The 288,358-nt window shown below is 42.8% G+C and overlaps 1 protein-coding gene and 1 non-coding gene across 3 annotated transcripts; both read left to right on the top strand.

The window, feature by feature from the left end:
• The first annotated feature begins 131,176 nt into the window (after positions 1 to 131,176).
• Positions 131,177 to 283,777, top strand: PRKCQ (protein kinase C theta). 2 transcript variants are annotated; one of them, XM_027560159.1, is made up of 18 exons: positions 131,177 to 131,209; positions 192,285 to 192,414; positions 196,828 to 197,027; positions 201,017 to 201,077; positions 209,533 to 209,695; positions 211,077 to 211,108; positions 211,205 to 211,290; positions 212,407 to 212,536; positions 215,854 to 215,963; positions 217,009 to 217,126; positions 219,010 to 219,170; positions 223,759 to 223,932; positions 255,415 to 255,506; positions 257,584 to 257,646; positions 262,440 to 262,578; positions 270,839 to 271,027; positions 279,777 to 279,905; positions 282,569 to 283,777. In XM_027560159.1, exons 2-18 carry the CDS (start codon positions 192,297 to 192,299, stop codon positions 282,722 to 282,724), a joined length of 2,121 nt encoding a protein of 706 aa, XP_027415960.1. In that variant the 5' UTR covers positions 131,177 to 131,209; positions 192,285 to 192,296; the 3' UTR covers positions 282,725 to 283,777. The 2 variants fall into 2 exon arrangements, with proteins under 2 accessions (XP_027415960.1, XP_027415961.1); XM_027560160.1 differs by lacking the exon at positions 131,177 to 131,209 and adding an exon at positions 191,962 to 192,110.
• On the top strand, positions 227,219 to 227,291 carry TRNAF-GAA. The gene has a single exon. It is a non-coding gene; the product is annotated as a tRNA-Phe (tRNA).
• Positions 283,778 to 288,358: the final 4,581 nt, after the last annotated feature.

Raw genomic sequence — 288,358 nt, 5'->3', positions numbered from 1 at the left:
TTGCTAGTCTCTTGACTGGAGCTGTGCCGTTGGGTCTCAGTTTGCTGACTGAGAGCTTGGGGCTTGTCACTGTCCATATTTGGCCTCAGATGGTAAAGAATCGGCCTGCAAAGCTGGAAACCTGGGTTGATCCCTGGGTGGGTAAGATTCCCTGGAGAGGGGAGTGACTACCCACTCCAGTATTCTTGCCTGGAAAATTCCATTGACAGAGGAGCCTGGTGGGCTACAGTCTATGGGGTGGCAAAGAGTCAGACACGACTGAGCGACTAACACTACTACTACTATTCCTTATAATAAATCATACATGTGTGTATATATATGATTTATTATAAGGAATATACACCAGGATATCTCTCTCCTACTGCTTCTGGTTCTCTGGAGATCCCTGATGAACACAGCTGTTCAAAACACAGAAAGGAAGAGTGTGTGATCCTTTTCATTCAAAAATTAGGAGCTCAACTGTGTTACAGAAAACTCTCTTTCTCCCCAGCCTTCAGGATTAGACAGTCAGCTCCTTGAAAAGAAAGAAGAAACCCGAAACACCAGGAAGAGATGCAGAGAATGACATTATATTTTCCCTCTCGGAAGACCCTCCACACAGAGGTCCCTTCTTCCTCACCTTTCTCGTGGTGACACGTTAGTGTTCCTGAGTGTGCAGAGGGGTGAGAGTCACAGCAGGCGACCCATATCTGCGGAGGAGAGGTGCTTTGTGAACAGCCCAGCAGGTGGTGGCTGAAAGCTGACCCTGGGATTGGCAGAAGCGTCACGTCCACAGGGCAGCCCGGTGCTCGGTCAGGGCCTCTTGGGGCTGGGACTCCCTCCTTCCATTGATTCCATACGCCTGGAGAGACGATTTCCAAAAAGCTGCTGACAGAGACATCAATTAGTTGTTGTGCAATGATTTGATTTTCAGTAGAAAGAAGGAGAACAGAGGGAAGAAGGAAGAGAGGAATGAAGGAAAGCAGGAAAGAAGGAAGGAAGGAAGACGAGAGGGAGGGAGGGAAGGAAAGAAGACTGTGTTTATAAATATAAATGCACAAACACCTAACCATCTCTCACATACACTTAAAACGCACTTTTCAAAGCTTAATTAAAACAAGAAACCCTGACCTGTTATCTGCAGTCTCACATCACATACGTTTATTGACTCAAGTGCAGGAACACAAATTACTGAGGAAGCACTTGTTAACTCATTTCTTAATTTACTCTGATTTTAAAAATCCAGCAGAGTAACACCTGTTTGGGAGACAGAGCCCACGATGCTGCATTTGGGAGAGGCAAATGGACAAGGATTCTTCATCCCTTCCCAGTCCGTTTCAAGGTAGGATGAGGATTTCAGCGTTATTTTTCATTTGTTTTCATTCTTCAGCCACCCCATCCTGGGCCTTCAGCCTAAGGGAGACACCACTGCTTTGGCGATACGAGCCCGTGCAGCGGCGGCTGTGTCCGCTGCTGTCACAGGACGCTTCGTGGCCACCGGCCTTGAGGCCCCAGCTGTGACAAAGTGCCCTGTCTCCAGGGATCTTAAGCAGTCTGTGTTTCCCACGACTTTCCGAACACCCGGTTGGGCTCCAGAAGGAAAGGAAAACGGAGCGTTAGAGCTGAAAATGACCTTCTACGACATTCTCTCTAAATCCTTTATTTTTGAGGTGGAAAGACTGAGTCTCAAAGAGGCCATACGATTTTCTCAGACTGGCACAGCTGGCGGGTGGCAACGTCAGGCCCAGAAACCCAGGCTGCTGGCTCAGCCCTAGGCTTTCCAGATAACACCAGATGTATGCGTGCCCGGGGTTCACCCAGCGAGACGGACCAGGCCTGGGAGGGGTGGCCAAATGCGCAAAGGATTCGTGTCAGGATGGGGGCTTTTAAAACTCTGGGTAAGAGATTTAAAAGGACTGTTAGAGGCCTCTTCACAAGCAATTGCAATGGGTCTCAGTTTTCAGGGTGAGAATGAAGTGCTGGGGATGGGGGACGCGCATGTCACAAGAACTTGGCTGCAGGGACCTGGGCCCCAGTGTCCCACAGGCAGAATCTAGAGCCCAAGCCAGGGGCCGGCCACTCCTGGACGCGCTCCTGCCTCTGCCCCTATGTTCAGCTCACTGCAACTTTTCCAAGAAGTGAAACAGGCTTAAAAGAAATGAGTGTGTGAGTGAAGGGAGATTTTATCACTGCCTCTCCATTCCTCTTTTATGGGGCTTACACAGAGATTTGTGCTGGTGAGGAAACCAAGCTGGCCCCTCCACCCGTTCCAAGAGCGGGCAGAGAAAGCAGCGCCAGTGGAGGCAGGGCAAACAGGGCTAATTAGGGGGCTGCTGGGAGTTCGGAGGCTGTCAGTAATCTGTCTGCCCTGCTCCTCTGAGCCCCAGGGATTTGGGTCAACACTTTTCTCTCTGTTAATATTCTTCGATTCATTGAGACAAGTCCACAAACTGAGCACTACACACATTTAACTAAGCCCCCTCTCCTTCCTGCACACCAAAAACACTCATTTGCATGTGTGTGCGTGCACACACACACATACCTCCCATGTCTGGAGTCATGGGAGAAGTGAGGGGCAAGCTGCTTCCTTCTGGACCAGTGAATCTGGCAGGCATGTTAGCAACCACCAAAAGCATTATTTTCCCCAACCTGCTTTCCCCGGCAAATCTGCACTAATTTGAGGATAACTCTGATCGTCAGTTTGGTGTCATTGGGCAACTCAAGCCCTGAGTTTTTCTTTTTGTGTTGTTCTGTTTGTTTGGCTATCTTTTTGTCCTGTTTTTAAATCAGAGAAGCTGCAAAATAATGTGGGGGCTTGGGATGAAGTCACCCACCATGGATGGTGTGTAGCTTGAGTCAAGAGCTAGCCCCACCCTGCAGATCCTCCACCTCTGAGATGTCTCTGAGCTCGGAAGCAGCCTCCAGCCTACACAGATGAGATAAAGAGCCAAAACTCGATCTCTGTCTTCCTGTCTGTCTCTACCTGCCTGTCTCTACCTGCCTGTTTCCCTGTCTCTGCCAGGCTTTTCTGCTGCTCTCTTTCCCCCCTGTTAGAGTTGGAGATTGGAGTCCAGGACCCAGGGACCCTTGCTCTGGGTCACATATCTCAAAATCAGCCAGCCAAACAGTGGACTAGTTAACAGCTATTGTCTGTCACATACCCCAGCGATGTTGCTAACTCACCTGATTCTGCAGGATCCCTGCAGGAGGGTCGGTGATGAAAGCCAGGAAAAGGTGTCTATGAGAAGGACAAGAACAGCCTTTCCCACATTCAGGAAGAGAACACACAGACTTTCATGGACAAGCTGCACATAGCCATTATCAAGGAATTCCATTTCTGTACATTTTATAGCCATATTGATCATTGTAAATATACATCACCTGTCTGTGACCTGCCCGGTTAACCCTGCCCAAACATGAGAGAAATCTCCAGCAAGAAGAAAATGCTATCCTAAAATCATTTAGCTTCCCTGAAATTAAAATTATGTAACTAACATAATCTCTGAGCGCCGAAGAATTGATGCTTTTGGACTGTGGTGTTGGAGAAGACTCTTGAGAGTCCCTTGGACTGCAAGGAGATCAAACCAGTCCATCCTAAAGGAGATCAGTCCTGAGTCTTCATTGGAAGGACTGATGCTGAAGCTGAAACTCCAATACTTTGGCCACCTCATGCAAAGAGTTGACTCATTGGAAAAGACCCTGATGCTGGGAGGGATTGGGGGCAGGAGGAGAAGGGGATGACAGAGGATGAGATGGCTGGATGGCATCACTGACTCGATGGACATGAGTTTGGGTAAACTCTAGTAGTTGATGATGGACAGGGAGGCCTGGCATGCTGCGATTCATGGGGTCGCAAAGAGTTGGACATGACTGAGCGACTGAACTGAACTGAATGCAATCTCAGGATGTAAGCAGGTTAGACGAAGCGTATTTACAGACACATTGTTATAAGTGGCCAGGAATTGAAGAAAACTGAAAGCGCATCAATAAAGGAGCTTCACTTTAGTCCAGAGCTCTTTTTATTCCCATCAGGACACAGAAGCAAATTTCTCATGACCTCATCTAACCCAGAGTACTTCTCCAAACCCCATTGCATCGAGGTTTGGGCTTCAATATGAAGTTTGGTGGGATACAATTCCATCCAAAGCAGAAACCAAAGCAAGAGGAACCAAAAGGAACTATGGCAAGACCCAATTCCAACAAATGGGTTGCAGAGCATTGGTTTGAATTAATTCTGGGGTCAAAATGTTGATGTTCCTGCAGAAGCTTCCTATACACTCCTGTTGCATAGGCAAGGCTGTGCTGTTCGAGGGCACCGGGTTGGCTGGTGTGCAGCCCCATATCTGATTTAGGATCCTCCACACAGACCTGTTCACGTGCTCCCGCAGGAGCAGGCACTCGGAGTCCCGGAGCGCTGACCAAGCTCCTCGCTGAGTTCCCTTTGTAGTTTTCTTCCTGTGCCTTGAGACGGCTGAACTTAGCGCCATCATGATGGAACGCATACCGGCCGCTCCTTCTTAGGACTGACCAAAAATAAAGAAATTATTCAATTTCAAAGTTAAATGTCTGATCTGGTTAGAAGAATTGGGAAAAAATCGAGAGAGAGAGAGAAAAGAAATTATAATGAGAAATGGCAACTTTCAGAGGGAAGGAGGGAGAGAGAAAGGGGAAGTGTGTCACAGTCAATCAGATTTCTGTTCATAAATATCTTAGTCATCTGGCTAACAATTGCTAAGGATCGATTATATATATGATATAATCAATGCCAGAGTTAGAAATCGTGTAGAAAAATTAAAACAGAAACCCTCCCTGTGCAGATGTGGAAGCTTGGGCTGGTCTATCCGTCCTCTCCGGGGTTTATACCTTGGTCCTGACAGCGTTGCTGGGCCCCCACCTCGCTCCTCCCCAAGCCTCTGCAGGTTGAGGAGTTATTTATGCAGCTGAATTAAGATGCTGACTTCAGCACCGTCAAACAGCGGCCAGGAGTTGGAGCACCCAGACTGGGTTTCCTGACAGTTGTATCAGCCTCAGTAAATGCCAGGTGCTCCTTCCTCTGCCTCAACGGGGCTTGCAGGTTGGCAGACAGCGATGCGGCTCACGGAGGGAAGGGCCCCCACAAACAAGGACGTGGCTCAGCCCTGGAAACGCGGCTGTCACTTACGTGTTCACAGAGAGTCTGCCTGATGCCTCACAGAGGGGACGGGGTGATAAGGTCCTGAAGCCTCTGCCAGCCTCCTCGGACTGGGGAGACTGTGCCCATGATTCTCTAAGCAGAGGGCCTCAGAGTGTTGATCAACTGAATAAAGGTTGGAGGATGTGTCTTGCAATACCTTCTCCTCTTTTAAGCATCAGGAGCTCTAAGAAATGTGGTGCCCGAATTCCAGCAAGATGGGAACGTGATAAAGACATCATGCCAAATCTCGGAGAAGCAGAAATATTCGCATCTCTGCTCACATTCCAGCCAGAATGAGCACACGCAGAGGTGTACATATGTATGTGCACACAGACACACATGCTCACATGCACATTCTCTGGCTAAGATGTTTTGCACATGGAAGTCGATCCTCCTGAGCAAGTACATCGGTGTAGCTCTCCCCCAGGATAACTTGTAAGACTGAGCATCACAGAAGCAGCCATCAGACACACACCTGCCACTCAGTGTGTCAGCATCCGATACAGAGACTCTGCACCAGGTGTGCGCTGCCGTGACAATAACACAATATGTCTCGAGCCAGGGGCTAGAGTGAGCATTTCACCAGCATTATCTCCTTTACACAGTCCACAGAAACACAGCAACTTTTTAGGGGTTTGAACCTATATTTTTTTTAATCTTTTGTGGCAGACACTGTGGCTTAGAAAGCTTCAACAATGGCCAAAGCTAGCAAGTGGCAGGAGTTGCTTGGAGCCCATATCCCATAATTCAAACACGTTTGCATCAGCTAGTGATTGCCATGAAGATGCAGCATAACAAAGCACCCCAAAACTCAATGGCTTCAAACACCAGTAATTTATTCTCAGGTGTGTGTGGGTGGGCAGGGGTCTTCTGACTTAGCATGAGTGCTGCTGGAGGTGACTCTGCCCTAGATGACTCCCACCCTTCTCCCAGGACCAGTGACCAAAGGACCAATCCATCCATCATGAAGGACTTTGAAATTGTTTCAGACTTTAAACTTTTATTTTATTTTGGGATATAGCCAATTAAAGATGTGGTGGTTTCAGGTGAACAGAGAAGGGACTCAGCCATACATATACAAAGGACATTGCATTTTAATGAAGGATGGTAAGAACAAACAGATGTCTATGTGTGGATATGTCATGGTGGTAAAATTTCAGGTGCACAGGAAGCAAGGTTGGATGAGGAAGGGCTTCTTTTGAGCATCTTTCAGTCTTCCAAAGATCTCAGTGGTACCCAAACCAGAAAAACCATCAGAATCACAGAGGGAGCTCTTTAGAATGCAGCTTCCTGGGGCCAGGGCCTTCCTCACTCACTCAGGATTTCTGGGGCTCCAGGTTCTCAGGTGATAGCAGCTGTTGTTCCAGGGACCACCATTTGGGAACCACAGATGGACAGCCCCTGCCTCCTTTGACCAAGAGTCTCAGGACAAATTCTGCTGCCTGGACCACTGCTCACTCTTGACTACTTCCCTCTGTCTCAGGCACCCTTGGCTTCTTTTTGTCCTGTCTTCAAGTCATTAGCGTTGATAGGAAATTGCAGAATGGAGATGGGAGGGTTTCTGAGTTGTCTCTGAACATCTGCTGCTGCTGCTGCTAAGACACTTCAGTCGTGTCTGACTCTGTGTGACCCCATAGACAGCAGCCCACCAGGCTCCCCCGTCCCCGGGATTCTCCAGGCAAGAACACTGGAGTGGGTTGCCATTCCTTCTCCAATGCATGAAAGTGAAAAGTGAAAGCGAAGTCGCTTAGTCGTGTCCGACCCTTAGCGACCCCATGGACTACAGCCTACCAGGCTCCCCCGTCCATGGGATTTTCCAGGCATCTAGTCTACCTGTAATCAGTTCAGTTCCCAGAAACCCGACTCTAGCAGTGGCAGAGCTAAAGTTGCTGCAAGCAACCCACATCATCCTCACAGAGCCGAGTGGGAGAATTTCTGCCAGCTTCCTGTATTTGATAGAAATGAGAGACGCATTCTTCTGGGTTGCCCCTGGTCGTCCACATGGGTGTTTTACTCAGTATTATTTTTTTCATTAGAAATCTCTCTGAAGTAAAACCACTCCCATATATTAATTAGCTGGGACTCAGAACAAGTGGCCTTCAGGGAGCTATGTTTGAATATACTTTGAGATGGTTGGTTTTGCTGAAATTTCTTTCCCTTATCACATTTTCTGAACGACTGGACAGATGCAGTCTTGTCTTTTACAGATTTCTCTTGTAATCACTGCCTCCCTGGGGATGCCTCCACCTTGACAAATGGAGCTCGATGAATATCTGCCTGCAAAGAGCATCTTCTGGGGACTGGCTCCTCGAAGGGACCCTGATGAACAGCGGCAATTATAAAGGCAAAATTAGGAAAAGGGCAAGAGGGCGGTGGACAGAAGGAACCTAAGACACAATAGGAGGCGATTCTTCTGAAGTCACGTGTGTGTCTAAGTGTGTGTGTGAGCATGTACATGCTGTTTCTGTCTCCCCTTCCTTTCCCAGCCTGCAACTCAACAAACTGCTCTATTAAAAAAATATAATAAATTCAGAATCCTAAGGCCCTTGGTTATCATATCCAGATCCCTAATATTCTTCCTGAATAGCTCAGCATGAACCATTATGGTTACATGTCTTCAACTTACTGAGTTAGTATGTAAGGACACGGGTCATAGAAACAGTGCTCCTGGGAAATCCGTAATTCTGATCAACAGAGAGACCTTGCAAACTTGTCAGAGCCAGTAAAGGACATCTGTGCAACAGAATCAGAGCCAGCATAAAACGCCTGCACCTGGTTACTCTTGGAAGGAGAGATTGTGTACTCTCTCTTTCCTTCTTTCTGTCTTTATTTCTAGATTGTTCAAAAAGAACTCCCTCTTGAAGAGGGCTTCATTTCTACCCCACCCCGTCACACACCCACATCTATGGGGGGGGGGTGTGTCCTCCTTGTTCCCATAATGCCGTATGACAACATTTGCCATGGCACTCACCAAAGACATTGTAATTCCCTACTTACTCAGCCCATGGAGCTATGAGATTCTTGAGGCCAGAGATTGTTTTATTTGTCTGTGTCTTTCCAGCCACTAGTCCTGTATCTACTACAAGGTATTGCTGAGTATTTGCTGAATGAATGAAAGACCCAGATCACAAACAGTGGTTGTCTCCAGGTGGCGATTTTTATTCATTTCTCTTTCCTTTTTCTTATTCCAAACATTTTTACAGTGGGAATGGCTTACTTCTACAATCTGATAAAAAGAGTTTCCAATAATTGAGTCTGTCCTTCCTTGTAATTGATCTAAGAGGAGAAAGCATGTTGACCTAACGGAAGCAATGAACACATTTTTTTTTCGCTCTGTGCCTGTTACATGCTCTACATTTACAGATGTTTGCTGTATTTAAGCAGTCTAATATTTAAAATGCTTGAATCCTTTTCACCAAATATATTCCCATTCAGAATTTCTTTACATGTCACTCAACATTAGAGTTGAAAAGTAGCTGTCGAGTGAAATGCAATATGACCCCATTTGGCATCCAGTAATTTAAGATACATAGATGAGTGGCTGTAAGGAAAACAGACTTTTTGTCTCTGTGAACTGGCATAAGTGTGATTCACTTTTAAAATACGTACACCTACTTGCCTACATCTTAAAGTCCTCTTATTTCCAGCTCATGTAAACCCATTTAGAGAAGTGACCTTTTTCTCTCCTAACAAAGGACAGTCCTAGGAGATGAGTGTTCCAGCCTGCAGAGGAACAGTCTTAACCTGAGGGTCCATCCTTCTCACAGATGGAAGGGAGGAGGGGAATGCTAATGAGACTCAGAGTTTGCCGCTGTCTGGTTTAAGTCACTTCCTCAGCCCAAGTAGGAAAATGGGGAGCCAGGGGTCTCCAGCTCCTTTCTTGACTTCTGTGATGACATCTGAGAAAGCAAGCAACCCCCACCCCCACTGCGACCCGGAACTAGTGATGATCTTACATCTTGGCCTCAGGCTTCATCATGAGCTGACCTGATGCTTCCAGCCCAGCCATGCATTCTCCCATTGGTCATAAATCATCTCTAAACATCCACCCACATTAAGTCACACAGGACACGCCAACCCCACAATCCTTCCGAATAAGTCACTGGTACATCATGAGCAATTCCAGCTTTTCCTGGCTTTTTAAGCTGCTCTCCCTGGAGGTAATGGGTATTGAGATTCCTGCTCCTAGAAGTGCCGCTGCTTCACAGCAATACCCAGGCTACAGCAAACCTGGTGCTGGGAAAGATCGAGGGCAGGAGGAGGGGACTGCAGAGGATGTGATGGCTGGACAGCATCATCAGCTCAATGGACATGGGTTTGAGCAAACTCAAACAGTGAACAACAGGGAAGCCTGGTATGCTAAACTCCATGGGGTTGCAAAGGGTCAAACACAACTGAGCAACTGAACAGCAAGAGCAACAAGAGCGAAACTGGTTCCTATAGACCCTCCCCTAGATCACCTAACAGGAGCCCAAATCCTACAGCAGGCTCTTTCTAACACCCTCTTATACTGGGATACCCAGCTCCCCATGGTGTGGTCTCTCTCCCTGAAGCTGGTAATTAACCCTCTCGTCTAAGCACAGGTGTGTTCCTGGTTACCTTCACCTGGATGGCTTGACATGTCTTCAGCATCCAGTGGATGCCTGTGAAGAGGAGCTAAGCACTGTTCTGAGGACGTGGCTGCCTGTCTTTTGTTTACTGATGACTGAATGCCTCATCCACAGCCCCTGGGTATCTTGGGCCACACGTGCAATCGGTGTCACCGAGAAGCTCTTCCTCTTGGGCTGTTTGTTGTGGTCTCCCAGTTACCTGTGTTGAATGGGATCTCCCACATCACCAACCCCAAATCCTGAGTTGCTCAGCAAGGATTTATTGGCCTTCTACAGACCAAGCTCTGGGATACAGTTTATGGGGGAAAGCTTTGCTTCTATAAATTTTTTTAAATCCACCAAATTCTTTGTTTTAATTTTATTTATTTTTGGCTGTTCTGGGTCTTTGTTGCTCTGCAGGCTTTTCTCTAGTTGTGCAGAGCAGGGGCTCTCAACCTCTCCAGGTGAGGTGCTCAGACTGCTCATTGAGGTGGCTTCTCTTGTTGTGAAGCACAGGCTCTAGGACAAGCTGGCTTTAGTAGCTTCAGTACAAGGGCTCAGTAGTTGTGGCTCCCGGGTTCTGAGCACGGGCTCAGTAGTTGTGGTACAGACTTAATTGCTCAGCAGCATGTGGGACCCCATACCAGAGATCAAAAATGTGTCTCCTGCATCCTTTACCACTGAGCAAGCAGGGAAGCCTCACCAGGTTCTTTATATGATGTGGACACGGCACACTTCTTGTGTGCCCTCTGGAAGCTTACACCTGTAGGGAATACAAGACAAGCACGTGCTAGTGAACGTGTCCATAGCAGAGCTATGTCATCCATCAACCCTGTCTTATTATGGAATCAGCAGGATACATTAACAAAGGGGTAATTATTTATTAATGGTTACTTGAAACCTGGGGTTTTCCCACATGACTTCAAAACACAAGGGGCCATTTATTTTAAGTGGTTTTTAGATGTTGATAGATTGGATAGTCTTTTACGCTGGCAAAGGCATCAACGCAGGAATGTTAGAGTAATTCCAGAAAGTATATTATCCTGGTACATCCTTAGAACATCTCCAAACCATCATCCACACGAAGGAAACATCAAGGGGATAGAAGACCATGTGGGCTCTATGGCTGGAACACTTGAACAGCTTGTAGAAGAAAAAAAAATCACAACAAAAATCTAGCAAATGATAAACACAAGATTTTTACATTCACCAGGCAGTTGCTATGGATCGAGATCAATATATAAAAAAAGGGCCCTGTCAGACTCCAGCACCTCTGGCTTGAATGAAAGATGAGCAGAAGAAATTCAAAACTGGAACTGATGATCGTTATACTGCCCCAAACACACTACTCACAAGGAAGCTATTTGTTTTCTTTACAGATGACAGGAAATCCAAACAGAATATAACTACACAGACTATCGCAAGACAAAGCCTTTCTGTGGGCATTTCCAGCTCATTTTGGAAACAAGTGTAATGATGTAATGATGGTCCTGTGAGCAAAGTCTGTTTTCCTATGATGTCCAAGGCAATTTTGCAGATTTGAAGATAACAACCAACTGGAAGGTGATTGCAACCCAACCCTTTGGTGGAATAAGCGAAACTTCCAAGTAACCCCCAGCTCATCAGCACAGATAAGTCTTTCCTAGATATTTCTACTTGCATTGTCTCTCTTGATTCATCTCTCAAGCAGCCCCAGGCGGCTTTTAGCGTATTGTTTGACTACGACACACCATTTTGAGCCAAACTGGGCTCAAGACACCCTGCGATGAAGCAGCTTTGGGTGTGTCAAACAGATGTGCACCAAGGTCACGGAGCTTCTCAGAAAATGGAACTGAAACTGAGCTCAGGTTGGACCAGCTTCAGCTCAACCGCTTTAACACGGCCAGGCCACGTTGTTTTTCATCTGATTTCCATCTCTCTGGACAGCAACGATCTGAAGAGCTGGCAACAGAAGATCATAATATGAAGAGCTGGCAACAGATGATCACAGTAACTCTTTACTGGATAGGGCATCTGAAGTTTTCAAAGTCCTTCTATTTAATAAAGCCATTCAATGTACACTTATGTGTGTAACTCTCTCACCCCAAATGCAGCATCAGCATCCAATAAATATATGAAGTGACTTTCTCCTACACCCTTGTCCCCTGATTCCAACACACGGAGGTAACCACTGTTAATAGATTTGTATGACTCTTTCTATGCTTAACACTTATCTATTTAAAACAAAATCTGTATCACTTTTGTCATCATTTTCTGCAACTTGCTCGCTTACGACTCTTGTGGATGTCCTTGTGACTCATTAATTGCAGGTATGCCATCTTCTTAAAGGGGCTTTCCTGGTGGCTCAGTGGTAAAGAATCTGCCTGCAATGCAGGAGACCTGAGTTCGAGCCCTGGGTTGGGGAAATCCCCTGGAGAAGGAAACCAGTGGGTTCCTTACTGCAACCCACTCCAGTATTCTTGCCTGGAAAATCCCATGGACAGAGGAGCCCAGCAGGCTACAGTGCATGGGGTTGCAAAGAGTCAGACACGACTTAGCAACTGAAAAACAACCATCTTAAAGGCTATAGAGTGTTCCAGTGGATGAAAGTATCCTCATTTATCCATGAATTCCCCTCATTCCTTCCATTGACAGACAATGTGGCAATGAAAAAAAACTACAATGTCCTGGCAAGCTTGTTAACTTTATTTTTAAATCCTTAAGCCATTAAGATAATGTGCGTGATTTCATGCCTCTAAGGCTCTTGCCTTCTCCCGAATATAGCCCCATGAAACCCCCTTGTTAATAAGCATCCCATCTTCTTTCTTCCTTTTTCCTCCAATACACACATCTAAGCTCCCCGCTGACCCCTCTGCACCAGGACTTGGTCTTCCCTGCCTTCTCTAATACTTGCCAACCTAGTATTCCTGGCAGAATTCACGTGTATCCTGTTCACGGATTTTTCCAACTCATTGATAAAGATTTTTAATAAACTCAGTGCTCACAGTAACCCCTGGGGCATCCGCTAAACACTCTCCAGCAACTAGATCTGCTTATTTATCAGTTCCATTACCTATGGTTTCTGGCTTTGGAGCCAGGATTCAATCTGTACCGGAATCCTCCTATTCCAGCCAATTTGAACTTGTTTTGCAAGTCAAATTTCATGAGACATTTTTATCAAGTGCTTTAGTAAGGTCCAAATAAGTAACAGCTGCTGTGTTCTACTTAACCATTCATTCAGGTGGGGTGTGTGTGTGTGTGTGTGTGTGAGTTCACATACACATTTCTTTTCAAGAAACGAACTATTAAGTGTATCTGGCAGTATTGGTTCCTAAGAAAACCACACAGCTGTTGGCCCTGGGTTTCATTATTATTCCCTGGCTTGATGCTAACTAGTTTCCATCAGTTAGGATTTTTTCCCTCCTCCAAATAGATGTCTTCTGCTATAAACAATTATTTGAGCCGAACAATGAGCTTGAGCTTACAGGACTCTATTTCACAAGACTGCCTCTTCCTTCCGCTGAGGACCCCAGGGCTTTGCTCTGCTCCCAGCTGCTTCTAATCACAGCTCATTCCTTCACCCGGGCTCCAAGGGCTGGCCCCACTACTCCCATTGAACAAGATGACTCAGGGTGCTAGAGATTCAAAGCCTCTCCACTTTCCAATAGCTCGCGCTGGATACCTGCTTTACATGCAGCTCACAGTCTCCTCTGCCCATCTCTCTTGATATCCCGTGGGTCACTATTTTCCGGCGGAGGACTGGTTCCCTATGTGATAAAGTCTCCCTCCTTAACCAGATTGCAGTCAGGCTCTTCATGGGCTTTTCCCAAATATGCCTCATCCCTGTTAGACCTGTGTGGCCCACCCTGAGCAGGAATCCGGACAAACCAGTTCACGGAGAATCCTCCACCCTCCATGTCTGACCATATTGATCAGACGTCTCATCACCCTGGGCTGCTTTCAGCAAGAATCCTGTTGTCTGTTTAGCCAGCATAACCCCACCCCTTACCCCTGATGTCTCTTAATAATTTTCCATCCTGACCCCTACACTGCTCCTTGGCTGTAAATCCCCAACTGTTCTTCTTGGACTTGGACTTGAGCCCATATTCTGTACTGAGGTCTATTTTCCCCTATGGTCATAGTTCCTGGGTAAAATCTGTTTCTACTGTTTCAACTACTGTCCAGCTCTGTTCCTTTGTCATGCCTTCTCGTCAACCTCAGAAGGAGACCTGGAGGTGGAGGTAATTCATGTAAAATCCTCAGGATCTTGAGATGCTGCCAGGACAGGTTCATGCCAGCCCGGAGGCTTCATGGAGAAGTGGTGCTGAGGGGGGACAAGAGGAAGGGAACAGAGGCTGGAAAGAATATTCCAGACTGAAGGTAACTCATACTAGTAGTGACTTGTGGAAGCTAGAGGGAGATAAATTGGAAAAATAGAGAGATTGAAAACTGCTATGGAAAACAGGATGGAGATTCCTCAAAAAACTAAAAATAGAGTTGCCATATGATCCAGCAATCCCACTTTTGAGCATATATCTGGACAAAATTCGACAATTTGAAAAGATACATGCACCTCAATATTCATAGCAGCACTATTTACAATAGCCAAGATATAGAAGCAACCTAAGTGTCCATCAGCAATGAATGGATAAAGTAGATGTGAAAGAAAATAAAAGTTGTTCAGTCGTGTCTATCTCTTTGCAACCCATGGACTATACAATCTGTGGAATTCTCCAGGCCAGAATACTGGAGTGGGTAGCCTTTCCCTTCTCCAGGGGATCTTCGCAACCCAGGGATCAAACCCAGGTCTCCTGCGTTACAGGCAGATTCTTTACCAGCTGAGCCACAAGGGAAGCCCAAGTCCATGTGCTGTATATATTTATGTGCTGTCCCATGCTTAGTTGCTCAGTCATGTCCAACTCTTTGCAACCCCACAGACTGCAGCTCACTAGTCTCCTCTGTCCATGGGGATTCTCCAGGCAAGGATACTGGAGTGGGTTGCCATGCCCTCCTCCAGGCGATCTTCCCAACCCAGGGATCGAACCCAGGTCTCCTGCATTGCAGGCAAATTCTTTACCATCTGAGCCACCAGGGAAGACCAAGAATATTGGAATGGGTGGCCTAAACCTTCTCTAGGTGATCTGCCCAACTCAGGAATTGAATGGGGTATCCTGCATTGCAGGCAGATTCTTTACCAGCTGAATTCTTTATCCTTTACCTTTCTTTACCAGGGAAGCTTATATATATATATATATTTATACATACATATATATATATATATATATATATATATATATGCTACAGTCCATGGGGTCACAAAGAATTAGATATGACTGAGAGACTAAGCACAGCATACACACACACACACACACACACACACACACACACACACAATGAAATACTACTCAGTCATAAAAAGAATAAAATAATGTCACTTGCAGTAACATGGATCCACCCAGTGATGATCATACTAAGTGAAGTAAGCCAGAAAAAGAAAGACAAATACTATATTATATCACTTGTATGTGAAATCTAAAATATAACACAAATGAACTTATTCATGAAGCAGAAATAGATTCACAGACATAGAGACAGACTTATGGTTGCCAAGAGGGGAGGGGGATGGGGAGGGATAATTTGGGAGTTTGGGATTAGCAGATGCAAACTATTATATTTTTCTCTCTCTCTTTAGTCGCTAAGTGGTGTCCAACTCTTGCGACCCCATAGACTGGAACCTGCCAGGCTCCTCTGTCCATGGGCTTCTCCAGGCAAGAATACTGGAGTGGGTTGCCATTTCCTTCTTCAAACTCCAAATATAACTATCATATTTAGGATGGATAAATAACAAGGTCCTATTGCATATCACAGGGAGCTATATTCAATATCCTGTGATGGACTATAAAGGAAAAACATGAAAATGAATGTATATATGTATAATTGAGCCACTTTGCTATACAGGAGAAATTAATACAACATTATAAATCAACTATACTTCAGTAAAATAAATTAAAAAAATAAAGATTGCCTGAAGGTAAACACACAAATGTCAAGAGCTTCAGAGAAATGAAGATCTGCTAAGAACAGTCTGTGCTGGCTACAAGGAGTCTCTGATCTGAAAGGCAGAGGTGCTCTGAGCAGGGGAAGTTGGTAAGCTTCTTTCTCTCCACCCATCCTACCAACCAAGCTTACAGGAGACGGGAGACACCCAACTACCACCGACGGAGGATGAGTCTGGGAGCTTAGAGAAGACGGGCTGCCTCTCTGTGTCACTTCCTGCCTTTCCACAAGGGTGACTTGGAGGAAACAGAGGCTCAAGGGGTCAGCCTGTTTGCGTTCTGCTATGCTTTCAGTTCCCATAGTCACAAGGTTAGTTTCCTGACTCATTTCTGACACAGCAGTGAGGACGTGTCCTTCACAAACACATTCAAAAATAGACCCCGACACTCAGGAGTTGGGTCCTTCTCAGGTTCTAAAGTCCGTTCTCCAAAACCACGGAGACACTGTCATTACTCAGACTGGTGGCTTCCGACAGACAGTTGTTCCTATGAAGAAGTGACATTGACATTAATGACATTATGACTCTGACATTAATCTGTGACTGTCTAAGGGAAGAATTCATAATACATTTGATGGTTGGCAGTCAGCACTTCCATTTCACTTTTCTGGTTCAATGTAAAATGAGCATCATGAAATTCTATGTGATAGTGTAACTAATACTGTTAGGGTCATTAGAAAGATTGCTGGGAGAAATATCAATAACCTCAGATAAGCAGATGACACCACCTTTATGGCAGAAAGTGAAGAAGTAAAGAGCCTCTTGATGAAAGTGAAAGAGGAGAGCGAAAAATTTGGCTTAAAGCTCAACATTCAGAAAACGAAGATCATGGCATCTGGTCCCATCATTTCATGGGAAATAGATGGGGAAACAGTGGAAACTGTGTCAGACTTTATTTTTCTGGGCTCCAAAATCACTGAAGATGGCGATTGCAGCCATGAAATTAAAAAATGCTTACTCCTTGGAAGGGAAGTTATGACCAACCTAGACAGCATATTAAAAAGCAAAGACATTACTTTGCCAACAAAGGTCCATCTAGTCAAGGCTATGGTTTTTCCAGTGGTCATGTATGGATGTGAGAGTTGGACTATAAAGAAAGCTGAGCACCGAAGAACTGATGCTTTTGAACTGAGTTGTTGGAGAAGACCCTTGAGAGTCCCTTGGACTGCAAGGAGATACAACCAGTCCATCCTAAAGGAGATCAGTCCTGGGTGTTCATTGGAAGGACTGATGTTGAAGCTGAAACTCCACTTGGCCACCTGATGCGAAGAGCTGACTCACTGGAAAAGAACCTTGATGTTGCGAAAGATTGAGGGCAGGAGGAGAAGGGTACGACAGAGGATGAGATGGCTGGATGGCATCACTGACTTGATGGACATGGGTTTGGGTAGACTCCGGGAGTTGGTGATGGACAGGGTGGCCTCGCGTGCTGTGGTTCATGGGGTCTCAAATAGTCAGACACGACTGAGCGACTGAACTGAACTGACATCTTGATGCTGAAGATGCTTCACTCAAACACTGTCCTCTCAGGTATCAGCTTCTAATTTTTAAGTCAGAAGCAGCATGTCAGGCTCTGTGCTAGGCTGTAGGAATGCTCCCTTTGGGGTGCCATCTGCCTTGAATCGACCTCTCCTCTGGCTTTGACTCACCTTATCTCCTTCTTGCTTTCCTTTCTGCCCCACCCCCCTCACCTTTCACATCTACTAGCATCACCTCCCTGATGAAAAAATAAGAAAGAGTTCACAAACAGAGGAAGGAAAAACCTGGCTGGCCATTCATCAGGCTGTTATAACAGACACAACCAGCTGCAAAGTTGACAGGAAACAATTTTTCCCAAGGACATACTGCAACTTGAATGAGTCATTACAACCCCTTCTTGGAGTGACTCACTAAGACACTTTGTTCTCTAAGATCATGGACAAACAGAGCCTCCCTCTGTTGCAAATCATATCAGGAAGAGTAAAGCCTCCCACTTTTGCCTGGAAAACCTGGTTACTCTTGGATTCAGAGAAGCAGTGGCTATTTACCAGCCAGGTGTGGGACTTTAGATAAAAGGTTTATAGGCGCCAAGCTCTGTATCTACCTTAACTTTATTGTTTCCAAAGAAACACTTTTCAGTCTAGACCTGATTCTGATCTACGCACAACACTATCTTGACATCAAAACACTGCTTCATTCAAATTGCATCTAGACTCCTCCATTCCCCAGAGTCCTAAATGCCTCTCTCTCTCTCTATATATATATATATATATATATATTTTTTTTTTTTTTTCCATTTGGCAAAATGCCCTCTAAGGCAACCTGCCGGCTCATTGCCTCAGATCAATAAACCTGGATGTATCAGGCTATCAGCTTCTTTCTGGTGATCTTAAGTTCACTCTGCTAGAATGATGAACGCCTAATGTTCATTCTCCCACAAAAAGAACGAGTTTCCCCAATGGTTGGCAGAACAACTAAAAGGTCCATCACCTATACTTATGTGTGGTTCCATTTTTTTCCCCAAAATATTTAGAAGCTAGAAATTCTAGCTTCATGAGGGATACAATACACAAAATGGGATATTTGAATTATATAAATCTCATACTCAGGGATTCAACAGAAGTCAATGCTTTCATGCAAATTTGGAAATGATTACCTTATACCAAGGATCACAAGAATTTTCTGCAAAGGGGCAAGTATAAATACCCAAAGCTTGATCACAATTATTACACTCTGCTGTACAGCACACAGTGGCTATAGACAAAGTATAAATGAATGAGCATGGATGTGTTTCAATATAACAAGCCATGGTCCTATTTGGGCTCAAGAGCTATAGCCCTCTGACCTGTGTGCCGTACACCATGATGATAACATGGAATCCATGTTGGCGAATTTGCTAATTGTATTCTCCATTGAGATGTAAGTCAAGTATTACTTGGCAGCCTAGAGGGGGAACACAGAGATCTGATGGACTTTGGGAACCTCCTGAAAAAGGTGTATTCCTGATCAATGGTAATGATGAAGGACTGTAAGAATTAATGAGTATTTGGTACAGATATTGTGCTTTATACTTCACATGGAATGGCAAATCCTCATAGTACTGCCCGGTAGGTGTTTCAACCCTCGTTTTATATGTAGTGAAATCTGAGGTCTAGAATAACTATGCATCTTTCCTAGAGTCATTAAACTATTAAATGGAGGCATCACGTGCCCTGTAAGTACAACTGGTTGGTTGGTGTTTAGTTGCTAAATCGTGTCTGACTCTTTTGCGACCCCATGGACTGTAACCCGCCATACTACTCTGTCTAAAGAATTTTCCAGGCAAGAATAATGGAGTTTGTTGCTACTTCCTTCTCCAAGGGTCTTCCCGACCCAAGGATCAAACCTCAGTTTCCCGCATTGGCAGACAGGTTTTTCACCACCAAGCCCCCAGGGAAGCCCCGTGAGCACACCTTCAATTCAGTTCAGTTCAGTCACTCAGTCGTGTCCGACTCTTTGTGACCCCATGAATTGCAGCACGCCAGGTCTCCCTGTCCATCACCAACTCCCAGAGTTCACCCAAACTCATGTGCATCGAGTTGGTGATGTCATTCAGCCATCTCATCTTCTGTTGTCCCCTTCTCCTCATGCCTCCAGTCCCTCCCAGCATCAGGGTCTTTTCCAATAAGTCAACTCTTCGCATGAGGTGGCCAAAGTATTGGAGTTTCAGCCTCAGCATCAGTCCTTCCAATGAACACCCAGGACTGGTCTCCTTTAGGATGGACTGGTTGGATCTCCTTGCAGTCTAAGGGACTCTCAAAGTCTTCTTCAGCACCACCTTAGGAAGATACTAATCTTCTTGGGGGTGGGATAGCAAAGAATCACTAAAGAGGAATTAAAAAGTTAAGGTCCATAGTGAATGAACATCTTCAGGTTGGAAGAAACCTCTAAATCTCCTATAATTAAAAATCCAGCCTTTTGGGGGAACAACCACACTTGAGCCATTTGGAGCCCATTGGAGCTTGAAGAGGGCAGGTAAATGAGACAAATACGGAATTCAGCCCTTCTGGCTCCCAACCCTTCCTTCTGACCACCAAAATGGATTTCCCCTTCAACCCCAGGATAAAAAATAATTGGATTTCTCTACGTTTTATGAATGTGTAACTTGCAATTCAAAAGAATCTGTGTGTTTAACTTCATCCTCATCTGACCCAGGGGGATTAAAATGAAATAACTAAAATCAGGACAATGCCAGGGCTGGGCTCTGATGGTCCCCCGTGCGCCTGCTTCCTCCCTTCGCGGTAATCACACCGCTGCAGCAGATAAAGGGGCCGGAGCGCTGCTGCGGAGCCCCGCTGAATACAAAACGCACCCTGCTCTCCGCCTCCCTCCCACAATTAATCTTCCCTGCTTTCTGCAGGAACCATCCTCTGCAGTGCTCATCATTTGGCTGGGACTTTCCCTTTTGTTATCTCCATCGCTGTCTCTGTTTTTGGAAAAGAGAAAGACATCCGCGGCACGTGGACCCTACATGTGAGGGCAGCTAAGCTTGGAATACAGCAGGTTCCATGTAAAATTCATATCTCTTTCCCTCTACCAACTGGAACATCATTTCTATCCCTAAGGAACTTAGGGAAAGCGAAGCCAACCTGTCCTCTTTCTAAGATTGTGATTCCACTATTTTTAGTTATTAATACCTAAGATCACTTTCTAATGAGTGGAAGACTTCTAAAAAACACCAAAAACGTCGCGTGAGTGTAGATTTTCCCTTTAACACGCTGAAAGAAACCAATATTTCTGAACCCCTTTAGCCTTCACAGATGTAGTTGCCATGGAAACCATAACATTAAGCCAGGCAGTTACTTCCACATTACATAATATTATCTAATGCTTAGTTACTCTTGAACAAATGTGTTTATTCAGTAGCTTTTTGTCCATGTAATCAACCATATCTGCTTTGATTTGATTAAACAAGGAGCCAGGGCATAAAATCGTCTATTGCAATGCTCTCTGTGCCTGTTACTCATCCAGAAAATGACACGCTCTGCATTTGCCAAAGAGACTGCATGCAAAGTCGTTGGAAGAGGTTCTGGCTCCTGACACAGTATGTAGTTATGGGTTAAAGTAATTAAGATGAAAAGGATATGAAGTTAGAATCTAGAGCAGATACACTGAGGATGAAATTCCAATAGCTTTGAACCATTTTTTTTCTCCAAAAAAGGGAGGAGATAGCTCAGATGCTTTAGGAAGTCTGTGTGTATTGTGAAGGTCATTTGGAGAGGTGGGGGAGTGTTTGCTAGTAAAACTCTCATTCCAGCGAGGAACATTATTCACCAAGTTAGCAGTAAGCTGATGCATGGTTGTTATTGATTTACATATTATTTGTGAGACCCTAACAGACAACCAATTCTCAATGACCCTGTTAGTTACACCATCAGACAGTCTCTTTCTCTTCTGACTCTAAACACATACTTTCAGTTATTTCTCAATGAGTGACAAGGCTGCACACAGATATAAGTAATATTTGTTGAGACAGAATTCTTTAAGAAGTATTGAAACTTGCTTCTGCCCATAGGTGGGGGGTCTATTGTCTCTATACAGCAAGATCTAGAGAATTTATTCTCCCCCTGCCTCCTTCCCTTTCTTCTTATCTCTCTTTCCATCTACTTGTCTTTCTAAATACTTAACACTTTAGACAGATGTTAAAAAGATTTATTGAGAAATGAATTGAATCCCTACACCAGCTTTTCAAAAATGTGTCACTAAATCTTTGTAACTATATATCTTATTTAGTGAGCTTCTGATGTCCTCTTTAAGTACATTTTTATTAAAGACACAACAACATCGTGCATAATTATTCTAGAAAAAAAAAAGATAGGTAAGTTAAAGTCCATTAAAACCACTCAAAGCTCTCACCACCCTAAAATAACCTGTGCTGTTTTTATGCAAATAGAAATAGCATTCAATTAGAGTTTCTAAAAGAATGCCTCTAGTTCGGATTTGCTCTTTATTGCCTTTCTTCCTGTGTCTTCTGTTCCTTGATTGTCTCCGCTCTCCACTGACATGCCTCTTTATTTGTGCACCCAGATTTTTGGGGGCATGTAACCTTTAGTCGTTGCATCTGCAGAAACTCCAAGTTAACTTTTCGTACTACTATCCTAGAGGCTTTTTTTCCCTCGGATTTTCTGTCTCTCACTTTTCGCTTTCCCACCTTCTCTGAGCTGGCCAGCCCATGCTGCTTCATGCTGCTCCTTTGTCTGTTACATTCTTCGTTTCTCACTCTCTGGGTATCATGTGCTCCTGCCCCACTCACTTTTCAGTATAAGACATCAATGCTAGTCTTCTAGATTCTGCGTGTGTGTGTTAGCTGCTCAGTCATGTCCAACACTTTTCGACCCCAAGGACTGTAACCCTCCAGAATCCTCTGTCCATGGGATTTCCCAGGCAAGAGTACTGGAGTGGGTTGCCATTCCCTTCTCCATTCTGCTGCTGCTGCAGCTAAGTTGCTTCAGTCATGTCCGACTCTGTGCGACCCCATAGACGGCAGCCCACCAGGTTCCCCTGTCCCTGGGATTCTCCAGGCAAGAATACTGGAGTGGGTTGCCATTTCCTTCTCCAATGTATGAAAGTGAAAAGTGAAAGTGAAGTTGCTCAGTCATGTCCGACTCTTCATGACCCCATGGACTGCAGCCTACCAGGCTCCTCCGTCCATGGGATTTTCCAGGCAAGAGTACTGGAGTGGGGTGCCATTGCCTTCTCCGTTCTCCATTCTAGATCCTATATATAGGAGAAAAACAAATATCCTATATTAACGGATATATATATATCTGTTAATATAAGATATTTGTTTTTCTCCTTCTGACTTACTTCACTCTGTATCACAGGCTCTAGGTTCATCCACCTCACTAGAAGTGACTCAAATTTGTTCTTTTTTATGGCTGGGTAATATTCCATTGTATATTGTACCATAAATTAACCTATTTTCAGGGAAGGAATGGAGATGCAGATGTAGAGAACGGATTCGTGAACAAACGGGGGAAGGACAGAGTGGGACAAATGAAGAACGTAGCACGGACATATATACAGTATCTTGTGTAAAATACCTAGCTGGTGAGAAGCTGCTATATGCCTGGAGCTCTGTAATGACTTAGAGGGATGGGATGGGGGTGGTGGGTGGGAGGGAGGCTCCAGAGGGAGGGGATATACATATAGTTATGGTTGGTTTGCACTGTTGTATGGCAGAAACCAACACAACATTGTAAAGCAATTTCCCTCCAATTAAAAAAATAAAAATTCTAAATCTAGATATCAATTTTTTTTTAATTTAAAAAGACTCAGTTCAGAAAGGAGAGGGTGAGATGAATGGAGAAAGTAGCATGGAAGCATATACACTAACACATGTAAAATAGATAGCCAGTGAGAATTTGCTGTATGACTCAGGGAACTCAAACTGGGGCTCTGTAATAACCTAGAGGGATGGAAATGGATGGGAGGAGAGAGGGATTCAAGAGGGAGAGGCCCTTTGTACCCCCATGGTTAAGTCCTGCTGATGTAAGACAGAAATCAAACCAATATTGTAAAGCAATCAGCAATCAATGAAAAATAAATAAATACAGTGATTTTTTTGAAAAACTCAGTTACAGGATCAAGTCCTGAGTAAAGTCCCCAACATTGCCTCTCACCTGCCCACCAGCTGGATTTCCCACTCTTCACTCCAGCCACACACTCTGACCTGCATATATTTCTATCACAGCACCTAGAAAGTACTAAGTTCTCAGTTGCTGATAGTCTCTCTCCATCCACGTATGGAACCAGTATTGATGGGGCCCTGGTGACCATCAGTCCAGGCCAGCGAGTCAAGAGAGATGAAGAAGACCAGTGGGTCTAGCACCTACAGGAGTTTACACCCTGTGGCTTGAATCACTTTGTCTTCTCAGTGCCCAGTGAAACGTATGACCAGTGGTAGACCCTGAATATCTGTTTGTTGAATTTTTTTTTTAAACTTCCAGTATTATAACATGGTTAGTCAAGTGCGAGCCGCTCAGTCATGTCTGACTTTCCGACTCCATGGATTGTTGCCCGCCAGGCTCCTCTGTGCATGGAATTCTCCAGTCAGGAATACTGGAGTGGGTAGCCATTTCTTTTTCCAGGGAATCTTCCCAACCCAGGGATCCAACCCAGTCTCCTGCATCACAGGCAGATTCTTTATTGTCTGAGCTACCAGGAAAGCACTACTTAAATTTTAGAAAAATAGAAAATAGAGCTCTATCAGTGACCACTTAGCAAAGATCTTACTTCAGAAATTGGACCTTTATCTGGAGCACTTCACTAACTGTCAGCTATTAAGATTCTGATCTCCACACTGATAGAGCTAAAAACAAGATGGGGACTGAACAGAGTCTTTAACAAATGCACATTTCAGATCTTTCAGTTCAACCCTGCCAGGCGTCACAGGAAAGACAGTGATAAGAAGGGTACCCAAACTTCAAGTATTGTCAAAGGGGATAGTCTCAGACTGGTCATAATTGTGCTTGTCTTAATCTGTTGATCACTTCATGTAGAATTGGACAACTTGTTTATTTGAAATAAAAAATTTGAAACTGGGAAAAAAAGAAAAACCAAAAAATATAAATTAACAGAAAAAAATCCCTTAGGTGGCTCAAGTGGTAAAGAACCCATCTGCCAATGCAGGAGATATAAGAGACACAGGTTTGATCCCTGGGTGGGGAAGATTCCCTGGAGGAGCATGACAACCCATTCCAAAACTCTTGCCTGGAGAATCCCATGGACAGAGGAGCCTGGCAGGCTATGGTCCAAAGGGTTATAAATAGTCAGACACGAATGAAGTAACTTAGCATGACCCATGTTCTTACCATCCAGAAATGAACACATTTTTATCTATGTGTTTCACAAATAAAAATTTCCTTGATATTGATGAAAATCTTCTTTAAAAAAACAAGGTCATATGATACAAGCTTTTTGTTCTCAAACCATCCATAGGCTTGGCCATCAGTATTTGGAGTGGCTTCATGCAGGAACAAATGTTTCTGAATACTCTGGCAGGTCAAGTGATTGTTTAGGGTCTGGCTCTGTATTTCCTGTAACTACGCTGAGGTGAACTCTTGGCTAACTTTCCCCACTCATCCAGAAACAAAAGCAAGAAAGGACATAGGTACTAGATTCCGTGAAGACAGAGAGTTCAATTTCAAGGAAATAGACCAAAATTAGTTTTGCTTTGTCTGTGGTTTCTAATCTAAAGTTTCCATTTGCAGCAAGTCAGGCATCTGGACGGTCTAATACATAAATCCTTTATTTGGGTACCTGAGTTTGTACTAGAGTATCTGTGTTCAGAAAAAGTCTCCGAATGTAGAATCTGGACTCAACTGACCTTGCCTTCTAAATGCTAGTCCTGCTCTTAGGCAAACTTTAGGCAATTTATAAAATCTCTCTCCTACGTATCAGTTTCTTTTTCTGTAAAATGAGAGCAATAATAGAAGATTAACTAAAGCACATACCTATATAAAATACTTAGCCTAATACTTAGCCTAATGCTAATTTGGTCCCATCTCTTCATGGCAAATAGTTGGAGAAACAATGGAAGCAGACTTTATTTTCTTGGGCTCCAAAATCACTGCAGATGGTGACTGCAGCCAAGACGCTTGCTCCTTGGAAGAAAAGCTATGACAAAGCTAGACAGTATAGTAAAAGGCAGAGGTATTATTTTGACAACAATGGTCTGTCTAGTCAAAGCTATGGTTTTTCCAGTAGTCATGTATAGATGTGAGAGTTGGACCATAAAGAAGGCTGAGCACCAAAGAACTGATGCTTTTGAACGGGGGTGTTGCAGAAGACTCTTGAGAGTCCCTTAAACTGCAAGGAGATCAAACCCATCAACCCTAAAGGAAATCTGTCCTGAATATTCATTGGAGGGACTAAATGCAAAGACTAATACTTTGGCCACCTGATGCGAACAGCCAACTCATTAGAAAAGACCCTGATGCTGGAAAAGATAGAAGGCAGGAGGAGAAGGGAACGATAGAGCATAAGCTGGTTGGATGGCATCACTGACTCAATGGACATGAGTTTGAGCAAGCTCTGAGAGATGGTAAAGGACAGGGAAGCTTGGCGTGCTGTAGTCCATGGGGTTGCAAAGAGTTGGACACGAATGAAGGACTGAAAAACAACAAATGCTAGCAAATCACATACAGCCAACTCCAATATACAAAGGTCCACTTAACTTTTGGAAAATGCATAGGTCTTTTCCCCCCAGAGAAATGCAGTATTAATTATGTTTCAACTTTGTGTGCTGCCCCCACAATAAAATGGAGGGGGGAGGAATAAAACATTTTAATAAAATGTTTTCCATTGGCTTGATATCTAATCAGCTTTTTTTTTGACCCTATAATTTACTTGTGAAATAGTCACTGTGCTTATAATTTACATAGTATTCATTTGACTTTGTTCAGTCATATAATTAAATAAGAGAAATGACTCCAATTTGACACATTTATGATAAATTTTATTTGGGGAGTGGAATGGAAACTATTTTATAAAATGGGATTTTGTGTGAAGAATTGCAAAGAAAGAATGCAAAAGTAGTGGATATTGCTATTTATTTAATTTTTTGGTCATGCTGCAGGGTCCATGGGATCCTAGTTTTCCAATCAGGGATCCGATCTGGGCCTTCAGCAGTGAAAGCATAGAGTCCCAACCACTGGACCACCTGGGAATTGTCAAGTCGTGGGTATATTAATAATCACCACCACGCTAGTTTTCTCTGAGTACTCAGGATTTTATAATTAAATTCTTTTGGGAAACTCATTATACGCAAGGAAAGACAACATGGGGACTGCTTTATCTGGTATTCCCAAATCACAAAGCAGAATGATCTAGTCCTTACACAATTCAACAGGAAACTAAAAATCTGACAAGAGAGAAGAAGAACTAACCCTTCAAGGGTGGAGGTTCTGAATTAAAAGAGCCTGAAGCAACCGCTTCACCTGGATCAAACAGAAAAGATGTGAGAGAGCATGAAGGAGACAGAGAAAAGGAGACTATCAGCTACATCCCCTAAACTAATCTTCTGCTGACCCTGCTTATAGCAAGGCCAGCATCCCCTACCCCGTGTTCCATTAAATAAGGATGCCTGTTTATTCTGCTCTCTAACAGATCAGGAGACTTTTCTGAAATGCTTGCTTTAGGTACATTTCATAAGGTCAGTCCAGCCCAGTTCACTTAAAAAAAAAAAAAAAAATTTCTTGCCCACACCAAGCAGCATGTGGGATCTTAGTTCCCTGAACAGAGATTGAAACTGCACCCCTTGCATTGGGAGCATGGAGTCTTAATCACTCTACCACCAGGGAAGCCCCCCAGTTCACTTTCTATTGTGGCGGTATTAGTGGGGTTGGGTGTGTGTGTGTGTGTGTGTGTGTGTATGTATATATATATATACACACACATATATATATTTTATGAAAGAACTCTACTTTTCCACAGTTGAGATGCTTCAATTTCTCTAAATATTTGTTAAATATTTTATAAACTTGCTTTGAGGGTAAATGGTCCATAAGGTTTTATTGCACACTGAAATTACTTATTCTCAAAACATATCCCTCAATGGATAGATATTTACATTTGACTTTTCATAATTTGAGTTCATATCTGGTCTTTGAAGTCATTAGGGCTATGATTCTCCCTTTATAGACCAGGCAGCTGAAAGTTCATAAGATTAGAGTTACAATCCCAAAGTCCAACAAAGAGTAAATCAGAGACATTTCACTCTTTAATGATATTCCAATCTCAGAAAAATTCAGAGACCCGTAACCTTTCATGTTATTTCTGGAACTGCAGTCTCCTCTGAGGTCCATTTATGGAACTCCAGTTTAAGAATCCCTGGAAGTGAAAGGCCTAGGATTTGAAACCAGTTGTTTGTTTTTAGTTTTTTCTTTTTAATGTGTTTGGCTGCTCCAGGTCCTACCTGGGGCACGTGAGATCTTTGGTTGTGGCATGTGGGATCTAGTTCCCCGGCCAGGATTCGAACCTGGGCCCCCTGCATTGGGAGCGCAGAGTCCTAACCACTGGACAGAGAAGTCCCTGAACCCAGCTCTAAATTCAAGTCCAGCCCACCTGCCCCCACCCTATAAAGCTCCAATACCTAAGTCCATGTTCACTTGGTCCCTATCTATTCTTAGATTTTTAAAAATAACCTCCTCATTCATCTTTTTAATTTCCAGGCTGAACTCTAACTTTTTGTCTGCCTTTAGGAGAGCTCCTTTACCCCAGAATCATCCTTGGACCTTCTCTGGACTGAAAGTCAAAATCTGACTTGCAGTAACCTGCACAGGAAATTTTGTGAGGATTTATTTCAAAAGGGGAACCACACTTCTGCCAAGAATGCTTGGAGACACCCTGGCGATTCTAGACAACAGTAAATCAAGTCTGCATCTTCTGAGGGTGACAAATTCATTTAACTTTTGAGTATTTTTTATATCTTTTTATAGGGCAACTACTAATTATTGCCACCTATGTGTCCTAGCTGACTTGTCTTTGGTATAATTAATGGGCCTCCATCTGGACATGGATGCTAAAATCCTAAACAAACTATGAACTGATTAAATTTAATGGTTTATTAAAAGAATGACCAAGTCATTCCTCTTTGTGTCTAAGTTGGGTTTATCCTAGGCATGCAAGAAATGTACAACATTAATACTATAATTGGTGCAAAATAACAGACTAAAGGAGAAAATTCCCATGATCCTTTCAATTGATATTGAAGAAGCATTTGATAAGATTCAGTACCCATCCATGATGAAAATGATCAGCAAGCTAGGAATGAAAGGAAATCATCTTTCAGTAGTACTGAAAAGTGAAATACATCTTCCTGTTAAAGTTTTAAATGGTAAGATTTTTGCTTGCCATCACTATGGTTTTTAGACATAGTCCCATGCATCTTAGCCAAAGCAGTGGGATAAAAATAAACAGAAAGCCTAATACTATAAAGGAAGAGACCAAGCAGAATTTTTTTTTTCTCATAATTAAATGTCTACGCTAAAAAATGCACTGACCTTTCCAACTTTCTCTCCTCACCCAGTCTTGTGGGATGAGAACTGACATGGGCCTGGCTGGCCCAAGGTCAAGGAGCTGATAAGATCTGAGGCTGTGATTGGACCCTAGTCGGTCTGACTCCCAAGTCACAGGCTCCACCCCCATCTTGGTCCCTCCTTGCACTATTTGAAATTGGAAAATTAAAACAAAGGACAGCTAACCAAAAAATGAACAGGTTATCAGAAGCATGCACCAATGTTTCCTAGTCATTTCTCCTGTATCTCTCTTTTTAAAAAAGTAATTAAAAAAGTCTGAGTGGTTTGTATAAAAATCAGAAATCTTGCCCTAATTTTTAAAAAATCCTTCATTAAAATGAAGTCTTAAAGCAACAGAAGAATGCTAATGAGAAGCATGCCTTCACTGGACTTCTAATTCATGAAATGCAAACCAAGATTGTGCCTTTATTTTTCTTAATGGGTCAGTGAAATGTTCATTTTTCTTGTATAAAAGAAACAGCAGATTTAGGTGTCCTCTCTCACAGGGTGGTAGCGAGCCTAAGAAGGATGCTTTTTGGCAGCACATCACAGAATCCAGCCCCTACCAAACTCCAGAAACAAGGAGCACCTAGCCCAGCCGTCTTGGCTTCAAGACCAGTTTCTATCCAGCTCATCAACATTCACTCTCACACTTCAGGATACAACCCAAATATCCACCTACTGGTGAATGGATAAACAGATTGTGGTATATCCATTTAATAAGATAGTATGCAGCTATGTAAAAAGAATGGATCTTGAAAACATGCAACAGCATGGATGAATCTCAAAAGCATATGTTAAGTGGAAGAAGAGAAAACATAAATACCATATGATTCTGTTTCTCTAACAGTCTGGAAAAGACAAAAATGTAGGGGTAGGAAACAGAGCAGTGTTTGCCAAGAGTTTAGGATAGAAAAATGGAGGATCGACACAAAGAGACATAAGGGGATTTGAGGGTGAGTGATGGATGTATTCTATATCTTAATTGTGATGATATTTATACAAGTGCATATATTTATAAAAACACATCGAACCATGGATGTGAAATGCCAGTCTTATTGTATCTCCATAAGAAGACATCAGTTCAGTTCAGTTTAGTCGCTCAGTCGTGTCCGACTCTTTGCGACCCCATGAACCACAGCACGCCAGGCCACCCTGTCCATCACCAACTCCTGGAGTCCACCCAAACCCATGTCCATTGAGTTGGTGATGCCATCCAACTATCTCATCCTCTGTCATCCCCTTCTCCTCCTGTCCTCAATCTTTCCCAGCATCAGGGTCTTTTCAAATGAGTCGGCTCTTTGCATCAGGTAGCCAAAGTATTGGAGTTTTAGCTTCAACATCAGTCCTTCCAATGAACACCCAGGACTGATCTCCTTCAGAATGGACTGGTTGGATCTCCTTGCAGTCCAAGGGACTCTCAAGAGTCTTCTCCAACACCACAGTTCAAAAGCATCAATTCTTTGATGCTCAGCTTTCTTTATAGTCCAACTCTCACATCCATACATGACCACCGGAAAAACCATAGCCTTGACTAGACAGACCTTTGTTGACAAAGTAATGTATCTGCTTTTTAATATGCTGTCTAGGTTGGTCATAACTTTCCTTCCAAGGAATAAGAGTCTTTTAATTTCATGGCTGCAATCACCATCAGCAGTGATTATGGACCCCAGAAAAATAGTCAGCCACTGTTTCCACTGTTTCCCCATCTATTTGCCCTGAAGTGATGGGATCGGATGCTATGATCTTAGTTTTCGGGATGTTGAGCTTTAAGCCAACTTTTTCACTCTCCCCTTTCACTTTCATCAAGAGGCTCTTTAGTTCTGCTTCACTTTCTTCCATAAGGGTGGTATCATCTGCATATCTGAGACATATCCTAAATTTAAAAAAAGAAAGAAACTTCATCTAGGAATAGAAGGAAAAACAGGAACATTTTGCCTGCTAAACCTTCATTTTTCAGAACAGAGTTGTCTTCACTGTCCCAAGTTAATTTAGCTGCACTCGGCTTAAAACGCTGTTGAATTTTCCCTTGTGTGTGGTTAATTGTACTTCCATCCTTCCTACAGGTAAAAATCAGCCTGTAGTTAGAGTCTCTTGCTGGGTCCTTACAAAAGAAACAGTATCACCTAAACCTGGTATTTGTAAAATAGGCTTTACAGTCAGAGAACCGCAGAGCTATATTTCTGAAAAAAATGTTTTCTGTGATATACTTAAATGTTTTGGGTGAATGATTTGTGGCTAATGTGAGCGTTATGTGGTATAGACCTCTGGCTTGTGCATGGTTCTTTTCACCATTATAGCCATTCTAACATCCTGTCAACTTGTGGATTGTTCTATTCACTTAAAAATACATGGGTTTAGGGACTTCCCTGGAGGGTCGGTAGTTAGACTTTGCCTCCCAAGGGGCAAGGGGTGCTGGTTTGATCCCTGGTCAAGGAGCCAAGATCCCACATGCTTTGTGGCCAAAACACTAAAACATAAGAGAGAAGCATTATTGTAAAAAGCTCAATAAGACTTTTTAAAAAATGGTCCACACTGGAAAAAAAAAATCTTAAATACTCAGGGAGTTTGGGATCGACATGTACACACTGCTGTGTTTAAAATGGATAACCAACAAGGACCCAACGTATAGCCCATGAACTCTGCTCAATATTATGTGGCAGCCTGGATGCGCGGGGAGCTTGGGGGAGAATGCGTGTATATTATGGCTGAATCCCTTTGCTGTCCGCCTGAAACTATCACAGTGTTGTTAACTGGCTATACTCCAATACAAAATCAAAAAGTTTAAAAAAAAATACATGCGTTTAATTTCACACTAGATTGTCACATTGAGGTGAATGATGTCGAAACACCTTCTAAAGTTAAATAAGAGATTTCAAATTGTTTCTGGAATATCTTCTTTCTGCAGGACATGCTGGCTACACAGGATGCAACTTCTCACACCCGCCTCCCTGAGTCTGGGGGTATCCTTGGCGTTCTACCAAGAAAAACAGACTGTCTTCTTTTTAAGTGGGAATTTTATAAAATTTTTAATTTAATTTTTTATTTTATCTTGAAATTTAGTTGATTTACAATGTTGTGTTAGTTTCAGGTGCATAGCAAAGTGATTCAGATACACACGTGTGAGTGCTATGGCGCTTCAGTCATGTCTGACTCTTTGCAACCCCACGGATGGTAGCCATCAAATTCCTCTGTCCATGAGATTCTCCAGGCAATAGTACAAGTGGGTTGCCTTGCCCTCCTCCAGGGGATCTTCCCGACCCAGGGATGGAGCCCATGTCCCTTATGTCTCATGCTTTAGCAGGCAGATTCTTTACCACTAGCGCCGCCTGGGAAGTCCCATGTGCTGTGCTGGGCTTAGTCGCTCAGTGTCTGACTCTTTGCAGCCTTGTGGATTGAAGCCTTCCAGGCTCCTCTGTCCATGGGGATTCTCCAGGCAAGAATACTGGAGTGGATTGCCATGCCTTCCTCCAGGGGACCTTACCAACCCAGGGATCGAACCCAGGTCTCCTACATTGCAGGTGGATTCTTTACTGTTGGGTAGCCTATCCCTTCTCCAGGTGATCTTCCCAACTCAGGAATCAAACTGGGGTCTCCTGCATTGTAGGCGGATTCTTTACCAACTGAGCTACCAGGGAAGCCAGGGAAGCCCCGTACATATACACATATCCATTCAAAGAGAGACTGCCTTGTCCAGTGGCTGTTGTTGCTACACCTACAGTTTCTGATACTGACAATTTCTAAACCTACTCTCCTTTTAATAAAATAAGGGCAACTAATGCAAGGGGTCCTGACTAGAAAGTCAGTTACAAAATGACAAAACCCTTCTCTGACATCATGGTTTTATCATACAACGTGGATGCAGATTTCTCTGACTATAATTAATTTCTTAAAACTTCAGGTTCAAGTAGGTTTTTCTAGAAAGTTTAAAAATATATATGGTACCCACTGTGTCTTAGTTTGGTTTGTTTGTTCTGAGCTGAGCTCACCCAGGGAAAGGCATCACCTTCTTTGAGTATGTTCAGAAACCCGATGGCTGCTTTGCCAGGGAAATGCACGTACATCTCCCCCAGGAATACAAGTTCTTACAAAATATCTGTTGCCTGACCTAGATGCTGGCTGCTGCCCTCTGACGTGCGTAGGAACTGGAGCTTCAGAAGCGTTTGTGTTATGCATCAACCTTGATATTTACAAGTTCACATGAACAGATGTCTCATTATCGTCTGGCTGAGCGGGACTGTAGAGGATGCGGGCAGCTGGGGCACTTAGGAGCTGTATGAGCCACGTAACATTTGACATGTTGTCCCAGCACACACCTCAGATGACAGTCTGATCTCTCAGAGGCTAATGGAAATGACTGCAGCACCATTATCAGGGTCATCATCATCATTTCTACTGTTATTAATGGGACACCTGAAATGATTCAAAAGCCCTAGAACAAATAAAATAACATGCTTGGATATGCAAGGCAGACTCTTAACCCCTGGACCACCAGGCAAGTCCCCAAGTCCTGGTTTTGAAAACCAAGCAAAAGTATCACAAATGAGCAAATGGAGCTAAACCACCGAAGAGATACCAAGTTCTGATATGTGGTGGCTACTTTCCCCCTCTTCTCTCTTCCCTTTACTCTAAAATAGCACCTCTGCCCAGGAGAGAGAGTGGTGTCTAGTTAGCCCCAAGTAAAGCCTCCACTTGAAAACAAAGAAAATTATTTATTTTCAAATTTTTTATTTCATAGAGTGGCCTTTAAGTTGGATTTGTGATATGTGACCGTACTTTCAGAATAAATAAGAATACCTAAAAATATAACAAGATTATGTTTTATCCTTCCAACATGAGTTGTCTATGAGTATTTCCATGAGGAGCTTAAACAGCTTTAAAAAAAAACCAAAAAACTAAACTGATTGCACTATTGAAAATACATTTCTGAATAGGTACCCCTTAGGAAATGTACCAGAAAGATTATCTTTATACTTAAAGAGAGATGTATGCATATAACTAACTCCAAATTGAGTAAGTTGTATGCCAGGGGTGTGGCTTATAAAGCGAAGAGTTGTGAATTCAGCTCTAAACATGATTTCCTGAGCTGTGGAGAACCAGGCAACTGTGCCCTAGAGGCCTGCCTCAGACACACGGTAATGATTCTTGCATACACAAATTCATTAGTTGTTTAATTAAGTTAAATCATGAATTGAATTTGTTTAATCATTAATTAAGGAACAACGAGCTGTGTGCTAAGAGTTGGCACCTCAGGAAAAGAAAGCAGAAGAAAATATCTGTTCCAAATTCTTTGTGCTTATACCTACCAGAGAATTCCAGTTTTGTCTTTCTCTGTCCGTACACACATGTGTGCGTGCACACACATACACACACTGAAATAATTTTCAGAGATATTTCAACCTTTCCATTTAAAAGTGAATATTGTTTTCAAAGTAAAAGTGAAAGTCATTTCTTTGAAGATTGTGTACGTGACTTCTATTCCTCCTCCAACTGGCGTTTTCCTTAAGAGGAAAAAGGATCTGCCTAACTTCATAAAATTAAAATGGTGGCATTTTTTTAACCCATGAAGGGCCAAGACACAGTGAAGGAATTACATTTCAACCCCAAATGGATTCTCAAGAGAACTCTGTCAATAATCTCAAATCCTTCAATCATCATTTTGAAAATTCAGACCACAGTGCAATTAGAATCACAAGCAGCAGTATTCCTAGGCTTCAAGCTTATCCTAACATTGAGGATAAAATGCAGAACCGCATGAATTCAGCACCTGAAATTAAACTCTCTCTCTGCAACCATGGCCAAATGTTGGTTGCCACCTAGAGCTCTTAAATCCCAAGAAAGTGAGAAGGTGATCATTTTTTTCTGTGAACGTCAGCAGCTCCCCAAGTGTGATCTTGGGCCTGACTTGTGAGTCGTATGGTCCCTCCAGATGCTCCTGCCATAATAATGCATCAAGGCAATTTATTCTGATTCTGAGCATTAATCTGTGAGTCACTTACGGCTTCTCTTACAGGTGCTTCCAAAGAACAGGATGGGAATTCTGGTGAACTTGATTTTGTTTTTCCTGTTGCTGAGGGGGGATTTGGAGGGTTTACTTGGCAGCGTGGCACAGGGACTCAAGGTTGAGAATCCCTGCTTTGGCATAATCATCCGTGTCCTCATGGAAGTGGCTGGGTTAGTTGTCATGGCAACAGCCATGGAAATTATCCACCTGACTTTCCCTTCTGGCTTTTCAGGGTACAGCACTGTGAAGTGTGGGAAACCCTTGTTCCAATGTGCTTCAATCAAGAGCAGGTGAGTTTTTGCACTTATTACCCCTGAGGGTTGATTTTCAAAAATCCCATCTTTGAAGTTGTAGCTGGTGGATCACTCAGAAAACAGACATATTTGAATGATGATGCTCTAGACAGAGCAGCATATACCATGTCAGATAAATGGGGCCACATCTTTGTGGAGTGGAGTGAGAGCAAGGACTTTCCATAAAAGGAAGTTACAGGTTCCTCCTGGCTTACTGAATGGGATTTCAGAGAGTGCTGGCTCTACAAATTGCCTCGCTGCAGAATTATGGTGTTGCTTTGAATGATCCAGAAAAGCATGATCATTTTTGGTGCCTTAGAATATGCAAATACAAGATATGTGTAAATATAAATATTTATATACTTATGTATATATACATAAAGCTCTAAATGCATATCTATTTCAAAGAGTGAGGTATTAGTTGAGTTTATGACTAATATGTCACATTCAACATAGTTCTTTAAATATGTATTTAGCACTTGTAAGGTAGAGGGCATACATATGATGTTAAATAAAACAACCAAAAGACCATTTGTACTCTGCAAGAGGTAACAGACAGGCATGCCAATGACCATAATATGAAGCATGAAAACAAATACTTGGCAGAGAAGTACAAAATCAGAGAAATGCCATAGAAGAGCTCAGTTTCATAACAAAAGAAATCAAGAAGAAAAATCTAAGAGAGCAAGCAGAGATGTGCAATCCTTCTGAATGCCCAGTAGGAGAAATGGAACGTTTGAGAACAGCCCTGGTATGGACTAAACTGGGTCCTCTTCAGATTCATACGTTGAAGCCTCCTGTGTCTGCATTTGGAGATGGGGCCTTCAGGGAGGTAATAAAGGTTACATGAGGCCATAACAGTGGGCCCCTGGTCTGATAGGACTGGCGTCCTTGTATGAGGAGGAAGATACATCAAGGATTCTCACTCACACAGCGCAAAAGCCATGTGAGCACGCAGTGAGACGCAGCCATCTACAAGCCTGGCAGAGGAACCTCACTGGAAACCAGTCCTGCCAGCACTTTCATCTTGGACTTCCAACCTCCAGGACTGTGAGAAAAGAGTTGTCTTTTTTTTTTAATGTCTTTTATTAAAGTGTAGTTGGTTTACAATGTTGTGTTAATTTCTCCTGTACGGCAAAGTAATAGGAAAAGTACATTCTTCCTTCTGGCTTCAGTTTCATCCACCTCATTAGAACTGATTCAAATATATTCTTTTTAATGGCTGAGTAATACTCCATTGTGTATATGTACCACAGCTTTCTTATCCATTCATCTGCTGATGGACATCTAGGTTGCTTCCATGTCCTGGCTATTATAAACAGTGCTGTGATGAACATTGGGGTACACGTGTCTCTTTCCCTTCTGGTTTCCTCAGTGTGTATGCCCAGCAGTGGGATTGCTGGATCATAAGGCAGTTCTATTTCCAGTTTTTTAAGGAATCTCCATACTGTTCTCCATAGTGGCTGTACTAGTTTGCATTCCCACCAACAGTGTTAAGAGGGTTCCCTTTTCTCTACACCCTCTCCAGCATTTATTATTTGTAGACTTTTGGATCGCAGCCATTCTGACTGGTGTGAAATGGTACCTCATAGTGGTTTTGATTTGCATTTCTCTGATAATGAGTGATGTTGATGCCAGTCCAGGTTCAATGCACGATACTGGATGCTTGGGGCTGGTGCACTGGGACGACCCAGAGGGATGGTATGGGGAGGGAGGAGGGAGGAGGGTTCAGGATGGGGAACACATGTATACCTGTGGCGGATTCATTTTGATATTTGGCAAAACTAATACAATTATGTAAATTTTAAAAAATAAACTAAAATTAATTAAATAAAAAAAAAAAGAAAAGTACATTCTTTTCATATTCTTTTCCATTATGGTTTATCACAGGATACTGACTATTCCCTGTGCTACACAGTGGCACTGTAAGACCTTGCTGTTTGTCCATCCTATATACTATAGCTCGCGTCTGCTAATCCCAGACTCCCAGTCCTTCCCTCCCCTACCCCCTCTCGCCCTCGGCAACCGTAGGTCTGTCCCTTATGTCTGTGAGTCTGTTTCTGTATCATAGATAAGTTCATTTGCGTCATAGTTTAAATTCCACATACAAGTGTGAAATGATTTTTATTTCTCTTTCTAACTTCACTTAGTATGATAATCTCTAGGTCCGTCCATGTTGCTGTGAAGGACATTGTTTCAGTCTTTATGGCTGAATAATTTTCCATTGTGTATATGTACCGCATCTTCTTTACCGTTCCGCTGTCAATGGACATTTAGGTTGTTTCTGTATCTTGGCCATTGTGAATAGTGCTACTAGAAACACAAGGGTGCATGTATCTTTTCGAGTTATAGTTTTGTCCAGATATATGCCCAGGAGTGGGATTGCTGGATTATATGACAACTCTAAGAAAATAGATGTCTTTGCTATCTTGCAACGTGGACTGACTAAGGCAAGTTTGCTGAAAACCATAAGCACAGAGGCTGCATCTCAGTTTAAACAGCTCATCCAGCCTTAAACAGCTTTATAAGATTTTGTAAGATTTCAGTGGTGTTTCTCTGAGGCTCAGAGGCTCTCTCTAATTAAATGAACCCAGTAAAAAAACAAAGAGAAATCAGACACAAGCAAACACCTCATTAAGGACTCTCCATCCGCACCAAAAAATGTACTTTCTAAGTGTTATTTTTATTTACTTTAGATCAGGATAAATATTCTAGGCTCTAGCTTTCCTCCCAACTTGTTTAAAAAACAGAAATGTTGCCAAGTACACTATATTGAATGGCCATGGTTTGGTACAGAGACAGAATCATACCTGCTGGCTGGTCGCCGTGGCAATGGACCACACTTCAAGGCATTTATCTTACTTCCATACAAGCAGCTCACTGTGCTTAGCAAACATTATCTGATCATCATAAAAGTTACAACATGAAGAAGTAACTCTATTACATAATCAGGCCAGAGATCACACTTCAAGCAAGCAAGTATAGATTTGTGTCATCTTCCCTCAACTGAACTGGGCATTTTTTTTCTCGCCCTCTAATTCCATAGAAATGCTCAGTTTTAGGGAGATGTCCTGCTCAATATCCCCAAGTGTTTGTTCGTCCCACTGGCTACCAGCAACTTGTCTCTGCTTCTGTTTTCCTGTAAATTAATCCACACCTATGAAACCCACGTTTCTGTAAAAACAAGTGAAATTAATTTTAAGAATACATTTTGTAATCTAACATGTCCAATGTATTGTCAACATGCAACAAATATTTTTAAATGTTGAGATATTTTCTTTTCTTTTTTTTTTCATACCGAGCCTTCAAAATTTCTTATTTTTTGCTTACAGCACATATCAATTCTGGATAGCTGCATTTCAAATGCTCACTAGCCACATGTGACTGGTGGTTTTGTAGTAAATATAATACTTTAGGTTTATGCGATTAGCTGAGTTCTTTCTGACCCTAGTGAAAGTGAAAGTTGCTCACTCATATCCTTTGTGACCCCATGGACTGTATGTAGCCCACCAGGTTCCTCTGTCTATGGGATTATCCAGACAAGAATACTGGAGTGGTAGCCATTCCCTTCTCCAGGGGATCTTCCCAATCCGGGGATCGAACCCAGGTCTTTCTCATTGCAGGCAGATTCTTTACCATCTGTGCCACCAGGGAAGCTCCTCCTGACCCTAAGGCAACCCCATCTGAAAACAGAAGATCAAGCCTAGAGGTTGTAGACTCACTGTAATTACGGAACCCTCCATACTCTACATGACAACAGCTAAGAATATTAACATATAAGTCACCAGTAGCCTACATGGGGTAGAATTTGCAACTCATACTATTTTTCACAGATAGGAAGAGAGGATTGTGTTGATCCCATCTGTTTTTGAACAGAAAGTGTGTTGGGTTTAAGAGCTTTAACCTCCCTAATTTCTCAACTCTCCTGCATCAGGACACGTGTTTTTGCAAAATTTTTGCAAATTCAACTTCTCAGGGCCAGAATCTTTTTTTATGGGAAAAAAAGCTTTCTTGATCTGTGGGGAACTGGCACATACGTGCTCAGCCGCATCTGATTCTTTGACTCCATGGACTGTAGCCTGCCAGGCTCCTCTGTCCATGGCAAGAATACCAGAGTGTGTTGCCATTTCCTCCTCTAGGGGATCTTCCTGACCCAGGGGTCTTAGATTGCAGGTGGATTCTTTACCTCTGAGCCACTGGGAAAACCCATAGGGAACTGGTAAACCAATATTTTGGTCACTTCTTTTGACAGCAGCAATGAAACTTGGCTTTCTGTACAAAGTGAATTGTCATTCTATTGAAGTACAGTGTTAGGCATCTTTTTATGAGAAACATTTTACTCACGTTTCACACTTTCTTGTTATTGCACTCAGCAGTTTTTATTATTTTTATTAGATTTCATTTTAGATCTCCATGACGACTTCGTTATTACCTAAAAAGGCATTTGTCAATCTTTCCTTTAAGCCAGGTTACTCCGTATGAGTGACTAATTCCTCTTGGCAACCATAAGATTATTGTGAAATTTACCCTTTCCATTCACATTCACATGAAAGCCTTATTTCCCCACGTGTCAGCAAATCTCCCAGCAGTTATTTTTGTGGAGGCTCAAAACAATCCGTGAAGATGCCCAGACACTCAGCTGTCTTCCATGGCCTGCTGTCTTCTCCAGCTTTCTCTAGAAACGTTCCGTGTGGGTATTCCTTGATTATACTATTGATGGTGGCAAATCAGAACCATTTTATCAACTAAATATAAGAGGTCCTTTGAAAGAGCTTTTATCCAAGTTCCACAATGATTGCATGCAGGTACCACAGTCAATCTCTATTCTTTCACATAACAGAGAGCAGCCAATAAGTAAACTGAAATCAGAGGATGGTCTCAAAACCACTCACGTTTCATGTTCGACCAAATTATGTATTTCAGTTTGCTGTTTGCCATGTTGCCTAGGACTGACTATGCGCCTTATATTCTTTGGCCAGATAATTTTTCAAAAATATTTTTGTTAATTTTTTTTTCCTTATTTTTGACCACACTGTATATAGCATGTGGAATCTTAGTTCCCCAACCAGGGCCTGAATCTGGGACCCCTGCAATGGAGGCACAGAGTCCTAACTGGACCACCAGGAAAGTCCCTGATCATATTATTATTAATTTTAAATTACAGTCCTTGAATATCATTGTTGTTCAGTCACTAAGTCATGTCCTACTCTTTGCAACCCCATGGACTGCAGCTCGCCAGGCGTCCCTGTCCTTCACTATCTCCTGGAGTTTGTTCAGATTCATGTCCACTGAGTCAGTGATGCTACCTAACCATCTCATCTTGCATCTCCCTGTATACACACCAATTGAAAATAAGTGAATAAAAGTTTTTCCAAACAGAATCAACAGAGTGTCTAATCTTCCCAAGAATTGTCAAGAACTCACTGTGTCATCTTCTGCCTTTCCATTTATTCTTTTTAAGATTTTTTTATGTGGACCATTTTTTAAGTCTTTATTGAATTTGTTACAACATTGCTTCTGTTTTTTGTCTTTGTATTTTGGCCCTGAGGCATGTGGGATCTTAGCTCTCTGATCAGAGATCAAACCCTCACCCCCTGCATCGGAAGGCGGGGTCTTAACCACTGCACCTCTAGGGAAGTCCCTCGTTTATTCTTGAGATATTTCCTGGGGACTGCTCTGGGCAAGGCTCTACATAGTCTCTGAGACTCAGCCTTCAGGAGCTTACACTCTAGTGGAAAATATAAGTCATACAACAAATAAGTGATGCATATGCATGGCAGAGAGTGATGTGTTGTGCGAGAGACAGAAAAAGTTATCTGCCATGGCAGTTCAGGGAAGGGAGAGAAGCATCAAACCAGGCTACATGCAATGGACCATTTGCAGTAGGTCTGAAGCAGTGGGTTGATTTTGGACATCTGGAGATGAGAAGTAAAGAAATGCAAAGTATCAGAAGCAGGTTCATTGAAGGAAGCTACCTGCTCTTGGAAAAATCATATAATAGAGGTGTTAATTCAGAACATTCCTGTGTGCCTTTGACTCTGGGCACATGAAGGGAAAAAAAAATGATGCACTGTTTACAAAAATGCAAACTGTTACTTTTTAAAATAATGAGTTAATTATTTTTTCCAAGAAAAAAATCTGTTTATAGAAGTCATATAATAAAACCAGCAAAGTTATTGGCTACCCCTCCCATAGACCAAGAATAAGGCTTTCGTGTTTCTAGAGGATGCTTTTGAAGAATAAAACACATAATACTATCCTTTATAAGGAAAGCATAATTTCCATCCCAAATATGTGTTTTGTGTTCATATACTTAGGACAGACACATACACTCACTCATGATGATAATTATTTCTGGCACAATCAGTAATTCTACTGAATGTATTTCTGAAGGCAAAAATTCCCAATAAATACACGTTTGAGCTGGTATAATCTCTGAAACAGTGGTATCCTTCTTTGATGGTTTAAATGCAAAAGAATCAGGTTTTGTCATTAATGACTTCAATTAATAAGTCAACCCATTAGCCTATACAAAGGAGGGCCAGAAAAAAATCCAGCACTACACTAGTGAAGGGAATCAGATAGCACCTCAAAATATACCACTTTGGCATAAGGATTATTTTGAATTGAAGGTAATTGAGAAGCAGCAGATGCAGGAAGAATACTCTGTCTTCTTCCTTTCTGCCTAAAATTAGGACATATGTTTTCATTTGTAAATGTTTCTCCCTCTCTGTACCAGGTAAAGGGGAATGACTCTTGGGGCTTCCCTGGTGGCTCAGATGGTTAAGAATCTACCTGCAATGCTGGAGTTCCTGGCTCTTAGGCACCAGCAATGACTCTTTATTACTGGAGATACACACACTGGAGTCTGCTTAGCAAATCTTACAAAGTAACCCCTGTCTTCCATTACTTTCCCCCATATATTTACCTTCTCACAATGTTTTAATCCCCAGAAACCCAAACTCCTTTTCCTTTGTCTAGTCACTTCTCTACCATTTATCACCCTTTGTTAAAATGGTATATAGCTTTCAAGCCTAACTGCTTCTTTTGGTTTTTACTTCTTTTCTATGCAGCGCCCATGTGCAAACAAAATAAATCTTTTCTCCCATTAGGCTGGTGTTTGTGAGTTTAATTCATAGGTCTCAGGGACAGAACCTAAAAGGGTAACAGAAATTTGTTTCCAACCCTACACTGGTGACATGAATCCTCAATAAATGTTTGTTGAAAGATACTGAGAAGGGCTTTCCTGGTGGCACAGTGGCTGAGACTCTGCACTCCCAATGCAGGGGCCGGGGTTCGATCCCTAGTAGGGGAACTAGGCCCAACATGTTGAACTAAGAGCCTGCAGGCCGCAACTAAAGATCCCGCATGCCGCAACTAAGACTTGGTCAAAAAAAAAGAAAAGACACTGATCAACAGTCATAAACTAGTCATACAAGCCCAGGGAATTATTAGCTCTAGGAGGGGTAAGGAAATGTGGTAACTTGAAGACCAGACCATCCCTCCCTTGTACAGTTGAAGAAGCTTTGCCTGGGAGGCAGGTATGTTTGTGACACATAGTCCAAAGTCACACCCTAAGATAGGATATAAATTACCAGTTAGAGGTAAGTTCCCAAAACAGGGCTTCTGACTGCATTGCAGCATCCACGCTGTGGCTCTGTGATGCCTTTCAACTCACGTGACCAGAGAAGAGCATCTTAACCTTTTCGTCTCCATTTTTAACCTAAGTGTGTTCTATTTGATTAGCAGTGTGACAGTGTCCATGCTGTGCTGAGGTGGCTTGGGCGGATCATAAACCTGGTCTTCAGGAGCCTTTCGACTTAGAGGATTTCCTTTCAACACAAATGCACATCCTGTCATTTGAAGATTTGAAGCTGCATGCAAAAGTGAGATTTTTTTTTTTTTGAGGTTTTGTTTCCCAGGCAACTGCTTCTCAATTCAAGATTAACTGAGAACACCAGCATCTCCCAGAGGCACTACCCCCCACCTCCCCTTCCCCTTTGCTGTGATAAAGCTGTACGCTCTGAGGACCCAGGAGGATCCTTCCGCCATTGGAGAATGAAACAAGATGCAGGGATGGTTCAGAAACAATGCTAAATTCACAAGGATAGAATGCCTGCTGGCAGGCAAAGCACTCAGTAAACATTCTGTGTAATTTTGAGAGGGAGGAGGGCTCAGGTTGAGTAACATGTTAGTAAGGCCAGAAACGATTGAAAAAGAAACCATTCTGTCATTTGCCATAACCTTTAAACAGCAGTTGGTGTCAGTTGGTAATAATGGGACGGGGCAAGTTGGCCTTTCCAGACTCATAAAGTCGAGCTTCAGTATCTGAATGACAACAAAGTGCTGCCAAGGAGGTTTCAGACAACACAAACCACAGGTGTCCACTGTTAAAACAGCTCCTGCAATTTGCATTCTGAGGAGACTGGAATCACCAGTGCGTGAGTGCCTGTGTGCTAAGCTCCTTCAGTCGTGTCCAACTCTCTGCGACTCCATGGACTGTAGCCCTCCAGGCTCCTCTGTCCATGGGGCTCTCCAGGCAAGAATACCAGAGTGGGTTGCCATGCCCTCTTCCAGGGGATCTTGCCAACCCAAGGACTGAACCCAGGTTTCTGAAGTCTCCTGCTTTGGCAGGCAGGTTTCTCACCACAGGTGCCTCCTGGGAAGCCTGGAATCACCAGGGATTTTGAAATCAACTTGGCAGTCAATACTGACTTTGAGTTTCCAATAGTTTCAGGACCTATTACATTTCTGTTGTACGTACAAGTCAACCATGAAAAAGTGCTTTGTACTGGTGAGATGGAAGTGGTACCCTCTGGAGAAGAGTATGCCTCTTGCATCAGAATTCCTTACAACTTTCTGAGTTTCATAGTTTGGTGAGGGTGGGGAGGGGTAGCATCTTAAACCTATTATTTCCTTTTTAAAAAATGTTTAGGTCTTTATTGAATTTGTTACAATATTGCTTCAGTTTTATGTTTTGGTTTTTGGCCTTGAGGCATGTGGAATCTTAACTCCCTGACCAGGGGTCAAACCCACACCCCCTACATTGAAAGGTGAAGTCTTAACCACTGGCCCGCCGGGGAAGTCCCTTATACTTGTTATCTCAGAGAAGTTATTTTCTTTATTAATGTGATCATGGCACTAGTCTTCCAACATACATCACAAAACTGGAAAACAAAAGTAATTGTTTAGTTGCTAGGCATCGGAACATTTTCTTAATAGGCATAAGGTAAAAACGTGGTTTTTTTGAAAGGAAGATCCCAATGAATATATTTTTATTAAACTTTCACTACTATCCCCCTCCACCTCTATCCATCACTACTACCAAATGTATTACTGAGAAATTTTCTAAGAATGTCCAGTTTAAAATTCCTTTCAGTGATGCAGCTTATATAAGAAGAGAATATCTAGACATCAATTTTAGTTTATTCTAAAAAACTATTCATGATTTTTTTTCTGAATGTCAAAATTTCTTGCGGTCTTTTCCTAATACAATTAATGTAGGTATTGCTACCCTGTATTCATAGTCTGATGCTGGGAGGGATTGGGGGCAGGAGGAGAAGGGGACGACAGAGGATGAGATGGCTGGATGGCATCACTGACTCGATGGACGTGAGTCTGAGTGAACTCCGGGAGTTGGTGATGGACAGGGAGGCCTGGCGTGTTGCGATTCATGGGGTTGCGGAGTCGGACACGACTGAGCGACTGAACTGAACTGAACTGATTCATACTGTTAAACTACAAAAATCAGAAGATCATCTAATTAGCCAGGGACTTCCCCAGTGGCTCAGCAGTAAAGAATCTGACCACAATGCGGGAGACGCAGGAAATGCAGGTTGGATCCCTGGGTCCGGAAGATCCCCTGGAGGAGGGCACAGCAACCCACTCCAGTATTCTTGCCTGGAAAATCCCATGGTCTGAGGAGCCTGAAAGGCTACAGTCCACGGGGTCACAAAGAGTAGGACACAACTGGGCAACTGAGCATGCAAGCACAAATTTGTCATTTTCCCTTTATTTTTCCATTTTTGTTGGCTTGTGATGGCCTGTTCCATTAAAATGACAGAATTAGCTGTTAGACCCAGAGAGCACCACTAAAAAAAAAAAAAAAAAAAAGGAATCTCAAGCTGTTTTCCCCAGAGTCACCCAAGAGACAGATTATCCCTCCCCCTTGGCCATGCCCACATTTCCTGACACTAAACTTGTGAATATTCATGAAATGCAAACCCATTCTAATAGCCCAACAACCCTCTAGTTTTGCTGGGGTGAGAGAAAGGTAAAAGGTGAAATGTTTCCCAAATCCAGACTATGTATCTTTGGATCATCCAGATTTGACGACATAAATAAACTCATTTACAAACCCAAGAAGCTTTTCTCCAAGCACCATTTTGTTCCTGTAAATATCAGGCCTCAAGCAGAATGAAATGCGCACAAAATGTCAAATCTATTTGCAAGAGGAGGTTTGTAGGGGGAAATGACAGGAAAATAAACACTCAGATGAGTAGCAAGGAAAAAATGCATGGTAACCCAGCACAATTAAGGTGGCATTTTAATTAAATGAGCAGGAGATGGCACAGATTCACCAACCACTTTAGTGGCTGTAATTTAGCACTGTGAAAAATAGTGTTCTTCTGTAAACCGCAACATGCCAGAACTCTCACAGGAGCTTTTATTCTATCCAAGGGACAACTGATACTGAAAGCTCAGCTTCTCTGTACACAGGTGCTGAATCAAATCCCAGAGGCAGAGTTCTGGGTGAAGAAGAAAAGAGTAGTGTTATTGCTTTGCCAGGCAAAGGGGCTAAATGACCTCAAAACCATGTGTCCCAACTTGGGTAAGAGAGTGGAAAGTTTTATAGTTTTTGTTCAGAGGGGATGATCAGATGGACAGTCTTCTGATGGGTGGGTGGTGAGGTAAGTAGGAATCAGCATCATCAACCTCAGGTCCACATGCTCTGGGGTCTACATGCTTGTGGGCATCACCTCATCATTAATCATTAAATTCTCCTACCTGGGGCGGGGGATAGGTTCAGTATCTGCAGAATGTATTGTGTGTATCCTTTGATAGGAAAACAGAACCTTGCCCCAAGGCTGCTCTTGACTGTTTCTTCTGGTCTCCCAGCCCCTTCCTTCCCTAATTACCAACTGCTTGAATCTGACTCTTGGATTCAGGGAAGGTTGAATTCATGAAGGCTGAATAAAGGCTGTGTCCTATAATCAAGGAAACGGGGGATACAGAAAGTCCTTCTGCCAGGAGCCCCACAGAGCCCTGCAAGATATCACAAGTAATTTCACAAAATCTCAAGTAGGAACCAAGGAAAGAGAAAACATTACAGTAAACAAAGAGAGCAAATGAGAAAATAAAGAAAAGGAAAAGAAATAGGATAAAGAGTATGAACCATGAAAAAAAGAAGGAGAAATAAACATAAAGGTAAAAAAGAAGAGTTGTAAGAGGCCTCAGAAATCTGCAAGAGAATGATCTCCTATTCGTATATGACAAAGTTAGAGAAACAGAGTAATTATCATTATTGCTGCTGCTGTTGTTATTCACATTAACAACGCCAAAGATAAAAGCTACATCATTTAATATACACAATTTAGTATACCCAAGGGCTTTCCAGGTGGCTCAGTGGGTAAAAGAATCTGCCTGCAATGCAGGAGACCCGGGAGACACGGGTTCGATCCCCGGGTGAGGAAGATCCACTGGAGAAGGGTATGGCAACCTATTCCAGTATTCTTGCTTGGAGCGTCCCATGGACAGAGGAGCCTGGCTGGCTACAGTCCATGGGGTCACAAAGAGTCAGACAAGACTGAAGCAACTAAGCAACCACACTCACAATCTATCCAAACTGTTGGGTGTAAGATAGGCTCAAGGATGTATATACAACAAGGGGAATATAGCCAAGAATTTGTAGTAACTGTAAGTGGAATGTGGGTGTTCCGTCACTCAGTTGTGTTCAACCCTTTGCAACCTTGTGGACTGTAGCCTGCCAAGCTTCTCTGTCCATGGAATATTCTGGGCAAGAATATTGGAGTGGGTTGCCATTTCCTTCTACAAGGGATCTTCCTGATCCAGTGTTTGAATCTGGGTCTCCTGCGTCAGCAACAGAATTCTTTACCATTGAGCTACTTTTTGTTGCTGTTGTTTAATTGATAAGTTGTGTCTGACTCTTTGTGACCCCATGAACTGCAGCACACCAGGCTTCCCTGTCCTTCACCATCTCCCAGAGTTTGCTCAAACTCATGTCCATTGAGTAGGTGATGCCATCCAAACATCTCATCCTCTGTTGCCCCCCTTCTCCTCGTGTCCTCAATCTTTCCCTGCATCAGGGTCTTTTCCAATGAGTTGTCTGTTCACATCAGGTGGCCAAAGTATTGGAGCTTCCACAAGGACTATAGCTTACTAGACTCCTCTGTCCATGGGATTCTCCAGGCAAGAATACTGGGATGGGTTGCCATTTCCTCCTCCAGGGGATCTTCCCGATCCAGAGATTGAGCCTGCATCTCTTGCATCTCCTGCATTGACAGGTGGATTCTTTACCACTGTACCACCTGGGAAGCCCCTGTAAGCAGAGTGTAACCTTTAAAAAATGTATAATTAAAAATTTTTTTCAAATATATAGTTAAAACAATAAACAATCAAAATATGTATAGTAATATAGAAAATTTAATAAAATTATTTTCAGTGAGTTCTGGAAGATCAGGACTTCCCAGGTGGCTCAGCTGGTAAAGAATTCACCTGCCATGCAGGAGACCCTGGTTCGGTTCCTGGGTTGGGAAGATCCCCTGGAGGAGGGCATGGCAACCCACTCCAGTATTCTTGCCTGGAGAGTCCCCATGAACAGAGGAGCCTGACGGGCTGCAGCCCATGGGGCTGCAAAGAATCGGACACGACTGAGCAACTAAGCACAGCACAGCACAGCACAGCACGGAAGATCAAATAACTTCTAGTCCACAGTATCGTGCTTCTGGTGAGAGTAATAGAAGGGTAAGTAAAGATGGACTATGAAGGCCAAAATATGTTTATATTTATATATTTTTTATATTAAAAAATATATATGCCATTTTATTGTTTTTTTACAGTTGCTATGTCTGACTCTTTGCAATCCCACAGACTGCATTACGTCAGGCTCTCCGTCCTTCACTATACCATCTTTTATATATATATAAAATACATTTTTATTTTTATATATATACATTTTACACACACACACATTCTGACTTTCTGTGTCAAGGTTTTGCTGAACGTTCCAAGGCATGTGTATCTTTGAGCAATTCCTAAATTATATGTTGCAACATAAGAACATCAGAATTTTATATCTGGTAAGGGTCTTGGAAAGGATTTAGCTCAAACCCCTTATTATGCAGATAAAGAAACAAGAAATACTTTCCCAGGGCCAGGAATCTGTTTTCCTTTTATTACAGTTCAACAGGAACAAATGAGAGTAGGGTCATGAAATGAGACACCCCGTGGGATTGGGGGTGATGCCTGTGGGAGAGGCCATGGCTGGCTCTGTAAACTAGGTGCTATTTTTGCTGACCTGGATATCAGGTGGTCCACACACTGTATTGCTCTATATAACATCAGCCTCACACTGAAAAATTATACATATTTTATGGTTGGCATCTTACTTTCAGAAATTTGTAGTTGGATAGGACAATTGCATGAGTTTTTGGGGTAAGCTTTCTTCTAAAAGCTTAAGCATCCCCTTTACCGAGCAAAATGATAATTGCTTTTGAAATTATTTGAATCTGGATTTAAAGAACATTTCAGTCTTTTCATTTATAAAGAAATTATTATAGGGTAGAAACCAAATATTTTTCCTGTAAATCTGTCTGAAACTTTGAGACCATTAACCAGTTTTCAAAGAATTTTTTGTTTAGCAAAGGGGAGTTTCGAAATGTTTTCAAAACTACAGAGCTAAAATTTTTCAGAAAATGTGTTTTCTCTGAAAGCTTTTTTTGTTGTTGTTAATGGCCATAGCTTTTCTATACACTTGCTGTGTCAGACTTTTATTTCAGAGAACAGGCTAAAGAGAAGTGGATACAAAGGTCACTATGATTTCCAAATTAATGATTTTTCCATTACAAAAATAACACATTAAAAAAAGAAAGCTTAAAAATGCACCAGTCCATGAGCAGAATGCCCACAAGAACCTGCTACTAAAAAAAATATAAAGCATATTGCTGCCGTCTCCCGCTAATAAGCATTGCAAAGCAGTGAGATTTTCTAATTTTCTAGTTCTTGTTTTTCATGACAACATCTGCTGACCTGAAACTGGCACTGAGCAGAACACACGTGTGCCAGAAATTGCAAAGGTAGATAGGAGCCAAAAACGAGGTGGGTGCCAGTCAGGAACAAGAGGGAGGAAAAAGAAAAGCGGGATTTGCTGCAACTGTTGTTGTTTGTGCTTTTAAAATAAGTTTTAAAATCCGGAAGCAAAATACAAAATAGCCACGATAAGATCAAATTGACACTGAGCAGATATGGGCAGATGGAGGCTATCTGTACAAATTTACCAAGTAGTCGCTTAGTAGATGGAGCTGAATTTGCAAGGTCATGACCATCCCTAAGCTAATGACCCCTTAGAGATTTTATCATCTTTCCCTCCAAAAACTGGTAACATGTGCTGTTAAATGTTTACAGTTTTTGCTTGCTTTGTTTCATAAATCTGCTTCAAAGGTCAGGAACACCCAATTCTATAGTGCTATGCTGTTATTCCTTCTGCAACAAAACAGATCCTGACTGTTCCCAGGCGTCTAAGCCAAGATAATAATGAGTTCCATAGAAAATGAACTTATGGTTGCCAGTGGGAAGGATGGGAGGCAGGGACAGTTAGGGAGTTTGGGATCAACATGTACGCTCTGCCATATTTAAAATGGATAACCGACAAAAGACCTCCTGTATAGCACGTGGAACTCTGCTCAGTGTTACATGGCAGCCTGGATGAGAGCGGAGTTTGGGGGACAATGGATACATGTATATATATGGCTGAGTCTCTTTGCTGTTCACCTAAAATATCACAACACTGTTAACTGGCTATAGCCCAATACAAAACAAAAATGGTTTTAAATATAATGTAAAAAGTCAAAGAATAACAGACAAGAAGAGGAGGGAGTTTTACATGCATAGTGATAAAGAACCTGCCTGCCAATGCAGGATACATAAGAGACATAGTTTAGTCCCTGGGTTGGGAAGATCCCCCTGGAGGAGGGCATGGCAACCCACTCCAGTATTCTTGCCTAGAGAATCCCATGGACAGAGGAGCCTGGCAGGCTACAGTCCATAGCGTCGCACAGAGTTGGGCACAACTGAAACGACTTAGCCCACGTGCCTTCTGTCAAAGTGTCTGATATTTTTGGAACTAACCTTTAAACAGTACTTGGTGGAGGCATAAAATCATTGAAGATTTGACCCCACTATCACTCTGGACTATTTGTTCTGGCTTTTGGGTCAATAGGGTGTGTGTCAACTAAGTAATGTAAGAGTGAATACAAAAATCTCAGGGCAAAAAGCTTGATATACCCACCATTTCCTTTGTTATTTCAGGAAAGTGTTTTTATTTCTATTGACATGATATTTTGGAAGAGAACGTGGATTGAATAAAAAAAATAATAATTGTGTTCCCTGAAAGAAAGGCCTTCTTGTTGCATTGCGACAGATAGTTTTTATTGAACCATAAGTCGCTGAAACAAATGACTACCTCTGGCCTGGGTTGGAAAGAACCTACCATCCAATTAGAGTTTCCAGAATCGTTTCTTTCTCCTCTTTAGAGCGGGAGGCGGTAGAAGGAAGAAATAATTAGCAAGAACAGCAGGGCCAGCATATTTTTTTACACTAGATGATGACGCTGAGTTCCACTGCGTGAAAGGAAAAAGGGAATTTGATGGGAATTCTGACTGCTAATGTTTCTATCTATCTGAAGCGTTTTGATATTGTTGGAAAATACCCTATCACAAGGGAGAGGGAAATTGAAAAATGACTAAGAACCAAGATAACTGATGGTGGTAAGCAAAGCCCGTTAAGGTTTTTTTCTCAGACCCTGACAGTGTCGATTGCCTGTGCTCTGTCACTAGATGAGAACGTGGACTAGAAATAGAAATGTAACCCCTAGGACTGGTTTTCTGCCTCAGTTTCCCCAGGGAGCACTTGGGAGCAGTGCTCCAGATGAGCAGGGTTCACGCTCCAAATGCCAGTCCAAAAGTGTCCAGACTCCTGCCTCCCAGGGGTTATACCCCACCATGACAAGCCTTTCGGGGGATGCTGTGTCACTGTCCCCAGCCTCTTCAACCTTGCACCCGGGCCTCTGTGCTGCAGACGCCAACATGAAGTGGTCCCGACCGTGGGGTCTTGTCACGTCCACAGCCGGGCCAGTCCTGTCTGCTCTGCTTCCCTTTCTCCTTCTAGGTGTGTTTACCCGGAAAGCAATGTAATTCCCAATCAAAGCCCGCAAACCCCATTAGGCTCCACTTTCCACCATCTCCGGGATAAAGTGCCGAGAAGGACTAGGGAACCCCCTCGGGAAGGTACCCCCGGAGCTTCATTCGTTCCACCTCGTTTGCCCTCCAGAGCCAGACTGACTGCCCAGCGATTCGGAGTGACCGTTTTCACTGCGCTACCGATGCGACGTTGACAAATGACACAACTCCGCTTTCTAAGTGATGGCAGTCCCCATCTCTCTGAGCGGGATCTTATTTATTTAAACCCTATGAGTACAAAGGTCCACTTGAATGTCCAGAAGATAAGTCCAGTTCTGCTCTAGACTCAAGGAGACTCAGACAAAGGGTGAGGCTCAGTGGACACTGCACTGGATGGGTCTCTGCATCCCCCTAGCTCACACGCCCCTTCCACTGGTGCTCCAGATACTGCTGCTTTATCAGATGAAAGGTAGATCGATGCCAGTAACTTGCTTCATCTTGATCTTGTCTGAGCTCCCCTCCAAAACACTTTTGGGTTGAATGCTGTGAGCTGGGAACCAAGAGATAAGGGCCTAGAGAAAGCAGCTCTTGAGGTCATTGGTTAGACCCTGTAATACAGCCAGGTGGCATCCACGACCACTGACACCCAGGAAATACTGGATTGCTTGCTCAGAATCCACTCCTTTCTCCAACACCCCATGTGGGGTGAGGCAGGCTTTGTGGCAGCTGATGCCCTATTCCGTTCTATCACCTCGTGGCAAGTCTCATCTGAGATGTAGCCCCTAGAAAAGTTCTACCCAGAGACTGGAATGGCATGGTAAGCTCCTGGTGAAGCTCCTGGCTCCATTGTTCGGGGCCTTCCTCCCCGTCTTCCCAAATAAAAATATTTGTACCGTTAAAAAATAACTTTATAGAGATTTCCATGTGTGGTCCAGGCTAAGACTCCATGCTCCCAGTGAAGGGGGCCCAGGTTCAATCCCTGGTAGGGAAAACTAGATCCCACATGCCTCAACTGAAGATCCCACACAGTCAAATAAAGGCATAAATATATACTTTTAAAAGCTCTTCTATACTTTAGGAGAGCGTATGCTATAAGTACATACTGCATGATTCTTAGAAAAATAAATGACCCAATCAAAAAATGGGCCAAAGAACTAAATAGACATTTCTCCAAAGAAGACATACAGATGGCTAACAAACACATGAAAAGATGCTCAACATCACTCATTATCAGAGAAATGCAAATCAAAACCACTATGAGGTACCATTTCACACCAGTCAGAATGGCTGCGATCCAAAAGTCTACAAATAATAAATGCTGGAGAGGGTGTGGAGAAAAGGGAACCCTCTTACACTGTTGGTGGGAATGCAAACTAGTACAGCCACTATGGAGAACAGTGTGGAGATTCCTTAAAAAACTGGAAATAGAACTGCCTTATGATCCAGCAATCCCACTGCTGGGCATACACACTGAGGAAACCAGAAGGGAAAGAGACACGTGTACCCCAATGTTCATCGCAGCACTGTTTATAATAGCCAGGACATGGAAGCAACCTAGATGTCCACCAGCAGATGAATGGATAAGAAAGCTGTGGTACATATACACAATGGAGTATTACTCAGCCATTAAAAAGAATACATTTGAATCAGTTCTAATGAGGTGGATGAAACTGGAGCCTATTATACAGAGTGAAGTAAGCCAGAAGGAAAAACATAAATACAGTATACTAACGCATATATATGGAATTTAGAAAGATGGTAACAATAACACTGTGTACGAGACAGCAAAAGAGACACTGATGTATAGAACAGTCTTATGGACTCTGTGGGAGAGGGAGAGGGTGGGAAGATTTGGGAGAATGACATTGAAACATGTAAAATATCATGTAAGAAACGAGTTGCCAGTCCAGGTTCGATGCACGATACTGGATGCTTGGGGCTAGTGCACTGGAACGACCCAGAGGGATGGTATGGGGAGGGAGGAGGGAGGAGGGTTCGGGATGGGGAACACATGTATACCTGTGGTGGATTCATTTTGATATTTGGCAAAACTAATACAATTATGTAAAGTTTAAAAATAAAATTAAATTTAAAAAAAAACTAATATATTAAAAAATGTTTAATTTTTAAAATTTTGAGATAATTGAAAATTCCTAGGAAGTTGCAAAGAGTATATATTGAGGTTATCTATATTGTTCATCCAGTTGCTTCCAATAATGACGTCATACATTACCATAGAACAGCATCAAAAGAAGGAAGTTAACCCTGGAACAATGTGGGTGTGTAATTCTGAGCTATTGTATCTGGTGTATAAATTCACATCACCATCACAATCAAGATTTTGAATAATCAGATCACCCCAAAGATCTCCATCCTGCTTGAACAGCAAACACATGCCCCTGATCCACATCATCCTTAATCCCTAGAAACCATTAATTTGGCCTTTATCCCTACATTTTGTCATTTTGAGTGTTATATAAATGGAATTATACCAAGTGTGACCTTCGGTTTGCTATTTTCCATTTGGTATAACACCCCTGAGATCCATCCACGATGCTGTGTGTATCAATAGCTAATCCCCTTTTACTGTTGGGCAGTATTCTTAGGGTGGGTGGTGGTGGTGTTCAGTCTCTAAGTCATGTCCAACTCTTTGAGATCCCATGGACTACAGCACACCAGGCTTTCCTGTCCTTCAATATCTCCTGGAGTTTGTTCAATCTCATGTCCATTGAGTCAGTGATGCCATTCAACCACCTCATTCTCTGTTGCCCCCTTCTCCTCCCGCCCTCAGTCTTTCCCAGCGTCAGTCTTTTCCAATGAGTCAGCTCTTCGCATCAGTGGCCAAAGTATTGGAGCTTCAGCTTCAGCATCAGTCCTTTCAATGAGTATTCAGGGTTGATTTCCAGTAGGATTTACTGGTTTGATCTCTTTGCTGTCCAAAGGACTCTCAAGAGTCTTCTCTAGCACCACAATTAGAAAGTATCAGTACTTTTGGTGCTCAGCCTTCTTTATAGTCCAACTACCACATTCCTACATGATTACGGGAAAAAACAATGGCTTTGACTAGATGGATCTTTGTCAGCAAAGTGATGTCTCTGCTTTTTAATACACTAAGTTTGTCATAGGTTTTCTTCCAAAGAGCAAGTGCCTTTTAATTTCATTGCTGCAGTCACTGTCTGCAGTGATTTTGGAGCCCAAGAAATAAACTCTGCCACTGTTTTCACTTTCTCCCCATCTATTTGCCATAAAGTGATGGGACTAGATGCCATGATCTTAGTATTTTGAATGTTGAGTTTGAAGCCAGCTTTTTGGCTTTCCTCTTTCACCCTCACCTGTGGGTGAAACAGTTCATTTAGTTTTTTACCTATGGAAAGACATCAAGGTTGTTTCTAGTTGTTGGCTGTTAAAGATAAAACTTATTTGTTTTATCTTTGGAGAAGATTATTCTTTGGAGAATTTGTGCATTCTCCAAATGCACAAATAATGCATTCACATTATTTGTGTGAATAATGGCACACAAGCTTTTGTGTAGATATAAGTCTTCTCTGAGATCAATGTCCAGTAGTACAACTATGGTGTTTCTGCCAAGCTTATGCTTATCTTAAAAAGACTCTGCCAAAGAATTTCCCAGGTGGCCGTACCGTTTACATTTTCACCAGCAATGAACATATGAGAGATCTTGTTTATCTGAATCTTCACCAGCATTCAGTGCTGTCACCATTTTTTTAGGCTCTTTGAGTGGGTTTCTAATGATACCGCGTCGTGAGCTGAATTTGCATTCCCTAATGGGTAATCATCCTGAAAACCTTTTCATATTCCTATTTAGCACCCTTATATCCTCTTAATGAGGTGTCACTCTGTGTCTTTCGCCCATTGTCTATTTGGGTTGTTTGGGTTGCTTGTGCTGCTGCTTTGAGAGATCTAGATATGAAACTGCTGTTAGCCATGAGATTTGAAAAAATTTTCTCTCGATCTGTGGCTTGTTTTTTCTACCTCTTGATGGGGTAATTTGCAGAGCAGATGACTTAATTTTGATAAAGCCCAACTTCCCTTTTTTTTTTTTCCTTTTATGGCCTGTGCTTTTGGTGTGTTGTATCTGAGAAGTCTTCACTTAGCCGTAGGTCCCAAAGTGTTTTTTTTCACATATTTTTTCCTAAATGTCTCTAGTGTTACATTTTCATCTACATTTATGATATGTTTTGTCTTAATTCTTGTACAAGATGTGAGCTTTATGTCACGGCTCTCTCTTCCACCCCTGCGTGGGTACATGCTCAGATCTTCCCGACCCAGGGCTTGAATCCCAAACCTGCATTGTTTATTTACCTCGTACCTGCCACATTTACTGAATGCTTTTAGTACTCATATACTCTTCCTTCTGGCCTCCTTGTTTCTGATGAGAAATTCACTGCTGTTCGAATTATTTCTTCCTGTTAGTAAGTGCTCTTTCTCTCTCCTTGGTTTCATTTCCACTTTGTTTCTAGTTTTGAGAAATTCAGTTACATCTTGGCAAGAATTCCTTTGGGTTTAATCAGTTTGGAAGTCACACAACTGGTTTAATCTGTAGGTTTATGGTCTCTTTCCAAAATGGAAAACTTTGAGCCATTATTTCTTCAAATACATTTTCAGCAACACTGTCTTTCTCCACCACTCCTTCTAGCACTTTGACGACATGAATGTCAGATCTATGGTCACTCAGTTTCCTCTGTTTTTTTTTAGTTGATTTTCTCTGTCTTTCAAGCTGAGTAATTACAATTATTCTATTTTATCTTCCAGTTCATTGATTGGAAGTTTGGCTTCTCCTTCCGTCAGTAAGTTTTCATTATGCTGCTGCTAAGTCACTTCAGTCGTGTCCGACTCTGTGCGACCCCATAGACGGCAGCCCACCAGGCTCCCCCGTCCCTAGGATTCTCCAGGCAAGAACACTGGAGTGGGTTGCCATTTCCTTCTCCAATGCATGAAAGTGAAAAGTGAACGTGAAGTCGCTTAGTCATGCCTGACTCTTAGCGACCCCATGGACTGCAGCCTACCAGGCTCCTCTATCCATGGGATTTTCCAGGCAAGAGTACTGGAGTGGGGTGCCATTGCCTTCTCCAAGTTTTCGTTATAGTTATTGTATTTTTTCAGTTTTAAAACTTCCAGTTGACTTTTTATCTTCTTTGCTGAAATTTCCTATCTTTTCATGTGTGAATATATGCAGCAAAGGAAGTCATAGGACAAATGAATATGAGCAAAATCTCACTAATTCTTGGTGAATATCGGAAGCTTCCTGGTAGAATTTTAAGGAAATTCAGTATAATTCATTGCGATTACATGAAGTAACCAGTATTTCTTTGTGGGCATATAGGGTCAACTCTTGCCAACTATGGGCTCTCTCTAGAGTCTCTTCTGATGACTAGAGAAAATAATTATTCACAGTTATCCTTTGTTTGAATAAGGCTTTAATGTACTTTAAAACAATTACTGCTTTTCATATTTTAAGCATTGCCTCTGGAGATTTTTTTGCACTTTTGTTTGATGGTTTAGTCGTTAAGTCATGTCTGACTCTTTGTGACCCCATGGACTGTAGCCCACCAGGCTCCTCACTCAGTCCATGGGATTCTCCAAGTAAGAATACTGGAGTGGGTTGCCATTTCCTTCTCCAGGGGATCTTCCTGACTCAGGGATCGAATCCAGGTCTCCGGTACTGCAGGACGATTCTTTACTGACTGAGCTGCCAGGGAAGCCCAAATTTGATTTATACTCTATAGTAAACAGAGAATTTTCTCAAATGGGGAGGATAATCATAAATAATATCGATATAATACTGAACAAGTTTTATTTTAGCATGAAAATTTTCACATTTAAAATGGTATGGCTTGGTCATTTTGTTTAATTGTGAAATGTATTTTCAACTTGGTTAAACTCCGAATGCTTCAGATCTCCTTCTTTTCATTCTATGTCACCAACTCCAAATTTTTCCACCTTCCTCCTTGAGATGCAAATCGTAGCTTATATTTTTAAGAGACTTATGTCCCTAGATTCCCCAGCCCCCAGGTTACATATAAACACTCATACCTGAAATTGAAAGGTTTCTTCTCATTTACCAGAAGCTGAGGAGAGAAGAAAAGAGTGAAGCTGGCAATGGTGTCGGAAAGTAAGAGAGTTGAAAGTTAATTTCCCCAGAAACAGGAAGTACCCCTCCAACACAGGCACACACACACACACACACGCATACACAGACATACTCCAAGTGACAGAGGACAGCAACCAGTTTCTGTACACAATACCAAAAAAAAAAAAAAAAAAAGCCATTTCTAGAGAAATGCTTTTGTTTAATTCTCACAAGAATGGTGAACAATATGAACTTTGTAAAAAAAGAAATACAGAAGCTACCATTTATGGGAACTTTACCTGTGTTGAAACATGTGCCCCCCACCTACAGAATATTATGGAATTCTTGCAACAATTCTGGGTTATGGGAAGCATTAGCATATCCCAGTTTTACAGAAAGAAACCAGATTTCAGAACAGCTGGAATTTGCCCGAGGTCACCCAGTTACCATGACCTTGAGCCACGATGAGTCCACATTTGTTTGACTTCTAATCTCATAAGTATGTGTCCATTGCCTTCTAGAATCTCCCTCTGGCAGCAAAAACAGGTATTGTAGATTCTCTTTCTGATGTTAAAACAATAACCAATTCTTTCATCATGGGAGCATTGCATCATCTTACTTAAATTTGTCCATTTTACTATATGAAGAATGCTTATGTGTGGATAATTTGGATAACAAATACAGAAGAATATTGAGTTAATTTCTGCTTCCCTCTTGTGTCAGAGACTAGTCATGACAATCCCCAGAGCCTTACACTGTTTTTTTTGTTTGTTTGTTTGTTTCTTGCCTCCTTTTATTCATCCTGTAAATGATCTCCATCTGGGTAAAGGAAAAGTTTGAATTTGAAATTTCCAACTGTTCACAAAGTACCTCTCAGCTCCCCTGAAACTCTCAGTACAATGTATCTGTTTCATCAAATGCACAATTTCAGTGTGTGATAGAATAAGACTGGATTAATACCATGCAATGCAATAAACCTTCTGTGCACCATGTCTTCCATTCGAACTGTCTCAGAACAAACTTCAATATTAAGTAATGATGTTACTGTGTTATAAGCACCTGGGAAGGAGTCTTTGCCATCAAGGGCTTTGGGTCTATTTTAGAACATTGGTCACTGCTTCATAAAAATGCAGGTACATCCTTGTTTCTCACATCGTTATGTCTCTGGAAAGCCGTGTTATCTATTGCATCATTCTGCTTTAGAAGGACTTTCTGTTTAGAGAAAAACTAGTGAACCATTTTCATGCAAATCAGGCTCACTTGAGAACGCGCCAGAATGTTCATAAAAAGGGATCTTATGGTTAACAGTCTAGTTGGGAGGAGAGGCTGAAGGTGTGGCCACTGGGTTTTCTTAGAGTATATGTTTCTCGCAGTTGGTTCAGGGGAGCAACTAGAGATGCTGTTGACAGGGATGCTGAAGGAACTCCCCTGTCGGCACCCCTGCTGAAATCATCATGACATCTCTCCCATCTCCGCTACCAACCCTGAGAAGACTACAGTAAAGTCGAGATGCCCACTGCCGCATGTTCTACTTGTTTTCTCTGATCCGACTGTGCTTGAACCATGTCTCCCAAACCAGGGCAGTAGTTTCCTACGGGTGACAACACCTGAGGAGTTCAGACCTGGCCTCGTTATTTGAATGATGCCAGGGCAAATCCACGCCATGAAGCAGAAAATAAGTCTAAGCTGTATGTGCCACCCAGCCGTGGCTTAAGCTCTAAGGAGGCATGTGCAGTGAAGTGATCCAGTAGAAAAAAGGAAGGGCAATTCTTCAGAGCATGGTGCAAGCTTCCTGTCCCCACCAATCAGGGAAATTGCTAAGTGTGGTTAAAATGACAACACTCTAGGTGATGGGAAGCAAATACTGGAGAGAAGTTATTAGTGTCCAAATTGTACTATCTAATCTGGTGGTCACTAACCACATCTAGATAATTAAAGTGAAATTAATCCCCTGGAGGAGGGCATAGCAGCCCACTCCAGTATTCTTGCCTGGAGAATCCCATGGAGACTGGTGGGTTACAGTCCATGGGGTCGCAAAGAGCGGACATGACTGAGTGATTAAGCACAGCAAAATTGTAATAAAATACAACTAAAAGTTCAGTTCCTTAGTTGCATCAGTTCATTCGGCTCAGTTGAATAGCATTAACTGCACAATGGTTCCCAGTGGCTACTGGTTATTCCATCAGAGAGCACAGATACAGAACACCTCTGTCATCACAGAGATCAGACATCTGGGAGACCACATGCCATGTGAAATTTCTTGGCTCTGACGAGTTCATCAGCAATGGCTAAATAATGAAGACTGAGAATCCCTGGAGGGTTTTCCCTTGTGATTATAGGGGTTGAGTCTAACTCTGTGAGGGAAAATGGGCTTCCCTGGTGTCTCAGTGGTAAAGAATCCTCCTGCCAGTGCAGGAGATGCGAATTTGATCCCTGGGTCCAGAAGATCCCCTGGAGGAGGAAATGGCAACCCACTCCAGTATTCTTGCCTGGAGAATTCCATGGACAGAGGAGCCTGGCGGGTCCATGGGGTCGCAAAAGAGTCGAACACGACTTAGATACAGAGCATCAGCTGCAAGGAAAAGAATAGAAAAGAAAGAAGGTCTTTAAAACCTCGTAGTTCCAGGAGGGGGAGCTATGATCCTCCAATATTAAATGTGACTTTTCCCCTACTGGAAACTGGATCTCACACAGCTGTGGAAGGATTAAGGCACCAAAATAGAAATCTAGCTTTGCTCTACCTACAGAGCAACTCACAACAAACTCTTTGCAACACTTTTGACCTTAGAAATTTTAGAAGGAAATGAAATCAAATGGAATATTTGTACAAAATAGATACAAAATCATACCATATAATTTTCAAGGTTCTGGATGTAGCTAAATACATCAGTGTGATCCTTTGGAAAGTCACACATTCAATACACAGAAAGGACTTAAGACTATAATTATAAAAGTAAACTCCAGGATTTCCCAGTGGCTAAGACTCTACATTCCCAATGCAAGGGGCCTAGGTTCAATCCCTGGTCAGGGAACTTGATCCCACATACTGCAGCTGAAAGATTTCACATGCTACAACCAAAACACAGCACAGCCAAATAAATAAACAATTTTTTAAAGTAAAGTCCAGAAAACAGTTTCTCCGTTTCTGACTTCCAGAATACAAAAGTAGAAGGGATATCTGGTTACCTGTTGATGAATAAAAATATCCAAGGAGGTATGTAAGTGGAAAGCCCACAGGGATGTAGATTTTCCTGCTGATACATATTAGCACAACGGAGCCCTTCAGCATACTTCACTGCAGTTCTCTAAGTGGTCCTCGGATGCGGCCCACGAACCCCGCCCTCCTCCCATGTACCCAGTGCCGCGCTCTGAGACAGACTCCTGTCGAGTGCATCTGGCCTGTGCGTCAGCCTCACGTCTGGGAATGCCCCCGACTAGAGCGAGGCAGTACACGGCACCTAGCGGGCCAGTCCCCACGCTTAGAACGTGCAGTCTTCCCAAATGCCAAAATCATGGGGCAGATTGAACATTCATGCTTCAGTTCTTTGTGAACCATACATGAAGGAAATTTTAAATGTCTTACAGCAGGGCCTTGATTTGAGACAGGAGACCCTCGGGTCTCCAGGAGTCCCCACCCCCTCGGGCATGTTGCACCCCATTCCCTACACAATCTCATTCTGTCCACACAGTAAATCCAGGAACAGATAACATTGATTGCATTTCATTGACAAAGAAGCTGGGAAGAGTATGTTTTAGAGCAGAGTTCTAGGAGTGGAGTATTTGAAGAATTTCTGGATACATCTCCTGTGAATTTTCCTCCCAAATGTCAGGCATCCACTTTATTATTTGAAAATGCCACAGGGAAGAAAATCCCTCCACCATATGACAGCTGTTTTAACTGCCTGTGTGCGTTTTCTGTCTTCTTTTCCAACCAAGCTCTGACAAGAGCCTCTAATGCACTTTACTGTTTATTGGGCTTATTAAAAAAATAGGGTAACTTCATAATCACATTCTAAGTACATCGCCTGCTGAATAAACTGACATTTCATCTGCTTTCAGACAAGTCTTCAGGTCTTTCCACTTGGAGCACACATTTTAGATATACTAAAATACATCTAAATACATACTAACATTTTCCCCAAAAGTTTGTCTTACAAAAATAAACCCTCAAAATGGTTTAAGGGAAAAAAATATTATGAGAATGTCAATATGCATTTCAGAATCCGAGAATGGGAATGCAGCTGGAAACACCGCAAGCATGAATCTGGATGAGGTGAGACCCCTTTCTCTGTCCACTCTGCTCCCCTCTGCGTATCCAGTTTGTTTCTCTCCTTCCTTCTGCAGAACCACATGGCAGGAAACACAGTGAACCCCTTTGGAGCTTCAGCCACAAGGCAGATACCACGCTGACTCTCTCTGCTTCAAAGCAAATATGCCAAGGAAGAGATGTATCAACCTGGCTTGGGACACAGTCCATCTTCACATGAGTCTGGATGTGAATCAGAATCATGTTATTTAAAGCGATGAATGGATAATCGTGGGGAGCGTGCGTGTGTTGTATGTAAGCTCCTTTTCAAGGACCAACTTCTGCTGCCTCAGTCTTTTTTTTTTTTTTTTTTATAAATCGAGATCTCACAATGTTGTGAATGGATTTTTCTATTTACCTGGCAGGTGAGGTATAAAGTAAACTTCATGATTTAAACATGCCTTTAAATTATAATAACACCGTTTGTTTCTTTTTCACAAAATATGTGCAGGTCTCCAGCATATAAGGTTGATTAGGTACCCAGATAATATCATCTGGGTACAATATATTTTGAGTTGTCAGAAATATTTGAATTAAATTGATCTCCCTTCTCAAAGAATATTTTATTGCAAAAGCAGCTCAGAATACTAAATACTAAATAACACACTCTGGGTTCATAATATTTATATGACCTACAAAACTACTGATTAGAATATATGCCTCAAGTAAAACAAAAAGGAAACTCGTTGCTGTATTGTTACTTGCTCGTATGCCCCTAATGTTCTTTAACTGTCTCTTCACAGACACTGGGTCCCTGTTTACATTTTTACTCTAAATGATGATCCCTTGTTACAGTAAGGAGGATCTGTCCCCATGATAACAATGAATGCTTTGGATGATCCTCTAGAGCAGTAGGCAAAACTGAAAGGTAAACATGAATGTGTAGGTATCTTATTATTAAAATAAGCACAAAAAAGATAATAATAAAAATAAGAAACTAATTCTAAGCAAATAAATATTAAGAATTGACATGAGACAAAAGAACGAGTGCTAATAAATGGATTTGCTCTCTTTTTCTTCAGGGTTGTTAACATTAATGATTACCAATCTTCAGTTTAACATATTGATAATTATTTTGACTTCTGCCTTTTAAAATTGCCAATATTCTTCTTATTCATCAGCCAGCAAGGTAATCACTTCAATGATAATGAGAGAGAATTTATTTGGTAGATACTTGTATAGAACTCTGATTTCATGGAAAATAAGTTCAGAAATATAATTTGGGAACTGGACCTATGCAATAGGAGTCTAAAAGCTCTGTTTTTATTCTGTATCCAACACAGAGTTACTGTGTGGCCTTAAAGAAGGCATTTCAGCATTCCGAGTTTTTAAAAATACTCACAATTTCAAAGAGGTACAGTGAAAAAAAAAAAAATGTATATATATATATATATATATATATTATTGATTATTATTGAGGCAACATGTATATACAATGAAATCTGTTGACCTTAAAGGTATAATCTGATCAGTTCAATTCAGTCGGTCAGGGGTGTCCAAATCTTTTCGACCCCATGGACTGCAGCACGCCAGGCCTCCCTGTCCATCACCAACTCCTGGAGTTTATTCAAATTCATGTCCATTGAGTCCGTGATGCCCATCCAACCATCTCATCCTCTGTCATTCCCTTCTCCTACCACCTTCAATCTTTCCCAGCATCAGGGTCTTTCCCAAAGAGTCAGTTCTTCACATCAGGTGGCCAAAGTATTAGAATTTCAGCTTCAGCATTAGTCTGTCCGATGAATATTCAGGACTGATTTGCTTGAGGATGGACTGGTTGGATTTCCTTGCAGTCCAAGGGATTAACAAGAGTCTTCTCCAACACCACAGTTCAAAAACATCAATTCTTCAGCACTCAGCCTTCTTTACAGTACAGTTCTCACATCCATACATGACCACTGGAAAAACCATAGCCTTGACTAGATGGACCTTTGTTGGCAAAGTAACGTTTCTGTTTTTTAATATGCTGTGTAGGTTGGTCATAACTTTCCTTCCAAGGAGCAAGCATGTTTTAATTTCATGGCTGCAGTCACCATCTGCAGTGATTTTGGAGCCCAAGAAAATAAAGTCAGTCACTGTTTCCACTGTTTCCCCATCTATTTGCCATGAAATGATGGGACCAGATGCCATGATCTTCATTTTCTGAATGTTGAGCTGTAAGCCAACTTCTTCACTCTCCTCTTTCACTTTCATCAAGAGGACCTTTAGTTCTTCTTCACTTTGTGCCGTAACAGTGGCATCACCTGCATATCTGAGGTTATTGATATTCTTCCGGCAATCTTGATTCCAGCTTTTGCTTCTTCCAGCCCAGCGTTTCTCATGATGTACTCTGCATATAAGTTAAATAAGCAGGGTGACAATATACAGCCTTGACGTACTCCTTTCCTGATTTGGAACCAGTCTGTTTTTCCACATCCAGTTCTAATTGTTGCTTCCTGACCTGCATACAGATTTCTCAAGAGGCAGGTCAGGTGGTCTGGTACTCCCATCTCTTGAAGAATTTTCCACAGTTTGTTGTGATCCACACAGTCAAAGGCTTTGGCATAGCCAATAAAGCAGAAATAGATGTTTTTCTGGAACTCTCTTGCTTTTTCCATGATCCAGTGGGTGTTGGCAATTTGATCTCTGGTTCCTCTGCCTTTTCAAAAACCAGCTTGAACATCAGGAAGTTCACGGTTCACGTATTGCTGAAGCCTGGCTTGGAGAATTTTGAGCATTACTTTTCTAGTGTGTGAGATGAGTGCAATTGTGCGGTAGTTTGAGCATTCTTTGGCATTGCCTTTCTTTGTGATTGGAATGAAAACTGACCTTTTCCAGTCCTGTGGCCACTGCTGAGTTTTCCAGATTTGCTGACATATCGAGTGCAGCACTTTCACAGCATCATCTTTCAGGATTTGAAATAGCTCAACTGGAATTCCATCACCTCCACTAGCTTTGTTCATAGTGATGCTCCCTAAGATCCAGTTGACTTCACATTCCAGAATGTCTGACTCTAGCTGAGCGATCACACCATCATGATTATCTGGGTCATGAAGATCTTTTTTGTACAGTTCTTCTGTGTATCCTTGGCACCTCTTCTTAATATCTTCTGCTTCTGTTAGGTCCATTATCAAGCCCAAATTTGCATGAAATGTTCGCTTGGTACCTCTAATTTCCTTGAAGAGATCTCTAGTCTTTCCCATTCTGTTGTTTTCCTCTATTCCTTTGCACTGATCACTGAGGAAGGCTTTCCTGTCTCTCCGTGCTGTTCTTTGGAACTCTGCATTCAGATGGGTTTATACATACCTTTTCTCCTTTGCTTTTCACTTCTCTTCTTTTCACAGCTATTTCTAAGGCCTCCTCAGATGCATTCAGATGGGTGTATACATACCTTTTCTCCTTTGCTTTTCACTTCTCTTCTTTTCACAGCTATTTCTAAGGCCTCCTCAGATGCATTCAGATGGGTGTATACATACCTTTTCTCCTTTGCTTTTCACGTCTCTTCTTTTCACAGCTATTTCTAAGGCCTCCTCAGACAGTCATTTTGCTTTTTTGCATTTCTTTTTCTTGGGGGTTTCTTCAGGTTTTGATCCCTGTCTCCTGTACAATGCCACAAACCTCCATCCATAGTTCATCAGGCTCTTTGTCTATCAGAGCGAGTCCCTTGATAAGTTTTGACAATTGTAAACACCTACAGAGCCAACACCCAAATTAAGATATGGAACATTTTCATCACTCTATAAAGAGCTCTCATACATGGGAGGCAATCTTCACAACAGAAAAACAGCAGAGATTGGTGACCTTGGACCGCACACAAGCTCTCAATTTCTTTGTAATTTTTAATCTTTATTATCTTACCAACACTTTCTCTTTTCTCCCTTTGATTCTGAAATTTAGGGTGTTAAGTTATGCACAGATTATTGAAAGTCATGAAGAGCAAGAACCAGATTTACCAGCCAGGTTGGAATCCTCGAATCTTTGTAGAAAGTGGGAATGTCTTCTCAGTGGGCAGTGTGGGAAGAAGATGAAAATGTTTGGAGTTCTGATTATCCTCTACCTAATGAAAGCCCAGGGCTGTTACTGAGTTTTTTGAAGAGCAAGGAGCTCCTTACTGGTTGTTTTCTATAAACACAAGTTGGTGAGGGCGAGGGCAGGGGGACACTTCTCTATTCCTTGCCCAGCAGACTTTTCCAAGTACCCAACTGAACTTGGGATAAATTTACTAAATATAGTGCTATGGTATTTACTGTGTGTCGAGGACTCTTGCGAGTAGCTTGTATTTATCAACTTATGCAATCTTTATCAAAAGCATATGAAGGATGTTGGCAGAACAGTGGAATAAAAACCTCTTGAAAAATCTACTCTTCCATAAAAGTGAGAAAAGACGGGGGAAAATTGTTAAGTCATCATTATCAGAATTCTGGAAATTAGCCAGAGGTTTGCAACAATCCAAGGAGCTTTTATTCAAGAAAAACAGCTGAATCTTGGTAAGAACAGTGAGCCGTGTGTCATCTTAATGTCCCCCTTTTCCATTTCCCTTCTCCTTGGCTCCAAGAGCAATGTTGCAAGCTAGAAGTCTGTGAAGTCATATTAACAGAATAAAGGATGAAAAGTACATGACCATCACCGTATATGCAAAAATTCTAACACTTCTTCAGGGTCAAAACACTAAACAAAGTAGGAATAGAAAGGAACTCCCTCAGTCTGATAAAAGGGTGACCACGACATGGATGAATCTTGAAAACAAAATGCTAAGTGAAAATAAAGCCAGATGTGGAAGATTACATATTGTAGGGACTTCCCTGGTGGTCCAGTGGCCAAGACTCTGCATTCCCCATTCAGGGGGCCCAAGTTTGATCCCTGGTCTGGGAACTAGATCCCACATGCTGCAACTAAGAGTTTGTATGTAGCAACCAAAGATCCCACAGGTTGCAACAAAGATTGAAGATCCTGCATGTCTCATCTAAGACCTGGAAGAGCATTTAAATGAATAAATAATAAAAAGATTACATATTGCATAATTCCAACTATATGAAATGTCCCAAATAGGCAAATCCAGATATAATTACATCAGTGGTTGCCAGAGACTGGGTGGAGGGAGGAATATGGAATGACTGCTAATGGATCCAGGGTTTCTTTTAGGGGGATGACAAGCCTGTCCTGGAATTACAGAAGGGTGATATTTCACATCCATGTAAATATACTAAAAACTACTCAGTTGTGCACCTTGAAGTTCCAGGAATGGCTACCCACTCCAATATTCTTGCGTGGGAAATCCCACGGACAGAGGAGCCTGGTGGCTGTAGTCCACGGCATCACGAAGAGCCGGACACAACTGAGCAACTAACCCAAGGGTAGGAGAAATATACTGTATAAAGCAAATTGTGCTATCATCCCTATTTTACAGACAAAACTGAGTCCCTAAAGATGAAGCACAATTTACCCTAAATCACACAATTAGTTGGTGATTCAGTTCTATATACTCTGGCTGCAGAGTCCAAACTTCAACCACTATGTCACCTGGAACTCTTGCAAAGATCTCCTTTCTAAAGAAAGTTCAATTAACAAGCCAAACAGATGGCATTGTTTCCTTCTTAACCAACACAACGATACAAAATAGAGATATCTGTGCCATTTTTGCAAATTAGGCGAGCTACCCAGATATTCTGTAGGATTCCAATGACATGTAATGAAACCCACAGGTACCATTACAGAAATTGCCGCTTGTTGAGTCATTTGTAAACCTTTGCCTCATACAGAAGCTTCTCCTGTAATGGAACAGAAATCAGACTTTTACTTGCAGAATCATTATCAGTGTGGACCTGTCTTTTCTGTCTCACAATATTACTTCTCAGTGTTTAGTTTCATTGTCTGTAATATAGGGATGAAAGTACTATCCCCTTAGAGGGTTAACATGAGAATTAATCACTTAATACCCTTAATATGCTTAGGTTAGTGCCATGAACATAGGGATTATTCATAAATGTTAGCTATTGTAGTAATAATGTCACGCTCACACGGATACTATGAACAAGTTATCACTTTTCCCCGTAATTGTTGTTCATAGAGTCAATAACAGAAATGAATTCTCTTTTAATTTGAAGGAGAATATGGTCAGTATTCACACTCTACTACATTTGATGCAAGAGTAGGTAAAAACTCAGGGACTTATGGGATGGTGAATAGTAAACTAATGAGCTGATGATGCAGGGAGATTTGAGGGGACATGTAATCTACTGACTTAGTAGCCATTTTCCTCAAGTAAAATCTTTGGAAATGCACTGACCCTATCGCCAGTCGAATTTCCAAAGTGGAATTGCCAGGCTGAGCAATGGGTCACGGCAGGATCCATAAGGCACAGGACACAGACTCAGTCAGAAATACGTGGCGTTCACCATCAGACATGGAATCACCCCCACTTTCCTCCTTTTCTCAGCCCACAATCCAGTCAAAGGTCTTTGAGCTCCTCTTCTTGGCTCCTCTTGGAAAGCTGACTGCCAGAGCCTCCGGGGCTGCCTGGGAGTAACCAGCAGACAGTGGTGCCCCATGAGAGCCTGGAGGTCAGTGGAGCTCATCACTGCTGGTCTCCACTTCTGCTAACACTTCGTGACAGTCTTGTAACAAACACACGTCCCCTCATGCAACTGCCAGCTGGTTGGTGTTGTGCTCCCTCCCCGGCATTTTTAGTAAATGCATAAAAAAAGGATGGAAAGAAGTAGGTCAAAACCTCAGATCCAAAAAATCCTTAGGTTAGAGAAAAGGTCATATGCTTTGTAGAAACACAGGGAACTGTGAATCAACACACAATTACTCTGCATTTCCTTTGAAGTATATTTAACCACCGCAGGAATGCAGGCTTCCTTTGCTTTGAAGCACTGAGAGCATCAGGAGAACTCCTGGGTTATACAGCAGCTTCCCACTAGCCATCTATTTTATGCATGGTAGTGTGTATGTTTCAATGCTACTCTCAATTCAGCCCACTCTCTCCTCCCCCCGCCACAGTGTCCGCAAATCCATTCTCTATGTCTGCATCTCTATTCGTGCCCTGCAAGTAGGTTTATCAGTGCCATTTTTCTAGATTTCATATGTGTGTATTAATATATGATATGTGTTTTTCTCTTTCTGGTTTATTTCACTTTGTACCAAGGGTCTAGGTTCATCCACCTCAGTTCAGTTCAGTTCAGTCACTCAGTCATGTCTGACTCTGCAACCCCGTGGACTGCAGCATGCCAGGCCTCCCTGTCCATACTCAAACTCATGTCCGTTGAGTCGGTGATGCCATCCGTGATGATATGAAAAGGCATCACCTCAATTCAACTGACTCAGATTTGTTCCTTTGTATGGCTGAGTAATATTCCATTGAATATATGTACCACAACTTCTTTATTCATTCATCACTGGACCTCTAGGCTGCTTCCATGTCCTGGACCACCAGGAGGTCTGGGATGGGGGTGGGGAGGGAGGCAGGTTCAAGAGGGAGGAGATATGTATGCAGTTCTGGGTATTTCACATGTATGGCAGAAAGCAACACAACATTGTAAAGCAACTTTCCTCCAATTAAATATAAATTTTTAGAAAATACTTGAGAAAAACTCCCAAAACTCCCAAAATCAAAAGTTCAGTGCCACAAATCTTATTACCTAAAGTGTCTGTTGCTCAGTTGTGTCTGACTCTTGGCAATCCCATGGACTGTAGCCCACCAGGCTCCTCTCTCCATGGGATTCTCCAGGCAAGAATACTGGAGTGGGCTGCCATTCCCTTCTCCAGGGGATCTTCCCAATGCAGGGATCAAACCTATATCTCCCCCAATGCAGGAAGATTCTTTACCATCTGAGCCACCAGAAACTCAAAACTTAAAGCTTAAAACTTACAGTTTAAAAGTTATGCCTAATATATAACTTAATTCCTCTTTCTGAAATCTACACTTTTTAAAAAATCTTAAAGGAAAAGATTTAAAAAATCACTAAGCCCAAATTCTAAATTTGTTACAAGGAAAACCCAAGAAACATAAAAAGTTATAGGTTAATTTTTTATGGCTGATCCACGTTGATATGTGGCAGAAACCAACACAGTATTGTAATTATCCTTCAATTAAAAATAAATTTTTGAAAAGTTATAGGTTAGTTTTAAAAAGTTATATAGTGAGTTAGAAGGTGGGTGGTTTTCTGTTACATTCTCTTAGGAGATACTGAAGAAATGGCTAGCCCTATAATGCCTTTGGTAGTTTTATGTGAAATGCTTTCCTTATTTCTTTTAACTTACACCTCTGCTCTCTCACTCCATTGGCCTGAGAGGCAAAGCAGAGTGGCCGACACCATGCAGTGCTGAAAACTGCCTTCTCCTTCAGAAGCCTGAGACTTGGGTACTGGGTCAAGTTCATCATACCTCCCTCGCCTTTGTTATAGGATCTCCCAGAAGGCTTCAAAACCCCACGAGCAAATCGATGCCGGCTTGGTTCAAAGCTCTACTCATGGACGTGATCAAACACGTCTAACCACCAGGGACGGGTCCGGTTTAAGCTCAAGCTGGACCTCCCTCCACGCTGCCACTGATGACCTGAGTGTCATGGATCACTTTGTAGGAGGAGCTGGAAAGGAAGGACAACTGAAAAATGGACGGCATCCCGGTGGTGTCTTTACCCAGCTTGGTGACAGGGTCCTTCATTTTTGTCTATACAATGAAGATATTGAACAAGATGTTCCTTTGGGGGGTCCCACAGCATCTTATTTCCCCAACCAGAGATCAAACCTACACCTTTTGCACTGGAAGTGTGGAGTCTTGCCACAGGACCACCAAAGAAGTCCCTGAACAGTTACGTGCCTTTTCAACACGAACATTTCCTGATTCTGAAGAACAGCCCCGAGAGGGGACAGCTCATATATCCTTGAGAAAATTATACATTCTGTATTGACAGGATACATTTTTAAGGACCATAATTGTGCTTTTCCATTGTTGAAGACATTCTACATTCCTTCCTGCATCTACCAGTGTTGAGAAATCTCAAGACATTCTGATTTTTGATGCTTTGCATGGAAATGTTCATCCTTGAGAAACTTAGCTTTGCAGCTTATGAGAAGTGTCTCTTTTTGCTTTGCTTCATTTTCAGTCTGTGTGCTTGGCATTCTGTGGACAGTTTCAACCTAAAATCTCATATCACAGAATTCTAGAAGATTTTCTCATATTAGTTGTTGGAAAATCTCTTCTTCTTCAATTTTTTGTCTCTTTTTATGAAACTACCATTATTTGGATGTTGCCTTTCCTAGACCTGTCCTCAAATTATCTTCTTTTGTTTCCATCCTATTTTCTGTATCTCTAAGTCCTTATCATCATTCTTCAAGTGTTCCAGAAGCTAATTGTAAAGATAAGCAGATAGAAAATAGAAGATAAAAATGAAAAACCCAACAACATTTGTAAAGCAATTGTTCTCCAATTAAAAATCTTAAAAGAGGTGAATGAACTTAGAGCCTATTATACAGAGTGAAATAAGTCAGGAAGAGAAAAGCAAATATAATATATTAATGCATATATTTGGAACCTAGAAAGATGGTACTGTTAAACCTATTTGTAGGGCAGCAATGGAGATACAGACACAGAGAACAGACTTATGGACACAGTGAGGGAAGGAGAGGGTGGGACGAACTGAGAGACTAATATGGAAATATATACATTACCATATGTAAAATAGATAGCCAGTGGGAATTTGCTGTATGACGACAGGGAACTCAAACCGGGGGACCACCGAGAGAGGTGGGAGGTGGGAGGGAGGGGACACCTATGGCTGATTCACGTTGATGTATGGCAGAAACCAACACAATATTGTAAATCATTTATCCTCCAATTAAAAACAAAATAGTTAAAAAATAAAGGGAAAACCCATATATTCATATAGAAGTCCCTGTTTTTGTAATAGTTCCATGTGTTTTGGAGAAGGATGCATATCATGCATTGGGATATTGTTTTTAAAATATAAAAACGCTTCTTCCTTCTGCCCGTCTCCCCCAGAACCTTCTCCAATTCTGCCATGGGCATGCCTCCACTAAGCAGTAACACTAGGTGGCAGTGATTTCATGACTTACAAGGTTTCAAACTGGACTGACTGAGAACTTCATCCCTCAGGGAGATGGAAGGCTAAAGTGAAAAACCTCTGAGTCCCACAGACACATCCCCATTCCTGTATCCAGCACCACTGTGTCTCTGAGTGCTGTGTTCACGTCCCTCTACTTGAGGACGGATAAGCCAGTTCCGGGTTTCAGCCATCGGAACTGTAAAGAAATGCAGTAGAGGATATCACTGATAGGGCAACCCCTGTGCCCTACTCCGATTTATGTATGATTCTCAGAGTGATACTTAAAATATATACTCTGTAAAAAAAAAAATCACCCTAATTACTCCCGTTTGAGAACCAATCATAATGTCTGAGAGTCATGTTATGATAAGAACAACCACAAGGACTTACTGTCTGGTACAGGGAACTATATTCAATATCTTGTAATAATCTATAATGGAAAAGAATCTGAAAATGAAGATAGATAGATAGATGTATAGAACTGAACCACTTTGTTGCACACTGGAAATTAACACAGCATAAATCAACTCTTCTTCCAAAAAAAAGAGTAACCACAAATTCACTTTAATCTTGTAAATAAAAATCATTGTAAACCATTCCCCAGTATTAAGAATTTGATGATCAGTTACAAATTACTTGCAACACACCATGCACAGGTAATCTTGAAATGCCAGGAGGAGCCTGGACTCCGTCTCACCCGCCTACAGGGGTGAAGGCAGGCATTCAGGATGCTCTGGGTGTGGTACAACAGGAGAGGTCTGCAGAGATGAGCCGTTGGAAGAACTGGCTAATAAGAGCAGAGCATCGGTATAGAACATATGCGGTACCAAGTAAAGTCATATCTGGGGAGCATGAATGAGACCCAGACACTGAAAACATACCACATGGGACTTGCGCACAACAGCTAAGTCTGATTTCTAAAGCTAGAGGATAAGATTAAGCTGAGCTGTTCTGCTGCTGAATCCCCAATCTAAGCGTTCATCAAATTCCCTTCAAATTTAGCCAGACTAACCCCAAAGTCTGGGCAAAGAGGACCACATGGGTGACAATTAAGTTACCCTGGGCTGTAAGATGGGTGGAGGAGGAGGCTGCCCACGCAGGACAATACAGTGACACAGGCTAGACATTTACTAGAGGCTCTGCCTCAGTCAAATGGATGGGTCCATTCACACAGCTCAAATTCCCCCAATTTCCTGGTAGTCCCAGTGGTTAAGAATCTGCCTGCCAACACTGGGAACATGCATTCGATCCCTGGTCTGAGAACTAAGATTCCACATCCATGAGGCAACTAATCCCATGTGCCACAGCTACTGAAGCCTGGGTGCCCTAAAGCTCGTTCTCTGCAACAACAGAAGCCATCTCAGTGAGAAGCCTGAGAGCCACACTAGAAAGCACTGCCTGCTCAATGCCACTAGAGAAAGCCCACACATAGCGATAAAGACCCAGTACAACAACAGCAAGAAAAATGCTTGGTCCTCTCTGACAATAAAGTACAATAGAGGCGAAACAATAAATGTTTGCAAACTTTGATATATTCTGCAAAAATGAAGTGCTATTTATTAAAGTATTACCCTAAATATTATTATTTAGGATACAAACACAAAGATATAGCTATGATCGTGCCTTGCCTGAAAGAATTAATAGGAGAAATAAATTCGGTAGCTGTAAAACAGTCTTAAGTATATGCTGTGTGCTTCCACATTGCTCATTAAATGTCATGGAAGTCATATAATAAATCAGTTATTTCATTAACATCCCAGATTCTCAGATGATTTATATAGACACTACTGCAATCTGTCACTCATGCATTAAATAAACCTCCACCATTCTCTCTTTGAAGTTGTAAAAAGGCCCTCTCAGTTGGGTTCATTGGCGAGGAGAAGGAAGGCTTTTTCATTCTACTGTACAGCAGTCCACACAGCTCCAGTTCACCGAGGAAGGAACACCAGGTATACGGGCGTTGGATCTTATAACTATGGGATTTCTTCTCCTCTGCTGCCCAGATAGTCAACCAGAAGAACTCCCCTCCGCCACACTTCTCTTCCCCTGATTGCCTCCAAAAAATCTGAGGGCAATGATTTCTTTGGTCATCATGGCAGACCCAAAGCACAGTGTATTTGTTTCAAAGACTTAAGGAAGGAAAGAAAAAGATCCTAAAACTTCAAACAAGCAGAATCTGGAAGTTGATTTCCTTCCTACACAGACAAGCCAAGAAAAAATGGGAAGTATCTTAAAGATGAAAAAGACATTCTGGACAAGATAGCAATCTCAGGCACATATAGAGGAGTTTCGGGGAGAACACATTTGCAAAAAGCATCCATTCATATGTATCCTCTCCTGGTTTATATTTCCAGTGTCTCTAGAAGGAAAACGATCAGAGGTAGTTTCAGAAGGGCTTGTTAAGCTTACTCACCAGTCCCCTTGAGACAGGTTGGGACCGGGGACCCTCAGCTGCAGTGCTGCAAAGTTTGCGCCTGACATGCCTCTCCTCCAGCAGCAAAATACAAAGAGACTACATGGGACTAAAAAGAACCCTGTGCTTGCGCAGTTGGGGCAAATTCTGGACCAAAAGATACAAAGACAAAAAAACATCCAACTGCCATTTCTGAAGAGCGGGGAGCAAAAACCTGGGTGTTGGGAGCGAAAGTCCCCCTCCACTAAACACCACAAAGGGGTGGGCAAACCACCTAAGCTGCCCCTCCAGCAGGACCCCTGGACACACCCGTACCCTCATCCTGTGTAAGGAATGAGGGTTCCCCCACCTTGGCAAGTGAGCAAGGCAACTTGTTTCTTGTTTTTGCCCCCTCCTGAAGCCAACATAGGAGCCCCAATAAAGCTTTGCCTGAATTCCTTGCCTTGTATGCAGTCAATTCCTATTGATTGGGAAAGGCCAAGAACCCTGGTTGGTACCACTCTATGAGGAGGATGATGAGCATCTCAGATCGTCCTGTCTAGGATGGCTACTCTGAACAGGATTCTATCCTCCAGAGTGGAAGCCCTTCACACCCAGTGCATCTGTATTTGGAGTAAGCTGCCCTGGAGTTTCTGGCATCCAGAAACGGCTGGAGCAGACAGTCAGTGATGACTGAAGTGATATCTTCACACGTGAGAACAAGAGCGTGGGGTGTACAATAGTGACCTAGTAACACTGGCTCGCAAGAACAGACGTTTCTTTGTTTTTCCTTCAAAATCCTGGCTGACGCCACAGGCTGCTCTGAGAAGGGCTTCAAAGCCCCTGATCCCTCCCCTTCAATCGCTCATTCATCTGTGTCTTCACCACCCACACGGCCACACCCCCATGTCAGCCCCTAGGGAGAAGATAAAGTGGGCGGGGGATAAACTAGGAGCTTGGGATTACTCATACACATAAAACAGATCATCAACAAGGACTTGCTGTCTAGCCCATGGAACTCTACTCAATATTCTGTGATAAGCTATAACGGAAAGAATCTGAAAAAGAATAGATGCACATATGTATATAACGGATTCACGTTTCAACTATCAGTTCAGTTCAGTTCAATTGCTCAGTCGCGTCTGACTCTTTGTAACCCCATGAATCGCAGCACGCCAGGCCTCCCTGTCCATCACCGACTCCCGGAGTTCACTCAAACTCATGTCCATCAAGTTGGTGATGCTATCCAGCCATCTCATCCTCTGTCGTCCCCTTCTCCTCCTGCCCCCAATCCCTCCCAGCATCAGGGTCTTTTCCAATGAGTCAACTCTTCGCATTAAGTGGCCAAAGTACTGGAATTTCAGCCTCAGCATCAGTCCTTCCAATGAACACCCAGGACTGATCTCGCTTAGGATGGACTGGTTGGATCACCTTGCAGTCCAAGGGACTCTTTTTTTTTTTTTTTAATTTTATTTTATTTTTAAACTTTACAAATTGTATTAGTTTTGCCAAATATCAAAATGAATCCACCACAGGTATACATGTGTTCCCCATCCTGAACCATCCTCCCTCCTCCCTCCCCATACCATCCCTCTGGGTCATCCCAGTGCACTAGCCCCAAGCATCCAGTCTTCTCCAACACCACAGTTCAAAAGCATCGATTCTTCGCACTCAGCTTTCTTCACAGTCCAACTCTCACATCCATACATGACCACTGGAAAAACCATAGCCTTGACTAGACAGACCTTTGTTGGCAAAGTAATGTCTCTGATTTTCAATATGCTATCTAGGTTGGTCATAACTTTCCTTCCAAGGAGTAAGCATCTTTTAATTTCATGGTTGCAATCACCATCTGCAGTGATTTTGGAGCCCAAAAAAATAAAGTCTGACACTGTTTCCACTGTTTCCCCATCTATTTCCCATGAAGTGATGGGACCAGATGCCATGATCTTCGTTTTCTGAATGTTGAGCTTTAAGCCAACTTTTTCACTCTCCTCTTTCACTTTCAACAAGAGGCTTTTTAGTTCCTCTTCACTTTCTGCCATAAGGGTGGTATATCTGCATATCTGAAGTGATTGATATTTCTCCCAGCAATCTTGATTCCAGCTTGTGCTTCTTCCAGCCCAGTGTTTCTCAAGATGTACTCTGCATAGAAGTTAAATAAGCAGGGTGACAATATACAGCTTTGACATACTCCTTTTCCTATTTGGAACCAGTCTGTTGTTCCATGTCCAGTTCTAACTGTAGCTTTCTGACCTGCATATAGGTTTCTCAAGAGGCAGGTCAGGTGGTCTGGTATTCCCATCTCTTTCAGATTTTTCCACAGTTTATTGTGATCCACACAGTCAAAGGCTTTGGCATAGCCAATAAAGCAGAAATAGATGTTTTTCTGGAACTCTCTTGCTTTTTCCATGATCCAGAGGATGTTGGCAATTTGATCTCTGGTTCCTCTGCCTTTTCTAAAACCAGCTTGAACATCAGGAAGCTCATGGTTCACATATTGCTGAAGCCTGGCTTGGAGAATTTTGAGCATTACTTTACTAGCATGTGAGATGAGTGCAATTGTGTGGTAGTTTGAACATTCTTTTGCATTGCCTTTCTTTGGGATTGGAATGAAAACTGACCTTTTCCAGTCCTGTGGCCACTGCTGAGTTTTCCAGATTTGCTGACATATTGAGTGCAGCACTTTCACAGCATCATCTTTCAGGATTTGAAATAGCTCAACTGGAATTCCATCACCGCCACTGGCTTTGTTCATAGTGTTGCTTTCTAAGGCCCACTTGACTTCACATTCCAGGATGTCTAGCTCTAGGTGAGTGATCACACCATCGTGATTATCTTGGTCGTGAAGCTCTTTTTTGTACAGTTCTTCTGTGTATTCTTGCCACCTCTTCTTAATATCTTCTGCTTCTGTTAGGTCCATATCATTTCTGTCCTTTATCGAGCCCATCTTTGCATGAAATGTACCCTTGGCATCTCTAATTTTCTTGAAAAAATCTCTAGTCTTTCTCATTCTGTTGTTTTCCTCTATGTCTTTTTTTTTCCTTTATTTTTTTATGTTTTTCCCTTTTTTTTTTTTTTACTTTACAATATTGTATTGATTTTGCCATACATCAACATGAATCCGCCATGAGTGTTCATGTGTTCCCCATCCTGAACCCCCCTCCCACCTTCCTCCCCATTACATCCCTGTGGGTCATCCCAGTGCACCAGCCCCGAGCACCCTGTATCATGCATCAAACCTGGACTGGCGATTCATTTCACATATGATATTTTACATGTTTCAATGCCATTTTCCCATATCATCCCACCCTCGCCCTCTCCCACAGAGTCCAAAATACTGTTCTGTACATCTGTGTTTCTTTCTCTGTCTCGCATACAGGGTTATTGTTACCTTTTTTCTAAATTCCATATATATGCGTTGCTGCTGCTGCTGCTGCTAAGTCGCTTCAGTCGTGTCCGACTCTGTGCGATCCCATTGACAGAAGCCCACCAGGCTCCCCCATCCCTGGGATTCTCCAGGCAAGAACACTGGAGTGGGTTGCCATTTCCTTCTCCAATGCATGAAAGTGAAAAGTGAAAGGGAAGTTGCTCAGTCGTGTCCGACTCTTAGTGACCCCATGGACTACAGCCTACCAGGCTCCTCCATCCATGGGATTTTCCAGGCAAGAGTACTGGAGTGGGGTGCCATTGCCTTCTCCGATATATATGCGTTAGTATACTGTATTGGTGTTTTTCTTTCTGCCTTACTTCACTCTGTATAATAGGCTCCAGTTTCATCCACCTCATTAGAACTGATTCAAATATATTCTTTTTAATGGCTGAGTAATATTCCATTGTGTATATGTACCACAGCTTTCTTATCCATTCATCTGCTGATGGACATCTAGGTTGCTTCCATGTCCTGGCTATTATAAGCAGTGGTGCGATGAACATTGGGGTACACGTGTCTCTTTCAATTCTGGTTTCCTCAGTGTGTATGCCCAGCAGTGGGATTGCTGGGTCATAACCCAGTTCTATTTCCAGTTTTTTAAGGAATTTCCACACTGTTCTCCATAGTGGCTGTACTAGTTTGCATTCCCACCAACAGTGTAAGAGGGTTCCCTTTTCTCCACACCCTCTCCAGCATTTATTGCTTGTAGACTTTTGGATTGCAGCCATTCTGACTGGCGTGAAATGGTACCTCATTGTGGTTTTGATTTGCATTTCTCTGATAACGAGTGATGTTGAGCATCTTTTCATGTGTTTGTTAGCCATCTGTATGTCTTCTTTGGAGAAATGTCTGTTTAGTTCTTTGGCCCATTTTTTGATTGGGTTGTTTATTTTTCTGGAATTGAGCTGCAGGAATTGCTTGTATATTTTTGAGATTAGTTCTTTGTCAGTTGCTTCATTTGCTATTATTTTCTCCCATTCTGAAGGCTGTCTTTTCACTTTGCTTATAGTTTCCTTTGTTGTGCAAAAGCTTTTAATTTTAACTAGGTCCCATTTGTTTATTTTTGCTTTTATTTCCAGTATTCTGGGAGGTAGGTCATAGAGGATACTGCTGTGATTTATATTGGAGAGTGTTTTGCCTATGTTCTCCTCTAGGAGTTTCATAGTTTCTGGTCTTACGTTGAGATCTTTAATCCATTTTGAGTGTATTTTTGTGTATGGTGTTACAAAGTGTTCTAGTTTCATTCTTTTACAAGTGGTTGACCAGTTTTCCCAGCACCACTTATTAAAGAGATTGTCTTTTCTCCATTGTATATTCTTGCCTCCTTTGTCAAAGATAAGGTGTCCATGGGTGCATGGATTTATCTCTGGGCTTTCTATTTTGTTCCATTGATCTATAATTCTGTCTTTGTGCCAGTACCATACTGTCTATTTCTTTGCATTGATCGCTGAGGAAGGCTTTCTTATCTCTCTTTGCTATTCTTTGGAACTCTGCATTCAGATGCTTATATCTTTCCTTTTCTTCTTTGCTTTTCACTTCTCTTCTTTCCACAGCTATTTATAAGGCCTCCCCAGGCAGCCAATTTATTTTTTTGCATTTTTTTTCCATGGGGATGGTCTTGATCCCTGTCTCCTGTACAATGTCACGAACCTCCATCCATAGTTCATCAGGCACTCTATCAGATCTAGTCCCTTAAATCTATTTCTCACTTCCACTGTATAATCATAAGTTGTATATATAAAGGAGAAGGCAATGGCACCCCACTCCACTACTGTTGCCTGGAAAATCCCATGGATGGAGAAGCCTGGTAGGCTGCAGTCCATGGGGTCGCTAGGAGTCGGACACAACTGAGTGAATTCACTTTCACTTTTCACTTTCATGCATTGGAGGAGGAAATGGCAACCCACTCCAGTGTTCTTGCCTGGAGAATCCCAGGGATGGGGGAGCCTGGTGGGCTGCCATCTATGGGGTCGCACAGAGTCGGATATGACTGACGTGACCTAGCAGCAGCAGCAGCATATATATATATATAATCATATATACATATATATAGTATAAACTATACTCCAGTATAAAATCAAAGTTTTTTAAAAAGAAAGTGAGTGGAATTTTTAAATTTTATTACTGGAGTATAACTGCCTTGCACTGTTGTGTTAGGTTCTGCAGTACAATGAATTGAATCAGCTATATGTATACACATATATCCCCTCCCTCTCAAACCTCCCTCCCCCATCTCACCCCTCTGGGTCATCATAGAGCACCAAGCTGTGCAAATATATATATATAAACACAAAAACACATCATTAAAGAATATATGTTGATATACATGTAAAATGTTTAACTTCTATATGGCAAAAAACTTCATAAGTAAATAATAAAAATCTAAGTGACTGACAAAAAAAAAAAGAAAGTAGGTGATAAAGCATGGATCTTCCCCTTAAGAACCAGACATTATATCTGTCACGTTCATGCATAACCTCCCAACCAGAGTTAAATCACAGGGCTGCGTGCAGCTGAGAGGAAGCTGAGGAATGTCTGTTCTGGATGCCTTGTGCCCCCTAAAAATCCTAATCCCGAGGAAGATGGGGAAAATGTCCCCTGCAGGGCAGCTAGCTTCCCCTCCACCCCCGACTCAGTGAGCATACAAGAAAAACCCCAAGGACTCCCAGAGAGAGCTTACAGGAACTTTGAAAATGGATTCATATTCAGAAAATACTGTTCTGTGACCTTGTTTCTCACCCAGACGAACTCTAACTTGCGAGTAGTTCAAAGCAAGCAGAAAGAGGATTGGTGGTATTATCAGGTTGATTTATTTTCTGGAAACATAAGATCTTTCCAGAACTTCTTTATTAATTGACATGAGTAAATTTTTCCCCCTTTCCTGTCCGTCAGACAGACATGCTCACACCTCAGGATGACTAAGTGTTTTTGTAAGCAGCCTCAAAGATTATAGCTTCGAGGAGATAACCGGGGCCCCTCTCTGTGCACCATGCATGTCTGATGTGGATTTAGATGCTTTCAATACCAAGTCCAGTGTTTGATCTCCAGTTCCCGTACGTTTCTCAGAGGTAAAAGCAGTAATCAAATAGTCCATCAATTCAGGCTTTGGAAAATAGTATTTATGTTCAAAGTTCTTGACACACTGGTCTTTCCAAACACCCATAATGAAAATGAGAAGTTAACTGACAGTCATCTGGGAAAGTTGTTAAAAGCACAGATTCCTGGTCCCACTTCTCCAATGAGTCATCAGTGAGTCTGGATTAGATTCCAGGGACCTGTATTTTTAAAAAACTTTTAATTAAAAAATTTTTGAAAATTAAAAATGTAAAACATGGTCAGATTTGAAGTTCACAAGCTAGTCAGGGGACATTATCCCATGTTGCAAATAATTGTACTTTGATTTGTTGTTGGTGTTCAGGCTTCCCCAGTGGCTCAGATGATAAAGAATCTACCTGCAATGTAGGAAACACAGGAGACTGGGGATCGATTCCTGGGTCAGGAAGATTCCCTGGAGGGGGAAATGGCAACTCACTCCAGTATTCTTGCCTGGAGAATCCCATGGATGGAGGAGCCTGGCAGGCTACAGTCCATGGAGTTGAAAAGAGTCAGATACGACTGAAGTGACTTAGCATGTATGCAATGGAAAGTCTGTTGACATGGGCCTGAGAAACCCATCCCGCAGAGGTCAAGTACTGACAAGGTGAGGAATGGGTCTTCAGGTAACACATAGAGAACTATCACAGACTAGGAGATGCTGTGAGGATGAGGACATTGGTAATGAGGGATGTGACGGGAGAAGAAACATGGTCCAAAACAAAGAAGCTCCCCAAGATCAATTATGGGGTTTAGTAGCTAAGTTGTGTCCAACTCTTTGTGACCCCATGGACTATACGCACCAGGGTCTTCTGTCCTTGGGATTTTCCAGGCAAGAGTACTAGAGTGGGTTGCCATTTCCTTCTCCAGGGGATCTTCCCTACCCAGGGATTATTCCTGGGTCTTTTGCATTGCAGGTAGATTCTTTACCAACTGACCCTCCAGGGAAGCTCCAGATTAATCACAGAAAAGACAGTGCTTGATTATGAAGTTCAAAATAGAACCACAGGTAGAGATTGGGCTTTCTGCTTCTGGTGTGAATTAGACTCCCAAGTCTAAAAAAGTATTTGGGAAATGCAATACATTACATAAGAATATAGCATGTGTCAAAAGTCATACTGATGTCATCTTTATTAAAAAACTGATCTTTATTCTTTTAAAACTTCTCATAACTATCCTCTTTCAGAAAGTCCTGGGTCATCTAGATAACTGATCACCTGAGTGATCCTACTTCTTCCTTCTCAAACCCTAATTCTCACTCTTACACTCTAAAATAGCCAATAAAGAATGAACACCCACATCCTAGACACTCCATTTTTGACCCTAATAAAGGCAGAGCTCCAGGTCCCACACAGTCTCTGCCTGTGACCTCACTGTATGGTCTCTCCAGCATGACCTATACTCTCCAGGATTTGAGAGTGGTAAAATCTTGTTGCTCAAAGTCCCCTATGGTTTCTTGCTGAAGTTCATCCTTTGCTCATAAGACGCAAAGGGTTGCTCAGCCATATGTAGTGGCCCCAGTGGGTGAAATGCCTGTGCAGCTCCCTGTGAGTGATGTGTGCTGGCTGGGCACCATAGACCCTCCTAATCAAGGGCACTACCATCAATAGGCTCAGGGCAGATGGAAGAGTAGGTCTTTGAACCAGTGGTGGTGGAGCAATTGGGTATCCTTATGCAATACAATGCGTCTTGATGCCTACCTCACTCTGGATGCAAAAATTCATCCAAGGTAGATTAGAGAACTAACTGTAAAAATTACAAGTATAAAACTTCTAGAAGAGTCATCAGAGACTATCTCATAACCTGAGGATAAACTAATATTTGTTAGACAGTATACAGAAATTACTAAGTATCAAATAAAAGGTTGATTAATTATATTTCATCAAAATTAAAAACTCATTAGAAACACAGCTAAGAATATAAAGAGACAAACCACAGGCTGGGATAAACTATTTGTAATACTTGTATCTGAAAAAAGAGCCTGGAGATTTTATATATATATATATATATATATATGCATATATATATCCAGAATATATAAAGAATATATCCAATTCAATTATTAAAAGACAATCAAATAAAAACATGGGCAAAGCAATATGAAGAGACACTTCACAAAGGAATTTGTATGAATAGCCAGTAAGCGTATGAAAACTGACCATTATGTTCTCATTTGTGCGTGCATACTAAGTCGCTTCAGTGGTGTCTGACTCTTTTGAAATGCTATGGACTGTAGCCCGCCAGGCTCCTCTGTCCATGGAATTCTCCAGGCAAGAATACTAGAGTGGGTTGCCATGCCCTCCGCCAGGGGTTCTTCCTGATCCAGGGATTGAACTTGCATCTCTTACATCTCCTGCATTGGCAGGCTGATTCTTTACCGCTGAGCCACTGGGAAAGCCCCATGTTGTCACTGGGGAAATTCAAATTAAATCACAAAGAGATATTACTACCCACCCATTTAATGGCTAAAATTAAAAATATTGGGCACTCGGAAACTGCATGTATTGCTGGTAGGTATATAAATTAATTCAACGTTTTGGGGAAAAGTTTAGCAGTTTCTTGTAATGTTTCTACCCTATTACCCAGCAATTTTGCTCCTAAGTATTTACTTGAGAGAAATGAAAGCATATGCCCACACAAAGACTTGTAAATAAGTGTTTATAGAAGCTTTGTTCATAATAGCCTCCAAACTGTAAACAACCCAAATGTCCATCAGCTGATGAGGGAATAAACCTCAGAAAGACAAAAAGGATAGAATATTCAATCATACAAAGGGTCCTTTCAAGAGACCAGCTGTGCTTCCATCAAACCAGAGGATCTCTAGTGTGTTCTAAGGAGATGTCCTTCTGCCATCTCACCAGCCTCCTAAGAGACGGAATGATGATCCTGGCAACATTGGTAGGCGTGGCTTTATCAAATGGAATGAAATCCAGTAAAGTTCACTGAAGATTAACAGAACTTCTTAAGAAAATTGTTTCATCAGAAATGTTGCCAGCTTGGGTTAAGAGGGATGAAGACCGGAGGGAATAAAAAGAGACTGCTGGCTTCCCCAGATTTTCTGGCAGGAAGCAGGCTATTAAAACTACTCAACTGCTGATGGGAGACACTTTTCATGAAAAAGGAAAGAGGATTCAGGGGGTGGAACCAAGAGCCCAGAAGATGAATCTATGAGCCAGGAAGAATTAATTCCAGTCCTTGAAATCTAATCAGGAAATGCCCATTTGCTCAGTTGGATTTCGGAGCTGCCTTTAACACATAGGTAGGTTCTCACCTTCCATTTTCCCATCTTTTGAACCATGATGTCTGCATCTGTTATTCCGTGCCTGTCCCACCATCATGCATTGGGAGCCAATGATTTGTGTCACTCATGTCTCATATCCACAGATGGCAAGAAATTGGGGCCCAGCAGTTATGCTCAATGGATTACGTCTAATGACCTTATTTCCACCTGGCACTGATTTAGATTCTGGATTTGAGCTGATGATGTGTAGGTGAGATTCTGGACTTTGAATTGATGCCGTAGTGGGATTAGACTCTTGGGAACTTATGGATAATTTTACATTTGGGAAGGATATAAGTGATGGAGAGACAGCGGGTGGACTGTGATGGGCAGAAATCTCACATGGTCCCCAAGATTCCATCCTGTGTTGTACACACCTTGTGTGTTACCCTCTCCTTGACTATGGGCTTGAACTTCAAATATGGAATATGACCAGACACGCTCCCATAACTGGGTTATAGGTTCAGCTCACTTTTGAGTGCAACAAAAGGGAAATCATCTTAGGTGGGTTTAATCTAATCAGGGAAGCCCTTACAGAGAAAGGAAGCAATAGTAGCCAAATTCCTGCTGGCCTGGAGGAAGTAAACCAATGTCCATGTTGTGAGCTAGAATAATCTATGGTGGCAACATGACCAGGAACTGTGGGTGACCTCTGAGAGCTGAGAGGAGTCCCTGGAAACAGGTATCAGGGAAAGGGGACCTCATCATACAATCACAAGGAAAGGACTTTTTCCAACAAACAGTGAGCCAATCAGAGCACTTTGAACCTCAGATGAGAGTAGGCGCCCCAGTCAACAGCTTCATTTCAGTCTGGTGGGACCCTAAGCAAAGAGCCCAGTTAAGCTATACCAATTCTCATGATCCAGGAACACTGTGAGACAATATATTTGTGTTGTTTTAAGCTACTAAGTTGTATAGCAATTTGTTACACAGCATAGAAAACTAGTGTGTTTTCTTTAAAAGATGATCTTTAAAAAAATAAATATGGAACTACTTCCTTCTTCTTCCCTGAAATCACACCAAATATGCAACTGAAACTCAGACTGAGACAGAGATGAATGAGGGTCTTTACCAGCATCAGTTCATTACTGAGAATGGTGAACATGCAGGGTTGCCTTTTAACAAATTTTGAAATTCTAATATTTTAAGATAAATGGATGAAGGAATGGACAGGTAAGGGAGATACAAAGGTCTTCTAAGAGCTCTCCCCCAGATTGAACTGATGTGCTGCTACCACAGTATTTTCACAGTTGTTCTCTACTTCAGACCTCTCAGATTCTCTACTTCATTCTTTCTGAATTTTCCCTTGGAAGTGAATTGAACAGAACTGCTTCCCACGTAGCTCAGTTGGTAAAGAATCTGCCTGCAATGCTGGAAACCTGGGTTCAATTCCTGGGTCAGAAAGATCCCCTGGAGGAGGAAATGGCAACCCAGTCTGGTATTCTTGCTTGGAAAATCCCAAGGACAGAAGCGCCTGGCAGGCTACATTCCATAGGGTTGCAAGAGCCAGACATGACTTAGCGCCATCTTTCTTTTCTTTCTTTCTTTGGAAGTAATGGATTCTTTGACAACGTTCAGGGAATGGAAATGGTGAAGTAATAGCATTTCAAAAAGTGTCACCACTGGGGCAATCCCATTTCCTATGATATATTTGGGTTTTGAATATCCTTTGGACCAAAATATCATCATTTTAGTGCCTGGCTTCATCTACAGGGACCATTATCATGGGTTCGTGGTACCTTGATTAAGACATGATTCCAGACACCAATATTTTAATTGACCATTTGATTGAAGGCATAGAAGTTTTTGGATCCCAAGGGAACACATCACATTAAGATCTGGGTGGGTGAGAGATCTGTCTTTGATAAAGTCAGAGAAGGAGAATTGTGAAGGTGAGAAGGCCAAGGAGAAGAGTTTGACAAGCACATTGTCATACAGATCATTTTTACAAAAACAGATACCTGGAAATCAAGTATTTGGAAACTGATTTTTAAAAATACCAGGTCTGTGTATCACCTACAAAGTTTTCATGGAGCCTTATTACTTGGTTTGGAAATTGCAAATTTAAATATTCCTGAATAAAAAGTCTAGGAGTGTAATGACTAAAAGAATGGACCAGGACAAAATGTGTCTTCTCCAGTTTTCTTGACTTAAAAGAGACATTTTTTAAAAATTACTGGAAATTACTACAAGAAAACTTGATTCAAAACAACCAAGGTCTTCTAGTTTCATTTTAGATACACACCAGAAAGACATGTGGGGTGTGTATGTGTGTGCTTTATTCAGTATGTCTCTATAAGACAGATTCTGAAAAATTAGCAACTTAAACTGAGCTGATAATACAACTTTGAATATTTCTGCATCAGTCAAGTCTAATACGGTGGCTACACTGGTTTATCCAGGCACTAAGACCAAGCTCAGGGATGGTGTTCAGTCAAAATATCCCATTGTCCCATAGTAAAAATCTGAGCACAAGGTTAAATATTACTTCATGGCTCAAAATATCATCATCTAAAAAGACATCTGAAGAGATGGCCTCTATTTTGATAAGATCTTTAAAAGTAACAGTTAACATCTTTGTCCTTTTCATTTGGCTCTTTGACCTACAGTGTGATCAAAGTCAGGTTCCGGTGAATGTCAGTAGGAAAGTAACATGTTTTCAGGACCCAGAGTGAAGTTATAAATCGACTCTTTGTGGTGGTGCAGATGGAAAGAAGTGTTCACTGCCCCAAAACTCTGTGAGAACTTCAGTAACCTTTAGGGAACTGCCATTTATTTTATCCAAAGCCGAGAAAATAAAAACTTAATCCATCTCAAGGGAAGCCAAGGTAATGAAGACGGACCAATAATATTTTATTGATTCTGACATAACGTTTTAGCTCTTTGATACAATATCATGGCTGACTGAGTGAAATGTAAGAAGGAGTATCCTCCATATATATTATTATGACTTTCCCTTAGTTTTACTTGCTTGAGATGACCCACTTTTCAGTAAACCACTGGCAAGTCGGTTTAATTTAGAAAGAGTCATGACCAGGAATTTTTAGAGCAAATTTCAAAAGCCATTTTGGGGAACAGAAATAAGCCCTAAGTTTGCAAGATGTTTACAAGTCAGGGTTTTATTATATTCCATTCAAATCTGTAAGCAGTTATTACACAAAAGTTTACACTTAACACCAGCAATAACAATTTTAATAATATCTGCTATTTTTGACTGTTCTGCACCAAGAACTGTTAACAGATATGATTTTGTGCAACTCTTACAGTAATTCTGTGAAGTCAATTTTTTGTATCTCTATTTTATGTAAGAGATATATACAAAGAATTGGGTTATCACAAGACATTGAGGTATATGTATGCACACATTGAAATCATAGCATTATCATCTTCAACTTGGTTTCAACAAAGTACAAGTTTAATTTGTCATGCTATGTTAATGTTGCTAATTTTATCCACTTTACACATTTGCTTAATTTGGGGAGGGGGTGAGTGGGGGCTGGAGTGGCATCAGAGAAGTGGAAATTTACAAAAAGAGGGAAGACAATTAATCAGTTGAGACCAGGATTCCATCTTCAGATGTGGATTGGGGCAGATAGGAAATTATTTTTGCAGTCTTGAGCTTTCCCAGACACTCTGAGTTTTTGCTTTCCTATTGCTTTCTTTCTTTTTTTTTTTTTTTTTATTTGGGAGAATCCCAGAAACAGGACCGGATCCTTCCGAACTCAGAGAGCCTCAAGCTGCAGCCCCCTCAGCGGCGGAGTTTTGACGTTTCCTCCCTATTGCTTTCAATTAAAAGCATCCAAACTGTAAATTTGAATATGATCTTTTGGGGGGAAACAGTACAAACACCATCAGAGTGTAAGCTCTTCAATCGTGTTCAAAGGAACTGTTACTAGATATAATAACTGCATATGTGCGCAGTCGTGCCTGACTCTTTACAGCTCCATGGACTTCAGCCCTCCAGGCTCCTCTGACCATGGGATTCTCCAGGTAAGAATCCTGGAGTGGGTTGCCAGGCCCTACTCCAGGGGATCTTCCGGACCCAGAGATCGAACCTGGGTCTCCTGCATTGGCAGGCATATTCTTTACCAATTTGCCACTTGGGAAGCCCAGATACAATAAATACAGAATTGTTTTTGCCATTTAATGGTTTGGTGTTTCACATGTATGAAGAGTGACATTCTCAAGCCTATTACTCCATGGGGAAACATGGTGGGTAGGTGGACACTTAGAGTGGTCACAGACCTCATCCTTCATCCTCAGTCCATTTGCTCTCTGGACACCTTTCTTTATACCTTGGCATCAATAACTGGTTACCTCTAAGTATATGTTAGGCTTCTCAGGTGGCACTAGTGGTAAAGAACCCACCTGCCAATGTAGGAGACGTAGGAGACTCAGGTCGGGAAGATTCCCTGCAGAAGGACCTGGCAACCCACTCCAGTATTCCTGCCTGGAGAATCCCGTGGACAGAGAAGCCTGGTGGGCTACAGTCCATGGGGTCACAAAGTCAGATGGGACTGAGCAACTTAGCACAAGCATGCATGAAAGCACATGTTAAAATACAGTCAGTGAGTGATGACCCCTTTTAAATTCATGTTCCATAATGACGTCAATTTATTTGAATAGTTAGCTTAAAAAGCCATCATATTGAACTAGGCATAAGTACATTGACATGTAGGTGCCTTTTATAGCCCTCTTCCCTCTACACGCTCATCTATCACCTCCTTATTAAACAGCAAAGGTTCCCTGTAAATGCCCCAGTTAGACATAATTACTAAGCATTTTGCCATCATTTTCTAGATTAACTCACTAATTATACAACCTGCCGCAATGAGTCAAGAGCTTGGTGAAACACCTGAAATGAGGTGTACAAATCCTTTTGTAAATGGATTGAAATCAAAGCAAGCTCATCCCTATTGATAGATGAGGCTACAGTTAAGTCAGTCTCTCTCTTTTTGTCCCAGTTTTTGCAAGTTCTAAAATGCGAGTGGGTGACTCTTGGGAATTAACTCTCTAAGACAGCATTGAATCCATTTTCAGCTTTACAGCAGTGGGCATTTGGTCTGGTTTGGGACAATGGATATTATGTCTTCTCCTGGCATAGATTAGAAAAAGAAACATAAGCAAAATGTACCCCTTATGGTTGATAGCCATCCATGTCTAAAAGGATTAGAAAGAAGACTTAGTAGTTTAAAAGGTAGGCTCCAAGGATAAATCACCAGCTTTTAGATCCTGGTTCTTTTCCTTCTCAGTTGCATAACCTTAGGAAAATTATTTGACCCTTTAAAAAATGTTTTCTTTTTTAATATTGAGGTGTAGTAGATTTACAATATGTTAATATTTTCAGATGCACAGCATAGTAATTCACTATTTTTGTAAATTACACTCCACTTAAAGTTACTACCAAATAATGGCTATTTTCCACTGTGATGTACAATATTATCTGTGTTGCTTATTTATTTTATACATAGTAGTTCGTACCTGTTAATCCTCTACCCCTATCTCCCCTCTCCTCTTTACTTCTCCCCACTGGTAACCACTTTCTTCTCTGTATCTGTGAGTCTGTTTCTGTTTTGTTATAATATATACACTTGTTTGTCTTATTTTTTGGCTTAAGGTATAAATGATAACAGAGATTTGTCTTTCTCTTTTTGACTCATTTTACTAAGCATGATACTCTAGGTCTATTCACATTGTTGCAGAATTTCATTCTGTACAATGACTGAGTCATATTCCACTGTGCCACACTTTCTTTATTCATTTATCTGCTGTAAAGGAAGCTATCGATGAAACAAAAAGACAACCTACTGGATGGGAGAAAATATTTGCAGATGATATGACTTTGTTGTTGTTCAGTCGCTCAGCTGTCTCCTAGGTTTGCACCCCCATGGACTGCAGCACGCCAGGCTTCCCTGTCCCTCACCATCTCCCGGAGCTTGCTCAAACTCATGTCCATTGAATTGGTGATGCCATCCAACTATCTCATCGTCTGTTGTCCCCTTCTCCTTCTGCCTTCAATCTTTCTCAGCATCAAGCTCTTTTCCAATAAGGCAGCTCTTTGTATCAGGTGGCCAGAAAAATGATAAGACTGATAAGGGGTTAAGATCCAAAATTTATAAATAGCTTATAATAAAACAATATCAAGAAAATAAAGAAACCAATCTAAAAATAGAAGACATGAATAGACATTTTTCCAAAGAGATGACCCACAGGCATATGAAAAAATGTTCAACATTGCTATCATCAGAAAAATGAAAATCAAAACTACCAAGAGATATTGCCTCACATCTGCCAGAATGACTATCATCAAAAAGTCTACAAATAACAAATGTCAGCAAGGATGTGGAGAAAAGGGAACGCTCCCACCCTGTTGGTGGGAATGTAAATGGTATAGCCACTATGGAAAACAGAATGGAGGTTCCCCAAAAAATTAAAGATAGAGCATCCATATGACCCAGCAATTCCAATCCTGGTATATATTAGAAAAAAATGAAAACACTAATTCAAAAAGACACATGTATCCCAACGTTCATAGCAGCACTATTTACAATAGCCTAGATATGGAAGCAAACTAAGTGCCCATCCCCGGATGAATGAAAACTTGATCCTTTTAAGTCTTATCTTCCCACTCTGCAAAATGAGTGTAGGAATAGTACCTATCACAGAATGTTGTTTTGAGAACTCAGTGCTTATAAAGTGCTCAGCCACAATGTTTATTAATGACCAAAAAAATTTAGTTTAGAGGGACTTCCCTGGTGATCCAGTAGTTGAGACTCTGTGCTTCCATTGCTGGGGACATGGGTTCGATCCCTGGTTGGTGAACTAGGATCCCACATGCTCCATAGCATGGCCAATATTTAATTAACATTAATTAATTGAATTTTTTTTAAAAAGGGGCAGGTAACTCATCTACTCAGCAGAGGGAAGGGAAAGTTTGCAAGCTGAAAGTAGAGAAGAGGAATGAGGGGATGGGGTGTTGCAAATTGACATACAGCTTGCCCCTTTTCTTCTTGGTTTGCACTGGCCCATTCCTAACTACCTCCAAGCAAATCATTTTTGTTACAAGATTAATCTCTGCTAACACATTTCACCAGACTACTTGGGAAGTGCATCATTTATGACGGGACTGGCTTCATGGGCCCCAGGCTCAGGACAACACAAGTGACGGACAGAATGTTCTCCTGTCTCTATCCTGAAATTCAAATAGTTTTTGTACAAAGGATCCTGCTTTTTCATTCTGCCCTAGACTCTGCAAATTATGAAGACAGTCTTGCTCCCAGTATAAGGTCTGGGTCACGTTATGCTAAATGTATCCATTTCTTTCCAATCCTGGGTTTCATTGGAAAATCTTATTTTATTAATACAAATTTAGAAAGTGCTGAGTCCAACCGTCCTTCTCAAATCCTGAAATTTCCACCCCTGCCCTTCACTACAGATGATTTCAGGACCAGTACACAAGAAGAATGGATGGAAGGTCACACCAGCTTGAATTCCCCAAGATGAAGCTCACAAATTAGTAAGTCTGCTAGCAGTGATTCCCCAACCTCTTTGGCACCAGAAATGGGTTTTATAGAAGACATTTTTCCCCACAGACTGGGCTTTGAAGGGATGGCTGGGGGATGGTTCAAGTGCATTATATATATTGTGCAGTTTATTTCTATTATTATTACATCAGCTCCACCTCAGATCATCAGGCGTTAGATCCTGGAGGTTGGGAGCCCCTGCTCTAAAGCTGATTTTGCACATAAGTGGAGGAGAACAGGGGTACCGTCTGTTTTCATGGGAGTTGCCTCCTTCCTTTCTCTATTATCTCAGATCCCGGGCCTCATACCAGCTGGAAACACAGCTTAAATTATCAGTGCAGGGCTTCCCTGGTGGCCCAGTGGTAAAGAGTTCATCTCCCTGTGCTGGAAACAAGGGTTCAATCCCTGACCCAGGAAGATCCCACATGCTGACGGGCAAATAAGCACAGATAAGCATGAGGGGCAAACGCACAACTACTGAGCCTGCGCTCTAGAGCCCCGGAGCCCAGGAGCCCAGGAGCCCTCGAGTCCGTGCTCCACCACAAGAGAACCCACCGCAATGAGAATCGAGTGCACGACTAGAGGGTAGCCCCCCTCACTGCAACTAGAGAAAAGCCCATGCAGCAACGAAGATCCAGCACAGTCAAAAATAAATAAGAAGAATTACTTTTAAAGAAATCATCAATGCATTGTCACGAACTGTAGTTCTCTTCTTAAAGGTTTGTATACTCTTAGTTCTCCAAATGTTTTCACCCACAGTGTATCATTGGATCATCATGATATCCATGCAGTAGGCAGGTTGGATCTTATAATGCCGGGTAGCAATAATCTAAAGAACACATATGAGAAGCCAGGCAAAGCAGAGTCTAATCTTCTCTCAACTGCTTCCTTGTCTACAAAATAGACTTCTGTAGAGACTGAATGTGGATATGTGTAAACTGTTAGTATGATGCCCAGTGTGTAACAGGTACTTGGTAGACAGGAGCTTTTGCTGTATGCATGCTTCTCTGGGGGGAATTGAGGACAAGCTTGGCCCTGATGAGGACCCACTTGCATCATCTGGACTGAGATCTGTCTCTGGCAGTTCTCAGAATGCGCCATGCCCTCCCACAGCCCCTTGGCTTCTCACCTGTTGCTCTGCCCAAAATCGCGGCTGCCGTGTTCCACCTGGCTACCTCCCACTTATCTTTCAGGCTCATCCCATGTGGGATCCCATTTTTTCTGAACCTTTCCCATAACAGCCCTCCTGTGCTAGGTAACCCTTCTTGGGCTCCCATCTTCCTCTCTTCTTATCTCCATGGTTACACTATGTCGGGCTATACCTGTCTGTTGTCTCTAAACTGACCCGTGGGGCAGGAGCTGTGTCTTTAATCTCTGTTTCTGTAGCCTCTGAGTAGATTCTCAATAAATATTTGCTCCTACATGAATAAATACATAAGTGGGTTTTAAAAGGTAATGAGGAATTAATTAATTTGCTTTGTGCATGTGTCCCCAGGTAACAGACGTGAGGTGCAAACCAGCCTTTCTAACATCCTGGAGATAAGCCAGCATTCCTTTTTGAAGCTGCAAGCAGCAGGACACAATTTCTCTAAAGGAAAATGTTTCTTGAATTTGTTGGAGTCTGGCCTGTGGGCCCTGTAGAGAAATGGTAGAGGGATGAACCTGGGTTTGGGGAAGGAGTCTCCCTTGATTGCAAAGATCATTTTCCCTGGCACTAGTCAGAGCAGAAGACAGAGACAGCTGTGTGTCCCAATGACATCACTTGGCCCTGCCTTGTACAACAGAGGGAAAAACTGGCAGGGCAAGCTTCCAGTTTATATACACATGATTGGGTCACAGTCAAGATTTTCCACCCCTCTCTCCATTCCTACTGATCCCAGCACTGATAATGGAACCCTGGATAAAATTGTCTGGAAGGACTTCCCTGGTGGGTCCAACGGTTAAGACTTCACCTTCCCAGGCAGGGAATGCTGGTTTGATCCCTGATCAGGGAGCTGGTCGAAATTAAAAACATAAAACAGAAGCAATATTGCAACAGATTCAGTAAAGACCTTACAAATGATCCACATTAAAAAAAAAAATCTGAAAAAAAAAAACCAAGCCAAACTCTTCATCAGATTTGCAGCCGTGAATTTAAGGCACTATTTCATGTCCATCTCGTCCCTTTATGCATTCATTCCCCGCATCCAGCCTTCACCCAAGACACCCACACTCTTCAATTTGAGGATTATCATCTCTAGGCATTTCTTTATACTTAAACTGGAGGGGTTCTTAAAGCTCTAGAGCATTGCTTTACATTTTTCAACTTTATATATCATGCTGTACAGATTCATCTTTAACTCTGTTCTGTTTTTCCAATATGATATTGTCAGACTTATGCATGTGGATATTTGCGGCTCTGAATGAGCAGCAAATCTGTTGGGTTAGCATCACACAGCACAGATGCTGGCTTGCAACATGCTACGTAGGCCTGGTGGACTGGGAAGCAGGGGCATGTCACATCGCTCACGGGGTCTTGCTGCTTCTCATCTCCAGGTAAACACATATCCAGCTGTCACCGGGCTGGGGGTAGCTGTGGACTGTTTTATTACACATAAACGAGGCTGATCTCATTTCCTAAACTTAGTTCATATGTGAATATATAATCCAACAGCCTATTGTTGCCAGAATGACAGGAGGCTGGAAGTCAGAAACTGACTCTCATCCTCTCCTGTCATAAGAACCCAGGGGATCTCTGGCAAGTTCTTTCACCTTTCCAAGCCTCAGTTCTCACATTGAGCGTTACTTGATTTCCAGAAGCTATACAGGACTGCGGGAAACATTTATAGGGTAGAATGTGGTAAAGTTGTTGAACTTTGTACAGAAGGACGAAATGATACTCACTTTCCAGGTGGGAGTGACCAGACAAAGCACCTAATTTTCTGAGCCTCACTTACCTCCTCCCCACCAACTGAGAAAATAATGATTCAATTAAGGAGCTTAGTCCAGGCTGACACATGAAAAGTGATTAGTGTCACGTGCTGGTCGTTATATTTCTCTGGAGATTGTCTCGTCTCATTCCTTAGTGTAATCTCGGTCCTTCAGAAAGTGTGCCGTGTACCAGTTTCCATGAGTCTTCAGAGCCTGTCTTCCATCTCCTGCTATGGAGTAAAGTATCAATATGATGGTGCTGAGACCTCCACCAGCCACCTCTGGCACTCTGCTGATTCCGACACCATGGATAGGTATGCACTACTTTTCTCATCACATTTCCCTGAATTAAACACACACACACACACACACAAGAAAAAGAGAGGACTTTCCTGGCAGTCCGGTGGTTATGACTTCACACTTCCACTGCATGCCACATAGCGCAGCCAAAAACAAACAAAACAACAACAAAAACAAACCCTCTCCCAGTTTTTATTGGTTTTTGTTTTTTCAATTAATTGTTAATGTTTATTTTCAACCCCTTTTCTTCTGAGCACTCAATAAAGTTGGGCTGGGAAATGAGAAGCTTGCCCCTCCATCTCCAGTAAAGACTATTTTTGTTTCTAGATCTTCTATTCCTTACTTTCATCTCTTACGATGAGCACTTTCCCAGGGAAGAGAAGCTGGTTTGGTTCCTCAACAGCACCTGGTAGCCCTGCCCGCCTTGGCTCTGGCCAATGAGGAGCTGCCTCTAAATTCCACCTGCCCTGCAGATGCCTGGAAGTGCTTTTCAGAAGTGCCTGCCTGTCTCTAGCCTCCAGAGGCCTGACCTTCAGTGCTTTTAAAAGAGACTTCTCCGTGCTTTGGGGAAGGACAAAACTTCTGGCCCCCTTTCTATGCCCTTGGACATAGTTGGTGGGATGGAAGAATCTTGCCAACAGAAATGTCTGCATCCTAATCCCTAGACCATGTGAACATGCTAACTTACCAAAGGGGACTTTGCAGGTGTGATCAATTTAAGGATTTTGAGATGGGGAGATGGTTCTGGATGGTCAGGTGGGTCCAATGTAATTACAAGCATCTTTGTAGAGAGAGACTAGTCAGGGTTAGGGAAGGAGTTGTGATGATGAGAGCAGAGACATGGGTGGGTGTAAGGTGTATTTCAAGACATAACGCTGCAGGAGACGTGAATCAAGGAATACGATGGCTTCTAGAAGATGGAAAAGGTAAGGACACATTCTCTCCCTGAGCCTCTGGAAAGAGCACAGCCCAGCCATCACCTTGATTTTAGGACCTCTGACTTCTAGAACCATGGTGTGATACATTTGTATTGTTTTAACCACTAAGTTTGTGGCAGTTTGGAGCAACAGGAATGAGTCACTAGAACAGAGGGTGAGTGAGCACGTTTTACATCGTAAACCCACTGTGGCATATCTGTCTCCTTAAATCCTTTGATTCCTTCATCTGCCATAAGCCAAGGTGTTCTGGTGTCTCAAAGTCCTTTCGTTCCGTGTCTGTTTCAGTCAGCCCTCCACGCAAACCATTTGCAGCTTTTGAACTCACACACTGAGTCCAGAACCTTTAGTAAGTGCCCCTGTTTGATAAATGCCGCCTAATCTAAAATGGAGCTCCTTCCTTCCTGTATTATGCCCTTCAGAACCCACTCCCACCCTATTTTCCCTGGTTTCTGCTGATATTAATTAGCACATCTTGCAATTCCTTAAGTGGGTGAGACTTCTCCCAGGTCAGGCTTGAAATTCCCTCCCTGAGTCCTCATAGGGAGCCTGACTGCAGCCTTGTCAGAGGAGAGAAACTGGGACCCTGGAGGCAATGAGAGAACAGTTATCCGCCTCTTAGGTCATCACTCCAAGTGAGCACATTCCATGGAGCAATGGGGCGGGAAGGTCTTCTGCAGGTGAGGCCACTTCTTAAGGCTGTGCATGTTTGCTCAGTCGTGTCCAGCTCTTTTTGGGCACATGGACTTTGGCCCACCAGGCTCCTGTGTCCATGGGATTTCCCAGGCAAGAATACTGGAGTGGGTTGCCATTTCCTGCTCCAGGGGATCTTCCTGACCCAGGGATGGAACCCATGTCTCTTACATTGGGAAGTGGATTCTTTACCACTAGTGCCACATAGGAAGCCCTCGTTATAGTTAGAATCTGCCTAAATATCCCCCTTCCACTCCTCTCTCTCAGCATTGTCCTATTTCCACACACACACACACACACAAAGACAATATGGGGCTGGAAGTGGACAATCTCTGGTATAATTCAGTGACCCATGAAGGCAAGCCACATCTGATTTCTAGATACCTCAGCCTGTAACTATAAGACTTGAGATGTTTTCAGAACATCCATACAAGTTCCTTGGCTCTCTTTTCCTTAAAAATAGATTTTGAGCCCTGAACTTACTATACATTTAATTTTTTTCCACTAAGCTTTCTGGCAGAATAAAAAAAAAAACACAAAAAAAACAGCTTATATTCCATAGGTAGGACATCCTTGCTGCTTTCAAATTCAACCAGATAAGATCACATAGCCACATTTCGCGACTCTCCTGGGAGTACCAAGTACTGCTGGGGTAAAAGTTCAGGTGCAGAGAATAGACCCCACGCTAGCTGGTTTAAGTAAGACCTTTATCACACACTGTTGAACACATTCTAAAATCATAGGGAAACTGCAGAAACAAACTCCAGATTATACTTTCTTCTAGGAACAACTTTTAAATTACACGGCAGGATCTGGCAGCCATGAGAATCGTTGCTTCTGCCATGATCCAGCATCAGGAGGCCGCCAGCCCAGGGATAAAAGTGGCCTGCATGCTCTCTGGACCCAGAATCATACTACCTCTGCTATGACCCAAACAAAAAGGAGGCTCCTTGCTCATCTCACACTCAAATCCCAAGCAAATGTTTCTGCTCAGCAGACCTACATCATATCCAGAAAACCTGAGGGCAAGGGAGTTCTAGGAGATGTGATCTTTAGCATCCCAATCTCTGCTCTAGGAAGGCAGGTGAAGAAACCCCCCACAGTGTTGGCTCACTTCCCTTGAGGGTTCCTAGGTGAATTACTGTCAAGGAAAACTGTGCAGTGCTGGTAATCTGAGCCAAGGGGCTGCACTGGTGAATTTGAGTCATGTCAGGAATCTCTTCTTGGCAAATGGGCTGGAAGTCAGACCAAATTCTGAGAGGAAGGAGGACCAGTGTTCTTGCAAGTGAGGAAGGAAATTCAACCTCAGTTCACCTAGGAGTCAGTTCAGAAATTTGAACTCTGAATTGTGTTCCATTGTTATCTTTTTGTGTTTTGGGTTTCTCTTCACAGTTTCTTTTATCATCTCCTTTTTTTTTTTTTTTTTTAAGTTCTCGAACTGCACTTCAGAAGAAAAGAGAAAAAAGATTACTCTATTCAAGATAGCTGAAGCAATAGTGAGAGAGGAATGGGTCCTACCAGAGGGGAATTCCCTCCCATAAGCGTCTCACTTTAATTCTCAGCTTCTGTTGAATTTGGCAAAGGGGAGCATTGTTTTTATTTTGAAATTTGGATCTATACGATTAGCTATGTGAAAGCCAGCGTGTTGCATGAATGCTAATTAATTACTCCTTATTTAAATAACAACAATCAAGCCATTGTTCAAGCTGCACTAATTTGCATATGCAAATGGTGTTTTTCTCCGCTACTCGAAACTCACTGATCACAGCTGCATGAAAAATGTCTACTTTATGAAGTTTCCATCGATCTTCACATGATAATGCTTAGTTATGCAGAACTGACTAGCATTTGCAAATGAAGGGATTCTTTCATTTATGTCTGCCTTTAGCTCCTAGAATTGCACAATTAACCCCTAAGAGGACTTATGAAGAGTAATCATTTAATAGGGAATCAAATAATAAAACATTTAAACTGGGGTGCACATATGTGAACGAGCTTGAGAATGTATGTGCTTCTGATGAATTTGATTTCTGTAAGAGCAATAATCCCTGAGAGCCTGGAGCAGCTCATATGGGCAAGTCTTCCCATGACTAAAACTGTTCTTCTCTTCTCTGCATCTTTTTCCACTTAACCAGAAGCATTTTTAAACTGTTTTGGGGACTTCCTTGGGGGTTCATTAGTTAAGACTCCATTCTTTCACTGCAGGGGATACAGGTTCCATCCCTGGTCAGGGAACTAAGATCCCACATACCAGCTGGTCTAGCCAAATAAAATATACTGTTTTTCTACATTGAAACCATCAACTTACCCCAGAATTTTGCAATAAAGTCAGAGAAAGGCCATTATTTAATCATAGTTGAAGTGGCTACATAAGCAGTTTCAATATCTCCCACCAGAAACCATTGGCTCAAGGTTTTCTCGACACACACCGAGACTGATTTGCTATCAGTATTTCAATGTATATTGGAGGTCTGCATATCTTTAAAGAGAAACGGCCTCTAGGCCTCCAAACCCAAATCCTTGGTCATAAGAAACACTCCCCCCCCCCCCCCCCGACCAATTAGTCTAGAAGTCAAATATACTCTTAAAGTAAACTTGGGCATTTATTAAAATCCAACATGAATAATTCTGTTTAAAAAAAAAATTCAAGTTTTCTCTTAATTATGCAGGTCAAGTCCTGAACCACATGGATCCCTCTGGGTCTTAAACACTGTGTGATTGACCTCAGACTTTCTGAGAATTTCAAGATTAGCATGTGTGGTTGAATAGGTAACTATCTCCAAGTAAAACTTCCTTCTTTAGTACGGGCTATTGATTAATTTGTAATTTGTTAGCACATTTTCCTATGTTTACTATCTAAGACACAGTCCCAGAGAGGAATTCTCCATGAAATACCTCGTTAATGATAATTTACAGTACAACAGTGCATTTTTAACTATTCCTTGGAGAACAGATGTGGTTCTGAATAATCAGTTTTATTATTTATCTGCTTTTCTCTTCTGTCTTGTGCAGACAATATTTATCAACTGGAAAACTTCTCTTGTATGATCAAGAGAGTAGTCACATGCTTGTAGTGTGTAACTGGGAGAAAAAATTTCCTAAGACTAAGGGGAATTGGGAAAAGAAGTACGTCAAGGCTGTATATTGTCATCCTGCTTATTTAACTTCTATGCAGAGTACATCATGAGAAATGCTGGGCTGGAAGAAGCACAAGCTGGAATCAAGATTGCTGGCAGAAATATCAATAACCTCAGATATGCAGATGACACCACCCTTATGGCAGAGAGTGAAGAGGAACTAAAAAGCCTCTTGATGAAAGTGAAAGAGGAGAGTGAAAAAGTTGGCTTAAAGCTCTACATTCAGAAAACGAAGATCATGGCATCTGGTCCCATCACTTCATGGGAAATAGATGGGGAAACAGTGGAAACAGTGTCAGACTTTATTTTTTTGGGCTCCCAAATCACTGCAGATGGTGATTGCAACCATGAAATTAAAAGATGCTTACTCCTTGGAAGGAAAGTTATGACCAACCTAGACAGCATATTAAAAAGCAGAGCTATTACTTTGCCAACAAAGGTCCATCTAGTCAAGGTTATGGTTTTTTCAGTGGTCATGTATGGATGTGAGAGTTGGACTATAAAGAAAGCTGAGTGCCAAAGAAGTGATACTTTTGAACTGTGGTGCTGGAGAAGACTCTTGTGAGTCCCTTGGACTGTAAGGAGATCAGTCCTGGGTGTTCATTGGAAGGACTGATGCTGGAACTGAAACTCCAATACTTTGGCCACTTCATGCGAAGAGTTGACTCATTGGAAAAGACCCTGATGCTGGGAGGGATTGGGGGCAGGAGGAGAAGGGGATGACAGAGGATGAGATGGCTGGATGGCATTACCGACTCGATACACGTGAGTTTGGGTGAACTCCGGGAGTTGGTGATGGACAGGGAGGCCTGGCGTGCTGCAGTTCATGGGGTTGCAAAGAGTCGGACACGACTGAGCAACTGAACTGAACTAAAGTGAAGGAAAGTTGATATATATTGTGACTGGCTATATAGGCCAAATATTTTACTGATTCTCATAAACTTTTAAAACTCATTCAGATGTTTCATGTTCTCAGATGGTTATCATTCAGAGACCCCCTGAAAATATATCAAAGGGCTCCTGGGAGCATCAACAACTTTAGTTGGAAATAACATCTATCTTCATAACAAGAACACCCTCCTTGGCCTGGCTTCCTTACCTGGTCCTGTAAGGAGGGCAATGTTTCTCTATCTTCCCAGAATAAGAACTGACTCCAGTGAAAACCCATGTAGGAAATCCACATATTTTTAGATTTTATCAGATTAATAAACCCTGTTTGGTAACTTTCATATATGTGTGCTAAGTCACTTCAGTTGTGTCCAACTCTGTGTAACCCTTTGAACTATAGCCTATCAGGCTCCCCTGTCCATGGGATGCTCCAGGCAAGAATATTGGAGTGGGTTGTCATGCCCTCCTCTCGGGGATCTTCCGATGCAGCAATCGAACCTGCATCTTTTGTCTCCTGCATTGGCAGTCGGGTTCTTTACCACTAGCATCAGCTTTCATATAGGCACATGTGAAAACTTGCTCCCACGCAGTTTTGGTCTATAAATGTTTTTATTATTTTATTTTTGGCTGTGCTGGATCTTTGTTGCTGCATGAGGGCTTTCTTTGGTTGTGGCGAGAGGTGGGGCGGGGGGGCCTTCTCATTGCAGTGGCTTCTCTCGTTGTAGAGCCTGGGTTCTAGGGCACACAGGCTCAGTAGTTATGGTGCATGGACTTAGTTGCTCCTTGGCATGTAGGATCTTCCCAGACCAGTGGTCGAACCTATGTCCCCCACATTGGCGGGCAGATTCTTAACTCCTGGACCACCAGAGAAGTCCCCACATTGTGAATCTTTCACCTTTTGTCCAGGGGCGTCTTTGCCCATTTGATAGGGGAAGTCTGCGGGGCACCAGCCCTCTTGCCAGTGGGTGAATTGCTGGGACGACCCTTGACCTTGCACTGGGAGCCAGTGACTAAGAACTCCACTTCTGTCTTGGATAGGCAACTCCAAGGAATATCCTGCACCATTTCTCAGGTGGTCCTTAGGGTTGAGCCTGGGCTGCCCACACAGTAGCCGACTCTGTGATGCACACTTCGGGTGCCTTTCCCACCCTCTCTCTCACTTTCTTCTCTACTCCCCATTCCCAGACTCCGAAAGCACTTCTCAAAGTAAATTATTTCCATAAGGATTCTTATTTCTAGTTCTGCTTTTGGGAGGAAAGCCAAGCTGAGAAAAAATGCCATGCTAAATTATTGGGTTAGCCATGAGTAAAGGATTCATGTAAAGTTAAGTAAAGTTTAACTCTAAGACACGTACTTGCCACACCTGCTCGCCTCCACCATTTGTAATGATTTAACCTCTAGTCACTAAAAGAGCAACTCCATTGACATGACTGGTCAGTCAAAAGTTGTTGTCATTATGAATGGTTTGAAACCAACAATGTGCTTTACCTTGAAGTTCAGTCTATGACTTATTATCTCTAAAACTCAAGACAAATGCTCATTCTCATCATTTTCCATCATATCAACAAAGTTATCTGAGTGTTTCTTCTGCATGTGTGCATTTTCCAAATATGATCTAAGTCTTGGGATCAAGCTTACAAAACTAAAATGTAAATGATAAAAAAAAGACCTAAGGGCAAAAGTTAATAATATGAAGTAGCATATTTCTACAAACTAAATAAATGGCATAAAAGATTGTTAGCTTTAGAGTGGCTGCTCAGGGAAGAGGTGGAACTTGATTGAGTTGGATGTCCAAAGGACTGAACAGACAGAGGACTGGACAGATAATTCCAGGCTGAGGATTTGTTTAAGCAAGAATGCAGCATGGGATGTACATGGTGTGGTCAAGAAATAATTAGTCAGCTGGTGTAGGGGAGAGAACTTTTATGGAAGTTAACGAAGAAATTTGGAGACGTAGGTTGGTTCTAAACCATGGGAAAACATAAAGATTAGAGTGAGAAATCTGGACGCTTATTCCACAAACAGTAGAGTCTTTTTGACTACTTGGTTGCAATGCTTCAAACTTTTAGACCAGGAGCCATAAGAAAATATCTCAGGTCTTAAATGGTAGAACACACACAAAAAAGAGACCATAGCCTGTTCTAGAACCACACAACTCCTCCCCTCAAATCTTGGGAAGAGTAAGAAATAAATGTGAGGACTTAGAATAATGCTTGAACAAAGCAGGAGAAGTGAGAGGGAAGACTTTATCATTTGAACCTGAATCTTCCAGGTATCTCAGGTATCTCAATGATACCGGTGGGTTTTTCTGAGCAAATCCACTGCTTTTTACAGAAATCATTACCCCTAGATTCTAAGACGTAAAAGATGCTTCTAAAAAAAATTTAACCACATAATATATTCAAGATTTTATTTTTTTACTTGAAAACAATAGCTTTTTATTTATTTAAATTTATTTTTAATTGGGGGAAATTGCTTTACAATATTGTATTGGTTTCTGCTGTATGACAACTCAAATCAGCCATAATCATAATATATCGCCTCCCCCCCACCGCCCCCACCCCTCTAGGTCATCACGGAGTGCCAGGCTGGGCTCCCTGTGTCCCATAGCAACTTCAGTTCAGTTCAGTTCAGTTGCTCAGTTATGTCTGACTCTTTGCGACCCCATGAATCGCAGCACGCCAGACCTCCCTGTCCATCACCATCTCCTGGAGTTCACTCAAACTCACGTCCATCGAGTCAGTGATGCCATCCAGCCATCTCATCCTCTGTTGTCCCCTTCTCCTCCTGCCCCCAATCCCTCCCAGCATCAGAGTCTTTTCCAATGAGTCAACTCTTCACATGAGGTGGCCAAAGTACTGGAGTTTCAGCTTTAGCATCATTCCTTCCAAAGAAATCCCAGGGCTGATCTCCTTCAGAATGGACTGGTTGGATCTCCTTGCAGTCCAAGGGACTCTCAAGAGTCTTCTCCAACACCACAGTTCAAAAGCATCAATTCTTCGCGCTCAGCTTTCTTCACAGTCCAACTCTCACATCCATACATGACCACTGGAAAAACCATAGCCTTGACTAGATGGAACTTTGTTGGCAAAGTAATGTCTCTGCTTTTCAATATGCTATCTAGGTTACCAGCTATCTATTTTACACAGGGCAGTGTATATATGTCGATGCTACTTTCTCCATTCCTCCCACTCTCTCCTTCTGCCATTGTGTCCACAAGTCCATTCTCTATATCTTAGTCTCCATTCCTTCCCTGCAAACTGGTTCATCAATGCCTTTTTTCTAGATTCCAAATATATGCATTAATACACAATATTTGTCTTTCTGACTTACTTCACTTTGCATAACAAGCTCTAGGTTTGTCCACCTCACTAGAACTGACTCAAATCCATTCTTTCTATGGCTGAGTAATATTCCATTGTATATATGTATATTCAAGACTTTAAATGATAAAACAATTAGGCAGGATGGAGCAGGAAAAGGGCTTTAAAATTCACATTAAGAGAATGGATAAGCTGCCTTACTTTATTTTATTTATTTATTTTATTTTATTATTTTATTTTATTTTACATTCTACTAAATTCAAAAAACTTATTTTTATTTATTTTATTATTTTTTATTTTATTTTATTTATTTATTTTATTTTATTATTATTTCATTTTATTTTTATTTTATTATTATTTCATTTTATTTTACATTCTACTAAATTCAAAAAACTAAGATCATGGCATCTTGTCCCATCACTTCATGGCAAATAGAACAATGGAAACAGTGACAGACTATTTTCTTGGGCTCCAAAATCACTGCAGATGGTGACTACAGCCACAAAAGTAAAAGATGTTTGCTTCTTGGAAGAAAAGCTATGACAAGCTATGACAGCATATTAAAAAGCAGAGACATTACTTTTCCAACAAAAGTCTGTCTTATCAAAGCTATGGTTTTTCCAGTAGTTACCTATGGATGTGAGAGTTAGACCATGAACAAGACTGAACGCCAAAGAATTGATGCATTTGGACTGCGGTGTTGGAGAAGACTGTTGAGAGTCTCTTGGACTGCAAGGAGATCTAACCAGTCAATCCCAAAGGAAATCAATCCTGAGAATTCATTAGAGAGTCTGATGCTGAAACTGAAGTTCCAATAATTTTGCCACCTGATGCAAAGAGCTGACTTATTAGAAAATCTTTCCCTGATGCTGGGAAAGATTGAGGTGGGAGGAGAAAACGATGACAGAGGACAAGATGGTTGGATGGCATCACTGACTCGATGGACATGAGTCTGAGCAAGCTCCAGGGGCTGGTGAAGGACTGGGAGACCTGGTGTGCTGCAGTCCATGGGGTCGCAAAGAGTCACACAACTGAGTGACTGAACAACAGCTAAATTCTACTAAAAAATTAATTCACTCAACAAGTATTCTTTGTACCCTGGAAGGTTTTCAGAACACAAGCTTGATCTCAAAGCTGGATCCAAAGTCATTTGCTAACCTTGGGATTTTGGCAAATTGTACACATTTTCTGGCTCTTAATTTCTCTTTGCTGCTAAGCTGCTAAGTCACTTCAGTTGTGTCCGACTCTGTGCAACCTCATAGACAGCAGCCCACCAGGTTCTTCCATCCATGGGATTTTCCAGGCAGGAGTACTGGAGTGGGGCGCCATTGCCTTCTCTGAATTTCTCTTTATGTAATGATAAAAAGGGAGAAATAATATCCAGCTCATAGTCTATTGTAAGAATTATGGTTATACAATGACTATAGTAAGTGACCAATTAAAGCTTTTAAAAGTTTTAAAGCTTCACTTTCCATATTATCCAAAAAATACTGAAAGTTTCATACTGTGTGATAGGGCCTTAGGTAATCTAGCTATAATTCAGCAATAGTGGTAGGCTCTGACTTACTTAGTATGACAATCTCTAGGTGGAGAAGGTGATGGCACCCCACTCCAGCACTCTTGCCTGGAAAATCCCATGGATGGAGGAGCCTGGTGGGCTGTAGTCCATGTGGTCGCTAGGAGTCGGACACAACTGAGCGACTTCACTTTCACTTTTCACTTTCATGCATTGGAGAAGGAAATGGCAACCCACTCCAGTGTTCTTGCCTGGAGAATCCCAGGGACGGGGGAGCCTGGTGGGCTGCCGTCTTTGGGGTCGCACAGAGTCGGACACAACTGAAGCGACTTAGCAGCAGCAGCTGCCTGTAAAAGGTACCTTGGCTAGAATTTCAGTAGCTCTATTAAATGCTTAAATATTTCTGTAGGATACATAAATTCTAACTTATTGTACGTTTGGGGTGGCCAAGTCAGTCTCCATGGATTTGGTTCCATTGCTCCCCTCTTATTTGAAAAGAAGATAAACAGAAGGCTATTTGTTTCTTGTGATTCCATGCAAATCACTTGGAATATCTGCTTTCTAGTTTTTCACTGATTTAAAAATTCTTTCAAGCATTTTGAAACAAACAACAACCTTTATCTCTTCCCATTCTTCAAGATTCAGTTATTTAAGCTTTTAGTAAATGATTATCATGATTTTATTACACCAGTAACTCAGCCTAACATTTTCTACAACTAATCTTTGAGAAAAGCATTTCAATATTTAGGTTTCCTTGGTGGTGTTTAGTCCCAAAGTTCTGTCCAACTCTTTTGCAACCCCATGGACCATAGCACCCCAGTCTCCTCTGTTCGTGGGGTTTCCCAGGTAAGAATACTGGAGTGAGCTGCCATTTCTCCTTCAGGGGAGCTACGCAACCCAGGGATTGAACCAGTGTCTCCTGTATTGGCAGGTGGATTCTTTACCACTGACCCACCTGGAAAGTTCCTTAGGCAGAGATAATACAATTGATAAAGATTCCAAAAATTAGCAAAAACCATAATACTGATTAATGTGCCTGTTTATTTTGACAGTATTATGATTATATTTCTATTGAGTAAAAAGCTTTGTGCAATTGGAAAAATACTTCAGAGTGACATTATCAGGTGTGACTTTTTTTTTCAGATTAAAAAAGACAACAAGAAAGCACATTAGAAAAATGATAGCCTTAGGTTCGAGCTGTTTTAGTCTGGAAATGGAAGAAATACTACCACATTTACTGATACTTGACATGTCTCCATCAGTTAGAAAGGAGGGCAAAGGTACATAGCAAAATGTGATTTCAATCAGTGGCTCGAGGCATCCAACAAAAAGATTTTGACCTTACTGTGTCTCCTCCCAAGGATGCTGTGCAAGCAGGTATTTTCTTCACAAAAACCAAAAGCAGTCACTGTTCAAAACCAACATGGCTAGGTTGAAAAATATCAGCAACATCTGTGAATTTCTCTGCAAACCCATCAGCAGGAGCCAAGAAGTAATTTAACAACCAAGTGAGCAAAGTAAATGACTCTAAAGAGAGCTCCTTTATGCAGAAAGGACTTTGGGTGCTGATGCAATCAATCTCTCAGGGTGCCCCACTGAGTTTGCAGTTTCTTCCCCAAATGTCAGGCCAAGTATTGTGACTGCTGCTGTTACCACCTGGGTCTGAATGTCTCCTGCTTTCTACCACCCATCGCTACTCCATTCAAAGAGGATGTCTCCACGTCTCCCAAGCAGATTGTCAACTTTCCCAGCTTCTTGTCTTTGTTCGTGCTATTGCCTCTTCGTAGAATGAGTTGCGTTTATTTCTCCCCTTGGAGGAAGCCTACTTCTTCTCCCAGATCTTATTCACGGCATCATCTCCCCTTGGAAGGATTTCTACTCACTCTGCCTGCCAGAGGCACATTAGAGTGGGATAATTAGAGTGTTAGTCATTCAGTTATGTCGGCTCTTTGCAACCCCATGGACTGCAGCCCGCCAGGCTCCTCTGTCCATGGGATTTCCCAGGCAAGAATACTGGGATGGCTTGCCATTTCCTTCTCCATGGGCTCTTCCTGACCCAGGGATCGAACCCAAATCTCCTGCATTGCAGGCAGATTCTTTACCATCTGAGCTATCAGGGAGCACATTATAGAACAGTAATGTATCTCATGTTATAGACTTCATCGTGTCTCCCCTCCCCATAATTCATATGTTGAAGTCCTAGCTCTCCAGGGTCTCAGAATGTAATTGCACTTGGAGACAGAGATGATTAAGTCAAATGAAGTCAGCAAGGTGGGCTCTAATCCCATAGGACTGGAGTCCTTGTGAGAAGAGATTAGTATAGCTCTGCACAGACCATGTGAAGGCACAGGGATAAAGCAGCCACCTACCAGCCAAGGAGAGAAACCAGCCCTGCTGACACCAGGAGTTTGGACTTTGTCACCACAACGGTGACAGACACATTTCTGTTGTTTAAGGTGCGTATGTGTGGTACATTGACACCCTAGTGAGAAATGGAATATTTCCGGCCGTATCAGTAAACAAACGCATCACAGTCATCAGCACTTGCAGCCCCTACAGACGGTGAGCCGGTGAGCCCTGAGGGGACTCAGGCAGGATAGAGTACCTGCCTCCTAGCAGGCATCAGACTCTAGGCACGCCTAAGGTGAGCCCTGAGGAAACTCAGGATATGAAAACACAGCCCCAGATAGCTGAGGTGCATAGTAAAGGAATGATTTCTGGAAGCCCAGACTCTTGCATCTTCCTGTACTTAGAAAAGTGCTAAATTCCTTAACTTGGGATATCTGGTTTTAATCAACAATAATCTTTTGATGTTCAGACTATCTGCCCTTTGTTGCAAAACTTCTGTATAACCTGGCTCCCCCCTCGCCTCCTTGGAGGATTTCTTTCAGAGTTACTTGAGAGACTGCCTCCTGGACTTGAAGTTTCCACCGAATAAAACATAATGCCCAACTTTTAGGTTGTAATTATTTTTAAGGTCCATACTAGCAACCTACTTCTTTCTAGCTCCTTCCACTAGAATATCAGGGACTATGCTCATCTCCACAATATACAGTCTGTAAGTATTGGTGATTTTAAGTTAAAGTTCATTATAGAGAAAAATAACACGTGGTATGGTTGGAAGGGAAGTGAGAGTTGGATTGTGAAGGCTGCTAACTGCTGAAGGAATTTCCAGAGGCTTTATCTGAGATACGATCACATGTATTTTTAGACCAATAAGTCAAGTGTCAAAAAGTTGGGTTGTTGTTCACTCAGTCATGTTTGACTCTTTGGGACCCCATGGACTGCAGCATGCCAGGCTTGCCTGTCCTTCACTATCTCTCCGAGTTTGCTAAACTCATGTCTATTGATTGAGTGATGCTATCCGACTATCTCATCCTCTGTTGCCCCCTTCTCCTCCTGCCCTCAATCTTTCACAGCATCAGGGTTGTTTCCAATGAGTCAGCTCTTTGCATCAGGTGGCCAAAGTTTGGAGCTTCAGCATCAGTCCTTCCAATGAATATTCAAGGTTGATTTCCTTTAGGACTGACTGGTTAGATCTTCTTGCTGTCCAGGGGACTCTCAAGAGCTTTTTTCCCAACAGCACAGCTCAAAATCATCAATTCTTCAGCACTCAGTCTTCTTTATGGGCCAACTCTCACATCCATACATGACTACTGGAAAACCCATAGATTTGACTATATGAACCTTGTTGGCAAAGATATGTCTCTGCTTTTCTAAAAAGCAGGGAAGTTTTTGCTATTGTCTGGTCTAAGGATGAAGAGACTGAGCCAGAACAGCACAGAGGAAGAGAAAAGTAGGCATATGTGTGAAAGATGACCAGAGGCACAACCCACAGAACTCGATCCCTGGAATAGAAGAAGCAAAGCAGAGAAAAGAAACAGGGGAACTGAAAAGCACTCTGGAATGTCCAACTTGGAGGGCTGGATGGGTGGTGAACCGACTAATCAAGACAGATGTACTGGAGGAGAGTCAGACTTGGAGGCGAGACTAGGAGGGTACTGAGGTCTAGGTAGGTGTTAGTTTTGAGATGCCTACAGGTGTTCAGACGGACCATTCTAGTAAAGAGCTAGACACTTAGAAATGAGCTTTTTCAAACTCGACAGCATCTAGAGGATAAGAATCTGAAATCATCTGGGTGTCATTTGGGGGGCTCTGAAGAGCTCTGGTACTACAGTTCTTCGGGTGTCAATGCAGAAAAGAATTCAGTGAGAGGTGAAGTGATGTATTAGAATAGGACACTTGTGAAGTTTTCAAGGGGAAGGTGAGAACTGCTGTGCCTGGAAACTTCGTGGGTTACAGTTTTATAATCAAAGGGAAAGTGGGGAGGGGGAGAAGAAGTTCTTTTTCTTGAATAGACATCATGCTTCCAACATCAGTTCCTCCTCCAGGTTGAGTAGGTGAGTTTTCTTGTTCCCACATGGTAGAGCTAGGTTGACAAATCATTGTTTTCTAATGTGTGCAGAGAGCATGCCTGAGAACAGTAACTATCTCACTGGGCAGGATGTGGGTCTCATGCCACCATTGTTTTATTGTTTGGGGGGCCTGTCTCTCGTTTCTGTTGCATGATTTTGTTGCTAAGCAAGCCTGCTTGGTTTTGTGGTTAAGCAAACCTGCTTTCTCAAGTAATCATTAACTTACAGGGGTCTCCCATATTTTTCTACTTACAAGCCCCTAGTGGGATTAACTATTTAATCATCTACTTGGTCCCTTTACTCTGTCCCTATCAAAGCTATGCATCAGACACTCTTGCAGGGCTCTTAGACCTGCAAGAAAGAGAACAGAAGAAATCGCCTTGCAGAATTTGTTCTGCGGAGAGTGGTGGCACCAGTTCCACATGCATATGCTTGGTAGGTGGGGACGCAATTTCCACTCCTTGCATTTCCTCCCAAGTGTGGTTAATACTCATCCTTCCAGGTGCTCTGCCCCTTCACTGTTATGACTTTAAAAATAGTCACAACCTAAAAGTTGAGAGTTATGTTTTATTCGGTGGGAATTTTTAGGCCTTCAAGCAGGAGAGAGAGCATCTCAAGTAACCCTTGGGAGAACTGCTCTGAGGAGGTGGGGGTTCAGAGTGGAGGAGTGAGGTGATACAGAAGTTTGCAACAAAGGGCAGGTAGTGTGAACATCCAAAGTATTTTGTGAGTTAAAGAAAACCAAATATCCCAAGTGAAGGAATTTAGCATTTTTATGTATGGGAAGACGCAAAAGTCTGGGCTCACTGAAATCATTGCTTTGATATACTCCTCAGCTCTTTGGGGCTGGTATCCTGGGTTTTCACCTTCTGGGTTTCCTCAGGGCTCATCTTAGGGCATGGCGGCAGTCTGATGCCTGCTTGGTTGTTTTAGTCAGTCACTTCTGACTCTTTGCAACCCCGTGGACTGCAGCACGCCAGGCTTCCCTGTCCTTCACCATCTCCCAGAGCTTCCTCAAACTCATGCCCATTGAGTCGGTGATGCCATCCAACCATCTCATCCTCTGTCATCCCCTTCTCCTCCCGCCTTCAATCTTTCCCAGCATCAGGGTCTTTTCTAATGAGTCAGTTCTTCACATCAGGTGGCCAAAGTATTGTAGCTTCAGCCTCAGCACCAGCCCCTCCAATGAATATTCAGGACTGATTTCCTTTAGGATTGACTGGTTAGATCTCCTTGCAGTCCAAGGGACTCTCAAGAGTCTTCTCTGACACCACAGTTCAAGCATCAATTCTTTGACCCTCAGCCTTTTTTTATGGTCCACATCTCATATCCATCGTGACTACTGGGAAAACCATAGCTTGGATTAGACAGACCTTTGTAGGCAAAGTAATGTCTCTGCTTTTTAATACACTGTCTAGATTTGTCATAGCTTTTCTTCCAAAGAGCAAGCATCTTTTAATTTCATGGCTGCAATCACCGTCTACAGTGATTTTGGAGCCCAAGAAAATTAAGTCTGTCACTGTTTCCTTTGTTTCCCCATGTATTTGCCGTGAAGTGATGGGACCAGACACCATGATCTTAGTTTTTTGAATATTGAGTTTTAAGCCAACTTCTTCACTCTTCTCTTTTCACCTTCATCAAGAGCCTCTTTAGTCCCTCTTTGCTTTCTGCCATACAGGTGGTGTCATCTGTGTATCTGGGGTTATTGATATTTCTCCTGGTGATCTTGGTGGCTGCTAGATGACACGTATTCTTTGTTTCCTTCCTGAGTTTCCTCAGGGCTCACCTTTGGTGGTGGCTGCAATTGCCAATGAGTGTGACATCCTTTGTTTACTGATATGGGAGGCAGCATTCCATTTCTCACCACTTATTTGTCTTATTTGTTCAGAACTCAGATGAGAGAAGGCAGTAATATTTATCAGGGCACCTTAAGATTCCCTCAGCAGATTCCTGGGTGCAGGGTAAGCTGTGGGTTTGCGTACCAGGGTCTCCAGTCCTAAAGGATAATGTGTACATTCTTCCTGGCTACATGGTCTCCATGCTTGATTCCACAGCCTTCCTAGAACATACATGAGCTAAAAAGAAAAAAAAAAAAATCTTTAATAAATGTCTTTTCTACTTAAATTAGCTCTAACTAGTGTTTTTTAACCCTGTGCCAAATGACATGAAATATGGTCACCCTGGCTAGAACAGATAAGTGGTGAGTTGTGTTGATTCTAGAAAAAAAATTATGGAGGATTTTAAGGGGTAAAGACAGAGCCAATGAGTAGTCAACATCCCGTCTTAGGGAGAGAGTGCATACAGTAACAATAGAAGGTTTTTAGTTCTCTAGAGAGGCATATACTTATATAAACAATGGGTATAGCATTGGACATGATTGTGGTACAGTTTTTTGTTGTTGTTTTGTCTCGTAAGTGGACCATTTTTAAAGTCTTTTATTGAATTTGTTACAATATTGCTTCCATTTTATGTTTTGGCTTTTTGACCATGAGGCATGTGGGATCTCAGTTCCCTGACCAGGAACTGAATGTGCACCCTCTGCGTTGGAAGGCAAAATCTTAACCAGTGGGCCACCACGGACATCCCTGTGGTACAGTTTTATGAATTCTTTCCCAAAACTTTTTAGACAGATACTTCAGAATCCAGATTTTCTTTCTTTTTAATTTTAGGAAAGCTACATATGCCCCCTCCCCTGTGAGGTCTGGGGCAAAATTCTATAATTGAATATTCACATTAAGTGGAATTGAGGCTACAAATAGACTCATGTCACTTTACTAAATGAGTAAAAACTCATTGATTTGGCATCAAACTTATGAAAACTACTGGCAGTTCTCTGAGGTTTGGGAATTTCTTAAACTGTGGTTACTTATCTATCCCCGTACTAAATTTACTCTCACCTCCACTCACTCATAGCTGACCTGGACTGCGTTTCCCAAGAACCTTTCCTTCTGGTAAGAGGATGAAGTAACCAGCTGATGACACTAATCCCAACAGTCTCGGCAATAATATTTCCCAGAGTAAGTTTATATTCTTAAACCTTGCCTTGACATGTAAGAATAAATCTATCCAACTGCCCACTTGACCATTACAAGTGTATATCTAAGGTTTCTCCAATGAATGTGACCAAATGTGACCAAAATAGAGCTCTGAATTTCATTCCCATCACAGTCAGGGGCACCATCATTCATCCAGTTGAGGAAGCAAAATCTACAAGACAATCACGTTCGTCCTGTCATTCAGTGCCTACATTGAACGCATAAGCCCCACATGTGGGCTTGAGTTATACACTGGCATGTATTTCTCTTTCCCAGATTATTATTATTTTTAATGGGAGTCTAGTTACCTTACAGTGTTAATTTCTGCTATACGGCAAAGTGAATCAGCCACACGGTATACACATATCCTCTCTTCCTTGGATTCATCTCCCATTTAGGTCACCCAGAGCACTGAGTAGAGTTCCCTATGCTATACAGTCTGTGCTCATTAGTTATCTATTTCATACATAGTATCAATAGTGTACATTTGTCAATTCCTATCTCCCAATCCATGCCACCCACTCTTTCCCTTTGGGTACTCTTAATGTTTGTTCGTTACATCTGTGTTTCTGTTTCTACTCTGCAAAGAAGTTCATCTGTACCATCCAAGATTATTTTTAAACCTCTCCCACTCCAAGCCTTCCCTAACTGGGTCCACTGGAACTCCAGTCAATCAAGAGAAAGTTCCCTTCACTCCTTGACCATTTCTGCACACGTGTTTTTCACTTCCTTGGATGTCTTCTGAGGACCCGCCTCACTGGAAGTCTTCTCAAGCAGTCGTTGCTTTTTCCTCTTTGATACCCTTCATGCCATGGGGTCTTGGGGCTGGTAGATACTCTACTTATTCCGCACGTTGTTTTCCAAACAACCTTCTCTTCTGCCTCCCCAAAACTCCCTCTGTTTGAATTTTATGCCAGCAGATATTACCCTGACCCAATTTCCCCCCCTTCGTGCCTTTATCCATCGTTGTCTCTGCGACACTGTCCCAAACCCCTTGGGTCTTTTAGGTCCTCTCTTGCTTTCATTTCTCTAACAATATTTCTGCCTTTGTTCTGCATCCATGTAAGAGATCCTTCTACTGTGCTCTCAGTTCCTTGGCTTTCTCCTCCTATTTTCTCATCCTTTAAACTAACTCATCCCATGGCCCTCCTCTTGACCTTGTCATTACAAATAACTTCAAGCCTTCCAGTTCTTGACCATCAATGTCTGACTTTCTAGATCACTCCTTCCAGTATTCTTGCTCCAACCAACCTTGCAAACCTTGCCAATGTAGGATCTTCAATCCACGTATCATTCCACCATCTTTTACCATCCTTCTTCCCCTCACATCCCAACATTGACTTATTACTGGTTTTTATGGAGGTGATTGGATTCCAATTTTCTGGAGGGAAAGCATTCCATTTAAAATATATGCTCTTTGTTTTTATCTGTAAACATATTAAATACTTCTTATGATGAGAAAGGACTAATTCAATTTAGTGTTTTCAGATCTAGTGTACAACAATGTGATGATCATTAACAACATGATATTGTAGGAACTTCCCTGGTGGTCCAATGGTTAAGAATCTGCCTTCTAATGCAGGGAACACAGATTCCATCCCTGGTCTGGGAACTAAGATCCCATATGCTATGGGGTAATTAAGCCCAGGTACCACAGCTAGAGAAGCCCTTGTGCCTCATCGAAGACCCAGCACAGCCAGAAAAATAAAAAACCAATAGGCTATTGTATATATATATCAAGCCATCATATAGTATACCTTTTAGTTCAGCTCAGTCGCTCAGTCACATCCGACTCTTCGCGACCCCATGGACTGCAGCACACCAGGCTTCCCTGTCCATCACCATCTCCTGGAGCTTGCTCAAACTGATGTCCATTGAGTCAGTGGTATCATCCAACCATCTCATGGTTAATGTATATACCTTAAATATACACAATTTTTAATTGTCAACTCCACCTCAATAAAGTGGTGGGGATAGGAAATACATATATAAAAAATAAAGCATTTGCTCTTTGTCCTTATTTGTAAATGGATTAACTGCTTCTTATGATAGGAAAGGACTCGTTAAATCTACAGCCATTCCATTCTTTCACATAAATATATGTGAAAATATTTCATATTTCACAATGTATTGTGATTAGCTACCTTTAATTAATTCATCTATATAACAAATCTTGCTTGAATGACTTCCATGTGCCACGTTGTTGGAGATACGATAGAACACAAAACAGAAAAAATAATCCTTGCTGGCTTGGGGTTTATGTTCCAGAAAGATGAAACTGAGAATCGGACTAGGGAGAGGTGAAGGGCAGAGGGACACGCAGCAATAGTGTGGGTGGATGGATGGGGAGGGTGCTCTTATGGCTGTGATTTTAAACAGGGCCATCAGGGAAATGCTCTTTGAGAAAGTGATGATGAGACCAAAACCCGAAGGAAGTTTGTGCAGACATCCAGAGCTGAGGGTTGTCTGGTATGGGAGGGAACGCACTGAGGCCCGTGTGGCCAGGCTGAGTGGTGAGGATGACTCAGAGAGGGGCCTGGAGAGCAGGGCTGGGGCAGATGTCAGAGAAAAGTGCCCCTGGAAGGCTGGGCTGAAGGAGCAGCATATGTGATGTGGGCGGCAAGGGGGTCCTTCCAGCCATCATGCAAGGACAGGCTGCGGGGACCCCTGGCAGCCCTGCATTGACACAGACGCAGGTCTCATCACACACGTCTGTGCTCCTGTCTAAACACATACTTGCTGATACCATCTCGCTCTGTGGCAGATAAGAGCCTGGCAGAGGTGGAACAGCCCACTCTGCTTTCTTGTTCTGTGTCTCTGTTCCCTCTGAGGCTGAATGCGCATGTGAAAATCACTTCTGTCTGTTCCTCTTGACACGCTATAGAGCTGAACGTACCATATTCTTCTTTGATTGTGATTGGTAAGGCAACCAGAAGAAAAACATTTCAATTATCATGTACCTCTTCCTCCATTTATGCATCTTTCTCTGGCAGCTTTCAGTTCAGTTCAGTTCAGTCGCTCAGTCATGTCCGACTCTTTGTGACCCCATGGCAGCTTTAGCAGATGGCTTCTTAAAACAATGCATGAGATTTAGTCAAGAGTGGTTTCCCCTCACTGCTAGTCCTCCAAACATCTGAAAAGCGGATTTCCAAGGTCAAAATGGCAGTGTCTTATGAAAGTGTCCTATGAAAACAGAATCTGCACAAGGCTTACTTGTATCTCTAATAGTTTTCGATGGTTCCATTTCAGAAAATCCATAGGGTGTTTTTGTCTGCTTGTTTGTGGTTTTCTTGTTTTGTTTTTTTGGTTGTTTACTGCTTGCATTTCCTTCTGATACACTGAAATTCAGACATGGGCTCGCATCATAAACTTAGCTGATGTTCTTTACACATTTACTGAAGAGTTCGTTCATTTCAGATGAGACTCAGCTGATCACAGTGGAAGGTGGAACCCTTGTTGAAAACAACCATGAAGATAAAACGCTAGATCAAGGAAGAGCTGTTGTGAGCAGACCAACTTGCTTCAAGATGGGCTCTGATAAGAAACACTCAGAGCTACTTGGGAAATGGGAAGGGCCCCCTAGAAAGATATTTTCTCCCAACTTCCCAGAATTTGAATTTAAAAAGTGGCTGCTTAAAAACATACTGGAGGATGGGAAACGCCCAGGACACTAACACCTCTGCCATTCTGTGTCTACAACACTATTCTCATGGCAACAGATGTCATCAGGCCCCATTTTCCAACAGCTTCTAAATGTGCAATGAGTAACAGTGCTCTTCTCAAGAAAAAAACTCTTCTAACACAGGTTTTCACTGTTAAAGGAACTCCTCGCAAACACTCTGAGCTACACTTTTTCTATTTTCTAGTGGAAATTATAACCACAGGTTACCATGTTTTCTTTCCTGTGTTTGAAAACCACATGTGTTTGAGTGAAAACATGAAGGTGAATAATGAAATGGAAGACTTAAGTATACCAGATACCTGTCACTGGAGACAAAAACATCTTTTTTTCTGAGGGCTTCATCTGATGCAAGAAATCCTAGTATGTTGAAAAGGGAACTCGGAGTCTTGTCAATCTCAGCCGAATACAAATCACAGTTAATCATCCAGAAAAAAAAAACAGTGACAGACTTTATTTTCTTGGGCTCCAAAATCACTGTAGATGGTGACTGCAGCCAGGAAATAAACAGATACTTGCTCCTTGGAAGAAAAGCTATGAGAAATCTAGACAGTGTACTAAAAACCAGAAACATCACTTTGCCAACAAAGGTCCGTCTAGTCAAGGCTATGGTTTTTCCAGTGGTCATGTATAGATGTGAGAGTTGGACCATAAAGAAGGCTGAGCACCGAAGAATTGATGTTTTTGAACTGCGGTGTTGGAGAAGACTGTTGAGAGTCTCTTGAACAGCCTGGAGATCAAACCAGTCAACTCTAAAGGAAATCTATCCTGAATATTCATTGGAAGGACTGACATGAAACTCCAATACTTTGGCCACCTGATGTGAAGAGCTGAAACTCGTTGGAAAAGACCCTGATGCTGGGAAAGATTGAGGGCAGGAGGAGAAGGGGGCGGCAGAGGATGAGATGATTGGATGGCATCATCACTTCAATGGATATGAATTTGAGCAAGCTCCTGGAGATGGTGAAGGACAGAGACTTAACACTGACCACCAACAATGAGAAAGTATAGCTATTTGTCAGAATGAGGTTATTTTGTAGCTTACAGATGCTTTTAACTGAAAGACACATTACCTGGTCCATCACTGCATTTTAGAGCTGGGGAAATTGAGCTCCAGAGAGGTGGTGGGACTCCCCTTATCCGCTGGCTTGCCAATGATGAAGCCTAGGCATGCATCTGGAATTTTATTTCTCTGAAATCCATAAGCTTTGCACACACCACCCTTTCTCTCTTCGTAATATAGGAGATGCGCTATTAGAAAGGTTTGGGAATGTGATGAGTGCTTACTGGGGAACTTTCACATGCTTTATTGAAATGAACTCATCCTTATAAGGTAAGAAAATGAAACAGAGAAGTGTAAAATGTAAAAAGTGCGGTAAAAAGTCCTATATGAGCAGGAATTTTCAATGTCCTGGGAAGACTTTGATATCAGGATTTAGCCACTATTGAAAGTAAAGAAGGGGTTTCCCTGGTGGCTCAGACAGTAACGAATCTGCCTGCAATGCAGAGACCTGGTCTCTGGATCAGGAAGATCCCCTGGAGAAGGGAATGGCTACCCACTTCAGTATTCAAAGGTGATGATGCTTCTTGAAGGCTGAGAGTCAGAAACTAAATATGTTGACATTTACACTTTTCTAAATGCATGGCGTAAAAATTCTATTTCTCTGGCTTTCTCAGCAACACCAGGAATGCTCCCCAGGACCTCACTGACCCACTGTCACAGGAGGCATCCTGACAGAGGTTTGCATGCGGGGTGAAGGCTGGAGGCCGGCTGGCCAGCTGGGAGCCTGCAGTCCATTTGAACCTGGACCTCGTGGACCTTCCTTCCACCCTGTGTGCTTTCTCAAACCACACCCCTCTCTGCTCTCAGCCCACTTGGTGCCTCAGGGTGGCTGCTCCTTGGAAGATTCCATTCTGCACTGATCCTGGATCTGGCTGTTGAGGAAACACCATGGACTGTCTGAGTAGTATGTACCTGATGAAAAAGCACGGAGGGTCCAGGCCATGAGATAACTAGTATCCAAATAACAAACCACAGATGAAACTGGTTCTTCATGAGCAAAGAAATATTTGAAAAAACGATAATATAAGAAAGTGGGTGTTATCCAAAGGATATAAAAGCCTATCCGCCTTCAGTCTAGCAACACATCTTTCAAAATAAACATTTTCTGCTTCTTAAATTAAAAAGCATGATACGAGACAGCAAAAGAGACACTGATGTATAGAACAGTCTTATGGACTCTGTGGGAGAGGGAGAGGGTGGGAAGATTTGGGAGAATGGTAATGAAACATGTAAAATATCATGTAGGAAACGAGTTGCCAGTCCAGGTTCGATGCACGATGCTGGATGCTTGGGGCTGGTGCACTGGGACGGCCCAGAGGGATGGTATGGGGAGGGAGGAGGGAGGAGGGTTCGGGATGGGGAACACATGTATACCTGTGGCGGATTCATTTTGATATTTGGCAAAACTAATACAATTATGTAAAGTTTAAAAATAAAATAAAATTAGAAAAAAAAAACTGTAAATAAAATGTGATGGCACATTTTAAAAAAAAAAATTAAAAAAAAAAATAAAAAGCATGATTAAGTACAGTTGAATAATTCAGAAGCCAAGCAGACAAATTTTTAGTATTCAGTCTTCCTATGTCATTTTCTTTATTAACTCTCAGGATCTCTATCATTAGAAGCCTTATCTTTAATTACCTCAAGTAGAGGTTATCCAAATGATTCTTTATTGTCTTTTTTAATATTTTACGCCAGTTATTTCATGATGCTTTAATTTCATAAACATGCTACCTCCAAAAAGCAATGCTGATGGGCCACAATGTTCAGTAGGACTAGAATTTCTGCAAGACACGCACACACAGAGAGAGAAAGAGAGACAAGACTACTGTGAAATCAAAAGGTTAGAGAAGCCTCACGGAGGAAGAGAAGCCTAGAATTAGAGCCGTGAGGGTCCAAAATCTTCCATCTTGTCTAACTCCCTCCATCATCAAACAAGAAAAAAGGACTCGGAAAATAATCAGTGAGTTTTTTGAGGTCACAGTGTCCTTGAGCTTAACTTGTTGGCATGTTGGACAGTTCAGAGAGAGAGACAGAGAGGGATAGAGAGAGAGTGACAGAGATACATAGAGACAATGAAAACCAGAGGCAGAGAGAGAAAGAACTAAGACGCCTGCCACATGGTCTGCATTCACAGGGCTGGTGAATTCTCCATCACCTGGGACACCAAACCTATTTCTGGTTACAAAGGACGTTGTGAATATGATAATAATACGTTCTGCTTTAAAAAACCCTATTTACATTCAAGTTTACTAAACTGAAAAAAAGAAAACAAAACAGTTTACCGCTTCTTCCTCCACCCCCTGAACTGTCAGCCTATATCTATGGGTTTAGTATTTTTTGTTTTTCACATTCCACATAGGAGATAGATCATATGGTATTTGTCTTTCTCTGACTTACATCACTTAGCATATGCCTTTGAAGTTGTCCAGCTACGTTGTCACAAATAGCAAGATTTCATTCTTTTTTGTGGTTGAATAGTAGTCCATATATATTCCATTATATATATATATATATATATATATATATATATATATATATATTTAGGCTTTCCAGGTGGCACTAGTGGTAAAGAACCTACCTGCCAATGCAGGAGACATAGGAGAACTGGTTTCATCCCTGGGTTGGGAAGATCCCCTGGAGGAGGGCATGGCAACCTGCTCCAGTATTCTTGTCTGGAGAATCCCATGGACAGAGGAGCCTGGTGGGCCAAAGTCCATAGGGTTGCAGAGTCAGACACATACACACACACACACTCACATATAGATCACCCATCTCCCCAGATGTAATAACTATGTATTAACTATTATCCTGACTCGTCATGGTATGAATTTCTTTGACCCATTTCTGAGCTTCTCGTAAGTGAAGTCACATAGTGTGTATTCTTTTAGACCTGGCTTCTTTCACTCCACATGACATTGTAAGATTTGTTCATGCTACAGCTTGTTTGTTACGTGGCCTTGTGAAATGTGGTACACTATGATTGATGTACAATTTAATTATGCATTCTATAGCTGATCACACTTGGGCTGTTTCCAACATGGGGTGGTAAACATGCTGTACACATCTTTTAGTGCATGTGTATATATACGTCTATGGGGCTTCCCTAGTGGCTCAGACAGTAGAGTCTGCCTGCAATACAGGAGATCCAGGTTCAGTCCTTGAGTTGGGAAGATCCCCTGGAAAAGGGAATGGCTCACTCCAGTACTCTTGCCTGGAAAATCCCATGGATGGAGGACCCTGGTAGGCTACAGTCCATGAGGTCACTAAGAGTTGGACCCGACTGAAGCGACTTAGCAGCAGCAGCACCCACTCCAGTACCTTTGCCTGGAGAAGTCCATGGAGCCTAGCAGGCTACAGTCCATGGAGTCACATAAAGTCGGACACAAGTGAGTGACTAACACTCCATTATATCTATGGGTTGTATGCTATATACTCCTAGAATGCCTGGGTCATGGAGTCTGTGAATGTTCAGCTTTCGTTAATACTGCCAAACAGTCTCCCAAAGTTGTACTAATTTGTGTGAGAATTCCACTTTCTCCACATCCTCTCCATGATGTACATAATGAAGTCACTATGTTCAGAGTTACAAAGTAGACATGGCATTTTTGAAATTTTCTTTCTTAGCTGAGAAATAGAAGGAAGAATTGAAGTTTGGAGCCATGCAAGAGGTCTCGATTCTATCTGAATGAAATCACAAGGGAAAAAGAAAGTGTGACTCTGCAAAAGGTAAGTAAAGAGAGTTTTGGGAAAACAAAAACATGTACGATAATTATTTAATTCTTTTTCACTCTTTGATACTCTATGGAACACGGAAAGGGTTATAAAAACCTCAAGAACCTACCTTTAAAGACTTTCAGTTGATTATTTGGTTTCCTTGCCACTGGTCCTCACTAAGCTCAAGGAGAGGTGGAAACCTGGGGATAACATTGTAGCAGCTGGAATGTGGGAGCACCTCTTGCTGTTTCACTCAGAACCCTCTTTAAGTTCTTAAGTCTTTTTAAGTTCCCTTGGCAGGTCAGGTCACATGACATGTTCTCAAGCAACGGTTTTCTTGTTTTTTTGGCTTGGAGAGAAACTTTTTTTTAGTGTGATTACAATTTAATCCGATTTTCTGCAGCCCTTCGTTATTTATTTAATCTGGCAATTCAGTCTCAGTTGCCATCTCCTGACCAGAAGTTTTTCCTTATGGTTAGAAGTGCATGATCCAATTAGTAAACTAGGAGTTTTTCCTGCCAGTGAAAACTACTTAAAACAAGTTACATTTGAAAAAAATAAAATAAAATAAGCCATTCTGTGGAGTTACAAGGGCAGATTCGAACAATATCGTTTTTTCTTTTTTCAAGGCAGGGGTCCCCAGCCTCTGGAATCTAATGCCTGATGATCTGAGGTGGAGCTGACACCATAATGATAGAAATAAAGTGCAAAATAAATGTCATGCACGTGAGTCATCACCTCACCCCTGTCTGTTGAAAAATTGTTTTCCACAAAACCAGTCCCTGGAACCAAAAGGGCTGGGGACTGCTGCGTTAAGGTACTTGGGGCAGGGGGATGGGTGTAATTTTTGTCATTTAGGAGAAACCCAAGTAGCTGGTCCTTTTTAGAGCAACAAGAGCCTTCCAGTCATCTGCCTAAAAGTCCTATTTGCAATTCTTTGACGAAACATCAGCAAATCAAGTAAAAGTCAAACCAGCAACTTTAAAAAAGACCCTGTGGACTGTGAACTACCAGTAGTGTGATACACAGAATTTCAGCTTCAGTCTCAAAATTTCTGCTGTCAGCCTTGACTAGGATAAGATACGAAACGGTTAACAGTCATCTTTATATTCTGAGATTATGAGGACTTTAAAAGTTCTTTTATATACATTTTAATATTTTTAAAATTTTCCATAATGAATATTCACTATTCCTAATTACTTCATAATTAGGCAACATGTAAAAGTTATTCTTAAAACAATCCCCTAAATTATAGATAAAAGCATATAAGGAAATATACCAAAATGTTTATTGTGTTTGGATTGTGGAATTATGGGTAATCTTTTTTTCTCTCTTTTCTTTTCTCTAATGTCTAGATGTGTGTGTGCATGCAAATATATGCATAACTTTATCACAGGAAAACTAATAAACATTTTTCAAAATGGCATGCAGAATATGACTCTTATTTCTAGGCTTTTTAGTTGGTGGCTGGAATTCTCTAGATACCAGAATTCTCTAAGTTTGGCATAAGTCGAAATGAGTGCTGCCTATGTCCTGATTCTGGCTCTTCCACTCGCTGTGTGATCTTGGATAAGCTCCTTACCCTCTCTGAGGCTCAGTGGTCTCATCTGTAAATTGTAAATAACACTGCCCATTTTATAGGATTGTTACAAGGGCTAAACAAGATGATATATGCAAAATGCCACAGTGTGTTTTAGTTGCTCAGCTGTGTCCGACTTTTTGTGACCCCATGGACTGTAGCCCACCAGGCTCCTCTGTCGACCAAATTCTCCAGGCAAGAATACTGGACTAGGTAGCCATTCCCTTTCCCAGGGGATCTTCTCAACCCAGGGATCAAACCCGGGTCTCCTGCATTGCAGGCAGATTCTTTACCACCTGAGCCACCAGGAAGCCCACGTACTTCAGAGGTTTGACCTACTCAATCTTCATTGTGAAACTGGCAAGATGTAATATCAATACCTCTCCTTTATTTAATTTTAAAGCAAAGAGAAGACTCTGTGAAATAATGCATGACATTTGTAGTCTATTTAGAAAGAAAAGCTTATCTTCCAATTTAAAATACCACATTTATTTGATTTTTGAGCAAATCTTCATCAAGTTCTAATATGACTAGTAGAAAGATTAATTTATTTTTCATTATTTTGAATGTTGCATAAGTGTACAAATATAACCTATTGATATGATTATTTAAATATTACAGATTTTCTTTTTATCATCAGAGTACATTTTATTTGTGTCCGGGGCAATTCAGGTGTAGGGTGTGCACTTGTGTGTGTGTGTTTTATGTGTAAACTGGAGATAAAGCATCTGCTCTCTGAATGAATGCTGAATCCTAAATGTAGGGCTTTAGTTCTTTTGTTTGCTGACTCTGCCTAGTAACATGCAGGATAAGAAAAGAAAGGTAAAAAGAGAGGGAGGGAGGGAGAGGGAGAGAAGGAAGGAGGGAAGAAAGAAGGGGAGGAAGAAAGAAAGGAAATATCAGTTTGGGTCTACTTAGAACATACAAGCAAATACAACTTTAAAGAAATAACCGGTCTCGAGCATCACTATCTGGGGCTAAAAACAAACACTGCAGAGTTGAAATGCCTGAGTTGAGGGATAAAATAGAAGCAGGCAGCACACACATCTGACTCACAGCACAGCCAAATATGGTCAATTTCGCCTCGTTAGACCACTGTTCTAACCACTGAGAAAAAAATTAGATTTTCATTTCATGAAATATTTACTTTAAATTGAAATGTTGAATCTGCAGTATAGTCAAGAAAGAAGAAATTCTTGATTGTCAGTGTTTTCCTGTGCCATCGGGGTATGATTTCCTGGAGAATATTTGAAATATTTGTGCCAGTGACTATATTAAATCAGCAAGAAGTACTAGAAGCAAATTATATTACATTTCCCCCTCACTAACAATTAGAACTTTCTTTTAATTGGCATTTATTCTCAGCCTTTTATAGCTCAAAGAAATCTGACAGTATACTCCATGTAGTCTAAAATAAATCCCTCGCTTCATTTGTGTGTGTGTGTATGTTAATGGTGAAATAAAACCATAAATAATCTGTTTGAGAAGTGTGGGTTGAAGAAGAGAGTACTGAGAGGCAGGTGCGTAATTTGCTTTGCTCAAACTAGGAGACTGAGAGACAAGGCAGTTTACTCTAAAGCAATGTGCCTTCGTTGCTAGATTTTCAGATCCGAAGGCTACTGTGCTATGTCCAATTGTAGAACTGTAATAATCAAATTTATAAATATGACCAAAGTTTCATCTTCATTTCTTCCCTTTGGATTCACAGATTAATTCTCAGGTTTATCACTCAGGGGAGGATTTCTCGTCAAAGCGTATGGTCTGTTGGACGCTTTGCTGCTGTTTTTCCACTGGTGGAAGAGAATCATTAAAACAGTGCTCTGTGTGGATGACTCTGTCTAGTCAATATCCCTTTAATTTCAGGCAAGGTTTTACATCCATTTGGGCTGTACTCATTTTGCTAATACAGCTGAACTCACCAAATCCAAAATGTATCTGTGGAACTGATCTTTCCTTTCACCCTAATTCTATCCTCAGATCTTACAAACACACCATAAGTTTCACACCTGTACCGATGTGAAAACAACACTGAAAATGCTACCATTCATTATCTGATCTGATGCTTATGCTACAGTTAGAGTCTCGCTGTGGCCAGGGATGACTTTGTTGCTGCTGTTGTTGCAGCGGGTCTTCGGATGCTTTCTCTAGTTGTGGAGAGTGGGGGTTACCGTCCAGTTGTGGTGCACGGGCTTCTCACTGCACTGGCTTCTCTTATTGCAGAGCACAGGCTCTAGGTGCTCGAGCTTCAGTAACTGGAGCACACAGGCTCAGTAGCTGTGGCTCTCGGGCTCTGGAGCACAGACTCAAAAGCTGTGGCACAGGGGTTACCATTGCATGTAGAATCTTCCTAAGGGACTGAACCCATGTCCCCTGCATTGGCAGGCAGATTCTTATCCACTGTGCCACTAGAGAAGTCCCAGGGATGACTTTTTAAAAATATGGTGCCTAAAGATTTCAGAGGGCTTCCCTGGTGGCCCAGTGGTAAAAAATCCACCTCCCAATGCAGAAGGCATGGGTTTGATCCCTGGCTCAGGAAGATCCTGTGGAAAAGGAAATGGCAACCCACTCCAGTATCCTTGCCTGGGGAATCCCATGGACAGAGGAGCCTGGCAGGCTACAGTCAATGGAGTTGCAAATAGTCAGACACAACTTAATGATTAAACAACAACAAACAAGGATTTCAGAAGCCAAAACCAAAACATGCTAGCAATATTGTATCTTTATAACCCTTTACCTTTAAAAAAAAAGAAACACTTTCATGCTCAGTTCATTTTTTATGATCTAATAATAATTGATGCTCAAGAAAAATGATTTGCTCTAGACATTTACTGCATCATTACAGATTAAAATTTTTACTTGTTTTATTTTATATGGCTGTATTACTAAATGGGCATTTTGATATGTTCTAATTCACAAATTGGCCATCTACACACGTGTTAACTCTTCTTGGAATGCTGTATTCATCAGGACATCCATAAACATACACAATTCTTTTACTGTTTGGAATTTGGCTATAATTTCACCTCTTGTCTCTGTGTATGATGACAAAAATTAAGGCGCTGGGGGTCAGGACACTGTAAGTCAAACCATACCCCGCCCAATGAGTCTGGTAAGTCATTTATTTGCCTTCTGAGGTTCATCTGTCATTTCTGTGAAATCCAGAGGATATTACTCATCTCAAGGGATTTGTTGTAAGAATCAAATTAAATAATTGAAACAAAATGCTGGGCACCATGCCCGGACACATGCCATAAATTCATAGTAAGTGTTAATCTGTGTTAGGTTCATGTATAGTCTCTTTCTTTAAAAAAAAATTTTATTTATTTATTTGGCTGCTCCAGGTCTTAGCTGTGGCACACAGGATCTAGTTGCCTGACCAGGGTTTGAACCCAGGCCCCCTGCACTGGGAGTGCAGAGTCTGAACCACTGAACAACCAGGGAAGTCCCCATCTCTTTCTTTAAATAGAGACATCACACCTACCTCCCTTACCAAAGATTTTAAAATGTGCTTAATATGACTAAGCATGTGTGAACATTGTTCCTTTTCTAATTCAGGGCAAATTTTGCATTCTCCTTTCACCACTCCCCTCATGGTTTGGAAGAGTAGCTATCAATCTTATCAACAGTAATCGAGGTTTACTTACTCCCTAAGGGCAGGACCAATTTTTGCTTCAGGGTTTAGAGTTCTCATGTGGCAATAAAAATTTTCTAATGTTTGATTATCCCTTTTCTCCCCCAATTGCATGGCTAAATTTGGATTGAGAGGGGAAAAAAAAAAAAAACTCCTTTTCCCTTGTCCAAGCTATGGATTTAAAATACCTGTTTAGGGGACTTCTCTGGTGGTCCAGAGGTTAAGATTTCCCCTTCCAGTGTAGGGGGCACAAGTTCAATCCTGGGTCGGGGAACTAAGATCCTATGTGCCACATGGCATGGCCGGAAAAAAAAAACAACTTAAAAAACTACTACTACTACACTTTTATTAGTAGTAGTGTTATTTTTATTGAGGTATAGTTGATTTATAATATTATTTTCAGGTGTTATTGTTCAGTTGCTAAGTCATGTCTGACTCTTTGTGATCCCGTGGACTGCAGCACGTCAGGCTTCCTTGTCCTTCACTATCTCCCAGAGTTTGCTCAAACTCATGTCCATGGAGTTGGTGATACCATCCAATGATCTCATCCTCTGTTGATCCCACGTCCTCCTGCCCTCAGTCTTTCCCAGCATCAAGGTCTTTTCCAGTGAGTTGGCTCTTTTTCAGGTGTCCAACATAGTGACTCAAAATTTTTATAGATTATAGTTCATTTAGAATTACTATAAAATAATGGTATATTCCCTGTGCTGTACAATAAAATAGGTGTTTTTGCATATACCTCTTTTACCCATGGAGCTTCCCAGGGAGCGCTAGTGGTACAGAATCCGATTGCCAATGCTGGAGACATAAGAGATGTGGGTTTGATCCCTGGATCAGGAAGATCTCCTGGAGGAGAGCATGGCAACCCACTCCAGTATTCTTGCCTGGAGAATCCCCATGGACAGAGGAGCCTGGCAGGCTACAGTCCACAGGGTCACAAAGGGTTGGACACAACTGAAATGACTTATCATTACCATGGCACACTTTTATCCATAGCTCCTAGAATAACTTTGACATTTTCTGAACAAATTTACCCTAGACTCAATATGTTTATCAAATCTTCCATTAGGGTAGATCATTGTCTTCCAGCTCCATGCTGATTCTTCTGGGGATTCAGGTGGATCACTTGACAAACTCCTCAAGAAACTGTCCAAACTGGTTTCCTCCAAGTGGTGACTTTCTGCAGAGGCAGAAGGGTCCTTGTGAAATTATCCTTTGTTCAAATTTCGGGGTCATATCCTTCTTTTCCCTAATACTATCTTTCTCCAAATTAAGGTTCATAATAAGAATGCTTTCTCTTTTCAAAATTTACTCATCTATGTATTATTCTTGGCTATGCTGGGTCTCTGTTCCTGTGTGGGCTTTCCTCTAGCTGCGGCAAACAGGGGCTCCTCTCTAGTTGTGGTGTGAAGGCTTTTCATTGTGGTGGCTTCTCTTGTGGAGCACAGGCTCAGTACTTGTGGTGCATAGGCTTAGTTGCTCCATGGCATGCTGGGATATTCCCAGACCAGGGATCAAACCTGTTTCTCCTGCACTGACAGGCTGATTCTTTACCAGGGAAGCCCCAGAACATTTTCTTTTTATGGATGGTCAACTTCACAGAATACCAAAGCTGGTCTCTTCTGGAGATAATCACCGACCAGGTCCAAATTAAACACTAAGAGATGTCTCAGGCTCCCTTTCACAAATCCCAAGTTGAAGGAAGATGGAATGCAGTGTCTCCAGAGATAAGACTCAAGAGCTAAGTCATTCATTCCTTAGCTCTGAATCCAGAGCAGGAGTCCCCCTCTTTCCCAGCTAAAAGGAATAGAAGCAGCTGCCACTCAATTTATTCTCAGTATGATTCCAGGAAAGTTCAGAGCGGAAGCTGAAGTGGGGAAAGCAGCACAGAACCAACAGAAAGCTTGAGTGTGTTTAAGGTACGAGTGGAACCTCACCACCCACGTGTAGGCCCCCCCAGGAAACGCAATTTCCTCTTCCAGGAAATAAAGGTGTGGAGAACTTCTGAGCAGCAGCCATCTATAAAACGATGAGACAGGGTCTGATACAAAACAGAAATGCCTTGTAGCCTTGGGTAGGAGAGGCCAGCTCTAGGCTCCTGGGGTCAGAAAGGTCTACAGGTATCTCTAGAACCTACATGGAATGAGAACAAAGAGGGATGTTTTTCTTTTTAGTTGATATTCAAGACAAAACAAAAACAAAACTCTTTCTAGACACATGATGAATATTGTTTTAAAAGATACAGTCTTCAGATGAATGGGTTTCTAATGGTAGGATTATATGCTTATATAGCACGCATCTCCAGGGACCAATTGTCCCAAACAGAGAGAAGGGGAAAGTGGAGGGTATGGTCAAGGAATAGAGGCGGTATTCAACAGTGCCTAAGGGGCTGCTTCCAACTGGCCTGAGTTGCAATCCTGGTTACAGTATTTTATTAACCATGTGGTCACAGGCAAGCTGCCTAATCCTTCTAAGCTGCATTATTCTCTTCCCTAACATAGAGATAACGATGATGACAGTGAGGATTTAATATCTACATCCTAAGATTTTTTACGAGGATTATGTGAATAGTGCATCAAAAGTGCTCATCACAAAAATAATGAAAAAAAAAGTGCTCATCACAGTGACAGATAGATAGCATATGGTGATGATTATCATCATTATTATTTGAAACATTGTTTATTTTGGCTCTAGTTGCCATGATCGGGCGGGGGCTTCTTACCGCAGTGGCTTCTCTTGTCGTGGAGCACAGGCTCTAGGGAGCGCTGGCTTCAGCAGCTGCAGTGCATGGGCTCAGGAGTTGCGGTGAGTGGTCTCTCAAGCACAGGCTCAACAGCTGTGGTGCTAGGGCTTAGCTGCCCTACAGCATGTGGCATCTTCCTGGACCAAGGATCAAACCTGTGTCCCCTGCATTGGCTGGCAGATTCTTAACCACTGGACCACTAGACAAGTCCGATGTGAAACTTCTTAAAGTCACTGACTATTGACTAAATTTAGAGGACATAAGACTTTCCCTCGAGTGCCTACTTGTATTGGGTTGACCAGGAAGCTCGTTGGGGTTTTTCTATACCATATTATGGAACTTTCTGGCCAACCTAATACTTAACCCGTTTCTCAAATGGTCAATGAAAACTCCAGCCGTGAGGAATGGGTGGGTTTGCTGTCTCCTAGGCCCCAAAGCCTCTGGTGGCCTGCCATCTCTCTTCTGTGTAACAAGCTGTGTTGAAGAATGGCTGGGAGAGAACCAGGGGGCAGGTGTCTTGAACCAGGAGGTTTCTCTTTGGCAGTCTGCAGAGAGAAGCCGGGCCTCTTTCTGGTTCTTGTCACCTCGTTCTCAGCCATAGATACATTTTCCTACTAAATCTCAATAGCAAATATACAATGAGCACCTACTGTGTGCCAGGCTCTGGTGATGTCAACACAGCTGAGGTTCTCCTACCATCACACCTCTTGACTATGACCTTCCAGGGGTGGCAGCCTCTCTGTTGGATGATCCTGGCCTGAGGGTCTGTTCAGTGCTGTTAGATACTGATAAATGCAGGAGAGGGCCTACTCCTCGGGGAATGTATTTTTATCTTTAAAGGGTGTGTGTGTTTGCTCTGCAGAGTTCATACAGATTAGGAGAACAAGCCAGCATATCTGACTTCCTAGCCCCAGCCTGCCAAAAGGCAGCAATGGGAACTAAGTTACCAGATCCTTCTGGGCCTCAGGTTTTCTTCATCTTTAAAAGTTTGGAACTAGCTGTGGTCTGAGGTCTTTTTCAGCTGACAGTCTATACTTCCGTGATCAGAAGCCAGCTGATCCAAGCTGAGGCTCTTCCATACCTTTTTAATCTCCCTCTCAAAAACAAAACAAAAAAAAAAAAAAGAAGAAGAAGAAATGGACTATTGTTCTATTTCTTAAGCTAATCTGGGTTTAGTATATTAGAGCAACAAGCACTTTAACCAAGTACATTTTAATCATTTTGCGTAATAATTCAGAGGGAACAGGCCTGCAGTGCTGGTAACCAGTAGTCTATCCTGAATGAAAAAGTTATTCTCTAGAGCACAGAACAAAAGCACCCCACTTATCCTCAGCAGGACCATCAGGACCACCAGCCAGGCGTGAAAATCCTCCAATGACGAGACACCGGTAAGACGTTACACTGCAGCTTCAAGGGCTGTCAAGTTTAAAGCAATGCAACTTAGGAAATGATACCAAAAAACCCCCAAAACGGTGCAGAAACAAAGTCAGAGGTCGGGTTATCCAGCACCAAATCTTTCTCGGGTGGGGCAGTTTAAAAGAACAGGGCACACCAGCCCTTTCTAGTGGAAAGGCTGGCAAACAGCTGAATTTTTTTTTTTTTAATCTGATGACCTTGATCCTTCCCGTGGGAAGGCTCGTTTCGCTTTTCGGTTGGGTTAGATGGAGAGTCACGTGGTCTCGGGTGCCTCTGCCCGCGCGCAGCTCAGCATCCCCGGCGCGGGGATGGGACCAGGTCTCGAGGCCCGAGCCGCTGCGAGCGGAAGCGCGGGGCGCAGCGCGGGGCGGGCCCCGGAGGAGAGCGGCGCGCGGCGGGCGGTGCGCGGGCCGCGGCTCCGGGGCGGGCGTCCGGGCAGCCGGCTCGGCGGCGGGGCCTCGGGGTGACGAGCGCCCCCTGGCCCGCGCCGCCCGTGCCCGCGCCGCCGCCCAGCCGCGCGCTCTGGCCGCCGCCACCGGCAGGTAGGTCCCCGCGCGGGTCGCCGACCGATCAGGAGGGCAGGGCGCCCTGCAAGGGACGCGGGGAGGGGGGCGGCCACCCAGCTCGGGCTCCGAGCCGGTCCAGGACGGGGCAGGCGGCAGGACAGTGAACTCGGAAAGGGCGACAAGCGCTGCAAACTTTGGGTCTCGTTTCCGCGGTTTGTGGCGCGCGGGACGCCCGCGAGGCGCGGACCTTGGTTGGGTAGAGGCCGTCGGGGCCAGGGGCTGGGGCGCCTCCGCTTCCTTCTGGGCTTTTCTCTCACCTAAACTGCGGGGCGGGAGGGAGGGAAGGAAGACGGTGGCGGAGAGTTTACTGTTTCCCGCACGCCCTGGGAAGGAGAGGTGTGTGATGCGGTGGCAGCCTGTCCACGGAGGGAAATAAAGTTTTCTTGGCGTTTGCTCGAGAAGCAGACGGGGCTGCCAACATTCACTTCTAAACTAAGCCAAGTTTCTTTCCAGGGGCCTGGGGCAGGAGGAGGCCAGTTTTGATAGATGTCAGAAAACAAAACAAAAAACTGGTGCTCAATCCTGTAATCTTGGGGTGAGAGTGTTTTTTCAGCTTTGGGGGCCACACGTTAAGAAACTAGAGTTAGTGCCTTTATTTTATTCGGTTCTCAAGAGCTCGGGTTATCAGTGTGAAATGGACCTTTCACGCTAACAACGGCGCTCCCTGCGGGCGGGCGCGCCTGGATGAAGACAAGCTCCGAGGCAGGCTCACCTGGGAGACGCTGGGGTTTCTGCAAGGAGAAAGCTTTGTCCCTGGGCTTGTCCTGCTCAGAGTGGTGCTGATAAAAGATGATTCAGTGGTGGACCGAGCTGACCAGGAGGGGCTGGTGACACGGGGAGAATGAGAAGGCGCCTCTCTCCTTGTCCGTAGAATGGTCCATCCCCGGGTATGGAGAACGTGCAGGTCCCTTTCTGAACATAGGTCTGGTTGTTGCTCCCCTTAACGTTATTCTCTAGAAGCTGTGATCACCACCGTCCTTTTCTGGTGGAGAAATTTGATAGACAAGCCCTGTTAGTAAAATGGTGGTGCTCCACTCCCACCCCACACCCCAATCCTGTGAATCACCATCTTCATTTCCCCCCCGAACTTATCTTTTAACTCTTGTAAAATGGCAGTCTCACCGCCAGTGCTTTAATCTTTTTTAAAAAATGCTGTGTCTCCTGGGAAGGAGGATGACATTTACTAATTTGGTTGCAAATTACTTCTGAAGTTGGTGCGCGGCTGTTTAGAACCCCTCGGAGATTAGCACTATTGTTTGAAGCAGGTGTCTGCGGCAGACTCTTCTTAGTCTTTCTCATGTTGATTGAACGTACATATATTTAAAGATGCGGCATAGGAAGAGCTTCTTAAAAACCTTCAAAGCCTCAGCTGTGGAACTCCTCCAAGTTAGCAATTAAGTCTAAATTAAGTTGGTTTGTTTGGGGTTTTTCCCCCCCCTCTCATAAACTTTTCTCTGATTTCAAGAGCGACCTGTCCCCATGGCCAGCCTTTGTTTCGGCCCTCTGTGATTTTTCTTGTAAGCTTTTAAAATGTAAACTTCCAGGGAGGACTCTCGTCACCACCCTCCGCCTTGTCGTGTTCACTTCCGCCACCGTCTTGTGCAGCGGTGGCTTGGGATGGCATGTGGCTCACGGGCAAGCTTCTTTGTCCTCCCAGATCCTTCTCCCTTCTGCAGAAATTCCCTATTGTCTGTTTGAAAGATACATAGGCCAGTGACTAGAACTTTCTTTTGTTGAGGTGCCCCTGGCCTTCCATTTATGCAGAGATATTGTTCAGTTAGTCGCACCTTGGTCCTTCTTCAGATCTCAAAGGTGCCTTTCAGAAATGAGCTTTCTCTTGTTTGTAGCAGGTCCTGCGGGGGGTTGGGGGGGCTCCCTGGAATAGCCCATTCCTCTCTATTTCTATAAAGGTCCCTCTTGCAGTTGTAATATATTCCCTCTCTTCTATGGAAAAGAGGCAATTCTTCTGTGTAGTGAGTCTGGTGTAGTGAGTCTGAAATTCCATGTGGACTGGGTCCAGGATTTTTTCCAAGAGTGTGGCCTTATAGTACAAATCTGTAACTGACATTCAGGAGTAAAGCTCCACAAAATCTCCTTACAATGTGGAATTTGATGACAGGACATTTGCCTTCCTTTTAAAATAGGAATTGGAATTAGTACTACCTGTTCTGAATGCATTTGCTTTGGAGTTACTGATTGTGTTGCTTGCCTCTAAAAGTATTGTTGATGTAGTCATCTAATATAACCTTTAATAAGAATATTTTTGATTTCAGATGACATCCTTTTTATAGGGTTCAATCTTTTATCATTTTTCCCAAGTAATTTTCACAGATCATTTCATTAAAATAAAAAAAAAGATTATATGATAAAAAGGACCAGAGAACACAGATGTATCATGTGAGTTCATATTTATATAAATTTATTGCCCCAAATCAGATTGTAATTATAAGCAAGGGAATTAGTCTTGTGACAACATACATAATGTTAAACTCATTCTTTCTGTTTGTGTCTATTAGTTTGGAAGTTTAAGTTTCTCATTTTCAAGCAGTCACGCATCCAGCTTTGCTTCTTAATTCCTATTCTAGCTGTCAAGGCAGAAATCAGGAGCAAATCATAGAAAAACATGATGTTGAGGCAAAAAGATTAATTACGAGGTGTTTCCTTGCAATAATGGAAACCTCTTTCATTATTTTAACCTGTCAACCATTTGTACACGATTATTCACATTGCTCAGTCATCTGAGGATATCCTTGAGACCAAATGAGAACCAGAAGTTTCTGAAATTAAGAATAGCACAGCCAAAGCCTGGAATCATAGATTTCTGCTCTGGGATTAAATCAGCAGATATTCAAAGCCACTCACTCTGGCAGTACATACTCTATAGGCCGATGTTATCTTTTGATTTTTTTCTTTGTTTGGTTAAAAAAATTTTTTTTATTGGTGTATTGTTGATTCACAGTGTCGTGTTAGTTTCAGGTGTATAGCAAAATGATTCAGTTGTACATGTGTCTATCCTTTTTCAGATTCTTTTCTCATACAGGTAATACAGAGTATTGAGTCTAGTTCCCTGTGTTATACAGTAGATCCTTGTTGATTTCAACTGATGTGTATGTCAATCCCCAGCTCCTAATGTATCCCGCCACCCTACCCCCAGCATTTCCCCTTTGGTAACTGTAAGTTTGTTTTTGAAATCTATGAGTCTGTTTCCGTTTTGTCAATAAGCTCATTTATATAACTTTTTTAAAAATTATAACTTTGAATTAAGCTAATCCTATTCATGGTAATCAGAGCTAACAAAAGCAGTAAGACATGATTTATTGATGTATTAGTATTTATAATTTATGTGCCAGATATTATATGGCACATAATTTTACTTGTATTTGGTAAATATTAGTCTCATTTAATCTTTGCAAAGTTTTTATAAATTTGATATCACCATCATTGTCATTATCCTTGTTAGCATTCGCATTTTGCAGTTGGGGAAATGGAGGCTGAGGGAGGTTGAGTCACTTGCCCAGCTCTTAACAGCTGATAACTGTTAGAATCAGGCCTGTGTGATTGCCAAGCCTTGCCAAAAACCACAGAGCTGGATAACCTACCAATTAAATTTTGTAAATTGTGATAAAAATACACCTGACAAAATCTGCCATCTTAATCATTTTTAAATTTTAAACAGGTCAGTGGCACTGAGTACATTCACACTGTCATGCAGCCGTCACCACCATCCATCTGCAGAGCTCTTTTCATCTTGCAAAACGGAAACTATCTACCCATTAAACATTAACTCCCCATTCCCCCTTCCTTCAGCCCTTGAAACCTCCATTCTACCTTCTATCTCTGAATTTGGCTACTCTAGTTCCCTTGTATAAATGGAATCATACAGGATTTATCTTTTTGTGAGTTGCTTGTTTGACTAAGCTTAATGTCCTTTAGGTTCATCTGTGTTGTAGCCTGTGTCAGAATTTCCTTTCTCCTTAAAGGCTGAATTATATTCCATTTTATCTACCATTGGTTCAATGGACATGAGTTTGAGCAAACTCCAGGAGATGGTGAAGGACAGGGAAGCCTGGGTCACAAAGAGTTGGACACGATTGAGCAGCTGAGCAACAACAGTATCTCCCACAATGTATCTACCACATTTTGTCTATCCAGTCACCTGTTCATGGTTGTTTGGGTTGCTTCCACATTTTGGCTTATGAATAAGGCTGCTGTGAATATGAGTGTAAAAATATCTCTTCAGATATCTGCTTTAAGTACTTGTGGCTGTATACCCAGAAGTGGAATTGCTGGCTTAGATGGTAATTCTGTGTTTAGTTTTTTGAGGAGCCACCACGCTCTTTTCCATGGCGACTGCACCATGTTGCATTACCACCAACAGTGCGGGAGGGTTTCAGTGTCTCCCGTCTGCGCCCATGCTTGTTACTTTCTGTTTGTTGAGTGTTGCCATCCTAATGGGTATGAGATGGTAACCAATTAACATTTTACCAAACCATTTCGTGCCCGACCTCAGGGGTTCATGGGTTGATGCTGCTTCTGAATTCATTATTTTTTTCCCTATCTCATCCTGTGCTTACGTCCCTTTTTATTTTTTTCCTCTCTCTTTATTTCTTTTAACCTTGAAACACCCCAGACTTACAGAAAAGCTGTAACTACAGTACAAAGGGGAAAATCCTTTTATCCTTTTAACCCTACTGATGATGTCTAAATAAGTTGCTGACTCAATACCCTATCACCTTATCAGTTCTTTCATGCATATGTCTTACAAATAGGAACATTCTCCCCCAGAAGCAGAGAACAGCCACAAAATTAGGAAATGAAGTTAATATGTCCCCTTTTTTAGTGCAGAATAATTGGAGGACTTAACGACTCCAGCATCTCCTGCAGGACTGGGGAACCCACGGGCAGAAGGGTTTCTGCCCTCTAGAGAGGGCTGCCCCTACTTACACGAAGTACCTTGTGGTTTAGCAATGAGCAGTTGTTGAGAATCAGTAAGCGTGGCATTCATTGTAATGATGCTAAATGTGCAGAACAGACCCTTTGCAGACCTAAAGGTTATCTTCTTGTATGTGACCAAAACAAGACAGATTCCCAGGACAGTGGAGAAAATCAGAAAGTTGATGGTTGTGCTTTCATCCACCAAGTTTTTGTTGGGAGCCTCAGAGCCACACGCTGCTGTGTAAGCACGGGCGAGATGCAGGCAGGTAAAGGGGAAGTTCTGAGTGTGATGACTTCATCATGTTATGTCAGTTTATAATATTACCATGCACAACTATGCTGTAGACTCATTTGTTTCCTCTTCGCCAGTAGACTCCAAAAAGGCTGGCATTTCCCTGTAGCCCTTTTCCCAGCACCTACAGCAGGACTGGGGCCCAAGGAGCCCCCAGTGAACCCCCAGTGCAGAATGAGTGTGTACATGCTGTACTGGGCACACACATGGTGCCAAGGGCACACTAGATCTGGGCTGTCTGGGAAGGCATCCGGAGAAAGTGGCAGCTCAGCTGAGACCTGCTGTGCGGGTGAGGATGTTTTGGAAGGTGGGATTGCATTTTAGGATGGCCTGTGAGCATGACATTCTAGTAAGGCGAAGGACAAACCCTGTCTGGTTTGAGCAGAGCAGTGAGGGAGGAGAATGGGGTGAGCCCTGACACTTCCCTCTCAAAGTGTGTTGATCACTACCACATCAACCGCTCTTTAGTTGAAAGTACGAAGAGTGGACCCTTAATCACCCTTGGCTAGCCTACCCTGTTACCCGTCTCCAGCCCTCTGCATTGTTCACACTGGGCATATGCTAAAATAAGCATCTAGCCGGTAGAGTCTTGTTGCCAAGATTTGGGTGAGTTTCCAAAGGAAGCCAGGCTCTGAGAATTCATGGTCAGATGACTCTTCACAGCCCAGGTGAGCAAGAGGCCGAGTCTTTCATGAAAGTCAGCTGACATGTCTTTCTTGCAGTTTGGGGAGAAATTCATGTCAGCTGTGTGGTAGCGTTTTTAGAGCGGTAGTTTTCAACTTTTTCCATTCTGTGGTCTGTTAATGTACTGTTTGCAGTGATATAGAGTTGGGCCTCTCATCTAGTGTTTTTTAAACTGCAAAGCACAATCATTATTGGATTGTGAGATTTGCATTGTGTTGCAACAAGCAAATCTTTAAACGTGAAATGGAACAGAAAAGACTAGCATGCGTTTCACATAGCAAGAGCAAATAATTCATGAAATTTGGGATCATGGAGTTTGGGACATGTGTCTTATGATCATCCTAGACCCATGACCTTTAGTTTTCTGTAATGTTTCTTTAGGTTGTAGAGTCATACACGCTCTGGCCTGGAGGGAGGCAGAGGAAAGTGATATTGGTTGAATGGGCATCATGCTGGGTTTCTGGGTATGTGAGACATTTTCTCCTCAAGTCCTGCCCATTGAGTGGCTCATCCACAGTTTATAGAGATGCTGAGGTGGGTTGAGGTCAAGAATCTTCATCACAACAAATGACTAGCTGTGAACTCTGATCTCTCAGCTCCCCAATTTAAGCTCCTTTTTCTGCCTCTGTGGGTTATATTCCCAAAGTTTGTTCATCAGTTGGCTGTTTGGGGAAGATGTCATCTCAAGAGGAGAGTCTTATAATCAGATTCCACTTTTGTTAAGAGGAATACGGACTTTGGGATGTGCCCTGTCAGCTTCTTAAGGAAAAAAAAAAGAAATCACTTAGAAAAAAATAGTATTGATTCAACAGACCAGAGATTGTGGGGCCTGAAGTCAACAAAGATGAAAACAGCCCCTCCGCCCTCCCCTTGAAGCTTCCCCCACCCCCCTGCTCAGGCTGGGAGCAGCAGCTTGGGTGGAGCCACATGAGGTGATGTTCTTTTCTTTCCAAAACTGGGGTTCCCAGGTCCACAGCAGAGTCCCATCTCCTTCTCCCGGAGCCGGAGGCTGCTGCACTTCTACTGGACAGAATCATGTAACTGCAAATTCGTGGCATCAGGGCTCTGTGATTTGCAGCGTCAGCCAGGCCCTCCCTCAGACTTTGCCCAGTCAGCTCCCTGCCCCTGTATAGTACAGCAACCATTTCAGACCGTCTCCTGCCGCCACCATCCCCTCAGCCTGCTTCGCTGAGAAAATCGGAGTTTCCCTGATGGAAACAACCTAACCCTGTGATGACGGCTCTATGCCCAGCTCTGGATCTACCCTCCCTTCCTGTCTTTTATGATAAAAAAACAGAAGCCTCACCTTCTAAGGTTCATCGTCCACTGATGCTCTGGATTCCGTTTCTTCCTCCTCCATGGAAGGAGGAGGAATCTCATTCTCTTGATTATCTCGTTCTGCATCTGTATTTTCCTTATGGCCCCCCCTCCAGCCCCCCGCCTGGTCCCACCTCACTGCACAAGCATGCTGAAGCCCCTTCCTTCTCGGAAGAAGAAGGCCATCCTTCTTCACCTTCCTCCAGCCATGGCCTCCTTCCTCCTCTTCACAGCCAGCCTCCTCAGATTGTCCCCCGCCCCCGCTGCTCTGTCCTCACTCCCTGTCGTGGCCACAGATATCTGGCCCTGTTGCCTCTGGGGATCTAACACATTCATGCTCCCTTTTACTTTTTTTGTTGTTCAGCCACTAAGTCATGTCTGACTCTTTGCAGTCCCACGGACTGTAGCCCATCAGGCTCCCCTGTCCATGGGTTTTTCTAGGCAAGAATACTGGAGTGGGTTGCCATTTCCTCCTCCAGGGGATCTTCCTGGACCAGAGATTAAAAGGCAGATTCTTTACCACTGAGCCATCAGGGAAGCCCTCCCTTTTGCTGACTCTTGCTCAATTCCACTCCTTTCTTCCTTGACTTCTCTGCAGCAGATGGTGTACTGAGCACCTCTGCATTCTCGGAGCAACACCTTCATCCCACCCCTGCTTCCCATTCTCCTTCCTTCCCCTCTTCGGCTTTGCAAGCTCCTGCTCTCCCTCCTTTCCCTTGGAAGGTTGATGTTCCTCTGGATTCTCACTCTGTGGGTAACCTCATGCTCACTGACCTGAACAGCCATCCCCTTGCTGACCACTCCCTAACTGTGATCTCTCCAGAGTCCTTTTGTGTCTGTTAAATGGGTGTGTCTAATACCACATGCCTCAGACTGCTTGCATGGTCTTCCCCTTTCTCTTCCCACAAGATAACCTCTTTCCCGTTCTTTTCTGTCTCTGGCGCTGTTTCACCTGTTCTTGCACGAGCAGAAATCCAGATGTTTTCCTTGACTCCTCACCTCCTCATTTCACCCCAAGCCAAGTTCTGGTAGATGCACACCCCTACATATCTTTTTATTCCATCCACCTTTTCCTGCCCTGACTCAGGTCACCACCATTTCTCTTCTGGATCACTGCCAGAACCTCCTCCCTGGTCTCTGTTACTGTGGGTTATTCTCCACTGTGCAGCTGGGAGGATCCTTGTAGAACCCAGATCTGAGCTTGTCACTCCTTGCTTTAAACTCTGCAGTGGCTACCCAGTGTTATTTGGAATGAAACCTGGACTCTGTAACATGAATGTCGTTCAGTTGCTAAGTTGTGTCTGACTCTTTGCGACCCCATGGACTGTAGCACACCAGGCTTCCCTGTCCTTCACTGTCTCCTGGAGTTTGCTCATACTCATGTCCACTGAGTCAGTGATGCTGTCTAACCATCTCATTTTCTGCTGCCCTCATCTCCAATGAATATTCAGGGTTGCTTTCTTTTAGGATTGGCTGGTTTGATCTCTTGCTGTCTAAGGGACTCTCAAGAGTCTTCTCTAACACCACAGTTTGAAAGCATCAATTCTTTGGTACTCAGCCTTCTTTATGGTCCAACTCTCACGTCCTTACATGACTACTGGAAAAACCATAGCTTTGACTATTCGGACCTTGTCAGCAGTGATGTCTCTGCTTTTTGATATGCTGTCTAGGTTTGTCACAGCTTTCCTTCCAAGGAGCAAGCATCCTTTAAGTTCATGGCTGCAGTCACCATCTGCAATGATTTTGGAGCAGAAAATCATTTGGTGCAGAAAATAAAAATGTCTGCACAAGTGGGATCATCAACTCAGCAGGTTTTGCCTGTGGGTTTCTAGAATTACCTAGATACTTTCTACTAGAAGTTCAGAGTTGAAGGTGACAGAAAACATTTTACATGCTTAAAGACAACTTCTTACAAGGGAGAAACTCTGTCCTCTGTCTCCCCATCCCTGTGGTGGGCTTTTCTCCCCCTATCACCCTCCCAGTTTCTCACCTTGTTGAGAAATGCCAGTAATGAAAGGAAAAGAGACTGAGTTAAGAATGATAAGGAAACAAAAAGTAAAACTGAGATATTCCAAAATTTCCCCCTACTAGCAAATGGATGAGGCATTGAATGCAGATATACAGAGAGCTCAAAATTATTTTAGTAAAAAGAAAATGTCAAAGGATAAAAGAGATTAAAATTTAACAAAACGATGTTTTTAGGATCTTTCAGAACAAAACCATCATGATCTTAAACTTCATTAAGAAAGATAAAAAGATAAAAAAGATCGAAAGTGACGGATGAAATTCAAGAGTTAGGATGATAAAGGCCTGCCAAAGATTAAATAATTGAGAGCATTCAAAGAAAAATGTCTTAAAAGTAGAGAGTAATAAATTCGTTTAAAAAAATATTTTTATTGGAGTATAGATGCTTTACAATGTTGTGTTTCTGCTGTACAGCAAAGTGATTCAGCTGCACATATAGATATATCCCCTCTTTTGGGGTTTCCTTCCCATTTAGGTCACCAAGTTGAGGAGAGTTCCCTGCGCTGTGCAGTAGATTCTCAGTAGTTATCTATTTCATACATAGTCGTGTGTATACATGTCGAAGAGTCTGACACAGCTCAGCAACTGAACAACAATGATGTACGTCAGCCCCAGTCTCTCAGTTCATCCCGCCCCTACGCCTGCCTTGGCATCCTTACATTTCTTCCCTGCATCTGTGGCTCTACTTCTGCTTTGCAAAATATGATCATCTAAGAGTCATAAAGGAGATCAGTCCTGGGTGTTCATTGGAAGGACTGATGCTGAAGCTGAAACTCCAATACTTTGGCCATCTGATGTGAAGAACTGACTCATTTGAAAAGACCCTGATGCTGGGAAAGATTGAAGGCGGGAGGAGAAGGGGACGACAGAGGAGGAGATGGTTGGATGGCATCACCGACTCAATGGACATGAGTCTGGGTAAACTCCGGGAGTTGGTGATGGACAGGGAGGCCTGCTGTGCTGCAGTTCATGGGGTCGCAAAGAGTCAGACACGACTGAGCAACTGAACTGAACTGAAGAGTCATAAATTCTGTAGGGCAACGTTCCCCAACCATTTTGGCACCAGTGATCGGTTTTGTGGAAGACAGTTTTTCCATGGACCAGTAAGTCAGGTGGATGGTTTCAGGATGATTCGAGAGCATTACATTTTTTGTGTCCTATATTTCTAATCTAATGCCACTGATCTGACAGAGGTCTGTGGCCCAGAGGTTGGGGGCCCTTGCTTTAGGGGATTTACTGAAAGGTGGAATAACCAAAAATATGAAACCAGAGGAGGAAAACCCATACTCTTTTAAAGAAGATTAAAATTAAATCCCAGCAGTAATAAAATGAGCATGTGCATGGGTTCCCAACAGCTAGTAAGCCATGGCTAAAACAATGTTAAGACGGGAGCTTAGGGTTTGGGCTTATACCTCAAAAGCCCATGTCACCTCAGTGGGATTTTAGAGGCAATTTTTAAAGTACACTTCTGCATGTATGCCATCATGTTTTGGGGGAAATGCTCTGTGCGTTCCACTGGGACGGTTCCATCCTGGGGGAGGGGGTGGGCCGTCACACCAGGGCAACCGAGGAGTTATGCTCATCTTTGGCTGCCAAACAAGGGAGATGCTTTTAACTGTATGAAGCTCAGCATCCCTGCCCTCCAGAGCTCAACGGAGTCTCCACCCAAAGCATTCTGCTTTCCTCTGGGAAGTGAGAAGATCAGGTGGTACCTGGGTGGATTCCTCACCTTGTTTATGGAGCCTCTTCTCCACCAGGGTCCATTTGGCAATTACCCAGGAGAGAGTCCTTTCCTGTTACATCTTTTCTATGTAGCTTGTGATGTGTGTCCTCTCCCTATTCTGCTTTCTTGTGTCTCTGGGGATTTGTGATTCTATCTGGCTCATAAACAGAGCTCAGTAAAAATATTTTATCTAATTTTTATATATTTAGCTACGCTAGGTATTAGTTGTGGCATGCGGAATCTTTAGTTGCAGCATTTAGACTCATAGTTGAGGTAGGTGGGATTTAGTTCCCTGACCAGGGATCGAACTGAATTAGATTCAGGGATCCCCTGAATCGGGAGCAGGGAGTCTTAGCCACTGGACTGCGAGGGAAGTCCCAATAATGATACTGTAATTCAGTTGTTATCTCCTGAGAAAGCTTGGTCAGTGACCTTGTTGTTGTTCAGTTGCCAAGTTGTGTTCGACTCTTTGCAACCCCATAGACTGTAGCACACCAGGCTTCCCTGTCCTTCACTATCTCCCAGAGTTTGCTCAAATTCACGTCCATCGAGTCGGTGATGCCATCCAACCATCTTATCCTCTGTTGTCCATTTCTCTTCCTGCCCTCAGTCTTTCTCAGCGTCAGGGTCTTTTCCAGTGAGTCACCTCTTCGTATCAGGTGGCCAAAGTATTGGAGCTTCAGTTTCAGCATCAGTCCTTCCAATGAATATTAAGGATTGATTTCCTTTAGGGTTGACATACACAAAGGACATACACCAGGTCTTCTATTTCCTTCTCTTCTTAAACTCTCAGCACAGAGCTCAGACTGCATCGTCACTTGTGGAAGCTAGGACATCTCCTCATCAGAGAACAGATTTTATTTTTCTCTCATTGCCAGCATGAAGGAGTCTAATTACAAATGTCATGTTTTTCAGGACCTGCTCATTAGTACTAAGAGCTCCGAGCAGTGTGACGTTTGCCCATGTGCTTACGGTGAATGTCAGGGGTCTGACTGAGAAGTGGTGCATGGGGCCAAGTGCATTATTACACTCCGGTGCATTGCCTGCTGTTTGGCCAGACTCTATACCATGGCTGCCTCCCTCCCCTCCCCAGCCCTCCACCTTACTTCCAGGTCCCTTGCAATGAATGAAGACACATGGGAGTTGGCATGCAAGGGTATTAAGAATCCAGATTAGATTGTCCTTCTCCATAGCAGAGACTGGAGAGAGGCTATAGGATCTTGGAGCAACTTTGCCCTGCCTTGGTCCAGCTTTTCCACGGTCATACAGTCTTCCTGAGCTGTTTGGGGTAGGAGACTACTGTTCTCTGACCTGCTTGGCTGTGTTGACCATAAGATGAGTGAGTTGGATAAGGGGGGGTCTCTAGAATTCCTCCTGATCCTAATATTTTGTAGCTGTTCGGGGAGGGTGTCTTTTGAGATACACACATTCTACTCACACCAGGATTTCCCCCAGGCACCTGGGTGGTGCAGTATCAAATACATGTCATGGCTCCCAGCCTGTAGTTAACTCATTCATTAGCCTGGGTGTAGAATACAGAGTATATTATGTCCCCTACATATGAATGAGTTCTGTTCTGAGTGTGCATTCATAAATCTAATTTGTTCATAAATCCAACAAAGTTAGCCTAGGCACCCAAATAACACAATTGCCTGTATGTTGTTGTTCAGTTGTTACTGTTCGTCTAGTCAAGGCTATGGTTCTTCCTGTGGTCATGTATGGATGGGAGAGTTGGACTGTGAAGAACGCTGAGCGCCAAAGAATTGATGCTTTTGAACTGTGGTGTTGGAGAAGACTCTTGAGAGTCCCTTGGACTGCAAGGAGATCCAACCAGTCCATTCTGAAGGAGATCAGCCCTGGGATTTCTTTGGAAGGAATGATGCTAAAGCTGAAACTCCAGTACTTTGGCCACCTCATGTGAAGAGTTGACTCATTGGAAAAGACTCTGATGCTGGGAGGGATTGGGGGCAGGAGAAGAAGGGGACGACAGAGGATGAGATGGCTGGATGGCATCACTGACTGGATGGACGTGAGTCTGAGTGAACTCCAGGAGTTGGTGATGGACAGGGAGGCCTGGCGTGCTGCGATTCATGGGGTCGCAAAGAGTCGGACAGGACTGAGCAACTGATCTGATCTGATCCTACTCTCTGTGACCCCATGGACTGCAGTGCACTAGTCTCCTCTGTCCTTCACTATCTCCCGGAGCTTGCTCAAACTCAGGTCCATTGAGTCAGTGATGCCATCCAACCATCTCATCCTCTGTCACCTCCTTCCTCTCCTGCCTTCAGTCTTTCCCAGCATCAGGGTCTTTTCTAATGAGTTGGCTCTTTGCATCAGGTGGCCAGAATATTGGAGCTTCAGCATTAGTCCTTCCAATGAATATTCAGGGTTGATTTCCTTTAGGTTTGACTGGTTTGATCTCCTTGCAGTCCAAGGGACTCTCAAGAGTCTTCTCCAGCAACTCGAAAGCGTCAGTTCTGGCACCCAAACTTCTTTATCAACTCTATAGTAACTGTACTGTAATAGGTTTATAATACTTTTCATGCAAATGATACATAGATAACAAATACAAAAAAGAAAACATGTTAAATCTTACAGTACAGTACCTTGAAAAGTATGCCAGACATGTGAACTAACTTACATGACTGGACATGTGAATGCATGTTCGCATCTTTGAAAGTTCACAACTTGAAGGTTTGTATGTAGGGAACTTACTGTGTTACCAATGGTTGGAACATGTGCCTCTTCACCAGTAAACAGGAGAGCAGTCACCCAAACACTGAAATCATTCTGCTCTCATTTTAAATTTTGCAAATTGAAGCTACCTATGAAAAAAAGGGCAACAGCGCATTTTTCCTTCTCCTGTGTTAGTGGTGATGGTAGCACAAGAAGTCTGATAACAGCCAGTTCTTCTCAAAATGCTGATTCTTTAAAAAGAACACCTTGATTTCCTCAGTGGACTTTGTTTTTGGAAGATAAGCTCATGAGGAATAGCAGCCAGATAGCATCTTCTCCACTCTAAGAGTGGAAACTCTTTGTTCTTCTGCATCAGTCATTGGAGAAGAAAAGTAAATTATCATGTATTTTTAAATGATTGAATTGCATTACTTCTTTTTTAAAAATATTTATTTACTTATTTATCTTTGGCTACACTGGGTCTTCGTTGCTGTGTGCAGGCTTTCTCTAGTTGGTGGCTAGTGGGGGCTACTCTTTGTTGCAGAACTTGGGCTTATTGCATTGATTTCTCTTGTTGCAGAGCACAGGCTCTACCTTATGGGCTTCAGTAGTACGGTGCATGGGCTAGGGTTCCACGGCAATCCTGGATAGTTAAAGTCCGTACGACTTTGAAATAAGTCAGGGAGAAATCACTTGCATAATTCCAAGTTCTGATGCAGAAGCAGCTTAAATATTTGCCAAAAGTGCAGCACAAAGTACTCTCACCTTCCTCTGTTCCAGTAAAAAGAAGGAGTTTACTGCTGGGATTCTTTTTAAGTTCCTGGGCCCTGAGATCTGTTATTATTTATAATACACTTGGGGTATTTGATGAAAGTGCTTTTGGAAAGAAAGCCATGTGAGCAGTAGGAAAGGCTTTGCGTTACTTATTAAAATAAAATAAATGCAACGTTGTTGTTGTTCAGTCACCCAGTTGTGTCCCACTCTTTGCGACCCCATGGCCTGCAGCACGCCAGGGGTCCTTGTCCCTCACCATCTCCCAGAGTTTGCCCAAGGTCATGTTCATTGTGTCGGTGATGCCATCCAGCCATCTCATCCTCTGACGCCCTCTTCTTCTGCCCTCAATCTTTCCCAGCATCAGGGACTTTGCCAATGAGTCATCTGTTCACATCAGATCACCAAAATACTGGAGCTTCAGCAACTTGCTTGATCCCAAATTGCCAGTATTGCTAAGCATAAGCTAGCACATAATTTTAGAAATTTAATGAAGGCAAACTTAATCCATTAATAGTGTCCCATAGGTGAAATTGGTAGATAGAAATGCCAATTCAGTATTTGAATTTTATTATTTCAAATGAAAGGAAGAAGGGCAAGCCCTTCTCTTTTGAGAACAGGTTAAAGGTGGAGCTAGAGGTTCTCAAAACAGAGAGAATATATCTTCATTAAATATACAAAATCAGGGGACTTCCTAGGCCATCCCATGGTTAAGACTTCACTTTCCAATGCAGGAGGTACAGATCCCATCCCTGGTCAGGGACCTAAGATCCCTCAGGGCCAAAAAAACCAAACATAAAATGGAAGCAATAATGTAACAAATTCAGTAAAGACTAAAAAAATGGTCCACATTAAAAAAAAATCTTTTAAAACATAGTAATGTGAAAAAATAAATATACAAAGTCATTTTCTCCTGGAAAAATATGGTAGATATTTTCTGGTGGAAAAAATAGTATAGACCTCTGGGTCTAAATATCTAGACCCAGAGAGAGATCACACCTTTTATTCAAGTACTGGTTTGTCTCAAGACACTTAGCAGTACAGCTAAGAAAGCAAAATATGGAGAACCATCAAACATTCTGCAAGTCCAAAAAGAGACACATGTTTGTTCGGGTGTTTGTCTGAAAACCATCAATAGAAAAGTTCAGGCTGAATTCCAGGGAATTTTAATCCACACACTGCATTCTCTTAGTTTTTTGCAAGATGGAAACAGGATTACATTTTCTAAGAACCAATTTTTTAAAAGCTTGAGCACTAACAAGTGAAGTGTGACGTAGGTTTGAAGTTAGAGTTGGTGATAAGTAATTAAATGAAGTGCAACTTAACACATGTTGGCAGGGAGTGGCTCGGTGCTGCTGTCCTGAACTTGTTAAGACCCCAGTGTACTATTTATATTTATTTGACCTAGAATATTGCTTTGGATATCAGTCGCTGTGTAGCAAATATCCGCAAAACTTCGTGGCTTAAAACAACACCATTTGATCTGCTCGTGATTCTGTGGCTCAGGAATTTGGGCTGGCTCTGCTGTTCATGGATTCACACGGGGTCTCTCCTGAAGTTGTGCACAGATCTGAAATGGGATTGCTCATATTGGGTTGGCCAAAAAATTTGTTTAGGTTTCTCCATACCATCTTACAAAAAAACCCAAATGAACTTTTTGGCCAACCCAGTGTATTATATGGACTTCCTAAAGAATCTACCTGCCAATATGGGAGACATGGGTTTGATCCCTGGCTCAGGAATATCCACTGGAGAAAAAAATAGCAACTCACTCTAATATTCTTGAGTGACATGGGACAAGGTAGAGAATGGCAATTCTTGAAAATACTAGTATTCTTGCCTGGGAAATCCCATGGACAGAGGAGTCTAGTGGGCTACAGTCCATAGGGTCACAAAGAGTTGGATGTGACTGAGCGACTAAGCAGCAATAGATGTCACTTGGCGGGTATGGCTAGAAGACTGGAACCCTCCAGCTCCTTCTCTTTCTCTCTATGCAGCCACGTTGGACTTCTTTTCATGGTGATTAGATCCTAGCAGTAAATATTTGCAGTAGACAAAGGCTCAAATCTCTTAAGGGCCAAACTAAGAAGCCACGGAGCATCACTTCTGCTGAGATCCCCTGGTCAAAGCCAGTCCCAGGTCAGCTATGATGACAGGGAGGAGCATCACTGGAGAGCTTTGGAATGGGAGGTGCTCTGGCAGCTACCCTTGGAAACACACGTATTTAGGCTGTGATAGGATAATATCACCACCTCACATTTCTTTTCTGAGACAGAACCTCTAGTCTCATTGGTGGCAGAAAAGTCTGACGCAAACAAAAATGGGATTGCCATTCTCTCCCTTGCCCCACGTCACCTGTAGAATAAGATCCAGGCCCTTGACACAACTCGCAGGTCCCCTGCCCACCTCTCCAGTCTCCCTCTCCCAAGGGCCTGAGCACCACCTTTTCCTTCCATGCCTCTTGGTTAGCGTAGCTCCATGGGGGACCACACGCTAGAGATGCCCTTCTCCCCCTCGCATCCTCACTCGGCCGACCCCTCAGACATCACTGCCTCTGCAAAGGCGCCCCCACCCCCTGCTCTAATTAAAACATCCTTTCCCCCCTAAGTGAGCGCCCTAGCTTCCTGTACCGGAAGCCACTTCGGCAGTAACAACACCCCCTCTGCCCCGACCACACTGTGAGCTCCTTGAGGGCCAGGATCCGGGTCTCTCTCTCCAGTCCAGCCCTGGGCTCGTCCCCTACTCAGCAGGTGCTCAGTACATAGCTAGGACGTTGGTGTGATCTCCGCACAGGGTAGAGCAGGGGGGTGCCTTGAGGGAAGACCAGAAAACCCCAAACAGGAAGAAGGCGGGTGTGATGAGGAGGAGGTCAGAGCTGTGAAAGTAAGCCTGTGACGGAGCCAAAGGGGTGGACGCAGAACTGCCACCGTGCAGAGAGAGAACAGGCCAGACACACAGAGCGGGAGCCAAAGGGGTGGACGCAGAACTGCCACCGTGCAGAGAGAGAACAGGCCAGACACACAGAGCGTGAGACACGAGCTTAGCAGCTGAAACAGAATGGTCAGCTAGAGCTCAGTGTCGCGATTAAGAAGGAAGAAGCAGGGAGGAAGCTGGCATCAGACCTGGCTGTGTGCATTCACGGAGATACTGGAGCAGCACCCCATAAGGGCATCCCATGAAAAGGCGGGGCACCCGGATGCCAAATAGCACCGAACCTCAGCCCTCCTCCACACACCTTCTCCACAGGTGACTGCCTGGCCAAGAGGGCAGGGGAGAAGTTGGGCAAAGCGATGATGAGGCGGTGCTTATTTCACTTAGGTGCCTGTTGAGTGACTAGCCCGCCTCCACAGCCACGCTGACTGCATACCGTGAAAGTGAAACTGACGACTGTTGGGCTTGACGCGAGCTTCAGGGGAAGTGGTGCGACTCGGGGGAGGGAGCGGGAAGGCCCACCTTGAACGAGCAGAGCTGCTTTTTGACAAAACAACTCTAAAGGAAGTAATCATTGTGAGAAAATGTTTTCTGCTAAGTGGTGGAAGAAGCAAACATGATCGTCATCCCTTTGACTCTGTTGAGTGGATAAACTCAAGACTAATAGTTACAACTAACTTGGATCGAGATTTTTCTGCATCCAGGTACTGCTCTGATCAGCTTACATCTGTTAGTTAACCTACTTGAGTGGATCGTCTTATTGTCCCCATTTTGCAGATGAGGAAAGAGTTAAACAGCTTGTTCAAAGTCACAGAGCTGCTAAACGGCAGAGCTCAGATTTGAACCTGGGCAGCTTGATGCTATAATCTGTGTTCCTGACGCTCCACTTGGCTTAGCCTGAGTTAGGCAATATACTGTATCTACTGACTCATTGTTTTTTAAAAATATTACCGGACAGTAGTGTTAATTCTAAGAAATGAGTTATGAGACTTCCTTCCCTCCTTATATCAGTTATGGTTTGGGGCACATTGTAAAATGTCAAAGTCTATCATCTGTGGGCGCACACACACACACACACACACACACACACATGTATATGTTGACTACTGTAACTTGCAAAGAGCTGTTCACAAGAAAGTGTGTTTAATTAAAAATGAGTGAGAAATGCAGCCAGATTAATCTCCTTTGGTAATAACTTTGAAGTTTGAAATTTGACTTTGTAAGGCAATTCTGGAAATGAGAGGAATGATATATTTTTATGCTGTGAGACATATTTATATTCTTTCTCAATATATGCCTGAGGTAACTTTGTAATCTGATTTTAAGTCAGTATGTTTGCGTTATCTATGAAATCACTGGTAAGATTCAAATTGTTTCTGATCCCTTTTATGTCTGTTATTTATTGATTTTTGTTATTTGACACGTTCTGAAGCCCAAGATTCCAGAAAGTCCAAAGCGATATCCTTATTCAAGAAAACACTTGTTTTGCCAATATTGTCCAAAGAATAATTATTTTTAAATCTCAAAGCTCTGTACTCTATTATTTTTCTGGTTGGCTTTCAAAATAAACTAGAAATATCATAGGTGTTTCATATTTGAGCAAATGGGCAGTTTTCAGAGATGGAATATAAATGTTAGTCCTGAAAACGAATAAACAGAAAAACCTGTAACAACCACTGAGATGCAGAACGCCCATGATGCATTGTCTTCGGGGCAGAAACAAAGCGTACCTATGCTTTCTGGGGCTTCTGTTTTAGCCTTATCTTTCTGACCCTTATGGACCCTTATGCTTCTGACCCTGTGCAACCCTCCTGGGCCAGCACTTGGAGATTTATGGGTTCACCCATAGAGGGAAGGAGGAGTCTGTGAACAGTACAGAGGGATTTGTTTTTCCTTGGAGTAGACATTCTAGCAAATTAAAGGGTGGCTGTCTTTGGTATGCTCCTTCCCACCTGATCTCAAAATACCCTCCAGTAACCACCTGAAAGGCCTCATTTCTTCGTGGTACCAGAATTTTGCCAGCTAGAAATTTAAGACACACAGATCCTCTGAAAAATGCAAGTACCACTGAGATCGCCTTCACACGTTAGAGTGGCTTAATCAGTAACTTAGAGAAAATGGAAACTTTTATGACTTGGAACAAGCAGGGAATTATTCAGTCCACAGACAGTAATTGATCCAGCCCTTCATTGATCATTGTCAGTGATGGATGTGGTGTTGGGAATACAGGGGAGAAAAGAGAGCTGAAGTCCTAACCCTCATGGAGGAGAAAGGCATTAAAAATCAAACAAAAAACAGTATGTAAGTTAAGATCATCTAGCTCACGACAGTGCTGTGAAGTTACAGTAAAAAGAATGAAGAATTGAGAAAAATTTCTGGAACCTGGCCTGTTCTTAGATTACTAAGTGCTTGCTTTCTATGGAGTGGGAGGGAGAGGAGAAATATCTGCTATGTGCTCACTGCCATAAAATCATGGGTAAGCATATGACACAGTAATCCCACTACTGGGCATGTGCCCTGAGAAAACCACAACTGAAAGAGACACATGTACCCCAGGGTCCACTGCAGCTCTTTTTACAATAGCTGGGACAGGGAAACAGCCTAGATGTCCATCGACTGATGAATGGATACAGAAATTGTGGTACATATATACAATGGACTGTTACTCAGCTTTAAAAAAGAACACATTTGAGTCAGTCCTAATGAGGCAAATAAATCTAGAGCCTATGGTACAAAGTGAAGTAAGTCAGAAAGAGAAGGACGAATATTGTGTATTAGCGCATGTGTATGGAATCTGGAAAGATGCCCCTGGTGAACCTATTTGCAGGGCGGTAGTGGAAATGCAGACATAAAGAACAGACTTGCGGAAACTGTGTAGGAGGAGAGGGTGGGACGGATTGAGAGAGTAGCATGGAAACTTTACATTACGGTATGTGAAAGAGATAGCCAGTGGGAATGGGCTGTGCAACACAGGGAGCTCAGCCCAGTGCTCTGTGGCTACCTAGAGGGGTGGGAGATGGGAGGGAGATTCAGGAGGGAGGGGACATAGGTATTCTGTGGCTGCTTCATGTGGATGTATGACAGAAACCAGCACAAAATTGCAAAGCAATTATCTTCCAATAAACAGTTACAAAAAAAAAAAAATTGGTATAAAGAAAAAGAAGGTGCAGACAAGTCACCAGTGATACAGAAAAGTCCTGTTCTGTCCTTCCCTGGTTCCAAGTGATGCATAACCCTTATTTTCTCTGTTCGTCCATGAGGCCTGCCCTGACTCCTTTGTCACCACTGGGTTGTGTTTTTTTTTTAAGCTGGTACATGCCTGGGATTTAGGTTGTCATTACTTATTTGTTATCTAAATAGATATATGGATTCTGACTATTATGATTCCAATTAGTAAAGAGGGCCTCTCCCTTTCCAAAACATCCAGAACTTTTTAATGCCTCTTGCTGCTGTTTTAGCACCCAGGCAAATGAGTAGAAGGAAACGAAAGGACTGTCTAATTACTTCCCACCCCTGCAGCCCAAGCCCCCAGTCTGTCACTTCCTTTCCTTGTTTTAACATCTGCATATTGGAGGGAGTACGCTTCACTGTGCCTGAGAAAGTATGCTTATGTGTGTGTTAGGTGCTCAGTTGTGTCTGACTCTTTGTGACCCCACGGACTGTAGCCTGCCAGGCTCCTCTGTCCATGGAATTCTCCAGGTGAGAATACTGGAGTGCGTAGCCATGCCTTTCTCCAGGAGATCTTCGTGACCCAAGGATCGAATCCAGGCCTCCTGCATTGCAGGCAGATTCTTTACCATCTGAGCCACCAGGGAAGCCCGGAGAATGCACTTACTGTCTAGTTTACTGGAAAAGGAATACCACTAGTCAATTTGAAAATGGTCTTCCCCTCTTCTTTCCCCTAAGGATAAATACTCTTAGCATTTTCTGATCTTAATAATATTGAGATAAAAATAGTGAAGTACAGAATTTTAGCAAGGACAGATGTTTTTAGATTCTTCATTTTTAAAATTTATTTTAAATTTTAATTGGAGGATAAGTGCCTTACAGTGTTATGTTAGCTTCTGCTGTGCAACAGTTTGAATTGGCTATAAGTATACACAGATCCCCTCCCTCTTGAGCCTGCCTCCGACCCTCACCCCCCATCCCACCCCGTTAGGTCGTCACACAGCATGGAGCTGAGCTCCCTGTGTTATACAGCAGTTTCCCACTGCTATCTGTTTTACACACGGTAGTGTATACATGTTAATGGTACTCTCAATCCGTTCCTCCCTCTCCTTCCCCTGCTATGTCTACAAATCTATTCTGAATATCTAAACCCTTCTTTTTAAAGGCAAGGAAACTGGGGCTTAGATGAGATATTTGGGGTATCACAGCTGGTTGGTGGTGGGAGTCGAGAAAGTAGAAGTTTTCATGACTTCCACTGCTTAATTCTGGCTGCAGAGGAGCCTTAATAAATACCAGTGGTCTCCCACCCCAACCTCAAAAATTGAACATCAACCTATAAAATCTTATTTTTCTCCTGAAACTAAGTGACCATATCATCACAAATGAAATGGACGTGGTCCAAGAAATGGTGCTTCCAGCAAGCAGGGGTTCCCCTAAGAACTTCTGCTCCTAGGGGCTCTCTGGAGTCAACCCATCACCTTTCTTTGTCCAAAGCACTTTCTCAGACTTTCATGCTATACACGCATGACACTTGCTTGCTAAATCATCAGCTTAATTTATTTACCCCATTTCTTTTATCTCAGTTTTCTGGTTGTATTTTATCTAAGTCATCTTTACTTTAGTTGAGCTAGAGCTGTGGTTTTGCAAATTAAATCAGTTGTGGGTTTCTGCATATATCTCCTCTCTGTGTTTACTAAGCTTTTTTTTTTTTTAACTAACATTATAGGTTCTGTTTTCATCTTACTAGTTGTGTGAGGGGAGGTTTGTTTTGCTTAAGTTTCTTTGAGACAAAACTATTTAGAGGAACACATTTTAAGAACTAAAATATTTTTAAATGCCTGGTTTAATCAATATCTTTAGCCACAGTTCAGTTTCTTTAAAGTTTGGAAGTTTGTCCATAATGAAGAAATTGTGTAGTTTTTGAGTCTGGACTTCATACCATAGGCAGAGAGAAGTTTTATGTTTTTCAACATTGAAGAGATTTTGGAAAGGCAGCTTTTATGGTTAAGGTGAAGGACAAATAGACTGCATGCAAAGACGAGGAGGTTGGTACTAATAAGGGAACTACTGTAATAATCTAGGGAAAAGGTCTGAAGTTGTCAAGCTAAAGGATTGGAGAAAGAAAGAAAGTGAAGTCGCTCAGTTGTGTCCGACTCTTTGTGGCCCATGGACTGTAGCCTACCATGCTCCTCCCTCCATGGGATTTTCCAGGCTAGAGTACTGGAGTGGGTTGCCATTTCCTTTTCCAGAGGATCTTCTCCACCCAGGGATCGAACCTGGGTCTCCTACATTGTAGGCAGATGCTTTACGGTCTGAGCCACCAGGGAAGTCAAAAGGATTGGAGAGTAAGGATCCAATACAAAAGAAACAACGGGATAAAACTGGTAGGTCTTGTCACACAGTTGGATGTAAGAGGTAAAAATCAAGGAGTACTCACAGTTGATTCCAATATTTCTAGCTTGGAAGAGTCAGTGGATGGTAATTCCATTGAGCAGGACAGGAGAGAGCAGAGAGGCATGAGCACTGAAGAAAAGGTAGAACTCGTATTTGTTCTGGCTGTGCCTGAGCTGGCAGAAAGACACGTGGAGTGATCCAGTGTGTAGCTGAAACTATAGGACTAAAGGCGTGCAAGTGTAGTTCAAGAAGAATGTCTTTTTGAAGTCATCACTAAGTAGGGGATCACTGAAGCCACCAATGTGGGTGTGATTAGCCAGAAAGGACTCAAGTCGAAACCTGGATGTGTTTCAGAAGTTTAGGTAAAGAAAGCTGAACTAGGAGTGGCTGAAAGAGTGACCACAGAGATGAAAGGGCAGGCAGAGGGGGAAGGACTGTCAGCAGTGCTGTGTAATATGGAGGAAGAAGATTAAGAATGAGCCACTGGATCTGGAAACTGGCGTCATCGGTGCCCTTGGGGAGAGCCGGTCAGCAGAGTGGTGGGTACAGAAGGCAAAGGGAGAGGGTAGAGAAGCTGCCCGATGGTGGGAAGGGATGCTTGCTGCTGGGGGAGGGGAGACGCAACCGCATCTGCAGAAGCGAAGTCACAGGTTGTCAGGGATGGGGAATACAAGCACATTTGTGAGTGAGTTGTTGTCGTTCAGTCACTCAGTCTCGTCCGAATCTTTGCGACCCCGTGGGCGGCAGCATGCCAGGCTTCCCTCCACTGTCTTTGAGGAGTTTGCTCAAACTCATGTCCATTGAGTCAATGATGCCATCCAACCATCTCATCCTCTGTCGTGCCTGGGTTGGAGAGGGGGTGAGATCACAAGGATGGTGGGCATTGGGGGGGGGGGTCAAGGAAAAGAAGAGTTTCCAGGGATGTGGCCCTGGAATGTGATCGTACACAGGACACAGCTGGGGGAGAACAGGTGGAGAAGACGTAAGTTGGACCAGAGGGAAGGAAGTTGAGCAGGTTTATGCCTTGAAGCTTCCATCTTCTCGTGAAATAGTTCCATCTGCTGAAGGTGGAGAAGACAGAGTTATGGTTTTGGAGAATAAGGAGAAAAAGTGTGTGACAGCCTACTTAGCAAACGAAAGGAAATGGACCAGGAATGAAATTTTATTAAAATATTTTTAGTGAAGTCAGTAATAAATGCTTAGATTATTTGTTGCTTTTTATTATGCTAAAAGTACATACAGCTTAATTTTTACCATTTCAACCATTTTTAAGTGTAGAATTAGTGGCATTCATATGCAGTGATGGCTGCATAACTCCAAGTTATCCATTTCCAGAACTTTCTCATCACCCCAAGCAGAGATTCTGGACAAAATTTCTCCCCTTAGCCACTGGTAATCACCACCCTATCTTCTGTCTCTGAATTTGCTTGTTTTATCTATTTCATATTATTTGTTGCTTTTAAAGCATAATCCATAAAATAAGAAAGAATAACAGGAAGGTAGTATTTCTAACTGTAATGTTCCATTGATGGAGGTCCATCTTAAACCATTCTCTATTTTTTAAATCCACTTATAAAGCATTAATGTTATAAAATTGGTATAATGCATTATCCTTAAAGTAACTCAAATTCACTTGGGAACCCCATAAATTCTACTTTGATGCTTTTTTTGACGTGCACAAAACTGGATGCTGCAGTTTTGTGCATGTCAAAAACTATATTTTTCTCCCATCTAAATAATAGCATAGAATTGCTGTTTGGTAAATATTTTTCTGTTTAGCAATCTGTTTCAGAGGATTGCTTTATTCATCTGAATTTATGTTTTCTGCATTAGGAGTTCCTAAAAATAGCTAATATATGCCTCACTTAGACAAATGAGAGGTTTTCCTACTAAGATATGCAAATAAATAACCACCCTGCTTTATATGTCAGTTAGAGGTGACAGGAACTGATTTTCACTTCTCAAGAAGCGGCTCAAATAAATCATGATAGCTCTGTAGTCAGTTATTTTTAATGGAAATAAGCTTTCTTCCCAGTAAAAGTAAATTTGAATGTGATGCGTTAGAAATGCCTTATATGGCAGTCATCTTCCAGCAAAAGTTGACAAAATCCCAGGTGTTCCTCTCCCCATAGCAGCACACGGTGGACGTGGCCTCAGCAGGTTCCTTCTAAATTTAGGGCTCTCAAGGGAAGTGGCATCAGCCACAGTATTTCCCCAGGCCCTGAAGCTAGCCACTGCCTCTAAATATTGCTGACCAGGCTATCAAAAGGGGAACTATTTTCATATCATTTGCCTACCCCCATCTCACCTCCTCTCATCCAATCCCAACACCCTTTCATTCCTGGCTCAGAGCCTCACTTCTCTCCTAAAGCTGCTGGTGTGGAGTTTTTCCTCTTCAGAAATTGTGGTGGTGGTGTTTTTCAGTGGCTAAGCCATGTCTGACTCTTTGCAACCCCATGGACTGTAGCACACCAGGCTTCCCTGTCCTTCACCACCTCCTGGAATTTGTTCAAACTCATGTCTGTTGTGGAGAAGGCAATGGCACCCCACTCCAGTACTCTTGCCTAGAAAATCCCATGGACAGAGGAGCCTGGTAGGCTGTAGTCCATGGGGTCTGTAAGAGTTGGATATGACTGAGCAACTTACTTTCACTTTTCATTTTCATGCATTGGAGAAGGAAATGGCAACCCACTCCAGTGTTCTTGCCTGGAGAATCCCAGGGACGGGGGAGCCTGGTGGGCTGCCATCTATGGGGTTGCACAAAGTCGGACACGACTGAAGCGACTTAGGAGCAGCAGCGTGTCCGTTGAGTTGGTGATGCCATTAACCATCTCATCCTCTGTCACCTCTTCTCCTCCTGCCCCCAGTCTTTCCCAGCATCAGGATCTTTCCTAATGGATTAGCTCTTCACATCAGGCCTACTGGCTTTTGTTGCTTTATGTGTACATCACATATCCCAGGCGCACTGTCATCCTCTTGAAGTTAATGTGTTTTAATCCATACATTCATGAATGATCACCGTTTTACAGATGAGGACTTTGGTTGCAAGGAGATAAAGTAACTTGGCCTGAGGTCACACAGCTGAATTCAACAACAGATGGTTGAATTGGGTGTTTAAGAGTGGAGAGTGAAATAGGTGTGTTTCTTCCCTAGGATTACTTGAACGAGCTCTGCCAGAGTTTGTCTTTGAGGCTGTTGTTTTTGCTAATTCTATCTCTAACAGACATCTGTTTGTTCTAGAGGCCTTTCTCCAGATATAAGATACAGTTCCATACTTAGTTATCTTCAGATTTTTAAAAATTATCATCACATTTCTTGCCTCCCAGAGATAATCTTGGTTAAAGTTTTAGGTGCTGGAAACTAGTGACGCATTTACAGATTGTACATTTCAGAGAGCAATTTGACAATAACTATACTATAGTCGAAGATGTGTATACACCAAAATGCAGTGGTTCTGCTACTTTGTGCCTGTTTTGTAGAAACCTGTGGCAAAGCAGATATCTGCAAGAATGTTCACAACAATATGATTAAGAAAAGCCAAGAAAATTGAACATTGGCAGAAGAATAGATAAAAAAGATTGCAGTGTATTTATTTCAGTGAAATTGTAAGGAGCAGTGATTTTCAAGTGTGGTCCAGAGATTCCTGGCGATCCTGTTGACTTCTTTCAGGGTATTTCCAGATCAAAACTCATTTCACAGCATGACTAAGACCTTTTTCACCTTTTCTCTCTCATTCTGTACAGTGGAGTTTTCCAGAGGCCGTGTGTTATGATAGCAACAGACTGAATGCAGAAATAAGAATAAGAAGCCAGCTGTCTTCCATTAAGCCAGACATGAAAGAGATTTTAAGAAGTGTAAAACAGAACCACTTTTCTCATTGCCTTTTGTGTTGAAAAAGTATGAAAAATAAAAAGTATATTTTATTTAATCATAAAATATGTTCTTATGTTAACTTTATATAATGGATCTTATTATTTTAAATTGTTGTTCTTCATTGTTCAGTTGTCAAGTCATGTCTGACTCTCTGCAACCCCCCGGACTGCAGCACACCAGGCTTCCCCATCCTTCACTATCTCCCTGAGTTTGCTCAAACTCATGTCCATTGAATTGGTGATGCCATCCAACCATCTTATCCTCAGTCGTCCCCTTCTCCTGCCTTCAATCTTTCCCAGCATCAGGGTCTTTTCCAATGAGTGGGCTCTTTGCATCAGATGGCCAGAGTATCAGAGCTTCAGCTTCAGCATCAGTCCCTCCAATGAATATTCAAGGTTGATTTCCTCTAGGATTGATTGGTTTGATCTCCTTGGTGGCCAAGGGACTCTCAAGAGTCGTCTCCAGCACCACAATTGGAAAGTATCAATTCTTTGGTGCTCAGCCTTCTTTATGGTCCAACTCTCACATTCATACATGACTACTGGAAAAACCATAGCTTTGACTAGACAGACATTTGTCAGCAAAGTGATTTCTCTGCTTTTAAATACACTATCTAGGTTTGTCATAGCTTTTCTTCCAAGGATCAAGTGTCTTTTAATTTCATGGCTGCAGTCACTGTCCAAAGTGATTTTGGAAACCAAGAAAATAAAATCTGTTACTGTTTTCATTGTTTCCCCATCTATTTGCCATGTAGTGATGGGACCAGATGCCATCATCTTCATTTTTTGAATGTTGAGTTTTAAGCCAGCTTTTTCATTCTCCTTTTTCACTTTCATCAAGAGGCTCTTTAGTTCCTCTTCACTTTCTGCCATTAGAGTGGTATCATCTGCATGTCTGAGGTTGTTGATATTTCTCCCAGCAGTCTGGATTCCAGCTTGTGTTTCACCCACCCCAGCATTTCACATGATGTACCCTGCGTATAAGTTAAATAAGCAGGGTGACAATATACAGCCTTGATATACTCCTTTTCAATTTTGAACCAGTCTGTTGTTCCATGTCCATTTCTAATTGTTGCTTCTTGTCATGCATACATATTTCTCAGGAGGCAGGTAAGGTGGTCTGGCATTTCCATCTCTTGAAGAATTTTCCACAGTTTGTTGTGATCCACATAGTCAAATGCTTTAGCATAGTCAATGAAGCAGAGTAGATTTCTTTTTAATTCCCTTGCTTTTTCTGTGATCCAACAGATGTTGGCAATTTGATCTCTGGTTCCTCTGCCTTTTCTAAATCCAGCTTGTACATCTGAAAATTCTTTGTTTATGTATTGCTGAAGCCTAGCTTGAAGGATTTTGAGCCTAATTTTGCTAGTGTGTGAAATGAGTTCAATTGTATGGTAATTTAAACATTCATAGACATTGCCTTTCTTTAGGATTAGAATGAAAACTGACCTTTTCCACTCTTGTGGCCACTGCTGATTTTTTTCAGCATTATTTTCTGATATGGCAAATATTAATTAACTGAATCCACTTAAATCAAAGCTCTTGAGTAGCCTCAGTAATTTTTTTAAAGGTAAAGGAATCCTAAGACCAAAAAGTTTGAGAACCACAGCTATAGAGTGAATAAAATGAATATTTGAGATTACATGTACCAAGAAAAATGAATCTCATAAATATAAATGGAGTTGCAGAAGAATGTAAATAACAGTTTATATATTGACTTTTAAAGTCAGTTAAATAGTCTTGAAATTACAAGACGATTACTCCTTGGAAGAAAAGTTATGACCAACCTAGATAGCATATTAAAAAGCAGAGACATTACTTTGCCAACAAAGGTCCGTCTAGTCAAGGCTATGGTTTTTCCTGTGGTCATGTAAGGATGTGAGAGTTGGACTGTGAAGAAAGCTGAGTGCCGAAGAATTGATGCTTTTGAACTATGGTGTTGGAGAAGACTCTTGAGAGTCCCTTGGACTGCAAGGAGATCCAACCAGTCCATCCTAAAGGAGATCAGTCCTGGGTGTTCATTGGAAGGACTGATGCTAAAGCTGAAACTCCAGTACTTCGGCCACCTCATGCGAAGAGTTGACTCATTGGAAAAGACCTTGATGCTGGGAGGGATTGGGGGCAGGAGGAGAAGGGGACGACAGAGGATGAGATGGCTGGATGGCATCACTGACTCAATGGATATGAGTTTGAGTAAACCCTGGGAGTTGGTGCTGGACAGGGAGGCCTGGTGTGCTGCGATTCATGGGGTCGCAAAGAGTCGGACACGACTGAGCGACTGAACTGAACTGAAGCAGGCAATAGTAGAATAGAAATAGATATATAGATATTTATTACATGTATAAAAATGGAGGGAATAATAAACTCTGGCGTCTGGATAGTAGTTCTCTTGGTGAGAGTGTGAAAGGGAATTCAGTCAGGAAAAGGATATTGGAAGCTTCAAATATATTGGTTAGGTTTTCTGTTTTAGGTTGGATTGTAGGTATTGGGTATTCATCAAGTTATTTTTTATATTTTGTACGCCTGAAATGTTTTATAGTACAATTTTAAAACTAATAGCTATATACAACACAACAACAACAAAAAACAGAGTCCAACTTAAAAAATCAATGAAGGCCATGAATAGCCATTTTTCCGAAGATGATATACAAATGACCAAGAAGTGTATGGAAAGATACTCAATATCATTGCAAATTAATATGCATGATGAGATATCACCTCACACCCATTAGAATGGCTAGTTCGAAAAAACCAACAAGTTTTGGTGAGGATGTGGAGAAATTAGAACCCTTGTACTCTGCTGTTGAGACTGTAGAATGAAACAGCCACTATGGAAAAAAAATATGGCAGGTCCTCAAAACAATTAAGACTAGAATTACAGTGTAATCCAGTAGTCACCCTTGTGGATATTCGTTCAAAAGAATTGAAAGCAGCATCTTAAAAAGATATTTGCTCACTGAAGTTCATAGCTGCATTAGTTGCAATATCCAACAGGTGGAAACAACTGTTTCCATTCATCATGCAAACTGACAGGTGAAAGGATAAACATAATGTGACATGTACAATGAGTATTATTAAAAAGAAAGGAAGTATGTCAATAAAAAAGGAAGGATATTCTGACATATGCTATGACATGGGGTTGAATAATATTCTACTTTAACCTTTTTAGGCTTCAACTTTCTCTTCTGTAAAATGGGATCAGTAGCCCATTCTTCAAAGGTTGATGTGCGTATTTAACGAGAACATGAAAAATGATGGCCAGTGCCTAGCACAGAGCTTTGGCCCATACATAATCATTTCCTTCTCTTCCCTTTCTAAATTATAAATGTCATGAGGATCAGGTAGAAGGAATACACTTTTCTCATTTCCCTAGTTCCTTGTGTCACACATTAATGACAGCATAGTCATTATTATCGTGTTGAATTGAATTGGAGAAGCTCCTGCTTCCGTAATTTAGAGATCTGTTCCCAGCGTGGTAACAGTGATTGTCTGTTTCACTCTCTCCTGCTCCTCTCCCCCAACAACCCCTACCACCTGGACATCAATAACATGAGTGAAAAAGTAGCAGACGTGTCACTCAGGAAAACAAAGCTGATTTGATACGTTAGTTGGATTGGATCTCTGTTAGGTAAGAGAGAATGTTGAATAGTTATCTGATCAATGCAGGTATTGAGGACGAGCAGGAAGAATCAAATTGCAAGTCAAGACCCAGTTTCCAGTTATCTTAATTTGTAATCCTCCTTTGGCCTGAGTCAATAAGAATTAATCACTAGGGAGTTAATTATAGTGTCACTGTTTGCTGTTACCAGTGTGTTGTGGTCCTTGATTAGATGGGCAAGTTGGTACTTAAGCTGACGATGTGTCATTAGAGAGGCAAGTCCAAGGGAGAAGCTTGAGTGCGGTTGATTTCGGTGGAGACATCCGGCCATCCACGATCTTTCTGGAATAGATGTCAAATAGGTGCAGAAAACTGGGACTATGACAATCAGTTTAACGTCTTTCAGATTGATTTACCCCCATTCTTTGCTCCAAACCTCTCTCTCTGAAGCTCTCCCTAAATAGTAGCTTAACACATAAATTGCTTGTCCTGAGAATGTTTTGCTATGAGTTAATGACTCTACCCTCAATTCATAATAGAAGTATGCTCAGAGAGAAAAGTCAAATTTTTGGAAATCTGTCCTTAAGAGAATCTTGCCTGTCTAGACTGAGAAAGCAATGAATATAAGTTTATTATGTAGAAAATGTCTATTGTATTGTCTCTTAAGAAAAATTAGGTAACTGCTAAAAGTTTGTGAGTATTTTACTAGTCACCTGAAATAATAGAGCTTTCTCAGTTTTCTGGAAGTAAAGGTGTCATCTGTGTCACAGACTAGGCTTCTGCATGTTTGATTGGTAGAATTGAACACAACAGAGCTCAGGGAGACCAAACCCGTAATTGACTGGAAAAGAAAGAAATGTTTTATTTATGCTAAACATAAACTAAACCCAGAGAGAAGGAAATGGCAACCCACTCCAGTGTTCTTGCCTGGAGAATCCCAGTGACAGGGGAGCCTGGTGGGCTGCTGTCTGTGGGGTCGCACAGAGTCGGACACGCACAGAGTCGGACACGACTGAAGCGACTTAGCAGCAGCAGTAGCAAACCCAGAGAGCAAAGTCATTTGTAGGACTTACAGACTTGGGGGTCTGTCTGAAAATAAAGAAAAGATGAAACATAGTATTATACAAACAAACACATTCTTCCTGGGATCTCCTCCTCAGCAGTTACACAGGGCCTTCCCAGAGGATAGAGTAGGTTAGCAATTAACTAGGCGGCTTTGGAGACAGAGGAGTGCTAGGTGCCCTGGTCGTGGGTGTGGCAGGTAGGGGCCCAGGAGTGCCTCACATCTTTAGATCTGTCCTGCGCATGTTGATAAAGATACATATTAACTTGATACTGACATTTTTGCTGTTACCCTTTCTTCCAAAACATACATTGTGACTCCTTTGTACTTCTAACTGGAAGGAAATTGATTGTAAAGTAGTGAAGTGTTAGTTGCTCAGTCACTTCCGACTCTTTGTGACTCCATGGACTGTAGACTGCTAAGCTCCTCTGTCCATGCAAGAATACCTCCAGGCAAGAATACTGGAGTGGGTTGCCTTTCCCTTCTCCAGGGGATCTTCCTGATCCAGGGATTGAATCCGGATCTCCCACACTGCTGGCAGATTCTTTACCATCTGAACCACGAGGGAAACCAAAGTAGTGAAATGTCAGAATAAATAATTTGTTTTAAGCACATTTGATTAATTGGAGGGTGCGTAAAATAATTTAAATAGTTAAAAATATGTTGTCTGGGGGCACCCACCTTTAAGAATAGACCCTCTGGCTGCCTGGGGCACACAGATGCTGTATCCTGGCTCCTTTTCCTTTTCGGCTGCAAATCCTCATGTGAGATGTTTAACCTTGTAACCCATGCCCAGATTCTTCATCTGTAACGTAGAGATAATGATTTCTATCTTGCAGAGCTGCTGTGGGCATTTTTTTTTTTTTTTTGCATTTCACATATTATTTGTATTTACTTATTTTTATTGGAATATAGTTGTTTTACAATGTTGTGTTAGTTTCTGCGGTCTAGCTAAGTAAATCAGCTATACATGTACATATATACCTTCTTTTTCGGATTTCCTTCCCATTTAGGTCAGCACAGAGCACTGAGTAGAGTTCCCTGAACAATACATAGGTTCTCATTATCTGTTATAATAGATACAATAAATAGTCATTCATATATAACATTAGTAGTGTTTACATGTCAATCCCAACCTCCCAGTTCATCCCACCCCTCCTTCCATCCCTTGGTAAGTTTGTTCTCTACATCTGTGACTTTGTTTCTGCTTTGCAAATAAGATTATCTGTACCATTTTTATAGATCCCACATATATATGTTGATTGATATACAGTATTTGTTTTTCTCTTTCTGACTTCACTCTGTGTGACAGTCTCCAGGTTCGTCCACGTCTCTGCACGTGGCACCGTTTTTTCCTTTTTATGCTGTGGGAGTTCTTTTCGGTGGATATAAAGCCCTGAATCTAGCACACAGTCAATAGTAACTGGTCCTAATATGTCTAACTCACATTTCCATTGTAAAAATCTGTCACACACTTAACATGTCTATTGAAGACTTAAAATAATCTCAATATATAGCAAACATTTCACCAAAATATACTTTCCCAAGGTAAATTTCTATCTCTTCCTTACAGAACTTTACATACATCCCAGGTTAATCAGGGACGAAGGGTAGACTGTATTAATGGGGTGTTTGATTCACTGTAGGAAGGTAAAGTAGTAAATGGTATAATCAGTTTTACTCCCCTGAGGGAAAAATGGAAACCTGCTTTGAAACTGCCTGCAAACCGTTTGAAAAATGGTAGCCCTCAGGGCTAGAGATGACTCCCCTTCCCATAGTGGGAAGGACTGGCATGCTGGTTTCCAGGCTTGACAGCTGCCTACACCAAGACAAACAAGATCCCTCTCCTCTATCAGGAAGGGTGCACTCGAAGCTAATGAGGACATACTATTTAGTTCGAAGCTAATAAGGACGAACTAATAAGGGCCTACTGTATAGCACAGGGAGCTGTACTCAGAGGTCTGTAATGGCCTCCATGGGGAAAGAATCTAAGAGTGGGTATGTGTGTGTGGATAACTGATGCTCTTTGTTGTAAGCTGAAACTAACGCAATATTGTAAATCAACTACCCTCCAATAAAAGTTTCTTTTAAAAAAAAGGAGTCAGGAGGGCCACGAGTGGAAAGACCCTGGCACCTCCCAGGTCTGGCCAAACTGGTCTTCATTCCAGCACTGGTGTGTGTGTATCTGGAGAGCAGCCGTGCCGGGCACACAGTGGCCTCGTCAGAAACCTGCTCCGTTAGGAGTGAGTTTATTTCATCATCAATGACAGTGTTTTAAGTTTCTGGAGGTGTGTGTTTGCTTTTCTTATGTAACCACAAAACAGCGGTTAGTTTCTCTCTAATAGATAAGAGTGACAGAAGCTGCTGTTGCCTTTAACATGATGTGTGCAGTCTTATTCTGAGAATGAACTTGGTAAGTTTAGTCATGGCAGACCCAGTTCTGACTTTTTCCTCTCTCCCCTTTCCCAGCACTGGGCTGCCCCGTGTCATTTTCCTCCTCCGTTTGGGGAGAGAAAGACAGGATGGAGGGCTCAGCAGAAAGTGGCAGGAAGCACGTGCCAGGCTGACAAGCCTTTTAGATGCCTGGGCTCCTCCTGCGTGACTTTTTCTTCTTTTCTTTTTAAAACCAAGCACAGCAGGATGTGTGCACACCAATTACTGAGCACACAGAAACGTGGGCTCTGCTGTATTGGAGGAACAACGTTCAAAGGACCGAGCCAGAAACTGGCTGCCTCCCTGCGGGTGTGTAAAGGGCTGTGCTCTCCTGGGGAGAAGAACTGACTTCTTAACCCAAGACTTTCTCAGCGCACAACAGATGGAACTCTGCGTAGGGAAAGGACATGTTGGCAGTGTGGTTTCCTACTAACTTTGGGACCTTCTGCACTGAAGCTAAAAAAAAAAAAAAAAAACCTTAAAAAATTTTATTTTATTGTTTTTGGCAGTAACAATGAAAAGAATGTGACCTTCTCTTTGAATACCTTACATCTTACGGGTTATGTACTTTTCCAGCGGGATCTTAGGAATCTCTCAGTAAGCTATGAAATAGGTAGCCTTCATCACCTCCATTATTTTTAGATGAGGAATTTGAAGCACAAAGCAGACAAGTGACCTTGTAACATCAAATTCTTCGACATTAAGTTGATCTCCTGATGTTTTCTTTTATAAAAAACTTTGAAGTGGAGTTGATTTACAATGTTGTGTTAACTTCCTCTGCAAAGCAATTCAGTTATATATTAATATGTTGCTGCTGCTGCTAAGTCACTTCAGTCGTGTCCGACTCTTAGCGACCCCATGGACTGCAGCCCACCAGGCTCCCCCGTCCCTGGGATTCTCCAGGCAAGAACACTGGAGTGGGTTGCCATTTCCTTCTCCAATGCATGAAAGTGGAAAGTGAAAGTGAAGTCTCTCAGTCGTGTCCAACTCTTAGCGACCCCATGGACTGCAGCCTACCAGGCTCCTCCGTCCATTGAATTTTCCAGGCAAGAGTACTGGAGTCGGGTGCCATTGCCTTCTCCATATTAATGTGTACATGTATGTATATTCTCTTTTAATTATTTTAATTGGAGGATAATTTCTCTACAATATTGTGATGGTTTTTGTCATATAGCAACATGAATTGGTCACAGGTATGTTCTTCTTCATATTCTTTTCCATATGGTTTGTCACAGGATACTGAATATAGTTCCCTGTGCTCTGCAGCAGGACCTTGTGGTTTATCCATCCTGTATATAAAGGGTTGCCTCTGCTAATTCCAAACTCCCAGTTGCCCCTCCTCTACCCTCCCTTGGCAACCACAAGTCTATTCTCTGCATCTGTGAGTCTGCTTTTGTTTCATTGATATGTTGATCTGTATCAAGTTTAGATTCCACATACAAGTGATATCATACGGTACTTGTCTTCCTCTTTCTGACTTACTTCGCTTAGTATGGTAATCTCTAGGTCCGTCCATGTTGCTGCAGATGTTATTTCATTGCTTTTGATGGCTGAGTAATATTACATTGTGTATTTAGGGCTTCTGTGGTGGCTCAGTGGTAAAGGGCTTGCCAATACAGGAGACCCAGGTTCGATCCCTGGGTCAGGAAGATTCCCTAGAGAAGGAAATGGCAACCCACTCCAGTGTTCTTCCCTAGGGAACCCCATGGACAGAGGAGCCTGGTGGGCTGCAGTCCATGGGGTTGCCAAAGAGTTGGACATGACTTAGTGTCTAAACAACAACGTGTTTGTGTGTGTGTGTGTCTTTATCCATTCATCTTCTTTATCCCTTCATCTGCCAGTGGCACTTAGGTTGTCTCCGTATCTTGGCTATTGTGAATAGTACTGCTATGAACATAAGGTACATGTATATTTTGAACTGTAGTTTCAGCTGGGTGTATGCCCAGGAGTGGGATTGTTGGATCATATGGCAACTTTCTCACACGTGTCCCTACATGGTACTGCTGCTGCTGCTAAGTCGCTTCAGTCATGTCCGACTCTGTGCGACCCCATAGGTGGCAGCCCACCAGGCTCCCCCGTCCCTGGGATTCTCCAGGCAAGAACACTGGAGTGGGTTGCTGTTTCCTTCTCCAATGCATGAAAGTGAAAGTGAAGTCGCTCAGTCGTGTCGGAGCGACCCCATGGACTGCACCCTACCAGGCTCCTCTGTCCATGGGATTTGCCAGGCAAGAATATTGGAGTGGGGTGCCATTGCCTTCTCCCCTACATGCTACAATTGAACATCTAAAAACGGGTGGGAAGCATACCAGACAACCCCGTTGCCAACTTACACTCAGACACTGACTGCTCTTGTCTTAGAATGAGAGCTGTTAACCCTGAAGTTAGAGATGCCCGTGGTTTCTATCAGGGGTCAATATTCTATATTGGCTCAATATTCAATATCTCTATATTCGCGTTTTATTGCTTCCACTAAAATGCAAGTATTTCGAGGATGAAGTACTATGATCCATGCTCCATGAGTATTGATTGTGTGAATGTAATTATTGAACAGATCATACAGATTATAGGTTATTCCCATAATATCAAACGGCAGTGGGTATTTCTCCAGGATGGCAGGTGTCTGTCTGTAAATGCACTGGCTTCAGCAGGATGGCAAGTGCAGCTAGCAAGCTCGGAAGTCATCACACACTCTAGGGTGTTGGGCTCCCAAACAGACCAGAGAGCTGAATCTCTGCTCCCTCATTTTATAGGCAGAGAAGCTGAAGCCCACAGAAAGGAAGAGATTTCCTCCGAGTTTATCCCCTTGAACTTTGCACTGGCCTCTTCATTCTTAGTGAGAACCCAAGAGCTGGCCACAGTAAGAACCATGGTCCCCATGCACGGTCCAATCTCCTGGCTCTGATTGGGAGTCAAGAATATGAACATGTTGAAAAGATGTAGTATCTTTGCTGGAGCTTGAACTTAATCATTCAGAAATGCCCTTGAGTTCAGCATTTTCCTAAGTTCATATAGAAATCAGATATTCTTTAAAGAGTAGGGGGAAATCATTTGAATATGACTATTTTGGGGGAAAGAATGAAGAGAAGCTGTATTTCACATGGAAAAGAGAAAGCTTGGAGGTTATTTTAATATGTAGATCAGTGTAAGAAGGATCATTGAAAAGAGTCCGAACTAGCAATTTTCTAATCTTCATTTAAAAGAGAGAAAGAGGCTTGTAATAAAGCAAGACATTTTCTGTTTAGTTGTTTAAAAAAGTGGTAATCAGAAGGGTTTAGCATAAACTTACTAAACTTCATGCCAAACTCACCTAATTCCATGTTGAGAGAGTTACTGGGCAGGTGAAATACTCAGAAAGTAAGAGAACATTTTTATGTTAATAAAATATTAACAGGATGTCTCATAACACTCCTGTTAAAGATACGAAAAACAACTAAGGAACAGGAATTCATTTCAAATTCAAGAAAGAGGCACCTTGAGTGGCAGGTCATACAAGTCTTGTGTCCTCGTCAACAGTATTTGTAGAAATAAATGACCTTAGTGAAGACTTAGAATAATCAATGTATATAAATTCAGAAAACTCAACATCCTCCAAGTTCTGATGTATGTTACTTTCATTCACTGATGAGTCCTGAAGTTATAGTAAAACAAAATAATTTGGATCAACAGAAAGGAAACTGGGGCTCTAATGATTAAATTCACTAATATTTCTTCCCCAGTACCAGAGGGCCATAGCTTGATACTTAGCCATGTCACTTTAATCATTGAAATTATTAAAAATAACCTAAAAGTACTTCCCTTGAAGGCAGAGGAGAAGAAGGCAACAGAGGATGAGATGGTTGGATGGCATCACCGATTCAATGGACATGAACTTGGGCAGACTCTGGGAGATGGTGAGGGACAGGGAAGCCTGGTGTGCTGCAGTCCATGGGGTCATGAAGAGTCGGACATGACTTGGCGACTGAACAACAACAACTTACCTTTCAAGTTGTTTGGACATAGTTAAAAGTTGGCAACTTAGAACCTGATCTAGGAGAATCTGAACCTGACGCCAACTCAGACTTTGCATAGTGGTGGGGAGAGAACTGTATTTTTGGACCATGTCAATTCAGCAACACCACCATGACATCACTGCTAACTAAGCAAGGACATTCCTAGCTGTTTCAGTACCACCCAGGTTTTTCTGAAAGCAGAAGGAACCACTTCCTGTGCTCTTCAAACCCAGTCATGTGAACTGTAGACAGTGTTGATTTTTGAAAACTTGCATGACATGAGAGTTGCGAGTCAGTTTTTATTTGGAACAAAATGAGGACTATAGCCTGGGAGGCAGCATTTCATATAGCTCTCTGAAACAGCTCTAGAATAGCAGGGGGAAGGAAGGTCAGTATAAATGTGATTTTGGTGAAAGAGGAATACATGCAATCAAGCATATATTTTTTGCAGGTTTCTGCTAGTCATGAGGAGCAGTTATCACCATGAAGGATTTTAGTGCTTTTCTAGATCTGAGGAGATACAAGATAGTCTTAAAAACTCAGCTCCTGAAAATGTCGAGCTATCTGAAGACGTCTTCTGCTAGTTTCCCCCCAGCACAGTGTCTCATTTTTGCTCTCCATCCTGTTCTTTTCAGGGAATGTTGAAAATCAGCAGCTGCAACAGCACATGGTTTAATCCTTGTAGAGGTGGATGTTGTTGTGTTTAGTTGCTCACTCATGCTCAACTCTTTGCAGCCCCATGAACTGTAGCCCACCAAGCTCCTCTTGCCTGAAAAATCCATTTCAGGCAATAATATTGGACTGGATTGCCATGTCTTCCTCCAGGGGATCATCCCAACCTGGGAATTGGAACCTGTGTCTCCTGTGTTGGCAGATGGATTCTTTCCCCACTGGGCCAGCAGGGAAGCCAATGGGCCAATTTGTAATTGGCAACAGGAAGCTCAAAACTTGGTTTAATATTTCCTAATGGAGCAGCTCTTATAAGATGTTGCTTCTCTCTCTGCTAAGAGGTAATTCCTGTTAGACTGCTTCTATCGCCGATCAGATCCAGGCTGGTTTCCTTAATTTACAGAAAGCCCAGCAAGGAGTCAGTGGAGACAGGTAGGGCTAGGCTTCCTGTATCCCCAAAATCATCCGTCCCAGTGCCCCAGTCATGGCAGCCCCAGAGTTTGGATGCTGGCGTGTAGCACGGTGGACCATCACTCTAGGGAAACATCTCTCACTTCAGAGTGTTAGCACCAGGGCGAGACAAGGGGCGATTCAGGCAGGAACTGAAGGCAGAGCCCAGGAGAGGCTGGTGGAACTGTGGTCTATCCTCTCTGCTCCTGGAGGCAATGTGTACATTCCTCCCTGAGAGAGATGTGGTGGGGAAACCAAACCCCCTCCTTCCTTTCTTCCTTCCTCTTTGCCTGGAGGCCAGATGTCCTGTTCCATCACTTGGCTTTTATTCCTGTTCCATCACCAGCGAGAAAGTCCTGAATGGCAGAGGGCACAGAGGAGGAAGTGCAAGGAGGGGTGGCCCCGTGGACGAGGAACCAGGAAAAGGGAGTGTTCCTTTAGTCTTCCCTGACCCGAGTTTGCAAAAGCAAGAAGGGTAGCTTCAATGTGGGGAGCAACTGAGGTGCAAGTATCTTTTGAGAGTCCTAGAGAAGAATGGGATGAATAGTACCTTTTAATAATTGTGTGTCTTCAATAAAGATGAGCTGCAGAGAACCCAGTGGAAACCCAATTTGTTATTTTTTTAAGCAAGCACTGGATTTAAAAAAATTTTTTAATGTATATTTATTTATTTGGCATACTTGGTCTAAGTTGTGGCATTCGGGATCTTTAATTGTGGCACATGAATTTAGTTGCAGCAGGTGGCATCTAGTTCCCTGATCAGGAATTGAACCTGGGCCCCCTGCAGTAGGAAGGAAAGAGTCTAAGCTGCTGGACTACCAGAGAAGTCCCCGAAAAGGGTTCTTGACAAAGGTGTCAACATAACTCACCCAATTCAATTTCAGTTCAGTTGCTCAGTTGTGTCCCACTCTTTGCGACCCCATGGACTGCAGCTTGCCAGGCTTCCCTGTCCTTCACCAACTCCCAGAGTTTGCTGAAACTCCTGTCCAGCAAGTTAGTGATGCCGTCCAACCATCTCATCCTCTGTCGTCCCCTTCTCCTCCTGCCTTCAATCTTTCCCAGCATCAGGGTCTTTTCCAATGAGTCAGTTCTTTGCATCAGGTGGCCAAAGTATTGGAGTTTCAGCTTTAGCATCAGTCCTTCCAATGAATATTCAGGACTGATTTCCTTTAGTATAGACTGGTTAGATCTCCTTGCAGTCCAAGGGACTCTCAAGAGTCATCTCCAACACTGCAGTTCAAAAGCATGAATTCTTCGGTGCTCAGCTTTCTTTATGGTTCAACTCTCACATCCATACATGACTACTGGAAAAACCATAGCTTTGACTAGATGGACCTATGTTGGCAAAGTAATGTCTTTGCTTTTTAATACGCTGTCTAGGTTGGTCATAAATTTTCTTCCAAGGATCAAACTTCTTTTAATTTCATGGCTGCAGTCACCATCTGCAGTGATTTGGGAGCCCCTTGAAATAAAGTCTGTCACTGTTTCCATTGTTTCCTCATCTATTTGACATGAAACGATGGGACCAGATGCCATGATTAGTTTTTTGAATGTTGAGTCTTAAGCCAACTTTTTCACTTTCATCAAGAGGCTCTTTAACTCCTCTTCATTTTCTGCCATAAGGGTGGTGTCAGCTGCATATCTGAGCTTATTGATATTTCTCCCAGCAATCTTGATTCCAGCTTGTACTTCATCCAGCCTGGCATTTTGCATAATGTACTCTGCTTATAAGTTAAATAAGCAGGGTGAAAATATACAGCCTTGACAGGCTCCTTTCCTGATTTAGAATCAGTCTGTTGTTCCATGTCCTGTTCTAACTGTTTATTCTTGACCTGCATACAGATTTCTCAAGAGGCAGGTCAGGTGGTCTGGTATTCCCATCTCTTTCAGATTTTTCCACAGTTTGTGGTGATCCACACAGTCAAAGGCTTTGGCATAGTGAATAAAGCAGAAACAGATGTTTTTCTGGAATTCTCTTGCTTTTTCAATGATCCAATGGATGTTGGCAATTTGATCTCTGGTTCCTCTGCCTTTTCTAAAACCAGCTTATACGTGGAAGTTCATGGTTCATATATTGTTGAAGGCTGGCTTGGAGAATTTTGACCATTAGTTTGCTAGTGTGTGAGCTGAGTGCAATTATGCAGTACCTTGAACATTCTTTGGCATTACCTTACTTTGGGTTTGGGATGAAAACTGACCTTTTCCAGTCCTGTGGCCACTGCTGAGTTTTCCAAATTTGCTGGCATATTGAGTGCAGCACTTTCACAGCATCATCATTTAGGATTTGAAATAGCTCAACTGGAATTCCATCACCTCTACTAGCTTTGTTCATAGTGATGCTTCCTAAGACCCACTTGACTTCACATTCCAAGATGTCTGGCTCTAGGTGAGTGATCACACCATTCTGATTATCTGGGTCATGAAGACCTTTTTTGTATAGTTCTTCTGTGTATTCTTGCCACTTCTTCTTAATATCTTCTGCTTCTGTTAGGTCCATACCATTTCTGCCCTTTATTGTGCCCATCTTTGCGTGCAGTGATCCCTTGGTATCTCTAATTTTCTTGAAGAGATCTCTAGTCTTTCCCAATCTATTGTTTTCCTCTATTTCTTTGCATTGATCACTGAGGAAGACTTTCTTATCTCTTCTTGCTATTCTTTGGAACTCTGCATTCAAATGGGTATATCTTTCCTTCTCTCCTTTGCCTTTAGCTTCTCTTCTTTCCTCAGCTATTTGTAAGGCCTCCTCAGACAACCATTTTGCCTTTTGCATTTCTTTTTCTCTGGGATGGTCTTGATCACTGCCTCCTGTACAATGTTATGAACCTCTGTCCATAGTTCTTCAGGCACTCTATCAGATCTAATCCCTTGAATCTGTCACTTCCACTGTATAATCATAAGGGATTTGATTTAGGTCATAACTGAATGGTCTAGTGGTTTTCCCTTTCTTCAATGTAAGTCTGAATTTGGCAGTAAGGAGTTCATGATCTGAGCCACAGTCGGCTCCTGGTCTTGTTTTTACTGACTGTATAGATCTTCTCCATCTTTGGCTGCAAAGAATATAATCAGTCTGGTTTCAGTACTGACCATCTGGTGATGTCCATTTGTAGAGTCTTCTCTTGTGTTGTTGGAAGAGGGTGTTTGCTATGACCGGTGCATTCTCTTGGCAAACCTCTGTTTGCCTTTGCCCTGCTTCATTTTGTATTCCAAGGCCAAATTTGCCTGTTACTCCAGGTATCTCTTGACTTTCTAGTTTTGCATTCCAGTCCCCTATAATGAAAAGGACATCTTTTTTGGGTGTTGGTTCTAGAAGGTCTTATCGGTCTTCATAGAACTGTTCAACTGCAGCTTCTTCAGCATTACTGATTGGGGCATAGACTGGAATACTGTGATATTGAATGGTTTGCCTTGGAAATGAACAGAGATCATTCTGTCATTTTTGAGATTGCACCCAAGAAGTGCATTTGACATTCAGTTCAGTTCAGTAGCTCAGTCTTGTCAGACTCTTTGCGACCCCATGGACTGCAGCTTGCCAGGCTTCCCTGTCCTTCACCAACTCCCGGAGCTTGCTGAAACTCCTGTCCATCGAGTCAGTGATGCCATCCAACCATCTCATCCTCTGTTGTCCCCTTCTCCTCTGCTTTCAATCTTTCCCAGCATCAGGGTCTTTTCCAGTGAGTCAGCTCTTCGCATCAGATGGCCAAATTATTGGAGTTTCAACTTCAATATCAGTCCTTCCAATGAACATTCAGGTCTGATCTCCTTTAGGATGGACTGGTTGGACCTCCTTGCAGTCCAAGGGACTCTCAAGAGTCTTCTCCAACACCACAGTTCAAAAGCATCAATTCTTCGGCACTCAGCTTTCTTCACAGTCCAACTCACATCCATACATGACCACTGGAAAAACCATAACCTTTACTAGACGGACCTTTGTTGACAAAGTAATGTCTCTACCTTTTCATATGCTGTCTAAGTTGGTCATAACTTTTCTTCCAAGGAGTAAGCATCTTTTTATTTCATGGCTGCGATCACCATCTGCAGTGATTTTGGAGCCCAAAAAAGTAAAGTCTGCCACTATTTCCACTGTTTCTCCATCTATTTGGCCATGAAGTGATAGGACCGGATGCCATGATCTTTGTTTTCTGAATGTTGAGCTTTAAGCCAACTTTTTCACTCTCCTTTTTTACTTTCATCAAGAGACTCTTTAGTTCTTCTTCACTTTCTGCCATAACAGTGGTGTCATCTGTGTATCTGAGATTATTGATATTTCTCCCAGCAATCTTGATTCCAGCTTGTGTTTTATCCAGCTTTTATGAAAAGACATTTGACGTAATTAAAAAATAATTACTTAAAGGACAGAGCTTGGCATACAGGAGATCAAAGAGCTCCATGTGCTTTCAGGACAGACCCCAGAAAGGAAGAGAACGCCTCAGTAGTGAGCTCTCAGGGTGGCACCGTGGCGCTGGAGTCTGGTCCTGCTTCCCCACCATTAGCTATGCAACCTTGGATGCATGTCCTTGCCTCTCTGAGCCTGTTTCACTACCTATAAAATATGGATGAGGGTACCACCTTGGATGTGTTACAAGACCATGGCATGAAGCATATGTAAAAAGGACTTCTAATTATGGTCAGATTTTGCTGTGTCTTCTTCTCATTGATTTCCCTAAGAGAGAAACTGAGGCACCAGCTAACAAAATAGCTTATTGTTCTCTGTTCTCTTTAGAACAAAATGAAATGTTAATTTTAAACAGGAACAAAAGAAAGAAAAGAATCTCCCACTTTCTCCAGCCAGTCACACGTCCACAGCGAAGATCAGGGAGAGCACTAGGTCATCTCGTACTTCCGCTGGTCCACGCCCGGGAACCCACACACGTCAGCCCTTGCCTTGCTCTGTCCGTTAGGCCTCACTGACTTGTTCCCACCACAACCTGACCAGGACTCACTTCACTCTGAGAGATCAGGTTGGGAGATGCTGAGAATTAGGGGCCGTGTGTTTTTCCAAGATAGCGTAGGTTTTGTCTCGAGGAGGGAAGGTTGGTGTCCTGAGTTCAGCTTTTTCCCTCATGTGGCCCAAGGGCAGGACAGAGGGACTGGGGCGCCTGGCATATTTCCTTCCGCTTTCTCTCCCAGACTTTGTTGACTTGTTATGGAGATGAACACACCTGATTTTCAGATTTTTAAACCTCAGGAAAATATATGTCCAGAGGATGGTTCTGGCGCATTTTGCACTGTCACATGTGGGATGAGTGCAGGACATCGAGGCCAGATGCACAATTTGGTTACCACTATCAACGTCCTCTCTTTTGCCCCTTGTTAGCAGGACAGGGAGACTTGACTGGTCCATGTGGGGAGCAGGGGCAGGAAGGAGGTGGGGGGAGGAGAAGTTTTTAGAGTGGACTAAGACAATTCTGTTTTGTTATTAGGACAGTCCTCCTATCATTCAGGAAACTCTTATCAGTTGTTTATTCATTTCTTACTCATCTCGTGAAGTGTGGTGTCTGGTAGTCTGTGTGTCTGGCTGCTGTCACAGGCCTCCGGTCCTCTCCCACCAGAGCCTCCAGGCTCAGGTGATCAAAGGCATCGTCAAAGTGGTTCTAGCCAGGGCCAGGAGGCAGGTGGGCCCAACCTGGAAGCTGTTCATCAGTTAAGCTCACTGGCTCTTGACTGCATCCAACTGCAAGAAAGTGTGCAGGTGGTGAGGTGGTGCCACAGGCTGCCCCCAGCTACAGATGCCCTCTGTGGGAGAGCACCGGTTGCATGCTTCCTCTTCTGCCCCTCATGCTCCTTCTTCTCCTGGTTCACCTTCCCTGGCATCACTCTCCAGCCGCACCTGCGTCTCCGTCCCCCAGGGCCTTCTGTTCACATCTGTCACATTTTCCTGCTTCACCCCTGCTCTCCATGCTCAGCATTGCCTGTGGGCACAGCTACCCGACTCCTACCCACCTGCCCAGAGCCCTTCCCCCCAGGTCTTACTTCTCACTGCCCTGGCAGCCCTGCAAGTGACCTGGAGCTGGAAGAGGACTTGATCCGATTCCACTACTTCTAACAATTTTGTGTTCTTTTGAGTCCTCTGTCCTGGGGTGTGTTCCTGAAAGCCCAAATGGGACTTTAGGGGGCAGTTCCTAGGAAACCTGTTACAAATCCATTGCAGGTGGTTTCATGGTACCATTTGGTACTTTCAAACATGTGCATATGTCCATTCAACATCATGAGAAACATTGCTATGGAAAAATAATATATGCTGACCTAAACTACCTGTGAGGAGAAGAGGATGACAGGATGAGATGACTAGATGACATCATTGACTCAGTGACATGAGTCTGAGCAAACTCTGAGAGATAGTGAAGGACAGGGAAGCCTGGTGTGCTGCAGTCCATGGGGTCGCAATGAGTCAGACACGACCGAGCAACAGAACAACAAAACTACCTATTAATGAAGTCATGGGCCGCTGCTGTTTCCTAAATCGGGAATCTCCTCTGATAAGGATTGGAGGGTTCTTGAAATCAAAAGGCTTCGGTGTCTAAGACCTGCCTCCCAGCACTTTCCACAAGCAAACCTTCCAGTGAATTGATATTAACAAGAGTGACTTGTTAAAATCCCAGATGTTATTGAAGCTCAGGATCTGAGTGTGTGCCAGGTGGTACCCTGGGGCCGGGCATCCAGTGGTCTTGCAGTGTAAAGAAACTGGATTTGGAATCAGAGGGCTTAGGCCCTGTCACTCACAAGTTCTACAGCCTTAATAAAAATCTCCACTTCTCCAGGTCTCCCTTCTCTATAATGGGAACTGTCCATCCTATGGCACAAAATTGTTAGGTGTAAAAAATTAGTTGATTTATGAAAAGCATTTTCCCCTCTTTGTTATACAGGATCATTTTTTAAAATTAGTATTGTAAACCTCTCAAAAATAACCATTTAGAATCACCTAAAATTCAGTCCACCCAGAGAGTGTGTTTTGGTCCAAAGTTTTCCCCATTAAAATTTATACATGCAAATTTATTTTTTTAATTAGAGTCTATAATTATACACTAAGGTTAGCATATCTGTATTTCAATTATAACCTGTGAGTTGAGTGAATAACAGTCTACAGGTTGTAAAATATTCCACTGTATTTATTTGTCATAATATATTTAAATAATAGCTTATTTTTGACAGTGAGACTGTTCCCAGTTTTAGTAGGCCATGCTGCAATGGGCATTCTTGCTTATATGCCTTCATATACTTGCCTTATCATTTCAGTCATTTAATACATATTTTCTTCCATAAAGATTGCACAGGTCCCTTATCCAAACTATTATAGCTAAATCTGTTTTACAATTTGTATTTTATAAAGGTAATAAATTATAACTATTTAGTACAAAATATTCCCAGTAGGCTTTGTGTGTGTGGGGGGGTGGGGGGCGGCGGGATAAGGTATTAATAGTTATGTTCAGTGGGATTAAATAGACCATGAGTAGTCCACATCAGATTTTGCTACAAAATTAGTTTGCACTAGCTTGGCAAATTGATGATTTCATATTTTCTTTTCTTCTTCTATATTCAATGATTACAATTTTACTGTAAGGAAGAAGAAAATTAGTTTTCAGTGTTGAAGCATTTTTTCCTATTTCCAGAGCTTTTTGTATTTTGGAATTTCAGAGAAAGGATTATTATGGAACTGACTAATTTACATTTCTTTACTTTCTAGTGAAACTAAACTTTTTTCATGGTTTTCTTTTGCCTTTATAATCATTTTGTAAAATGTATGCTCTTAGCCTTTGTCTTTTTTTTTTAATTGGGCAAATAGTATTTAATTATTAGGCTTGACCTTTTATTGCTATTTAAGAGCTTTCACGTATTTGTCAAATATTTCACTACATATTTTAAAATCATGTCTCCCACATTGTAACTTGTCTTTAATGTTTAACACTTGTACCTTTTTAGCTAAAACAGGATAGAAGTGTGTTTCTGTATGAAGCTTGTCTGTGATATCATATTTGAGAACCCTTCCTAGTTCTAAAAGGATATAATCAGTAATCTACATATCTAGTACCTTTAGTAGTTCTAGAGGTCTTTATTTCTACATTAATGTCATCAGTCTATCTGAATTTTATTTTGATGTCAGCTTTCATGAAGGTTTAGCTGAGGGGCACAGCCCATTTGTTAAACAATCTTTCCTTTTTCCCAGATTTTTCTGCCATCATTGTACACATGCTTTCATAAGTATATGGACCTATTTCAAGACATTTGTTTCCTTCTGGTGATCTGCCCAACTCTTCTGCTCCCAGCACCACGCTGTTCCTATTACTGCATCTTTATTGTAATATCTGTCAGGCCTGGAGGGGGAGGACGAATGGGTGGAGCACAGGATCTTTAGAACAGGGAAGCCGTTTAGTCTGATACAAGAATGACAGACTTGTATCTGTCGTTCATATCTGACATGTATCCATGTCATCATGTATTTGTCCAAATGCATAGCATGATAGCACCGAGGGTGAACCCTCATGTAAGCTCAGGACTCTGGGTGATGGTGGCATACCCATGTAAGTAACAAATGTACCGTCTAGGTCGGGGGATGTTGGTCATGCGGGAGGCTGTGCACAGGGTGGGCAGCAGGTATTTGGGAAATCCCTGTCCTCTCTGCTGAATTTTGCTATGAATATAAGGCTGCTTAAAAAGAAAAAAACTGAAAACTATTAAAAACAAAAACTAGACATTACTCCTAAAACCATAGAGCTTATATTCAGAGGGGGAATATAAAAAAGATTAAATAGAATACTAAAGGAGATTGCATTTTCCCAAGTTTTGTGTTACAAACAGGTACCAGAGAGCAATGCTTCTCAAACTGAGATGAAGGACCAATTAAAAAAAAAAAAAAATGAAAACAGTTTCCAGTATCTTTCAAGACCAGCAACCTCTCTCTTAACCTCATTTTAAAAATCTCTGTATAAGCTATCAGTGCTCTATGCATATTATTTGCCACTAATTTGCTGTGGATTCTTTGTCAAAATGAAGATACTTATTCACTCCACCTGCCTTCTGCTCTGGAGAACAATGATAGTCATGAACTGCTGTGCTGTTCCCTTAAGATTGTTGTCTGTAAGAATAGGCTGAGATGCATTTCTCACAATAGCTCTGATCACAGAATAATCTTGATAGCTCACTGAAGACTCACCAAGGAAAGTCAGAGCTTGGCATTTGAAAGAACTCTGTCCCATAATCAAGTGCTGCTTTTACTTCTTACCATTTTTTTTTTCTTCAAAGAAACAAAGCTTTTAATCTCTTTTCTTTGTGTATGATGAATACAGGAAAGCCCCTCCCCCCCACTCCCGACTTTGGAATGTGAATAATCAGCAGTTAGCTAGGTTCACTCACTAACTGAATGCTTGGCTACTGCACGTGAAGCTTCTATACTGTCCAAAATCAGCAAAATTAGGATACATTCCAAATATTAAGGCTGAGGGTCTTGCATTTGGTGGTGTGAACAGTCTTTCTGTGTAAGTAGTACTAATGTTTTGTGCAGGAGAAAATCCAATCACTTGTTCAAATCCATTTTTCTTGGAGTGATACCTACAATAAAAGCACAGTAGAAAGATGAATAAATAATGATCTAGGAGACCTGGACCCTAGTAATACTTCTTCCACTCATCAGGTAGATTTGATCACTTGCTTTAATTTTTCTGAGACTGAATTTCCTCATCTTTTATAGGAGTGGGTGGACTGCTTGATCACTAAGAGCCCTTTCAGCTCTCAAAAAGAAAAAAAAAAATGGACAGATCCACTAATTTGTTTATGGATTGATTCATTTTCATTCATAGCCAATGTATCCATTTATATAGTTGAAACACTTGTAGTGAGTTGTATCACATGTCAGTTTCTGTGTTACTAGTGGCCACAAATGAGGTAGTGTGGAAAAGAGAGAGACCTATTCTCCCAAGTCATCATAGTCTCTTCTCTTTGTGGGGCTAGAATTCACTCAACATGAGGAAGCATAAGAGGCAGGGAGGAATGAAGAGAGAGGATTCTCTTGGATTGCCACGTTTAATATATTTATTTAATGTGTAGAACAGAGCTTTTCAGCCTCAGCACCATTGATGTGTTTGTTGTGGGCAGCTGTCCCACGTGTTGTAGGTTTCTTTGCAGCATCTCTGGCCTCAGCCTACCAGTTGCCAGTCCCACCCTCTCCAACCATATGTGACAACCGGCAATGTCCCCAGACATTGCCAAATGTCCCCTAGAAGCAAGGTCACCCTGATTGAGAATCATTGATTTAGAATTGCTGTGCTGGACACCAAGCAAATAGAGATGAGAAAGACACAGCCTGGCCTGGAGGCATTTGCTCCAGCCTGGTGCTTCCAGAGGCTAAATGTGCAGTGGGTCAGTGGAGGGCTTCATGGAGGAACCCACTCCCAAAATTTGTAATTCGGGTGAGTCCAGGTGGGGATGGAGGGTTTGCATTTCTAAAGCCTGCCCCACCCCCTTGCCAGTTTGGATGCTGAGGGTCTTCCAGGATCCCACTTTGAGAAATGCTGGGCTCGGGGGTTCCCATCTCCCAGGTGGTGGGTGTCCACTGCAGTTGTGGCCAAGAATACAGATGGTCTCACCCAGTCAACTAGTGCGTTCTGAGAATCAAAGTACTCTGTGGTTTTTAAATTGAGAATATAGACCCCATATGGGGCTATTTAACCCACAGTAAATCTGAGAGGTCGCAGGAGGGAAAACCAGGGGCAGACCTCCTAAGCCAGGACAGTGGCAGAAAGGTGCTTAGTGTCAGAATCTTGACTTCATTCTAAATGAACAGATGAACGGGCGGATCATGCACCTAAAGAGTATCTGATTTCAGTTTCCATGGAGTCTAAGCTCCGATCACAAACATGCTTTTACAACCCAGTCGTTTCTAAGGTGGGGACATTTGTGGGCCACAAGAAGGGGTGGGTGGCTCACACATCCACCCTCCATCATCAGAGCCCCACCCTGCCCCCTCCTCCTGGTCCCGCCCTTGGCCATCCTGTCTCCTGGTCTGCGGCAGTTACTCCCCCAGCACTGCCGGTCCTGCCGGCGCACGCAGGGCTCTGCGTAGGTTATTCTTTACAGAACTGCTAGTTCATCTTTGGACTGAACATCGCTGTTTCCGTCTGCTGTGGTGACACTAACAAGTACTGTATTTTCTTTGAAAATTGTCACACACCCGGGGAAGGAAGTGGGGTGTGGTATTTGAGCACCACTGGGCAGACGGGTGTTTTGCTCCTTCCGTACCCAGGAGCAACAGCCCACTTTGCCATCTCTTGTTTTGTCTCTTGATGCTGAGTCTGCATTAACTGGCCACGTCATTTTACTCACAGGATGAAAGGCAAGAAAGTGGAGTCCAGTTCCTTCTCTAATCCCTTCTAGGCAGGCAGGGGCTACCCCATGCTGAGGTCCCAAGACTCATTTAGACCCTGTTATGTGTTTCTATGCAGCACAGGGCTTTATACCTAGTAGGCAGGTTTGCAAATATAGATGGCAAAAAAAAAAAAAAAAAGCAGCCAGTAGTTTAGGTGAGTTGTAGGTCAGGTCAGATAATCCACCGAGTGAGTTATCATCAGTCATTGATTTCATCCGGGAGAATTTCCAAGGATGCTTTGGGAAAGTCCTATGTGATATAATAGCTACCTTTTCCGCCACTGTTATAAGCATTTCATTTAATGGTTAATTCATTTAATCTTCATGACAACTCTATGAAGCAAGTCTGCTGTTTTCTCCATATTGCAGAAATGGAAACGTTGTCACACAGAGATGAGGTCCCTTGTGTAAGACTGTGTGGTTGAGGAAAGCTGGATTTTATACCGTGGCTGTCTTGTTGACACTCCTGTGGGCTCCTACCTGTGTCCCCTCCTCCCTCATGGCACACAGTCATGTCAAGGAAAAGGGACACTGTGGCCAGCGGCTTCACCTTGACCATCTCAGTCGAGATGTCCTTTGACCAAGCCCTGGGCCCTGGCTCTGACTGGACGTCCTGCACTCAGGTGGGATATTTTTCCTGCCTGAGCATCTGACAGGCAGAAGAACTCTTCCTCTGGTACCCTAGGAAGATCCCAAAGCATTCTGTGTGTGTCATTAGAGCTACTGGGTTGATAAGATGGTAGAATCACTGAGAAACTCACCTCTCTTCCACCAGCTTTTTCAGTTGTGTCCGACTCTGTGCAACCCCATAGACGGCAGCCCACCAGGCTCCTCTGTCCATGGGATTTTCCAGGCAAGAGTACCGGAGTGGGGTGCCATTTCCTTCTCCAATGCATGAAAGGGAAAAGTGAAAGTGAAGTCGCTCAGTTGTGTCCGACTCTTAGTGACCCCATGGACTGCAGCCCACCAGGCTCCTCTGTCCATGGGATTTTCCAGGCAAGAGTACCGGAGTGGGGTGCCATTGCCTTCTCCACCAGCTTTATTGAGGTATAATTGACAATTAAAAATTGGATATATATTTAAGATGTATGACTTGATTAAACTTGATACAGTGAAATAATCACCACAATGAGTTTAATTCACGTATCCATCACCTCACATCATTACCTTCTTCTGTGTGGGGAAGTGTCTTTGTTCTTTTTTTAATTTTGGGCTGCACCACGCAGTATGCAAATCTTAGTTCCCTGACCAGTAATTGAACCCGCGCCCCCTGCAGTAGAAGCAGTCTTAGTCATTGGACCACTTGGGAAGTCCCAAGAATGTCTTTTAAGAGGAAAATTTGACATAAATAGACCCATCCTTAAATCCGCTTTCTATATGAGGCAGCATCTTTGGACTCAGTAAGTGGTCACCCTACAATGGATAGGAAGGAATGCCGAGGAGACCGACTTTATACAAAGCAGTGAGTTTTGCTCTGGACTCTGCCTCCAGGAATCATAACCGGTACCAGCCAGCCACCGGTAACAGCAGGAATGGAGAAGACGCAGGGGTGGACGGTACACACTTAGGAGCCCACGGGAAAATCACCCAGGTCAGCAGCTTTGACCTCACTTCCAAAAGAGAGCTTAAGTTTTGACGAGAAACTTCAACTCCTTTATACTGTTGGCGTGTGTGCTAAGTTGCTGCAGACGTGTTTGACTTTTTGCGATCCTACAGACTGTAGCCCCCCAGGCTCCTCTGTCCATGGGATTCTCTAGGCAAGAATCCTGGAATGGGTTGCCATGCCCTCCTTCAGGGGATCTTCCTGACCCAGGGATCAAACCCACATCTCTTGCATTTCCTGCATTGGCAGGCGGGTTCTTTACTGCTAGCGCCACGTTACCCACCCTTCAACTCTTCAAGTTATAGCCAAGGAGTAGGACAGATCATTAAACCACAGGTTCCAACAAAAAGAAAAGGCAAGTTAGTAGCCGAGGTTACTGAGCAAGTAGCCAGCCAGGAGGCTGCTGGGAAAGCTTGTCTGACAGCTGTTGTGGGTCCTTTCTAATTAGGGGCTGGTTGAGCAGATGGGAACAATATGGGGAACTCTCCAGGCTTTCACTTCCTCCCTGACCTAACCTTGAAGTGGTTTTCTAACAAGGAATCATTGACTAATTTGGGTGGAGGCACTGAGCAAGCAAAGCTGGAATCCAGGTTCTGTTGCTTACAAACTGTCTGACCTTCAGCTTACCCACTCAGGCCTCAGCTTTCTAATCTGTAGAATGGAGCCAATTATACTTACCTCATGGGTTTGGTGAGAAGGTTGAACAACACAAGCTGTGGAAAGCTTTTTGCAAAATTTTGTGAATTGTAGAAGACCCAAAAAATAACCCTCGAGGCTATGCATGTGCTTGTACCAAATAGATCAGAAGCGTGAGAGATGGAGAAGAAAAAAAATCAACTTGATGAGTGATAAAAGGCTGGATTGGTAGATATGGCCAAAGCATCCAAGCAAATAGGTTGGTGGTTGTTCACAGGGTCATAGGCAGTGCTGGATGATGGCTGGCCTCCCAGGACTGGCGGGATAGCCCTGCCCTGCTTATGGCACAGCAGAGGAGAGTAGAGAAACACAGTCTCTGAAAATTGGCAGATCCCCGGAAAGAGAGGAGGGAGCTGGACTGGGCAAGCATCGGTTACTCCTATAGTTCATCCTTTGGGTAAATCACTCCTCTTCTTGTGGGAAACAGGAAGGGATCTCTGGATGAGGTAGGGCAGAGATGAGGTCCTTGAAGGAGGAGAACGGTTGAAGGATGTGCCTGAGTGCAGGTGATGGAGCACGCACGTGGAAGGAAGGTATAAACAGAGCCAATGAGATGGATCGTTGGGGTGTGTTCAGAAAACAGGCTGAGTCAGTTGGACAGAGACAATTGAGTATTCGTGCAATTTGGTGACAGCTGGGCTTTCATGGGACTGTCTGTCCACTCACACATTCAAGCTAGTGTCAGAATAGTAATAATGCCACACAGGTGCTTTTTCCTAAATTTCAGTATTTGTTTTATTTCTACATTTTTTGGCAGGCGAAGAGATGTGTTCTGTTTGCTCAGGCTGCCTCTCTGTCTCATAAAGACATGTGAGAGTGGTAGGTGTATCTTCATTTGCTGGATTTGCCTGACATTTACCAAATTTCAGCTGAGCTGATAGATTGGGAACCCACTGAATTTTTTTCTCATTCTCAAGCTTACTATTGATTCGCTTGTGTTTTCTCTTCTCTTCATACATGCTAAAGTTTTGGTGTTTCTGTGAGATTCTCCCTCTGTCCTTAAGGCTCCACCAGCTAAATTATAGCAATACAACTGCTGTCCAGATTTTTGTAAAATAAAGAAGTATGCTCGTTCTTACTTGACTTGCTGCAGAGGAAGTGAAGTCTCAACATGTTTTTGCTGATGAGCATTTAGAGAACTTCTCCCGCTTCCTATTCCATGGACTTTCCCCCCAGCTGCTTTCGTTATGTGGTGGCAATCCTTCAGGTCACCATGAAAGTATTTGGTGGGTTTGAATTGTGGCGGGTGAGTCAGTTTAGGTAAGTAGGTCAGGCAGCACCAGGCAGTCAAGAGACCAGAATTCTCCATTTGATACTTAACGGCATATGACCTCAAGCACACCTCTGAGCAGTGAGACTTGCCCATCTACCTGCCCAAGAGGAATGAGATTGTAGTTAAAGGGGAAAACATTGAGCTGTAAGAGTAAAGATCTCCACAAGTTTAAAGTATGCATTATGACAATATTTCACAGCTGGCCTAGCTAAAGCGCAGAAGGCTGGATGGACACACCGCTAGTTCATCATGACGAGTGCTGGCATCATGATTACTCCATTAGGGGAAAATAAGTGCTTTAGAAGAGATACCCGAAGGGCTTTATGAGAGCTCAGTGGTGGAGTGCAGAAGAAGGTCACATAATTCAGCCCGGATAACACTCCTAAAAGACCATTTCCGTTCACTTTCTACCCTTTTCTGGTACACACTAATAATGCTCATAAAGTACACTAGGAAATATATCAGAGTTGCAATAATAATAACTTTTTCTGAGAGTGGACTGTGTGCCAGCCCTGCTCTCAATGCTTCCCTGTGTTTCCCCATTTCATCCTCTTCACCCTTTGAAACAGGTAACAACATTATCACCATTTTCCAAATGAGAAGACAGAGAAGTTAAATAACTCCTTCCGTTGAGCTCATAATGGCATCGATTCTCTGCCTGTAACAACTCCTGGCACGTTTCCTTTGCATTGATTTCCTCTGTAACTGGCTCCACCTAATCAGACCGTAGAATACCCTTGCAGGTAAAAGAAATGCATGAAGATTAAGAGGGGATGGAAAATGTTGCTTTGGAAAATTAAGTTCCTTAGCAAGAAGGCAGTGAGCATCTGCTCAGTATCAGAGAGAGGGATTAATCCTCAGAGGTATATAGATGATTAATTAAGACCTGGTCTTCACCCTCAGAGCCTGAAGTCTTGTTTGGGAAGACAAATATGAACGAATCAATCAAATAAAGCGTTATGGGGCAATATGACTGTGTGAGCACCGGTCTCCTCCCCAACCCCACATTCACCAAAGGAACGTGGTAATAGAGGAAACCCTTTATCACAGCTAGGGTCTATTGAGGAAGGCACCCACATGCACTCTCTCTGGAAGGCTTTTGCTAGATATACTGCATTAAACCAGAGGGACTTCCATAGATTGAGTCCCACCCCTCTTCTGAGGGTATAAGTATATCCCACCATCTCTAAGGATTATGTTGGAGAAATCCTGGTGGGGCCCTTCTGTGTCCCCCAGATTTGGAGGCTGAGGGATGAAGACAAAGAGAATGGGAGTTAAAGGATCAGCACCACTCAGACTTTTGAAATGGCAGAGGAGAGGCGAACTGCTATGACAGGTGTGTCTCGCAGGGTACCCAGGGACCACGGGAGGCTGAGTAAATTCCGCCAAGATGTGAGGTGGGCAGGGATGGAGGTGAGGGAAGAACAGCTTTGCAGAGGAGGTAGAGACCGAGCAGGAACTTGGAAGATGAGGAAGTGGGGGAGGGGCAGGTGGCGGACAGAGGGGACTAGGAAAGCGGTCCAGGGAGAGGGGCGGGATTGTGAAGTGCCTAGAGCCATGAAGCAGTATGACACGTGGGAGAAACGGCAGGAGCTCTGCGTGATCTTAAGGAAGGTCCTCGGGGCTGCAGTGTGGAGATCCGACTGGAAGTGAGAGGTGACAAGGCTGGAGAGAGACAGTAAGCTGCTACATTGGGTCTAACGGGGGATGATGCAGAATGGAGGTCCCAGGGAGGGAGGGAGAGGAGGTGGGGAAGGAGAAGAGAAAGTTGGTTGTGGCGGATGAGAGAAAGGGTGATGTCCAGGCGGGGCGCTAGGCCAGGAGTCCTGGCACCAGTCACTGGGCAGATTCCAAAAGCAAGACAGTGAGTTCCCTGCAGACCTGGCAGGTCAAGGGTGCCCGGGAGCTGTCCACGGGAGTCCTCAGATGAACGGTCTGCAGAGTGTCCTGCCCTGGGCTACCAGGACAGCCTGGGCTGGCCAGTCACTTTCTTTTTAATATAATTTTATCATTTATTTTTGGCTGCTCTGGGTCTTCATTGCTGTGCGTGGGCTTTCTCTAGTTGTGGCGCACAGGCTTCTCAATGCGGTGGCCTCTCCTGTTGCAGAGCATGGGCTCTGGGTCATGCAGGCTCAGTGGTGCACGGGCTTAGTTGCCTTGTGGCGTGTGGAGTCTTCCCAGACCAGGGATTGAACCCGTGTCCCCTGCACTGGCAGGCAGATTCTTAACCACTGGACCACCAGGGAAGTCACAGCCAGCCACTCTCATGCACACATTCTTTGTTGTAAAAAGCAAGGTCACTGTGATTGGCAGTAAAGAGATTATGAAATGTACACTCCGTAGAGACTGGGAGAGGACAGTCCTGATGGATGAGATTCCAGTGCCTGTATTTCTGTACAAGAGTAATTCTCCTTGGAATCCCGCTTCTCCCTTACCATCCACTCTGAGCACAAGAAGTCACCCCACAAAAATCTTTCATGTTAATTTCATCTTCATGTGCTTATTACATATCTTCTTGGCTCTTGAGATTTGCATATATACATATACATACATGCGTGTCTGTGTGTGTGTTCAACAGGACTGTGGAAATTTATGCTCACAACAGCTTTGTAAGATAGCATTTGATGCATGTTGTTCTTGCCAGTGTTAGGGAAGAGCACTTCAAAAAATATTTGCTAATTGCCCAGATAAAGTAATGTTATTGTTTTATTTTATATTTTAAGTATTTTAGTTATTTTATTATTATAGTTTGAATTGAATATTAATATACCTCAAAGAAAATGCATTGTTAAATGCTGATGTTACTTTTTTTCAGCTATTTGCCCAAAAGTGCAAAATTTCAGGAGCATTTAAATGCTACAGAGTGAAAGATGTTCTTTTTTTTTTTAAGACTCTGACCATCTCCCTTTAGTAAATTGAGGCTATTCTTGGTTACTTCAGATTTTAATTCAGTATTTTATTATATGGATTCTCCATTTCCTAATATATATTCTTTATATAACCTCTGAATTTATAATCTATGCCTTGAAATGCCAGTAGCGTATATCTTTATTTTGATTCTTAAGTTACCATGTGGAAAAATTGACATTTATTTTGGGTGAATCATTCTGTGTATTTACGTCTAGATTTCTGCAACTGCCACCACAACCAGGCTGTAAAACAGTCAGACCGTCGCTCCTAACCTGCTCATGCCATTCCTTTATAATCACATCCTGTCCGCTAACCGCTGATTTTTTTCTCCCATGTAGCTTATCTTTTCAAGAATGTCACATAAATACAATTATATAGTATCTTGCTTTGTTTTTGCATTTCTTGACTTGCTCACAAGGCTGGAAATTTTCCTACAAACTAGTTACAACTGTGTTTTTTGTATTTTATATATTTGTGTCATTGTCACTTATTTAGTTGGGTCATGGGTAGTGGTTTGGGGTATTTTTTCCTACACATTTGTGTATACTTTTTATAAAAGAATGATGATCACTTATTTTCTGTTACATTTACTATAGGTGTTTACCCCTTTTGTTATTTTCTTTAAATAGTAATCTCTTACAAACAGTAATATCATTTGATCTAGTAATATTGGAGTTCTCTAGTGACCTAGTCTGATGCAGTCTTCCTCAATTAAAAAAAAATTGTAAAAGGTGCTTATCAGCTAATTTCTGTACTGGACTAACTGGACACAATCTCTGTATGTAACTATAAGACTTTAATAAAGCAGATAATGGAGCTGTCCCTCAATGGGATATCATGCAAGAATTAAAAGGATGCTTAGGAAGATGGCATAGTAACTTGGACAATCTTCATGATAAAATGTTAAATTAAAAGATATAATCTCATACACACAGTAGGAGCACAGAATATAAAACAAAACCACAAAATCCATGAATTAAAATAGACTAGAGAAAATCCATCAAAATAATGAATGCAATTTGCCTCAGGTAAGGAGAGTTTTACTAACTTTGTGTATTTTCTTCATGATAATCACCTATTACTGTTTTTTTAATCAATTTTTATTGGGGTATAGTTGCTTTATAATGTTGTGTTAGTTTCTACTGTACAGCAAAATGAAGCAGCTATGTGTATACATGTATCCCCTCCCTTTTGGATTTCCTTTCCATTCAGAGCACCACAGAGCACTGAGCAGAGTTCCCGGTGCTACACAGTAGCTTCTCATCAGTTATCTATTTTATACAGAGTATCAGCAGTCTATGTTAATCACAATCTCCCAGTTCCTCCCACCCTCCCTTCTCCCTTGCTGCTGCTGCTGCTAAGTCGCTTCAGTCGTGTCCGACTCTTAGCGACCCCATGGACTGCAGCCTACCAGGCTCCTCCGTCCATGGGATTTTCCAGGCAAGAGTACTGGAGTGGGGTGCCATTGCCTTCTCCACCCTTCCCCCTTAGTATCCATATATTAGTTCTCTATGTTTGTGTCTCTATTTCTGCTTTGCAAATAAGATCATATATATCATTTTTCTGGGGCTTCCCTGCTAACTCAGTAGGTAAAGAATCCACCTGCAATGCAGGAGACCCCGGTTTGATTCCTGGGTTGCGAAGATCTGCTGGAGAGGGGATAGGCTGTCCACTTCAGTATTCTTGGGCTTCCCTTGTGGCTCAGCTGGCAAAGAATCTGCCTGCAGTGTGGGAGACCTGGGTGATCCCTGGGTTGGGAAGATCCCCTGGAGAAGGGAAGAGCTACCACTCCAGCATTCTGGCCTGGAGAATTCCATGGGGTCACAGAGTTAGACATGACTGAGCAACTTTCACATTCACATACCATTTTTCTAGATTTCATATATCTATGCATTATATTTGTTTATGTGACTTCACTCTGTGTGACACCCTAGGTCCCCATTGATCATAGCAGCACCATTTACAATAGCCAGGACACGATCACCTACTGCCGATACAGAAGGAGAGAAGATTCTGAGTAGCTCAGGAATAAAATGCTAACTTTTGCCTTAAAAAGGCACCCCTGAGCTTGAGGCTTTACTGAACAATGTGTGAGGTGAAGCACACAAATGCCAGTTCTGCTTTCTAAATGTCAAAATGTCAGATGCCATCCCTGGGACCAGGCCTTTAGAATGAGAGGCATTGGCTTTGCTACCAGATAGATGGATGCATTGGGTAGATGGGCAGAATGCCCATGTGTGAGGGGATAGGGTAGGCAGACTGGCGAGGGAGCCTGGATCGCTCGTGGATAAGACATTGGGTGATGTCTGCGCCAGCCCTGCGGGAGGAGGGGTTTCACTGCAACTCACTTTGTTGCTGTGATAGACCCCCTGTGGACCCTACAGCCTTCTGTCTATTCCCCAGACAGATTTTCCCAGGTGCTCAGTGAGCACTGTTGCCTAATTCTGAGCCCAGCCTGGAAATAGCAAAGTGACACATCGGCAGTAAAGGTCAGAGTGCTTGTAACTCAAACATTATGAGTCACTGATCCTTCCAGGCTCCAGTCTGAATGAATTGCTTACCTTCAGCTTGTTTTGAGGAAATCTTCAAAAAGTCCACATGTGGTAAAGAGTCCCATAAATGATGCCAATTCTTGGCTTGATCAGTGGAAGAATATAAATTTGTCTGAAAGATCTACATGACCCAGGAACCCCGGGGGGAGAGGTGGGTGGCTGGGGGTCTCAAGTTTTCTCTGGAGAATTCTCATTTCTTAGACAAGCTTCTACCCAAGAGTTCTAAGCTCAGAGGGTAAGGGGGCTCCCTAAAGACAAACCTGGAAGTCATCTCACTGCTAATTCATCAGAATGTGTTTCAGAGGCTATGAACATGAGACAAATCGGGATTATTCTGTGACCATCTCTTTTTTTTAAACCCGGTGAACTGCAGGAAATTGAGACTCTCTTAATCTCCATGAAATGAACAGCAGTTGTCAAGGGCCCCTGATATGTCTCCCTGTTGGTTATAAACAAACAAACACACAAAAATCCCAAAGACCAACAGCATTCCGGAGGTCCAGAGGACTGGTGATCTTTCATGGCTCTGCTGGCTTCATATGATGGCTTCGAGATTTCTGGTTGTGTCATCGATTATGGCATCTGGGAGCCTGTTACTCTGAGTAGTTTTGTTCTTTTCCACAAAGATAAGAAAGATGGGAAATGCTTTCTTCTTGATACTGGGTTGTTCAAAAAGTTCCTATAACCTCTTAGAAAAAAACCCAAATGAACTTTTTGGCCTTTGGCTTCCTTAAGAATGTTTTGGAAAATTCATGAGGTGAAATCTGTTCAAGAGACAGGAAGCAAGAGTGTACTTTTATCACTAATTATTGATACCGGGTAATAGTTTCAGATTCATGGAGCCTCATGGAAAAGTAGGTTAAAAAGGGAGGGCGCTTTAGTTGAAGTAAATGGTCAAACAAAGGAAAGAACAGTAGATGAAAAATCAGACTAGAATCCCTGACTCTGTAGCCAACACTAAGATGATTTTCACTGACATCTCCCGTAAAGTGTAATTATTAGATCTTTGACTTTTACAAAGTCCTTTGTTTCTCTTTCCACAATGAAGTTGCTGTTTTATGGTGGTCAGTGATTTAGGGTTTTTAAGTGGTTCAAACTGTTCAAAAGCTCTTTAAATACATAAACACACACACGCAGACACAGATATATATATCTGTGGATGTGTCTAAAGTAAACAGATCAGCTGCTAAATAAACGCCCAGAGCCCATTCCATCACACACACAAATAGCCCATGTAAGAATTTCACAGTGTCATATTTAACTGCTCTGACTAAAATAGACTCACTGTTTATAAACTCATTTTCTTATTACTGTGTTGTTTCCTGGGTACCTATTTGACTAATAGAAGAAATGAAGTGTTGGAATGCTTTTGTGTCTCTCTGCAAACTATTAAATACAACTCCATTCAATTAGGAGTGGGACTTAGGTCTAACTGACAAGGTTAAATAACCTTAGTCCAGGACGCCGCTTTCTCTGGCATGTCAGCCTGCGGTTTGGGGTGAGCCCAATAATGCACCGTGCAGAAGGGGAAGTAAAACATTTGTTTGAATGGATAGTCAAGCCACTTGAGGCTCTGGCTTTCAGAGATAAAGCACTGGTTAACAGGGATGCAACACGCCAAATAATATATTTTACAGTCTTCAAACAGCTGTTGTCTTCTGTCGCTTTGCAGGGAGTGACCATCATGTCACCGTTTCTCCGAATTGGCTTGTCCAACTTCGACTGTGGGTCCTGCCAGTCCTGCCAGGGTGAGGCGGTTAACCCTTACTGTGCCGTGCTTGTCAAAGAGTATGTTGAATCAGGTAAGTTTGAGTGGGTGTTGGGCGTGGGGGGTGGGGGAAGAGGAAGACCCTGCAGTGAACGGGGAAGCAAGGCCTTCCGGGATCTTCAAGGCCGCCTGACTTGACCTGACTTTCCAGCTCAGGAAACGACGCCCAGAGAAGCCAAGTGCTTCCTCAGAGGCACATGGGCTTGGTAACAGGCTCTGAGCTAGACCTGGTGGCCTGCCTTATGTTCTAGGTCATGGTCCCATTTTCCACATAAACAAAGGAATGAGTTGAGGACGTTATGTGAGGAGTTAACGAAGGAAAAAAACCAAAAACCTACTTTAATGAGCTAAAGTAGAACACGGTACAGTATTGTCTGATTGTTTTCTGTGGTCATAGATAAAGTCTGCATTGTCTTGCATTTTGAAAAATTGTAGTCGGAGGATACTTACTTTAGAATATTGTGTTGGCGGCCGCTGTACAACAACGTGGATCAGCCTTAAGCATACATATGTCCCTCCCTCTAGACCTCCCTCCCAGCCCCCCAGGCTGTCTCAGCACCAGGCTGTGCTCCCTGTGCTGTACAGAAGCTTACCTCTAGCTAGCGATTCTGCATATGGTGATGCGTATTTCAATGCCACTCTCCAAATTTGTCCCACCCTCTCCTTCCCCTACTGTGTCCAAAGCCTGTTTTCTGTTATCTTGGAGATTATTCCTGCCCTGAATAGAAGTTCATCAGTACCGTTTTTCTAGATTCCATATATATGCGTTAATGTATTGGTGTTCTTCTTTCCGACTGACTTCACTCTGTACAACAGTATCTAGGTTCATCCGCCTCACGAATACCGACTCAAATGCATTCCTTTTTATGGCTGAGTAATATTCCATTGTCTTAGACTTAACACCAAAGATATTTTACTGCTTCTTTGACCAAGGTCAGATAAATAGTACAAAAAATATAGGATTAGCGATTAGGGTTCAAATTTCAGAAGACTTCCTTTACTAAGACCCCAGGTGAGTTAAAGAATTTTGTCAGATTTAAATATTCATGAAAATTTCATGGGGAGGAGGAAAGCATGACAGTCTTCCAAGATTCCTTCATGGGTTTAGATCTTTCCAATAAAATCATCCTACTCTGGCTTGTCTAAATTAGTGGCACAGCAGTGTCACTGGTGTGCACAGTTGAGCATGGTAGTACCATGGTGTCAAGGGGTTTTTCTAAATGAAATAGTAATTAACATCACTGTACATTGTAATAAGTGAACAGACAAAAGATGAGTATTGAATAGACATTTGGAATACTTCTTCCATTTGGAAGAATGAATGAACATAAAGCTAAATTGTCTAATGAAGTGCCTGCTAAAATATTTTAAAGAAAATTTGATAATATTGTAACCAATTTATTTCCTGAAGCACATTAGAAATGATAATGTGAGTAAACAGTGTCACTCAGGAAAAATAAGATAATCCTATTCTGTCTAGAATATTTTCATGATTACTTAAACTGCTCCTACCCTCTCTGGTCCCTGCCTCTGTATTTTAAAGTTCTCATGGACTTTCTAAAAACAGAAAGAAAAGGAAAAAAAAGGCAGGATGAAGTTTACATCCCATGGTCTTCCCAGCCTCCCTGCCTTTCCCTACCTCTCTACACACATTTCTGGTTTTAGCAGATGACACTTTGTAGGGAAGTCTGATCGCCACTGATGCAGTCACAGGAACGATTAGGAGCCACTACAGTGCATTTACAGAGAAGGTATTTATGGAGCACCTACTGTATACTGGGCCAGAAGACATGCCTTTCCTTCAGAGTTCCTCTCCTAGCAGAAGATAAGCAAAAAGCAGAAAGATCACATAGTAAGTCATGTGAAGTGAAGACATCAAAGCAGGATCATGCGGGGAGATATTGGGGCTGGAGAGAAAGATGGAGAGAGAAGGTAGTCTTGAAAAAGAAAAATTAAGTGATGTTCCTGGGTGCAAGAGGAACCTGATTCTGCAGGTGATGACCTCCAGCTGGATGTGTCCAGCTCAGAACCCTGGAGTTTCCAATCCCGGATGCTGGCTTTTCTTTCCCTTAAAAGACTTCTCTGTGCTCAACTGGCTTCTGCCTTCCAGCCCCAGGAGCACATCAAAGCGGAGGAGACTGACTGATTATCTTGAGTTCCCTTCTGCCCAGATCTCTCTCCTGTTTAGTTAACAGTGAGAATGGTACTTGCTCCCAATCTAAAACCTTTCAAATGTCACCGAAATCTTTGAAGTGTGCAACGTCTGAGTTTTTCAAAGCTGCTTTTTGACTTAATGGGTCCCTTGGATCTGGTTCCCTTTATATCCACAGGTCTCACTGACATTTGCCTCCTGGGAGCCTTTTTTAAAGTAACTATTTCTTCTTTTGGCCTTGCCTTTGAACTTGGTCTAATCAGCCACATGAATCAAGAGGACATGTTGGAAACGAAGTTTGTTTTTCTGAAAGGTTAGCCTTGGAGCGCTGAAGGTTTTGTTTTTTCATTTTGTTTTAAATTTGTCCTGAAAAGAAATCTCTCTGAACGTGGTGTTTAAAACATTACTTCTGTAGCGTTTCAGCAGGTTTCCGTGTTCGGGATGTTAAGGCTGCAGTTTACATAAAGCAAAGAACAGAAGTAAATAGGACACAGTGCTGTCAGTCTAGGAGCCTTTGAAAATAGTAAACCCCACTGTAAATAGACAGGATCTTGAGTTCTCGTTCTCTTTATAAATGATGACCATCTTTACTGAATGCAAGTGTGAAAAATACCTTGCTATGGGAATTTCTGTCCATTTCCTGGGTGTGCTGAATGATAATGGTTGGAAGAAGTTAAAGGAATTTTGAGAGGTAGTGTGAAGCCTGTGGAAGTAAAACATTACTCTGATCACTAATATTGCCATGGCTTTTTTTTTTTAAGTCTAATCCTGAGTTAAATTTCTGTTAAACAAACCATAAAAATATCCCCCTTCCAATTCCATGCTCAGCATTGTTAGAGTTTATGCCTCTCACAGCCAGGTTTACCTACAGTGTGAGGTTTCAGCTTATTCAGATCCTTTTGTACCTCCCAAAGAATAATTGAGCAAATGCCTGATGCCTGATCTCTTTCAGCATCATGCGTCAAGAGCTAGAACTGCTTTGTTTCCCTGCTTTCAGTGACGTTTTCTTTTTGCTTTATCAACATCTCTGATAAATCTCTGCTCAAACTGCCGCTTCATGTGCTTAGGATCACAAGAAAGAAACCCTGAAATACAGCTGCAGTTTTCTGCTCCTGCAATGACTGAAGCATAAATGCTACAGAGAATCCAATATGGATGGAGGATAGGACAACACTGCTGAATCCCACTAGTGATCCCTGGTGGTTCTGGGATGGTTCCCTTAAACGTCATCATCCTGCCCTTGGTTCCTGTCACTAACTGTTTGCGGGCCCTCTGCAGCCTGCTTCACTGACTCCAGGGATGACGACCTCCACCTCTCTGAGATACTTGTTAATTTTTGCTTAGGGTGCATGGTTTATGTTAAAAGGTATCCTCATTTTGAGAAGAAAATAATGGTTCATGGTATTTTAAAGGTTTTGCCTATTAAAGGTATGTATGTTGAGTGGGAATTTAAAAAATTTCTTTCTAAAAGAGCATTCAGTATAAGCCTGAAATTAAGTCACTGTCTTTTTCAAAGCAACACACAGTAGTTTTATATTATCTTTTTTTTTTACTAGATACCAGTGAAATTGAACAGTCATGTGTCCACCATTAATACGTTAACACAGAAGGATCCCCAAAGGCATAAAAGTATAAAACCTGTTAAAAAAAAAGGAGCAGGGTATCTAGGTCACTGTCTTCTACCAAACATACCAGGCTTAGCTGCTGGGTTCTTTGCATTTGCTCAGGTGTTCAGACTTCAAAAGAAGCAACTGATGAATAGGAAAAGAGCATTGCCAGTGCAAGATGCCAGATTTATTTGCATAAATTATCCAGGTTGACTTCCAAGTTTAGGAACGTTACCTTGGAACCATCTCATTTTGTCCTATTTTATCTCTAATTCTTTTTTTTTTTTTGGAGTATAGTCGATTAACAATGTTGTGATAATTTCAGGTGTACACCAGAGCGATTCAACCATACATGAATACATGTATCCATTTTCCCCCAAATCCCTCTTCCATCCAGGCGGCTACCTAATACTGAGCAGAGTTTCCTGTGCTATACAGCAGGGCCTTGTTGGTCGTGCATTTTAGATACAGCAGTGTGTGCGTGCCCATCCCCAGCTCCCTAACTATCCCTTCCCCCATCCTTCCTCCCTGGTAACCATGAGTTCATTCTCTGAGTGTCTCTAATTCTTGTATATGTTATTGTCGTCCTCCCAAAAGACTTATAGAGTCCTCGAGAGCAGAGGGAATGGGTGAATTATTTCCCAGAACAGGCTGAAAGCGTAATGAGAACATATCTTTCCATTCCTAGAGAATGGGCAGATGTACATCCAGAAAAAGCCAACCATGTACCCGCCCTGGGACAGCACTTTCGACGCCCACATCAACAAGGGACGAGTGATGCAGATCATCGTGAAGGGCAAAAACGTGGACCTGATCTCCGAGACCACCGTGGAGCTGTACTCCCTGGCCGAGAGGTGCAGGAAAAACAACGGGAAGACAGAAATATGGGTAAATAGCCAGGCACGAGCTTCATGTATTTGTATATTCCATGAAGTGATAGGTACCATTGTAGCGGAAGACTGGTACAAAATTTCAGTGTCATCCTGAAGGCCTTGAGGAAACTGACTCCCTACCACTGACTCATTGGTGGCTTGCTTGTGACAATGAGTATTCATTGTGGACTATAGAACATACTAGCATACTCAAATTTCTTTGATTCTTGTGTAAAGGAAATAAGGTCTCTTAGGGTGTGAAGAACTGTTATTGATCTCTAACTGTTAAAGTCAGCTTGGAAATACCACAAAATTTTCATAGCGTGGGAACCTACCTGTGATCTGTGTATCAAGATATCACGTGAATATCAAGATATCTAGATACCTACATGATACCTTGATACCATGATATCTTAGATAAGATGCTGGACAGATAGCTGAGAAGAGAGCAAAGATCCATTTAATATCTCAATCCCTGTAATTTTTTTTAGTCGTAATGTGTTTGCTTAGCTTGTTGTTGTTCAGTGCTCAGTCGTATTTGACTCTTTGTGATCCCATGGACTGCGGCAGGCCAGGCCCCTCTGTCCTCCACTATCTCCCAGAGTTTGCTCAAACTCATGTCCCTTGAGTCAGTGATGTTATCCAACCATCTTATCCTCTGCCGCCCCCTTCTCCTATTGCCTTCAATCTTTCCCAGCATCAGGGTCTTTCCCAGTGAGTCGGCTCTTCGCATCATGTGACCAAAGTATTGGAGCTTCAGCTTCAGTCCTTCCATGAATATTCAGGATTAGCTTACTTTGCTCTAAAAAGTACATTATACACAACTCATGTTACCACACAGATTTTTGAAAACTTCGATTCTAAACATTTGTTACCAAAATAGTTATGAAGTTAAAGGGAGAAGTAAACTATGAAAGTATAAAAAATTCTTATGAAAATTTCTGGGGTACAAAAATTAAAGAAACATATGAGTAAAAGCTGCTTTTGTAAGATCTGAAACCCAGAAAGTGTTTTCAAATGTCTGCATCCTTTATGCAAAGGAGGAGACTTACCTTTCAGCTTCATACTTCGTATAACTCAGATTCTTAAGAATTCCAGCCAAAAGATTTTCATATGCCAGGTTTCAAAATGGGACTAATATAAGCCTAAAACCTAGATTTTCATGTCAATTGTATTTTTTTTACCTTAAAAAAAGACAGCGAGAGAGAGAGGTACTTCTTAGGAAAGTATATCTATCTTTGCTTGCATCACTAAAGTAATCTTTAAAGATAACGATATGTCAAGATTTTTTTCTTAAAGTCCCCCGTGCTTAGATGTATTTAGATAATTTAGTTCAGGGTGTCTGTGAACTCATTCAGCCTGGTGAGAGATCACAGAAACAGAATTCCTCTTAGGTAGCTGGTTGTGCAAATAGGAAGTGGATAAATAAGTGGGTAATGTCGCAGGTATGTGACTTAGTGGTAGAGGTTTACACAGACCTGTTGGGGGAGAGGGTGAGGCTTCAGATACCGCTGAGTCATAGAGCATTTGACCAGGCTCAGAGAAATAAGAGAGAAACTAGAGAAAATCTTCCTCTGTTTTTCCCCCCATTCCCATTTATTTTCCACTTTCTGCCTCATTTTTTTTAAAGGGAAGAGTCACCAAATCTCTAATTTTTAAAGTAGCATACTATTGATTTCCTTTTCAATGAATAAAGGGATAACTATATTGTCAAGGCATCCTTGACAAACAAGTTGTTTTTCTATCTATACCTCTTAAAGTTGCATTTGCTTTCTTGCCAAGACATTTTTTTTTTTAAAGTTTATTCTTGTCATACTTTCCATGTTTTTTGCATATTGGGATTATTGAGACATAAGCCCTCGGATCCTTGGAAGGATAGGATATCCTTCCAACCTAGACAGCATATTAAAAAGCAGAGACATTACTTTGTCAACAAAGGTCAGTCTGGTCAAGGCTATGGTTTTTCCAGTGGTCACATATGGATGTGAGAAGTGGGCTATAAAGAAAGCTGAGCACTAAAGAATTGTTGCTTTTGAACTGTGGTGTTGGAGAAGACTTGAGAGTCCCTTGGACTGCAAGGAGATCCAATCAGTCCATCCTAAAGGAGATCAATCCTGGGTGTTCATTGGAAGGACTGATGTTGAAGCTGAAACTCCAATCCTTTGGCCACCTGGTGCGAAGAACTGACTCATTGGAAAAGACCCTGATGCTGGGAAAGATTGAGGGCAGGAGGAGAAGGGGACAACAGAGGATAAGATGGTTGGATGGCATCACCAACTTAATGGACATGGGTTTGGGTTAACTCTGGGAGTTGGTGATGGACAGAGAAGCCTGGCGTGCTGCGGTTCATGGAGTCTCAAAGAGTTGGACGCGACTGAGCAACTGAACTGAACTGAAGCCCTCGGGTCCACATTTAACTACTGGCAACCTTATATTTTCCGCCTTTGTTATGTTCAAGGTTATTTCCTAGTTCGCTTTTATTTATCATGTTTAAGGGTCAACAATTGCTTTGGACTTAGTGTCCCTTGCTTCTGTTGAAATCTGCTTTCTTAAAATTAGTTTCTCTATTGAAAAAAAAAAAAAAGATTTTCTCAGAGTTGCCTCTTACTCCACAGTCACCATCTAGTTTCCAAACATTGATATTTTCTTTCTGCTTTCCTAAGGTTTTCCCTGTTGGTGTGGTTATCCCCCACTCACTCATAAATGTGATGGAATCTGACTTTCCATGGATGCTGTTTTTCAGCAGCTCACTGATTTAATTTCCTCTATCACCACTAATTCCTGAATATTGATAACATTGCAGTCACCTGGTACCAGTTTTTCCCACTTCCTCTGGGAATGAGCCCCTATCCCCCTCTCTTCTAGTTTTATTTTTGCCTCCATTATTTATTATTCCATAAACCAGAGAATAATGGTATATGTCCTTGATGTCAAAGGCCCTTCTCTTTTCACTAATCTATTTAAGCCATTTAAGAGTCAGACACAACTTAGCAACTGAACAACAAGAACAAATTGAAGCTTTCATGGGAATGTGTAGTTAAGAAAGTGGTACAAGCTTGTCACATCATAAAATTCTAATAGTGGTGATGCTGTACCGTTGGCATTGCTATTATGTCAGTTTCTCCAATATCTTTTAAGGTCTGGTGGAAGGTACACGGTCACCATGACTTTGAATTATTTAACCATGATTCGTATTCAGTCCTGAGTTCAACCAGACCCTTCTTGCTACTTTTCAGTTATTCTAGTTACCCATAGATGTAATGATCAGCAATGGGCTTCAGTTCACCTTTTTTTTTTCTTTTTAGCGTGTGAACAATGCTGCGTTACAGTTTAGTTATATTATTAGTGGTCAGTCAGGTCTTCTCAGATTTGCCATGTGTCTCTTATGTCACATCACGTAATCTGAATCGTCCCTTAACAGGTCACTTTGTCTGGTTCCTTCTACATAATGATACTGAAATATATATATTCTTAATCCCTTCCTTGACCAATCTAATTAAAATTTCCCTTAGTAGACGGTCCGGCACTTTCCAAAGGAAGCAGGTTCTCCATGTGAAGGTAAAAGGCCAATCCCATTTAATACCCCTATTATCCTAGAGGCCCTGGTGGCTCAGCAGTAAAGAATCGCCTGCAACTCAGGAGATGCTGGGTCAGGAAGATGTCCTGGAGGAGGAAATGGCAACCCACTCCGGTATTCTTGCTTGGGAGATTCCATGACAGAGGAGCCTGGCAGGCAGCAGTCCATCAGGCCACAGAAAGTCGGACATGGCCTTAAGGAAGTTTTGATCTCCAAATCAAATTCATGAGCTGCTGAGGTGTTTTGATAAAAGAAAGGTTATATTTGTGGATGCTGTGCTATTTTGATGATAACATGAGTGAGCAAGATGAAAAGGAACAGAGCTGCGCTGGAAATCTCCTGCCTCACCCAGCTCATCAGTTGGGATGTCGTTCAGCTCAGCGCTTGCCTCTCACTCTGACCCGTGTTTCTTTTCTTCCTTCCACCAGCTAGAGCTGAAACCTCAAGGCCGAATGCTGATGAACGCAAGATACTTTCTGGAAATGAGTGGCAAGTGACATTTCTTATTCCTATTTGGGGATGAGGTGGGCATGTCTCTTCTCCTTGGCAACTTAGTTCACTTTTTTGAAAGCAAAGAAAATGGAATCGCAAGGAATTTCCTTAAAATTTCCAATGATGCTCGAGCATGAGTTGAATATACAGTCTGTGGGACCAGATACACACAGAAATATAACACATTTATAGCATTTACTTTTGAAGAAATTTTATTTTTGGCTGCACTGGGTCTTCATGGCTGTGCTCAGGCTTTCTCTTGTGGAGGTACGCAGGCTTCTCATTGAGGTGGCTCCCCTTGCCGCAGAGCTCCGGCTATAGGGCACACGGGCTCGGCAGCTGTGGCTCACAGGCTCTGGAGTGTGGGCTCAGTACTTGTGGTGCATGGGCTTAGTTCTCCTGCCTCATGTGCAATATTCCCAGACCAGGGATCAAACCTGTTTTCCCTGCCTTGGCAGGCAAATTCTTAGCCACTGGACCACCAAGGAAGTCCAGCCTTTGTTTTTCACGTGGTGTGAAGGCACATGCCCAGGGCTTTTCTAGTCTGTCTACATTTTCATTTTGGAGTTTACTATAAACACCAAAGGTTCTGCTAATGTGTTGCCCTGTGTGTTCACAGTGTGTATAAATGCTGTGATATGACACGTGGTCACACCATCAGGATACAAAGTGAATAAGAATAAGAATAAAAGAATAAGAAGCTGATAAATACTTTGCTTAGCCCTAGAAGAACAGAGTACTAATGCTGCAAGTTAGTCATCTCAAATGCTTTTAGGAACAAGCAAGGGAAAAAAATGTGTCACTGAAGACTTTCCCTTGCGTCTCACACACAGACACCGTTCCTAGAAGTTAATTTACGAGCCGTGTGCATGGAGTCTCGGACAGCCTGTCAGTTCTTCTTGTTGCATGTATATCCTGTTGTCAAAATGCTGTGTAAATGAATCAAATGCTACGACTCTTCAATCTTTTTTTTAAGTATAGTTGATTTACAATGTTATGCTAGCATCAGTGTGGAGCAAAGTGATTCAGATATGTCTGAATATATATATACGCACCCCCCACACACATATGTATATATACTTTCACAGCCTTTTCTCTTATAGGTTATTACAAAATATTGGGTCTAGTTCCCTGTGCTGTACTGTAGATCCTTGTTGAGTATCTATCTATGTGTATATGTTAAGCCCATTCCTGTTTTATGCCTCCATGCCCTTCTCCTTTGGTAACTATAAGTTTGTTTTCTATGTGAGTCTATTTCTGTAAATAAGTTCATTTGTTTCATTTTTTTAGTGTCCACATATAAGTGATATCGTATAATATCTGTCATCCTGTCTGACTTCACTTAGTATGATCGTCACTAGGCCCATCCATGTTGCTGCAGATGGCCTTATTTCGTTCATTTTTCTCTTTCACAGAGTACTTAGGAGGGGCTCAGTGATGTGTGTTGAACTGTTCAGTTGGGCTCACTCTGGCGTTTGGAAACGCCTTTTCTTTTCCTGTGGTTCTCACCCAGTGACTGTCTCAAGTATTCCCATGGCCCTTCTGAGTTGCTGAGGAAGCCTGCTAACGTGGTGGAGCTGGGAGAGACCGTGTCTTCCGCTGGGGTCTGTGCTTCAGGGCACAGCTGCTGCTCCCTGAGCCCTCTTCCCGCTCTCGGCCTCTGAGAGAGCCCCCCTTTCTTGGTGTCCTGGCTGGCGACCCTGGCAGCTCTGTAACACCAGCCGTGCTTCTTCTCTGGCATCTTCAGCTTTTCCTTCTCTCTTTGGTTTCCACCTCATTGCCAAGACATACGTAATTATGCAATCTTCTCCAACTTGAAATAGGTATTTTTTAAAATGCTTTTTACTGTGCTAAAAGTCACATAATATATACTATTTCAGCCATATTTAACGGTACAGGTCGACGACACCAAGTCTGTTCACATTGTTGAACAGCTCTCACTGTCACCCACCCTCCTGAGTTTCTCACCTTCCTAAATTGAAGCTCTGTCCCCATGAAACATGAACTCCCATCCCTGTCTCCCCACCCATCCACCTCATAGTCCCAGGCATCTACTAGTGTGCTTTATGACTCTATGAATTTGACTATTCTAAGTACCTTGTATGCTGCTGCTGCTGCTGCTAAGTCGCTTCAGTCGTATCCGACTCTGTGCGACCCCATAGACGGCAGCCCACCAGGCTCCCACGTCCCTGGGATTCTCCAGGCAAGAACACTGGAGTGGGTTGCCATTTCCTTCTCCAATGCATGAATAAGGGCAATCAAAAAGTATTTGTTTGCACCTAATGTATATTGGGCTCCAAAATCACTGCAGATGGTGACTGCAGCCGTGAAATTAAAAGACGCTTACTCCTTGGAAGGAAAGTTATGACCAACCTAGATAGCATATTCAAAAGCAGAGACATTACTTTGCCAACAAAGGTCCATCTAGCCAAGGCTATGGTTTTTCCAGTGGTCATGTATGGATGTGAGAGTTGGACTGTGAAGAAAGCTGAATGCCGAAGAATTGATGTTTTTGAACTGTGGTGTTAGAGAAGACTCTTGAGAGTCCCTTGGACTGCAAGGAGATCCAACCAATCCATTCTGAAGGAGATCAGCCTTGGGATTTCTTTGGAAGGAATGATGCTAAAGCTGAAACTCCAATACTTTGGCCATCTCATGCGAAGAGTTGACTCATTGGAAAAGACTCTGATGCTGGGAGAGATTGAGGGCAGGAGGAGAAGGGGATGACAGAGGATGAGATGGCTGGATGGCATCACCGACTCAATGGACGTGAGTCTGAGTGAACTCCAGGAGTTGGTGATGGACAGGGAGGCCTGGCGTGCCGTGATTCATGGGGTCCCAAAGAGTCGGACATGACTGAGTGACTGAACTGAACTGAACTGAATGTATATTGGAATGCACGTTAAATTTTATTTATTTTTAATTGAAGGATGATTGCTTTACAGTATTGGTTTCATTCAGCAAACATGAACACGAATCAACCATAGGTATATATATGTTCCCTCCCTCTTGAACCTCCCTCCCACCCCACCCTTCTAGGTCATTACAGAGCCCTGGTTTTAGTTCCCTGAGTCACACAGCGGAAGGTTAATTTAACATATGTCCTAGGGCTTCCCTGGTGGCTCAAATGGCAAAGAATCTGCTTGTGATGCAGGAGACCTGGGTTCGATCCCTGTGTCAGGAAGATCCCCTGGAGAACAGAATGTCAACCCACTTCAGTATTCTTGCCTGGAGAATTCCATGGACAGAGGAGCCTTGCAGGCTACAGTCCATGGAGTCACAAAGAGTCGGACACGACCAAGCAACTAACACTAACATATGTCCTACAAACAGATTACCTTCTTTTTTTCCCCTCTGTGCTATACAGTAGGTTCTCATTAGTTACCTGTTTTATACCTAGTACTGTATATATAGTTTGAGCATTCTTTGGCATTGCCTTTCTTTGGGATTGGAATGAAAATTGACCTTTTCCAGTCCCGTGGCCACTGCTGAGTTTTCCAAATTTGCTGGCATATTGAGTGCAGCACTTTCACAGCATCATCTTTTAGGATTTGAAATAGCTCAACTGGAATTCCATCACCTCCACTAGCTTTGTTCGTAGTGATGGTTCCTATGGCCCACTTGACTTCACATTCCAGGATGTCTGGCTCTAGGTGAGTGATCACACCATTGTGATTATCTGGGTTATGAAGACCTTTTTTGTACAGTTCTTCTGTGTATTCTTGCCACCTCTTCTTAATATCTTCTGCTTCTGTTAGGTCCATATCGTTTCTGTCCTTTATCGAGCCCATCTTTGCATGCAATGTTCCCTTGGTATCTCTAGTTTTCTTGAAGGGATCTCTCGTCTTTCCCATTCTATCATTTTCCTCTATTTCTTTGCATTGATCACTGAAGAAGGCTTTCTTATCTCTTCTTGCTATTCTTTGGAACTCTGCATTCACATACTTATATCTTTCCTTTTCTCCTTTGCTTTTCACTTCTCTTCTTTTCACAGCTATTTGTAAGGCCTCCTCAGACAGCCATTTTGCTTTTTTTGCATTTCTCTTCCATGGGATGGTCTTGATCCCTGTCTCTTGTCATGAATGTCATGAATCTCTATCCATAGTTCATCAAGCACTCTTGTCTATCAGATCTAGTCCCTTAAATCTATTTCTCACTTCCACTGTATAATATCACATGCTAGTAAAGCAATGCTCAAAATTCTTCAAGCCAGGTTTCAGCAGTACATGAACCATGAACTTCCAGATGTTCAAGCTGGTTTTAGAAAAGGCAAAGGAACCAGAGATCAAATTGCCAACATCCGCTGGATTGTGGAAAAAGCAAGAGAGTTCCAGAAAAACACCTATTTCTGCTTTATTGACTATGCCAAAGACTTTGACTGTGTGGATCACAATCAACTGTGGAAAATTCTGAAAGAGATGGGAATACCAGACCACCTGACCTGCCTCTTGAGAAACCTATATGCAGGTCAGGAAGCAACAGTCAAAACTGGACATAGAACAACAGACTGGTTCCAAATAGGAAAAGGAGTATGTCAAGGTTGTATATTGTCACCCTGCTTATTTAACTTATATGCAGAGTACATCATGAGAAACCCTGGGCTGGAAGAAGCACAAGCTGGAATCAAGATTGCCAGGAGAAATATCAGTAACCTCACATATGCAGATGATACCACCCTCATCACAGAAAGTGAAGAGGAACTAAAAAGCCTCTTGATGAAAGTGAAAGAGGAGAGGGAAAAAGTTGGCTTAAAGCTCAGCGTTCAGAAAACAAAGATCATGGCATCTGGTCCTATCACTTCATGGGAAATAGATGGGGAAACAGTGGAAACAGTGTCAGACTTTATTTTTTTGGGCTCCAAAATCACTGCAGATGGTGATTGCAGCCATGAAATTAAAAGGTGCTTACTCTTGGAAGGAAAGTTATGACCAACCTAGATAGCATATTGAAAAGCAGAGACATTACTTTGCCAACAAAGGTCCGTCTAGTCAAGGCTATGGTTTTTCCTGTGGTCATGTATGGATGTGAGATTTGGACTGTGAAGAAGGCTGAGCGCCGAAGAATTGATGCTTTTGAACTGTGGTGTTGGAGAAGACTCTTGAGAGTCCCTTGGACTGCAAGGAGGTCCAACCAGTCCATCCTAAGGGAGATCAGTCCTGGGTGTTCATTGGAAGGACTGATGCTTAAACTGAAACTCTGATACTTTGGCCACCTCATGCGAAGAGTTGACTCATTGGAAAAGACCCTGGTGCTGAGAGGGATTGAGGGCAGGAGGAGAAGGGGATGACAGAGGATGAGATGGCTGGATGGCATCACTGACTCAATGGACATGAATCTGAGTGAACTCCTGGAGTTTGTGAGAACAGGGAGGCCTGATGTGCTGCGATTCATGGGGTTGCAAAGAGTCGGACACGACTGAGCGACTGAACTGAACTGTGTATATATGTCAATCCCAATCTCTCAGTTTAAAGGTATTTTTTTAAACTTTTTTCCTCTACAAGGCTTTCTTTCCTTTCATTCCCTGACACATTTCTTGAGAAAGTAGTTTAATATATTACTCCTTTTTCCTTCACTACTCTATCAACCCTTAAACCCAAAGAATCTGGCTTATTTTTCAATCCATCTGCTAAATGGCTTTCTCCAAAAGAATGAATCCTCAAAACAAATGTTTGTTTCTAAGCTTCAATTCCCTTGACATCTCTCTATCGTCAGCACTGAGAAACCTTTTCTTTCTTGGATTGCTTGATGTAATATTATTCAAGTTTTCCTCTTCATTTTTCAGCTGCTTCTTCATGGCCTCTTTTGTAATTTCTTTTCCTCCCTCCTAAAAAATGGGAATTCTTATCTCCAAGTCTGTTCTTCTTGTGAGTGCCATCTCTTCCTGACTTACCCATTCAAAATTGGGGGTAACATCTCATAATTCTTTATACTATCCTGCATAACAATTCGCTTATAGCTTCCCAGGAAATGTGTGACTTAATTGACTACAAACAAGTGATTGGTTAAACTAAACAAATAGATTAGGCACCATTGCTATAAAATAAATAACCAACTATATAAAAATCAGTGAGCTTATTCAAGCCAGTGAACAAACGGAAGATCAAATTACTTCAGAAATAAACAGTAATCACAAGGAGAATTTTTAAAATTCTGAGCTTTTATACATTTACTTTCTTATAAGGATTGAAATGGTCAGAGGATAAAGAAATTATAGCAAGGAGCAAGGGAATGAATTCCTTACCTGTACTCTCTGACATACTTTTAAATGTACAGTTTTCTAATGCACAGACTATTTTATATTTATAAACATACAGTTGTATATAGTCTGGACTATTATAATAGCTTATTAGACTATTCAGTCAGTAAAGAATCTGCTTGGGTTCGATTCCTGGGTCAGGAAGATCTCCTGGAGAAGGAAATGGCAACCCACCCCAATATTCTTGCCTGGAGAATCCCATGAACAGAGGAGCCTGGTGGTCTGCAGTCCTTGGGGTCACAAGAATTGGACACAACTTAGCAACTAAACCACTACCATATAATTTTTACATGATTATATTTGTATATTTTTCACAGTAATATGGATAGGGTTCCCAGAATAATTCACCTCCCTCCCTGAGTTCAAAAGTAATTTTACGCTTTATTTCCTTTTATTTCATCAGCACCAAAATAGAAATGAGTCAGAGCTTCCCGACAAATGGCCTCCTGTGCCAGTCCCGAGTTGTAAATAGATCTCTACACTTAAACCAGAACCTATAGGAGAAGGCAGTTGCCTCGGTGACCCTAAGTCTAACCCCTAATTCACCAAGCCTAATTTATTTCCAGCCCAGTTCCTAAAAAAAAGACCTAAATCGCCTGTCCTTGAAGTATCAGGCAAAGTACTCAGCCCTGTAAGGAACTCTTTTTTAGGAATGCTTTATTATTATTTTCTTTGGAGTATAGTTGATTTACAATGCTGTGTTAGTTTCAGGTGTAGAGCAAAGTGACATTTTATCTGAGAGTTTGGGGTTTCCATAAAACAGACCCATGGACTCTTGGAGAAAAGACTTCAGCCTTGAAATGAGTGCTGGCACTAGGCTGGATCATGGAGGAGGGTCTCCACCTCCACGACCCTCCCCTGGCCCGTTGTCTCCCCAGTGTGCTTCCAGCCTGGCCATGAAAAGGCGTGGCAGGATCATTTGCCTCGAGCTTGTTGTCCAGCCACTGCCATGGCTTAGCCAGAAGGGAAACAATTGGGTTTAAATATTGTTAACGCTCTTCATTTGTGAAACAGGAGCCCCTTATTCTTGCCAAACCTCCATTTTTTTGTATTTTAAAAAATAAGTAGAATAAGTAATCCAAGAATCTACTTAAAATCGCAGTTGTAGGAACTAGAGTCATGAAATCGTTGTCCGTATTTTAGTGATGATGGCAGCTCTGTTCTGTCTACTTTACCGTGCCGCTCTCTCATGCGTGCTGGAGGGTCCATTGTACTGTTTAATCATAACTACCTTGCTATTGTGTATTTTGGTTGGGGGACCTGGGCTTCAGCCAGGGCTAATATTCTCACTGGTATTTCTCAGAATTCTTCCAGCCTTTTAGGAAGCTGTGGGTACTGTGGACAATTACTACCCAGAGTACCTTCACCAGCATCCAGAGCCCAGGGTAAACTGAACAAATGTAAATGTGATGATTTGATGTAGATGACTAGGTCCCATCCAGGATTATCTAGACATTTTTTAATTGCAGTCATCTGTTCATTTCTAGCCCTTTCCACATTGACATGTATAGTTTATGGAGCTGTATCTGATTCCCATGGGCTTCAGAAACTAAAACATAAACAACTTTCCAAAGCTCTTTTGCCTTCAGAAATCTGGCCAGCTCTTACCTGTCTACATTTTTTGTGTATAAACAACCAGATATAAAATTTCCTGAGACCTAATATATGTATGTGTGTATATATATATAGTTTCCAACTTACTGTCAGTACCACATTATTCTTTAGAATTACAGGCAAAGTATTTGCCACTTCCTGCCTTTTCTGGCTGACTTATCACTGACAGTGACGAGAAGAGGTCAATAAATACCTTAAACATTCCAACTTCTGGTTTTAAAAATTGAGAGAGGATATAGCTCAGTGACATGAAAGAGGATGGAACGATTGAGCCAAGAATCCAGGCTTGTTGTTCCAATCCTGTAACAGGACACCCTCTGATAATTCTGTTATGGGACTAAGGAAAAACACTTCATATTGTACCAAACTTTAGAAATACTGGGTTGGCCAGAATGTCCATAACATCTTTTGGAAAAAAATCCGAATAGGCTTTTAGCCCAACCAAGTACTTGGGGTGCTAATGGTCTTAAAGCTTGTCTGGTTCCTCATCCATCTCTGCCCCTTCCCCATTCCCCCACCCTGGTCGCCCCCAGCTGTGACAGCCATATCCAGAAGGTCACTCTCACTGCCCTCTTCCTGCAGATACAAAGGACATGAACGAATTCGAGACCGACAGCTTCTTCGCTCTGCATCACCGCCGAGGAGCCATCAAGCAGGCCAAAGTCCACCATGTCAAGTGCCATGAGTTCACAGCCACCTTCTTCCCACAGCCCACGTTTTGTTCCGTCTGCCATGAATTTGTCTGGTATGGTAACTCGCGTGTGATGCCAAGCTTCAGGTTATGCCTTGTGTCACATTTTTTGTTTGTTTGTTTATTTATTTGGCTGTGTTGGGTCTTAGTTATGGCACACAGGCTTCAGAGCACAGGCTTAGTTGTTCTGAGGCCTGTGGGATCTTAGACCCCTGAGCAAGGACTGAACGCCCGTCCCCTGCATTACATGGCAGATTCTTAAACACTGGACCACCAGGGAAGTCCCATGATGCATCTTTTTAATCCACCAGGCCTGGCATGTTCCACCTTGGGGGGAGTGTACGGGAATAGGTACTACCTGAGAGTTTCCAGTGGCCTCCCCTGGATTGAGAAGGCTCAAACGGTGTGATTCTAGAGAATATTTTCATAATAGAGCTCCTATAGCGCGAGGAATCCAGCTCCCTTAAGAAAGATTTCAAGGAAACTTTGGTTTCCAATTAAATGGGAAGTTTCTGGGGGTGAGTGGGGAGGGACAGAAGAGGGAGAGATCTTTATTGTAAGCACAGTTTTATAGTCAAACTGCCACCAGCTCAACAACCCAACTGTGCTGCTAACTAAATGTCTGCAGAAGGCAACACTTGCCCATTGGAGCTGATGGGTTTCTATGTTTACAAGGCTCTTGGGTGTCTTAACAGCCCTCAAACAGAGATTGGTTCAAGCCTCAGTAACCACAGCAGCGAAGGCTATGGTAGACTGGAGACTCAAAATGACTCCTATCTCTTGTTTCAGCCTCCCCCACTCTTTTGGGGTCTTCTATCCCATGGGTTCTTGCAGGATTTGTTAATGCACAACCTCTGGCTTAACCAGGGTATCCAAAGGTCAGGTAGACTTTTGGTGGATTTCCATCAACTGTCTTCATCTAATGACTTGAACTCCTTCCCTTCTAATAGTGAATGTTAACAGAATCAGTCTTAAGGTTGAGAATTTATTAGCTGCAACTGTTCTCAGATACTCAGAAAGAGGAAATAAAGTGTTATATGGATATCTTTGCTTATCTGTACTGAACTTAGTAAGACAGTGAAAATTTTTAAGTGTAGACATGGAAATTTGCTACTAGGATTCTGTGATCCATTTTTGGTTGGGCATTTTTTTGTCTGCATGTTTGTTTGGGAAATATGCTAATGAAAGGGAACAACTTTCCCTAAATGAGGAACAACTCCTCATTTATTGAATGTTCAGACTTTTCACAAAGCAGGTCCAAATAAGAGCGCACATTAACACTCTTGGCTAATAACAGACGAGGGCTGCTGATCAGAAAATGCTATGTGACAGTAGGAAGCTATGAGAGCTTGTTCATCTTTTAAATGATTTTGTTCTTGGTACTACAGTTGACTCTAAAGTCCATATACATATTCAAACATGTGCTTTATTGCAGGGGTCTGAACAAACAAGGCTACCAGTGTCAACGTAAGTAAGAAGGATTTCTGTTGTACTAGCATCATTTCTTTTGTTTAGTTGTCCCTTAACTTCTGAAAATCTCAAGCTGTAGTTATTTCTTTTCAGAATGTAATGCAGCAATTCACAAGAAGTGTATCGATAAAGTAATAGCAAAGTGCACAGGATCAGCTATCAACAGCCGAGAAACTATGGTACGGACCTAGATTCGCCTTTGTCTGAAATATGATGATTTCATCCTGACATTGCCTTTAACAGCCCACTAATTCTTTTTTAAAGGACTTTTTAAAAAATTCTTTTCTTTTTGGTTGCAGTGGGTCTTTGTCACTGCATGTGGGCTTTCTCTCGTTTCAAAGAGCAGGGGCTACTCTCTAGCTGCAGTGCTTGGGGCTTCTCATTGTGGTGGCTTTTCTTATTGCAGAGCATGATCTCTAGGCTTGCAGGCTTCAGTCGTTGGGGTGCATGGGCTTTGTTGCTCCACAGTGTGTGGAACCTTCCCTGCAGTGGCAGGTAGATTTTTATCCACTGTACCACCAGGGAAGTCCAGCAACTCCCTAATTCTTGCTCATAATGCACAATTCTTAAGTTTTTCCAGGCGTGTCGATATCCCTAAAACACTTTCCTCTTCAGTAATGATTGTTACTGAGACCCGAAACTAGTGTCTCGCCCTCTCCGTGTTTAATGTCCCCATAGATCAAATCAGAATCCTGAACAGAGGCTGCTTCAAATGAGATATTTTGAGGATTGTATGAGATATTACACGTATACAAGACAACACAGGTGACATTTGTCACAGCACCTGGCGGGACTGTTTTCTATGCCTTGTCTCTTCTGTTCATATATAACAAGTGTGAGAAGTCTTCCCACTGCTCACACTAATAAACCGATGCCTCTAGAGGAGGCATTATATAATATCTTCCCAAGGTGAAAGCACTCGTTCTAGGTTGAAAGAGAAAAGGAAATATTTATATTAAATTAGGAAGGGAAGTCCGTTGACATAACTCCCATTTAAACGAATAACTCTGGTCTCCTTCCTGAAATATTAACCCATCTGCCCAGAGGCGGCAGACTTCAGCTCTCTCCAGGTTACCTGAAACGAGTATCTCATGCCCTTGACCCAGAACAGCTAATGGCTTCCTGTCTTCATTGGACATGACTATAAGGCTTGACAAGTAAAACTCATGACTTCCAATACACATCATTGCAATGTTTTTATTATTCTGTTCATTCTGCGAAAGTCTCTGCTAGAGAAATGGAAAGTGGGGAACCCAGGGACACACGAACCATCACACTCTCTTGTTCCCTTTCAGTTCCACAAGGAGAGGTTCAAAATCGACATGCCGCACAGATTTAAGGTCTACAATTACAAGAGCCCAACCTTCTGTGAGCACTGTGGGACCCTGCTGTGGGGCCTGGCCAGGCAAGGACTCAAGTGCGACGGTGAGTCCCACGCGAAAGGTGCTTGGCGTCCCCACCAACTGAACATCCAGGGGGGTGGATTTGCAGCTTTGATGAGAGGACGAGGGAGGGAGGGAAGATGGAGATGACTGGCTTGTTCAGCCAGCCCGGAAGAGCCCCGTGGTCCTGAATGAGAAATTCCCGGATAACAAGCCGCTGCTGTTCTTTCCCTCCACCTGCCACCAGCCCATGTCTTATTTCCCAGAGAAGTGCACAGTCATTCAGGTCCCGTGTCCAGGCCCCTGGCCTGATGCCTTCTGAGGCACCCAGTCCTGGGAAGCAAGGAGGTGGCACGCTCCTCTGACTGGTCCCCTGCCCTGGCCTGTCCCTTCCTGACTGGCAGCTCCAGCCATGCCCCTCCCACTCTCCCTGGAACCAGCAAGGACCAGTCTGTCTGTGGCCCCATCGAGGAATGAGCCTGGTACATCTGCTGGGCTGCTGAAAAGTCCTGTACGGGAAAATTCCCTGGCTTACTGAAGCTGGCGCACCTGTCCCCAAAGCGTGCTGTGAACTCCAGCTGCACAGTTTAAGTGTTGGACGTGTCGGTCACTGAGTCATGTCCAGCTCTTTGCGACCCCATGGACTGTAGCCTACCAGGCTCCTCTGTGCGTGGAATTCTCCAAGGCAAGAAGAGTGGAGTGGGTTGCCATTCCCTTCTCCAGGGGATCTTCCTGACCCAGGAGCTGAAGCCAGGTCTCCTGCATTGCAGGCAGGTTGTTTGCCATCTCAGCCACTGGGGGAGCCTGCACAGGGAGCAGCCCAGCTCTGACAGGATGGCTCCTCCAGGTGACCTGACCACAGAGCCCAAGCTCACGCCCCTTTACCCATCCAGCTATTCAGTCTAACCAGAGAAAAAGCCAGACAGCCTTCTTGCTCTAAAAGCCCAGGTTGCTAAGGCAATAACCTTTAGAAAGTGAGATGCCATTTCACCAGGATTAGGAGGTAGGGAGGAAAAATTCCAACAAAAACTATCAGAGCCCTTCTGCCTTTGGAGTGGGGCTGAGAGGGGACAGAGCCTAGATAATGTGTTCAAAGCAAAGGTGCCCCACTCAGCAGGGAGCATTTTATTCTCAATTAAAAGATTTTTTATTGGAGTATAGTTGACGTACACTTTTGTTAATTACTTCTATACAGCAAAATGATTCAATTATATATATACACACACACACACACTATATAATGTGCATACATTTATATGCATTTTTTAACACACTTTTTTCCATTATGGTTTATCCTAAGATATTGATTAAACATGCGTGTTTGCTAAGTCACCTTAGTCATGTCTGACTCTGCAACCCCATAGACGGGCGCGTGCCAGGCTCCTTTGTCCATGGGAATCTCTAGGCAAGAATACTACAGTGGGTTCCTCTGCCCTCCTCCAGGAGATCTTCCCAACCCAGGGATACCCGTGTCTCTTAAATCTCCTGCGTTGGCAAGCAGGTTCTTTACCACTAGTGCCGCCTGGGAAGCCCACTGATTAAACATAGAAACCACTTTATTTTTTGTGGGTGACCCCATTTTAACTTATGCCACTGCCTAATGTGTGTTGGGTCTTTTAAGTGATAAAGGGGGCTGACCTAGCAGGAGGATCGCCCTTAGATGCCTCCTTATCCACATCCCAGGTGTATCTGCAGGTCTGGTGGAGCCTGGAGTAACATCTTAAGGAAGGCAGGTGATGTTAGGTTTTTTAACTCGTTGCTGAAGGCAAACCCACAGGTAGTCAAAATTCATCTGAACCAGAGAAACCTCTGCTGCCCAGGGGACCACCACACACTTTCCTGTCTACGCCTGCTCAACGATCCGTGGGTGGGTGGCCTGGCATTGTGTAGAGTGTCTTTAGGAGTTCACAGGCAACAGGTAACTGGAGGATTTCTGAGTGGACAAACAGGACAGGAATAATCAAATCCACACCTGATGGCACCTCGAGTCTGATGGTCTTGGACATCAGGGTTTTCTTCCCTGGAGCCCATCACCCCACCTGCAGAGGCCACGCTCGTCCCAGCAGTGGCTGCTGCCTCTGAGCTCAGAACTCCCGCTAGGATTCCTTAGCATTATTCCATGGCTTCCACGCCCTGCTCTGTCCCCTCATTTCCCAACATTCTTTCTTCTCTGTTCCGTTCTCTTCTTTCATTTCCTGTCCTCTGGCCTCCCTTACTTTCCCTCCCTCTCTTCTCCCTTCCTCTCTCCCACTCCTTCCTCCCCCTCGCCCCGAGTCATTCTCTGTTCTTGCTGGAACCCCGTGAGGCGGGGTGCTGTCTCCTCCTTCCTCATGCCCCTGTCTGCATCTCCACCTCCCACTCCCTCCCCTGGGTCTCCCCCCGTCTCTGCCTCCCTCTCTCTTCTTCTTGCTCTCCTGTAAGCCTCCTGCCTAAGTACGGTCCCCTCTTATCCTGATCCTGTCTCCTTTCTCTGGCTGCTGAAATTTGCATGAAATTAGTCATCAGAGGAACTGTTTGCACTCACGGAGGTTCAGTTATCACCTACTAGGTTCGTAACAGGCTTCTGACATTTTGATCCTGGTGGGCAGGGAGCCTTTCTGCACGGCACATCAGAGAGGAGCTTAGATCTGGTACACTTTTAAACAGTAAGATGCTCAATCCCTGCTAACTGCCTCCCTCTCTCTGCCTTGCAGTCATGGGTAGGAAATGGGAGCTGGGGCTGCCCAACATAAAACCTATATCTGGGAGCCCAGGAAGAGTCAAGTAAATCAGACAGGGTTCAGAAGAGAGAGGCCATTATAAGTAGCATCTTTACTGTATTAAAGATTTCACTTCTGATGGGTTTTTTACAACTATCTATGGTTTATACTTACTTACATAGAAAATGCTATTTTGTTTTATTGTGAATGGTTTGTTTACCTAGTGAAAACTAAAGGTAAAGACAGCTAAAGTATCATCTGAATATTTCAATAACATTTTGAAAGATGAAAGAAAAGTTGTCTTTGGTGAGCACCTTTTGGAGGCCAGTCACTGTGCTCGGTTTGTGCACACAAATGGACGGCAGCCTTCCTTGCCATCAACAAGGCTCTGGCTCTGCCTCGAGCAGGAGTCGTGTCCCAGCATCATGACAAAAGGCACCTGCTGTGTGCATGAGTATCTCAGTGAAGCGGAGGTGGATGCTTGGTGGCATCATAAGAGCACCGCCCTAATATCTGTCTTCAGCGTCTCCCTCTGCGGGGAAGATGGTGCTGGGGGGTTGACAGTTGTCTGTTGGACATACCTGCACCCAAAACAGATCGTGTTCAGAGTGTCTAGAAGTTGGTTCTGTCACCCTTGCTCATGGCATTGCTTCTCTTTCAGCATGTGGCATGAATGTGCATCACAGATGCCAGACAAAGGTGGCCAACCTTTGTGGTATAAACCAGAAGCTGATGGCTGAAGCACTGGCAATGATCGAGAGCACTCAGCAGGTAGGATTGGCTTTTAGGGGACAAGTTCCCGCAGTTCCAACTCAACAAGGACTATTTCAGTCCCTTCACTCTTGGACTTGTAGCAACTGTATGGGGCAACCTGGAATCTGTTTCCAAGCACTTGCCTTGACCCTGGCTTTGATCTGCATGTCCACATCCCCACTTTGAGATGTTTATTTAATGCATTTCGCTTGTGTGGATCTTTGTAAGAGCTTAAATTCTTCATGGAATGAGCAGGGGCACAATTAAAATTATTGAGGATTCATTGCTAGCTTTATACCTTTATTATAGCTTTATTATATTAATAAATATTAATAAATAAATAATAAATATATTAAAATATTAATAATTATATATTATATTCATTGCTAGCTTTATTATAAAATGACTGTGTAATAGCTGGTGGGAAAAACATTTGCTGAAATCATCTCCAAAATGCCCCCAAAACACTGAATCCGAGGCAGCTTTGCCTTTCCACTCAGTAGCATGCTGAATCCTCACATTTGTGAACCCTCTTTGAGACCTGGCTTTGGGACTTCCCTTGTGGTCCAGTGGTTAAGACTTCACCTTCCAATGCAGGAAGTGTGAGTTTGATCCCTGGTCAGGGAGCTAGGATCCCACACGCCTCGCACCAAAGAACCAAAACATAAAACAGAAGTAGTATTGTAACAACTTTAAGAAAGACTTTAAAATGGTCTGCTCTAATAAAAAAAAAATCTTAAAGACTTGGCTTTGCCTACTTGAGCTTTTTTTCCATCCATTGGTCTTTGATTCCTATTTGTGACTGAGTGCTGTGGGGAGTGTGGGAAAAACCAGTGAGCCCCCAGAAAATATGAAGGGAGTAAGCATGCTTTGCTGGTGCGTAAAATATAATAGATGTTCACAGGGTGTGGGATCCTAAGAGAGTGCCGAGGAGGAGGAGAGGTTTGGTTATCCTACATACTCAGGGATCTGAAATGGCTTCGTGACCATGGACAGCAGCATGCATGGTCCCGTCCATGGTGGGTGGGTAGGTGGGTGGTCTGACTCTTTGTTTGTAACCCAGGCTCGCTGCTTAAGAGATTCTGAGCACATCTTCAGAGAAGGTCCAGTTGAAATTGGTCTCCCATGCTCCATAAAAGGTGAAGCAAAGCCGCCGTACGTACCAGGACCAGGGAAAAAAGGTAGCTATCCCTATTCACCATGGAATTGTCATCAGTAATTAATCCTGATTAACCTTAACCTGAGTCGAGGACTTCCCTGGTGGCTCAGAAGGTAAAGAATCTGCCTGCAATGCAGAAGACCCGGGTTTGATCCCTGTGTCGGGAAGGTTCCCCTGGAGAAGGGAATGGCTACCCACTCCAAGTATTCTTGCCTGGAGAAGCCCATGGACAGAGGAGCCTGGCGGGCTACAGTCCATGGGGTCACAAAGAGTCGGACACAACTGAGCAACTAACACTTTCACTAAGACTTTCGGGGCTAAAGTCTCCCTTTACCTGGCCTGATAAATGATTCTTTTCTAGTTAGAAATTACTGACCTAGCCACCCACAAAAAGACTTCTACTTCTAGAAGTAAAACCAAAATACAGCCCACTAGAAAAGCTTTGTAAGCGGATAGGGGTTGTGGGAAGTTGGGGTGGGGGTAGAAGATGGGGCAAACTTTTCCTTAGAATTTTAGAATGTTATTCTCTGCCATGGTCTGACTGTTTTACAAAACTGAATCCTCCATAGAGCACTAAGGTAGAAATACCACAGACCATCTTATTCTGTACTTTGAGTCTTTACTGGAAAGTTTAAGATTAGAATGGGGAAGAATAGCCAACATCCTTAACATTTATGACATTATGGAAGTTCATCCAGCCTCCTGTTGGAAGGTGCTTTTTGAGCGGTTGTGACTGTGTGATTCTTTTTCAATTCTTATTTTTTTAACACCAAAACCATTCTGTATTGAGGTATAGCCAATTAATTAATGTTGTGTGTAGTTTCAGGTAAACAGCAGAGGGACTCAGCTATATGTATACATGTGATTCTGAGTAGTTTCAACATATATTATAAAATACTTATTTTCCTTGGACTCAGAATATGAAAGACAAACCTGGAGTGGTAAAGACTCTTCCTGCCAGTGCAGGAGACACAAGACATGCAGCTTCAGTCCCTGGATGGGAAAGATCCCCTGGAATAGGACATGGTAATCTGCTCCAGTATTCTTGCTTGGAAAATTCCATGGACAGAGAGGCCTGGCAGGCTACAATCCATGGAGTCTCAAAGAGTTGGACATGACTGAGCACACACATAATTCCAACCACAAAAATGATAGGATAATTATGTGCTATGAGATGCCATCAAGTGATATCACAGTAGATAAATGTGTCAATCAACATGTTATGCATGTTAACTTAACACAATGTGATATGTCAAGTGTATTTCAATTTTAAGAAAAGAAATTTTATAAGAGGGTGAGAGGAAGGTTCCAGAAAAGTTGGTCTACAACTTCTCTGGCATGGGGTGAAGAATAAATTGTCTGTAAATTTTTTTAAAGACGTGTTTGGATTAGATTTGGGAAAGGTCTCTGGGTAAACCATGTCTCAGAGACAATCAAAATAGGCAGCATCTTGACCTGAAGACTGTGGCGAATGCTTCCATTCGCGTCTTCAATGATCTGCTATCCAGCTCTTCTTCCCTACATGGTAGGTCACAGAAATTGATGCCATTACGCCTGCAAGCCATGCGGAGTCATCTTCCCTCTAGTTCGGCTAAAATCCCTATGTGTCTGTGATCCGGCATTATCTAAAGTGCTTGTTCCTGCTGCAGAGATGGTCTTTTGCTGGTTGGAATGTTTCTTAACCTGACATTTTCCCCAGTCTGTCCCATAAAGAGACACGGTCCACCCCCCAGATGCCTGGCTTCCAGGCAGGAGGTGCTCCTTTTGCCCTGCAGGAACCCCTTTCTGAACTGTTGCAGATGAAACTTTAGAACAGGATATGAAAAAGAAAGCAGGTCTCAGAATAGCTAGGATGACCCTCCGCTGTTCCTTATTTCCTTTTAACCACTGGCCTATCATTTTCAGAGCCTCAGGGGATCTCCTGGGAGTCTCCCTTGGAAGAGATGGAGAAAGTATGCCATCGTCCAGAACCTGAGCCGAACAAAGAAAGAGGTTCTCTACGTATGAAACTAAAAATCGAGGATTTCACCTTGCACAAAATGCTGGGGAAAGGAAGTTTTGGCAAGGTATGATACTGTATGTAGGATTCTGTGGGCCAGATGAGAGAAACTGAGAAGCAAAGCTCTGGCCAGCGGAACTGAGCTGGTGGGACCAAAACCAGGCATGGTGTGCAGAGAGAGGCTTCCTGGGTGGGAGCTGTGATGTGATGTGATGTATGTTAGAGACCAGAGAGATGTCTGAATCAAAAGGGATCCAGGAGCTTCCCTGGTGGCTCAGGCGGTAAAGAATCTGCCTGCAAAGCAAGAGACCTGGGTTCTGTCCCTGGGTTGGGAAGATCCCCTGGAGGAGGGCGTGGCAACCCGCTCCAGTGTTCTTGCCTGGAGAATCCCCATGGACAGAGGAGCCTGGCGGGCTACAGTCCATGGGGTTGCACAGAGTCGGACACAGCTGAACGACTAAGCACAGGGAGGTCTTGGGAGCAGCAGCCTCTACTCCCTGGGGAAAAACAGTTCCAGCTATCTCACTTTGAAGGTGTTCATCCCACCAGCTTATGAGTGTGGTATCTTTGGATGCCAACGAAGCAGGAAGGTGCTCCGGCCAGTTCCTGTCTCATAGATATTTTTGTTTCATTGGTGGTTTTGTTGTTGTTTTGCTCCTTTTTTCAACCCAGAGTCTGGTTTTACTTTCCTTATGATTTTTTTCTCAGTGTTGTCTTAGCTTAGGGCTACTGTAATAAAATACCACAGAGGGGGGCAGCTTCAACAGCAGAAATGTATCTCTCCCAGTTCTGGAGGCTGGACATCCAGGATCAAGGTATGGACAGGGCTGTTCCTCCTGAGGCCTCCCTCTCTCCCAGGTGTAGACGCGGTCTTCTCCCTGTGTCATCACATGGCCATTCCTCTGTGTCCCAATTCCCTCCTCTTATGAGGATGCCAATTCTATGGCATCAGGGCCCATCCTAATGACCTCATTTGAACACAATCATCTCTCGAAAGACCCTGTCTCCAAATAAGGTCACACTCTCAGGTGCTAGGGTTTTAGGACTTCAGCATATGAATTATTAAGGTTCCTCTGGTGGCTCAGATGGTAATGAATCTACCTGCAATGCAAGAGACCTGGGTTTGATCACTGGGTCAGAAAGATTCCAGAGGAGCCTGTCCATGGAATTATTTGGAAGGGACACAGTGCAGCCCAGAATTACAGCCATAACTTGAGTATCTTAGGAAAAGTTTCACGGAGGAGTCCCTCCTCTCAATTATTCCCACCGCTCACTCAACGTATGGGCTGTCTGTCATGGAGGGTGAGGAGGAGGAGGAAAACATAGTCTAAGAAATTATAATCAACTCTCAGTGACAAGAAGATTGTCAAGTCAGTGATTGTAAAGAGGGATGTCGTGGAATACAGGCTTTTAGGTTATCTTGGCTATTAAGGATATCTCATGTATTAATGAAATCCTCAGTTGTTTTTTTATTTATATTGGATGTCACTTCTGGGAGAATTTTAGCCAGAGACTACTGTTCCATGAACTTGTGCAACCAAGGCCAGCATTATACTCAGCACCTGCTCACCAGACTTGGGCTGTAAAACTTACCCAGTTTAATAATAAACAAGCTGAAATGCAACTAGGTCTTGCTATGGCTGAATGACTTTGTGCTGCTAGTAGAGGTTGGGTTTAATACCAAGGAATTGCCTTTGGCAAAACCCACTCGGCCCTGCCAACTGTAGCCAGTAGCTATTAATTGTTCCCACAATAGCACGAACCATCGCAGGCTCTCTTGGTGGTATTCTGAGTGCAGTAGGCAGTTTTACAGCCAGTCTTCATTAAAATGTAGCATCAACTAATGTGCCATGATAGCCTGTTACCAAAAATTGAAAGGACATTATAGAGATGGAGATTGCCTTTTCGATTTCCTAGTTTAAGTTTGGTTTGGGAAATGTTTTATTGAAAGAAGCAGTTACCAAAAGAGGATTTCTAATTGTTATAGAAATGTTTTTCTTTGTTCTCTGGATAGATTTCTACTTTTCAACATGGTTAACACAGCTTTAAGTTAAACCTACCTGCCTTAGTAAATAACCCAATGTACAGCTGAGAGCTTCAGTAGCCTCGGCTCTGTGACTAAGCTCCTCCCCATCAGAATCCCAGATCCCTGCACCCCGAGGGGACCCCACTGTGGGAACCCAGTGAAGGGGGGAGCCCCAAAGCAGAATATATTTCCTCTTCTTGAACTCCAAAACTTGTTCTTATTTTTCTCTCTTTTCACTCTCTATAGATATGGTTCCTCATCAAAATGGTAGCCTGTCTATTTTGGTTCTCCATCGATTTTAGGCCCAGGAGAATAAATGGCTTGTTTTCTGGGGTTATGCTCGTTATTTCCCTGATGGCTCAGATGGTAAAGATTCTGTCTGCTATGCAGGAGACATGGGTTCGATCCCTGGATTGGGAAGATCGCCTGGGGAAGGGAATGGCTACCGAGTCTGGTATTCTCACCTGGAGAATTCCATGGACAGAGGAGCCTGGCGGGCTACAGTCCGTGGGGTCGCAAAGAGTTGGACGCAACTGAAGGCAATGGCACCCCACTCCAGAACTTTTGCCTGGAAAATCCCATGGACAGAGAAGCCTGATAGGCTGCAGTCCATGGGGTCGCTAGAGTCAGACATGACTGAGTGATTTCACTTTCACTTTTCACTTTCATGCATTGGAGAAGGAAATGGCAACCCACTCCAGTGTTCTTACCTGGAGAATCCCAGGGACGGGGAGGCCTGGTGGGCTGCCGTCTCAGAGGTCACACAGAGTTGGACACGACTGAAGTGACTTAGCAGCAGCAGCAGCAGAGTGACTCACACTTTCACCTTCATGCCTGAATTCTCATCTAAGCTCTACCCTCTCTTATCAAGCCAGCTACCCCCAAACCTGTCTGCATTGTATTATTTTAAACATAGACACATGCACTTTCACTATTGGTGTGTCATCATGAACTTCAGCATTCCTCAAAAGTCACTAAAAGAAGCAAACAATGAGTGGGTTTTTTGAAGTATAGTTGCTTTACGGTATTATATTAGCTTCCGAAGTGTTGTAACATAGTGATTCAGTAGTTTTATAGATTGTACTCTAAAGTTACTACAGAATAATGGCTCTGTTTTGCTGTGAGATTCAATATATCCCTGTTGCTTATTTATTTTACACAGAGCAGTTTGTACCTCTTAATTCCATGCCCTTGTCTTGGCCCTCCTCCCCCCGACTGGAAACCACTGGTTTGTTCTCTATATCTGTGAGTCTGCTTCTGTTTTGTTACACACATTCGTTTTGGTTTTAGATTCCAATGACTGTCATTCAGAAGGCATTTTAGGGTTCACAAGTCGCTTCCCCACCTGGATGTGTGATTTTCGCAACAGTCCTGTAAGTCAGCAGTGTGGTGACAGTTATGGCTTTTCCACGTTAGGGAACTGAAGCCCAGGGAGGTTCCTTTGTGAGCCCACATTCCCACAGCCAGTAAATGTCTGTGGAACGAGGCCAGAGCTGCGGCTTTCTGTCTCCTCAGGCCGTGTCCTCACTACCGTCAGTTGTCTGTGGCTTGCATCATCTGCAAGAGTGCAGGCTGGAGCAACCCTCCATTGTAAGCCATCTGGTGTCCTGTCTTATAAGATGCCTGAAATTGAGTGGAAAAAGTCAGCTTTGGAGTCAGATTTTCCACTGAGTAGCTCTGTGAGTTTGAGAAAGTTATCCTTTGACCCTAGGTTTCTGTTATTATTACTATCTGTACTAAAATTAGATAGCATGCATAAAGCCTGTAGCAGAATGTCTGACACATAGTAGGTCTTGAAGATAATGTTAGTGTCTGTGCCGTCAGAGGAAATGCTATGCATTCTTTAAGTACATCAGGACAGTTGGATTTCTCACGTATGCTTTTTGGCCTTGAAAAAGTGGATAAAACGTGGAGTAAGGTTTTATGCTCATTTTTATTGATTATTTCAAAAGCAGTCAAGTCTTCCTCTTCATTGCTCACTGCTGCTTCCTCAATACATATTTTTCTCTGATTTTTTTTTTATAAACTTAGGTCTCTGGGCAGACAGGACACTTTTAAAAAAAATGTTATTGGCGTATAGCTGATTTAGTGCTGTGTATCTGCTGTACAGTAAAGTGAATCAGCTACACAAGTACACGTATCTCCTCTTCTCTGGATTTCCTTCCCATTTCAGTCCAAGCATTGGGTAGCGTTCCCTCAACTGTATAGTGGGTTCTCATTGGTTATCTGTTTTATCCATAGCAGTGTGTGTGTATCAATCCCAACCTCCTAATCTATCCCCCTTGATGTCCATGCTTTTGTTCTCTATATCTGTGTCTCTGTTTCTGCTTTGCAAATAGGTTCATCTGTACGATTTTTCTAGATTCCACTTTTTTAAACAGAATCCTTTCAGGGGCTGAGAATAACCCATCCGATTTTGTGAAACCCTTTGAAAGGTAGAGTGGATGAAGCTGTTAATAGCATCCCACGCCAGGAAAACTCGGTTTGTCTCTATAAAGGGGATAGAGGAGGATTGGAGAATTAATTCTGTTTCCACCTCCAGTACATCTCTCTCAGCATGTCATGACTCTTCTTTATCGAGTGTCAATCCAAATGCTAAAATAACTCTGCTTCTTCTCCTTCCTTCCAGGTCTTCCTAGCAGAGTTCAAGAAAACCAATCAGTTTTTCGCAATAAAAGCCTTAAAGAAAGATGTGGTTTTGATGGACGATGACGTGGAGTGCACAATGGTAGAGAAGAGGGTCCTCTCCTTGGCCTGGGAGCATCCGTTCTTAACACATATGTTCTGCACGTTCCAGACCAAGGTAAGGCTTCTGCCCAGATGGTCCTTCATCTCTACATCCTCAACCAGTAGGTCGGGGTGCTCCTGCAGAACAGGAGACGTGGGGCGCTCACTCCATGTATTTCTTCTTTGAGTCCACCTTCCATCCATCTAAGCAAGCCTTTAACAGTTGTTTAGAGGGGAAGAAACTTGTTTGAAAAGAAACAAGTTTTCTTGTTTGGAAAAATGCAGGAAACTTGAATTTTCTAATGCATTTGACTGGGGAAAGGGCCTTCTGGTTTTGCTTTCTTTCTTTTTAGAATTCAGTTTAATTTCTATAACAAGGATTCTAAGCAGTGTGTGATTTGCTTAACAAAGCAGTGCTTTGTGAAAGGGAAAAGGTGTGACATCTGTTCATCTACCATACATGTATTTCAGGAGACAAAATTTGGAAAAATGGATCAAAATGTGTGTGTACTCTTATTTCCCTTTAAAAGGCCAGTAGAAGATCATCCTTTAGAGCATACTTTACCAGGAACTGAGCAGTCAGATAAAACTGTGAATTTTGTCAAAAATGCCTCTTATTTTGGGAGAATGTTCCTCCTGATCTGCTTTATCTTTATAATTAAAAAAAAAAAAAAAGCACTTTTTTTCTAACTTAAAAGTTATTCAGGATGATTTTAGAAAATTTGCTTATTTGCTTAAAGAAAATCATATATATCCCATTACTTGGGTATAGTCGCCATTACTATGTCGAAGTTTATCCTTCTAGATTTCCCCCCCATTCGGTTTATAAAAATAAAAATAACCCGTTAGTGTAAATACCTCCTGCTCTGTAACTTGCACTTTAACACTCTGTACATTTCCTGACATCTGTAGATATCCTTCTGCAATGTGGTTTATCTCATTAGGCTAATTCTAAACTTTGTTCTGATTTAAATAACACTGAAATGAACATTCCTGTAGATCAGTCATCTGTATAAACATTATGGTTTTCTATTTTTCTACTGTACTTCACCCTGTCCGCATGGGTAAGGCCTAGAATTGTGTTGTATGTAGCCAAGAATAATAAGCAGACCCATGGGGAGCTGTGTGGTTAAGATCCAAAGAAAATGAGGAAGTTTTTCTCTTGTTCTATTTCAAGCCTTGATGATAATGTACTACCTTAGTATAAGTAGCATCTTCTGCCTCCAGCCACAGAAGTGTTAGTGGGGAAACTGGGAATCAGCCAGTAAATGTGGACGGTCACTTAGGGATTTCGTCACCACTTCTCCAGCTGCCAATAGACTCTCAAGTGTTTAATTAGGGAATAGATGAGTAAATGTACTTAGCTAAAATAAGGAAAGATATAAGCATCTGAATGCAGAGTTCCAAAGAATAGCAAGGAGAGATAAAAAAGCCTTCCTCAGCGATCAATGCAAAGAAATAGAGGAAAACAACAGAATGGGAAGGACTAGAGATCTCGTCAAGAAAATTAGAGATACCAAGGGAACATTTCATGCAAAGATGGGCTCGATAAAGGACAGAAATGGTATGCACCTAACAGGAGCAGAAGATATTAAGAAGAGGTGGCAAGAATACACAGAAGAACTGTACAAAAAAGAGCTTCACGACCCAGATAATCACGATGATGTGATCACTGACCTAGAGCCAGACATCTCAGAATGTGAAGTCAAGTGGGCCTTAGAAAGCATCACTGCGAACAAAGCTAGTGGAGGTGATGGAATTCCAGCTGAGCTATTTCAAATTCTAAAAGATGATGCTGCGAAGGTGCTGCACTCAATATGCCAGCAAATTTGGAAAACTCACCAGTGGCCACAGGACTGGAAAGGGTCAGTTTTCATTCCAATCCCAAAGAAAGGAAATGTGAAAGAATGCTCTAACTACCACACAATTGTACTCATCTCACACGCTAGTAAAGTAATGCTCAAAATTCTCCAAGCCAGGCTTTAGCAAAACGTGAACCGTGAACTTCCAGATGTTCAAGCTGGTTTTAGAAAAGGTAAAGGAACCAGAGATCAAATTGCCAACATCTGCTGGATCATGGAAAAAGCAAGAGAGTTCCAGAAAAACATCTATTTCTGCTTTATTGACTATGCCAAAGCCTTTGACTGTGTGGATCACAATCAACTGTGGAAAATTCTCAAAGAGATGGGAATACCAGACCACTTGACCTGCCTCTTGAGAAACTTGTATGCAGGTCAGGAAGCAACAGTTAGAACTGGACATGGAACAACAGACTGGTTCCAAATAGGAAAAGGAGTATGTCAAGGCTGTATATTGTCACCCTGCTTATTTAACTTTTATGCAGAGTACATCATGAGAAACGCTGGGCTGGAAGAAGCACAAGCTGGAATCAAGATTGCCGGGAGAAATATTAATAACCTCAGATATGCAGATGACAGCACCCTTGTGGCAGAAAGTGAAGAGGAACTAAAAAGCCTCTTGCTGAAAGTGAAAGAGAAGAGTGAAAAAGTTGGCTTAAAGCTCAACATTCAGAAAATGAAGATCATGGCATCTGGTCCCATCACTTCATGGCAAATAGATGGGGAAACAGTGGAAACAGTGTCAGACTTTATATTTTTGGGGCTCCAAAATCACTGCAGATAGTGATTGCAGCCATGAAATTAAAAGGCGCTTAATCCTTGGAAGGAAAGTTATGACCAACCTAGGTAGCATATTTAAAAGCAGAGACTTTACTTTGCCAACAAAGATCCGTCTAGTCAAGACTATGGTTTTTCCAGTGGTCATGTATGGATGTGAGAGTTGGACTGTGAAGAAGGCTGAGCGCCGAATTGATGCTTTTGAACTGTGGTGTTGGAGAAGACTCTTGAGAGTCCCTTGGACTGCAAGGAGATCCAACCAGTCCATTCTGAAGGAGATCAGCCCTGGGATTTCTTTGGAAGGACTGGTGCTAAAGCTGAAACTCCAGTACTTTGGCCACCTCATGCAAAGAGTTGACTCATTGGAAAAGACTCTGATGCTGGGAGGGGTTGGGGGCAGGAGGAGAAGGGGACGACAGAGGATGAGATGGCTGGATGGCATCACTGACTCAATGGACGTGAGTCTGGGTGAACTCCAGGAGTTGGTGATGGACAGGGAGGCCTGGCATTCTGCGATTCATGGGGTCGCAAGAGTCGGACGTGACCGAGCGACTGAACAATGTCTATTTTTATTCTACTATTGCCTATTTCAGTTCAGTTCAGAGTCTTCACAATGCTTCAAGTACAGTATGCGATCACTGAGTGCTTTCTCATGGTCCGGGTTTCCACTGTAAAGGATATAGAAATAATATTGTCTCTGACCTAGAGAATTTCATACTCTGTGGAGCTGAAATAGCTCTGTTGGGAGAGTGTTAGACTGAAGATCTAAAGGTCCCTGGTTCAGTCCCGGGTTTCGGCAGGCAAGCACTTCTTTTGTGGCTTCCCTGGTGGCTTAGATGATAAAACGTTGCCTGCAGTGCGGGAGACCCAGGTTCGATCCCTGGGTTGGGAATATCCTCTGGAGAAGGAAATGGCAACCCACTCTAGTACCCTTGCTTGGAAAATTCCGTGGACAGAGGAGCCTGGTAGGCTATAGTCCATGGGGTTGCAAAGAGTCAGACACGACTGAGCAACTTCACTTTCACTTTCAAAGAGGCGACAATGATACTTCTAATGGTGTAAGTAATTTTTTTAATATAAATTTATTTTAATTGGAGGTTAATTACTTTACAATATTGTATTCGTTTTGCCACATATCAACATGAATCCGCCACAGGTATACACGTGTTCCCCATCCTGAACCCCCTTCCCACTTCCCTCCCCGTACCATCCCTCTGGGTCATCCCAGTGCACCAGCCCCAAGCATCCAGTATCATGCATTGAACCTGGACTGGTGATTTGCTTCATGTATGATATTATACATGTTTCAATGCCATTTTCCCAAATCATCCCACCCTCTCCCATAGAGTCCAAAAGACTGTTCTATACATCTGTGTCTCTTTTGCTGTCTCTGCTGACTTTTAAGTACCAGAGCTGAGAAAAACTAGAAATTAGAATTTGAATAGGCAGTAAAGGTCTTGGGCAACAGAAGTGTCGAGGCTATAAGAAGGCATGAAGGAAGAAAGGGATTGTGATCAGCTGTTTAAGTAGGCTTATGTTTTTACAGCAGAAAGGAGTTTCGGATTCCTGGTAATGAGGGTTACAGAGATTTCCTGCTAGAGGGTTCCTCCTGGAGATGAGATATATCTGTTGGTCTTGGATGGTGCATATTTCACTGAAAGACAAAATCCGGAACTCTGCCCAACTCTCTTGGTCAGTGTTCTAGATTTGCTGTGCGCCCTGGGGGTTACTTAGTCTCACTTTTCCTCTTGGAATATTGTGAGGCTTTTATCAAAATGCTAAATGCACCTCAGACCAGGCTTCTAGGAAATCAAATTTCTCTTGGCACCTTTTCCTGCTGTCGTTTTTTATTGGAATGTAATTGGTTTACAATATTGTTAGTTTCAGCTGTACAATGAAGTGAATCAGCCATGTGTATCCATATATCCCCCACCCACCCCTCCAGGCCATCACAGAGCACAGAGCTGCACTCCCTGTGCTGTACAGCTGCCTCCCACTAGCTGTTTTTATGTATTTGTTTGATTGTTGTTTTCATATCTTATAGAGAAGGCTACCATTAAGTCCATTTTGTAAAAAATAGGCATATTTCTGTCTCTGATTGTCAATTCTCAGGGATTATTTACATTTTTCCTTGATATAGGAAATGCTGTTAAAATTCCAAGACTATGGAATGCCTTACCAAAACCAGAGCAGTAAATGCACGAGAAAAAACGTTATAGAATTTACACGTAAAATGTAAAAATGACTGTCTCACTACGTTTCAAAAAGTTCTTTTAGAGATGGGGGGAGGGGGAGGCAAAGCTTACATTATTACACTTTCTGAAGGACCCTCAGTTGTTTTGAGACACCTTGATTTTTAAATTTAATTTTTGATAGTGTACAGATGCTGTGCAGTATTATAAGTTATAGGTGTACAATTCAGTGATTCACAATTTTCAAAGATTATACTCTATTTATAGTTATTACAAAATATTTAGATTGCCCATGTTGTGCAATATATCCTTGTAGCCCATTTTGTGCCTAATAGTCCTGATTTATTTAAACCTTGTATGTCAAACAAAATAACCAGATGCCACAGGTGAGTGTAAAAAGCAGCAATTTACATGAATAATGATTTCCTCTGGCTAAGTTTAGAATGTAGTCAGTTGGGAAAAGGGCCTTACTTCTGGATTTTGTCTGCTTGCTTATTGTTTAGAATTTGGTTTTAACTTCTATAACAATGAGGATTTGAAGCAGTCAAAGACTGCTTGTCTACTTGAATTTTTTTGATTCCATACAAATTTTAGGATTATTTGTTCTTGTTCTGTGAAAAATGTCATGAGTATTATGATAGATAATGCATTAAATCTTTAGATGGTTTTCAGTAGTAAGGACATTGTCACAATACCAATTCTTTCAATCCACGAACACAGGGTATTTTCCACATTTTCTTTGTATCATGTTGAATCTACTACATTAATGTCTTTTAGTTTTCAGAATACAGGTCTTCCACCTCTTAAATTAATCCCTAGGTATTTGATTCTTTTTTGATGCAACTGTAAACAAGATCGTTTTGCTTTTTCTTTACAACAGTTCAGTATTAGTATACAAAATGCATTGTATTTCCGCATATCAATTTTGTATCCTGCAACTTTATTGATTAGCTCTAATAGTTTTCTCACTGTATCTTTAGGGTTTTCTATGTGTAGTATCATATGATCTGCAAATAGTGACAGTTTTACTTTCTCCTTTCCAATTTGGAAAGAGTTCCAGCAGTTCCCCCACATGTTTGGCAGATGCCTTAAGGTTAGTAAATGGTCTAAATGTCCTTTAAATCACTGTTTCTTTCCATGTGTCCCAAGGTGGGCAAGTCTGTGCACAGGGCTTTCAGGGGTACCTTCCTACTGCAGACCACAGTGTTAGAGGTGGATCCTAGTTTTCTTTTTAATTGGAAGATAATTGCTTTACAATGTTTTGTTGGTTCTGCTGTGCAACAATGTGAATAGACATAAGTAGACATACATCCCCTCCACCCAGCCCTCTAGGTTCCTGGTAATGCTGGGTCTCGGTCCCTCTATCATTTCTTGAGCAGAAGAAAGGTTAGCCCTCAGTCAGCCCTCAGTTCTTCAGGAGGAATTGCTTTCTGTGTAGATCAGTGTGTTCATAGGAGGACTCTTTTAACTGTGCTGGCAAATTAAAATCTATCAGAAACTAATCAATCATAAAACTTTGAAAATACACTTCATAAATCTCTTTGGAAAGTCACCGCTAATTCAACAAATGTGGTTTCTTGTGGACCTACTGTTTGTTAATTTCTATATTTCCCCAACAGAGGCAAGACTCAAACTATAGGTTCTCAGTAGCTAGCTTGGAAGAATAGTAGTCTGCTTTCTTGATTTTAAGATGCTATTAGTATTAGATGCCCTATTTTCTTGATACACAAAATTATTTTAAAAACTAGGAGCCACGTCTCTGAAATTGTCTAAATGTGAATTGACATGTATGTCAATTAGAAATTGCATTGGCTGCTAGTAATAGAGACTGGAAACAATGATTTAAATGAGACAGAAGTGTTTGTCAATCTCTTCATATGAAAGGAGTTAGTTCCATGATGTCCAAGACCCAGGAACCATCTACTGCACTGGGTTCTCATCCTGAAGAGTACTCCTCAGTCCAGTAGGGACTGGAGAAGCCCAGCTGTCACAGCCACATTCTAGGGAGGAAAGAACAACCCTGTACCTGCTTAGTCTTCTTTATCAAGTCACTTTTGGAAAAGACTTACAAAAAGCTGCTGTTTACCTCTCTCTCTGACTCTTCTATAGCTCTAAGGAGAGCTGGAAAGTTGAATCTTTAAGGTGAGCACACCATCATCCAGAATAATATTTTTTCCTAAGAAAGAGAGGCAACCAGACATTTCTGCTCTAACATATTTTTAGTTTGAAATATATGATTCAAACTAGCTTTATTGAAGTCAATTTAGCATCAGATAATTTCCTAGGAACCTTAAATTTAAGATAATATACTTAATTCTGTAATCCCAGTGAAGTAGATATTATTCCATTTTACCTATGAGAAAACTGAAGCTAGGAAAGATGAACTTTATCTTAAGGCCACTGAGATGGAAACAGCATACAATCTTACCAGGGCATCTTTGTCCAGATATGGGATTCCTATATATTCATACCATGTAAGTGTCTTAGTGGAGAAGGCAATGGCACCTCACTCCAGTACTCTTGCCTGGAAAATCCCCATGGACGGAGGAGCCTGGTGGGCTGCAGTCCATGGGGTCGCTAAGAGTCAGACACGACTGAGCGACTTGACTTTCACTTTTCACTTTGATGCATTGGAGAAGGAAATGGCAACCCACTCCAGTGTTCTTGCCTGGAGAATCCCAGGGACAGGGGAGCCTGGTGGGCTGCTGTCACAGAGTCGGACACGACTGAAGCGACTTAGCAGCAGCAAGTGTCTTAGTGATATGTCATCTCTGTAGTATCTAAATGTTCACCTACAGGGGGAAAAAAACACACAGAAAAATAGTTTTCTTCTGTTTCATTATACTAGAGTAAAAGTTCAATAACTCGAGTACCCAAAGTTTCTCTGATCTAACTTGATAACCCTAGGTGTTGGGGGGGGGGTGTGGGGGAAGGCTTTGGAAAGTGTTAAAAACACAAAATTCAACTGAGTAAATTTAGAGATCTAATTATGTTTTTGCAATAATTCATGAATCGAATAGCATCCTATTTAGGAAGCAGAAAGGAGCACTGAGGACCTGTATGAAATGGAAGACTTTTATGGGCAGAAAGTGGGGACAAGGAAAGAACAGTGTTTCAGGCAAGGTCACTTCCTCACAAGTGCTGATCAGGAAGTTCCAGACTGGGGAAGGTTAGAATTGCAGGTAGGTTAGATGTTAAGTCTCCATTTAGAGATGTGGGCTTAGCACGAGTAATTCCATTTGGGGACTATTTTATCAACAATCACACCCCTCCCCTTTTGACCAGACCGTCAGCTTAACTGGAAGATAGATCAAAATTTAAGGTATTAGCAGTACTCCCAGCTGCCGTCCTGAAGTTCCCGTGGTTTTTTGATGGTCGTTTGTGTGCTATTCACAGGCCACAGGGTTCAGGGTCACCATTTTTAAGTCAGGCATCCTCTTCCTTTTTGGAAATTCCACGTTGAGGGAGATGGTTCACCTGAGGGTCAGTGCCTACAAACATGAATTTAAAGCCTTTGAAAGAACACAGCATTCCAGGAGACTCTTGTGACTATGGAAAGTAGGATAATTCCCAGTAGTTGGAGTGCTGCCAAACTAATGAAGAAAAAACAAAAAAGATCCCATTGAAAGAGTCACCTTTTCAAGCCAAGTGGGTGTTGTTCAGCGTTTTTCTGTAACTGAGTTTCAGCTTCCACAGACATGTTAATCCGGGTGCCACAGGTTGTCTTGACTTGTGAAGTAGAATCCTGCCAAAGGAAGGGGGAGGTCTCCTCATTTATGTAGAGCCTGAATAGAAAGTTCCCCAAGTTTGGGGTGGCTAGATAGAGGGAAGGAAACAGACCAGGGCTTTCTAACATCATGGACAGATCAGAGTTTCTGATGAGAAATCCAGCGATCTGAAAGGATTCCACCCCCACACCCAAGCAATAGCTTGGGGGATGGTGTTCTCTTTCCAAGTCAAGGCCAGAGTCAAGGAAAGGCGCTGAAGAAGAGAGGGTTGCATGTTTGGCTACCCAGTAATGCACCTCAACATTGGCTACTTCTCTTCCCAGTCGATTCGATTCTGAGGTCTTGAGCGGGTGGACAGGACCCAGTATCAGGTGAGATGTACACCCAAGGTTCAAGTCCCTGCAGTTTGGCTCCCGTCTGGTTAGTGAGGAAGATCTGGGATCGTCCCTTGCCAGGAGACGCAAGGGCAGTCTTTGTTCTTTGGGATTCCAAATCAGAAGGGTGGGAGGAAATTGGAAACAGTAGTTTGGAGAGTCATAACCAGTCAATTAAGGGAACTGGAAGTATTCAAGATCTACTCCAAGTTACAGAGATGTTACAAAGTCTCCAAAGTAGTTCCCAGGATTAGGCTCTGATATCTACAGAAATAGAGTTTTCTTCTCTGTAATCACTGTTCTCTTAACCAAAGAGCATTAACAGTAAACCCAATTTGTTTGCATTAAACTTGGCCTGATTAATTACATAAGTGCAGCAAGAATAGCGCTGGGCCACTTATACTCTTTTAAAAACTGTTTCCTATAAAGGAACCTCAGGCTGAACTCTTAAGCCTCTGAAGCCAGGTAGCCAAAATCTCACAATCCAATTTTACCTGCAATACCTGTAACTTTGGGTGAGTTCCTCTCTTATTGAGGTCTGAAAAAATATCCTGGAGTTCTATGGACCTACCAGGAAATTACCTTTTTTACTCTCCTGTTTAGTTCACAGGAATCTTGGTACCAGTCCAATTTTTCCAAAGGATTTTATTGACCCCCCCCCCCCACCCTGCAAAGTGAATCTTAGTTATTTTCAGCTGTCTGGTCATATCTGAGTCTATACACATCTCTCTCGTATATACTATTACAGTCAATGCCTTGGTAATAATACCAATGTAATCAATTGTGCCCTGTTACAACGACAGATTCTCACTAAACTTATGTAAAATAGCTATTTTGCTTTAAAAAGAACACTTGAGAGTTTCTGGGTTCTGGAAGAATCAGAGAAAACGTTTCATCTTTGTTTACAACGGTATACTTTACCTCATTGTTGTAGGTCATGTTACTGCAAGAGCAATCTCAAATCTGGAAAAACAAAATATTAAGGTGCCAGCAATGTTTCAAATAAGAAATTCTAACCATCCTCCTCCGTTCATTCAGTCTCGTGTTATTAATTCTTGTTCTACTTGAATCCAGTTTTTCATTAGTTCTGGAAACGTTTACCCAGTTGTGTGAACCAAAGTTATCACTAACCTGTATTTGCAGAGTCCTTTCCATGAATTTCTTTAAAGATGAAGCACTTTTGAAGAAATACTTTTGCAAAAGCATCTGAGTAAAACAATAACTCTCTGTAAATGACACACTTACAAATGACTATAGTTAAAGATCTGATAAGAGTTCATGTGATAAGGAAATAGTTATTCTGTGATTAACATTTTAAGGTGGTAACTGGAAGTATGGCTGATTACATTATCCCAGGACATGTGAATTTTGAGAATACTTATATATCTATAGAAATACAACTTAAAGGAGGCTTCATTTCAGTTCAGTTGCTCAGTCGTGTCCGACTCTTTGCGATCCCATGAGTTGCAGCACGCCAGGCCTCCCTGTCCATCACCAACTCCCAGAGTTCACTCAAACTCAGTCCATCGAGTCGGTGATGCCATCCAGCCATCTCATCCTCTGTTGTCCCCTTCTCCTCCTGCCCCCAATCCCTCCCAGCATCAGAGTCTTTTCCAATGAGTCAACTCTTCGCATGAGGTGGCCAAAGTACTGGAGTTTCAGCTTCAGCATCAGTCCTTCCAGTGAACACCCAGGACTGATCTCCTTTAGAATGGACTGCTTGGATCTCCTTATTACCTTTTATATGATAGGCCTTCCTATGCAATTTAATGTATCAAATAAGCCTAGTTAGTTCAACATCTCTCTTTCTCTAAGGAGAGAAAACAAATCTTTTGAAATGTTCCAGGGGCCCTCTGGAAAATCTCAAAGTTGGTTTGAGGTCAAAAAGATTACATTTAGAATTTGATTTGTATACCTGTGGCGGATTCATTTTGATATTTGGCAAAACTAATACAATTATGTAAAGTTTAAAAATAAAATAAAATTTAAAAAAAATAAAAGAATTTGATTTGGGAGAAGTTTGTCAAAAACACCAAAAAGTTTAAAAATACTTGGTCAAATAAGATCATAGTTCACTGTGAAGTAATAGTTATCCATTCAAACAAGGGGATAAAGACTTTGCAGGTAAATATAGAAAGTTGTGTAATTATTAGAAAGATGGTAATGATAACCCTATATTCGAGACAGCAAAAGAGACACATGTAAAGAACAGACTGTTGGGAGAAGGCGAGGGTGGGATGGTTTGAGAGAATAGCACTGAAACATGTTTATTACCATATGTGAAATAGATCGCCAGTCCAGGTTTGATGCATGAGACAGGGTGCTCAGGGCTGGTGAACTGGGGTGACCCTGAGGGAGAGGATGGGGGACACATATACACCCATGGCTGATTCATGTCAATGTATGGCCAAAAAACCATTCCAATATTGTAATTAGCCTCCAATTAAAATAAATTAAATTTTAAAAAGTTTCATAGTTGTTTAAAATGTCTCTCTTAGTAGAGAAGACTCAGAATTACTCAAGTAATCAAAGACCTAATCAAGATAATGAGAATCACAGGAATTTATTTTGAAGACCCTTTCACAGCTGCGTACCAGAAGCAGACCAATAGTGCAAAAGAACTTTTCCTTTTAAGAAAAAGCAACTTTAATTTTGACTAAAACTCTTTTACTTAAATAAATTCATTCGGATCATGGATAGCTTAACCACGCATAAAATTCAGCTCCCAAGACTCTCTTTCCCACAAACTTTCTACAGTTGTTTTCTATGTTTATTCCTTCTTTCCATTCTTGAAATAACCATTCTGCATTTAGGACAAAATTGCCTTCTGTTTCCTCAACAAAAATACATCTCTATTCTTCATCCCTACCATTGTCAAATCACACATCCTACTATCCTTGCATCCAGAGATATTTCCCCTTACTATTTCTAATAGCTTTAATTATAATATAATGTTTAACCCTAAAAAGGGAGAAGGCAATGGCACCCCACTCCAGTACTGTTGCCCGGAAAAATCCCATGGATGGAGGAGCCTAGTGGGCTGCAGTCCATGGGGTCGCTAAGAGTTGGACACGACTGAGCAACTTCACTTTCACTTTCCACTTTGATGCATTGGAGAAGGAAATGGCAACCCACTCCAGCGTTCTTGCCTGGAGAATCCCAGGGACGGGGGAGCCTGGTGGGCTGCCGTCTATGGGGTCTCACAGAGTTGGACACAACTGAAGTGACTTAGCAGCAGCAGCAACCCTAAAAATACTTAATTTTAGTGAAAATCAAATAGTAAACAACTATAAAGTCTTATGTTAGCAGCTTTTCTTATTTTGTGGCTTGAAAGTTCTTAAAATTTCTTAAAACATGTTTTCTGATAGTAAATATTTCAGTATGGCACAAAAAAAGTTTACTAATAGACCCAAAAATCTTTAGTTGGTCTGTAAAAGCCCAAAGTAGATAAACCTGTATTAAGTAATTAGTGTTTCAGTATTTTATCTTATTTGGAAATTATCTAGATATTTAATGACTATCCATAATTTAACTTAGCAAAACTTGGGTTTCAGATTACCCCACAAAGTTTTGAGGAAACTATTTTACAAGTTACCTAAAACCTGTTATCCCATTTACATCAATTTGATTCATTTGTTCTAAATAATTATATTTACACTACCCACAAAAGCTTCATAAGACATTGGACAAATCATCCATCACCCCCTAAGATATTTTTCTTGCTAAAAAAACTTTGTAACAGAGATAACATGAACTTATTTGACCAGTAAAACAAGTAGAATTAAGTTGTACGTTTGCATTATTTTAGTGATAATAATTCAGAGCACATATTTTAGTTAACCCAACAAACTTCAACAAGCTTTTATTTACTAAAGATTACCTCTGATCATGTGAACTTGAGAAGCATTTGGACCAGTTTCTGTTATAGGTATACTTTGCTTTATTGAACTTCACAAATATTGCATTTTTTCCTTTAATAAATTAAAGCTTTATGGCAACCTTGCATTGAGCAAGTCTGTTGGTGACATTTTTCCAACAGCATTTTCTCACTTACGTCTGTGTCACATTTTGTATTCTTGCAATATTTCAAACTTTTATATTATTACATTACAGTCATCTTTGATGTTACTGTTGTAATTGTTTTGGGTATCATGAACTATGCCCATGTAAGACGGCAAACTTAACACATCATTGACCAGAGATGTATGAATACATCTTTTATTATATGAATGTTATTGACCGGAGATGTATCAGTATATTTTTAGAGCATGATACAATTAACAGCAGATGCTAGAGCTTAAAAGATTGATCAAGAATTCATTATATAACTTTCAGTTGTTGTTGTCATTCACATTTTACTCCATTAGGTTTTTGGTTCAAATTTGTGTCTATTATAAATACAGGTCTATTACCATAACACTTTCAAAAATGATGCATTACAAAATTTCTTATTTCTAAAAGAGCTCCCCACAAAGATCCACCTTGCCAACTATCAGGTAAAATAAAAGAACATATTCTAGAGAAAATAATACCCATAGGACTAAAAAGAATGTCTCCAGAAAGTGTAAAGTCTGTTCTTCCGGGGGGAAGCACAGTGAAGCCCAGTGTGTTTGTAATATGTGTTCTGTCCTTGCACAGAGGTGCCTCCTGTTGCACCTATCACACACTCAAAATATTCAGTTTATTTCAGTCGCTCAGTCGTGTCTGACTCTGTGCAACCCCATGGACTGCAGCATGCCAGGCTTCCATGTCCAACACCTACTCCTGGAGCTTACTCAAACTCATGTCCATTGAGTCGATGATGCCATCCAACCATCTCATCCTCTGTCATCCCCTTCTCTTCCTGCCTTCAATCTTTCCCAGCATCAGGGTCTTCTCCAGTGAGTCAGTTCTTTACATCTGGTGGCCACAGTATTGGAGCTTCAGCATCAATCATTCCAATGAATATTCAGGACTGATTTCCTTTAGGATGGACTGCTTGGAACTCCTTGCGGTCCAAGGGACTCTCAAGAGTCTTCTCCAACATCACAGTTCAAAAGCATCAATTCTTTGGCACTCAGCTTTCTTTATAGTCCAACTCTTACATCCATGCATGACTACTGGAAAAACTATAGCTTTGACTAGACAGACCTTTGTCAGCAAAGTAATGTCTCTGCTTTTTAATATGCTGTCTAAGTTGGTTGTAGCTTTTCTTCCAAGGAGCAAGCATCTTTTAATTTCATGGCTGTAGTTACCATCTGCAGTGATTTTGAAGTCCAGAAAAATAGTCTGAGCCACTTTCATCAAGAGGCTCTTTAGTTCCTCTTCACTTTCTGCTATAAGAGTGATGTCACCTGCATATTTGAGGTTATTGATATTTCTCCCATCAATCTTAATTCCAGCTTGTGCTTCATCCAGCCTGGCATTTTGCAAAATGTACTCTGCATATAAGTTAAATATGCAGAGTGACAATATACAGCCTTAACGTACTCCTTTCCCAATTTGGAACTAGTCTGTTGTTCCATGTCTGGTTCTAACTGTTGCTTCTTGATCTGCATACAGATTTCTCCAGAGGCAGGTAAGGTGGTCTTGTATTCCCATCTCTTTCAGAATTTTCCACAGTTTGCTGTGATCTACATGGTCAAAGGCTTTGGTGTAATCAATAAAGCAGAAGTAGATGTTTTTCTGGAATTCTCTTGCTTTTTCTATGATCCAGTGGATGTTGGCAATTTGATCTCTGGTTCCTCTGCCTTTTCTAAATCCAGCTTGAACATATGGAAATTCATGGTTCATGTACTGTTGAAGCCTGGCTTGGAGAATTTTGAGCATTACTTTGCTCAAAGTAGTGTGTGTGATGAGTGCAATTGTGCAGTAGTTTGAACATTCTTTGGCATGGCCCTTCTTTGGGATTGGAATAAAACCACCTTTTCCAGTCCTGTGGCCACTGCTAAATTTTCCAAATTTGCCGGCACATTGAGTGAAGCCCTTTCACAGCATCATCTTTTAGGATTTTAAATAGCTCAACTGGAATTCCATCACTTCCACTATCAGAATGTTTTAATAAGACATGTACAAAGTTTCCAATAAATACAGTAAGTGCAAAAAAAGTGTTGATACTGACTTAAACACAGGTGTTTCAATATTCACTCACATAGCAAATCGCTGGCCGCAGGTGCTGGTTTCTGCAAAAATGCCCCTGTTGGTAACGTGTTCATTGGCACACGTTCAGCGTGTTCTGACTGCTTCACTGACCGGCCGTTTCTCCGTCTCTCCCCTTCTCTTCAGGTCCCCTAGTGTCTGAGGCATGAAGTTGAAAGTAGAACAGTTAATAACCCTACAGTGGCCTCTAAAGTTCAGTGACAGAAAAAGACACACATTACTCACTTTTAAGTCAAAAGCTAGAAAGAATTAGGCTTTGGGATGAAGGCGTGTTGGAAGGTAAGATATATCGAAAGATAGGCCTCTTGCACCAACCGTTAGTCCAGGTGTGAACATAAAGGAAGTTAAAAGTGCAACTCCAGGGAACACAGGAGTGATAAGAAAGTGAAACATCATTACGATGGCTGTGGAGGAAAGTTTAATAGTCTGGATCACTCACATCAGCCACACTATTCTCTTAAGCCAAAGCCTAACCCAGAGCAGGGCCCTGCTCGCTCCATCTGTGTGAGAGCCAGGAGAGGAAGGGAGCGGCAGAAGGAAAGTCTGAAGCCAGCAGAGGTTGGTTTGTGAGGTTTAAGAAGCCATACACATAACATGAGAGTTTAAGGTGAAGTGGCAAGTGCTGATGTAGAAGCTACTGCAAATTACCTAGAAGGTCTAGATTATCTAGAAATTATCTAGAAGGTCTAAGATAATTAACAAAGGCTACACCAGCAGATTTTCAATGCAGATGATACAGTGTTATATTAGAAGAAGATGCCATCTAGGACTTTCATAGCTCCAGAGAAGTCAGTGCCTGGTGTCAAAGGACAAACCGACTCTCTTATTAGGTGCTAATGCAACTGTGACTTTAAGTTAAAAGCAATGGTCATTTACCACTCCAAAAATCCTAGAACCCTTAAGAATTATGCTAAATCCACCCTGCCTGTGCTCTGTAAATGGAACAACAAAGCCTGAATGACAGCACCTCTGTTTCCAGCATGGTTTACTGAATATTTTAAATTTACTGTTGAGATCTACTCAGAAAAAAAAATTCCTTTCAAAATACTACTGCTCCTTGATAATGCATGTGGTCTCCCAAGAGCTCTGATGGAGATGTACAATGAAATTACTGTTTTCATATCTGCTAGCACAACTTCCATTCTGCAGCCCAAGGACCAAGGTGTGATTTCAATTCTCAAGTCTTATTCTCTAACGTATACATTTTGTAAGGCGCTGCACCACAGATGTTCATTCCTGATGAATCTGGGCAAGTCAGTTGAAAACCTTCTGGAAAGGACTCCCCATTCTAGATACCCTTGAGGACGTTTGTGATTCCCGGGAAGAAATCAAAATATCAGCACCAACAGGAGTTTGAAAGAAGTTGATTCCAACCTTAATGGATGACTTTTAGGCATTCATGACCTTGGTGGAGGAAGTAATTGCAGATGTGGTGGAATTAGAAGTGGAGCCTGAAGATGTGACTGAATTGATACAATTTCATGATAAAACTTTAATGGATGAGGACTGACTTCAGTGGATGAGCAAAGAGTGGTTTTTGACTTAGAACCTAATTCTGGTAAAGATGCTGTGAAGATTGTTGAAATTGCAACAGAGCATTTAGAATATTTTATAAACTTAATTGTTAAAGCAGTGGCAGGGTTTGAGAGAATTGATCCCAATTTTGAAAGACATTCCATGCATAAAATGCTATCAAATAGCATTGCCCACTTTGGAGAGATCATTCATGAAATGAAGAGTCAATCAATAAACCACTCTTGTCTTATTTAAGAAATCAGCATAGCTACACCACCTTCAGCAGTCACCACCCTGCTTAGTCTGCAGCCACCAACACTGACGTAAAACCCTCAACCTGCAAAAAGATTATGGCTTCTTGAAGGCTCAGCTAGTGAGCATTTTTTTTTTTTTTTAGCAATAAAGTATTCTTAATTAAGGTACATACATTTTCAAGCATAATACTATTGCACACTTATAGCCCATGCTGCTGCTGCTGCTGCTAAGTCGCTTCAGTCGTGTCCAACTCTGTGCGACCCCACAGATGGCAGCCCACCAGGCTCCCCCGTCCCCGGGATTCTCCAGGCAAGAACACTGGAGTGGGTTGCCATTTCCTTCTCCAATGCAGGAAAGTGAAAAGTGAAAGTGAAGCCGCTCAGTCGTGTCCGACTCTTCTCGACCCCTTGGACTGCAGCCTACCAGGCTCCTCCGTCCATGAGATTTTCCAACTTATAGCCCATAGTATAGTGTAAATATGAGCCTTATATGCACTAGGAAATACAAAAATTCATGTGACTTGATTGATTGTGATATTAGTTTTTATTGTAGCTGTCTGAAACTGGACCTGTAATATCGCTGAGGTATGCCTGTGTATTTCTGGGAGACTTAGGAATACTTACTTCATATAAGTGCTTAATTCTCTTCAAACCAACTAAATGGAACTCGTTTTTTTTTTAAACAGTTTTAGTAATACCATTAGGAGGTGAAAAATAACCATACAACACGTGTATACAGACACATGAACATAAAGAGAGGTACAGAGACCTTACAGCTTTCATTTTAAAATTAATGGCATGAATCAGGTACAGTAACATTGCCTTCTCCAATAAGAAATTTACTACTTACAAAAGAGGCTGGATCTCAGTTGTTTACCTGGTAGAGAAATAAGTTAAAGTTACCTGCTCAGATGGCTAACGCATTTTCACTAAAGTTTGTGGGGAAGACATGTAGGAGATTTTTTGTTTTGTTTTGTTCACCTAAGTTTCAAATGGCAGAAAGTGAAGAGGAACTAAGGAGCTTCTTGATGAAAGTGAAAGAGGAGAGTAAAAAGGCTGGCTTAAAACTCAACATTCAAAAAATGAAGATCATTGCATCCAGTCCCATCACTTCATGGCAAAAAGATGGAGAAACAATGGGAACAGTGATGGCTTTTTGGGGGGGCTCCAAAATCACTGCAGATGGTGAATGCAGCCATGAGATTAAAAGACTCTTGCTCCTTGGAAGAAAAGTTATGACCAACCTAGACAGCATATTAAAAAGCAGAGACATTACTTTGCTGACAAAGGTCCATCTAGTCAAAGTTATGGTTTTTCCAGTAGTCATGTATGGATGTGAGATGGATCATAAAGAAAGCTGAGCACTTAAGAATTGATGCTTTTGAACTGTGGTGTTGGAGAAGACTCTTGAGAGTCTCTTGGACTGCAAGGAGATCCAACCAGTCCATCCTAAAGGAAATCAGTCCTGAATATTTATTGGAAGGACTGATGCTGAAGCCAAAGCTCCAATACTTTGGCCACCTGATGCAAAGAACTGACTCATTGGAGAAGACCCTGATGCTGGGAAAGATTGAAGGCAGGAAGAGAAGGGGACGATAGAGGATGAGATGGTTGAATAGCATCACCGACTCAGTGGACATGAGTTTGAGTGAGCTCCAGGAGTTGGTGATGCACAGGCAAGCCTGGCGTGCTTCAGTGCATGGGGTCACAAAGAATCGGACTCGACTGGGCGGCTGAACAGAAGTTTCCTTTTATTTTCTTACTGATAAGAATTACCTCCCTAAAGTTTAGATAACATTTACATCTCAAAGGCATGGGAATAGAATGCAGGTTCCTCCAAGAAGGACTTTGGTTTCCTAAGGCCAGAATTTCTATACGATTAATACATACAGGGCTTTTGAGATAAATAGGGGTGGCTGTGGCCTTGGTGGAAGGGATAGTTGAATTCTGAACTGCTTCTAGAGCTGAATTTCTAGTTTTCCACATTTTGTAAGATCATGACAGTAGCTCTTAATTCCACAAAGAATTGGGTTGCAGCTTAAATGACAGCTTACATTGATCTATCCCATCCCAACTAGATTATCCTTAATTCATTTTTTCCTTGTATATCATGGAGAAGATTTCTAACTAAAATGGATATCAAAAAATTTCTATGTTCTGGAGTTAGAGCTGTTTGCTTTTGAAATGTTTTAGTAAATCTTTTCACAAAGGCGATAGGTTTTTATTTCCCTCTGGGGTGTACACAGATTTATTTTGGCTTAAGGGAAGAGGCCTAAAAGAAAAAAATTTCTGTGATGCTGTCAGTATCAACTGCCAATTTCTGACCAACTTCTTATCACTGAGCTAGTTTTTTAAAAAATCCTTGGAAATATCTCACCAGTTTTTAGTCGGGGCAAACAGCAAATATTTCTTGCAGTATAGAACCATCCCTTGTACTTAAGAGGTGTCCCCAAAGTGGATATAAAAGTTACTGTCTTTTCCTTTCTCATGGATTGATAAAGATCCAGGAGAGCTAATTCAGGGAAGAGTTCTCTCCTGAGCTGCCTTCTGCCAGTTTTCCTGGGATCCCATATGCAGGCTTGAAGTGGGGTGTACAGTAGAGAGTGTGTCTCTGGAATCTACCAAAACTGGGTCATTGTTTCTCATTAATTTAAATTTGAGTTAGCCTTAGCTGCTTAAGGGAATAATGTAGCAATTTACCAGAAAATCCCTCAGTCTCGACAATCCTGGGAGGGGCCTTTATGGAGGTCTTCCATTGAGGGTAGACATGGGGCTGTCTGCAAGTCCACTGACTTGGTGGACTTTTGTTTATGATCTTATGTTCTCTTCAGAGTAGAAAGACAATTTGGATCAGATTACTAGAATGAGTGTCCAGATAAAGGGGGACAGAAGGGAGCAGTTAAGGTTAGGTAATGTCTATCTTACAGTCTGTTTTACGCACCTCCTGTGTCTTTAGTATTTCATTAGCCTGTTGCAACAAATTTTTAATGACACCCCTTTGACATCTTGAAGCCTTTTGAAGGCTTCTGCATGCCAGCTAACACATCATTAACAGGAGACATATTAGTCCATCTTTTGCTACCTGAATATTATTGACCAGAGACTTATCAATATGTTTTTAGATCATGATACAGTTCACATCGCTGTGCAGAGTTGTTAAGAGCTTGAAGCTGATCGGAGGTTCATTATACAACATAATTGTCATTATCATTCACATCTGGCTCCATTAGGTTTTGGTTCCAACCTCGCGTATATTATAAACACAAGTTTATTACCAACATTTTCAAAAATGATGCATTGGGAAATTTCTTATTTCTAAAGAGCATCCCCCCCCCCCCACACACACACGCAAAGATCCACTTTGTCGACTGTCAGGTGAAATAAAAGAACATATTCAAGAGGAAATAATACCCACAAGAACCCCCCACCCCAGAAAAATGCGTCCAGCAGTCTGCCTTTCCAGGGGAAAATGTATTTGTAACAGATGTTCTGTCCCCTGCACGGCAGTGTCCGCTACATTCTGCCTGTCACACTCTCATGAAACATTAGAATGCTTTAGTAAGACATGTACAAAATTTCAAATAAATACATTAAGTCCAAAATAAAAAGTTGTTGATATTTACTCAAATGCAGGTAGTTCAATATTCACTTACATAATGAATTGCCAGCCACAGGCGTTAGTTTCCGCAAAAAAAAATAAAAACCCAGTTGATAATGTGTTAAAACAGGTATCCCCATTCTGTGTGTTTGATTTGGAAGGTCTTATTTTCAAGTGTACTTTTTAAATAATCTCAACTAACTTCCCCCATAATGGCTGTGGTCATTTCCCTGAGGCCTGGTAGGACCCTCAGCCACAAAGGTAGCTCAGCCACTTTTCTGTCCAGCCATATTTTGGCCCCCAGACTGACGCAATAAGCAGGTGGCACACTTAACTCTTTTAGAATTGAAAGGTCCCATCTTTTTCTGGCTAAGCCTTTTGGGTCTCTCAGAGACAGGTGAATAAGCAGGGTGTGCTGTGGGGCTTGTGTGGTTTTTATACAATGCACATACCCCATTGCGTGGATGTTTTGAGGTGGGCAGGTGACTCAGTGTCACTCTAAGCCATTCCATAACTATCCTGTCCTAACCCAGGAGTCTCTGGGTGAGGTGGTGAGCCTTCTAGCAGCTTTTGAGTGCTCAATCCATGCCCACCAATTTTGTGGCTTTTCTTGCCTCTGAAATTCCCATCAACAGTAGCCTTTATTTACATAAGACAAACAAATGTACACCTTAACACACCAGGAATAACCAAGAGCTGTCATTGCATCCTGGCCAAGACAAAGACCTCATATACCACCAACAGTTCCCAGCATGGAACCTGGGACTGGGGGAAGGACCAAACCAGCAAACCCCACAAACGGAGAACCACAGCTGCCACCACAAGCTCCCGGCATGGAGTCTGCAGGGGGTTCCAAGCACATGGGGAGCTCCAGCCTACACGGCCAGCAGGTCCCAGCATGGAACTAGGGGCTCCAAGCAAACAGGGGACTGGAAAGCCAATTAAATGTCATCAGGAGCTCAACGCAAAGAGCAGAGCTCAAAACCGAGGGAACTCACCCACAGCATTTGTAACGGTGGGAGAGAGAAGTCAGTGGTTTCCTACCTGTGTTTCTTGTTCTCCTCAAAGCTGCCAGAAGTTTCCTTCAGATCCTGTCACCGTCACCAAACCTGTTAAAACACAAAATTGAGCTGAGTATATTTAGGACTCTAATTGGCTTTATTCAGTGATTCCTGAATTGGGCAGCATCTCAATTAGCAAATAAAAAGGAGCTCTGAGGAGCCTGGAAGGCTTTATAGGCAGAAATTGGGGAGGGACTAGGAAAAGGCAGATTGCTTCAGGCAAGACCACCTTCCCTTAGGGGAGGAGAGGGTTTATATTAGGCAGCTTACCTCACTCGCACTGACCAGAAAATTCCAGATTGACCAGTTAAGACTGCATCTCTGGGGAAGGTTGGAACTGCAAATAGGTTAGGTGTTAAGTCTCAGCTGGTGATGTGGGCTTAGCACAGGTGACTCCATGTGGGGACTATTGTCTCTATTAAAAAAAAAAAAGGGAAAAGATGCCTCTGTTGTGGTACAAGCATGGGTTGGAAAAAAATTTCCACAACACAGAGTAACCTAGAGCCTATTATACTGAGTGAAGTAAGTCAGAACGAGAAAAACACTGATTGTATGCTAATGCATATATATGGAATTTAGAAAGATGGTACTGATTAACCTATTTGCAGAGCAGCAAATGGAGACAAAGGCATTGAGAACAGACTTATGGATATGGCTACAGGGGAGAAGGAGAGGGTGGGAGGTATAACATGGAAACAGACATAACAATATGCAAAATAGATAGCCAATGGGAATTTGCTCTTTGACCTAGGAACTCAAACAGGGACTCTGTAACAACCTAGAGGGGTGGGGAGGGAGGTGGAAGGGATATTCAAGTGGGAAGGGACATGGGTAAACCTATGGCTGATTCATGTTGGTGTTTGGTAGAAACCAATGCAATACTGTAAAACAGTTATCCTTCAATTACAAATTTTTTAAAAAATAAAAAAAACACTTCCAGACACAGAGTAATTGTGAAAGGAGTGAGTTTGTTAAGAACAAAGAGCAGAGATAATGAGGGCGCAGCAAGTAGAGCAGGCTGGCTCAAGGGAGCGCCGATGCTTTCATGGGTTAGTAGCCAATTTTTATAGCCTCAAGACAAAGACAGTTCCTGCTGGAAGGGTGGCATTTGGTGATCGGTTAGGGTGGGCATTTTTACCTAATATAGGGTTAGGGAGCTGCCAGTTTAGGAGCTCATGGCAACAGTTACTGTGGGGCTCAGTCAGTTCCAGAGATGATCTTGGTTCCAGGCTCTGTACCTGTGACCTTGGTATGGGACTCCACAGGATCTAACACTTTGGGTTTGTTTTGTTTTTAAGGAAATAATCATTCCTTAGAAATGAAAAGTAAACTGTGGTCTACATTCATCTGTGTCTCCTTTGAATCCTGAAAGGCCCATCTGATTTCAAGTGTTGGCCATAATGCGCATTCCAATTTTTCTGTAAAATCTTAAGACGAAACCCAAACATGCTTTTTAGCCAACACAGTAGTTTCAGTAGCTTTACGATGTCGCACCTACAAGACGTAGTAGATCACAGATCACATCTCCAGGACCCTCCCCTTCTTCAGGCTGAATGTGAGTGAACGCCCAGCTGTTTTGCAGGTGTCCAAACGCAGAGTCCTCAATTTGACATAAGGAGTGAGAATGCTGCTGTTAATTCATGTGCTTACACCACCACCCTCGACTTCCACACACCCTGTCTGAACCAGATGACTCTTCTCTGTCAATATTACCTTGCAATGTCTCTTTTATGAAACAGAAAACTGAGTTTCACTTTCCCTTCATATAGAACACGCAGGCCGGCCTTGCCACAGTCACTCCTCTGCTCCTGAGTTCAGAGGAAGAGTTGATGCCTGACGCTTCCCGTGACTTTCAACAAGTCACCTAACGTTTCTTTGTAACCTCGATTCTCCCCTTTTAGCCTCCAAGGGACAGCATTAAAGAATATATAGCATTTGCAGAGAAGTTTGAATCCTTTGTGGAAAAAAGTGCCATATGAACTGCAAGGTATTATCTGAAATAGAAGAAAAACTCCTTCAGCATGGTAGTTTAAAAAAAAAAAAAAAAGTCAAACTTCGAAAATTCCCGTAGTTTGAAGGTAAAATCCATTAAGACTGCTGGAAAGTTTTTAATGGCAAGTATTTCATTCAGAAACTCCCTTGTCTAAAGCTTGCAAAAACACTTTAATCCATAAACGCTCTGGTTGAGTTAGGAGTCCTGACAATGATCACAGTTTGAGCAAGGAAAAGAAAATCACATAAGCCGCGTCCTCAAAAACACTTATCCATGAACTAAGATGAGAATTAACTTTTTGTGCTGTCCCCATTTCATAGGTAAGTCCTTTTTTTAATTTCATGAAGTAGTTAATGTTTTTTATTTATTCTTTATTTGGAGGAAAATTGCTTTTCAATAATGTGTTGGGTCCTGCCATACGATAATGCAGTTCAGCCATGATTATACAGATATATCACCTCCCTCTTGATTCTCTCTGCCCTCCCCCCTCCCACCCCTCTAGGTCATCACAGAACACCAGGCTGGACTCCTGTGTTACATAGCATATGTCTCTTTTCTTTACAGGACTCTGCCAGTTTTTGATACTATGAATGCTTGAAAACTGTTATTTCAGAAATTGCCCTTCACTCTGACGTGTTTCAGATGCCCTTTCTATGCAACTAAACTGATTCAGCAGATGTTTGATTCACAATTTACAAAAAAAAAAAAAAGAATAGTTTAGTGGGTGTATAGTAAATTTCTATTGTACTCAAAACTCTAGCCTCCGGTCTCACCCTCTCCCAAGAGGCTAATGGTAATAGGTAATTAATGCACAAATATGCAGGAACTCTGCCTGCAGGTGTTGCCTGCTGAGTCGAAAATGCCATGCCCTTTCCACATGCCTGCTCTTAAGCTCACAGGTATTTTCTCACCTTGATGTGATTTGTTTCCTCAAGGCTCACGGTTGTCATTGTTCCTGCATCAGCTATTCTCCCAAAGCCCCAGACACCAGCTTCCCACAAAACACCAGCCTTTTGCAACTCCTTCAAGCACATCTGGAAAGAACCTCTTGTCTGCAAATCCACTCCGCCTCCATTGAAGGCTTAAAGAGGATCTCCCCCATAAATATCTTTCAGATTCACCGAATCCTACTTAATTGCCTTTATCTTTCACCTCCTCAGGCTTCTCAGCTGATAAAACCTGGAAAGGTGGTTTTGTTCCTGTGGTTTGCCTTTCTGTAACTGCGTTCCTATGCATCTTTCCATTTCTCCATGTAAACAGTACTTTCCCTTGATATAGAGAAGCATGCTTTATTTTTTTAGCTGGAAACGTGTGCAACTCCCTGTTGTGGAGGCTAGGGGTTGGAGTGGGTAGCGTGCTTTCCGCATGTGGCCACTTAACTGGCACGAGATTTGCAAGAATTCTAAAGTCATCACATACCTTCTTGGTCATTATGAAGGTATATTTCTATATATATTTTTCTCTATATATATATATAGAGAGAGAGAGAACACGTAGGAATATAGAACATGTTTCATTTGTTCTAACAAAATAACAACAATACACATAATAAAGGTAACTATGTATGGAGTTCTTTGTGGCACAGGGCTAAATATTGATCTGGAGAATTTCCTTTTAGACACGGACCAGCTGCCCTTCATTCTTCAGGGTGCACCATCCCACACTTGCCACTGGCTGTACTAGGGCATACCCCAAGGTTGAGCTGAAGTCTGCTCTCCAGTTTCCATGTTGTTATACTATCATCTTGGATGTTACAGCACTTATTACATATGCTTCAAAACATATGATTCTCTGAAAAGCATACTGGGATACTTGGATTTTTTCTTTTTGGCCACCCTGTGGGGCATGTGGAATCTTAGTTCCCTGACCAGGGATTGAACCTGTGCCCCTTGCATTAGAAGCACAAGGTCTTAACCACTGGACTGCCAAAAAAGTCCTTATACTTGGACATTTTAAATAAATATTTGAATTCTAATTTTATTGTTTCAAACATGCAAATCTTCTCATATAAAGTTTACTACAGTAACTCACTAGCCCTTGGGAGAAGAAAAAAACCGGAAAAAATGACTGTAATTATTCTTTTCCTCCTTTTATTTTTTCTGGAAAGGGAATCTATATTCCTGACCTTATTTGCATGATATTTGCCACGTTCTCCGTGTAATCTCACAATTATTACAAGTTTGATAAAATCATAAAATCTCTAATGCTAAAAAGTTCTCACTTTGCTGATAATTATGCACATTTGGCAACTGTTCCCTTATTAGTTCAGTACTTGACTCGCTAGTCACCGTGACTGAATAATTTCCCATGTTCTTTATTTTCATTGTCCTGTGGAAAACAAATGTAATCCTTCTAAGGAGAAATCAGGTAGAAGCCAGATCATATTAGGATAAGTTTACATTTCCCCTTTACCAATTCTAGAATGTTCATTCACAAAATGTCTTTTAAAGAATAAGCTTATGTTGTAAGTCCTGGTGTGTTGACAGCCCTGGGTCTTATAATTCCTCCAAAGGACACTGACATGCAAACACAGTCCTATGACAATTACACCACTGATTTTGTTAAATCTGTCACTTTAATCTTACATTTAATCATCTTTCACATTTGTCAATGTAAACTTTTACACTAAAGAGGCTTTCCCTTTTAAATCTTTCTGTTACCGATTCTTTTTTAAAATCTTTTCTAAAATTTGTATTATTTTTATTAAAATGATGTAAGAGGTCTTTTATCAGATGACTCAGATTTTATCAGGGAGTATCAGGTGCTACCTGATCATGCTGTCTTCATAATGCTAAGCCTGCCAGTTTCAATTTAGTTGAGCTAAAAAAGATAGCATCTTTACATCAAACACTGAATCGAGATGTCCATATCAAATAGCAAACCCCCATGGTAAATACAGAGAATCTACACTATAGAAACATCAGGTGATGGAAAACTCACTCACTTATAAATTCTTAAGGAAATTTCATTAGTGTTTTCCGTAGTTATAAAAGTAATTACACCAAAATATACTTTAAAAAGTGGAGAATACACAAAAGCATTAAAGAAGAGAGTCATTTCTAGCTATATCATTCAAAGGTACCCAGAGGTAGGATTTTTGAGTATTCATCTTTTTTCAGTATTAGTTTCTCGTTGCTAATGAAGGGGGGAAGATAACTTTAAAATCTTCAGCAGAGTAGATCATTTTCATATCAAAGCCGTATTCCTTAAAACTTGTCTTTTATGTTAAAATTCAGTCGGTTCCAGGAACGCTTCTGTGCTTGTGAATGTATATTTCTCAACATGCATGTATATTATGTATAATAATTATAGTCATAAATAACAGCTGATGTTTATAAAGCATTTACTGTATGCGACTCCATGTTCTAGGCATGTTACATATTTTAAATCATTTCTAGATGGGGAAACAGTGGAAACAGTGTCAGACTTTATTTTTTTGGGCTCCAAAATCACTGCAGATGGTGACTGCAGCCATGAAATTAAAAGACGCTTACTCCTTGGAAGGAAAGTTATGACCAACCTAGATAGCATATTGAAAAGCAGAGATGTTACTTTGCCAACAAAGTTCCATCTAGTCAAGGCTATGGTTTTTCCAGTGGTCATGTATGGATGTGAGAGTTGGACTGTGAAGAAAGCTAAGCGCCGAAGAATTGATACTTTTGAACTGTGGTGTTGGAGAAGACTCTTGAGAGTCCCTTGGACTGCAAGGAGATCCAACCAGTCCATTCTGAAGGAGATCAGTCCTGGGTGTTCTTTGGAAGGACTGATGCTGAGGCTGAAACTCCAGTACTTTGGCCCCTTGATGCGAAGAGTTGACTCATTGGAAAAGACTCTGATGCTGGGAGGGATTGGGGGCAGGAGGAGAAGGGGACAACAGAGGATGAGACGGCTGGATGGCATCAGGGACTCGATGGATGTGAGTCTGGGTGAACTCCTGGAGTTGGTGATGGACAGGGAGGCCTGGCGTGCTGCGATTCATGGGGTCGCAAAGAGTCGGGCATGACTGAGTGACTGAACTGAACTGAGGCATGATATGTATTTTAGATCATTTATTCTTCATAGCAACCTTCTAAAGTAGACACTATTATCATCCCCATTTTACAAACAAGAAAATCGAGGTCACCCCTGCAGGGGCACAAAGACACCAGAGGTCACACAGCTGTCAAGCAGGGCAGCAGTTTGGGAGCAAAGTCCGTCAGCCTCACTACACTATGTCCTCTTAGTGGAGACCCAGTCATATCAGGGAAAACAATTTTAAAATTCATGAACTGAATCCCTGCTAGCACATGTTACAGAAGGAGAGAGTTTGTTAGTTACTACAAGATGACCCTGTGGGACAATTAAGCCAGAAAATACCAACTGAGCCCAAGTTCTGGTGCACGTACAAGCCTCTAGAAACTTGGGCACTTTATTTCTGATACGTTTTAGTGAATCTATGGAAGGCAGTGAGCTTTACTAATTAGAACTTACAGTAGAAATATAAACAGGCCATATGTAATGAATGAGTCTGCCAGCCTGCAGGGAGCCCTGCCTCCTTCACACACATACCCACTCAACATTTAGGTGTCAGAAGTACACATGATTATCTTTGGGTTTCTTTGATGGCTTATTCTTTTTGAAAAAAGGAAATAAACCTGTTTCCTAGGATGTTTTAGCTTATGGCTCGGTAAACAACTAAGGAATAAATTAAGTTCAACTCCAGTCTTCTAAATTACAAGCATACCTAAGACACTGAGTGTTCTCCTGACCACACTGACGCGGGCGTGCGCCTGTAGCAACAGGGGCTCTGGGTGTGCCCTGCCAAGGTGCTGAGCCCGTGTGCCTCAGTGATGAGAGCTCCACCCTAGGCTGGGTCACTCACTGGTTCTGTGAGCTCCTGGTGTGGGCAGCCCTGAGCCCAGCTCCATGCTCTTCCTCCCCACCCCAGAGATGCGGATGTCCAGGAAGCAACTTGCTCAGTCTGTAATTCCAAACCAAAACTTTGCTTTTGGGCGGACATTAAGTAGAAGTAAAAATGTAAATCTTGCAGAGGTAGTCAGCCCTCTGAAGGGGACTTGCCTCCACTCTCACTCTCGTCCATACTCAGGGCATCAACAGAGTAAGTAACAAGGGTGGGATCCACCAAGGTAGAGATTCAAGTGCAATACCTAGGTTAAATTTAGACCTTAATGATTTCAAGGATTTGGCTTTGAAAACCACTGAGATGAATACATACCTCTCACGTGAAAAATGATTTTTTCCCCAATTCTTAGATTAGTGAAGTGTCTAAGTACTTCTATTCCTGTATATAGCTGTGACCAGCCTTCCTCCTTTCTACTAGTATAAAGTGCCTTTACAGCTAAATTTTATATAAATATTTCACAAAGAAGATGAATACAAAAGAATTTAGATGTTAGAGGCCCCCTAAATCAGTCTCTCATATTTTTATGAGTATTGTGTTGGGCAAAAAATTCATTTGGGTTTTTCCATAACATTTTCCGGGTCAACTTGAATGAACTTTTTTAGTCAACCCAAAAGACAGGAGAACAAAATACATCCCATCAGCCAAGTGGTGAAAGATCTTTGTAGATGCTCTGGAAAATACAGTACTTTGCACACAAACACACAGACTCCTTTGCTGTTCTGAAGTTTTGAAAGTACTCAGTATTTAACTGACTTTACACTTTGCTATACAGTAGAAACTAACATTGTTGCTTTACAGCATGGTAAATCAGCTATACTCCAATAAAAAGTTTAAAAAATAAATGACTCTACAAGAAATGCACTGCAGGAGGATTCTTTACCCCTGAGCCTGTTCACAGCATGTTGCTGTTCAGTCGCTCAGTCATGCCCCACTCTTTGTGACCCCATGGACTGCAGCACGCCAGGCTTCCCTGTCCCTCACCATCTCCCAGAGCTTGCTCAGTCTCATTGTCCATTGAGTCAGTGATGCCATCCAACCATCTCATCCTCCGTTGTCCCCTTCTCCTCCTGCCTTCAGTCTTTGCCAGCATATCAGCATTAATTATTGCCTTCAATTGTCAGAGAACCACAGCAAAGCAGAAACTAACTCTGACTTTCTTGCTTTTGTGGGCCAGGCGCAGAACAGCATGTATTCCAGAGATATATTTGCAAACTGGGGAGCTGAGAGATAAACATCACTGAATGATGTATCAAATGCTTTCTTGTCAGCCAGAGGTTCTTCACTGTACCGCTTCTTTTAGTGCCCATAATCAGGGTACTGGCAAGCCCCAGTGAGAACTGACTTCAGGGACTTCCTGACAGTCCAGTGGTTAGAACTCTGCATTCTCACTGCTGACGGCCCAGATTCAGTTCCCGGGTAGGGAACTGAAATCCCACAAGCTGTGCATCCCAGCCAAAAAAAAGATTTTAAATAAAAAATAAAACTGACTTCACTGATCGGATGGAAAGATGCTCAGTGTTTTCTTGTGTCATGAATAAGAACCTCAGCCACACCCCTGCTGGAGGGAGCATCCTAAGGCAACCTTCCTCTTGTAAAATTCACGTCTTCGTGGAGCTACTTGACAAAATGGTATGGTTTTGCCAGCTCAGTAGGCAAAAGGAAAGACTCGCCGAATGCTCGGACTCGGGGGCAAATCCTAGAGGTTATTGAATTCTAATTCTTTGTTTGGACTCTTTCTGAAATCAGAAATAATACACTCTGAGCAGGCCTGCTTGAGTTCTTTATAAGAGAACAAAAGACACGATTCAGAAACAAAATACAAAGGCCAATTGAAAAGTGATTCACCTGCACTCTTCTCAAGCTCAGAATCGTGCCAGCCCACTCCGTCCTAACTAACCCATTCTGCTTCTCACGGTGGCATTGACTTAAATGTTAAGGCAGTCAGGACACGGTGCATGGAGGTATTTGCCCCCAGGCCAAGCTCCATTGGCATAAGCAGTAGATGACTTAAACTGGAGGAAGCCCTCTCTCCTCTATTTTGTGACCTTCTTGAGGGCGTCATGGTAGTTAAATGTGTTTAAAAAATTAAAAAATCATCCGGGTCAGGTTCACAGGTGCAGATTTATGTGCAGACATGCCAGCCATCTCCACATGAATAGATTACTAATTCTGTGGTTCATGAGGACTCTCAAAATCAGGGTGCTCATGCGTGCGCGTTCATTTGCTAAGTTGTGTCCGGCTCTTTGCGACCCCATGGACTGTAGCCAAAAAGGCTCCTCTGTCCATGGGATTTCCCAGACAAGAGTATTGGTGTGGGTTGCCATTTCCTCCTCTAGGGGAGCTTCCCGAGTCAGGGATGGAGCCCATGTCTCCTGCATTGGCAGGCAGATTCTTTACCATCCGAGCCACCAGGGAAGCCCCACTTTTACCATCCTACACGCTTGTCAGCTTGAGTAGGTAGGCAGTCAGCACGCACTGAAGAGCCCGAGACCATCCCACAGTCAGGTGGGCAAGTCCAGATGGCCCCTCCCTCATGTTGTGCTCTGTCTGCTCCACCGCATCAGCGCATTCAGGCATCCAACATCACACTCACCACCACCCCCAACTTCCCAGACTTGTTGGGGTTCAGAAATGCTGCAGATCAACTAAATTATCTTGCCAGCCTTTTTGTAAGCGATTTCAAGACAGAATTGGTTCCTCTGAAATAATGAAACTCATTCCTTTGAAAAGTAAGCCAGAAAGAGAAAAACAAGTATCGTATATGAATGTGTATATGTGGAATCTAGAAAAATAGTACTGATGAACCTCTTTGCAAGGCAGAAACAGAGACACAGAGGTAGGGAATGAACATACGGACACAAGGGAGGAAGAGGAGGTTGGGATGAATTGGGAGATTGGGTCTGATATGTATACACTGCAATGTGTAGAATAGATAGTGGGAAGCTGCTGTGTGGTACAGGGAGCTCAGCTTGGTGCTCGGTGATGACCTAGAGGGATGGGATGTGGGTAGGTCCCAGGGGGAGGGGATATAGGTATACATGCAGCTGATTCACGTTCTACAGCAGAAACCACGTGAAACACGTTATTGTAAAGCAGCTATACCCCAATAAAAGAATAGTGCTTGTCTTAAAGAAGCTCACAGTGGGATTGTCATGTCTTTCTGCAGGAGAACCTCTTTTTTGTGATGGAGTATCTCAACGGAGGAGACTTAATGTACCACATCCAGAGCTGCCACAAGTTCGACCTCTGCAGGGCCACGTAAGAGCCCTTTGTAGGGTTGGGGTCCCGCTTGTCTGCTCGGGGACTGGGGTCCACTGTGCCCGCACCTTGCTTTTTCCCACATGCTTTACTCAGTGGACCTAAACTCCAGGGCGAGGTGACCCCAGAAACACATCCAATGAAGCCCCTGTTTTCCCAGCTCCCAAAGCTTCCGTTCAGTTAGTTTTATTTCATTTTTCTGCCTTGAGATCAAGTATGTTTAAGGAACCACCCCAATTCATCAGCCTTCTAAGTCTTCTGAACCTAGAAACAAGATTTGCCCCTTGAATGGAAGTTAAATGGAAGAGGGGTCACGGGGGGGATGTCCACAGGGGCCTTTCAAGGGAAGCTCAGAGTAAAGCATCAAGCATTCAGCTCTGGGGGCAGGAGAACTGGGGAACAGGAAGAGACATTTGCCTTCTCTCGAGAATAAATCTCCACCTTCTTTGGCATCAAGCCACCCTAGTTGCTGGCTTCCCAGGTGGCTCTAGTAGTGAAGAATCCACCTGCCGATGCAGGAGATGCAAGAGACTCAGGTTTGATCCCTAGGCCAGAAAGATCCCCTGGAGTAAGAAATGGCAACCCACTCCAGTTTTGTTGCCTGGAAAATACCAAGGACAGGGGAGCCTGGTGGGCTACCATCCACGAGGTCACACAGAGTCAGACACCACTGAGCAACTGAACGCACACACGCACCCTGGATGCAGGCAGAATCAAGCAAGGTGGGTTTACTGGGTGGACTGGAGCAGAGCTCACAGAACCCTCTGCATCCTGCCTCCCTCAGGCCCTCTTTCCTGAGTCATCAAACCCCTGAGACCTTCAAAAACGGTGCCCCTGGGCCCACCTAAAAGTGTGGGTACACACTAGCCTTCTTCCCTGTATGCTCAAGAATCTCTCACTCACTCCTAACAAACACTCAGAGTGGTTCATGTCAAGCTGCATTGAAAGACGGAGCCTTCCAGCAGCTTCTGCAGAAACTGCGGCTGAAACGTCCGTCTTGTCACATCCAGTGGGTAGCTCGCCGCTGATCTCGTTGTCTCCAGGACCCGTCATGGGATAATTCTATGGGATTTCTGCAGCACAGAAATCTTTGGGCACTGCTACAATCTGCTATAAAGGGTTCTCCCGGTCCCCTCCAGGTCTGTTAAGTGTGCGAGGCATCACAGATACACGCTGTCTGTCTTTCCTCACTGCCTCCCAGGAAGGGATTCCTGCATTCCTCTCCAAGATCCAGTGGACCACACTTGCGGGAAGTTCTCCCTTTTATCTAATCCAACTAGTGATGGTTAAACTCACCTCCTTTGAGTCACTCATCTTTGAAGGTGGAGAGCACAGGATCACCCCCTAACACAGGCATATCTCCTTTTACTGCACTTCATTTTATCATGCTTTGCAGATAGGCTTTTTTTTTTTTTTCAATAAATGCAGGTTTGTGGCAACTCTACATTGTTAGGTGATGGTTAGCATCTTTTAGCTGTATTTTTCATTTATTTTTATTGAAGTATACTTCACAGCAAGTATTTTTAATTAAGGCATGTGCATTTTTTAGACTCTTGCATACCTCATAGACTGGTATAGTGTCAATGTAACTTTTGTATGCACAGGAAAACCAACCCCCCCCCCCCCCCAAAAAAAAAGACCTGCTTTACTGCAGTGGTCTAGAACTGAACCTGCGAGATCACTGGAGAGGAGGTATGTATTCCTCCTCTCCAACTGCATCTTTTACATGTGAGCAAGTCAGGTCCATGTGGAATCTGGGGTCCAGGTAGATTTTAAAATAAAAGGGAAAATTATTACATTATTATTACACTTAGTGTCTTTGTATGTTCTCAGAACCTGCCAAAATGATAATTCAAGCATTCTAGTTCACAGTATAAGAAGCAGCACTACATACCAACTCTGTTTCATTCTCTCAGGGCTGAAGCTGGGCGTATAGAATGGATGCCGTCTTCCTTTTGTTAGGGTTAAACAAAATTCTGCATGTACATTTAGCAGAACACCACACAGTCACTCTGTCTAAAGAGGAACTTTTTCCCACTAAACATTTCACGTGGAACCTCGATTTTCCTTCGCTCAGGTTCTACGCTGCCGAAATCATCCTCGGTCTGCAGTTCCTTCATTCCAAAGGAATTGTCTACAGGTAAGCTGGCTCTTTTGGAACAAGCCCTGGGATATCGGGATTCCCTGCCCCGGGAGGTTTAATCATCGTGCTCAGGTGACGGGCAGTGGTCAGTGAGCTTTTGTGGCGCAAAGTTCCACACCCAGGCTTCCCGCCCAGAGTGATCTCGGATACTGATTTACCAACCAAGGAGGAAGTTCCCATCTCAAAGCCGAGGGGCTGCGACCTCATTCTGTCCGTTCTTTCCTTTTCTTCTCCCTCTTGCCTCCCTTTGTCTCATTTCCTCCCGTTACTTTCTCTCTGACGTCTTACTATTGTTTTCTGTCTCCTTTTCCTTCTTGGCTGTATCTGCATATTGAGTGTCCTGCTGGGTGAGGGCGGAGGGAAGTCCTTCCTTGAACACTCAAGCACGCCTGTGAAAACCTACATGCCTACACCTCGTCACCGTACCCAGGACGCCACGTGTCCCCTCTTTCTTGAGCGGATATCCATCCAGAGCTTACTGTACATCATCATCTCACAGCCTTCTTGGATAAAAGCTAATGTACTTCAGTGTCCATTTCTCAAGGCACACGTGAACTCATTTAACATACAAATCTTCAAAGGCTTAGTTACCTAGTTTCCAACTCACTGCAGATTAGAGGGGGGGATAATTTTTTTATAAAAGAAAGGAGCTAGACAGGATGCCAGCTGAGCAGCTGGAGGCCTGCACAGGGGCCACAGTGAGAAGAGACAGCTGAGGACCCGGCATAAAGGGGGAAGGCAGGACAAGCTCACGGCCCAGGAGAATGGGGGTCACCTGCTTTTCTGTGACCATTGCTCGGGAAGGACCCTGAGTCATTAGGAAAGGCCAAGTGACGCTCTGCACAAATTGCTGGAGACAGCAAATTGTGTATAATGTGCTCCAGAAGCATTCCATCCAGGATGGTCCGTACCAGTGCTTACAGAGTAGACTGAAGCTCCACCTGGGGAGACCTCTCTACTTCCAGAGGGTGCAGCCAAGTGTGGGCACCCTGTTTAGACCTGCCGAACCAGATGACTCGGGGGAGGTTTCCACACTCATTTTTCTTAAGCAGTCTCTCTGACACCCTTTGGATATACTTTTGTATTGGGTGGGGGTCTGTCTACAAAACGATAGGTTAAAAACCTGATGTGATTCTTTAATCTTCAGGAAATTGAGATCTGATCACCAGGATGGTGAAAACCCTGATCAGATTCCATGGTTTGTTTTTCTCCTTCTATATGAAATGCCTGCAGTATCCCCAAAGTATTGAGGCCCTCTAGATAGTGTGGGATGGACGGATAGGAAAAGAGGGAGGAAAAACTAGGAAGATCAAAGAGAAGAGAGATCTTAGAGCTGAAAGGGACCTTGTGCCACCAAACCTCACATGCCCCAGTGCAGGCTGCTTCTCCACATTCTATCTCTTCATCTCTTGTAAATTACTGACACTCAGGACAAAAAGACAATGAGGGTCCATAAGTGTCTTTAATATCATAAATTGTTTGGGAAATCATGTTTTCTGAAGTGCCTTATGCACCTCTAAGAAGGAACACTACCTTTACTTAGCAGTGTAATCATAGGATTGTAGGAGATCCTGGGAAGTCACTGAATAATCTGAACCGAGGGACGTCACCCAGCAGGTACATGGCCACTGAGATTTGCCTTCAGAAAATTTTCAGCCTACAAGGTGCCTTGTAACCTTACTCACTGACACTCATTAGGCCCCTGAATTCACAAGGAGATTGTTAGTTTCCTTTTTCTGTCCACTGATGATTAGTTTCAAAGGGTTGCCATAAGATTTAGCACAAATTTGATGACTTCAGCCAACGGAGTTTATCCCCTCCCACCCGTGGAGTCCCGAGGTCCAGAATCAAGGTGTCCACAGGGCCACACTTCCTCTGCGAGCTCTTGGGGAGGGTCCTTCTGGCCTTTCCCAGTTTCTGGTGGCCCCAGGGGTTCCTGGGCTTGGGGTGTCCCTCCCATCGTCCCTCAGCCTTCGCCTCTCCCTGTGTCTCTTCCCTGTATGCCTCTCACATGGACACGTGACATTGGATTTAGGGACCACTCATGGCACCCAACTCCAGTACTCTTGCCTGGAAAATCCCATGGATGGAGGAGCCTGGTGGGCTGCAGTCCATGGGGTCGAGAAGAGTCGGACATGCCTGAGCGACTTCACTTTCACTTTTCACTTTCATACATTGGAGAAGGAAATGGCAACCCACTCCAGTGTTCTTGTCTGGAGAATCCCAGGGAGGGGGGAGCCTGGTGGGCTGCCATCTATGGGGTCGCACAGAGTCGGATATGACTGAAGCAACTTAGCAGCAGCAGCAGCAGCAGATAAACCAGGGCTTCCCTGGTGGCTCACTGGTCTCCTGCCAATGCGGAGACATGGGTTCTATCCCTGGGTCAGGAAGATTCCCTGGAGAAGGGAATCTACCCTTCTAGTATTCTACCCACTCTAGTATTCTTGCATGGAAAATCCCACTGACAGAGGAGCCTGGTAGGCTACAGTTCATGGCATCACAAAGAGTCAGACACGACTAAGCGACTGAGCAACAACAGATAATCGAAGATGATATCATTTCAAGATCCTTCACTTGATTACATCTGCAAATACTCTCTTTCCAAATAAGATCTCATTCATAAGGTCCTGGGGGTTAGGATAGAAACATGGTTGGTGGGGTGTGGGGTACCTTAAACCCACTACACCTGGTAACTTGGATGGAGCACCCGCTGAACACACAGCCTCTGTTAAGCATTGTGGTGGATAATGAAGCTATAGAAGTCAAGCCTCTGGATACCTGAGGAAGTCACTTTCTGGGTTTATACTTTGTTTGGGGTTTGGGTTTTTTTTTTGAAGGTAAAATATAAGGACATGAAAAGACACGAACAGCAAACTCTTAGAAAGTCCAAGGGAATAAGATTCTAAGGAAGAGTGCCTGAGGGAGACTCTCAGACAGACATGCTCAGCCTAGGGTCCAAGGCAGAATGTGAGAGGTTTGTGATTATGGGTGGGAGAAAAAAGTTTTCTTTTTCACTAGACTCTAACTTGGCATTTCCCTCAAGTTTAAATACAGGCAACACATCACAATGAAAGTGGGTTTAATTACAACGAAGGAACAAAGCCAAAGGCCTGCCTAAGGAGAAGACAGACATATCTGAAGTGTGTAGTCCTCATTAATGAGAGCGTGATGGCATTTGATATGATACTGATATGATACTGATACTGATATGAATGTGAGATACACATTCCTGTACCATGGGAGCATCCACGCCTCTGGTCAGACCGACTGTCCATGAGGCGTTGGTGCCAGAGGTTAGCATGCTGGTCCTGATGTAAGACATCAGTTCTGGGTTCAGCTGCTAGCAGCATCCATCCACCAGAAGAGGACTGTATCCCCTGATCTCTGTCCCCGGCTGATCTGCTCAAACGAGGAGAGAAAGCACTGAAAGGGAACCACTACTCAGGACTTCATTGCAGCAGGCGATGAAGTGGTGAGGTAGTCACCAGCTCGTGATGAATTCATTCAACAAATATTTATGGAACGATCGCCACAGGCCACACTCTTGTCACAGCATTGCTGTACAGTGAGTAATAATACATATTTCTACCCTCTTGAAGCCTAGAGTTTAACAAGAGAGAGAAATAGCGATGGGAACTTTAGAATGTGGATACTGATTACAAGCAATGTAAAACCTCAAACTCTTGCTTAAGCAGAAGCTAGGCCTCACTGAATGAATGGGCTTCCCAGGTGGCTCAGTGGTAAAGAATCCTCCTGCCAATGCGGGAGATCTGGGTTTGATCCCTGGGTTGGGGAGATCCCCTGGAGAAGGAAATGGCAACCCACTCCAGTATTCCTGCCTGGAGAATCCCATGGACAGAGGAGCCTGGCAGGCTATATGGTCCATGGAGTTACAACGAGTCAAACACAACTGAGCGACTGAGTAACAACTACTCCTTAATAAGTGAGAAGGGGAAATGGGTAGCAGCCAGCCTTTTCCTTGATGAGTCGGGCTTATCTGCTCCCCTATCTGCATAGAAGTGAACGCGTGTACGTGTTGTGTAATACTAAATACCACCCAACCCCAGACACACCAGGCTTCATTTCTGGAAGGCCCCTCTTAATATTGAGGGGTGCTGCTTTGCAGAGATGACACATGACCTTTATGCATCCCCATCTTGGCACCTGCTCAGCCATTCATACAAGAAATACGGATGGAGCTCTTGAGATGGGCCAGGCACTGCACCGGGCATAGAAGATACAGGACTCTGTCAGAGTGAGAGAAGTCGCTCAGTCGTGTCCGACTCTGGACTGTAGCCCACCAGGCTCCTCTGTCCATGGGATTTTCCAGGCAAGAATACTGGAGTGGGTTGCCATTCCCTTCTCCAGGGGATCTTCTCAACCCAGGGATTGAACCTGGGTCTCCTGCATTGCAGGCAGACACTTTACCATCTGAGCCACCAGGGAAGCCTTTCAGAGGTAGGCCCAGAAATAGCTTACCTGCCTGCGTGGGGCTGTAATAGATCGAGTCCTGGGCAGAGATGCTGGTCACGGAGGAAACCCCATGGAGGAGAAGCAGTGAGCCCCTGAGCTGTGCCCTGGATGAAGGGTTGAAAGGAGAGAGGAGAACCAGCAAAGCACCCATGGGTGGCCTTCCCAGCTGTGCTGGGAGAAGACGCACGCACGTCCTGCTCTGCCGTCTTGATTTGAAAACTCCGATGGTACACAGAGGCCACCGTGTCCCGTCTTACACAGCAACCCCATGTCACCAAAACTGCCTTATTAAAGTGAGAACCTGCTTTGTTTTTCAGGGACCTGAAGCTGGATAACATCCTCTTAGACAAAGATGGACACATCAAAATCGCAGACTTCGGGATGTGCAAGGAGAACATGCTGGGAGACGCCAGGACCAACACCTTCTGCGGGACCCCCGACTACATCGCGCCGGAGGTAGGGAGCACCCCGGCCCCTCCCCACCTCAGCACGCCCCGGGCCAGCGCTGCTGCTTCCGCCTCCCCGGAAAAACCAAAGACTTCAAAGTGCTTTGGTGCAGGAGGTGTGTCTGTTAATCCAAATACTTGACAAACGCACCTGCACACAGGCACTGCTAGTGTCTCCTGGCGGGTGGTACCAGCCCTGACTGCGGCATCTCGCCAAGCGTGAAGGACCCAGCAGGTCCCTCCTGTCCTGGCTCCCCCCACCCCAGCCTTAAAATATATTCACCCTGCTCAGAGCAACCGAAAGCAGCCGCTGGAGGAGAGCCAGGTGGACCCTGGACAGGCTCATGGGCATCCACCTACGTTCAGTGGCTTCTTTTGGGATCAGAAACGCCCAAGTTGTGGTTACCAGGCTGTGTCCCGTGTGAGCCTGGAGAGCCCCACATGCTCGTGGAAAATGAGAATACTTCTGTCTTGTCTGTTTTGCCACATGGGAGAGCCTATGAACGCTTAAAAAAGAAACAAGCCATTGCTCGTGTATTCTGAGCCCCTGGAAGTGCAGCGTTTGCTCAGAAGGCATCCTTCAATCCTGCTTTGCCCACTGCCTGCCCTCCCAGTTGTGGATTCCGTGCTAGCTGCCCACCCGGGCAGATGAGAGAGACACCCCCTTGCCACGTGGTCCTTCTAGCACCATACATTTGTCATCGTGGCTTTTCTGTCTTAAATCTCTCTGCGCTATTGGATGATTGCCCTAATACCAGCGGCCGTTTCTTTCTTTTTAAAAAAGCATTTATTTGGCTGCACCGCATCTTCGTTGAAGCATGCAGGATCTTTTTTTTTTTTTTAGTTGCAGCACGTGGGATCTAGTTCCCCAACCAGGGATTGGACCTAGGCGCCCTGCATTGGGAGTGGGGAGTCTCAGCCTCTGGACTACCAAGGAAGTTCCAGGACTGCTGCTTATTCACTTTTTAGACACTTTATTTTGGAACAATTACAAATTCACAAGAAGTTTCCAAAAATAGTAAAGAAACATCACCCATATCTATCCTTCACCATCTCCCCCACCAGTTCCATCTTCCATCGCTATGGTACAGTAGCAAAACCAGGGCAGTGATGTTGGTACAGGTGTATACAGTTGTTTTCTCGTCTTGTCACTTGTGTGGATCAGTGTATTCTTCCTCACTTTTATATCCAAGGATGGAGCACAAGGCTTGGCACATTAAGGTGCTAATAGATACCTTTTCAAAGAGTGAATGAAGAATTGTTGAAAAGTGTGTGAGTGCTGAGTGGTTGTTTGATAGACAATGATGGGCCTCTGGTCTCCAGGGCAAATTTAGCGACAGATCCCTGTCGTTGCCAAAGTAACAGCAGCATCTTCAGTCTGGGAAACAGGAGACTCCGCCCTGCACGTATTTATTTAGTTTTGACTGCACCTTTTCTAAATGTGACCTTGGCCTCTGGTGAGCAGACTATAGCTTTAACTGCCCTGTCTACGCATGCCTTATGCCACGCCCTATCTTGGGCAGTCCTTCATTTTCAATCTCTTTTCTTTGGCATCTTCCAGAATTTAGCCTCTGAGATTGGCTTCTCTCTGCAACTTCAGTCTCATTCTCTCACCTTCAATCATGCTTGTCTTCACACAGCTCCACTCCTGGTCCTTTTTCCTCCCATACATTCTCCATGACCAGCAGCTGTATGTATGACTGTGATTTCAAATCACTGCAGCCATGCCCAGACTTCTTGTCCAGACCCATACGTCTGTTTTCCTGCTGAGATCTCCAACTAACTGGCACAGGCCATTCAAACATAGCAGGTCCCAAACCTGTTCTCTCTGTTCTTTCTTGACCCTCCCAAATCCAAATGCCAAGACCCTCTAAATTTAGACCTCAGGACTTCACACATCTATTTTCATCCTTCCCCAGTCTTGTGAATTAAGATTCCCCCTCTCCCCCACACCTTGATTCTTTTTTGATGCTCAGAGTGAATACTTTTGTGAATGAAATATGAGCTTCTCCAGTCCCTCCCCGTCTGGGGCAAAACAAATTCAGCAGCAAATCCCTGTCCAGGACCTCAGCACCTCTGATTGGACCCCAGTGATGCCTTTTGACCTGGTTTTCTGCTCCAGGACCACCCAACAGCCACTGCATAACTACATTTTCACTTTTAGATCATCCTTCATCAGTTAAAAATGCATCGCCAGCTTACGTGTATTTATTATACATTATCACCAGCTAGTCTAGGGGGCTGCCATCTATGGGGTCGCACAGAGTTGGACATGACTGAAGCGACTTAGCAACAGCAGCAGCAACAGTACAGTGTATGTTCTAAAACATGCAGGAAAAGAAATTGGCTGAACTTAAGATGAAATAGTCTTAAATAACTATGACTATTCGTAGTACATTTTATGCTCTACTAAAATCATGAGGCTCAATAATTTTTAAAATCTTGGCTTAGTACTTTGTGATAGGCACTCAAAATACTGGTTCAGTTCAGTCGCTCAGTCGTGTCCTACTCTTCGTAACCCCATGGACTGCAGCACACCAGGCTTCCCTGTTCACCATCTGCCAGAGCTTGCTCAAACTCATGTCCATCGAGTCGGTGATGCCATCCAAACATCTCATCCTCTGTCATCCCCTTTTCCTCCTGTCTTCAGTCTTTCCCATCATCAGGGTCTTTTCCAATGAGTCAGTTCTTCACATCAGGTGGCCAAAGTATTAGAGTTTCAGCTTCAGCATCAGTCCTTCCAATGAACACCCAAGACTGATCTCTTTTAGGATGGACTGGTTGGATCTCCTTGCAGTCCAAGGGACTCTCAAGAGTCTTCTCCAATACTAATACAGTTCAAAAGCATCCATTCTTCGGCACTCAGCTTTCTTTATGGTCCAGCTCTCATATCTGTACATGACTAATGGAAAAACCATAGCTTTGACCAGATGGACCTTTGTCAATAAAGTCATGTCTCTGCTTTTTAATATGCTGTCTAGGTTGGTCATAGCTTTTCTTCCAAGAAGCAAGTGTCTTTTAGTTTCCTGGCTGCAGTCACCGCCTGCAGTGATTTTGGAGCCCAAGAAAATAAAGTCTGTCACTATTTCCATTGTTTCCCCATCTATTTGCCATGAAGTGATGGGACCAGATGCCATGATCTTCATTTTTGAATGTTGAGTTTTAAGCCAATTTTTTCACTCTCCTCTTTCACTTTCATCAAGAGACTCTAGTTCTTCTTCACTTTCTGCCATAAGGGTGGTGTCATCTCCATATCTGAGGTTATTGATATTTCTCCCTGCCATCTTGATTCCAGCTGTTCTTCATCCAGTCTGGCATTTTGCATGATATACTCTGCATGTAAATTAAATAAGCGAGGTGACAATATATAGCCTTGATGTACTTCTTTCCCAATTTGGAACCATGTTGTTCCACTGTTCCTGGTTCTAACTGTTGCTTCCTGACCTGCATACAGATTTCTCAGGAGGCAGGTCAGGTGGTCTGGTATTCCCATCTCTTTCAGGATTTTCCACAGTTTATGGTGATCCACACAGTCAAAGGCTTTGGCATAGCCAGTAAAGTAGAAATAGATGTTATTCTGGAACTCTCTTGCTTTTTGGATGATCCAGTGGATGTTGGCAATTTGATCTCTGGTTCCTGTGCCTTTTCTAAAACCAGCTTGAACATCTGGGAGTTCTCGGTTCACATACTGTTGAAGCCTCGCTTGGAGAATTTTAAACACTACTTTGCTACTGTGTAAGATGAGTGCAATTGTGCGGTAGTTTAAACAGTCTTTGGCATTGTCTTTCTTTGGGATTGGAATGAAAACTGACCTTTTCCAGTCCTGTGGCCACTGCCGAATTTTCCAAATTTGCTGGCATAGTGAGTGCAGCACTTTCGCAGCATCATCTTTTAGGATTTGAAATAGCTCAACGGAAACTCCATCACCTCCACTAGCTTTGTTCGTAGTGATGCTTTCTAAGGCCCACTTGACTTCACATTCCAGGATGTCTGGCTCTAGGTGAATGATCACCCCAGCGTGGTTATCTGGGTTGTGAAGCTCTTTTTTGTACAGTTCTTCTGTGTATTCTTGCCATCTCTTTTTAATGTCTTCTGCTTCTGTTAGGTCCATACCATTTCTGTCCTTTATTGTGCCCATCTTTGCATGAGATGTTCCCTTGGTATCTCTAATTTTCTTGACAAGATCTCTAGTCTTTCCCATTCTGTTGTTTTCCTCTATTTCTTTGCATTGATCTTTTAGGATGACTTTGTTATCTCTCCTTGCTGTTCTTAGGAACTCTGCATTCAGATGGTTAGTTTCAGTTTCTGGTTTTAGTGGCTCATAGCTAAAATAAAAAAGCCCTCACACAGACACAGTGTAAGCCAGATGCCACAGGGTGTACATAAGGCAAGTTCATGGTTAAGAACAGGGGATATACATCCAGAATTTACAAGTGTTTTTGATACACCTGATTTAGCCAGCTTCCTACCATAACTAATGAGATGATCATTTTCAGCCTGATAATAAAGTGACAAGGAGCTGGGACGAGGAGTAAGGCCCCTGCACTGCCGTCTTTGGCTTTACATCACTTAGCGTGGTCTTCATCCCAAGCCTCTTTGCAGATAACTTTTTAAGGACCTGCCACGTTGTGAAAATGAGCTTAGTTCAAACAGAACCCAGCAATCCCCTTAACCAGGCCTACGACACAGGTGATGCCACACCTTAGGATAGTAAGTCCTCGTAATGGACACACCTCACGACGCGCTGAAAACAGACGCCCCAGCCGGCACACCCCCCCCAGCTCCTCCTGAGACGAGGCTTCCCGTTCCCCTCTCGGGAAACCTAGTCCTTGTTCAGGTCTCTAAACGAGGGCACCGATGTCCCTCAGAATTTTTTTAAACTCGCAAAAATACAAATTCTAGTATCTTCATCTACATCTTGTGGCACCGTCTGGGTGACCCCTGGCGTGCCTTGAACTGAGGGCCACTCCTCCACTGCATCACCAGATTTCCCTTTCTAGTGGGGAAATCTGTCATGCCACGACTTTGAGCATCTTCAGGAGGTCCCTGTTATCGTCTGGTGCAAGCCAAAACCCCGAGCCAAGGTCCTTAATCGTATGTCCTAAGAACTGCAGCTTCACTCCTCTCCCGTGGCCCTGAACCGGGCACTTGGTATCCTGGGTCTGATCGCCCCCACCTCCAGAGTCATCTTTGCCCTGAAGATGCTTCTGGCTTCTTACACTCATCACTTGTTTCCTCCTCTGTGCTTGGCACCCCACTCCAGTACTCTTGCCTGGAAAATCCCATGGACGGAGGAGGCTTGTAGGCTGCAGTCCATGGGTTTGCTACGAGTAGGACACGACCGAGTGACTTCACTTTCACTTTTCACTTTCATGCATTGGAGAAGGAAATGGCAGCCCACTCCAGTGTTCTTGCCTGGAGAATCCCAGGGACAGAGGAGCCTGGTGGGCTGCCGTCTATGGGGTCGCACAGAGTCAGACACGACTGAAGTGACTTAGCAGCAGAAGCAGCAACTGTGCTACCGCAGCGCACATGTGATTGATTTGCCAATAAACTGAATTTCGCACCGTTAAGGACCACAGTTTATCCACCTTGATGTCTAGGCTCCTCCCCCACCACTCAAAGCATCTGTCACCTGTTCCCTGAATGTCCGCACTCAGCCCTGCACCTCAGATGCCCGTCTCTGAACCTGTGCTGGATTTCCCCATCCCTGGGCTTCTTTTACACAAGAACACTCCCTAGCTTCCCCCTCTTCCATCAAAACCCTACCCATTTTCCAAAGCTACACACACACGCCATGCACGGGCCTTGGTGAAGTTTTTCCTTCATCTCAGTCACTCTCCCTTAGGGACCCCAAAGATATGGGGGCAGATCCCAAAACACAAGAAATTAAGGCATTCAGTGCAGTGTCAGAAACGATACATGAAAAAGCAGACTGTGCTCCTCCAAACCAGGGAATAGTCCCAGCAATCCATGCCTCCTGGGGTCTTCTCAAAACCTCCTTTGTCTCCTGTCACTGCTGTAAGACCGAGGGTCTGACGTATAATTGGAGGTCTACACTCATTTTGACAAAGAATAGGAAAACAGTAAACTAAGGAGACACCCTACTTTCTAACATCTACCAGCCACTTAGTCAGGAATTTTAATACAGAGAAGGCGCTCCCTGGAGAAGGCAGGAGTCACGCTGAGTGGAGGTCACCCGGTTTTCTGAGGACACTTCCTCTGCTGTGAACATCACCCGGTGAGCATGACCTCAAATTACTAGCTCCACAAGGCAGATGGAATTGCAGCTCTCCTTTGCTCTAAGAGAGAAAGAGGGACTCTGACATGAAGTGGTAACATTATGATTACCTGAATTATTTTGAGCAAAGATGGGGAGGACACGGGACAAAAGACAGCATGGCCAAGAGAAGGCATCAGGGTCTGAGATTCAAAAGGGTTTGAATCTCAGTGTTTCTCCACCAGTTTCTTTAAAAATATATACTAGTTTGAGCATGACCAAGTTAGAGCAAAGTTTCAATCCTGGAGACAACATTATAATAGAAAAGGAACATTGTATAGTAAGATCCCCAAAGACCAGGGTTCAGAACATAGCTCTTAACTAACCAGGAGACCTTACCGAAGACATGTAACCTCCCAGGGTCTAGTCACTCTCCTTTATTACACAGGGATAAGAGGACCTGCCCCAGACGTTCTTGGAGTAACACACAAAGTATGGGGAAACGCCCAGGACCCATCACAGATGTTTGCAGATTTTCTGTTCATACCGTGAATAACTGAATTGGCATTGTGCTTCTTTCTCCTCACTTAAGACTGAAACTGTTTATCACCTAGCCCTGGCAGACTGAATTTCCACCTTAACTGTCTCCTGTCCTCCAAATTTCTTTTGGTTAATCCAACACTAATGAAGTTGTGTACCAGGATGTGATGCTCAGAGCGGCTTCTGGTTGCCCTGGGCTCCCCCTTGTGGCATGTCCTGGGAATTGCACCTGAACCAGTCCCCACTTGAGGCAAAGGTCCCTGAACTAAGATTGTGCTGTGTGTGCTCATCTTTATTTTATCATTCTCCCTAGGTCTACTTTTACACTGTTCCTTAAGGTTATTTTTTGAACTTTAAGATTAACTTTGGTGTTCAAATATTAAGGCCAATAGATAGCATTTTTATCCTGGAAGTCAGTGGCAGATTGAAAAATTCTGATTGCAACTTGATCTTTATTTTTTGCAAATATCTATCAGCTTGTTGTCCTAACAAGCTTGTTTTTGTTGTCACAAAATTTGACTCTTCATAACCATGACTGCTTAGGTTTAAGGGGTGGACTTGGTCAACCTCCTTGGCTGCTTGCTGCTAAGTCACTTCAGTCATGTCTGACTCTGTGCGACCCCATAGACGGCAGCCCACCAGGCTCCCCCGTCCCTGGGATTCTCCAGGCAAGAACACTGGACTGGGTTGCCATTTCCTTCTCCAATGCATGGAAGTGAAAAGTGAAAGTGAAGTTGCTCAGTTGTGTCTGACCCTCAGCGACCCCAAGGACTGCAGCCTTCCAGGCTCCTCCATCCATGGGATTTTCCAGGCAAGAGTACTGGAGTGGGGTGCCATCGCCTTCTCCACCTTGGCTGCTTGGTTAGCTACAAAAATTTTATGTAAAGATTCAGGACCATTTTCTTAGGTTGCTTAGTCATTCACTCATGTTCAACTCTTTGCAAATCTTTGGACTGTAGCCCACCAGGCTCCTCTGTCCATGGGATTCTCCCGGTAAGAATACTGGAGTGGGTTGCTATTTCCTCCTCCTGGGGATCTTCCCAACTCAAGGACTGAACTCGTGTCTCCTGTGTCTCCTGCGTTACAGGCAGGTTCTTTACCCAACAAGCAACCAGGGAAGTCCCAGCACTTAACAGAAAGTCCATAAAACGCGTGGGTTTGGTTTGGAGGCACTGAAGGGCATAGATACACACCAGCTCTCCTGGGCTGAATCTGTCACCCACAGGCTCCCGTCTCAGATGGGCAGATGAGGGGTGATGGTACAATTTAGCTGTTTCGCTTAGGTGGGGGGGAAAAAGAGGTTGATCTCAAAAATATTTGCTTAGTTTGGGCACTGCCCACTCATTTCTACCCGATCATTAACTTCTCAAAAGATCGTTTTCAGTGTCATCTTTGTAAAACCGCGCTCTGTCCTCATGAGTTACATCCTGTGTGGCCTTGAGAAGTCCATGCGAGGTTTTCGAGTCCACCTCATTTTTATTCTCTGTGTCTTTGCCTCCTGGTCACACAGATCCTCCTGGGTCAGAAGTACAACCACTCTGTGGACTGGTGGTCCTTCGGTGTCCTCCTCTACGAGATGCTAGTAGGCCAGTCCCCTTTCCACGGGCAGGATGAAGAGGAGCTTTTCCACTCCATCCGCATGGACAATCCCTTTTACCCACGATGGCTCGAGAAGGAGGCGAAGGACCTTTTAGTGAAGGTAAGAAGTGAAGTCAAGGAGACTTTTGTAAGATTAACACTAGGTATTCTGATCGTAAGATGTTATGGAAAGACTGGAACAAACTTTTTGACCAACCCAGTACGTAGTAAACAACAATTGTCCTGAGCCAGCCTTAAAGGGGATGCTTGCTGTCTGTTTTAGCTGAGGCACCAGTAGGATGAACATGAGCTATCAAAATGAGTCACGTGCATAATTTACAAAAGAAATCTCCAGCAACAGTCCCTATACAGTCTATTCTGTCCACCTGAAGCCATAAAATTCCTAGAAGAAAACAGACTTCATCGACATCAGTCCTAGCAATGTTTTGGGGGATCTGGCTCTATAAGCAAGGGAAACAAAAGCAAAAAAATAATATGCGACGACATCAAACTAAAAAGCTTCTTCTGCACAGGAAACAAAATCATCAAAATGAAAACTTTGAATGGGAGAAGATACTTGCAAATCATATGTCTAATAAGGGATTAATATCCAAAATACATAAAGAAATCATACAACTCAACAACAACCAACCCCATTTTTAAATGAGCAGAGGAGGATCTGAATAAACAGTTTTCTCAAAGACATACAGGGGGCTAGTATGTACATGAAAAGACGCTTAACATCACTCACCAGGGAGAACGCAAGTCACAAATACAATGAGCTGTCATCTCGTACCTGTCCGAGTGGCTGTTATCAAGAGGGCAAGTAAGTACTGATGGGGATATGGAGAAAAGGGAACCTCATACACTGTTGTTGGGAACGTCAATCGATAGGTACACTATGGAAAACTGTATGGAGGTTCATCAAGAAGTTAGGAACAGAACGGCCATGCACTCATATGTCTTCCACTTTGGTTATTCATTCAAATGACATAGAAACACTAATTGGGAAATATATATGCACCCCTGTGTTCACTGCAGCATTGTTTACAACAGCCAAGATGTGGAAGCAACCTAAATGTTTATCCATGGATGAACAGGGGAAGCTATGATGTGTGTGAGATGTGCATAATGGAATATTACTCAGCCGTGAAGATGAAATATTGCCATTTACAACACCATGGATGGATCTAGGGGGTTGTTCTAGCTAGTGAAATAAGTCAGACAGAGAAAGACAGGTACCATGTGCTTTCACTCATGTGATATCTAAGAAAACACACAAAACAAGCATTATGAAATAAAAACAAACTCATGGATACAAAGCACAGATTCATGATTACCAGTGGAGAAGAGGGTTAGGGGATTGAGCAAAAATAGATGAAGGGGGGGTCAACTCTATGGTGATGGGTGATAATTAGACCTCAGTGGTGATCGCTCTGTAATGTGTACAGATGTCGAATTATAACGCTGATCCTGAAACGTAGTTAAAAATCTTCCCCTTACCCTGGATGAAGATGTGGATAAGATGTGTGGCTTTCTGCTCATTCTTAGATAAAAGAAAAAGTTCTTGTCACTCCTAAGTTAGAAAACAGTGTCTCTGCTGAGAAATTAAAGCTGTCCTGGCCAAGATATAAGTCACTACATCAGTCCTAACTTGAAAGCAAAGACTTCCAGCTCCCTTTCCTCTGGCCAAGTTCACGGCTGGCAGCTGCTCGCTTCTGGAGAAGAGAGTGTGGTCATAGAGTGCCAACTGTGTGTGCGTTACCTTCGTCTCCAACTCTTGGGTTTCTGCTTCAGACCGAACACAGCAAGAGGACAGAGAGATTATGAAGAGAAAGAACTGCTCTTGTATGACTGAGGGCCTCCTGCTCTTTGAATCTGATGAGTTTTAAAGCTAAGACTTTGGAAGTTCCCTGGTGGATCAGTTAGGACTCGGTGCATTCACAATGCAGAGAGCCCAGGTTCAATCCCTGGTCAGGGAACTAAGATCCCACAAGCCACATGACATGCCCAAAAAAATAAAGCCAAGGCTTTGTATGGGATTCTACCAGGTGTCTTGGAAATGCCTGTAATTGGAGACAATTTGCAATGAAGCCCTTGAGATTCAGGCTGTTGAATTCATCCCTCAACCCAACTTCTGTATGAAACCTTCAGCCAGCAACACTCCATGTGGGTGAGACTCCTGCTGAGCAGAGTCCACGGGCTGTCCAAATGGACGCAGGCCAGCCCTCCTGCCACGTTCCTGACCCGTGTCCATAGGAAGACATTGATGTATTTTTCACCTGGAACCCTTGATACTGCAGGCTCTTATCATCTTAGCAGCGATCTCCAGAATTTACTATCAAAGCAGGAGTCAGACCTCACCCGCGATAGACCAGACTTAAGCCTTGGCAGGCTTCCCTGGTGGCTCAGCAGTAAAGAATCCGCCTGCCAATGCAGGAGACACAAGTTCGAGTCCTGGTCTGGAGGATTCCACATACCGTGGAGCAGCTGAGCTCATGCAGCACAGCTACTGAGCCCGTGAGCCCATGGCCGCAACAAGAGAAGCCACCGCAGCACAGCACAGCTAGAGAGCACCCGCACTCACTGTAGCCAGAGAAAAGCCTGCACAGTGAAGACCCAGCACAGCCAAAAATAAACAAAAATAAGAAAGGAAATTACTTAAGAAAAAAAAAAAAGAACCAGAACCCAGTGCTACAGACCCCAAGAATCACTAACCATGAACCAGGAGCGCCCAGGGAGTCAGTCCATTACAGAGACACGCGATGTACTGGAAAGCCATCACTACAGAATTAAACTTTAAGTTCTCGTCTTTTGAAGATGCAAAATACCATTACAGGGTGATTGTAGTAAGTTGTAAAAAATAAAAAAGAAACTCATGCTCATACAACATGCTAATTACATATCATGATAAGCACCTACATTTACTGAGCTGTTCCAGCAACTATGTGGATCAAAAAGACCCACGAGTATTAACCAAGAGCCAGCAGATCTAAAAAGAACTGCAAATACAGGTGTTTTGAACAAAACAGGGTTTTGATTTCTTACAACTCGTATCAGCTAGCTAAAATAAAATGTCATTTAGGGAAATAATTTTTAGCTCTGCTCTTCTTATAATGAAAAGGGGACGAGAATAGGATCTTTCAACATCAGATGTTATCAGTGGTTTTAAATCCAAACTTAGAAGATTATCCGGCCTATCTTTTTTTTCCACCAGTCTCCTTTTTTCTCATGAAGAACTGCTCAGAATTAAATTTAAACTGAGCAATACACTTCAGCCTCTCATCCGACTGTCAGCTTGTTTAGGGTGTTTCATACGTAGAGGCGGCTGTGGAGTTCTCCCTGAGGAATCAAGGTCTTGAATCTGAAGTGCTGACAGAGCCCCCAGAGGAGCCCCAGCCCAAGGTTGATGGTATTTAAAAATCTGAACCAGTACACGCTCAGCTTGCACTTTCTGATGGATCCAAATAGGCAGTAAACTTAGAAAACTCCCCAAATGACCAATTAAGTTCACTTTTAATGACTGAACAACACATCTATAAAATGAAAGCTAATTTCAAAATTAACCAATTAAAAAAAAGATGACAACAGTAAAAATTAGTTACAAGGATTGGAATGTAAACAATTTTGCTTTTCCATAATGGCAGCTTCAGGCACTATGACAGTTGTTACATTTATTTTACACCCTGGCTCTTGGAAGGACTTAATTGAGGTATGTTAGTTGGTTCCAGCTGCTGTAACAAAACACCGTAGACTGGGCGAATTAAACAACAGAAATTTACTTACTTACATTTCTGAAGGCTTGGGAATCCAAGGTCTGGGCCTGACAGGGTGGGTTTCTGGTGAGAACCCTCCTGCTGGCAGGCACTGTGTTCTCGCAATGACAACTCTGAGACCTCCTCTTATAAGGACTCAGCTCCACCCTCATGACCTCATTAACCTTAAGCATCTCCTTACTCCCAGTTAACTCACACTAGGGGCTAGGGATTCAATACATGGATTTTGAAGGGACACGGTTCAATCCATAGCATGAAGGCTGCCCTCCAAAGGCCTAGACTGTCAGAACTCACTAGAAAAAGAAAGCGAGGAAAAGGCTTGGAAGGTCTGAAGCTGACCTTGCAGCTACCTTTTCCATGAAGCTGAACACCTGTGCCTCCAAACCCAGCTCCTCCCAGCTCAGCAGAGGAGACGGCCCGGCAAGGACGCAGTGAGGGTATAACCCTGACCAGGTGGAGATGATGGGAGTAAGTCCACAGAAAGACACTGGGAGCGGGGTGGTTTCCAAGGAGAGGAAGCCTGAGGAGGAGGAAAGGATTGCTTCCTGTTGGAGGAGAAAAGATGTGGTGAAAAGTGCAAGATGGAAACTAATTTTATCAGCTCAGCTCCCAGAACCTGGGAGAGCAAGGGCATAGGCCTTTTACTTACTAATGCCAAGTTTCCATCTTTTAATTACTCAGCAATTAAAAGGACAGAACTATTGAGTCACCAGAGAACCAAAGGACATTAAAGTGCAAAGAAGAAAAAGTCAGTCTCTATAGGTCACGTACTGTATGAGCCCACATCTGTAACATTCTTGAAAGGACAACATTGTGAGTTGTAAATCGGATTAGTGGCTCCCAGGTGTTAGGGGTCGTGGCGGCAGGGGAGTGACCATCAAGGGGAACCCCACGGGAGATCTTTGTGGTGACATGACAGTCCTGGGTCCTGTTTGTCTCCCTGGCCACCCAGACCTCCGCATGTGATACACAGGATGAGGCGCATACACCGTGTGCGTGTCGGCCTCCTGTGCTGTCGTCATATTACGATGGACGCGCTAGGGGAGACCAGGCGAAAGGTGCGCAGGACCCCCTCTACTCTCTTCGCAACTTCCTGTGAATCTACATGTATGATCTGAATGTCTGCGTGCTCCCAGAACCTCGCATGTTTAAGTCCTCGAACTCACAACGTGATGTTATAGGTGGTGAGGCCTTTGAGGGGCAATTAGGTTTAGATGGGGTCATGAGGGTGGGGTCCTCAAGGTGCGATTAGTGTCCTTACAAAAAGAGGGAGAGAAAAGAGATCGCTCCCTCCAAACACGTGCGCCAAGAAAAGGCCTCGTGAGCCCATGGCAAGAAGACGGCCGCCTCCGGGCCAGGACAAGAGGTCTTACCAGAAACTGACCATGTCAGCACCTTGATCCTGGACTTCCCACCCTCAGAACCACGAGAAACAAACGTCTGCTATTTAAGCCTCCCAGTCTGGGGCATTTTGTTACAGCAGACTGAGACCCTATAATTATTTCAAATAAAAAGTTTAAGAACAAAACTAAATCCAAAGCTAAATTCTAGCAAATACCCTCCTCCGCTTTTAAAAAAGTCACCTGCAGAGTTTCAGTGGCAGGGAAAAGATTTGCTGTGAATGTAGAAAGTGAATTTTTTTGGTGAATAGAGCAGAAACAAAGACAATTAAGGATAAAGAAAGGGAAGAAAAAGAACCAGTTGTTGAAAGAGGTTTTAAATCCATGTGGAGGAATCTGTGCTTATTCTTTCTCATGTGAGTAAGTAAAATGTCCATGTCCTTGCTCCGCGGGAAGATCTCCCAGGTCCTAGGAGCTGGTCTGATAAAAATTTTGCAATGTGCTAATTGTAAGACTGGCCTCTAGTTTCATCTCTGCGTCTCTTTTGCTCTATAATTTTAATCCAACAGCCCTCACATCCTTGAGCTCCCTTTTCTGTAAAAATCAAAGGTATACTAATGAATCATTTTGAGAGAAACTCCCTCTAGGGAGTTATACCTAATGTTGTGAGACCCAGAAGTAATGGATCCTCTGAAAAAGTTGGACAGAGTACTCACTGGCATCTGTAGCGGCAGTGGTGTCTACTCCGGGCTGCATCCTCTTTAGTCCTGCAAGGGCGTGGGTGCGTGTAGTGCACTGAACAAATGCACGTCAGGAGAGGCTGTGCCCCAGCAAGAATTACAGCTGGAAAAGGGGGCCACGGACAAAACGAAAGACAGACCAGTGAGTGAGAGGAAATGTTTGCAGACGGGATGATCAATAGGGATTAATAGCCAGCATATGTAAACAACTCACACAAGTCAACATCAAAAGAAAAACAACCCAATTTAAAAATGGGCAGAATTTATCTCTGGGCTTTCTATTTTGTTCCATTGATCTGTATTCCTGTCTTTGTGCCAGTACCATATTACTCAGCCATTAAAAAGAATACATTTGAATCAGTTCTAATGAGGTGGATGAAACTGGAGCCTATTATACAGAGTGAAGTAAGCCAGAAAGAAAAACACCAATATAGTATATTAATGCATATATGTGGAATTTAGAAAGATGGTAACGATAACCCTGAATGTGAGACAGCAAAAGAGACACAGATGTATAGAACAGTCTTTTGGACTCTGTGGGAGAGGGAGAGGGTGGGATGATTTGGGAGAATGGCATTGAAACATGTATAATATCATATGTGAAACGAATCACCAGTCCAGGTTCGATGCAGGATACAGGACACTCGGGGCTGGTGCACTGGGATGACCCAGAGGGATGGTACGGGGAGGGAGGTGGGAGGGGGGTTCAGGAGGGGAACACATGTATACCAGTGGCGGATTCATGTTGATGTATGGCAAAACCAATACAATATTGTAAAGTAATTAGCCTCCAATTAAAATAAATTTATATTTTAAAAAAAATTAAAAAAATAAAAAATAACAAAAATGGGCAGAAGACCTTTTCCAAAGGAGAAATGAGGATGGTCAAGAGGCACATGAAAAGATGCTCGACATCACTAATCATCAAGGAAACACAAATCAAAACCACAGTGAGATGTCACCTCACACCTGTCAGAATGTCTATTGCAAAAAGACAACAAATAAGAAACATTGGCAAGGAAGTAGAGAAGAGGAAATTCTCCTACATTGTTGGAGGGAACGTAAATTGGTGCAGCCATTATGGAAAACAGCATGGAGGTTCCTCAACAAACTAAAAATATTTATAATAACAAAGACATGGGAGCAACACCTGAGACTTCATCAATGACAAATGAATCAAGAAGATTTTATATATGTATATATATGTATGTGTATATATATATATATGCACATATGTACACACACACATACACATCCGATATAATACTGTTTAGCCATACGGAAGAATGAAATTTTGTCATTTGCAACAACATGAATGGACTCAGAGGGCATTATGCTAAGTGAAAATAAGTCAGACCTTGTCACAAAGAGTTGGACAGGTCTGAGCAACTAACACTTTCACAGAAAAGTAAATACTATATCACTTATATGTGGAATCTTAAAAGTACAGCAAACTAGTGAATATAGCAAAAAAGCAGCAGACCCACCGATACAGAGAGCTGGTGGCTGCCAGCGGGGAGGAGGGTGGGGTGGCACCGGGGTGGGAGGGGAGGCGCAAACTCTTAGGTGCCAGATGGGCTAGAAGGATGTATTATACAACATGGGGAATACAGCCAATGTTTTGTAATAACTAAATGAAAAGTAAGCTTTAAAAGTTGTGTGAAATGTCTTCTTTAAGGTTTAAGGAATTACCGCTGGAACATGGCTGTCCAGTTGACGGTGGTCAGAGACACGCCCCTTTCTTCCTCATTTATTTATCCAGGATGTCCTGTCCGTTTGTCTGGAAAATGATGAAACACTAATGACCCCAGACAGAAATACCTCTCCCTTTAGTAGAAAGAGCCGTCTGAGGAGGGGCTGAGGTTGGAGGGGAGATTCCAGGGGCAGATGCCAAGCCTGGGGGTCAGGGGAGGGGGCCGCCCACACTGCTTTCTTGCCCAGTCGAATACGTTTAAACAAACTCCAGCTGCGTCCTGGCCATTTATGAAAGAGATGTGCTTTTTCCTACAAATGTAAACCACGCTTGTGACAGCTTTTATGGACGAAATCAAATCTTTCTCTGTAAACATTTATTCCTTTGGTGCAGCCTCCCCTGTGGCAGAGATGATGACTTCCCACGAGGTCAACGGGCATCTTCAGGACCAGGGTAGGGAGGATCAGCTGCAGGGCAGAGAAGATGATAATTTACTCTGTGCAAAACTAGAAAGGATTTGGAGTCCTGAAGCTGGAGATCATATTACCTTCTCATTATACCTTTTATCTTCTAATTTTTTTTTTTTTTTTACTTTTCACAGGTATATCTGTTAGGCTCATAAAACTCTTTCTCATGATCCTCTTGGAACAAACGCCCCATGTTACTGGGGGAATGAACAGAAAACTAGTGTGTGCACACTTGGCCTCAGGCAGCTGTTACACTGCTAATCTGATTCCCTGAAGCATTTAATTATAACAACACGAGGCTAAGCTTTTCCTTAGAGCATGACTGTGAGTCTAAGAAAGCAGCTTTGTCAGAAATCAAACTCAGTTGATGGCAGTCAACCAAGCAAGAAACACGCCGGTCACTTACCCTCTGCTGGTGTGTTTTGCAGACCAGGAATTAGCACACACCTGCATGTGTGCATGTGTGTGTGTGTGTTGTTGTTGTAACCCACAAAACAGTCCTGTAAGGAGGATTCACTCACCTTACTGATGACCCAACTCAGAGCCTCTGTAACTTGCTGGCGGCCTCATGAATAACACAGGGCAAAGCTGATTTCGATCGAGGTCTAGATAATTCAAAAAATAGCATTTCTAGAGCAAAGCTCAGACTCTGGAATATTCAGTAGACCGGTTGCCACTAGTTTGACTGGAGTCGATAGTTTAAGACAGTTGTAGAAAAAGAAGGCTCTGAAATCAGGTGGCAAGAGCCAAACCCCTCTCCTAGTGGAGTCAAGCCATGCGGACTGGGCTCCCTGCATCTGAGGAGCCTAGTTCATCCCATGAGAAGTAACTGCTCCCCTTCTGCTCCCTTTCAGCTCTTCGTAAGAGAGCCTGAGAAGCGGCTGGGGGTGAGGGGAGACATCCGTCAGCACCCCTTGTTTCGGGAGATCAATTGGGAAGAGCTGGAAAGGAAGGAGATCGACCCACCATTCAGGCCTAAAGTGGTAAGGGGCCCCCGGGACCCTGAGGTCCTGCCAGTACCATCCTCACGTCACACCCAGGCTGCATGGACCCTGGCTTCTCACCCACCCTCTGGGGTGCTGTTCTTGGAAGAAAATCTTCTTTAACCATAAGCAGGCTATGCGGCTGGGGAGGGGGATGTAACTCATTTACTGTGTCAAATGTAGCTGCATGAAGAATGGATCACTGAGTATACAGGCCTTACACCGAATATGTGTGTGGACAGGTAACCCTGAGATGCGAGCTGTGCATGGATGCATTCAGGCTTTCAGGGTCAAGTCTGTGTGACCCACACCTGAGCGTAAACCCTGCCTCCTTTAACAGGAATTTTGGAGCCATGTGTTCTGTGATATTTGTGAAGTTTTCCCTGACACATGTCATCTGGTCATGTAACTACAGACCCTGATGGTAACTGGTAGATGTTTTTTCATGTGAGAAGTAAGCTGGTGCTTAGAAAAAGACAGGTCTCTAAATTCCCACTGGCAAGAATCACCAACCTCCCTGAGCAAGGGCAGAACTTCCTGGGTCACTGTAAAATGAGGCAAAGTTGAGATAAAAAAATGTTCTGAAGGTAGATGGTAGTCATGGTGACGGAGCATATGAATGCACCTGAACACTTAAAAAGGGTTAGGATGGTCACTTTCATGTTATGTACATTTTACCACAATTAAAAAAATTTTTTTTATCATGGTAAAAGTCACATAATACAACACATACTATTTTAACATTTCACTGTTCAGTAGCACTAAGGACATTCACAAGGTTGTGGAACGCTCACCATCATCCACCCTCCTGAGTTTTCCACCTTCCTCAACTGAAACTCTGTCACTGTTAAACACAAACTCCCCAGTAGTACATGTATACAATGGAATATTACTCAGCCATAAAAAGGAGCGAAATTGTGTCATTTGCGGAGACATGGATGGAACTAGAGACTGTCATACAGAGTGAAGCCAGAAAAACATTGTATATTAACACAAATATGTGGAATTTATAACAATGTACAGATGAACCTATTTACAAGCAGAAACACAGGCCCATGTATTTGTAGAGAGCAAACATATAGATTCCAAGGGGGTGGGCAGAGTGGGGTAGACTGGGAGATTGGGATCCATATATATATCACAACTTTTTTTTTTAAGAGTAAAGCAAAGTGGTGGGCTTTTTAGGAGTAAAGCAAAGTGCCAGCTCTACCCCATTCCTGGTGATTCTGAGAATGAGATAGCAACGACCTGGGTGAATATGAACCGTCTTTGCACCAGGTGGCACAGGCTTGTGGATTTCAAAGCAGTGCATTCACTCTAGAAAACGTCTTCCGTTGTTACCTGTGGTGGTGGATGGCCAGTCAGGGCAGTGTGTCCCCAGGCCAGGAAGCGTTAGTTATTCTCAACATTTTCCTAAGCTCTGGGGATGTTCTGAGGGTCCTACAGGGCTGGCCCATAGCAGTCTTCTTATTTGTAACAGCACCATTTCTAATACACAGGTTAATAATTTAGAGAGTAATTTCTGCCTTGTTCCAGCTCATCGGGGCAATGTCGTTTGTCTCGACTTCCATGAGAGACTATGATGGACTTGATATTTTCTGCACAAATAAATTGGACCTTTGATCTACTCTTTCCTTGTGGGATGATTCCAGATTCCTCCCATAGGAAGGCATTTCCCTGACCTGCAGTCTAAGCAGCTTTCTGTAGGCAAAGGCCAAAGAACCGTTGGCCTCTGCAGCTCTGGAGGCCCCTTAAGGGTGGGAAGGGCTGACTCTTAGTCATGCTCGTATGAGGATGACATTGCATAATGGTTGCTCTTAATCTTAGAAAGTGGAAGTGTACACCATACTGAACCGTATTTGTGAATAGGTCTGCTTTTGGTAATGGGCACCAGTAGATCGGGTGGCATGAAGGGAGGTCACCCTAATCTGTCTTGTCTATGGAAGACAGCCCAAGATGTTTAATAATAACATTAGCATGGGATTCTTTTCCCATTCAGGCCATTAAAGAGTAGAGTTCCCTGTGCTATACACAGTAGGTCCTTATGAGGAATCTAAAAAAAGAGTAGTATTTTATGTATTTATGTGTATTATATATATATAACTGATTCACTTTGCTGTACACTTGAAACTAACACATTGTAAATCAGTTATCCAGCAATAAAATTTTTAATAAAAAATTAAATAAAATGACTTAAAAACAAATAAGATGCCTGTGGGTAAGGGGAATGAACAGTAGTGAAGGATGTTGACAGAACAGGAATATATAATCTGCAAAACTCCTCCCCTCCTCCACTCCCAACCCCCACCCCTACCTCCCACTACTCCTCCACCCAGGGTCACCTGTAGGTTAAAAGATCAGAGGTCAGATTGGGGCTGACCATTTCCCCAAAGGTTGCCAATCCTGCTTCACATACACTTATTTGAATGTGCAAGTCATAGAATCCCTCTATATGTATTTATTATGCTGTTGATAACACTGATGATCCGGGGTCTGAGAGATGGTCAATAAAACTCCCGTATGATCATCTGTAAGTGTTACTTTATTTGCAGATGCCACCTTTTTCATTTGCAGATTATAGCCTTGATGGTGAAAACAAAGATAATGAGTTCAGTGGCTGATCATCTTCTCTTTTTCTCCCCACCACTTAAACTCTGATCCAGAAATCACCATATGACTGCAGCAATTTCGACAAGGAATTCCTGAATGAGAAGCCCCGGCTGTCCTTCGCAGACAGGGCGCTGATCAACAGCATGGACCAGAACATGTTCCGGAACTTTTCCTTCATGAACCCAGGGATGGAGAAGCTGATATCCTGACCTCGCCTCTCCAGAGGATTTGCCGTCTTCCCTCTGTGAACTGGTTCAAGCGGACACTCCTTGGGTTCCTTTTCAACTTGGAAAAGAAAAGAAACACTCAACCATAGAGGCTGAGCCCCTTGGAGCTCCTCAGCAGCTTTGTCTGTAGCAGAAACTAGCTCTGCTTCACTGATGACCATGGCCAGTCTTGAAGTTAGTTCCTTACTCACTGTAGCTATTTACTTGAAGATGGGTCTCCATGCTGTGAAAGATCTGAAAACTGAACTCTGCTCTGAGTTATGACTCTTCACATGGGCACCAACTACTGGTCCATGACCTATGTGTTGACTCAAGGAGCATAGTCTGAACCTCTCAAGACCGAAGACAGCACATTGCCTGGTGTAGCACTGGATTCCATTCAGCCACAGACAAGTCACCACTAACCCATTTCATTCTGTTCATACCTGTGCAAGTGTAAGGGGGAAGGGGTGGGGGAAGCCCTGAATAGGTTCTTACAGGAACTCTTCATAATAAACATAGCTTATAACTTGAGATTTACAAATCCACTCATTCTGATTAGCAAGGAAATTCATGGGAGAAAGGAAGATGGGGAGTGTTGGTGTCATTGATATGGAAGGTTGACTCGACCCCTACTCTTGTTATCTTGTCAACGTAGAAATTAGAATCCAATGAAGATTTAGTCATAGCATCGTTTTACTCCTGCCAATAAAACTTTTCCACCCATCCATTCTCAGTTGATTTCAGTATCAGTGGCAGTTTCTCATTATCATCCTCACATTAGAACAGGAGAAAAAAAAAATGCAATGTGTAATTCTTCTAGGGAAAAGAAATCCCATTCCTTTCTGATACTGTTACGGATGTTTTGATGACTCATAAGTCTCTTGAGAAAGACATCTTTCAGGATAAACACCCATGCATGCTATTCACAATGATCTTATTTAATAAGAATTCTAACTATTCATGTTTAAAGTATCTGTGCTGTTTGTATATTTTGATAAAATGTTGTGACTTCATGACAAAGAGTGGATACATAAAAATGGAATAAAAGAGAAAGATGCCTCTTCATAGTTTAATTCCCTACTCATCCCCCTTACCCCCAACTTGGTTCTGTTTAGGTTATCATCAAAATATAGCTAGCATTGAGGTGATGTTTTAAATTTTGAGAATCATTCAAAATCCTCAACCAGGAGAGAGGCTCAGATAACCCTGAAGTTATTGGTGTTATATTTCTCTTTCTTACAAGATTTCTTTTTCCACTCACTTTCCAACATACTTTATTCCAAATTCCCTACAGTCTTCCCGGGACCTGTGGGGTCAGGTCTTTAGTTTCCCACTCTCAGCTTTGCTCCAGTGACTTGTCATCGTGGTCTCCCCGTCACGCCAGACGCAGTTGTGCCTCAGGGCCTTTGCACTTCCTGTTCTCAGCACCTGGGATGCTCTTCCCTCCAGTAAGATTCTTTGAAGGAATGATCTCCAACCCCCGAATTCAGCTCTGCCTCCTAACCTCTCTCCTGACTCTGCTTCCTCCAATGACAGCCTTCTTTCCGGTTCTTATGGAATGTGCTCCATCCTTATCTACCTCTCTGCAACTTTTGATACAAAGAAAGATGCTCTGTTTGATCTCCAGCCCCACGGATGTTCTGACCTTTCCTCTTTCACCACCTCTACCTTTGATTAACTCCCCACCCCTAGCTGGCCTCACTCCCTCCTTCTTCCCCAAATCACCTCTGAGGCCCCTCCCCACCTCACATTTTTTTTTTTTTTTAACATAGTTTTCTCTTACCCCATGCCTTTAAGGATCCTCAACACAATCATCTCAATCCTCATCTCCAGTTTAGGCTCTCTGCCAGGCTTCACGCAGGTTCCATTAACATGTCCTGTTTTCTTAAGATCTTTCTATCTCTTACTTCCTAATTCTAATAACAGCACCATCATGGACCTGGTCATCCAGGCTCAGAGCCACAGAGTTCTTGTCAGCTATCTGCTGTCCCTTTCTAACCTCCCTCCCTCTCTTCCTTCTACAAAATCCTTTTGAATCTGCCTCTGCAGTCTCTCTAAATACATACTTATCTCTCCTTTCTCCCCTGCTAATCGTGCCGGGATTATTTAATAGTCTATGAACCAGTGTTCCCATCTTAAGTCTCTGTCTACATTTTAATTCACACGTACGATATATAAACTGTAGGGTGGGAATAACTTTTCCTCTAACCTCTTACGTTCTGTGCCCAAGGGCCTGTGAATTAAGTTGACAAAAGCCCAATGAGCAAGAGAAGCATACTTTTATCTACACATGTAATGTGCGTGCATGTGGGAGAGCTCCGTGATGAGGCACTCAAAACAGTGGTTATGATTTGGGGCTTAAATAGCTAACTTGCCAGAGGAAAGGGAGGAAAAGGAAAAGTCTCCAATGGAAAGAGCAAATAGGTTTCAGGAGACAAGAGAGTTTGCAGAGGTAGGTTTACTCTTCGTCTCACTCCTGGGATCAGACACACACCCAAGAAGGAATCTATGGTGGTTCTCACTTCTCTGAAGTGTCTGCGTTTAGTCAGTTAAAGGAAGCTCCAGAAAGGCCTCTTTCTGCCTCTACTGCATCTCAAATAGCTTAAAATAATTTTTACTGTTTATGAAAAAATAATTTTTACTCTATGAAATATAAAAGTACTATCTTCAGAAATCAAGGTTTTTATACCATGCCCTTATATTCATAATGTGCAGGCTTCCCTGGCTGAACCCCATTCAAGGCACCCTATCCTGTCCCCAGACACCCTCTCTACCATCCCCTCTTGCCTCGGCCATCCACTCATCTGTGCTCCCATCACTCCAGATAGTTCTTAGCACTGCCTGTGAACCCCCTGCTTCCTGCCTCTGGGCCTCCCTGAGGCTAGTTTTTCTGCCCAGATTGTCCCTGTCCCACAAGTTCATGTCCTCCTGTCTGTCAAAATCCACTCACATATCAGGTCTGCTATGAGGAGCCTCCTTTTCCTTGCTGGCCCCCAAGCCAAGCTGGTGTATCTCTTGCCCCTTTAAGCTTCCATTCTACTGTATTTCTCTCCACGTCTCCAACACACCCACCATTTTCCATCAAGCTCTGCAAACATCTGCTTTGCCTCTGTTTCTAAACTGTAAACCCAGTCTCACTTCCCACATTTCTTTTGTATATTCAGGCTCAAAAAGAGCTGTCAGGCAAGGTGAGTAAGGAATGTATGGCACAGTGTGTGAATCGTGATCCCTCAAAAGATATGTCCCCCAGTACCTGCCAGCATGACTTTATCTGGAAAAGGGGTCTTGGCAGATGTCTTTAAGTTAAAGATCTCAAGATGAGAGCATCCTAGATTGTGTAGGGCTGGACTAGAAAGCCACATCGGGTGTCCTTATAAGAAATGCAGGGAGAAGAGGCGACTGGAGGCAGAGACAGGAGTGAGGCAGCCACAGGCCCAGGAACACCCGGGGCTGCGAGAAGTTGGGAGAGGCCAGGACGGAGCCCCCTCTAGAGCCTATGGCGGGAGCGTGGCCTGCCAACACCCTGGCTGACCTTCTGGCCTCCAAAACCAACTTCCCAGATGGTGCAGTGGTAAAGAATCTTTCTGCCAATGCAGCAGATGCAGGAGTCAGGTATGACTGAGCGACTGAGCACACACACAGGCCCCTCCTAAACTGAGGGAGAGTACATCTGGGTCGTTTTCAAGTCAACCAGCCTATGGTCACTTACGACAGCAGCCGCAGGAAATGGATGCTCCGTTCAGGGAAGCCAGCAGTGGGTGGGCTGGGAGAGGGCAATGGTGAGGTTCAGGCTACCCTGTCTCTGATACAGCCAGGACCCTCCCCACCCAGGCCAGATCCTTACATCCCTTCTCCTGCAGCAGCACCTCCACCATCGTTCAGCTTCTTGTCACGTTCTGACTCTTGCCTGTGTGTTTCTCTCATCACCTCGTTTCTCTCTCCGGCTTCTTCCCTCTCTGGCCTCCAATATCCTCTCTGACTGCAGAGCTCGTGGTTTTTCCACACACACAGGAAGAGGCCTCTGTCCGGCTCTCGATGTGTGACTTGGCAGCTGTTTCTTCCTGCCGGTGAAACATCCACACTGTGGTTTATAAACCTGTCAATATTGTCAGAGAAAAGATCCAGAGACACTTGTGAATGCACAGGAAGGCTGTGTATTCGAGGGGGACCATTGCAATGGGCGTAGGGGCCAGCATGGGGGAGGTGCATGGGAAAGTGAGGGTCTACAGACAAGAAGCAGGGGGGCAGGGCAGTGGGTGGAAAATTACTAAGAGGAAACAGCAGGGGGAAGCGGGGCTTCTGGCTGATCTGACCTAGCAGGACTCTTGCAGAAGGCAGGCCAGGTAAGCAGACCTCACCTGGGGGATAAGGGATCACATGTCAAGAGTGGGGGTTCTGGTTAAACTGATGTCACAAGATTCTTGCTAAAATTGGATGATGCAGAGACAAATACAGAAGCCCCAAAGTTATGCTTACTTGAAAAAGATTTTTTCAAGTAAGGGAGGCTGAGTACAGGATCGTCAAGGAGAGAGTCTCTGTTGGCATTCAGAGCAGAGATCCCAGCTGCAGCCATGAGGGCTTCGGGATTACCACCAGTCCAGCCTTCCTCTCTCCATGCAATAACTACTTCCATGTGGTCCTAAGAGCTTGCTACCCTCCCTGCTGTGAACATGACTGTCGAGAAGAGATCAGTTCCTAGGATCCCATGTGTCAGCTGAGACGTGCTGGGAGCGTGAAGAGCTGTGGAGAACAGGCGGGATTGGGAACCAGAGAGACCTGAGTTCAAGCCCCAGCTCTGCCATGATAAACTTCACAGCCTTACTTAACTTCCTGGATGAGGTTTTCTTGCCCATAAAATGGAGCTCATTGTCCATTATGAGACTGGGAGATGCTCCTGCACAGGGTGGAGAGTCACTGCATGCTTCCTAGTGAGAGTCACTGGAAATTTTCAAGTTGATCATGAGCATGAGGGTATCCATCCATTCATCCACCCATCACATCTATCTATCATCTATCTATACCTCAGCTATTGATATAAATATATCAATATATTGATAGATATTAATAGGTTCAATGGATGAATGGATGGATAAATAGAGATGTTAGTGTCACTGTCCAGAAAAGTACATGAGAGTCAAATGTCCAGATGCTACAAACATTTGGATAAAGAATTTGAAGGTCATTCCACAGGCAAACTGGAGACACTGAAATTATGCCAACAAAGCACTACAAAATCCTCAAAGCAGAGCCACTAGAAGCATGCATTTTAAATTTTTAAATTAAAATAAGAGAGTTTTCTGCCAACCTGAAAGTGAATTTTCTGCAACGAAGACCCATTCAGATTCTTCCATGTGTAAGATCATATTATCTGAGTTGGAAAATATCAGTAAGATGGAGTACCAAGAGGTCTCAGCCCTTGTACCTCAAAAACAAGAATCTAACAACTACTCATTGAGGAAAAGAGCTCTGGAGAGTTCCAGGGTACAATTAAGAAGCCATAACAAGCCGTGTGTATGTGCTAAGTCGCGTCAGTCATGTCTCTTTGCAACCCTATGGACTGTAGTGTGGACTGTAGCCACACTCCTCTGTCCATGGGATTCTCCAGGAAAAAAACACTGGAGTGGGTTGTCACTG

Source organism: Bos indicus x Bos taurus, chromosome 13, assembly GCF_003369695.1.
Source record: "Bos indicus x Bos taurus breed Angus x Brahman F1 hybrid chromosome 13, Bos_hybrid_MaternalHap_v2.0, whole genome shotgun sequence".
Lineage (NCBI taxonomy): Eukaryota > Metazoa > Chordata > Mammalia > Artiodactyla > Bovidae > Bos > Bos indicus x Bos taurus.
This window is presented reverse-complemented; position numbering and strand designations above follow the sequence as displayed.

What these genes read in the sequence shown, in the direction of transcription:
- PRKCQ (XM_027560159.1), top strand. Translation starts at nt 192,297, where the DNA reads ATGTCACCGTTTCTCCGAATTGGCTTGTCCAACTTCGACTGTGGGTCC. An exon ending in ATACTTTCTGGAAATGAGTG is followed by an intron (nt 201,078 to 209,532) that starts GCAAGTGACATT and finishes CTCTTCCTGCAG; the next exon opens with ATACAAAGGACATGAACGAA. An exon ending in CGAAGGACCTTTTAGTGAAG is followed by an intron (nt 271,028 to 279,776) that starts GTAAGAAGTGAA and finishes GCTCCCTTTCAG; the next exon opens with CTCTTCGTAAGAGAGCCTGA.